Source organism: Kogia breviceps, chromosome 20, assembly GCF_026419965.1.
Source record: "Kogia breviceps isolate mKogBre1 chromosome 20, mKogBre1 haplotype 1, whole genome shotgun sequence".
Classification (NCBI taxonomy): domain Eukaryota; kingdom Metazoa; phylum Chordata; class Mammalia; order Artiodactyla; family Physeteridae; genus Kogia; species Kogia breviceps.
The window spans coordinates 29,488,811-29,739,801 of record NC_081329.1 but is presented as its reverse complement, the minus strand read 5'-3'; the positions used below and the strand labels follow the sequence as shown (position 1 = coordinate 29,739,801).

The 250,991-nt window shown below is 52.5% G+C and overlaps 2 protein-coding genes across 13 annotated transcripts; both read left to right on the top strand.

The window, feature by feature from the left end:
• Positions 1 to 24,943: 24,943 nt before the first annotated feature.
• Positions 24,944 to 238,918, top strand: ANK1 (ankyrin 1). Of its 12 annotated transcripts, XM_067022667.1 has the most exons (45): positions 25,037 to 25,216; positions 144,288 to 144,389; positions 164,426 to 164,524; positions 168,402 to 168,500; positions 169,047 to 169,145; positions 170,143 to 170,328; positions 171,363 to 171,461; positions 171,841 to 171,939; positions 172,217 to 172,315; positions 174,538 to 174,735; positions 176,128 to 176,226; positions 176,648 to 176,746; positions 177,432 to 177,530; positions 178,908 to 179,105; positions 179,869 to 179,967; positions 180,803 to 180,901; positions 184,912 to 185,109; positions 187,461 to 187,559; positions 189,341 to 189,439; positions 189,659 to 189,757; positions 190,768 to 190,860; positions 191,355 to 191,427; positions 192,192 to 192,215; positions 193,171 to 193,267; positions 194,484 to 194,562; positions 196,445 to 196,542; positions 196,624 to 196,848; positions 197,768 to 197,922; positions 198,234 to 198,445; positions 198,939 to 199,143; positions 199,432 to 199,528; positions 199,739 to 199,970; positions 201,979 to 202,104; positions 202,231 to 202,350; positions 203,361 to 203,439; positions 203,698 to 203,772; positions 205,367 to 205,498; positions 206,784 to 206,930; positions 221,079 to 221,468; positions 221,565 to 221,637; positions 224,584 to 224,842; positions 229,067 to 229,150; positions 230,103 to 230,168; positions 230,481 to 230,618; positions 236,505 to 237,596. In XM_067022667.1, exons 1-44 carry the CDS (start codon positions 25,091 to 25,093, stop codon positions 230,580 to 230,582), a joined length of 5,637 nt encoding a protein of 1,878 aa, XP_066878768.1. In that variant the 5' UTR covers positions 25,037 to 25,090; the 3' UTR covers positions 230,583 to 230,618; positions 236,505 to 237,596. The 12 variants fall into 12 exon arrangements, with proteins under 12 accessions (XP_066878770.1, XP_066878769.1, XP_066878771.1 ...); XM_067022668.1 differs by having other exon boundaries at positions 24,946 to 25,216; positions 221,079 to 221,637; positions 230,103 to 230,243; XM_067022663.1 differs by having other exon boundaries at positions 221,079 to 221,637; positions 236,505 to 238,918.
• A 2,586-nt stretch (positions 238,919 to 241,504) lies between these two features.
• On the top strand, positions 241,505 to 245,368 carry NKX6-3 (NK6 homeobox 3). The gene is made up of 3 exons (XM_059049522.2): positions 241,505 to 241,886; positions 243,684 to 243,853; positions 245,147 to 245,368. The coding sequence occupies exons 1-3, from the start codon at positions 241,505 to 241,507 to the stop codon at positions 245,366 to 245,368; spliced, it is 774 nt and encodes a 257-aa protein (XP_058905505.1).
• The last annotated feature ends 5,623 nt before the right edge of the window (positions 245,369 to 250,991 follow it).

Here is a 250,991-nt window from a genome sequence, read left to right as displayed (position 1 = left end):
GGGAAACATGCACAAAAATCTTTTCATAATTAAAAAGAGCCTTACTTTCTTTACACACCACATGGACAGACTTTGTGTAAGAGTGAATTCTCTTTATTTTATTTTAAGATGTATGTTTCCGCTCAGTGTTTGCAGCTCCCAATGTTGTCATTTTTAAATGTTACATATACATCTCGAGGGTTAGCCAGACCCTTTCCTCCACACCCAGCCTTTCATTCCCTACTTCATTCCAGCAGGAGGCACTTACGGGAGACTCGGACGGGGACATGGAGAACAACCCAAGCTCCTTAAACTTATTATTATTGTTAATATTATTATTATTATTAATAAAGTGAGGCAGGAAAATTCTTCTCCTCTTAAAATCCCCTCCACTCCCTACACACGCACGCGCACACACACACGCACACATACACACACCTCTTGAAACCTTTCCCCAAGAATGTTTCTTTATAGCTGAACTTCATTGAAATGTTTGTTTTTCTTAAATCAAGTGTAATATAATTTTTTTTTTAAACTACACCCACTCAGCACTCAGAGACACAAAAATACTGTAAGTCTCAGTTAACAGCGGAATCTCAGAGGAAAGCTGTTTGCAATCCTAATCCAGCCTTGGAGGGATAGACGGTCAATTAACAATCAAAAAGAGGCGGTCAACCTCTTGTCTTTTACCACCTGGTGAATCAGCCATACGCACATATTCCACGCAGCCTCTTGTTTTTAGTATGTACTTTGAGATGCCAAGGGTCTTGATTCTTGAGCCTTTGACTCTGATGAAACCCAAACAGCAGTCCCCAGTGATTAGCCTCTTACGTTCTCACGTAAAGGGTTGGTGGATGACTGTACATGTCAATGATTTGAGAAATACCCGAGTAACCTTTGACACTGTTTACTTTGTGTTGGAAGAGATGACGCAGAATGTGTGTCGTGCGGGAGATCGTGGTGTGAGTTTTATAGCTACTTCAGTGATAACATACCTCTAGTTTTCCTTTGTCTTTTGAGATCCCGAGTTCCTCCCCTGTGAATCAGAGCGCGCCAGCCCCTGTCCTGTGCGTGGCTGAAGAGAAGAGGGATGAAACCAACCACCAGCATATAGTGGGGCAGCCCTGGGCAGCAGGGTTGTAGCGGGCTCCTGCGTTGCTGCCGGCTTCTTTCTCTTTTCTCCCGTGCAGCCAGTTCGCCCATTCTCTTCTTGTTACTTGCTCCAGGGATAGGTAAAAAATAAATAAATATATATATATATATGTATGTATATGTATATCTATATATACATATATACGTTCCATCATTAGAAGATGGACACTATTATACCACTTGGTATGTGCAGTCAAATATCCAAAAGGGGGAGGTACTGCTTAAAGAAATACCTGTAAGCATTAAATTCTCTCCTTCATTTGTACATTTTATATAGATAAATTTTTGAAGTACGAATTAGGCATTAAATTTTTTCAAATGCACAGGTTTGTTGGGTTTTTTTATACACTTTAATTGACTTTCTCAATTAAACGTGTTAGGTAGAAAAAGGCAGAATTCCACATCTTACCGCTATCGATTCTGAGCATGTGCAAGGCTGTGTAGGACCCAGTTTCTCTGTATATACTGTTCCAGTTCCCAGTCCTCTGTGTAGAACGTGCACTGTGCTGCCCTCTGCCTACTCTTCGGCGCTGTCAATGCTTCCTGGTTGGGGTGGGGACGGGGTGGGTCGGGAGGGAGGGAGGTGTATTGGGAGGAGGGTGGGTCAAGGCAGAAGGAGAAGCTGTTGAAATGAGGGCCGTGAATTCAGTTTCTGTTGGTTTGCGGTTGTGTTTGGTTTTGTTTCTTTAAAAAAAAAAAAAAAAAAATTCAATCAGGCAGCTCCCTTTTCCACAAGCCTTTTTGTGACTTTAGAACTATTGTAGAGAAAATGTTCTTTTCTATATTATAAAAGAAATTATCCAACACAGTAATATTGGTACCTGTCATTTTTTCACTTCTGTTTAAAAAAATGTATTTTTAGCAAGATAACTTGGGTAATCTTCTAAAAAAAAGAAATTTAAAAACTCACTGTTAGTGACTTTGATGCCTTTTAAAATAAGAGCTTTTTCATTTCATTCCATCTTTAAAATTTTTTATCTTTGTTGTAGAATATTAAAAACTATTTTAAGAAAGATAAAAATTCTCTTTAAAGAGATCTCTAGAGTGTGTGAATAGAGCTCCAGATGCCTCTAAAAGCCGCATGTACAAATGAAGCTAAGTCTATTCCTGTCTGTTTATATTTGCTTTTCCTGTTTTGTAACCTCTTTGTACTTTGTTCATGGTGACTCGTAAGCTAAGGGGAAGGGGTGCCTAGATGCCTTTGTACTTCTCCATGTCACGCGCTCCTGGGCCAGCTGGTCTCCTTCCTCTCCTGTATGTAATATCACTTTTTTTTCCCCTTTCTAGCAAGTACTTTCAAAAGAACTCTGTACATTTTAACATAAAAAAAAATAAATTATGTTGAGCCATTTTGGATGTCTGTCTTGCATGTGGAATTTTTCCCCCTTCCAAGTGTTTCAAATTCTCTGATTCTTTTTCTACACACAGAGGTTTAGAAATACAAGCCTTTTCATGTTCTTCTTTATGTAGCAAGTATAAGTTTATGACCTTTGCTTTGAAATTTCAGTTTTCACTCATATAATGTGTCTCAGTGCCAAGAATATAGATGGTTTTCCCTTTTCCAAAGAAAATGGTATTATAACCTCACTTTGGATTTTTTAGGGAAACCCATTTGAAAACCTTCTAAAGGGGTTGTAATTCATCCAACCAAAAAAAAGGAAACACAGTTGCAGTAACAAGTAGCTCCCATTTGGAACAAAGCAGTGTTTTTTCTCATTTCAGTTGACCTGATTATGTAATCTAGGAAGATTTGCCAGAAATCCGGGCCCTAAATACTGATGATCTTCTCTGATGTGTTCTGAGTTAATGCTCACCTCTCATCGTTAAGAATTCTGGATATAAGGCAGATTCCAGAAGTAGATTTAGCTTTGGGAAGCTAACGGCTTCCTGGGGTAGAGGGGTGAGGCGGACACAGGTTTTCATGCCCTCCTGGCTTGATCTGCTGTTCCTTGCCGCTGCGTTAGGAATTTAGGAAGTGGTGGGAACAGTGTCCGCAGCAGGCATTTGTCCTAAACTTCGTGCCGTTGAAGGTTTAGGCCATAGAGTCATGTCATCTCCAGAAAATAAATGACTTGTCTCCCTTGATTGCTTGCTTCACAGTCGCAGTTGGAGCCCAAGACTGTCACTGCTCTATGCAGTTACTAGTGAATTGTCCCAAAGACACACTGCCTTTGCTACTGCAAACTACCTGCTTTAAGTGAGTTCAGCGTAACAGTTCTGATTTTTCTACAAGGAGGTAACGTGACCAAAGAAAATGCGATAGATTTCATCGAAGTGCCAACGACCCTCGCTGTGTATTACATGTAAACTGTACCTTGAGGAATCCCACGTGTAGCCAACGCTCTCCTTTACCATCTACCATCTGGCCTTTCCGCTCAGAAGGTACGTGTTGGGGGAAACGGCGACACATTTGACTAACGTGGGTACTGCTGAGAGCCCTGGTCTGCCGGTTTTCGAATCTACTGCCACGCCTTCAGGTACTAGGGTTCCAGGAATCATTTTCCTGTACGGCCTCGCTGAGCATCTCAGGTGGTGCCAACTTCCTCTGTAGTGTGGTGAGAACCAGGTGTGTTCCCTGAACACCGAGTGTCAGGTCGACAGCTCTAGCTCTTCAGGTGACAATTAAGGCGTTCGGTTCTCCCTGGGGCACCCTGCGCGGTGTGTGGTTTTCGCCCTTCCTCTCGTCTTCTCGTGACGTACAGGATAACGGGTCAGTGATGATGATGGAAAAGCATAGTGAAAAGAGAAAAAATGACGGTCCTTGTTGACGGAATAAAGTAAGCAGAGTTATGACAAATGGTGGGTGGGAGGGAGCTCCTCCATATTCTTAATGTAACTTAAATCTAAGAATTCAAGTGACATCTTCTATAAATGAACTCAAAACCACGAAGAGTGACATTTATTTGTGTTGTCAAATGTCTGGAATTCTTGAGCATGGTCATCCAATGAAAAGCTGAAAATCCCCACAGCAAAACCCGACTCGTTTGTTTATATATTTTCTGTTAAGGGGCAGGTTGGGTTTGTTATCTAAGTTGGTGTGGTTATATAATGCAGCACAGACCCATGGATTTTCTTTCCAGAATGACAGCTTTACAAATTGGGCTTAACTGCAATTCCTTGCTGCATTAATAACGAGCCTAAATATTGGTATACAGATTACATAAACCTCAAAAAGGTGGCAGGTGTAATTTTTGCCTGAAATAAGGGCAGCCATGGAGTCTGATGGACTTTGGTTTTTTGAGTTCTTTTGAAACAGTAGACAGACATAGTCATAAGGAATTGTTTTCCTGTGACTATTGGGAATACTCTTTTTGAAGGTGAGAGATACATTCTTGTTAGCAAGAAAAAATATTCTAACATTTAACTCTATACTAACAGACATTTCTGAAAGCCACATTTAAGCAACATTCAAAAAAAAAGTTAAGCGTTCTCTGGGGTGATGTGTTCATTTTTAACCGTTTTTAGTTTATGCACACACAAAGAGGAGAAAGCAAAGACAAGCAGGTGAACTGAGGTAAACTAATCACCTTTGCCTGCATTAGAGAGCTGCAGTGCCCAGGCTCACCGGGATATCTATGAATATGCATTGAGAAACTGACATCCGGTTAATGCTGGGAGACCAGCCATTCAGATCACCTTTCAGGTTATTTACATTGGCCTTAAAGAGCTTTTTGAGCCTCAGATGCTTCTGTTTTTGAAAATGTCATTTAAAACCCTTCAACTCTTATCCTAAGTTCAAAGTCTCTTGAGAACAAAGTAAAGAAAAACATTCATACACAAAACCCCTTTGCTAGGACTGAGGCTCTGCCCCATGTACAAACAGCTCTAATTGTTTATTTGATGTATTACATTGAATAAAATTGGTTGATTTCATTTTCTTTTTAAAAGAAGGTTAGAAAATCATTCAAAGTGACTGAACTTGATCATAGTTTTCCAGAGAAAGTGAGGACAGTTATACGTTGAATAGGAGACAGTGGCAAAGGCTTTGCTAGAGGCAAGGACCTCTTGCAAAATGGAATAATTACACAATTTTTTTAAAGTTCGTCTAGCTCCTGTTTGAATTGACTAGGACCCCTAACTTGACATCCCCAAAGGGTTCTTGATGGAAAGAAAGTCGTGAATCTGAAAACTGAATAATACGGAATATAGTGAGAACAACTGTACAGGCTGAGGAAGAAATTATATTAAAATTACAAAGGGGGCTTCCCTGGTGGTGCAGTGGTTGAGAATCCGCCTGCCGATGCAGGAGACACGGGTTCGTGCCCTGGTCCGGGAAGATCCCACATGCCGCGGAGCAACTAAGCCCGTGAGCCATGGCCCCCGGAGCCTGTGCTCCGCAACGGGAGAGGCCACAACAGTGAGAGGCCCGCATACCGCAAAAAAAAAAAAAAAATTACAAAGGAAAACAGGTCCCAACCAGCCACGACAACCTATCAATTATTTCTTTGGGGGCTCCCAGGTATTTCTTTTAAAAAAAAAAATATTTATTTATTTAATTTTTGGCCGCTTTGGGTCTTAGTTACAGCACATGGGCTCTTTCATTGCAGTATGCGGGCTCTCTAGTTGTGGTGCATGGACTTATTTGCCTCGTGGCATGTGGGATCTTAGCTCCCTGACCAGGGATCGAACCCACATCCCCTGCATTGGAAGGCGGATTCTTAATCACTGGACCACCAGGGAAGTCCTGGTATTTTATTCTGTTTGATGAGATTGTAAATGGGATTTTTTCCCTTAATTTATCTTTCTGATAGTTTGTTGTTAGTGTATAGAAATGCAACAGATTTCTGTCTATTGATTTTGTATCCTGAAACTTTACCGAATTCATTGATGAGCTCTAGTAGTTGTCTGGTGGTGTCTTTAGGATTTTCTGTGTATAGTGTCATGTCATCTGCAAACAGTGACAATTTTACTTCTTCTTTTCCAATTTGGATTCTTTTATTTCTTTTCCTTGTCTGACTGCTTTGGCTAGGACTTCCAACACTATGTTGAATAAAAGTGGTGAGTGGGTACCCTTGTCTTTTTCCTGATCTTAGAGGGAATACTTTCAGCTTTTCACTGTTGAGTATGATGTTAGCTGTGGGTTTGTCATATATGGCCTTTATTATGTTGAGGTATGTCCCCTCTATGCCCACTTTCTGGAGAGTTTTTATCATGAATGTTATCAAAAACTTTTACTGCAGTTATTGAGATGATCATATATGGTTTTTATTCTTCAATTTGTCAAATTGATTGAATTGTGGATATCAAATTGATTGAATTGTGGATATTGAAAAATCCTTGCATCCCTGGGATAAATCTTGATCATGATGTATGATCCTTTTAATGGTATGGTTGGATTTGGTTTGCTCGTATTATGTTGAGGATTTTTGCATCTGTGTTCATCAGTGATATTGACCTGTACTTCTCTTTTTTTATCATATCTTTGTCTGGTTTTGGTATCAGGGTGATGCTGGCCTCATTGAATGAGTTCTGAAGTGTTCCTTTCTCTGCAATTTTTTGGACTAGTTTGAGAAGGATAGACTTTAACTCTTCTCCAAATGTTTGATAGAATTCACCATCTGGTCCTGGCCTTTGTTTATTGGGAAATTTAAAATTACTGATTCAATTTCGTTACTGGTAATTGTTCTTTTTGTATTTTCTTTTTCCACTTGTTCATTGCTGGTGTATAGGAAAGCACAGGGAGATTTTAAAGACTTTTCTAAGTTTAAAAAAAAATAACTAAGCAGGCTGTTCTATCAGTCATGATATAAGATAATTGCACAAGAGTAACAAAACTGTCCTAATGAGCACATATAAAATACAGCATGCAGGGCTTCCCTGGTGGCGCAGTGGTTAAGAATCCTCCTGCCAATGTAGGGGACATGGGTTCAAGCCCTGGTCCGGGAAGATCCCACATGCTGCAGATAAGCCCATGTGCCACAGCTACTGCAGCCTGTGTGCCTAGAGCCCGTGCTCTACAACAAGAGAAGCCACCACAATGAGAAGCCCACGCACCGCAACAAAGAGTAGCCCCCGCTCGCCACAACTAGAGAAAGCTCGTGTGCAGCAACAAAGACACAGCGCAGCCAAAATTAATTAATTAATTAATTAAAATAAAATATGCAAAAATAGCAGAATATGCATTGTCTTTAAAAATTGACTGTATACTAAGCAATAAAGCATGCTTCAACAAATACTAAAGGACTGAAATCACACAGTTGTAAGTCTTCTGACTACTCTGTGATGATGCTAGAAATCTGTAACAAAAAGATAACTAGAAAATCTCCATATGTGTAGAAATTAAGAAATACACTTTGAGATAGTTCATGGTCCAAAGAAAAATAAAAATTAGAAAATATTTTGAGCGGAAATTATTTGCAACCCATATGAAATAGTGGATCTAAACGAAGATCATCAAATGCTGCTAGCATCACAATAAGAGAGACATCCAGGACACATGTGCTTTTCACACCATCTATGAAAATATTCTTGCCAGAAAATCAACCTGATTTGGAATCAACCTCAATCTATCTGTTTACAGGAAATACAAGAGACAGTGGAACATGCTAAACACCACCACAGGAACGCAGTCAACAAAATCTAGAATATGAGAAACTTTATGGGATAAATGACTCAATTTCCTCAACAGGTAAATTGCAAAGAATAATAAAAGATGGGAGGTGGGGGAAGAGCAGCAGTGTGGTGGGAACTTACAAATTAAGAGATTTAAGAGACACGAATGAAATGCAATGTGGGGACCTTGTTTGAATCCTGAGTCTAGGAAATTAGCTTAGAAATGTTTATGATACAGGGAAATTTGAACACTGTATATTTGATTTTATCGGAGGTTTGTTATAAAGTGTGTTATATTACACCTTAAGTGTAATATAATGATATTGTGTTTCTTTTTTAAAAGATCATTTTCTTTTAGAGTTAAGTGCTAAAATACATATATAGATGAGAGGATATGTGTGAATGGGACTTGCTTCAAAATAACCCAGCACTGGTGTAAATGACATAATATTAGCAATGAGCTGATAATTGTTGAAAGTGCCTAATGAGAACAGGAGAGTTCATTATACTATTTTCTCCAATTTTGAATACATTAAAATTTTTTCCTGATAAAAATGGTTTTAAAATCATGAGATGCAACCAAAGAAATATTTAGAGAGAAATTTATGGCTTAATTGAAATACAAATATTCAAAAAGAAATTCTGAAAAATGAACGGCCATTGTGTACCCAGCAGATTAGTAAAAATGGAAAGGATAAAAAATATAAACTATTCTCACATTGGTGAGAATGTGAAGCAAATGGAACTCATAAACTGCTGGCGGAAGTGTAAATTAGTTCACCTCCTTCTGGAAACGTCCTGGTATTATCTGGTACAGTTGAAGTTATACATGTCCTATCACTCACCCAGCAATTCTACTCTGTTACAAACCTAGAGAAATACACGCACATATGTCCCAGCATATGGGTGCAGTGTGTTCATGGCAGTGAAATTTATAAGGGCTGAAGGCAACCCACACGTCGTCACCAATAAAATGGATAAATGTGCTGTCTGTACATGCAAGGGAATTTGATACACCAGTAACAGTGAAGGAACTACAGTACACACGATGAATGAATCTAAGGAATAACAGTGAGCAAAAGAAACCAAATATAAAAGAATCCAGAGGACACCAAATACATGAACCATACAATGAAACAATTGATAAACTGGATTTTATCAAAATAAAAATTTTCTCTTCAAAAGACACCATTAAAAGATGAAAAGTTTGGCCACAGTCTGGAAGTTATACATATTTGCAATACGTATATCTGACAAAGGACTCGCACCCAAAATATATAAAGAGGGGGCTTCCCTGGTGGCACAGTGGTTGGGAGTCCACCTGCCGATGCAGGGGACACGGGTTCGTGCCCTGGTCTGGGAGGATCCCACAGGCCACGGAGCGGCTGGGCCCGTGAGCCATGGCCGCTGGGCCTGTGCGTCCGGAGCCTGTGCTCCGCAACGGGAGAGGCCACAGCAGTGAGAGGCCTGCATAGCGCAAAAAAAAAAAAAAAAAAAAAAAAAAAAAAAAATATATATATATATATATATATATATAAAGAGTGCTTACAAACAATCCAATTTAAAAAAAGACACATCACCCAAGATGATGTATGAATGACCGACCAATAAGTATGTGAAAAGATGTTCACACCATTAGTCATCAAGAAAATGTAAATTAAAACCACAATGAGACATCACTTCACACGACTAGGAAGGAAAAGGCTGACCTTATGACCCGTGGATAAGGATGTGGAGTGCTCTGAACTTTCACATAGCACTGGTGGGAATGTGCATGACACCACCACTTTGCAAAAGTTCGGCAGTTTCTTATAAAGTCAAACATAAACTGACCACCTACTTCACCGCACGTCCACTCCCTGGTTTTTACCCAAGAGCAAGGGAAGCATACATCTTCCCAAAGACTGATCTGAAAATACTGAAAGCAGCTTGTTTCACAAATGCCCGACCCTGGAAAGAACCCAGTGCTGAATGGATGAACAAATGTGGTCTATCCATCCAACTGACGAACGTATTCTGCAATAAAGGAAAAACTACAGATATATAACAGCAGAGACGAATCTCAAAAACACTATGCTGGGACTTTCCTGGTGGCACAGTGGTTAAGAATCCACCTACCAGGGCTTCCCTGGTGGCGCAGTGGTTGAGAATCCGCCTGCCAATGCAGGGGACACGTGTTCATGACCCGGTCCGGGAAGATCCCACATGCCGCGGAGAGGCTGGGCCCGTGAGCCGTGGCCACTGAGCCTGCGCGTCTGGAGCCTGTGCTCTGCAACGGGAGAGGCCACAACAGTGAGAGGCCCGCGTACCAAAAAAAAAAAAAAAAAAAAAAATCCACCTGCCAATGCAGGGGACACGGGTTCAAGCCCTGGTCCAGGAAGATCTCACATGCTGCTGAGCAACTAAGCCCGTGAACCACAACTACTGAGCCTGTGCTCTAGAACCCGCGAGCCACAACTACTGAGCCCATGCTCCGCAACAAGAGAAGCCACTGCAGTGAGAAGCCCACACACTGCAACAAAGAGTAGCCCCCGCTCGCTGCAACTAGAGAAAGCCTGCGCGCAGCAACGAAGACCCAACGCAGCCAAAAATAATAAATAAATAAAATTTCTTAAAAAAAAAAAAACCACTATGCCGAGCACAAGAAGTCAGATTCAAAAGAGTACTTTCTCTATCATTCCATTTATATAAAATTCTAGAAAACGCAAAACTAACATCTAGTGACAGAAAGCAGATAAGTTGTGGCCTAGGGGTGGGGAGAGGGGTTGACTGTGAAAAGGCACCAGAGACTTTTGGGGTGATGGACGTGTCCTATATCTAGTCAAGGCTAATCAAACTGCACATGTAAAGTGGTTAAATTGTGTTGTATGTAAATTATCCCTCATTACATTTGATTTCAGAACGAAACAAGACAGGAGATAGTTGTACACTCATGTTCACAGCTGCATTATGCATTATAGCCCCAAAGTGGAAGCCACCCAAGTGTCCACTAATGGACGAATGGATAAACGAAATGTGAACTATATATACAGTGGAATATTATCCAGTCTTAAAAAGGAGAGAAATTCTGACACATGCTATCATACAATATGGATGACACTTGAAGACACTCTGCTAAGTGAAATAAGCCAGACACAAAAGGACTAACACTAATGTACTAGTTAAATGAAGTACCGGGAGGAGGTAGAATGGTGGTTACCGGGGGCTGGGAGCAGGGAGGGATGGGGAGTGTTTGATGGGTTCAGAGTTTGGGAAGATGAGAAAGTTCTGGAGGGGAATGGTGGTGATGGTTTCACAGCAATGTGAAAACTTATGTGAAAACATAACTTAATGTTATGGTACATTTAAAAGTGCTAACATTTATGTTAGATATACGTTACAACAATTTTTAAAAGAAGAGAAGGCAAAGACCCAACAAAGGGGAGCTAGGGACCAATTTTTTTCTTTGTACGTCTTCTGAGAGACCCGTGACTGCAGGTCTGGGGGATCTCAGAGGCCATGTGCCAGCAGGACGGGGGTCGGCGGGGGACGGGTGTCGACACCTGGCAAAGCCGGCTCAGACCACTGCTGGGAGAAGAGCTGAAAAGCTGCTGACGGTGCCCACGAGAAGGGAACACACGGGAGAGCACCAGAACCGTCTCAGCTAGGCTTATGCCAGCTCAGACGTGAGTCCTTTATCGGGACCCTGCAAAGAGGTTACTGAGACCGTCCGAGGGAGAGAACAGCCGAAGAGGAGCTGAAAAGTGATGCTTCTGGGAGCAATTAACTAGTAATTAGTAGTAAGTAAAGTAAGACGTACACGCGTTAGAGAATTAAAACCGCATAGAGGGTATGTTTGCAATGAAAAGTGATGTTTCTGGGAGCAATGAACTAGTAGTTAGTAGTAAGAAAAGTAAGACATACACGCGTTAGAGAATTAAAACCGCATAGAAGTGTATGTTTGCAGTGAACAGTTACTTCCTCTCTCCTCCCGTCTCCTCCGTTCCCTCCCCCAGGGGCCGCCTCGTTAACGATCTCCCTGGATCTTTCCAGACACCTTCTGTTTAGAGCCTGCGTGTGGCTCTCCGGTTTCACTCCCCAGATGCAAGCCCACTATCAACGCTGTTCTTCCTCTTCTCCGTATCCCCGGCTCCCTCGCGGAGGGGTTCTGTGCAGCCATCGCTACACATGGAATTGCCTTGTCCTTTGTAAAAGCTGCATGGTTTTCCATCACGGGGAAATGTTTCGTTACAGGCTAACGCAAACCCCTTTCCACTTCTCCCCGGGGCCGCGCAGTCTCTCCTGGTGGCCTCGGCTGGTCCTCAGGTGCCCCTGCCCCGTGGTGTCTTCTCTGCACAGGGCCGCGTGGTCCACGTGCTCGGTCAGCCCTGCCGTGAATCACGTGGAACCTGGTCCATCCTCTGGCCCTAGAAACCTCTCGGCCCTGCACAGCCTTTCCCGCTCCGCTCTTCCTCATTTGCTTTTCCTCCTTGTTCATTTTCTCTCCTCCCTCCTACCGGGCTTCTTGCTTCCTTCCTCCTGAGCTTTCTTTGCGGGGATGGCGCCCCACACACCTCCACCTTCACAGCCTTACCCTCTACTCTCATCCAGGCAGCCTGTCCACCCAGAGGGCCTTCACCTTCTGCTCTGCTAGAACAAAGCCAAACCCACAATGGAAGGTCCAACGAGCTGATTGATAATATGCATATTTCTGGACAGGTCTACATTTAAAGTGTGTTTGGTCTTAGTAGCTGAGACTTTTAACTTGCACTTCACGGGCTGTGGGCGTATCCAGGTGGTAGGGCCTTGCAGAGCAGCTCCTCGCAGACGTGAGGGGCCGGGCCCAGGGCGGTGAGGCTCCGGGGGCCTGCCTGCGGTCACACGACGTGAAGGTCACTTTGAGGCTGTGTGTGATTGTGGATATGGAAACGGGTCTCACTCATTCACTCAACAGGCATTCACGGCCAGAGACAGGACGAGGCTGAAGCTACAGCCGTGAAGGGGCAGAGAGAGCAGAGGGGCCTCCCCCCCCCCCCCCCCCCCGCTGAGGCTCCGTATTGCTCTGCCCAGCGCGGATCCTGGTGGTCACCGCTAGGAAGAGGCCACACGGCCTGTCCCACTCTGGACTCGGCTCCAGATGACCTAGGCCCGGCCGCATCGTCTGCCCCCTCCCCGCGGCCCCTTCCCTCCCTCCTGCCCTCCCCCGCCGTACTTACCCTCAGGGCCCCGTGGGATGCGGGGGCTCTTGGTTGATGGCACCTCTGGCCTTTCTTGCGGCCCGCGCCGCTCTGTTTGAGGTGCGACCTCAGGCTGCGATCGCTGGGCCGCGTGCAGCCTGGGCCACCGTGCTGCTCTCCTCTGGCCTCGCACCCCTCCGTGGGCTCCAGGGTCCCTGAGCCCGGGCCCAGCACGTCTCGGGACACCTGGCCTTCTCTCCTGACCCCTCCAAGTCTCACCCCCTCCCCACGCTGTACCTCAGTCTCTCCTCTGCAGGAGGAGGGTCGGAGGATCTTGGCAAGCCTTTGGCTCTGGCATTGGGGATTCCGCCGGCAGCCTGAGTCCTGGAGGCTGCCCTCCTTGGTGGCCTTGACCTCCTGAGGAACGAGGGGGATGCCTGTGAAATCTTCTAAGCCCCATGCTGAGAGGTGGCTTGTCCCTGGTCGCAGGTGAAATCCAAGGAAGCTGGGAGCCCCCATTCCCCGCCCCCGGGCACTGGCGAGCGGAGGTGCACGTGCACTGGCCTCCCTCCCCGACCCCTCCCCGCTACACCAAATCACCACCCCACGCTCTCTGCTCACACACGCTCTTGATTCCAAAATGGGGAGCCCAGAGCAACCATTTAGAAATTCTAGGGGGAAAAGATGAAAAGGTCAAGGAAAGGCCTTTTACCAAAGAAATGCCAGGACAGCTGTACCTAACTTGATGCAGTACGAGTGCTCTGTGTGGTACTGTACGAATGCAAATGCATATGTCAGTCCACATTTTAAAAGCACCAGAGGAAAACCACCATTAAGGAAATGCACACCGAATCCTTAAAGAGAAACTAATATTTTTTTAAATTTTATAATTTATTTTATTCACTTAGGACAGTAAGAACACCTTTCCATGCAATTAAATATATTTCTACAGAATCTTCTTTTTTTTTAAACATCTTTATTAGAGTATAATTGCTTTACAATGGTGTGTTAGTTTCTGCTTTATAACAAAGTGAATCAGTTATACATATACATATGTTCCCACATCTCTTCCCTGTTGCATCTCCCTCCCTCCCACCCTCCCTATCCCACCCCTCTAGGTGGTCACAAAGCACCGAGCTGATCTCCCCGTGCTATGCTGCAGCTTCCCACTAGCTATCTATTTTAGGTTTGGTAGTGTATATATGTCCCTGCCACTCTCTCACTTTGTCCCAGCTTACCCTTCCCCATCCCCGTCTCCTCAAGTCCATTCTCTATGTCTGTGTCTTTATTCCTGTCCTGCCCCTAGGTTCTTCATGACCATTTTTTATTTTAGATTCCATATATATGTGTTAGCATATGGTATTTGTTTTTCTCTTTCTGACTTACTTCACTCTGTATGACAGACTCTAGGTCCATCCACTTCACTACACATAACTCAATTTCATTTCTTTTTATGGCTGAGTAATATTCCATTGTATATATGTGCCACATCTTCTTCATCCATTTGTCTGTTGATGAGCATTTAGGTTGCTTCCATGTCCTGGCTATTGTAAATAGAGCTGCAAGGAACATTGTGGTACATGACACTTTTTGAATTATGGTTTCCTCAGGGTATATGCCCAGTAGTGGGATTGCTGTGTCGTATAGTAGTTCTATTTTTAGTTTTTTAAGGAACCTCCAGACTGTTCTCCATAGTGGCTGTATCAATTTACATTCCCACCAACAGTGCAAGAGGGTTCCCTTTTCTCCACACCTCTCCAGCATTTATTGTTTGTAGATTTTTTGATGATGGCCATTCTGACTGGTGTGAGGTGATATCTCATTGTAGTTTTGATTTGCATTTCTCTAATGATTAGTGATGTTGAGCATCCTTTCATGTGTTTGTTGGCAATCTGTATATCTTCTTTGGAGAAATGTCTACTTAGGTCTTCCGCCCATTTTTGGATTGGGTTGTTTGTTTTTTTGATATTGAGCTGCATGAGCTGCTTGTATATTTCGTTTTGTTTTGTTTTGTTTTTTTGTGTGTGCTAGGCGGGCCTCTCACTGTTGTGGCCTCTCCCGTTGCGGAGCACAGGCTCCGGACGCGCAAGCTCAGAGGCCATGGCTCACGGGCCCAGCCGCTCCGTGGCATGTGGGATCTTCCCAGACCGGGGCACGAACCCGTGTCCCCCGCATCGGCAGGCGAATTCTCAACCACTGCGCCACCAGGGAAGCCCTGCTTGTATATTTTGGAGATTAATCCTTTGTCAGAAATTTTTTGTTCTGGTTCTGTGAAAAATGCCAGTGGTAGTTTGATAGGGATTGCATTGAATCTGTAGATTGTTAATAATTTTTTTTAAAAATATCTTACTGGGGCTTCCCTGGTGGCACAGTGGTTGAGAATCCGCCTGCCGATGCAGGGGTTACGGGTTCGTGCCCCGGTCCGGGAAGATCCCACATGCCGCGGAGCGGCTGGGCCCGTGAGCCATGGCCGCTGAGCCTGTGCATCCGGAGCCTGTGCTCCTCAACGGGAGAGGCCACAGCAGTGAGAGGCCCGCGTACCACAAAAAAAAAAAAAAAAAATCTTACTGAAGAAATCACCCTTCCCTTTTGCCCCCTACCTTTAGCTGATGTTTTTGGCATTTTCAACTTTTTAAGTCTTCTTAAAGCAAGGCCCACAATTACAGAAAATTCACTGGAGGGAGAAAGAGGCTGTATTTATGCCTCGCAGGGTGTGTTTTTAAATACCAAATAGAAGGGCAGGAGGGAAATAAAAATACACGCCTTCTTGTGCCAAAAGGAGATTAAGAAATCAAAAGACCTTTTACAGTTGGATTGAGGGAAAGGTACCAGGGAAGAAACAGTCCACTAATAGATGAGCCACGCCTGCCGCTATGATGACAGCAAATGTTTTAGATGATGAGTCCATTTTCAAAGTTCATTTAAAAAAATCTTTAATAAAAATATCCAAAGAAAGAAATATGAACACCAGCATCTTCTGGAGGCCTTGTAAAAATAGTTGTGTCTTTAATTAATTAATTAAACATATATGAATTATATATGTTAATGGTGTTGTATTAGCCTAGCGTCTGCTGTGTCCCAGGCTCTGTTACAGGCATGGGGGTAACGCAGTGAACACAAGAGACAAAACTCTGTCCTCACGGGGCTGACATTCAGGTGGGGAGACAGATGAGAAATAAAATACAGATTTAAAACACACAGTGTGACCAATAAGTGATGAGAGCTAAGGAGCCAATATAAGCAGGAAAGGGAGATATGAAGTGTGTGGGGTGGAGGGGATGAAATTTTAGGGAAAATGGTTAAAGAAGACTAGGATGGGCTTGAATTATGTCTCCCCAGGTTCATATGCTGAAATCCTAACTTGCCAGCACGTCCCAATGTGACTGTATTTGGAGACCGGGCCTATAAAGAACTAATTAAGTTAAAACGAGATCATTAGGGTGGGCCCTGATCCAGTGTGACTCGTGACCTAATAAGGAGAGAAGATTGGGACACAGACGCACACAAGGAAGATCGTGTGAGGACGCGGAGAGAAGATACCGTCTACGAACCCAGCAGGGAGGCCTCAGAGGAAACCAGCCCTGCCGACACCTTGGTCTCAGACTTCTAGCCTCCAGATCAGCGAGACATCAGTTTGTGTTCCTCAAGCCACTCAGTGTGTGGTACTTTGTTACGGCAGCCTTAGCAAACTCATACAAAGACCTCACTGAGAAAGCAAGGGGACGAACCAGCAGGGGTGAGGGGGGAGGTGGACAAGCAGGTGCAAAGGCCCTGAGGCAGGGATAGGCCCCGTGTGCCGGAACAGAACAGCGGGGGGTGGGCAGAGAGGTAGCAGGGGGTCCGGGGAGGTGGGCAGGGTTGTGGGGGAGCTCTGGCTTTTACTCCGAGATGGGAAACTGCTGGAGGGTTTTGGACAGAGAAGTGAGCCATGCTCTGACCTACATTTTAACAGAGGCGTTCCGGCTGCTGACTTGCGCGCACAGACGTCAGGCCGGCGAGGGAGTTATCAGGGGCACCACTCAGGAGGTGGGTCAGAGCTTCCGATGAGACATGACTGCAGCTTGCACGAGGGTGGGGTAGAAGGTTTGATAAAACGTGGCTGGATTCTGGCTGTATTTTGAAGGCAGAGCCGGTAGGCTTGGCTGACGAATCTCTTGTAGAATGCGATAGAGAGAGAAGAGTGGAGAGCTCTGCAGTGTTTTTGTTCTGAGCAACTGGAAGGCCGCAGCCGCCAGCACCTGGGATGGAGCCGGGTCGGGGATAGCCATGGGTTCGGTGCTTGGTGTGTTGAAGCCCCCGGCCTTAGAGAGGTGGTTAGAAATCCAGACGGAGACTGGTGTCCGTCCAGGGGTGAGCGCGGCCTGAGGAGCGACGTGGGCGAAGCTTCAGCCAAGAGGAATATTAAACTGGCCGATAAACACACAGAGGTGTGCACAGCTTCTCTAGTCATCAGAAAATGCAAAGTGAAACCACAGTAGGTGAGCACGGCTCGCTCACTGGCAGTGCGGAACTCAGAACCAAGGGCGATACCAAGCGCTGGCAAAGATGCGGAGGCCCCGGAATGCTCTTACGTTGCCGGTGGGAACGCAAACCGGTACAACCACTTCGGAAAAGTGCCTGGCAGTACCCACCAAAGCAAAATACATGTATGCCCGGTGATCCAGCCAGTTCCCTCCTGGGTCCACACCCAGCACAGATGCGTGTCTGTGCTCTGTCCACCAAAAGGAACATACACGAGTGCTGTGTCCATAGCAGCTTGATTTATAGCGGCCTCGAAGCAGAAACAGCCCCCGTCCATCAGCATGAGAATGGGTAAACTGTTGTACACTCACCCTGTGGGATATACTGCACAATAATGGCAAAGAACCCACTCCTGATATATGCTGGAAACATTCCTTAAGGGAGGGACAGAGAATAGGGGCCATTGCTGCAATCCATACCTACTTGCCAACTCCAAGCCTGCATTTTAACAGATCCCTAGGTGATTTGAATGTGTGTTCAAATCTGAGAATAGGTTTTGAAGAAAGACTTTGGCATCTAGTGGGCAATGGAACTGGGGGTGGAAAGGAGAGGAAGTGGGGAGCTCCAAGGGACCTCAGGTTCCCAGCTTGAGTGATAGGTGAATGGTGGTGCTGTTACCTGGGAACTGAGATGGCAGGAGGGGTGATGATGGATGTGACCTCTGACCATGCTGCCTAGAAGGCTTGGGTCCACTACTTGTCTCCCAAGGAGAGAGATCAAAGCTGGATTTAGAGACCCAGTGTTGTTGGAAAGTGGGTGCAGGTTGACACCAAGACTGGGATCGTGGCGGGAGGAGCGCTAGACTGAAAGGGGCCAGGCAGGAGTTCTTATTAATGAGCCCTTAAAAGAGCATTCAGGAGACAGGAGGGGAACCAGGCGAGAGCAGGGTCTTGGGAACTAGGGAGGTTTGCAACCAGGCCAAATGCCAACAGAGAGTTAGTTTCAAGTTGGAACTGTGGCTGTAGGTTCTGCGGTGCGAGGACAGAATTCAGGGTGAGGGACAAGGGATGGGAGATGCAGTGACCGTGCTTTTGGAGAGCTTGACCATGGAGGAAAGAGACGGTGGGTATGGCTTGTGGAGAGGCACGCTGTGGATGTCTGCCGAGGGAAGGGGTGATTGAAGCCGTGTTTTCTGAGGAGGTGAGAAGGGATGAGGTCCAGAGGATAAACCAAAGGAAGAGCATTGACAAGGGGGTGGGTTTAGACAAGTACAAATGCTGAGGATGGGGAGGATGGGAAACCTGGTGGTGTCTGTTTCTTCTGTGAAGTAGAAGACACTGACATCTGTGGAGAGTGACAGGGGAGGGCAGGCTTGGGGTGGAGAGGAGCAGACGGGAGGGTAGCAGACGGCGTCTCCGCGGGCTCTGGGGGCCCAGTGCAGGGTGAGTGAATACGTGAATTTTATTCCAGCATTTTCGGAACGCCTTGGCTTTATGCTCTTTTACCTCTTCAAATTCCACTCTGGAAAATGCAGTGATTAAAATGGTAAGTCGCCTTCCTTTGTAAACCTTGGGCAGGAAATGAGGAATTCTTGAGCTCAATATTCACCTTTGCTGTGAATTCCTGACATTATTTTGGACAAGCATAGGAGAGAAATGAAAGCTCTCCTCAAATATCTGAAGGGACATCACATGGAAGGAGGGTTTGAGTCGTCTCTGTGTCTGGTCAGAGGGCAGCGCGGGGTCTGCTGTCCACACACTCGGGGAGATGGTTTGGACTCAGAGCAGAGGATCGGCCCTCTGGGGCAGGCCGTCCAGGGAGCGATTTGGTCTGGGAACGTGAGAGTGAACAGAGAAATCCAGTCCTCACGTTGGTCGGGAAATGGAAAGGCAGTTCCTTCGGATTCTGGGATTCTCTGATTTTGAGCCCTTCGTGACTCAAACCTGAATTGCACACCTGCAGGGGCTGGCCTGGCCGGATGTTTGGGACAGCCTCTGTCTCCAGAGGGCTCAGGAGCTGCTAGGGGCTTGGTGGTACCTTCTTTCCTAAAAGAGATTAGGGCGCAGGGACAGAAGAGGAGAGACCTTCAAAACCCACTCTCCATCGAGGAGGTCAGCCCTAGCACCGTAGTTAAAACACAGACTCTAAAGATTGACTTTTTGTTTCAACCCTAGGTCCCGTGACTTACCAGCCATCGACCTGGAACAAGTTACTCATTCTCGGTGCCTCAGTTTCCTCACCTGTAAAATGGCACCGCCTCACATGGAGTTGTTCTTAGGGTCAAATGAGCTCAGAAGAATGCCTGGCGCACTCAGTATATTTTAGCTATTGATACTATTTAACGCAGGAGGCAGCTTTTATCTTGAGCAGCTTTATTAATTATTGACAATGTTTCTTTTAAGAACCCAAATCGGTCCAGTTGCATAAGCTCATAATAACAGAATGGGGTTGGGGGAACCAGTTGGAAATCTTAGGGAAGAAAGCAAAAATAAACAAAGGGTCCCTTTCCCTTCACTTAACAGCAAAATTCAAAGGCTCCACTGAAATGTAGAATTGACTTGAGTAATAATTGTCTCTGGGGAGAAAGAAAAAGAGGGGCTTCTAGGGACTGTCTCTTATGCTGGGGTTTCAACGTGCATCTCACGTCGGCCTCCTGTACATCTGAGTGGACAGCCCGCACTGACTGTGGGTGCATACAGGACCCCGGGAGCAAGGAGAAAAAGCAAGAAGAGCCTGAAGAGGGATCACAGCCCAACGCTGCCAGCTGGACAAGAGATGTGGGAGATGGCCCCTGGCGATGCTGTGCTCTGTGGGTTCTGCTTCCGCAGCTTCAAAGGGATAGGCTGGCCCTCTGGTTGCCTGCCTGGGGACAGAATCACATGTGTCTAACTCAAGTAATTACTATTACTTCCGCACTGCGGGGGGGCCTGCTGAGTCACTGGCCAAACCGGTCTCCTGCTGGCTTCCTTTAGGTCAGCCTTGGAGTTAGGGAGCTTGGGTCTGAATTCTCCTCTTCACCCGCCCATGTCCAGATCACCCCGTTGGAACAGATGCCTTCAGACAGCACCATTTTCTCCTTCTGAGTTTGCAATCTTCTCAATATAGAATAAGATCCAAAGGGAACCACCTTACAAGTGACCCCTGGACATGGACCAGACTTTCATCTTGCCCCCACTGAGATTTTGGAAATCCAGGGCTATCACTAGTGGTGATTTGGGGGAACCGAGGCAGCAGATCAATGACACCCACTGTTGATCAATGACAAGGTTTCCCCTTTGCCTCTCAGAGGGTTTTCGTTTTGCTTTTGATCTTCAAAAGGCTCCTATAAGGATATGGATATACAAGAGAAATCAGGGTTCTGGAGCTGAAAATGGCCTTGGACACAAAATTGTCCAACTCGTTGCCATAAAAAATGGAAGTTCAGTGCAGCACAGTCTGGTTCCAGAGTATATGCACTCTGGAACCAGACTGCTAGGGTTCAAAATCTGCCTCCACTGTTGACTAGCTGTGTGACCTTGAGAGAATTATTAAACTCCCCTGTGTCCAGTGTCCCCATATGTAAAACGGCGGTAACGCCCGGCGCGGTGGAGGAGCTGAACGAAGGTCCACTAGTTTTACTGTTGCAGGCAGACCTTGGAGATACTGTGGGCTCTGTTCCAGACCACCGCAGTAAAGCACATATGTCAATAAAGTGAGTCATCTGGATTGTTTTGGCTTCCCAGTGCAAATAAAATTATGTGTACACTCTACTGTGGTCTATTAAGTGTACAAAAGCATTATATCTTTTAGAATGTGCGTACCTTAATTAAAAAACACTTTCTTGCTACAAAATGCTAACCGTCATCTGACAACGCAGGGTTGCCACAAACCTTCACTTCGTAAAAAATGTGTCTGGGAAGTGCAACAAAGCGAAATGCAGTAATACAAGGTAGCCTGTATTCCTTGAACCAGTACACAGTAGACTTGTTGATTTCTTCAACACACGTTTATTGAACCGCTACTATGGGCCAGGCACCATGCAAGGTACTGACAATACAGCGGTGAGCAAAACCAGACACTGTTCCTTCCCTCGTGGAGCTTAACGTCTCGTGAGGAAGACAGGCACACTCATATACAATTGTACTAGGGCAGCTGCTATGAAGGAGGCACCGTGGGGTGCAAATGGGAAGGTAGAGTTGGTCAGGGGCTCCAGAAGGGCCCGTCCAGAAGTGCTTCCTTGAGGAAGTGAAGACCACCTTGATGACTAATGAGTGAGCTGGACTGAGCCAGCCTGGGGATGGTGTGTGTGTGGGGGGTGCGGGTGGGGGAGTGGTCAGACAGGACAGTCTGAGCAGAGGGCAGCAAGGACAAAGGCCCTGTGGGGGGAGAGCACTGACCCCTTCAAAGACTGCTGAGGCTGGAGCCCTGGTACCAGGGCAGACCTGGGGTAAGACCCAGAGGTGGGAGGAAGAGCCCGATCATTCAGGGCCTTGCAGGCCACATCAAAGATTTTCATCAGGACTTCCCTGGTGGCGCAGTGGTTGGGAGTCCGCCTGCCAGTGAAGGGGACACGGGTTCGTGCCCTGGTCCGGGAAGATCCCACGTGCCGCGAAGCGGCTGGGCCCGTGAGCCGTGGCCGCTGAGCCTGCGCGTCCGGAGCCTGTGCTCCGCAACGGGAGAGGCCACAGCAGTGAGAGGCCCGCATACCGCAAAAAAAAAAAAAGATTTTCATCAGGACTTCCCTGGTGGTGCAGTGGTTGAGAATCTGCCTGCCAAGGCAGGGGACGTGGGTTCGAGCCCTGGTCTGGGAAGATCCCACATGCCACGGAGCAACTAAGCCCATGCGCCACAACTACTGAGCCTGTGTTCTAGAGCCCGCGAGCCACAACTACTGAGCCCGCGTGCCACAACTACTGAAGCCCTCGTGCCTAGAGCCCGTGCTCCACAACAAGGGAAGCCACTGACGTGAGAAGCCCGTGCACCGCAACAAAGAGTAGGCCCCGCTCGCCGCAACTAGAGAAAGCCCGCACGCAGCAACGAAGACGCACTGCAGCCAAAAAAAGAAAAGAAATTTTAAAAGATTTTCATCCTCATGCTTGGAGCAAAAGGAGGATGTGAGCTGAGATGTGACAACCATCAGGTCTGTGTTTTGCAAAGATTAGCGTGCCAAAGCTCCTCACTACCCCATGCAGGTCGGGAAGCACAGTTTTGCGGGCATTAGCCCCCTGTGGCCCTCTTTGCCTGGCAAAGCAATAAAGCTATTCTTTTCTATTTCACCCCCTTCCCCCCTCCGAAAAGATTAGTGTGACTGCAGTGTGGGGCAGGGATTGTGGGTGAGCAGAGCGGATGCAGGCACGATGGTAGGAGGCTTGGGGGTACAGGGGCATGGGCTCACGTCCCTGTGCCCCCCAGCGTCCTAGAGGTCTGGGCCGTAGATAAAATATGTGTCTTGTTGGGCTTCCCTGGTGGCGCAGTGGTTGAGAGTCCGCCTGCCAATGCAGGGACGCGGGTTCGTGCCCCGGTCCGGGAAGATCCCACGTGCCGCGGAGCGGCTGGGCCCGTGAGCCGTGGCCGCTGCGCCTGCGCGTCCGGAGCCTGTGCTCCGCAACGGGAGAGGCCACAACAGTGAGAGGCCCACGTACCGCAAAAAAAAAAAAAAAAAGTGCCTTGTTGGCCGGGTGATTGCAGCCAGGTGTACGGGTGGGCTGCCCTGGGGAAAGGGTCTAGAGCCTCCTTGTACAGTACAGTAACCACGAGTCACATGCAGCACTTAAGTGACTAACACGTGCCTCCTCTGAATTTAGATGTGCTGAGTGTAAAATACACACTGAATTTGGAAGCCTTAGTCTAAAACAAGGTGAACTACCTCACTGATACTTTTGTATTGGTTGCATGTTGAAATGATAATATTTTAGATACGTTGAATTGAATAAAATATATTATTACAATTAATTTTACCAGTTTCTTTGAACTTGAATAAAACGTGGCTCCTTAGAAATTTAAATTACATACGGGATGGGCGTTTGTGGCTCCCGTTGTGTTTCAGCCGGACAACGCTGAGCTATCGTGAGAAGAGGAGAGCGTCCTGGACCAGTCCTGGGAAAGGACGGTGTTCAAAGGAAGGTTTCAGCCAGTCCTTTTAAGCTACCGGCAAGCAGCTAGGTGGAGAGGGTTGCCCGGGATAGGGAGATGGAAGGGGAGTGGGGAGGGCCTGGGAGGGAAGGTTCCAGAAGGAACCTGGCCCGACCCAGCCGCTCCCCAAGTTTGTGCTGTCGGGGACCGGTGCCCCGCGTGGAGTCCTGAGCATCACTCCCCGCCCACAGTGTAGCCGACGCCACCTCCGCAGGTTCTGGTCCGGCTGGTTAGTCTGCATCAAGCCCTCAGCTTAGGAGGGCCGAAAGAAGCAGACTGCTTCCCAAGAACTTCTCACCCACTCTTGAATATTGTCTTCCACCAGTCCGTCTCTAGCCCCCTGTGGACGAGGAGCTCCGTCCCCGCGGACGGGCCAGGAGTGGGTCGGGAGCGGCACGGGGCCGAGGGACAGGGCTTCGCGAGCCGGGGCCTCGGCCACGCGAGGGGGTGGGCGGGTGAGCGCGAGGCCCCTTCCCCCTCCCGCAGCCTGGCTCTGTGGCCGGCGACCCGCACGGCCAGGGGTGCGGCTCTTTCCCGCTCTACACGGGGCAGGCGGCGTCGCCCAGTGCGGGTGCGAGAGGCCGGGAATGGGGGGTGGGCGGTGCCCGGCGCAGAGACCAGCTCCGCTCCCGACAAAAGACAACCGAAGGAAAACTCTCCTCATCTCGGACGCGTTTTCTATCTGTACCGGGAAAATATGCAAATGAAAGGCCCCCATAGTCTGACGGGGCAAATCCAGCCCTAGGCGAGCGGCTGGGGGAACGGGCGCTTCCCGGGAGCCTGGCCACCGCGCCCCTCGGCGGGAGGGCGCCCGGGGCGGACGGCGGCGCGGGCTCGGGGGGCTGCGTCCCGGCCCCCGCGGCCGCCGCCCCCGCCGCGGCCTCCTCGCCCCGCGATGCGGTCGCTTCCGCCGCCGCCTCCAGGCGCGCCGGTCCGCGGGGTGGGCTCGGCGCGGGGCCCGTCGCCCGCCGCAGCGTCCCCCCGGACCCGGCGCGGCGCGGCCGCCCGCAGGAGGGCCCTCCGCGGCGCCCCGGCAGCTCCGGGCAGCGCGGCGGCTTTGTTGCCGCGACCCGACGGCGCGGGGGCCCGTGCGTCTGGCGGCAGCGGCGGCGGCGGCGGCGGCGGCGGCCCTGCAGTGGCGGAGCCCGGCCGGCCCGCGCGCCCGCAGCCGGGCGCTCGCAATGCGCCAGCGCGGGCGCCGAGCGCGGGCGCCGAGCCTCGTCGGGCTGGCCGGGACCCCCGGCCGCCAGCTGCCCCCGCGCCGCCCTGCGTTAACTGCTGGAGTCCGCCTCCTCCCCGCCGCTCGCCGCTCGCCGCAGTACGAGCCGCCTCCCCGCAGCCGCCGCAGGAGAGGGAGGGGGGCGGGGGGAGGGAGGGGGAGGGGAGGGAGGGGGAGGGGGGAGGCGGCGGCGGGGCCGAGCCCAGAGCCCGTCCCGGGCGCCGGCGAGGAGCTCCGGCCGCGGCGGGAGGCGCCATCCGGGGGCCGCCTCGCCCTCCGCGCGTCTCGCGGCCGCGTCCCCCGCCGACCCGGCCGCCTCCTTCCCGCGGCGGGGAACGCCGCTCCCCGCTCCGCCGGCGCGCAGACTCCTTTTTTTCCTGCCCGGGAGGGTGTCGCCACCTGGATCGCCAAGTGTGAGGGGTCCGGGAGGCGGGGACCGAGCGGGGCAGCGTGGCCGGCCATGGCTCAAGCGGCCAAACAGCTGAAGAAAATCAAAGACATCGAGGCGCAGGCCCTCCAGGAGCAGAAGGAGAAGGAGGAATCCAAGAGGAAGCGCAGGAACCGCTCCCGTGAGCAAAAGAAGAAGGTAAGGGGGGCGGCGGCGGCAGCCCGGCGGCAGCGGCGCCCGGAGGAGGCCGCGGGGAGAAGCGGCTCGGCAGAGCCGGGGGCGGGGAGGGCGCGGGGCCCCGGCGCCGGCCGAGTCGGAGCCGCCGGGTGGAGGGCGTGGGGCGGGAGGGGAGCGGGGAAGAGGCTTCGGTGCGGCCGGAGGAGGACAGGGCAGGAGGCGGGCGGGGCAGAGCGGGCGGCCCGGAGGCTGAGAGCGCTCGGAAGCCGGCCCGCCCGCTGCCCGCGCAGCCCCTTCAGCACCCTGGACAGACTCCGGCGGCCCGCGCCGCGCCGCGCCCGGAGGAACTTTTCCGGCCTCGGGAGGCGGCGGGAGGCTGGGCTGCTCCGCTCCGGCGCGCCGCCTCGCCGGGTTTTGCAGGGAGGCCGGTTTGGGGAAACGCGGCTCCGGGCCCCGAGGCTGCTCTGCCCTGCCCCTCCCCGACCCTCCTCGAGCCCGGGAAGCGCCCTTCCCAGCCCCGTGTGCCCGGGGACAGAACGGCTCGGCCCGGCGTCACTTGGCAACGTCTCCTGTTCTTGTCACTCAAGAGGAGCGGCGATGGCCAGGAGGGGAAGTTCCTTTGGAAGTGGGGCGCGGGTGCTGTCCAGCCTGGCCCGAGGGCCTGCTCAGAGAACAGGTCTCCTCTCTGTGGAGGAGTCGGGGGACGAGACACCCCCCAGCGAAGGCCCAGACCCCTCAGGGCAACCGCTGCTGTGTTCAGCGCTTCCCTTCTGGGTCTGGGGCCTTCCTACCCCCAACTCAAAGCACCTTTAGAAACACCTTTGGTGAGAGACACCTTCCCTGGTGAAGGGAGGGGGTTAGCTGACTGGGCCAGGGCTCCAGCAGAGGTGTTTTAGAGCCCCCTGTGCGGGAGGCCGGGAGTCCATGGATGCGGTTCTTTGGATTGGAGACTGGGCTGAACTAACTTCAGCTCCCGCAGAGCCATTTCAACCTGCGGACGTCAAGGCAGAGCACGGCCTGCAAGCCCTGCACTGGGGAATGGGGCCCCCGGGGTTCCAGGGCTGAGACGCTGGCCTTCCTCGCTGAGAAGGCAACATTTTTTCTTGAAATTGTCTCACTCTGAGAAAGAAGTTTGGAGCCTCTGCTTGACAGCAGAGGGGGGACAGGCTGCCTGTGGGTCAGGCTCCTCATACGAGTTGGTCAGTAGGACCCACATCCAGCCTGTTCCTCGAGATGAGACCCAGGGGCAGAGGTGTTCTCTGCCCGTAGCCAGAATAGCCGGCGTGCTAGGCTTCGCCGTACCCCTTCCAAAGGCGCCCCCCCCCCCGACTCCCCCCGCCGGAGTGCCGTCTCGTGTGTAAATAGTAGTTTTGCAAAGGCACCACCCCTTTAGCAGGACCTAAAAAGAAGCCTTTTGCAAACCGACGGGGAATCGGAGTTTGGGTTGGTGCCACTTAGAGAGAGAGTCCCATCAGGTCCGTCTGCTGGGTCTGAAATACCAGAGCCCATCTTGTGAGTCAGGCAGGGGGAAGTCTGGTTATATCTGACAGCACTCACCCACTTTCTTGGCATGAATGTAAACTTCTTCTGAGGAAGGCGTGCTCTCTATTTCCATTCCTGCCTAGTGCTTTAGGAGTGAAGCCCATCCTCTCCCAAACTGCTCACTCTATGTTTTTTTTTTTTTGGGGGGGGGGGAGCCGTAGTCAAAACAAAACTCTCCCTTTCTTCTCTTCTGTGAATTCTTTCCATTCACCGTAACTCCCTTCAGTATAATTCCGAATCCTGACTGCAAGTAATACACACATAGAAAAGTGGCAATTCCAGTATTCTTTTTGTTCCTTGATCTTATTCTTTACCTTCTTGGTGAACTTGGTCTCCGTGGTGAGTGCTGGATGATAATATGTTCCCTTCCTCACCCCTAGTTGTGTTATTTTCTTTTACTAGCTGGTCATAGCATACTGCGTCAGTAAGCATTTGAAAATCTGCCATATACAGATTTTCCTTATCTTATGCAGTGTCCTGGGTGCTAGGATGGATCCAACAATAATAAGGACATCTTAATTCAAAGTGATAGTGATGGTGTAAACTCTTAAGTTCTTGAGGTGAGGGGGCGACATGGTATGGGGTGAGGTGTGAGGGTGCTTGGTCTGTGTTTCGTAACGATGGTGAGTTCTTTTCGCCATCGGCCAGGTCGGGTGAGCCATCTTAGAGAGTGGAGTTAAAATTTATAGCAAAACGCAAAATCACCAGAAAGTGGAAGGCCCTCAAGAGAAAGGTACGGGAGGTAGAGCAATGCAGAAAGCCTCTTTAGAGAGGGCAGAGGACGCTCGTGTAGGAGCTGGTTGAACAGATGGCCGAGGTGGGGCTGGGGGCCGGAGTGAAGGTTCATATAAGGTGAGGTCTAATGAAGACCCGTTTTCCACAAATGAAGTCATTTTCTTAAGGCAAAGTATATTAAGATCAAGCAGCTGAGGACTCTACCCTGGTCAGCCCAGACTTGGGGATGCTGTGGAACCACGCTCATCTCAGCAGGAAGAAAGAACTTCACACAGGCAGATAGACATTTGATGCCAGTGAATTGGTGACTTGGGTGAACGTGTAGCTGAGCAAGGGAATTCTGGATTTACTAAAAGGAAAGGTGTTTGTCCCACGGGTAACCTACCTATCATAGGGGACTAACTGAGCAGAACCGCCTCCCTCCCCATTTGTAGAAATCATCGCGGTTGTAACTTCAACGGTGCTTGCAGCTTTTACAGTTGGTGGTATTGTGTGGGAAGACGCTGGCTGACGGGTGCTGTGCAGCGGGGCTGGAGGCTGATGTTGTGACGCACTGACTGACACAGATAGAAACCACCTCGACTCAGGCAATCAAGCTAAAGCTCTGGAGCTCGAGAAAGGCCTGCATCCTTCTGGGGTTTCATTCAGTTTTCTGCATGTGCAGCACACGTCCTCATCGGATGCTTGCTGTTGGAGCTGCAGTGTTTTGGGGAAAAAAAAATAAGAGCCAGTATCTATTACGCTGACTGATAAGTCCCCTGCTTCTGAAGATGGGGTTGGAAGTAAATAAATGGCAAAGAATGTGTCAAGCAGGAATTTGCATTAAGAATGACAGCTTTCTAGGGCTGAGGAAGCCTTGGGCATAAGGATGTGTGTGCTTTTTCTGTTTACTCGGAGCTTGAGGTTGGAAGAGGAGGGTGGGGAGGCTGGAGAAAAGGTGAGGCCGAGGATGGATGAGGAAGAAGGTGGACAGAGTTAAAGAAAGGAGAAGAGGAGGAGGGGTGAGGGAGGCAGACAGGGAGAGAAGGGGGCTGACATGTCAGCCCTACTTTAAGCGGTGACACTCAGCCTGCGGTGCCAGTAAGTTCCCTGGGGTAGCGTTTACTGAGCTCTCTCCCTTTCTCTTGTTCTGTCCACCTCCTTCATCCTCTGATGTTGGTGAAGGAGGGGACCAGGCCCTGTACATAGCTGTCCACCCAGTACCTAGCTCAGCACCTGACACACAGCGGGCATACCATGAACGCGGGGGACCAGTGCTTGAATGAGTGGGGTCGTACGTCTGTCTCTGTTCGCCTAGAGGTTTCTTGGTCGCAGGCTTGCGTTCAGATGAACGATGCACTCTTTTGGGGGGGGGGGCATCTGAAGAAAGCCTGACACTTCTTTCTTTTCGAATCATTTGCAAACCAACAGGGATTTGTAGGCAGGCGGTGGAACCATCTAATTTTTTGGTGCAGTGAATTCTACCACCGAGCCTGTAGTTAGTTCCTTGCAGGGCCTCTGCTGCACCAAACGACAAGTGCTTTTAGCCATTGGGAACAGCAGTGTTTGCACAGGACCCCAAGGAGCCAAGCAGAGGAGGGTGCAGGAAGAAAAAAAGCAAGCCCGGGAGCGGAAAGCGGCCATCCCCACTTAGCTGTGCAGGCAGCCTCTGCAGCATCCCCGGAGGGCCCTCAGCCTTCCTCACCTAGCTGGACCAGGCCCTGCTCCTGGACTGCGGAGATGCCTTTGGTTGATCCAGAATCAGAGGCCTGAGCTGAGCCTGTGGCCAGGGCTGACCCCCCGGAGGTGGCTTAGGATGGGGAGCGGGCCAGTGAACAAGATGTGGTGAAGGTCAGGAGGGTAGGCAGGAGGGTCACGGGGGCCCGCGTCTCCCATTCATAGAGGGTCTCAAATGTAAACTTCTGCTGCTATCTCCAAATGGGTCTATATATTCAATCCAAGAAAGGACGTACAGGATCAAAAAGAATCACGTTCCTTACACATCCTTAAACCTACGTCCTGCCGAGAAACCACAGCACGAGTATAACTGTTGCGGTATGAACTGATATCTGTATATAAAGCCTCTGTTTGGATGTGGAAGAGCATAATGACGTCTCATTGCATGTTAGGTATCAAACGTGTTAATTTATTTAGTTTTGAGTCTTTCACATACACCACAACTGGGGTACCCGCCCTTTGGTACCTCTTCTTATTTTAGTACCTGGGGAGGCTTAAATAATGGAAGCGGCCCTCCTCCTCTCTGGCACTGGCTGAAGATGTGGGAACTCTCCCAGCCACCTGTCTATCCATCCTCCAATCCAGCGCCTCCCTCCGTGCTACAGTAGTGGTGGGTCTGTTCCCTGAGAGCTACGGTCACCCGCAACCGTCCACTAGACCAAGAGAGCAGGATCTTGTGGGCAAAGAAGATGTTACATGTTCAGATGTATCCAGCACTGTGTGGTTGGCATATCACAGCCACGGCTCAAAGTAGGTCGGGTGGCAACTGAAATTTAGAGCCTGAGGCAAGGGCCCTGCCTGTGAAAGGGAACAGGAGCCAGCCCTGGGACCCTTCTTTTGCTCACCAGTTCTGCTTTCTCCTCTCAGTACGGAAGAGCTTTTATTTTAACTTCAGTCTAAGGACGCTTCTCCCTTCTTTCTCTAAAAACGAGCAAGCTTTAGTGAGTGGGTACCACGTGCCAGGCAATTTTCCTGTGTGTTGGCTCATTCCTGGCCTTTGCCTCTATAAGTGGATCCATCGGTCATTTCTTCGACCTTCACTGTCAAAGCTCATCACTCTCTTCTTCAAGAAACCTTTCCTGAATGCCCCCCGTCGCTCTTTCTCTGCACTCTGGGTTGCTCCAGCCTTTGTTCTGGCATGTCTGCGTGTGTGTGAGACACGTGTTCTTGTTTTATCCCTTCTACTAAATTGTAAGCTCCTTGAAGCCAAAGCCAGCGTCTTTGCACGTAACCACTCAATAAATATTTATGGCTTGGAAATGACTCAGAAGCTACATTTAACTGGTTCAGATTTTTTTTTTTCCCTTGGTCTTTCTATTTGATGTTGGAAGAGCTGGCCCTATAGAAGTGGAACCAAGTAAATCTGTTTTCTTCCCTGAATTATTCTGACTAAAGCAAAGGCTGCTGCCATCAGTGTTTGGTTTTCGGGAAAGGCAAATAAGCTTTGCTTGGCTCCATCTCTCCATTCCTGGTTCTTGAAAAGCAGCTCAGATGTCTTCCTCGTGCAGAGCTCTGGGCTGGGAGTCAGACGCCTGGATTCCAGCTTCAGCTCTTGTACTTATTAGCTACCTGGGCATGAATTAGCAGCTGAATTTCTATGAGCCTCAGTTTCCTCATCTGTAAAACTGGGATGAGAATCAAAGGAGAGTGTGCTTTGTAAAACTGAAAACTCCCGTATATTTAAGAGGTTACAGTTAATAAGGTAATAATGATTGTTAATTAAATTATTCTTTCTAATAAATCCAAAGCTCCGGCCCGGCCTTCCAGAGGTTGCATGAAAAGTCTTGCCGTTTGCTTGGGAAGGCCAGCACATTATTATTTCAGTGCTGGTAAATGAGAAAAGGACACATTCAATCATTTTCTTCATTTCATTTTCAGGAAAGAAATGAATTTCCTATTTTGACAAGATTTATTATCACAGACTTAGTTATCTCCATGGGGGCAGTCTACAACTTTGAGATGGACTTTATTAAAGCCCTGCATGGCAATTATAGCTGTATATCAAAAGGGGAACATAAAAGTGGTTCCTGAACTTTCTGAGAGTGCCATCCCTGTTAGGGCCCGGGCCGCTAAATCTGGGGTGTGGAATATCACAGACAATGGAACACGTGTCGTTATGGGCAGACCAGACTCCTCCAGGGAGACTCTGTACATCTTAGGAGTGTAAGCATAGCACCTCCTCCAAGAAAGGAGAACTTGCGTTATGAACCCCTCAAAGGTAAAACGAAGAAGATTGAGTGGCCAGCCGATTTTGAACCAGAAAACCTTTCTTTTCTCCTTTGCTTCCCGTGCGACTGGATGCTTCCCCTCGAAGAAAAATGTTCTGTGCTTTTGCTAAGGTGATAATACCTTTTCAGTGTCGGTTAATACATTTTTTATCCATTTCAGAGCACTGTCGCCAACGGTAGCTACAAACAACCTTTGCTTATCCAAGGAGGGCCTGTCTTTATTGAGAGGCTACGTGTCCTATGGCCATTGTCTCGCTGGATCCTGCAACAGCCGGTGACCGCAGAGCCGGGGCCTGGCTCCAAAGCTTGTTCACCGGCCTCTGCACTAGCCTGCCCTCTTCCGTGTTTGTTACATCCTCGGGGTGCTCAAAGCTATGTGGGCCCCGGGAGGGGAGTCAGAACTGAGGGTATCTTTCCTGCCTTCCCGTGCAGGACTTGCAATTAGTGGGAAAGCTGCCAGAGAGGGAAGGTAACCTGAGGCAGAGAATGGAGGCAGGTGGTCTGGGCTCAGGACAGAAGTGCTAGTGTCCAGATTGCAGGCGGAGCGTGGTGTCTGTCCACGGGCTCCTCTGAACGTCTCTGGAGCAGCCCGCATGATGGTGAGGACCCGGTTCAGGCCTTGGGTTAAGACAAGAGGCCAGAAGAAAGGCCAGATGACAAGTGACTCTTAGAGCTCACCTGCTCTGGTTCCATCTCGCCCGCCTCATGAAATGCTTCTTTCCCCCTTTACTTTCTGTTTTGGAGATTTCTCTTCCCACCACAGAGCTGGCGTCTTCTCCATATGATCATGTAATAACCTGCTTCTACATGGAGTTACAGAGTGATAACGTGTCTGCCGTTTTCATCTAGTTTTCCTTACTTTCTGGGACTGCTGCTTTTTTTTGTGGATGCGTAGAGGGCCTCTGGGGTCCTGGGCCTGCATGAGAAACACTTACCAGGAGCCCGACTTGGATGGGTGGGAACAGAAATGAGCACGGCCCGGCTGTCGCCCAGATCTCTCACGTCCCTCCCTCGAATTTCCATGGTTTCTTTTCCTGCCCCTAAGAAGTCAAGCGGGCTAAGTGATGCCCGCGAAGCGGAGTGCAGTCAGGGAGAAAACAGGCTTGGGAGCTTAAAAGGCACAGACTAGCATTAAAGTAGGATTGGGAGTGTTCGGATGGAGTCAGAGGAAGCATCACAGGAGAGGGAAGGAGGTGCTTAACTACGGACTGGCCAGAGCCATGACCCCTAAACCCAATTCTGAGGTTGGAGGGATGGCCCCAAACACTCACAGTGAGACCTACAGGGAAAGAGGGAGGGGAGAAATGGTCCCAGAGGCCCCTCAACTTTGCTGCTCTCAGAACCACCTTGGGGACAGGGCTTATTACATGCAGAGCCGCCCCACCGCCCACCTGCAGAATCAGATGCACTACGGGGCCAGGTACCCACATGTCCAGCAAGGCCCCCTCGGGTGAAGCTCGCAGAGAGCAAAGTGGAGCCTCTGTCCTAGTAGATGGACAGGAACCAGTTGATGGGTGACGGTAAAACTAAGGGAGAATCAAGCCAGGAAATGAAGGAAGGAGGGGAGATGGTAGGGGATTTGTATTTACTTATTATTTATTCTGTATCCACTTTCCCAAAGGAAGTGGGCAAGGAAAGAGTTCACTTGAGCACCGTGGCCAGTCCTATGGGAGAGGTGAGCCTGGCCAGGACCAGGGCCTGGGGCAGCTTCCCGGGGGGAGAGGCTGGGTCTTCATGGACTATTAGGGGTCAGCCTGGTGAATGGGGGGCAGGACGTTGAGCTGAGGCGATAGCATGGGTGGAACGTGAGCTAGTGGGCTCTGGAGGAGGAGGTGATCCAGGACCTGTGGGCCCAGTAGCAGGAACCAAAAGGGCGGGGTGGGGAGGATAGGGTGCGCTGGAGCGGAAGCTGAGACGGGGCCAGCCTGGGTCCAGAGCACAGAGGAAGCCCGAGGCACTCCAGGCAGAAGGCTGAAAGGCTGCTGCGCCTTCAGTGTAGAAATGGGATGGGGTGCGGCTTCGTGATAAGCAGGGCATCTAGAACGTGGAGGAGTAGTCCAGCGGAGGGACAGGGTGGCTTGTGCTAGGGTGGACAGGGGCGATGCAGCATGTGACAGACTGGAGACATTTGGGCGGTGGAGAAAGTTGGTCTTTGTGAGTAACAAAGCGGGTGTGAGTAAGTAATCAGCCATGCTTGTGTGGGTTTCTTCTTGACATATGTTAACATATCTGCGCACGCGTGCGTGTGCGCGCGTGTGTGCACGCGTGTGTGTGTGCGTGTGTGTGCATGTGCATGTGCGTGTGTGGGGGGGAATTAAATGTCAGCAGGGCCTCATATCTGACTTGGTGTTGGGGTAGTTAGTTGGTGGTGCCTTTCGTTGAGCTGGGGACAGGTTAGGAGGAAAATGACAAGTCCTTTTTATGGGATATGCTGTTAGGTTGCTTCCTGGGGCTCTCATTGGATGGCAGGAGAACTAATAGAAAGTGTCCTTCAAAGTGTGGGAAGCTGTGAGGCTCCATGGAAAGGAGAGGCCATCCGTCCAAGTCCCAGCTCACCAGCGAAGCCCTGGCGTGCAGGTCTTCTGAGAGGTTGCCTTAAATAGGGCGCGTGCATGTGAGAAAGCCTGCGCGGCCTGGCGGGAGCTGTGAGGCATCTGACTGGTGGATACTGACACGACAGCAGGGAAAGAGGGGCCCTGGGGCCACACGTGGGCTGCAGGAAGGCAGGACTCGAGATCTCAGTTCCCCAGCCGGGGGTGGAACCCAGGCGCTCGGCAGGGAGGGCGCCGAGTCCTGACCACTGGGCAACCAGTAACTTCCCTCTCCACTCTTAAACATGTGACTTTGGCGCCATCACCCAAATGGTGAAATGCTAGGCATTCACTCAAAACGGTGCTTAAAAGAATAGGTTTTTAAGAATATGCCTCTAATGAGAAAGTAGGAATATGCTTCAGCTGTAATGTCATTAAAAAATGCAATGTGATGTAATTAAAGGGAAGGATGGAGGATGCCTTTCTTGCCAAGGAGGGGAGCCAGGCCTTCTCTGCCTGTGTGTCTCCTGCAGACACAGGCTGGGATGGGTGGATGACCTCACACCCCAGGATAGAATTCCAAGGTGATGTGGACTAGAGCCCAGTAGGTAACGGAATGTTCTGACTCCAAGTGGAGCTGGAGTGCGGTCCTGAGCGTCTGAGCATCTGGGTCTTGGCATGGGAAGCCACCCATCGTAAACCAGCTAGAAAACGTGTGTGTGTGTGTTGGGTGGAATGCTCCACTCTGCAGCCAGAGTGACCTTCCAAAAATGCACATCAGATCCTGACATTCCCGCCTTTTGAGTCCTTCGGTGGCTTCCTAATTGCCCTTAGAATAAAGTCCTGGTGGGTTACTCCGGCTTCCGAGGCCCCCCTGGGTAGCCCATAGCTGCCGTTCTTGAATCGTCTTTCTTTCCTGCAGGCTGCACTCAGCGGTCCTCCGAACTTCTTCTAGGACGTAGGATATACACGCATTCTCTGCCTTCAGATCTTCTGTCGGCTGAATCTTTGGCCTCAAACACTAACGCCAGCTCCTCTGTCAGAATTCACTTTAAACCTTGCCTCCCAGGTGCTAGATGAGGTTAGGCTACGCCGCCCCGTAAGGCAACCAGGAGATTGCATGGACGTCCGTGTGTGCCAGGAGGGCGTCTTTGATCGAGATGTCGGAGCAGCGGAGAAGAGATGCCGGCAGTGGCTTTGGACGGAGTCAGATGGTCCGGGGCTGGTGCCCTGGATGTTTACTAACTGGGAGACTCTGGGGAAGGTGCTCAGTTTTCCTCTCTGAGTCTTGGTTTTGCCAGTTGTAGGGTGGAGGGGATAGTATCTACTGGACAGCCGTGCAGGGTTGGTGGAAGGATGGTAAACCCCTGGGATACAGGAAGCACTCGATACAGGCCAGGTCCGATTCCGACGACGCCTTAGTTCCCACTCATACCCACCCCTGGCCACCCCGCCGCCCCCAGCGGGAGCAATCAATGAAATCCAAGGTGTGGCCCTTGGCAGGCTGTGAGCTCCTTTCCAGAGACGGCCATCAAGGGTTCGTCCCAGGGTTGGTAGCGCTCATCTAGCATCACTGCCAATTTCTTAAGTGAATGAGGGAAAACTGGAGAAATGTGATCTCAAATGCCAGTGAAAGTGAAGAATCGGGGAAACAGCCCAAGTCAGAAAAAGTGTCCAAGTCTGAAATGTCGGTGGAGTTGTATTGAATCTCTGGAGATGTTACATTCTTCTGTGGCGTGGAGGTTTGGCAGATTCATTTTAATGCCCTTGGAAAGAGCTGCTTTGGTCTCTGCCAGCTGGGAAGCGGGAAGTCTGGCGTGCTGATCCCAGGTTACGTGGTGCACCCCGCTGCTCGGGACCCAGTGCCTCTGTGCGCGTGGGGTAGCGTCCTGGGAGCCACGATGCTGCAGCTGGGCCTCGCTTTCTGCCGTAGGCGCAGCAAACCGCCGTCTGACGGGTGGTCTCTCTTTTGACGCTGCCTTCTGGCTCCTCGCGTGTGTCATAGCATGTGGGCCTCGTTCTTGAGCACATATGCACCTGAAGGACATCTGGGCTACAAGCCGCATGGTTGACTCTTGGCACTTGAACCCACTTGTCGATGCTGCCGCCCACGCGACAGGACTTAGGAGAGGCAGGTGGAAAGAACATCCTTCGTGATCCGGTACTGAGGTAAGCGCTACGGCATCGTTGGATCCTTCAGGAAGAGCGTGTAGGGTCCCTCCCGTGCACTCGGCTTCTTCCACTTGGCTTGCACCTCCACTGCTCCTGCTAGAGCCTCCCCTGGTCGCTCTTCCGATACAATCTTTGTCCTGCTGCAACCTCCGTGGTGACACTCCCCTTCATGAGACCCTCCACTTCCCTCCCATCCCCTTTAAGATAAAGTCACACTCTTTCCCATGGCTTCCGAGGCCGTGGACGCCCAGCCTACCCCTGGGGGCTTACCCCATCCCCCCACCGTGCCCCCCCCCGGGTTTGTGGCGCTGCCCTGCCATCCCCCCCCGCCCCCCACCCCCCACCCCCGTGCCCAGCTTTGCCTCCTCCAAGAAGCTCTCCCGAGTCTGGGTCAGAGATGCCATAGAAGAAGGGAGGTCAGTGAGGCTGTGTCCAGGACCCCTTCCCACTCGGCCGTCTTTCACAGATAATGGCGCTTTCAACCAAGTCCTAGGACAACACAGGAGTATAGGCCCGTTACATTGCATTTCTCAGCTAACGACGCCCGTGCATGATGTGGATTGTACGGACCTCCCCTTCCTCTTCTATCACCCCCAGATGTGCGAGCATTAGGTACACGTGTTGTGGATGAAAAGAGCAGGCCGTGGAGTCAGGAGAGGTGGCATGTGTTCTGGTTCTTTCCACTCTCTTGCGTAGCTTTGGACACTTCTAGCCTCGGTTTCCATGCCTCTAAAGCAAGGGGATTGGTTTAGTGAGCTTCTAAGACTCTTCTGGGGGTGCTGGTAATTCCGTGAATATGTGAATTTCCAAGGCCAGAGCAGAATGGTTCCCAGAGGCCAGCTAGCTTGCCCCGGCCTAAGGTGTGCCAGGCGGGACATCTGGATGGAAGAGGCTGTCAGGTGTCGAGGTCCAGCTCTGATGGACACCAGACCCCAGGACATAGGGGTGTTGGCAAATGTGAAAGACCGCATAGCCCGGGGTGCTGGTTCAGCGCGTGGACACTCACCCCACCCGCTGTGTCATTTCCATGAGGCTGGCACTGTCATAGGCAGGCCAAGGAGAGGAGGGCGCGCGGCAAAGGGCCAGGGTCACACGGGCTGCCGGAAGGCGGCCGTGCTCAAGGTTAACAGATCTGGTCCCCTGGGTGCGTGGCCTTGGAGAGCCCGTGTAAACGGGCTGCCCCGTGACCCTTCAGACTTCCTACTGCAGCCAGTTTGGTGCCACCTCCTACATCTGTCACAGAGAGCGGCGTCTGGGAGGGCAGAGGGCACCTGCACAGGTGAATGGAGAATGCAAGACGCAGGCGCCTTCTATTTTCAGTGCATGGCGACTGGGTCTGTCACCCGCTTTCAAGGTCATGAGCAAAGCCGGCGTCCTCCGCGAGTTTGGAGGAGCCCGGGAGGCCCTGACTCTGATGGGGGAGGGGGCTCAAGCGGCCCTTGCTGCTTGCATTTTCCTGGAAAGCAGACTCAGCAAACCCACAGCCTAGAGAACGGGGGATGCACTGCGGGGTACGCCACGCGGTTTGTCAGACAGGCCTGGCTTTTCAGAGACGCTGCTTTTAGAGATGAATCGTGTAATTTTCGACAATCTCTGCCGTGTCACTCACTGAGATTCCAAGGAGCCAGGATTTTCAGGAGAGGACAGTCCCACACTTTAGCCCCAACTGAAGCTCTTTTCTGACTTCAGTCTCCGCCCCTGTCGCCCTTTCCTTCTCCCGGGAATACAGTGTCCCAGGGGACTGAAAACCAGTCCCGTTTTCTCCGGGGGCCGCTCAGCTGGGGCTGGGAGGGGAAGGAGAGACATCCCAGGAAGGGGGATCTCCACGTCCGGAACCTTCTCCAGTGGTTGCATCTCCTGGGAGATGAGCACCCGGGTCTCAGGCCTCAAATAGCCCCGTGGACAGTGGGCATCGTGACACAGAGCCGGACGGGCGGCCGGCGCAGCCCTTGCGTTACTTTGCTCTGCTCTCAGCGGCCCTGCAGAGAGGCGGGTACCAGGTCCGCCTCACGGGGCTGGTAAGACGTAAGACTGGCGAGACGAAGCGCGGCTCGTATGATCGGGGCGTGCCTGTCCTGTGGCTGCAACCTTGGGCTGTCTCTCTCTGAAGTCCTGGATTTTTGTAACAAGCAGGCAGTAGCAGATGCAGGGTGTTGTGGATTGAAATTCAGGTGGTTTTCTGTTTTCGGCGCCTATCAGCTGCCACCCGCAGGGACACAGCGAGGCCCGGCCATTGGTGGCCAGTGTTCTCTCCACGAAGGACAAAAGGGACAGCAGGGGACCCCCTGAGGGCTGCATGACTCACTTGAGCCCACTCAACCCAAGGGGCTGGCTGAGTGACACACTTTACAGGACACTGGAGGGCTCAGGGAGCTTATGTAACCGGCCCAAGGTCACACACCTGATCAGGGCCAGGGCCGGGTTTCACACCAGCTGCCTGATGTGAAAACCTTCCCCTTACTGCCTCGAGGGTTGTGATGAGGATTAGACAGAACGAAGTGTATTCCTAAGGGCAGAAAGATGGGGGGCCAGAAACGGAGAACATTTTACAAGCACTTGACGCAGAGCCTAGAGACAGACGAGACGTCCACAGGTCAGTTCCTTGACTCTACAGGATGAAATACATCCCACCTTGTGTGGGCCTCCAAACCACTTGGGAAGAGAAGGCCTACATTGCCCCAGAAGAGCCAAGATCGACAGAGACTTGGAGATGGATACAGACAGACCCGAGGCAGTACCTGACCCGTTTTTTTTTGTAATGGGAGCATTAGGAACTAAGGAAGCTGGTCCTGACTCTGACTCTCAGGAAGCGGCTGGGTGACCTTGGGTACATGACTTCACCTCTCTGGGCCCCTGTTTTCTCACCTGCGGCATAGAGGGCCTGGAGTAGGCGAGCTGACGTAGCATCTCACACCCCCGCCTCTTCATGGGGAAACCGCAGTCCAGAGAAAGGCAGTGACTTGTCCAGATCACATAGCTACTCTTTGTGGCCAAGCAAATACTAGAGCCAGGCCTCCAGGCTCGGCTCTCGTGTGCTCTGGTTAGAAGCCTCTGCCCTTACAAGCTGTGATTTTTTGAGAACAACATAGTATGGGGAACCCAGAGAAGGGATGAGGGACTCTGGTCCTTTGGTTCTGCGTGGAAACAGCGCCACCAAGGTCAGGCAGCACACGGAAGAGCCTGCAGAGATGGGCTGCGGTGCACCTGCGGTGCGGAGGGGCTGGCTGCATCCTTCAGGGCCCGCCGGGCACCCCCGGCAGGGAGGAGGCTGCCAGGGAGCTGGGTTTGGGCGCAGAAGCCTCAGCCCTCTCTGGGCCTGGTGGGAGGAGACGTGCCCTGGCTAGGTTGTTCCAACGGGCCTTCATCGCACTGGCCTCGTTAGTGCACTTCGGTGCCACGTGCACCTCGGGGCGCATTCGGGGCCTGGGACGCTGCCAGCCACGGCCTGCTGTGGACACTGAGTTTGTTCCGTGCACTCTATGGCCTCAGGGGCACCTTCGTCAAGTACAACCTCCCCATTCGACACACGGGAACTGAGGCCTGGGCTGGAGTGGGGTCACCTCTCCCAGGAGCACGGCTGAGCGGGGCCTGAACCCGGGCCTTCTGAGTACTGTTTGGAGGCAAGGTCTGGTTGCCGCTTGAGTTGCCAAGCGTGTCTATCTATCTCTATCTATCTATCTATCTATCTATCTATCTATCTATCTATCTATCTATCTACCTATCTTAGTTACCTACTATTTTATTGTGCTCTTTCTTGGGGAAAGAGGGAAGAAGAAAAGCTCCCTTGCAGGCACACTGCGTTCTTCATACTTGGTCTGAGCCCATCTTTCCAGCCTTAGCTTCTCCCCTGCCTTCCCACTCTTCATCTCTAAGTATGTGCAGGGTTGTTGCCTACACGCTGCCGTACCGCCCCGCCCCAGGCCTTATTCGTACACATGATGCTGCACACAAAATTCGAAACCCTCCTCCCCTTGGCCTCCCAATGACCTCCTATTCATCTTTCAAATCCAGAAAAAACTACCACCTCTTCCGGGAAGCCTTCCCTGACTACTGAGCAGAAATAATTGCCTCCTCTTTTATGTTCCATGGGCCCTGCTAATCTCGCTATCACAGCAGTCATTGTTTTGTTTGTTTCAACCAGAGGTGGGTGAACTTTTAAAAGGCCGGATAGGAAATATTTTCTTAGTCTCTATTGGAGGTATTCACCTCTGCCATGCTGGCACAAAAGCAGCCATAGACAGTATGCAAATGAATGAGCATGGCTGGGTTCCAATAAAACTTTATTTATGGACACTGAAATTTGGATTTCAGCTCATTTTCACGTGTTACAAAATGTTATTCTTTTTTTTTCCTCCTACCATTTAAAAATGTGAAAGCCATTCTTAGCTTATGGGCTGTACAAGAACCGCCAACAGGCTGGATCTGGCCCTTAGGTAACAGCTTGACAAGCCCCAGGTGAAATGCTGTTTCCTTGTTACACCTTGCACAGGGGCTGTGCCGTGGTCATCTCTGCGTCCCCAGAACCTGCTGGCTGGCTGAATGAATCTGGTGATTTACATTCAACACACGTGCAGAGAGAGAATGATAATGACTAACTTCTTAAAGGATCCTTTGAGGGATGGAGGTGTGAGGGGCATTATTGCCCCTATTTCACAGACAGGAAAACTGAGGCTGGAGGACTGGTCCATGGAAGAGCCTCGGGGCCTCACCTCCAGCGGGGGTGCTGCTGCTCTGAGTGCTGGGGAAGCTTGGAGGAGCCGTGCCAGCAGGATGGCTGGGCTGTGGGCTGTGAGAGCAGCCATCTAGGAGCGTGTCTTTCGGTTGTGAAAATAGAGACAATCTGGTGCCCGCCTGGGGGGAAGGCCTGTGTCACAGCACCTAGGTTTCCTTCCCGCACCTCTGATAAGAGACAGCAGTGTCTGTTCTGCTGAGGGGGGAATTGTCACACATAGCTAAAATTAGATGTTTTGTTGGAATTATGCTGATTTGACTTAATTGCTGGGGGATGTCAATGTTCCTCAGAAATCCAAGCGCTCCGCTGGTCTGGGTGAATAATAGTAATCCCTTCTGTTTGTGTAGCGCTTGCCACCCCAGCCCTTGCACCTTCAGTATCTGCTCTGATCGCTCACAGCAAACTCGGCCCAGAGGACCCCATCCCCAGGGGACCGGGGGGGGAGGGGTTAGCTACCAGGTCACATGGGTCTGAGTCCTCGGTGGCTTCTGTCTCACTCGTGCTGGAGTTTGAAAACTTTGTGCCTCGTTTTCTGAGCCGTGAGCAAGGCTGGGAACCCCTGAAATCTCAGGGGGTCCTGCCCTTTGATAAGTCCTGTGCTTGCTTTCATGCTCTGCTATAGTTATTCTGAATCATTCCTCATTTTTTAACGCTGCGTTTTCATTTTGCACCGGGCCACGCAAAGTATGCAGCCGGCCCTGGCCGTGCGATTGACTTCGTGGGCCACGGCACTTGTATATTTCTATCTGGTTAACCTTGGGTGGTGTGACCTGATCTTGGCCGTGGCAGCTGGGATGTTCAGAGGAGCATCTTTTTATAGACAAGTTCCCTGACCCTGGCTCAAGGTGAGATTCCTGCGTGGCTTCTGGCGAGAAGGCCAGCCGGTCAGCCCCCAGCTCCTCCCCCTTCCACCTTCTTTGCCCTGGACCACGGGGCAGGTGTGTGTCCCCACGTGTGCAGGCGACGATTCTCCCATTCCCCCGTCAGAGGTGAAGTTGAAGAGGCAAAGAAGTGCCCTCCACCGCCTGCGACCGTGGCACCAGGCTGGGTGCACAGTGAACCTTTGGGTGCTGTCTTCCCAGTGGGCTCGACTATTCAGAACCATCCCTGCTCTCCGGGTCTGGAGCAGATGAAGCTGTTAGTTTTTGTCACTGTTGCAGGTGGCATTTGGGATGGCTTCATAGGTCTCAGAATGGGCTTGAGGGGCGCGGGTGTCTGGGACTGCTGCTGGGCCCGCCACCTTCTAGAATATCGGTGCCTGTGCTTCTAGCGGACTGTGTTCTGCCTGGAGTGACCACAGCCGCAGGTTGCCGACCCCGGCTGGGTACCAGGTGTGACAGCCAAGCCCCAGCCTCTCCCTCACACGCTGGCCTGTGATCCGCTCCCCAGGCGCGCCTGCCCCGCCGTGCCCCGCCCCGCCCAGGGCCTTGGCGCTTGACGTTGTCTGTGTCACTGCCCTCCCGGAGCTCCCTGGCTCCTCTTTGTCTGTCTCAGCACAAATGTCACTTCCTTAGAAAAGACTGCTCTGAAGTCCCAACTCAACCCCCCACCGACCGTCCATTCCCCCTTCACATCATTCTGCTTAATGTTCTTCATTATCTGGAATCATCCTGTCTCTGGTTTTTTATCTGTCTCCGCCTCCCTGCATTAAAAAATACATTCTCTGAGACCAGGGACCTTGTCTGTCTCATTCACTACTCTATTTCCAGAGTCTAGAAGAGTGTGCGGCACACAGTAGGCGCCTAATAAGTATTTCTTGAACGAAGTGATGCATCCTCCCTACCATCCTGTAAATTAGGTACCATCAGCCTCCTCTTATAGATGGGAGACTGGGACCCTAGAGCAATTCAGAAACCTGCCCCAGGCCCCACGGCTTAGAGAGGAGGGATATGGCGGGCTCCACAGCCCAGGCGCGCCGCCTCTCCAAAGACGCGGCCCCCAGCCCAGCCTGGAGTTCAAGTCAGGAGCGTGTGTGTACTTCTGCAGCTCGGGTCTCTCTTTTCTTTTCTCCTTTTTTTAAAAACAATTAATTAATTAATTTTTTGGGCTGCATTGGGTCTTCGTTGCTGCGCACAGGCTTTCTCTAGTTGCGGCGAGCGGGGCCTATTCTTTGTTGCGATGCGCGGGCTTCTCATTGCGGTGGCTTCTCTTGTTGCAGAGTGCGTGGGCTTCAGTAGTTGTGGCACATGGGCTTCAGTAGTTGTGGCTCGCGGGCTTAGTTGCTCCACGGCATGTGGGATCTTCCCAGACCAGGGCTCGAACCTGTGTCCCATGCATTGGCAGGAGGATTCTTAACCGCTGCTGCACCAGGGAAGCCCAGGGGTCTCGCTTTTCTGACCTGTGCTGTCCCTGGTGATTGCTTTCCTGGTGTCCTTCTATGACAGTGTGGAAGGTCCATAAAATATTTTTGTTTTTCTAAAATATTGGACGCAGAAGTGATTTTGATTTGCAAATTTTGAAATGGGTCTTTCCACTAAATCACATTTAGTTTTACATTTTCCACTAGCTTTATATTGATCAAGTGGCCTTTACTGAAAGGAAAAAATTCCACAAAACCTGCCTGAACCCTAATGGCTCATCCCGTAAACAAGTGATGATGTATGGAAAACTGCTCGGAAGAGTTAGAAGTGGTACAGAAACGTGAGGGATGCCCAACGAATCTTGGTTTCTCAATAAAATCAATCAATCCAGTGAGGACCAGGTAAAGGGATTTCTGGAGATTTCTTTTTGCATTCTTCAGTGTTCGGGTTGGAAGTCGAACCTTTTAGTGGTTGGTGTAAAAGGAGAGCACACAGATTCTGGGGTTGGACTGACCTCCCCTCAATCTGAGCTACACCACGAGCTTTTTTAGCTCATCTGAGCCTGTTTTCTTACTTGTAAAATAGGTCATCCGTCCCTCCTCAACCCCTCTGCGTGGCTTGGAGGTTAAAGGAAATGTTAAATGCACCTCTCCCCCGACTCAGGCGCAAGCTCAAGGTCAGCCCTTTTCCAGGTGGGGTCGGGGGAGGGGTGCAGGGGGGGCACAGGCGTGAGGACAGGACGGCCAGTGGGCGCGGGCTGCCCACAGCCTGCGGGAAAGGAGATGGGCTCCTGTGTTTGGGCAGCAAGGCGAGCGCAGGTAGGTGGCGAAGGGGCTCCCGTCCTGGTGGAAAGGTGCCGCGCCAGGCATGCGCTGGGCCCGAGGGGGCGCCTCAGGGGCAACCCGCTGATGAAAGCGGAGGAGGTGTCCTTGGGCCCTCCTCTCCCGCCCGGCTGCCCCCCAGCCCCTGGCACTTGCTGCATTAGATCCCCTGGAAACACGGCAAAAAGAACAGAGAAGCTGCAATCCCTGTGGGAGAGAGGGTACCACGGCGCCCTGGTGACGGGCGGGGATCCGTTCTGCACTGGAGAGCCTACGCTTTCCTGTAAGTGGCCGCGCGCCCCATGCGCTTAGGAAGAGAGACCCGTGGGCTGACAGTTGTCCTGGCAGCAGTTACCGGGGACCTGGCACAGCAGACGGAGTGAGCAGGACGTTGCAAGGGTCCACCTACTATGTGTGCACGTGTCTGACTGTGGCACTGACTCGGCCCTGACGCTGGGTGGCCCGTTGGAGAGAGCCGGGATTTGGGGGTTGGGTGATCTCGGGTCAAGTCTAGGCTCCACCCACCTGGGCCACGTGGCGCTTTGCTCTTCTCACCTTGTTAGTTCTCCAGTGTCAGCCCCGAGGCCGAGCATCGAACGCAGACCCATTCAGTGCATCATCGCCTCCCTGCCCTCCACCCGATTCCTAAGCCACGGCTGCTGCCGCCAGCCTCTGCGTGCGGGGAGCCTGGTGCCGCGTGCCGGCGGGCCGCAGAGACCCAGCTCCCGGCCTCCAGGGCCTGGAGGAACAGGCAGGAGGGCTTGGCATTGAGGAGAGGGGAGAGGGGGGGCAGGAAGAGGGGGACCTGGTCATCCCCGTGCCTTCCAGCCTGGTTCTGTGCCCACACCCACCTGCCACCCCAGGCTCCATAAGTGGACCGGAGTGGATTGTCCTGCGGGTCCTCCTCGGGCAGGAAGGAGGCCTCCCCCCCGGACCACTGCGGTCTGCCACCCCTCGGTCCCAAGAGCCTTGCCGCTGGGATGCAGCTTCTCGTCTCAGAGTTGGACATCCACGGTGAGAGGGCCAGTGCCGGGAGGAAGAGCCCCTGGAGGGCCTGTCGTCCCGGAGAAACGCAGGAAGTCGTGACACTGTAGGGAAGGCAGGGTGAGCTGAGGCCGGAGCCAGAAGCAAAGCCCTCGGGGGTGAATTTCGTCCTTGTGGGCGGACGCGGAGGGTGGGGCAGCGCCGGGGCCTTCTTGGTTATAGAGCAGTCAGGGAGCGACAAGGGCATTTGTTGTCACATGCCTGGGGACTCGGGTGGGGGTGGGGGTGCTCGCGCCCCCTGCAGGGCACTCTGAGAGCTGGGTGTTTAGCCGGCGTCCAAGGGCCTGCGGGCACGTGACCCGGGGCCGGTGAAGATGGGCGGGTCGACCTCACGAAACTGCTCCTTTGCTACCCAATTCTTAGCCTAATTCACTGTCCTTCTCCTGGACCCAGGGCAACCTTTCAAACTTAATTTAATTCAGTAGAAACCAATTATGATGGATATGAGAAAACACGGGGTCTGAAACAGAGGCATTTCCAGATTTCTGTGGGCCCTTGATAAGTGGCAGTGGCCCCAGCCGCTGCGGGCCAGTGAGGGCATCCCCTCGATGCCCAAGGGGTGCCTCCAGTGCCTCGCCCACCCGAGAGTGCAGCTGTCCTCCCCCAGCGCCGGGAGGTCCGATAAGCTGGGCGCCACCCATCCCTGTTATGTGTTCATGTTGCTGGTGGTTCTGACACAGACCCTCTGCCTCTGTCCCCAGGGACGTGGGCCCTCTGCCGCCTCCGCCACTGGGGCGGATGGAGGGGAGGACGGGCTCTGAGACTTGGGGTCCGGGCAGTGGGTAGCCGTGTGGGAAGGGAGACGCCAGCAAATCTCTTAAAGGTCATTCCAGGGAGAGACCTGGGCAAACCTCCCTCCTTTCCAAGGCTTTGTGAAGCCTTTCTGCAGATGCTTCACCTTCAAAAACAGAATCTTCAATTCCTTTTATGATCCAGGCTGAGGGTGAAGCGAGGGCCACCCACCCGGTTTGGCACTTGCCCCAGCTGCGCTGATCAGACACCCACAGCTGGACGTGTCCCCACGGCTCTCAGGGTCTGACTCTGGATCTTTGCTCTCACTGTCACCTTCGCCCGGAATGCCCTTCCAGAAGGATGGCGCGGTTAGGAGGAAAAGCTGGGGGTTTGGGCTTGCGAGCTACATTAGAATCCTGGCTTCAGATCACCACCAGAGGGGCTTCTGGTGTGTTTTTGAACTTCTTTGGACCTGAGTTTCCTTTTCTCTGAAATGGGGGAATAGTGGCATTGGAGGGGTCCCTGGGATGGTACGCACAGAGAGCCCGGCCCGGGGCGCGGCGGCTGGGCTCGGCGCGGCCAGGCGCTCCTGGCGGCTGTGTTCCGGCTTCCTCCCTCTGCACAGCCTCTGAGATGTTGAACTTGAAGTCATCTTGCTGCATCCCTTTGGAGGAAGTGATTTGTATGACTAAGAGTATGAATCAGCTTGGGCGATGCTAGACTCATCTGTTTCTGAAATATTAAAAACTCTCTGAAGTGAGTTAGAGCAGGGTGATGACAGTGGCTTATAAATAATAAACCACCTGGGGCTGCTGAGGCCCTGTCCTCCAGAGTGTGGGTGCCTCTCCTGGGCCTGGCCCTCGCCCCCACCCACCAGGGGGCTCTCCTCCCAAGCCGGGGCCCTCGGGAGGGGCTCTTCACGATGCATGGCTCCATGGCAAGCACAGCCCCTGCCCTCTGCTCCAGGGCAGCTACCACGGCTGTGTGCCTCCTCCCAGGCTCCAAACACACGCTGTCTAGCGGGACTTTTACATACACGGTGTATTTGTTTGCTAGGGCAGCAGACATAACAAAGTACTACCAACTGGGCGGCTTAAACCACAGACTATTACTCTTTCACAGTTCTGGAGGCTGGAAGTCCAAGATCAAGGTGTCAGCAGGCTTGGTTCCTTCTGAGGCTGTGACGGGGAAGTGTTCCAGGCCTCTCTCCCGGCTGCTGGTGGCTTGCTGCAAACCTTTCGTGTTCCGTGGCTTGTAGACACATCACCCCCACCTCTGCCTTCATTTTTGCGTGGCCTTCTCCCCATGTGTGTGTCTGTCTCTGTGTCCACGTTTCCCCCTTTTATAAGACACCAGTCATATCGACCTCATTTTAACTTGATTACTTCTGCAAAGACCTTATTTCCAAATAAGGTCACATTCCGAGGTACTGGGGGTCAGGACTTCAATGTATCGTTGTTTTTTTTGGGGGGTGGTGTGGGGGGAACGTAATTCATCCCATAACACGTGGGTGAGCCTATGCTGAACTTGTGTGCCTGGGGTCACAAGCTGTGGACAGTGTCACCCAGAAACCCTTGACCATCCCTAAAGAGGGGCTCTGGACCCTGGAATCTCTGGGCTCTCAGAGCCGGTGGGGACGCCCTCATTTACTGGTGAGGAATAGGCTCTGAAAGGGGGTAGCCCCCGAGGCAGAACGCCGGCCGCCTGGACCCCAGGCCGGTGGGCTTCTCACCTCACTCCGTGCCCCCTTTGCTGGAACTGTTGGGTCCAGGGCATATGCGTTTCCATGACTGGTGGGGAGGGGGAGGGGAGGGAACACTTAGGGGGCACCAGATGCTTTCACACCGCGTTTGACTTTTACGAGAATATCGACGCTGGATATGACCCTCCCCATTTCTCCTTTCTTTTATTGTGGCAAAATGCATATAACCTGAAATTTACCACCTTAGCCGTGTTCAAGTGCAGTGGCATGAAGTACCTTTGCATGGCTGTGCCACCGCCACTGCCATGCATCCACAGGGCGCTTTTCATCCCACAGATCAGAAACTCTGTGCCCCTTAGACAGTAACACCCCATTCTCCCCTCCCCCCAGCCCTTGGCAACCACCATTCTCCTGTCTGTCTCCATGAATCTGACCCCTCTAAGTACCTCGTGTATGTGGACTGATACAGTGTTTGTCTTTTGTGAGTGGATTATTTCATTTAGCATAATGTCCTCAAGATTAATCCATGTTGCAACACATTGCAGCATTTTCCCTCCTATTTAAGGCTGAATAATTTTCCATTATACATATATATGTATATATATGTCTGTATGTATATATACACACGACATGTTGCTTATCCAGTCATCTGTCGATGGACATTTGGGTTACTTCCATGCTTTGGCTATTGTGACTAGTGCCGCTATGAACATGGTACACAAACATCTGTTTGGGAGTTTCTAGTTCCTCCACATCCTCACCAACACTTAGTGTTTTCTGCTTTTCTGACAGTAGCCATCCTAATAGGTGTGCGGTGGCATCTCACTGTGGTTTTGATTGGCATTTCTCTAATGATTAGTGATGTTGAGCGTCTTTTCACGTGCTCATTGGCCATATTCGTATATCTTCTCTGGAGAAATGTCTGCTCAAGTCCTTTGCCCATTTTTGAATCAGATTTTCTTTTCCTGTCGTTGTTGTTGAGTTTCCACCCCTGTGTTGGGGATGAGAAAATCAAGGCTCGGAGAAGTTAGGTAACTGGCCAAGGATTGCATTGCATGGGTAGTGGTGGACCTGGAATTAGGATGCAGTTGGTCCACAGCAAAGTTCCCCCTCTTTCCATTTTCCACTGTGTGCTGCCTTAGAAGTGACGCTTGGATCTAATGATTGGTGGGAAAGAGGGGGAGGGGGGCGAGTCTATTCAGTACGGATTTGTTGTGGACCCAGCCCCTGCCCAGAATTGTGGGGAAATTAAGCGGGCATATCCAGAGCCCTATCTTCCAGTGGCTTCCAGTCCAGCTGGGGAGAGGAGATTCAGACTCAGAAATGAATCAGAATTGGGATTGACATATACACACTACTACATATAAAATAGATAACTAATAAGGACCAACTGTATAGCACACGGAACTCTACTCGATACTCTGTAATGACCTACATGGGAAAAGAATCTAGAAAAGCGTGGATATATGTCTATGTCTAACTGATTCACTTTGCTGTACAGCAGAAAGTAACACAACACTGTAAATCCACTATACTCCCATAAAAAGTAAGACAAAGAAAGAAAGAAGCTGGAGGCCGATACAAGAGCTATGTCATGGTCTACATTGGTCTGAGCAGACGAGTCGTGTTCTCCGCCGAAGCTCCAGAGGAGTGGGTAACGGGCCTGCCTGCTGGTAGGGGCTGGCCTGGGTGGGTGTGTGGTCTGGGAGGAGACAGGGAGACTTGCTCGGGACATGGAGGCTGTAGAGAGGGCACTTCTTGACTGACAGTGAGTGCTGGACCTGAGTTTGGAGGACAAGGAGAGAAAAGGACAGGAAGGGACAGACAGGCCGCGTGCTTGCCCTGGATTCTGGATAGAGCTCTCTACCAGGTGGAGGCAGCGACCCGCTCTCCCCAGTGGTGCCCCTTGCCCTGTGCACCCCTGGGATGCAGAACCCGGGTGCCCTGCAGAGCGTCACCAGCAGGACCGGGAGCTCTGTGCGTGCGAGCTTGGCCTGCCGCTGCGGAAGCCGCAGGGATGGGCTGCTGTGTGCTGCGCCCGCCCTTCCCCCAGCCTCCCGCAGCTAGCCCCTGCACAGACTCAGAATCGATTTCATTGACTCTCCAGAACTCGTGTCTGCTCATCGTCCCAAGAATGGAGCCTCTTAGCAGTGCTCTTGCCCACGCCGCCTGTTCTGTGGGCCCCTGGCAGGCTTGCTGATCTGTGTGACCTGTGGAGCTAGGGCTTCATGAGAGGCCCCTGGCAGCTGTACTTGGGTTCCCTGCGGTGTGGTCCTGCCACCACCTGAATCCCAGTTGTCCACAGCGCCTGTTAAAATCCCAGAGTCCTGGGCTTCCCTGGTGGCGCAGTGGTTAAGAATCCGCCTGCCGATGCAGGGGACACGGGTTCGAGCCCTGGCCCAGGAAGATCTGACACACCGCGGGGCAACGAAGCCCTTGCGCCACAACTACTGAGCCCGCGAGCCACAGCTACCGAAGCCAGTGTGCCTAGAGCCCGTGCTCCGCAACAAGAGAAGCCACCGCAATGAGAAGCCTGCGCGCCGCAACGAAGAGTAGCCCCCACTCGCTGCAACTTAGAGAAAGCCCGCGCGCAGCAACGAAGTCCCAATGCAGCCATTAAAAAAAAAAAATATCCCAGAGTCCTGCCCTCCTCAATCTACTGAATTGGATTCTCTGGGGTAGATCTCAAGAATCTGTATTTTGGATCTTTCTTCTTAGGTAAGTGTCTCTATGCTAAAGTTTGAGAGACCAACATTATTGCTAAATGACTGAACATTTGAATTTGTGGCAAAACTGAAAATACATGTAACTCCTAGTTACCATTTGACTGACATCCACTTTTACTGTGTATGGTGTCACCGAATTTTAAAATCTTGTGGCAGTTGACTGCAGCTACAGAGCATCCGGGTGTTAGAAAGCGTCCGCAGGCCTCCAGGGGCGCAGCCCCTGCAAGTCCTTGGGCTGCTTTCCTCCTTAGGGCGGCATTTCTCAGGGCGGTCCTGGTCTCACCCGGGTCAGGGTGCAGAGCCTGTTGTAAAAATGCAGCATCTGGGTCCTGCCTCAGAAGGACTGAACAAATATCTCCAAGGATGTGGTCCCCAAGTCTGCATTTTCAGCAGGATCCCTGATGGTTCTTCTTCTAGGGAACGTTCCAGAATCACAGCCTTCGCGTCCCTGCCTGGGAGCTTAAAGATGGCATGAGGTAGAGGGGGACCTGCTAGTCCTGAGAGCTGGGAGCCACTGGAGACCAAGCTTGTCCAGGTGCACAGATTTTGAGATGAGAGGGCTGCCATTTTCTGATCTCTCCCTGCTCTGGGCCCGTGACGTTCCCCTCTTGGCACAGGAAGGTCGCCAGAGAAAACCAGTGTATATAAAACTCGAGAATATGAAACATGTTTAGCCAATAGTCCTCCTGCCACGCTTCACTGGTGCTAAAACCCTGGGGGTTCCTACTTTTCCTCCCTCTCCAAGCCTCATCCTCTTCTGTTAAATAGGCCTTGTGTGACATTTCTTCCGTCTGAAAAACTTTGGCCCTTTGGGCCCTGGAACAAACTTCTGTTCCAGGGACTTTGCTCCCCTCCACTCCCCCCACCCCAAATTTTCTAAGCTCTTTTAAAGAGATTTGGAAGGAAACAGCTTTGATGCAGCATCTCCTCAGCTCGGGCTTTAGTGAGGTTTGTAAATAATGAATCAGACCGGGGTCAAGATCTTATGGCGAATGACTGAAGACTCCTATCAGACCATCTGTAGGAAGAGGTTCCCAGGCACATTTCTTAAGTATTCGCAAGATATATAAAGTTATACGTCATTCACGAGATGATAATGAATGTGGTGACTATTTCTGATGAGGTTTCATACGTTGGAATCTGCATCCAGGCCGTGCACTTTTAAAAGGTTCCCCAGGGGACCCTGCGGGAAACCTACATCCTCTCCGTGCAGTGGTTCTGCCTGGGAGCGGTTCCCCCCGCCAACCCTCATGCCCGGGGGACATTTGGCAAAGTTCAGAAACATTTCAGTTGTTGCAAGTGGGCAGGTCAGGGCCAGGGATGCTGCTAAACCTCCCACAATGCACAAGGACAGCCCCCTCCGCCCCAGCAAAGAATCCTCCAGCCCTCACGTCAACAGTGCGGGGTCAAGAGAGGCCCTATCTCAGTTCATACCAATGTTCTTGGCCTCAAAACCTGCCTGAGAAATATCCTTCGCCTGTCCAAAAATATATACAGAGCTTCAACTGTGCGAGGTTTGGGAGATACAGAGAGGTCTTTTCAACAAAGGAACACAGCTTCGTGGGAGTGATGGAAAGAAAACCGGAAGCCTGCTGACGCGGTGTACCGAGCGGCTTGGAGCACAGAGGCGGGCACAGCTCGCCTGCGGCGCCGGCTGGGAAGGCTCCCCTGGGAAGGTGGTGCTCGAATGAGATCCTGGAGCGTAAATTAGAGGCTGGCGGCAGGCTGGAGGGGGCGGGCAGCTGCTCCGGGTGGAGGGAACTCACTTGCCGAGACCCGGAGGGCCCGTCGTTGGCTGTGGCCGGAATGGAGGGCACCTGGGTCGGGGAGGGGTGGGCTGCCCAATCCGGAATCCCCCCTTTCAGAAGCGCTGTTCCTGAGGCCTGGCTGACAGCATTTTCAGAGATTTTTACTGGTCTCCTGATATCAGCTGGACACCATGGGAAACAGGGCACGAGCATCTCCGCGTAGCCCTCAAGTGGCTTATTTCCGAGAAGACAGCTCCTCCCTCCGCAGGCCTTCACAGCTGCCTCCCAGCTCTCGCCCCCTTTGACCCGGGAACAAGCCCATCGTAAGACGAGGGGAAAGGAGAGTTATCAGAGCTGTGCGGCTAGCCTGACCCTCACCCTTGTCACGAAGACTCTTGCCCCGAGAGGTCTCACGCTAAGGCTTCCTAAGGAACGTTTAGCATCTCGCACCTTGGCTGTTTCGCCGGGGGGTGGGGTCTGTCCGCCCCACATTCAGAATCAGTAGGTGAGATGGATGGAAAAATTGACGTCTGGATGGAAGAGGGTCTGGTGGTTCCTCAAAACATGAAACAGAATGACCATCTGATCCAACTATTCCACATCTAGGTTTATATGCCCCAGAAGAATAGAAAGCAGTGACTCAAATAGATATCTGTCCACCCACATTCACAGCAGCACTGTTCACGGTACTCAAAACATGGAAGCAACTCAAGTGTCCATCGGCGATGAATGGAGAAGCAGAAAGTAGTAATACATACAATGGAATATTATTTTTAGCCTTAAAAAGGAAGGAGATTCTGACACATGCTGCATACAGCACGGATGAACCTTGAGGACACTATGCTGAGTGAAATAAGCCAGTCACGAAAGGACAAATACTGGACGGTTCCATTCAAATGAGGTCCTAGAGGAGTCAAATTCGTCACAACAGAAAGCAGGACGGTGGTCACCGGGGGCAGCGGGGAGGCAGGAGTGGGGAGTTACGGTTTAATGGGCGCAGTCGCGGTTTTGCGAGATGAAGAGAGTTCTGCGGATGGATGGAGGTGACGGGTGCACAGCAATATGAACGTACTTAATGCCACTGAACTGTACCCTTAAAAGTGGCTAAAATGGTAAATTTTACGTTACATGTATTTCACCCAATTAAAGAAAAAAAAAGAAAATTTGATTTGGGGAAAGGTGAAGGCAGAGAACGAAAGAGAATACAGGTTACCACTGGGTGGTCAGGTGTATTTGAAAAGGAAACATAAAAAGCGGGGGGGGGCAGCCCTTCCACTGAAGGGGTGTCTGCAGAGTCCTTTCAAGTTCAATGGAAGCCGGTGGCGGGGAGGTGAGAGAGGGCAGAGAGAGGCTGGTGGTGGCCGGGCATGAATCGGCTTGTACACCAGGGGTGTTGGAGACCCGTGGAGTGGCCCTGTCACACTAGCATTTTAGGAGAACTTTCTGGGATCGCTGTGGACCACCGCTGTGGGGGACGGTGCAGAGACAGGGGAGTGATGGTGCTGAGGAGGAGCCCGGGGCCAATGAGGAGGTGATACAGTGGTCCAGCTGGGAGGTGATGGAAGCCTGAGGGAAGCAGTGGAGGATGGAGAGGAACTGTTTCCAAGGCCCTAGGTGGGGAGGAGGGGAGCTGAGGAGGTGGGAGCCTGAGGTGCCCCTGGGTCATCTGCTCGGGTGGCCATTGGGGGGGCGTGGATTTGGCATAAAGGAGGAAAGGCTGGAATAGAGATACAGACTTGGGAGAAGGCGCGGCACAGTTCCAGCTGGGTCAGGGAGGAAGCCATTCGCTTACTCAACCCGCAGGTGTCCACTGAGTCCAGCTTGGAGTCAAACACCGCTCTGGGCATAGCGGGGGACAAACGTTCCCTTGGTTACGTGCTCAGGGAAGATGGGCCGAGCACCGTGTGTGGACCGGGCCCTTTGCTGGGAATACAGATAGGGGAAGGCCCAGCTCAGCCCAGAGCAGGCCCTGCTGTTCCAAGGAGACCGTCATCTTTATTTTTAAAAATTCTTAATATTTATTTATTTATTTCTGGCTGCACTGGGTCTTAGTTGCTGCGTGCAGGCTTTCTTTAGTTGCGGCGAGCGGGGGCTACTCTTCGTTGCGGCGCACGGGCTTCTCATTGCGGTGGCTTCTCTTGTTGCGGAGCACGGGCTCCAGGCGCGCGGGCTGCAGTAGTTGTGGCGTGCGGGCTCAGTAGTTGTGGCTCGTGGGCTCAGTAGTTGTGGCTCGCGGGCTCAGTAGTTGTGGCTCGCAGGCTCTAGAGCACAGGCTCAGTAGTTGTGGCGCACGGGCTTAGTTGCTCCGCGGTGTGTGAGACCCTCCCGGACCAGGGCTCGAACCCGTGTCCCCTGTGTTGGCAGGCGGGTTCTTAACCACTGCGCCACCAGGGAAGCCCCAAGACCACCATCTTTAGACGGTGGTTTAAAGCCCCTCCTCAGACTCACTGGACACCCGGGCCCGCAGCCCCTGCGGAGTTAACACAACCCCTGAAAGTGTGGAGTTTATAGTAACTCACGTAGCGGCTCTTTCATAATATGCGATATTGTTCTTATAAAAGAGTAAAATCCCACGGATGCGTGGCCAAGTTTTTAACGTTTGAGTCTATGGGAGTGAAATCTGCTAGCCCTCACCAAGTGCAGTTGTCAGCGGCCTTGTGAGTTCTGGTTTTGGTTTTTTATTTTTATTTTTTTTGCCAAGACTGAAGCAGAAAGTTTGCCCCTGCTGATGCTAACTCAGGCATCTGTGTTCGTGAGTCCAAACTGGGTGCAGCAGGCGGTGCGTGCCCATGGATCCGAAGCTCGTGGAGTCTTTGGGGACCCGAGGATCTGAGACACAGAGCCAGAAGGTGTCTGCAGCCGGGCCCGGGCCCAGAGCTCACAGCCGGGCCACAAGCGGATGGCAGGAATGGGGACCGCATCCTGGGTCCCTGGGGGCTCAAGGCTTCCTGAAGGAAAGTCACCCCCACTTCCCTCTCGTCAGCTTGTCATCAGGCTGGTCCACATTGCAGCCAGAGACACACCTTTCCTGGCGGGGAGAGCTGAGTTGCTTGGGCTGCGGAAGGTTTAGTAGGAAACAGTTTACACAAACCCAGGCATTTACCTTCATGTGCTCACAGCTTGCATCGGGACTCCTGGGAAAGGGGGAGGGGGGGACCGGGTCGGCTGTGGTCCCGGACCGCTCGGCACACGCTCCACCATCCACGGGTTCAATGACCCCCGTGGCGAGGGTGATGTGGAGGCCTGAGCGATCATTTCCCCCCTTCTGCTTCACCCTCTCCATGCTACTCTCCCCGCAGGGCTTAATTTTCCTTAAATTCTTCCGTTTATTTTATTGATGATGAGCTAGTGTCTGTGGTTTGCTGTTGTTTACGACGCAGGCCAGCACGGGTACCAGACAGTAAATCCTGCACTCTGATGCGAGGCCGTTTTCCACTGAACGACGAGCCCCAGGCAGGGAGGGCCTGGGTGTTTAGACGGTTCCTTCACAGCCGGGCACACGCGCCAGCACCTCGCCTCTGCAGGACCAGTTGTCCGCGGCCCCTGTGGCCACTGACGATTATCCTGCGGTTTCAAATAAGGAAATCTTCATGTCGGCTATTTTGTGTGGACTGCAGCGGGAGAAATAATATTCCAGTTGACTCTTGGAGGAGATGGTTAAAGAAAGCACTTAATACAAAGGCGACTCATTCTTTGCACCTAATGTTATAGAGTAAGAACAAATATGAACTGACCTCTGGCACTTTTTCAGTCCCAAGACTCTTAAGAACAGCCTGAAAAGGAAGACTGTTTGCCGTTCCAGAAGGCAGGAGGCCTCAGCTCTGGGCCCCAGTCCACCTCTTACAGCTTGTCTGACCTTCTAAGGCCCACTTTGGGCCTCAGTCACCTTCATCCACAAAATGGGGTTAATGACACTTCTCTGACAAGGGTGCTATTCGAAAGACTTTTCAGCTAATGCATCCAGGGCCTTCGTGCCCAAAGCTAAGATTCTGTGACCGTCATCAAAAAACAAACAATGTATTTTTATTTATTATGTATGGATATGCATAATAAAATGCATGCATTAATGTACATTCAGGAAAAAAAGCAAATTACCAAGCAGTAGATGTTGTAGGATGTCATTTTGGTCAGAAAATAAATATTTGCAAACCCGAAGCACCTGGCAGGACAGTCACCAAGTTGTCCACAGTTTGGAAATTACCCTTAGCCAGTGAGATTATAATGCTTTTTCTAAGAAGCCAGGCTAATAAAGTCAAATACAAGTCTCTCTTTAGACTTAGCAAGGGAAGCAGGAATCCGGAGAGCGGCTGTGCACCACGGCCCCCCAACCCTGGTGTCCCTCCCGTGTTCATTTCTGCTGCAGCGTCGCAAGGTCGTTGGGCTTAGCTGTCCCTGGTGGGCTCGCTGGGGGCTGGTCGATCATGAGTGTGAGGTCCTGGGGACAGGAGGTGACAGCTGACTTAGCTGCAGAGTGGAGACCCCCAGCCCGGCTTTTCTTCCATAGCAGAGCTCCACTGTGGCACCCCCAAAGTGGGTTCTGTGGGCTCTACCGCAAATCAAACACACTTCCAGCCTCAGATGAACCTCAGGGGCCCTTGGCGCCTTTCCCTTGCATTGCCGATGGACGAGGGGGGTTCCATTCGGCAGGGTTTCCCAAACGCTTCTGACCACGGACCCCTTTCAAAATGGAGCCCATTCTAGGGTGGTTTCCACAGACTACCCAGGGATCCCGTGAGGACTGTCAAAGTCTGCACCCCGTAAGCCACGCCTGTCAGCTCCCACCTCATCGGGAGGAGAGCTTTGCTGTATCCAGTGCACATCGTTGCTGTGCTCCTTGAGCGTTAATCCCGCCCGAGGATGGTGTCTGTCGGTCTGTCTCTTCTGCGAACATCTCGCCCAGACAGCCCTCCTCCTCGGCCACGCGCGGAGACCTTAGCCCCTGTTGATTTTTCCCGTGAGGCCGTGGTTCCAGGGACCCGGCGAGTATGTCAACCCCTCATCCCAGTGTTTCTAGGATGGAGCATTTCTGAGGCTGTTGTGACGACAGAGAGGGGTGTTCTGGAAGGAGCTGTTGAGAGTACGTGACCCGTCCCCGTGGTTTCTGTTGGCAGCATTGCAGCCTGGGTGTGGAAATGTTTCTTTGACCTTGGGCGCTGCTCTGGGCACACAGAGGCGGGGCTCCAAGGACCTGCCTCACCCCTTTCTGTTTCTCATTTGGCTCCCACAGTGCCCTAGGAAGACCACCTCCTGGAGAATGTTCTCAGCCACCCGGACACTCCTTTGCTTATTTACTTTCCCCGAGTTCGGGAGAGATGCCGACATTAAAAACAGCGATTCCTGTTGAACGCCTACTTGGTTCCAGGCATCACCTGTATTGATTCTCACAACAGTCCTATGAGGTGGAGACTTTTATTGCTCCCGTCTTACAGATGAGGAACCCGAGGCTCAGAGAGGCTAAGTGACCTGCCCACGTCACACAACTAACGTCTCCGCCGCAACTCACGGCCTTGAGCGCGGCCCTCACCGTCTGGGTGTCTCCTGAGTGCTTTCACGGGGGTCACTGTCTTGTCCTGGCCACGTTTTCACTAAGGGTGTTAGGTTTGGCCTTGACTGTTTGTTGACTGCCCCGTCTCCTTGGCTGGGGAGGCTCTCACCCCTTTATAGATTGGGCGGCCTGGCCTATGAGCCTCAGCCTTGGAGCCGGTCAAAGCCACAGCAAGGTTGCTCCTCTTACCCAGAGGCAGCGTCCAGGCCGAGCAGGACTCTCCAGCGTGGGGCATAAATCTTGAGCTATTCTTGGCCCGAAGAGACAAGATTTTAATGACCTGGCACCTCCAGGCTTTGGAGACTTATTTTCAAGAGTCCATGGAGAGCACAGGCCCCGCCCTGCCTGGTTCCGCCCCCTTTTGTGTCCTAAGTGTTTGAGCAGGTTCTGTCTGCATCTGTCGTGTTTGTTGATTTAGGCGTCAGGAGGGTGGGTCCTTGTTCCAGACCTTTCTCTCTGACCGTGTCCGCCTCCCCATTTTCCCTTCTTTACCGCGAGGGAGGCCTTGGCGGCAGAGGTCAATCGTAGCACTGGCAGTTTTCTAGGGAATCTGGTCTGCGGACGCATTGATTCTGCCGACTGACGGGGGCCACACTCGCCGGTCGAGCTGCCCTCTGTTGCTGCGGCCTGGCCGACCCCCGCTGGCCCTGTCACGCTCATATGACTGTGCCTGAGACACTGCGCAGATAGTTTCATTCCTGGCAACAGTAGCCAAGGGAGCAATCAATCAATCCGTGGGTATTTATTGAGCACGTAGTCTGGAACTGTCAACAAAGGTAGCCACTGAAGCAATCTGGATTTAAGAGACTCAGCCCCCGTGGGAGAGCCAAGCCCCGGGAACATTCCTATAGTTGCTGATGGGTGGCACCGGCCTCCTGCCCTCCCAGCCCTGGGGAACCACCTGCTGTCCCATCGTGCCCACGCCTGTGGCCTGGCCCTAGGCTCTCGTGGGGCACCTCGGGGCCTCAGAAACCCCCACGGGGCCGCCCAGGCCTGCCCTTTTCGGATGCGTAACCCCCAGGATCTGATGGCATCGGTCCCCTCTTCAGCAGCCTTCTTTCCCAGGGCACCGTCTCTGACCACGGTGGCAAGGTGCATGGGAGACCCCCTGCTCCTATTTCTACCCTCACTCTCCCCCCGTCCTCCTGCTCTGAATCCTCTCTGCACGTCAGTGTGCGTTATCCACCCTCCCCCAAAGCCTCCTCCGTCACCCTCACCCCGCACAGGCGTGAGCACGGCCTTGATGTATGCAATGCCGTAAGTGTCATCCCAGGCTCGGCGTGTACGTAAGCAAGTCATTTAATCCATGCACAACCCTGTGAAGTAGGTTTTACAGTTGCCCTTTTCTGTTGTTTGTTTTTTCAGACCAGGAGACTAAGATGACCTTGCCCTGTATTTTATAGGTGGTGAGTCGGGGGGCCAGCCTTCAAACTGAGGTCTGCCTGCCCTCTGAGCCCAGGCTCTGATCACCAGGCCCTCAGGTGCCCCTCAGTGTCTGCACTCGCTGTCTGAATGGCTCACCTGGCACTTGGTAGCCACCACCAGTGTCATGTGGTCTTTTTGGGTGGGTTATGCTCATTTCAACTTACAATCTGAGCACCACCCCATGGTATCTCCCCTGGTGACTCACGCGGAAAGAAGTGTTGAACAAATGTTTCTCGACATTGGTGGGCATTACCCCCTCATCCCAGGTGGATTTTTAACAAAGCCCATCAATCAATGTCTTAGCGCAAAGGGACGAGTCAAAGAGGGGGTTCAAGGTATTTTAGGGGAAGAAGCTTTCTTGGGGAGTCTGTCAGTTCTCATTAAGGGAAAGGAAAAGAGAGGGAGGGACTGTGGAATAATATGTATTAAACATCAAAGTGTAGTAAATAGTAGTCACTTTTCATGCATTGTCTGAAAACTACGAGGTAGTATTACTATTCCTGCTTTTCAGATGAGAAGATGAGACTCAGAGAGACAAAGTGGCTTTGCCAATACACGCAGCTATTAAATGAAGAATTGAGACTGAAACCCAGATTTCTCTGATCAGAATCCGTACAGTTCCCACCCTGCACAAAACCTCTTCTCTCTAATTCCTAAGTAAGCTTTAGGCCAAAGATTTAAATCAATTCTTGTTGCTGTCAACATTTGATGAGGTCCAGTCATGTTTAAAAAGCCAGAGCAAAAGGCTTCAAGCTTGCATTTCTATCAGGGATTATTAACCTAGAATTTCGGGACCCTAGAGATTCTGTGAATAGCTCTCAAGAAGTTTCCTTAAAATTAAAAGCAAAAAGTGTGTTTATGTGCATTTTCCCTGGAAGGGGGAGAGGAGCCTTCCACAGGCCAGTTTCTCACAGGTTCCATGACTCAAAAAAAGGTTAAAGTTTTCCAGTTCAGAGGGACAGAAGACAGATTCCCAAAGGACATTTCGTCTGTGGACTTCTGATGGGTTGTTGGCAGAATTTCACGTGTATTCAGGAGGCAATCAGAGTCAGAAGGTGTCTGAAAGCCCCTTTGAAGTTCAGGATTCGGGATGTCCTGGCTCTAAATCCATGGAGACTGCGGTCTCCAGGCCCATCCTACGCTGGGTGATGAATTGCATGTGACAGAAGGTGGATGGTAGGGAGCCAGGAGCTGCAGGATTTTCCACTTGGCGGGGCCAGGTTCCGCGGGAGGCTCTGCCCTCTCTGGTTCATGTTTTCCGGCGATCTTGCTGATGCCAGGCGAGCGGAGGGGAAGGTGTGTCCGGGCTGTAGGATGCGCTCAGAGCCACGTCCAGAGCCAGATAATCCAGTGTCGTCATGGTGTTCACTTTTATAAAAATAGAGTCGGTTTTCTTGGGTAGGCAGAGCCCTTCCCCATGACTTCTTTTACTCAGAATAATTCGATTTCCAACGTGGCTGAAAAACAAACACATCACAGTGACTCTGTGCATTTTTCCATACATCAGTTGGCTTCTTTCATTGAATTGGACTGTGAAAAATTCTCTCTAAACATGACCCAGTGATCTGAGATGTTGACCAAGGGAGGATGGATGGCTTCTGTGCAAAAATACGGTTCATTGTACATCTTCCTCCGCCCAAGCATGCTCTAAAGGACGAGCTCCTGTCGGGCCGTGCAGCCCACTTTCTTCACCTTGAAATAAAAAATGGAAAGAGAATGAGTCTAGAAATGACCTGGATTCTACTTGGTCCACACCTCTGTGGCTTTGATCATGTAACATTTTCTGTGTCCCATCACAGCGTATCTTGTTTATTTGTACAATTGTCCATGCATCTGCCTATTTATCTATCTATCTATCTATCTATCTATCTATCTATCTATCTATCTATCTATCTATCTGTCATTTGTCATCTGTTCAGCTAACATTTCTTGAGTATCAGCTATTAACCAGCACTGCAGTCTGGAGCACAAAGATGAATAAAACATAGTCTCTGAGGTCTAGAGCAGCGCTTCTCAACGTCAGTGTGCAGACAAATCCCCAAGAATCCTGGTAAAAGGCAGATTCTGAGTTGTAGGCCTGGACCCAGAGTTCTGTGTTTTTAAAATGCTCGCAGGTGGTGCTGACTCCCCCCGCCTGGGAGCAAGTGGCTCCGAGGTCCTTGATGTGCCCCCCGCCTGGCCCCCACCTTCTCAGCGCCATTGTGAGGCTCCAGTGGGTGGCTGTATAGGAAGGCACTTTTGAAAAGCAGAAGGCACTTGTCAAGTAGGATGTTGGCTCTCACAAGAATCCCTTCTGGGTCTTCAGACAGTTAGGTGATGTGGATGGTTCTGTTGGAGGTGTTATTGGCCTCCTGGTTGACTCAGTGGAACTGGGGCCAAGCTGGGGTATGTAGATGCCAGAAGATGCAAGTTTTAATCTTGATTCAAAGTTAGATCAGGTTCTTGTTCAGATTTTTTTCCATTATAGGTTCTTACAAAATACTGAGTAGAGTTCCCTGTGCTATGCAGTAGGTCTTTGTTGGTTATCTATTTTATATACAGTAGTGTGTAATGTTAATCCCAAAGAATGTGAAAAAGAATATATATGTATGTGTGTGTGTGTGTGTGTGTGTGTATAAATATATATATATATGGCTTCACAGGAGAATTCTACCAAACATACAAAGAAGAACTTATACCAATCCTTCTCAAACTCTTCCAAAAGACTGAAGAGGAAGGAACACTCCCAAAGTCATTCGATGAAGCCACCATCACCCTGATACCAAAGCCAGACAAAGACATTATCAAAAAAGAAAATTATAGGCCACTAACTTTGATAAATATGTGTGTGTGTGTGTATATATATATATATATATATATATATATATATATATGTAAAACTGAATCACTGTGCTGTACACCTGAAACTAACACAATATTGTAAATCAACTATACTTCAATTAAAAAAAAAAAAAGACAAGGTGGTCATATACACTAAGTCCCCTCTTCCTGCTTCCCCTCCCTCCATTTCATGTGAGCTTTTACTTATTTTTTTAGTTATTTCTGAGATATACATTTTAAAGTAATAACTAGAATTATGACTTATAACATTATACCAGAACATATAAGATTTTTAGAAATTTCATGTGATGTCTGAAACATTTATGTTGACATATTTCCATACAAATAACCCAAAGAAAGTTTAGTATTAGTTGTTTTTCTTGTTTGTTTGTTTTTTTATACTGCAGGTTCTTATTAGTCATCAATTTTATACACATCAGTGTCTACATGTCAATCCCAGTCACCCAATTCAGCACACCGCTGTCCCCAACCCACCGCTTTCCCCCCTTGGTGTCCATACATTTGTTCTCTCCACCTGTGTCTCAACTTCTGCCCTGCAAGCCGGTTCATCTGTACCATTTTTCTAGGTTCCACATACATGCGTTAATATACAATATTTGTTTTTCTCTTTCTGACTTACTTCACTCTGTATGACAGCCTCTAGTTCCATCCACGTCTCAACAAATGACCCAATTTTGTTCCTTTTTATGGCTGAGTAATATTCCATTGTATATATGTACCACATCTTCTTTATCCATTCGTCTGTCGATGGGCATTTAGGTTGCTTCCATGACTGGCTATTGTAAATAGTGCTGCAATGAACATTGGGGTGCATGTGTCCTTTTGAATTATGGTTTTCTCTGGGTATATGCCCAGTAGTGGGATTGCTGGATCATATGGTAATTTTATTTTTAGTTTTTTAAGGAACCTCCATACTGTTCTCCATAGTGGCTGTACCAATTTACATTCCCACCAACAGTGCAAGAGGGTTCCCTTTTCTCCACACCCTCTCCAGCATTTGTTGTTTGTAGATTTTCTGATGATGCCCATTTTAACTGGTGTGAGGTGATATCTCATTGTAGTTTTGATTTGCATTTCTCTAATAATTAGTGATGCTGAGCAGATTTTCATGTGCCTCTTGGCCATCTGTATGTCTTCTTTGGAGAAATGTCTATTTAGGTCTTCTGCCCATTTTTGGATTGGGTTGTTTGTTTTTTTTTAATATTGAGCTGCATGAGCTGTTTATATATTTTGGAGATTAATCCTTTATCTGTTGATTAGTTTGCAAATATTTTCTCCCATTCTGAGGGTTGTCTTTTCGTCTTGTTTATGGTTTCCTTTGCTATGCAAAAGCTTTGTAGTTTCATTAGGTCCCATTTGTTTATTTTTGTTTTTATTTCCATTACTCTAGGAGGTGGGTCAAAAAAGATCTTGCTGTGATTTATGTCAAAGAGCGTTCTTCCTATGTTTTCCTCTAAGAGTTTTATAGTGTCCGGTTTTACATTTAGGTCTCGAATGCATTTTGAGTTTATTTTTGCATATGGTGTTAGGGAGTGTACTAATTTCATTCTTTTACATGTAGCTGCCCAGTTTTCCCAGCATCACTTATTGAAGAGACTGTCTTTTCTCCACTGTATATCTTTGCCTCCTTTGTCATAGATTAGTTGACCATAGGTGCGTGGGTTTATCTCTGGGCTTTCTATCTTGTTCCATTGATCTGTTTCTGTTTTTGTGCCAGTAACATATTGTCTTGATTACTGTAGCTTTGTAGTATAGTCTGAAGTCAGGGAGCAAAACTATGTTGAGTAATAGTGGTGAGAGTGGACATCCTTGTCTCATTCCTGATCTTAGAGGAAATGCTTTCAGTTTTTCACCATTGAGAATGATGTTTGCTGTGGGTTTGTTGCATATGGCCTTTATTATGTCGAGGTAGGTTCCCTCTATGCCCACTTTCTGGAGAGTTTTTATCATAAATGGGTAAAAACTTTTTATCATTTTATCATAAATGACAAAATGAATTTTGTCAAAAGCTTTTTCTGCATCTATTGAGATGATCATATGGTTTTCCTTCTTCATTTTGTTAATATGGTGTATCACATTGATTGATTTGCATATATTGAAGAATCCTTGCATCCCTGGGATAAATCCCACTTGATCGTGGTGTATGATCCTTTTTATGTGTTGTTGGATTCTGTTTGCTAGTATTTTGTTGAGGATTTTTGCATCTCTATTAATCAGTGGTATTGGTCTGTAATTTTCTTTTTTTGTAGTATCTTTGTCTGGTTTCGATATCAGGGTGATGGTGGCCTCATAGAATGAGTTTGGGAGTGTTCCTTCCTCTGCAATTTTTTGGAAGAGTTTGAGAAGGATGGGTGTTAGCTCTTCTCTAAATGTTTGATAGAATTCACCTATGAAGCCATCTGGTCCTGGACTTTTGTTTGTTGGAAGATTTTTAATCCCAGTTTCAATTTCATTACTTGTGATTAGTCTGTTCATATTTTCTGTTTCTTCCTGGTTCAGTCTTGGAAGATTATACCTTTCTAAGAATTTGTCCATTTCTTCCAGGTTGTCCATTTTATTGGCATAGAGTTGCTTGTAATAGTGTCTTAGGATGTGTTGTATTTCTGTGGTGTCTGTTGTAGCTTCTCCTTTTTCATTTCTAATTTTATTGATTTGAGTCCTCTCCCTCTTTTTCTTTTTCTTTTTTTTTTGTTTTTTGTGGTACGTGGGCCTCTCACTGTTGTGTCCTCTCCCATTGAGGAGCACAGGCTCCAGACGCGCAGGCTCAGTGGCCATAGGCTCACGGGCCCAGCCGCTCCGCGACATGTGGGATCTTCCTGGACCGGGGCACAAACCCATGTCCCCTGCATCGGCAGGCGGATTCTCAACCACTGCGCCACCAGGGAAGCCCCCCCCCTCTTTTTCTTGATGAGTCTGGCTAATGGTTTATCAATTTTTTTTTGACTTCTCAAAGAACCAGCTTTTAGTTTTATTGATCTTTGCTATTCTTTTCTTTGTTTCTATTTCATTTATTTCTGCTCTGATCTTTATGATTTCTTTCCTACTGCTAACTTTGGGTTTTGTTTGTTCTTCTTTCTCTAGTTCCTTTAGGTGTAAAGTTAGATTGTTTATTTGCAATTTTTCTTGTTTCTTGAGGTAGGCTTGTATAGCTATAAACTTCTCTCTTAGAACTGCTTTTGCTGCATCCCATAGGTTTTGGATCGTCGTGTTTTCATTGTCATTTGTATCTAGATATTTTTTGATTTCCTCTTTGATTTCTTCAGTGATCTCTTGGTTATTTAGTAACATATTGCTTAGCCTCCATGTGTTTGTGTTTTTTATGTGTTTTCCCCGGTAATTCATTTCTAATCTCATAGTGTTGTGGTCAGAAAAGATGCTTGATATGATTTCAATTTTCTTAAATTTACTGAGGCTTGATTTGTGTCCCAAGATGTCATCTATCCTGGAGAATGTTCCGTGTGCACTTGAGAAGAAGGTGTAATCTGCTGTTTTTGGATGGAATGTCCTATAAATATCAGTAAAATCTGTCTGGTCTATTGTGTCATTTAAAGCTTCTGTTTCCTTATTTATTTTCATTTTGGATGATCTGTCCACTGGTGTAAGTTAGGTGTTAAAGTCCCCCACTATTATTGTGTTACTGTCGATTTCCTCTTTTATAGCTGTTAGCAGTTGCCTTATGTATTGAGGTGCTCCTATGTTGGGTGCATATATATTTATAATTGTTATATCTTCTTCTTGGATTGATCCCTTGATCATTATGTAGTGTCCTTCCTTGTCTCTTGTAACATTCTTTATTTTAAAGTCTATTTTATCTGATATGAGTATAGCTACTCCAACTTTCTTTTGATTTCCATTTGCATGGAATATCTTTTTCCATCCCCTCACTTTCAGTCTGTATGTGTCCCTAGGTCTGAGGGTCTCTTGTAGACAGCATATAGATGGGTCTTGTTTTTGTATCCATTCAGCAAGCCTGTGTCTTTTGGTTGGAGTATTTAATCTATTCACGTTTAAGGTAATTATCGATATGTATGTTCCTATGACCATTTTCTTAATTGTTTTGGGTTTGTTTTTGTAGCTCCCTTTCTTCTCTTGTGTTTCCCACTTAGAGCAGTTCCTTTAGCATTTGTTGTAGAGCTGGTTTGGTGGTGCTGAATTCTCTTAGCTTTTGCTTGTCTGCAAAGCTTTTGATTTCTCCATCGAATCTGAATGAGATCCTTGCTGGATAGAGTAATCTTGGTTGTAGGTTCTTCCCTTTCATCACTTTAAGTATATCATGCCACTCCCTTCTGGCTTACAGAGTTTCTGCTGAGAAATCAGCTGTTAACCTTATGGGAGTTCCCTTGTATGTTATTTGTCATTTTTCCCTTGCTGGTTTCAATAATTTTTGTCTTTAATTTTTGCCAATTTGATTACTATGTGTCTCGGTGTGTTTCTCCTTGGGTTTATCCTGTATGGGACTTGCTGCACTTCCTGGACTTGGGTGGCTATTTCCTTTCCCATGTTAGGGAAGTTTTCGACTATAATCTCTTCAAATATTTTCTCTGGTCTTTTCTCTCTCTCTTCTCCTTCTGGGACCCCTATAATGCAAATGTTGTTGCATTTAATGTTGTCCCAGAGGTCTCTTAGGCTGTCTTCATTTCTTTTCATTCTTTTTTCTTTAGTCTGTTCTGCGGCAGTGAATTCCACTATTCTGTCTTCCAGGTCACTTATCTGTTCTTCTGCCCCAGTTATTCAGCTGTTGATTCCTTCTAGTGTAGTTTTCATTTCAGTTATTGTATTGTTCATCTCTGTTTGTTCTTTAATTCTTCTAGGTCTTTGTTAAACATTTCTTGCATCTTCTCGATCTTTGTCTCCATTCTTTTTCCGAGGTCCTGGATCATCTTCACTATCATTATTCTGAATTATTTTTCTGGAAGGTTGCCTATCTCCACTTCATTTAGTTGTTTTTCTGGGGTTTTATCTTGGTCCTTCATCTGGTATATAGCCCTCTGGCTTTTCATCTTGTCTATCTTTCTGTGAATGTGGTTTTTGCTCCACAGGCTGCAGGATTGTAGTTCTTCTTGCTTCTGCTGTCTGCCCTCTGGTGGATGAGGCTATCTAAGAGGCTTGTGCACGTTTCCTGATGGGAGGGACTGGTGGTGGGTAGAGCCGACTGTTGCTCTGGTGGACACAACTCAGTAAAACTTTAATCCACTTGACTCTTGATGGGTGGGGCTGGGTTCCCTCCCCGTTGGTTGTTTGGCCTGAGGCAACCCAACCCTGGAGCCTACCTGGGCTCTTTGGTGGGGCTAATGGTGGACTCTGGGAGGGCTCACGCCAAGGAGTACTTCCCAGAATTTCTCCTGCCAGTGTCCTTGTCCCCATGGTGAGCCACAGTCACCCCCTGCCTCTGCAGGAGACCCTCCAACACTAGCAAGTAGGTCTGGTTCAGTCTCCCCCGGGGTCACTGCTCCTTCCCCTGGGTCCTGATGTGCACACTGCTTTGTGTGTGCCCTCCAAGAGTAGAGTCTCTGTTTCCCCCGGTCCTGCTGAAGTCTTGCAATCAATTCCCACTAGCCTTCAAAGTCTGATTCTCTACGAATTCTTCCTCCCGTTGCCAGACCCCCAGGTTGGGAAGCCTGACATGAGGCTCAGAACCTTCACTCCAGTGGGTGGACTTCTGTGGTATAAGTGTTCTCCAGTCTGTGAGTCACCGACCCAGCAGTTATGGGATTTGATTTGACTGTGATTACACCCCTCCTACCGTTTCATTGTGGCTTCTCCTTTGTCTTTAGATGTGGGGTATCATTTTCGGTGAGTCCCAGTGTCTTCCTGTCGATGATTGTACAGTAGCTAGTTGTGATTTTGCTATTCTCACAAGAGGGAGTGAGAGCACGTCCTTGTACTCCGCCATCTTGGTTCCTCCTCCTCATGTGAGCTTTTCTATGAAGAGCCTTCCCTTTCTCCTGAGATTACACAGGACCTAGTACCACCCAGTGAGGAGCAGTGATCTGCAGCAGAAAGATGTGATTTTGCCATTTAACTAATTGGCAAGATTGGCAGCCATAATAAATAGCCAAATATTTAATCCAAGATTAATTAGTGAATAAATACTATACTAAAAGTAGGCTGATAAGGAGAAAGTATTCCTGTCCTGTATGGGGAAATGGGTATGTTGTATCCTATGCCTAGGATGAGCCGGTGTCACATCTTCCTTAACCGATACAACGTTAACCCAAGGGGAGGTGACCTTGTGTTTCAGGAACGCCCATCCTCTCTGTCTGTTACAAGGTGGCAGGGATGTGAGGGGATTGAACTCAGGGAAGACAAGAAGCAGTTTATTCTAGTCTCATCCTTTCACCATCTTTAAGATATAAAAATTAAAATAAATGTGATTTTTAAAAGGAGCTGTACATCAATATCGCCTAGAACAAAATCAATAATAAAATCTCAAGTTGAAATATTACCCAGAGGAAGAAAAACATGAAGTGTTCAGACCCCAGAAGAAGGAAGAATCTAAAATATATTTCATTGATCTCATTAGAGCATTTTCAAGTTTGCTGGTTTTCGCAATGCAAAAATTCCAGAAGTTTATTTGAACACTGCACTAAAGAGACATTGTAAGCAAAGTTGCCAGAACATTTTTGTAGAGCAAATCATTTTTCATCAAACCCTGACTCTCTTTGGCATGTCGGTATCAGGAGGAAAGCCAGGAAAGAGAACAGTTTTGTTCTCTTGTAAATTGATGATAGTATTGTTCCTGAAAAGTTGAGTGTCAAATGAATTTTGTAAATTGAGTCTTATTTTTGAATGCACTAGGGGAATCCTGTAAAAACAAAGAAGCCGTTTGGTTGAATGAATACTTTCTCTCTCTTGTTTTGCAATTAAAATTTATTTTTCGGGCTTCCCTGGTGGCGCAGTGGTTGAGAGCCCGCCTGCCGATGCAGGGGACGCGGGTTCGTGCCCCGGTCCGGGAGGATCCCACGTGCCGCGGAGCGGCTGGGCCCGTGAGCCATGGCCGCTGAGCCTGCGCATCTGGAGCCTGTGCTCCGCAACGGGAAAGGCCACAGCAGTGAGACGCCCGCGTACCACTAAAAAATAAAAAAAATAAAATTTATTTTTCCAGGTTTGGATTTTTGTATATTTTGTCTGCTCAGAGCAGGGACCACCTGTGGATAAAGAGAAGGGAAGGAGGAACAATTTGCTCCAATCACAGTCCTCAGGGTTCAGGCTGGGAGACCCTTTCGGAGAGTCAGGCCAGGTGAAGGGATGCCTTAGAGCAGCCTTCTTCACGGAAGCCCTTTAGCAGCCGGACGAATCCGTATCCTAAGTGGTGAGGGTACCAGGAGGGGGCCAGGCCAAACTGGCTTTGGCTCCTGGTTCCATCAGCCACCAGCTGTGTCCTAGAAAACTCGTCCAACCTCAGTGCCTGCGATTCCTCAACTCTGTGATGCGGCTGTTTCCCTTAGAAAGTGCTGCAGGACGAACCAGGACTGCGCCAGGCAAGCAGCAGATGCTCTGTAAGCGCGGTAGCCACATTGAGGGAGAACCCGGCGCGTTTTGGTGCAGAGCCCCTTGACCCGACTGGGATATCCTGTGTTTTCCCCACTTCTCCCATTCATGTCCCTACTTTGGCTGTTTTTACCGTCTCCTAAAGGTGGTATTTCTCCCTGTGGTCTGCATGGGAAGGGCCAAGATCCACCAGCAGAATCTCTCACAAGTGCGGGGACACCGGAACGGCACAGGCGCCGTCTAGTTTTTATACCAAGCTGCTGCCCTCACGTTCCCCGTCCCAGACCCCCAGGGCAGACTCTTCGGGTGCGCCCCTCGCTCTTACTGACCCACTCTCTGTTTCGTGGCCAATGACTTCGAACAGCCCCGACTCTCTGTACACCTGCCTCCCATCCTAGATGCCTTCCCAAGGCATCCTTGTGCCCTCTGGCCTCCCCTTCAAGCCTCAGCATCCCAAACTCTGCTCTCCTTCCCTCCACTTGAATTTTCCCTCTCAGGTAGGTGGCCAGGGCTCAACCACCTACGGTGATCTTGGTCCACCAGCCTTCATCCTGAAGCTACAGAACGGGGTGATGGTATCTGACTGATAAGGTCCTGAAGACCGAGGATCATGTGCTGAGAGCCCCGGATCCTGGTTACTGTTCTGAGCTGTTCTGAGCTGAGCCGGCAAACATATTTGCATTAGGCGGAAGCTTTCAATACTTGGATGCGAAGGAGTCACCCCCAGAGGCAGAGACGCTGAGGGCCGAGGGCCGCAGGCAGGAGGGAGGGAGGGAGGGGAGGAGGAGCGTGGCTGAGAGCCCGCTCTGTGCCAGGCCCTGGTGTTGGTTTAGCCTCGTGAGAACCCTCTCTGCACCTCTGGGTCCCCTGGGTCTAGTTCTAGGAGATTTAGGTCTAGTTGGTGGCAAGGTGGGCCCTGGCCTTCCGGCTGCCCCTGTAACAGTCACGTCTCCCAAGTTCTGTGCTGTTCTCAGGCCTGGAGTAGCCTTTGAGAGTGAAAGAGAAAGCAGAGAGAGGGAGAGGAAGGCAGAGAGCAGAGCAGCAGAGTAAGCTGATGACCGTGCCGTGCTGTTCATATTGATCCAGATGCAGTCGATTTCCTTCTGTGAACTCTGCAGCACCGCCGTTGATCCCTAAGCGCTAAAATCGAATAGGAAGGCATCTTACTGTCAGAAGGCAGGCGCGCCAGCCAGCTCCGGTGCTGGAGCGCATTTTGAGCGAGGGGACACAGGTAAGATTGCTGCGGAGGGACCATCCTTTCCAGAGACCGCTGGAATCCCTTTGAAGGACTTCCTTGTGGTGGCGATTCATCCCCTTGGCATGGGGATGGGCAAGTGGGCTTTGGGGTGAAGCCCACCGGGGTTTGGCTCCGGCTCAGCTGCTTCCTTTCCTAGCACATTGCACTAGCTTTTCATTCATTTGTTTTCCATTCAATAACTATTTATTGAGCACCTACTATATACTGGGTACTTGGAATACACCAGTGAAGGTGTTAGGTCTGATACCTGTTTTAATAACATTCTTTTTTCTCTTGCTTGGAAAGATAACTTTTTATTTTTAATTTTATTATGAAGAATGTCAAATACACACAGAAGAAGAGTTTTCGCTAAATCCCCACTCATTACGGGGCACTGTAACGCATGCTAAAGAAGTTGCTGTGAGACCCAAAGTGAGACCTGAAGTGTCTCCATTGCCCCAGGGATTTGAGCCCCTCTGAGCCTCAGTTTCTTCATCTGCAAAATGGGGGGGAAATGCACTTACCTTAGAGGGCAGTACAGAGGATTAAATGCTGTGCTTCATGTCCTGTGCTTAGGGCCCCGACTGCAGGGTGGAGAGGACCTCAGACACATGAGCGAACATAGGGCTACTGGGAGGACTCAGTGAAATATGTCTGAGTGATGGTGAAGGGAAAGTAACAGTGGGACAAGGGAACATTGGGATCATTGTTGGGATGCTGGCTGCTTACAGCAAGTGCCTGACCAATAGTAGACCCTCAATAGGTGAGAATAATGATGAAGAAGGTGATGATGGTGGTGATGATAAGGATGATGGTGATGATGGTGGTGGTGATGATGGTGATGGTGGTGGTGATGATGGTGGTGGTGGTGGTGATGATGGTGGTGGTGGTGGTGATGATGATGGTGGTGGTGATTATGGTGGTGGTGATGATGGTGGTGATGGTGATGATGGTGGTGGTGGTGATGATTATGGTGGTGGTGATGATGGTGGTGGTGGTGATGATTATGGTGGTGGTGATGATGGTGGTGGTGGTGATGGTGGTGGTGATGATGATGGTGATGGTGGTGGTGATGATGGTGATGGTGGTGGTGATGATGGTGGTGGTGGTGATGGTGGTGATGATGATGGTGGTGATGATGATGGTGGTGATGATGATGGTGGTGGTGATGATGGTGATGATGGTGGTGGTGGTGATGGTGGTGGTGATGATGGTGATGATGGTGGTGGTGATGATGGTGGTGGTGGTGATGGTGGTGGTGGTGGTGATGGTGGTGATGATGATGGTGGTGGTGAATACATTTTCTCAAATTTAAACATGGTTGGTAAAAAAGTTAAAAGGATAAAAGAGAAAAAATTGTGATTGACATGAGCTAATGAAAGGAGCTAAAGAGATCATTTAGAAAAGGCATTATCCTGTTAGATGGAAATAATATAAAGTATTACATATGAAAGTATTAAAATGCTGAAATGATGTAAAACCCCTAGTGTGTGTTGAGGACCTTCCACAGGCCAGTCATCCGGCTGCGTTCTGCGGGCTCACGGTCAAGGTCAGGTGTTTGCCTTTGCCTTCGAGGAGATTATCCTCTATTTGGGGAGACACAACAGAAGCTCCTGATAAATTATGACAACAAATTATTTAAACAGCAGCCCAGCACCGAGAAAGAGCTGACACAAGGTGAAGTGGATTAATCGGCCCGTTAGTTGTGCAGACGTTATGTGACCCTGAGTTCAGAGGAGAACAGATCCCTTCATGCAGAGCCATCAGGGCAGCCTTCTCTGGAAGACGGGTTTCTGGGTTTCTGTTAGGTCTTCAAGGATGGGCGGGAGAGAGAGTAATCCCTCCTAATGTGGTTCAGAGGTCAATGAAATGATGATGAAACTTGGTTCAAAGTTCATACAGTTTAGTGCTTTTCAGATCATTTTAGGTTTGGTTCAAATCCCTGGGGCCCTGTCTGGCACTGGAGAGTAGAAGCCCATTAAATAAACCTTCAGGGTGGGCTGCTGGCCCCAGGCCTGGGGAGGCAGCGTCACGTGCAGGTGGGGGAATGACTGTGCAGCCAGCCTTGGCCAGTCCACCTTCCCACTTGGACTTGGCCGTTCCAGCTGTATAATGGGGGGAACCAAACCCTCTGCATAGCAGGGATTGTTGTGAAGATTACTGGGTAACTTGAGGGCACAGTATACTCAGCTGTCCAGACTCGGACTGTTTTCAAATAGGTTTCGTCTAATCCCACTGTCCAAAAGGGTGAGTTTTTCCTTCACGCTCAGGGACCCATTTTTCCCAGCGCCCAACATCCTGGGTGGTTTAAAAGATAGTCGAGGGCTTCCCTGGTGGTGCAGTGATTGAGAGTCCGTCTGCCGATGCAGGGGACGCGGGTTCATGCCCTGGTCCGGGAGGATCCCACATGCCGCGGAGCGGCTGGGCCTGTGAGCCGTGGCCGCAGAGCCTGCGCGTCCGGAGCTTGTGCTCCGCAACGGGAGACGCCACAGCAGTGAGAGGCCCGCGTACCGCCAAAAAAAAAAAAAAAAAAGATAGTCGACATCGGACAGAGTCTCAGGTACAGATGTGAGTGTCCCCAAACCAGGCAATGGGCCAAGGGCTGGCTGCTGGCGAGAGGACATCGGCCCTGTCCTCCTGGGTCTGGCTCTACAGAGACAAATGATGTTGAGTTAAGGTGTGAATGACTATTTGTGCTTCATGCTCTACATTTCTCTTGGGAGGTATTTGCATTTTAGCCAAGACCTTATGGAGATGGTACCTTAAGCCCAAAGAATTACTCCTTGGTTGAAATCTGGGAGGTTGGGTGATCCGGTGATAAAACACCGGATACTTATAAGGAGGTGTGCATTAGATTTTGTTACAAAATAATGTATGTAGTACAGGTCTATTTTTTAAAGAAAATGACAAATCAATTGGATAATCACTGTGAGTACATTCATGCAATATAAATGCCTGTACACAAAGATCCACGAAGACACGCATCAAACTGTTAACAACAGTGAATTTGGGAGGGATTTGGGATGGAAGGTAGGATGGCCAAAAAGGATTCTAGTCTTCTCTACACTGTTTCAGTTTTGTCCAGGGAGACTATGTTCATGTTCAGAGCAGAGGATTTGGAGTCAGAGCCCTGGATTCTCTGAGTCGCCTCACGTGTAAACAAAGATGAATAATCTTCAGTGAGCTGTCACGTGGATTGAATGAGATGATGTTTATGTACCTACCCACACAAGGCGTGGCACAGAGAACTCCATCAAGAAAAGTGTCATCTGGGCTTCCCTGGTGGCACAGTGGTTGAGAATCCGCCTGCCGATGCAGGGAACACAGGTTCGTGCCCCGGTCTGGGAAGATCCCACATGCTGCGGAGCAGCTGGGCCCGTGATCCATGGCCGCTGAGCCTGCGCGTCTGGAGCCTGTGCTCTGCAACGGGAGAGGAGGCCACAACAGTGAGAGGCCCGCGTACCGCAAAAAAAAAAAAAAAAAAAAGAAAAAAAAAGAAAAGTGTCATCATCCCTTTGGAGCAGAGTGATTAGATGCTCACCTGTCCATTTCCTCTTCCTGGTCACACAGGAAGACTACATTTCCCATCCTCCCTTGCATTTAGCAGTCACATGACTAGTTCTGGCCAATGAATTGTGAGCAGAAGTGCTGTGTTCGTGTTCTCACCACAAATCCACCTGTGCCATCCTCTTCACATTTACCTCCCCAGGTGAACATTAGAGATAGAGGTCTCTTGCAGGACAGCCATCTGGAAAGCCACCCAGCGCACAGTAGACGGTGACATAAGCAAGAAGCGGACATATTTGTGTTGAGCCATTGAGATTTGGGGGTTGTTTGTTGGCAATGCTGATGTGATAATCACCCTAATATATATTCTCCTAAACCCTTGGAGGGTTGTCTGTGAAAACCCAGTAGGAGATGATTGTGAAACTGCTCTGTGGCTGTGAAGGAGCCCACGTGATACAGGCCAGGATGAGCAGTGAGGTTCCTGAGAAGGAAGGCATGGCCTCAGACTGTCTGAAGGGCCTGGGAGGGGAGGGTGGGAGAGAGGGGCTCAGGAAGAGGGCTTTCAGTCATCCACCAGCTGCAGAGAGGAGCCTGTGTCTGGAGATGGTTGCTGCCACTTCTCCAGTTACAGTAGAATCCATGGATCGGGCAAGGCTCAATTCCCAAGATCAATTCACTGCAGGCGGATAAGAGACTCGATGTGTTGTACGGGGTTGGCCGTTGACCAGGCCAAAGTAAAAACTTGCACTGTAAGCAGTAATTAAGAAGCGATTTGCCCTTGGCCCCTGTTCCTGGGATGAATGCCAGGCCCTGCGAGCCTTCAGAGCTGCTGGTCCCTGGAGCCGGCTCGGATGGGGACAGGTGACACGCGCCTGCATGTGCTGCAGCCCACGTGAGCCTCGGCAGAGCTGTGTCCTAGCTCCAGGCCTGGCTCATCTGTCACTCCTGACCTGTGGGTGAGTACTGCTGGAGAGGGGTCTTTAGGGCAGGAAGATGAGTCAGCCCAGTGGACCAGCTTGCCAGGATGACGGGTCAATGTGGAAGTGTCAAGAGCAGGCTGTGTGAACCTGGCCACAGCCATGCTCTGGGCCTGTTTCTCGTCTCTACAATGGTTAAGGGAGACTCGTTTGTCCAATTTTAGACCCAGGAAGACAGTACGTCACAGACTCCCTCTGGAGCATCCGGCCTTGTTCATTACTACATGCCCCATAGCTCAAGAATTCTCAGGTGCTGTGAACAATGAACACTGAAATCTGAAGCATCCCCTTGTGCAGACAGGATAGCGGAGATGAGTTTGGGGATGAGGCGGGGGGGAAAAGACGGAAGAAAGTGCGACTTGTTGGTGACCCTGGTGTATAAACATTCCGCAGATCTCTGGGATATATGCAGTGACATGTACTTTTTGCATGTGGAAGCTTAAGATTGTGTTGGGATGTTTGAGAAAATGTTGGGAGGGGAGGGAAGAAAGCAGACGGGGAAAAGGGGCAAAAAGGCTCATTCCCTTTCGCCTGGGCTCTGCGCGGGTTATTTTGTAGGAAGGCACCGATTACGTGCCTCCGCAAATGATCCGCTTTCCTAGTGTTAATCATTCCTCCTTCCCCCCCCACGGAGTGCGGGGAACTGCGGCAGGAAGGGAGTGACTCACCGTTTCACAATCAACGCCCCCCCCCCGCCGCCAAGTCTTACCCCCCCCCGCGCCCCCTTCCCACTGGGGGTCCCTTAGGCCTTCTAGGGAGCAGGCCCTGTGGCAAAACCCCAGCCAGGGGGCCACTGCAGGATGAGAGCTGAATGAAGCAGCCATAAGCTCAGAAATTCCCATCTTTGTGTGACGAGATTGGCTGCCCTGCTGTTTTGCGGGGTGGAGTGTCTCTTTCAGAATAAAAATGAACTGGTGGATTAGCTGAGTAAGGATGCCTTTTTCCTTCCCTGCGATCCTGTGGCTGGTGCAGGGCTGGTCTCTGGCCCGGGGAGGTGCAGGTGGGTGCAGAACGGTGGTCCCGAGGGCGCCTTCCAGGCTGCTGCTTCTGACCCGCCCTCCCCAGCCCTTCCTGCACCTCCGCCCCGCCCCTGCTCTTAGGCCTCACTTGATATGCTCGAGAACAGAACAGACCGCTGAATAACAGCAACAGCTTACATTTATAATCTGATTTACAATTCACACAGCTCTTTCACAGACTTTTTTTCCCCTCTTTGTTCTTTATCAAGTCTCTTTGGAGGTAGGTCTGTACCCAGAGTTGTGGGGAGATGAAATGATGTGCCGGGGACCAGAAGAGCCCGACTGTATCCTGTGCTCACCCCTCCACGGCAGCGTGTGTGTGTGCTGTGTCTGGTGTGTACCTGTGTGCGTAGGGGTGAGGTAGGGAGTGTGCAGGGGTGATGGAGGTCGGGAGGCTGTCACGTGTGCTGGCTTGTCCTGGGTCAGCAGGTGCAGGGGCTCGGGGCCCTGTCCATCCCCCTTCATGACCCAGGTCGGCCTGGACACCCACACAGCTCCAATGTTGCACCTGTGTCTGGCCCGGCTGTCCTTATTAGACCAGGTCACACCCACAGTTTGCCTGTGGACGTCCCAGAGAGGGTACCAGGGTCTGGCACGTGGAGGGTTGGATGGGGCCGGGCACAGCTGGTTTCTGAGACGTCAATTTCAGAAGACCAGCGACGCTGCCATGCCTGCTGGCCTCCTCAGTGACAAATGCATGGTTTCATGATTTCTGGAAGATTTCTGGAGATTTCTGGAAGCCCTCCCAACCTCCTTCGCTCTGATTTCCAAGCCGCAGTGTATCTGGGGTTCACAAACTCCAAGCATTTCTAAGCTGCTGTAAATTCGTTCCCAAATCACCACCTTCAAACTTCGAGAGAGATCAGCTTGCTGTGTGTTCCGGGGTTTGGTAAACAAGTTAGCGTCCCCAGGTCCCCCTCCTTGAGATTCCCCAGACTCCCATCACCGTTGTCCCTTTGGCCTCCCCAGGAAGCCCCAGGGATTGCCTTGTGTGAGAGAAGGAATCTTCCGACCCCGGCCACCCGGTTTGCACCAGTGCCGAGCGCTGGTTCTGTGTGCTGACACCGGGCTGAGCTTCACGTGCACAGTCTCACCCTTAAACATGCTTTCCAAGCAACTTTATCCAAATAATGGATGCGCGTGGTTCATTGAAAGCAACGGTCCCTCTCCTGTCCCTTCCAACCCTGGCCCAGATGCCCAGCAAAGCAGCTTTAACTGTTTCTCCGCTTAGGTCTTCGAGCCTCCTATCTCAATATTAACACACGCTCTCGGTTAATCTCCTCCGCAAGAGGCAGCTGCTCTGAGTGTCTCCACTTAACAGATGAGGAGACTGAGTCTTAAAGGAGACACATGGTTTGCCTGGGATCCCTGAGCTGGGACATGACTAAGCCAAGGCCCGCCTCCACACCTTTACCTGAAAGCTACAGCGCATCCAAGAAGCCACCCTGGGCGTCCCCTCTTTCTGCCCGGGAGCTGCTGAGTCCTGGCTCTCTTGCCACCCCGTGTCCTTCTCCGGCTCCAGGGCGGCCGGGCTAGTGATTGGTACAGCGCCCTCTAGCTTCCACCCAGCTCTAAGCATGGCTGTCACCCCATCTCTAGGATCAGCAGGCTGTTTTTTCTGGAAATGATGCTCCCAGTAGACAGAGCTGGTGGGTGAGGGATGTGTGCTGCTCCCGTCCTACAGGACCTGCCAAAGCGCGCCCCACGGAAGGAAAGGGGCCCGATGATTGACGGGAAACATCACTTTTCCTCCCTCCCTCCCTCCCTCTCTCTCTCCCCCTCCCTTTCTTCCTTCCTTCCTTCCTTTTTTCTGCTTTCTTTCTTTCTCTCCTGTCCTTTCCTGTCTCTTTTTATTTCTTTTCTCTTTTCCGTTCTTTCTTTTTTGTTTTTCTTCTTCCTCTTCTTTCTTTTCTTTCTCTTTTTCTTTTCTTTCTTTCTTCCCTCCCTCCCTCCCTCCCTCCCTCCCTTCCATTCAGCTTTATTGAGGTATGACTGATATATTAAAAAGCTGCACGTTAGATGTATGTAATCTGATGAATTGGGGTATATGCGTACACCCGTGATACCATTACCACAATCATGGTAATAAACATGTCCATCACTTCCAAAAGTTTCCTTGTGTCCCTTTGTTTTGTTCTTATAGTTTTAGGGTTGTGTGTGTGTGTGTGTGTGTGTGTGTGTAAGAACACTTAACATGAGAGCTACCCTCTTAACAAGTTTTGAAGTGCACAATACCGTATTGTTAACTCTTGGCCCAAAGTTGTACAGCAGATCTCTGGAACTTTCTCATCTTGTATAACTGTAACATTGTACCCACTGAACAGTGGCTGCATTTCCCCTCCCGCAGCCCCTGATAACCAACGTCCCACTGTCTGTGTCCGTAAGTTTCACTGCTCGGGGTCCCTTGTGCAAGTGGAGTCAGGCAGTGTTTGTCCTTCTGTGTCTGACTTATTTCACTCAGCGTAATGTCTTCTAGGTCCATCCGTGTTGTCACAAATGGTAAGATTCCCTTCCTTTTTTAAGGCTGAGTAATAGTGATTGTATGTGTATTCACCGGGGATTGAGTGGTTTCCATACTATTTTGAATAATGCTGCAACGAGCACGGCAATGCTATTATCTCTTTGAGATCCTGAGTTCAGTTCTTTTGGATACACACCCTGAAGTGGGATTGCTGGATTACAAGGTAGTCCTGTTTTTAATTTTTTGGAGGAACCTCCATGCTGCTTTCGAAGGCAGCCACACCATCTTACTTGCCCAGCAACAGTGCACAAGGGCTCCAGTTTCTCCACATCCTCACCAACGCTTGTTATCTTTGATAACAGCCACCCTGACAAGTGCGAGCCAGTAGGAAGGATCACTTACATTTTGAATGGACCACTTTTTTCTTTTTTGGCATTCATATACCGTTGTTAAAGTCAGTTGCGTTATGGACTGAGTGCTTTCTCCCCAGATTTGTACGTCGAAGCTCTAACCCCCAGTGTGATGGTGTTAGGAGGTGAGTCCTTTGGGGAGGTGGTTAGGGTTAGATGAGGTCATGAGGGTGAGGCCCTCATGATGGGGTTAGTGCCCTTATAAGAAAAGGAAGAGACAGCCGAACTTCAGCTATGTGAGGACACACCCAGAAGGTAGCCGTGTGCCATCCAGGAAGAGGGTCCTCACAAAGAACCGAGTCAGCCAGCACCTTGACCTTGGACTTCTAGCGTCTAGAACTGTGAGAAATTAGTGTCTGCTTTTAAGCCACCCAGTCTATGGTATTTTGTTATAGAAGCCCAGGTTGACTAAGACATATTGAAATATGAAAAGTGGACATAGCTGTAAATTTAAGTAGTATCATTAACGAGTGTGCATTTTTTATAATACACTTTAGTTTTAGAACAACTTTAGATTTACAGAAAATTGCACATATAGAGAGTTCCCATAGGCACCACACCCAGTTTCCCCTATTATTAGCATCTTACATTAGTGTGGTATATTTGTTACAGTTAATGACTCAAAGCTGATACAGTTTTATTCACTAAAAGTCCACTTTATTCAGATTTTCTTAGTCCTCTCCTCACGCCCTTTTTCTGTTGCAGGATATCATCCCTGATGCCACACTACAAGGATCGTGTGTCCTTAGGCTCCTCTTGGCTGTGCAGTGTCTCAGACTGTCCTTGTTTTTGATGACGCTGACATTTGGGGAGCACTGGTGGCCACTTGTTTTCTAGGATGTCATTTTGGCTGATTGGTTGTTTTCAGTCATTGGTGAGGGTGAGGCCCCCAACTGACGCTGTCCAAGCCTTATGTTGGGGAGTTCCTGCAGTGGGTGGGGATTTGGAGCTAAACACACCAATTTCCTGGGCAAAATTTCAATCAGAGGAATTCTCATCCCACCCATCTGTGCGAGCCGGAGATGGAAGCTGTGTCCAGGACCGGGGGAGGCCAAGCCTGCAAAGCTCAGGGAGGGGTGCTGGGTGGCTCTGGAGCCTCACCGCCTGGGTCTGCATCCAGCTGTGCCCCTGCAGCCCATACCCCCTGCCACATGACTTGGCATCCTCACCTCAGTCGACAGGAGGGTGACAGCAGCACCCATCTTAGTCAGTTTGTGTAGAGAGCTTGGACGCGCCTGGCACCAAGTCACCACTGTTGTTGTGATATGAAAGTACCAGTTGTGACTGGAAATTACTGACACGCAGGGGAGACAGGTGAGCTCTCTCCTGCAGCACCAGTCCTAACTGATGCAGGTGATATGATTGTTCTTATACTTTTTTTTTTTTTTTTTTTTTTTTTTTTTTTTTTTTGCGGTACGTGGGCCTCTCACCGTTGTGGCCTCTCCCGTTGCGGAGCACGGGCTCCGGACGCGCAGGCGCAGCGGCCATGGCTCACGGGCCCAGCCGCTCCGCGGCACGTGGGATCCTCCCGGACCGGGTCACGAACCCGTGTTCCCTGCATCGGCAGGCGGACTCTCAACCACTGCGCCACCAGGGAAGCCCTGTTCTTATACTTTTAAGATCTCTTTAAGACACAGTACAAGAGTGTGTGGCACATAGTAAATTCTTCACAGACCTCGGCTATCATGAGGATAGTATGTTTCACAGGCACCTGGCCTCATTGCCGGCCCCCTGATCCTCCCGGGTGATTCCCGTCCTATAGCCCCGTGGATAACCCATGGGCTCTGAGGTCAGATGGATGAGGGTTCAAATCCTGGCTGCTCTTGAGACACGTTGGGACCAGGAACCCTCTGCTGTAGGGCTAGACGTCTCCTCCTGCAACAAAATACAAAGAAACAATAAGGGACTAAAAATAACAGCGTCCATGCACAGCTGGGGCAAGTTACGAAAGACAAAATACAAAAAGACCAAAACCCAACTGTCACTTCTGAAGAGGCAGGACTGAAACAGGGTGTTGGGAGCAAAAGCAGGTACTACACATGCCCCCGGCACACAACGCCACCAAAGGGGTGGGCAGACCACCTAAGCCACCCTTCAGGCCTGACCCCCTGGACACACCCCTACCCTGACCTCATGTAAGGAACTAGCTCCCCAGACCTTGGGGAGTGAGCAAGGGAAGATGTTACGTGTTCTCGCTCCCCCCGGCTGCAGCAGGGACCCCAAGAAAGCCTTGTCCAAATTCCTTGCCTGGCCTCTCATCAATTTCTATTGATTAGGGTAGGCCAAGAACCCTGGTCGGTAACACTCCCACCACCAGCTGTGTGATCTCAGGTAATTTGCCAGAACTTTCTGTGCTTTCCCCATCTGTAAAATGGGGAGAACAGTGCCACTTCCTTAGAGCATTGTTGTGAGGGTTAAATGAGATGACAGGTGTGGCATATAGTAAGTGCTCAATAAACAGGAGTGCTTGGTGGCATTAACCCATCTGTGGGCACGGCGTTTGTGGAAGGTGTTGATCAGGGGCTCAGAAGAGATCAGCAATGGGGAGGCGTGGAAGTGTGCAGGAGGTGGCCTCTGAGGTGCCGTCCCCCCTCCGCTGGGGACTCAGGTTACCCAAGCTTTCCTCACAGCCTCAGCCTTGAAGGGGAATATGCTTCTTCTCCCCTATATTGTTTACTGGGGTGTCATCCAATTAAGGCAATGATTTTTAAAAGTTCTGCCCTGTGCCGCAGACGAGTCTCCACGCTTTCATGTATATTACTTCAACTTGGTTTTCACAAACATTATCCCATTTTACAGGTAGAGCAACAGAGGCTCACATATCCATCCACAGGTCACAAGACCGTTGACAACGTGTGTCCACGGGTCCGTGCATTTGCTCCCCCACGCTCGACCACAAAGATCATGTGCTCCAGTAATTCAAAGCACAGCATCCTTATTATGAAAAGTAGACTTACATCTCTGCCAGAGCAAGGGCTGTTTCTGTCTTGTTACCTTCATCCCTGACCTTAGACCAGGAAGTGGCACCGAGTATGTTCAATCAGTGTTTGCTGAGTGAATACACGACTGTCGAGATTTGTAGTTTATAGCTCTATCGCTTCCTTCGTCTCACCCCAGCCTCAGAACCACGCTGTGGGAAAGGGGCTGATGATGTGATCTCCAGCTTTGGGGTCAAGGACAATGTATGGGGAATTAACACTTACCCGGGGTCTTCTGCAGGGGGACGTTTTGCGGGTATGACCTGGTTTAATCCATGCAAGTAGTCTCTGAGGAGGTGTCCCCAGCTGCAGACTGCAGAGTCAGGACAACGGCCTCTGCGTCCAGCCCCCCAGGCCCATGTGCTGCCCCACTTCCCCTTGCCTTCCTTTCCAGAGGTGCCTGCTCTCACGGCCCTTAGCCCGGGCTGAGCTGCTGCCATTAGAAGACGGGGCCCTGAGAAATGGAACTTGGCCCAGGATCCCATGGTACTCGGCACCTAACACCACCCCCGGAGGCAAGGCAGGAGCCCGGCCAGCGCTGCTGGGACAGTATTGTCAGTAAAGGGCCCGGCACGGCGTCCGGCACGTGGGCTGTGCTCACAGCACCAGGACCCTTCATGGGGCCCTTGTGCTGTAATCAGATGGTTCCTGCCATTGCAGGCAGGAGAAGAGCAAGAATCACTGGAGGGTGAAAACCTTGCCTCATTTATTTATGTTACAGCTGACTTCCTCTCCCCTCCGAAAGAGCGAGAACTGAGGTTTTCTTCCTCCTTTTTTTAAAAAAATTGAGGTGGTTAACAAAGGAACTGAATCATCAGCAGGTTTTCCTCGTCGAGAAGGGATTTGCAGCATGAAAGGAGGTCATCTTGACAAGTCCTGTGAGCTGTGCTGGGCACAAGGGAACTTTCTGGCGAATCTGGGCCCACCAGAACTGCTGAAGTATTTTTCTGAGGCCTCAGAGAGCTGTGGCATCCCTGACAGAGTCCAAGGGGGAAGCGTCACCCCTTCCCGCACTGGAGCAGCCGTGCTGGGTGCAGAGAGCCCTGGGGGGCAGCATGTGGACCCGGGCTGCTCCCTTCCAGCTCTTTCCGCCCTCCCTGCCCTCGGCCCCTGTCCCCTTTCCCTGGCTGGGGCTCGCAGGAGACTGGCCGGCCTGGATGGTGCATGTGAGGGCCTGGGGCGGGTGGGGCCTGTCTGCTGGAGGAACCAGGACCTCTGGGTAACGATGTTCCAGGGCAGCCTGGCCCCGCTCAACATCTCAGATGGGAGAGACCTCAGCTGCCCCCTAGGCCAGGAGTCGGGAAACTTCTGTAAAAGGCCAGACAGCAAATACCTTAGATTTTGCAGACCATGCAGATTCTGTCACAACTGTTATTCTTGATTTTTTTCAACCATTGAAAAATGTAAAAGACCTTCTTAGCTAGTGAGCTGTACAAAAACAGCCAGTGGCTGGATTTGGCCTGGGGGCCAAAGTTAGCCAACCCCGGTCTGGTCCATATTCCTTCTCCTGCCTCCTGAAGCACCCGCCACCCCCCCACCCCCCCACCCCCGCCCCATGACCAAGTGATTGTCCAGACCCGGCCTGAATGTCTTCCTGCAGTGATCGCCCATCACTCCTGCGAATGGGTGTGAAAAGGCTCACTGGTCTCTGGGACACCTCCCTCTTTCCAGCTACGCCCGCCTTCTCCCTGCCTTAGGTTCAGAAGTTCAGTTACTGGGAATTAGCCCGGCCCTGGCACTCCGTGACCCTCCCAGCCAGAGCCGGGCCCTGGGAAGCGCACCTGGGCGGTGGGCGCTCAGTGATGCCGAGTGTATGCAATGGCAGGAGGAGAGCAGCAGGCGGCAGCACTGAGCCGCATGTGTGCATTTCCACCCTCAGCGGGATCCTCGGACCCCCCAGGACCGTGGCCTTTGCATCCTCCTCACTGGGCAGACAAGGAGGCCCAGCTCCAGAATGGGGGCAGGTGCTCCAGAATCCTCACCTGGGGTTCCATCCGCCGCATTGCTTCCACCAAGATCGGGCCGTATTCTTGTACTTTGCGTGGCCTCTTTGATGCCTTCAGGATCATCCCCGTGGTGACCACTAGAAGTCCGTTCTGGACCCTGATCACCTCTCTGCAGATGCAGGTCCAGCTGCACCTGTGCACCGAGGCTGTAACGATGGGGGCGGGGCGGGGCCAGGTTGGAGACTCTGCAGAGCGGGCTTTGCTGTCGGGCTTTGAGCGGCCTGGCAGGCGCTTGGGGTGCTACCGGACTTTGCAAGAGTGAAACCCCGCTACTGCCCCCTGACATCAGAGCCACTTCATCTATATCATCCCCGCTAGTTGACTGGTGTTCAAAGCCTGAAGAGCCAGAGATTCTAGAAAGCCGGTGCTCACCTTCCCCACCTCTGCCTCTCCTCCCACATCCAGTTCATCCCCAGGTCTGCAGTATCGCCTCCCAAGTGCTTTTCAAACCAGTCTGCTACTCAAGACCTCGGCATCCTAACCCTAGGCCAGCCCCGCTCCTCTGCCGCACCCGTCCTGAGATGCACTTGGACTTGGTACTTTGACCTGTTAAAAACCCTCGTGCTCTCAGGATCCAGCCACACCCCTGACCTGTCATGCCAAGCCCACCAGGCCCTCCACTCCCATCTCCCGCCAAGCTCCAATTTTCTGCTCCAGCCACGCCGTTGCCTGGACACTCTCTGCTTTTCTCGCCTCCGTGCCTTTGGCCGAGCTGGGTCCCCTGCCTGGCGTGCCATCCTCCTCCAGTCTCCAGCCCCACCTCCTCCCGGCTCACCTCTGCTTGTCCTTTCAGACTCAGCTCAGACGTGGCCTCCAGGAAACCCAGCCAAGTCCCCCGCTTCGGCCCCGCCGTGCTCCCAGCTCTGTTACCAGCACGGCCCCTTGGGTGCTGGCGGTTCCCAGAATGTGATCTCCTTGAGTGGCTGGCAGGCAACCCTCACACAGGTTTGGGGAACCCAGGAGCAGACATGACCGATTGTAAGCAGGGACCATTCCTACCTTTGACCATCTTTCTTTTCACCACTGCTTCCCGAGATCTAATCAAACCCAAATCCCTGGCGCTTCGGTTTAACCTTGTTCCATCAGCCCCATAGATGGAGAGCAGCTGCTTCGCATCTGCTGGAGTTTTCATATAAATTATGGACAGATTTTCCCTCTGTTAATGGCTAAATAAAAAGCCCCAGAAAGGAAGCGGCACCCCCTTCCCTGCATGGCGGGGGCCCGTGGATGGCACCTCCCCCAGACACCTGTTATAATCACAGGGCCTCAGAAAGTGTGAGTCCCCCAGGGGTGACTGGGGAGGACGCAGGAGGTGGGCTGGTGGCAGAGCCCATCTTGGGGGGGGGGGTGTCTCTAGGGTGACCCCTGATGTCTCTAGGGTCTGATGCATCCCGGAGGGGGGCCCGGGGCGGGCAGGGCGGCCTTCGCGCCAGCCTGCTTGTGAGCAGAGTGTCAGGCTGGGTTTCCCTTCCCCACGCACCCAGCTACCTGCCACACTTGGCCTTGGAGTCCAGCTTCTGCTGGGGAGTAGAGGTTGAAGAGGGTATGCCCTTTGCCCGGCCTTTTCTCCCCCTTCCCCAGGGCCCCTGTCTGCTTCGGGGCCGGGTTTGTGGAGAGGTTTCCCTTAACAGACCCGGGTGCGTAATCCCCACGGGATGCACCAGGAGGCAGGCAATGTGAGGGCGTGGATCTGGACTGATGGAGATGTAACAAACTACCCGCTGACGTGTGGTAGGAGGGGCCACCCCGAGGGGGTCGGGAGTGGGGAGGATAGGGTTGCCAGATCTAGCAAATAAAAACATGTGGGGCTTCCCTGGTGGCGCAGTGGTTGAGAATCCGCCTGCCGATGCAGGGGACGCGGGTTCGTGCCCCGGTCCGGGAAGATCCCACATGCCGCGGAGCGGCTGGGCCCGTGAGCCATGGCCGCTGAGCCTGCGCGTCCGGAGCCTGTGTTCCGCAACGGGAGAGGCCACAACAGTGAGAGGCCCGCGTATCGCTAAAAAAAAAAAAAAAAAAAATGTGAATATTGCACGGGACATACACCAAAACGTTACTCGTTATTTGTCTGAAATTCAAATTTATGAGGCCCTTTGGGGACACCCCTGCCAACCACCATGGGGCTTCAGCACCCATTGATAAGGAACGTGACCAAAAGGATTAATCCATTTGGTGGAGAAAGCCAAGTGGCTGTGTAAACACGGCCACATCGAAGAGCCAGGTTGCTCTTCAAGGGTCATGAGGGGACCACAGACACGGCCCTTGCCATGGTTGGTTGGCAATGATAGAGTCACCTGCAAAAGCATTCTTCTGTGATTCATCTACTAAATGATTCTTCTGAGATCTTTTCAAGCAGAATCCACGCAGAACTGGTTTTCTGTGTTTTCCCTTGGGCACCGGTTCCGTTTGCTTTGTCTTGTTCCGTTCTGACTACATCGTACCCCAGCGCCTGGCTGTCATTTGGGACTTGTGTCCTGTCCCTGCAAGTTTGAGTCCCAGGCAGCACTTCCATTATCTGCTCCAAGTTTAGAATCAAGACAGCAGGTCCTGATACCCCCTGGGAATCTTGCCTTGACTACAATCCCAGCTTTTGAACATTTCCATGGAGGATTAATTGTTATTCATACTGTCATCGTTATGTAGGTCATTTTTTCTTTGGAGCAGTTGATGGGACTTTATTATCTGTGGAAATCAGCCATGCCAGAATGGAGAGTACTTTTGATTGATGATTTGGCTTAAAAATAGTTTCCTATTTCAATAATTCTCATCAGGAACAGATGACCCCAGAGAGCAACTGCTTGCTTATCTGGTAGTCCGTGTACCTTGAAGAAATGTGTGTAATTGGAAGGAAAGGAGATGTGCTCTGGCAGCCTCGCATCGGGGTGTATACAGACTGTCCCAGATTGACACACTTGCTTCTGCATAGGGACCCATGGTGTCCCTCAAGCCGAGAAGTCAGGTGATGGCCGAGAGGATGTTTCCAGCTGCATTCATGCAGGCACAAAATTAGATTCAACAAATGTTGAGTACCCGCTGCGTGTCAGACAAAACCTGCTAGGTACTTTCATTTATATTATCTGAGGAATATATGGGCAAAGGTACGGGAACCTCACTTATAAAAACAAAATGACTTGCCAGGTCAGGTTTTTCTTTGTAAAACTCCAGTTTGGGGGATGGCAGTCCTTTGAACAGTGAGGTCCCCTAGGGCACTTCAAATGGAGAATCAAAAAGAGAATCTGAATTTTGGAAGACGATTTACGCTATGCTAGGGAACTCTAAATGCCAGGTCTTAGAGAGTGGGTTAGACCAGGAGAAAGCAGAGCTTAGGGCGAGGACTGGGACGCTGGAGTCTGGATTGCCTGTGTTCAAAGCCAGCTCCATTCACTGCTTGCATAGCCTCGAGCACTTAGCCTCTTTGAGCCTCAACTTCTGCACCTGCAAAATGGGGGTAGTGATGGCTCCGCCTCATGAGGATTGTTCTGCAATCCTCAGAAACACCGTCTAAGATCATGAAGCCACAGGAAGAAACCGCAGATGTGTGGTTTTTTTTTTTGTGTGTGTGGGAGACACCGCAGTTGAGGTTTTCCCTTGAAGCCTTGTGAGGGAAGCTTCTGAAAAGCAGCCCACAGATCTGGGAACGTGCTCCCCGCAAATGCCCCTGCTGAGTAAACAGTGGTCCCCACAGGAGGCGGAGGAGGCCGGGAGGGGACATCGGCGAGATGGTGGCAGGCTGTGCAGTGAGCGGGGAACCGTCCCCCCAGAGCCCCCCACTAACGGTTCTAAAGTCCGGTCAAGATAGGATTAATTTCATTTGATCTTAAGCAGCGAGCCTGTCCTCTGCTTGCGGCCGGTGGGACCCAGACGGCCCAGCGGCCGCCAGGGGGCGCTGCGGGGAGGCCGGCGCCGGGCGGAGGGGCGCTGCGGGACCGCAGCGGGGACGGAGGCGGGGGGGGGCCTGGGTCTCCGCGGGCGGCCAAGTGTTGGGGAACCGCTCCTCCCACTGCCGTTTTCGAGATTCTCCAGGAGGAGGGGCAGCCCTCCAGCACCTCCCCCTTCCCCGCCCGTTTTGCAAAACTCCTGCCCCCAAAGTCGCCAGCTTTGCGTGGAACATTTAAAGAGAAATGAAAAGTAACTGTCTCACCAAAATGTCAAGGGCTGCGGAGCACGCGTGAGAAACAACGCCTATTTTTGTTACAAGTGCCCTCTCCCCAGCCCTGGGAGCAGGACTGATCCAATAACAAACAGTTGCACCCAAGGGCATTTCAGTGCCCCTGTTTGCAGGACAGAGAGCCCGGGTATAAGACTCACCACAGAGGAACAAACAAAACGCACAGAGCGGGTTCATTCCATCTGGTGGGGGGGGGGGGATGATAATTACAAGGAAAGAAAGGCTTCCTGGAGGAGGTGACATCTGGGGTGTGTCTGGGTGGCTGTTTCAGGGAAGGGGAGTCGGGCAGGATTTAGAGGCTGGTGTCCTCAGATGGAGCCTGCACCTCTGTCGCCACATCACACCCCTCAGACAGCACTTTGAAATCTGGAACATGAGATGGGGAAGGTGGAGAAGGTATTTCATAGAATGTTGGAAGGAGGCTGCCATGCGTGCATGAGAAAGGAAAAGTAGCTCCGAGAGGTAAAGTGATTTGTCCAAGGCACACAGCTAACTAAGCAAGTGCAGGGTCAGGGGCGGGGAGCACGGAGAGGGACGGCAGAGGGTCTGGAGGGAAGGGGGGAGCACGCAGACTTCCTGTTTCTTTGTCACCCAGCGCACAGCCTTTAATGTGAAAATGCGCATTAAACAGCAATGGATGGAAAACTGATAACTCCAAGTGGAGGCTGAGGTCTGGAATGCAAATCCGCCCCACCCCTGCCCTGGTGAGCTAGGGAGGAAGTGTTCCATTTAGTTTCTGCAGCCCTGGGACGGCACTGGACTCAGGAATGATCTTGGTCCATTATCACTAATAGGTGAGTTGCAGCAAGCGGGGCCCTGGCTCTTTCTTGCTCCAGCTGGGGGTGGGGGAGGAATCTGTGCGTGGGAGTCGGAGGGAATAGCCTTTGCAAAATAGGGTCAGAAAAAATGCGACTTCAGTGTTAGCAAATGACTCAATTTTCAATCCCATCAAGCCTAAATTTTCTTTTGACGACCTTTTTATTTTATTCGTTTTTAAGTTTTGAAGAGAGTATGAGAAGGAGAGTTTGCACCTCATTATTTCTTTGCTTTGATGCTTGAACCGGTCCAGCTCTGGGATGGTTCAATCTCGGGAAACTCCAGCCCAGAAAGGTCCAGGATGGTTCTTGTTATCGAACCATGTGACGTCTCCTCCACCGGCCAAGGGAAGGGCTGAATTAGGAAAATACAAGATGTGAGCCCCATACTTTTCTAGGATCAACTTGACAGAAGTGTTTTTGACCATGAGATTGGTGTTTATTCCCGACTTCTGGTGGCTTCTCTGAGAATTTCCACTTTTGTGTGCAAACAACAGAGGGCAGGGGAGTAACGGAATTCGCAAAATACGAAGCCATCTGAAAATCAGCAAATACTTATTCAGCACCTACTATGCGTGAGGCACAGTTGCTGACCTTTAGGGGCTTATATTAATTCCAGGGACATTAAGACCAATTCAACTAGAAAAGACAAGATGCTAGATGAAGCACTGAGTTATGTCATCTGTATAACAAAGGCAGAACATATTGACTGGAATGAAATTAATACAGAATGCGTTTATCAGGCAAGGCTTTGTAGGGCCGGGAATTAAAGGTAGGGGGAAATTTAGATGGATGGAGGGGAGGGGAGGGGAATTTGAGAAGAGTACACCTGAGATACAGAGGCAAGAATAAGAGTGATGTGTTTATTGTGGGAGTGAGGCTGGAAAAAAAAAATCACAGGTTACAAACTATTATACATGGTATAAATCCAATTGTGAAAAAATATGTTTTATTCATATGCAAGAAAAAACTGCAAGCAAAGGTATCAAGATACAAACAATGCTTGTCACATGATGGAGGGATGATGGGTGATTTTTAGTTTCCCTTTTTTACTTCCTGGTATTTTTTTGTTTATAATGAAACGATTTAATCTTATAGCCAGAAAAAAAGAAACAAAACGCAGTCTTCCTTATTAAGAGAGGGATGTACTCATGTGCCTGTGGCCAACACCTGGCCGCCCGGGGATCACGCGGACCAGCACTGGGCAGATGTGCGCGTGGAGAGGGCAGTGCCCTGCAGGCTGCATTTACCTCCTGTCCAGCAGTGGGGGGAGGTGGGGGGCACTGGGGAGGACCAGCTCAGAGGCCGTCACAGTGAATGATTCAGAACCAAGGGAACGGGAGCCTCGGCCCCCGTGTGTCATGGACAGTGAGATAATTGGCTGGGCCAGAGAAAACCTTTTCTAGAAAAATCGGGCAATTGTACAGACAAGAAAGGGAGGATAAAGCATCTGACAGTGGGCTGTCCGGAGCACTGAGAGGCCCTGAGATGACCTTTTCCATCCCTAGGATTGGATGCCCTCTGTCGGGGAGGGAAAACCCCCCACTACTCATCTTGAGTTCTTGTGGCTGGACTAATAATAAAATTGACACAGGATGGACGAACAGGAGAAAAAAGAAACAAATCTCAACTCGTGCCCACGGAGGTCTCATAGAAATGGGACCCAAGAAGTGGCCAAAGCAGGAAGCTTTTATACTTTGTAGACAAGGAAACGTTAAAATTGTGCGGAATTGACAGGACAAAGAAACTTAGGGTTTGGGGGCTCAATTAGTGAAGAGTCAGAGTTCTTCACTGGCCTCAGGGTCGTCACTTAAAGAGGTACCAGGGTTTGTTTATTCAGGATTCTTGGCCCCAATTCCCCAACATTGGCGACAAGGGTGTCCTTCTACCTCCAGATGTGGGGAGGGCACCTTTCACATGGAAGATTTATGTCCTGCTTCCAGGGAAACAGAGAGGAGGGTCAGCATGTCCCTCTTGCATTTCTCAGGTAACTTTAATTCCAAGTAACCAATATGCCATGGAGGCATATTACGGGGCTGCCCTGAGCCCCAAAAGCTCCATCAGCAAGTGGTGAGAGTTCCCAAGTTTCCGGGCGTCTTTGGATTGGGACTGTTGGATCCATGATCGCTGCAGGCAGGACTGGGTCACGTGAGATCCCATCACGCTGTCCCAAAGGCCCGCCCGGAAAGGTGGTGGTTCCCTGGTGCCGAGCGCCTGCCTAGGACTCCGGGGACCTCCCCTTGGCCAGCGGGACAGCTTTGACCACACAGGTGGCCCTGAGTGTGGGGTTCACATCAGGAGGGCCCTGGGGCGTTGCATGGCCATTTCCAGGTGCAGAAGAGCAACCTCACCGCACTTCACTTAGGACGGAATCAGCACTAGTACCACTGCTCACCTAACCGGGACTCACTCATCCAGAGACCGGAGAAACCCTAGATTTTCCCTGGTAAACGTCACTGACTTCCATCCCTTGGGGGCTGGGGGTGGTTTTCCCACCCAGAATAAGGGGTGCAGTCAGTGAACTCCTCTGTGTGAGTGTGATTAACCAAAAACGTGACGCCCAAGGTCCATTCTGAGGGGACAGAGACTGGACTGAGTTTTGCAACTTACGAACAACTGCCATGAAAGATGAATAGCGTGTTGATCACTTACGTTCATAGAAGGATTTCTATGTATCTCGTCCCAAGGACAAGAGCGCCGCGAACTCCAGAAGCCCGTGGAGCAGAGAACCAGACTGGCTGCAGGCCCACCCCAGCTACTCCGCTGGGGATTGGTGAAATTGACGGCACCTTCTCGCCCCGCCCACTGCTGACCAGTGGGCGGGGCGAGGAGCCAGGGCTTGAGATGCTCACCCTCAAGGAGACGCATGGCTGGAGCCTGGGCACAGGGTCCCGGGCCTCACAGCGGGTCAGTAGCCAGCCCTCTGCACACACAGCTACCTGTGGATGGAGCTGGGAGGCTCAGGGGGGTCTTTCGCATAAACTCCTACACGGACGCCTCCGCAACCGGACTCTCTGGGATGCGATTCAGGAGAATCCTGCTCTGTTCTGAACTCCGTGGTCCGGAGCTGAAGCCTTGTGGAGGGGGGGGGTTCGAGACGGAACCCCCCCTGTCCTGGACACCAAGCGGGCCTTCTAGGGGAGAACCCGTTTAGGCATCTGTGACATGTTTTTATACCTCATTTCTCAAAGCACAGCATCCCTCATCGCTCTGTCTAATAACAGAGCAGTGGGTTCTCTCTAGAGACAGTGAAATCGAAACAATAGGAATTTGCAAAGTCTGAAAATGATTTTGCAAAGGAATCATTTTTCACGTCGTTGGTACTGACGTCTTTCTGGGGGAAGCGAAGGGATTTCCCCTTATAGTATAATTCATCGTGGCACAGAGAGCATAGTAGGCGCTTTGTAGATATCTGTTGTGTGGATGAGTTAATGAAGCAACGTGATCAAAATGATGTAATAATAAGACTTTTTTAAAGTTTAAAAATACTTCACTTCTTCACTAGTAAAACACTAGACGCTGCTGAGGGATACATACATGTGTTATAAAGATGTATAAGATGTGTGTGGAGTGATTAATACCAAATTAATATGATTGGGTTGGGAGGAAGTTGCATTTAACTGTTTCCAATGTTTTATTTCTTGAGCTGAATATTGGATATATAGCTGTGTATCATATCTTTCTGTATCCTCTTTTGGTATGTCTTCAGTGTTGTAGGATACATTTTAACTATAAATAAAACTACAGGTAAAAGATATCTCTAACATAAAGATTGCTTCACTGGAGAAAAGGCGGAGGGCGGGAAAGTTGAGTAAATATGTCTGTTTCTCCCCAAAGTAGGGCACTTTTTTTCTCAAGTAGCTCCTAACCCCACTCCCTTCCTTATCTACACCAACCACTTCTCTCTCCTTAGATTGTCCCTTCCAGCGTTTCTAACTTATTATATCTTCAACCACCGGCTAGAAGAAAAATACTTCCATGCATCAAGTTGGGCGCTCTTGATGTGATCTGAGTGGCTTCGTTGCTTCCAGACACCACCTTCTAAATAAAAAGACCATGCGTTGTACGTGACAGGGGACAGACGTTGTTGGCTGGGCACCAGTTCTGTGCCCACATGGCACCTGTTACCTCATTTAATCCTCGTAACAGCCTGAGACGTAGGTATTAGCTTTCCTACTTTATAGATGAGCAATGGAGCTTGGTGGTCTTCAGCAGCTTGCCCAGGATAAGTCACCCCTGGGCGGTCCCCAGTCAGTCTGTGGCTCACTGGGGCTCACACCCAAATTGGCCTCGGCTGCCCGTGCTCTCGAGCTGTGCTCCCCATAAAGGGGTGCAGGTCCTGCCGCGTTTGGGGGCTTTCCACCTTGTGACCAGTGGCTCCCATTTGGGAGATGCTTAGAGGGTTAAGGATACAAGCTAGGTGGCTGTGCAGGGCAGTGAATCTCTCTGGCCTGCAGGAGAATTGGCTCATGAACCTGACAGTCCTGTGGTCTCCAAACTGGGGTCCATGTATCCCCATCGGTGTGCAAGAAGATGCAGGAAGAAGATATCTATCCTTTAACAGTTTCTATCTCATTGTGTGCTTTATAATGTACATAATGCATTGGTACAGTAGTACACGTGTATGATTTATGGGTAAATAATCAGCCAGATATTGAAGGCATATGCTCAAAAATACTTGTATTAATAGGAGTGCGCAATTGAAAAAGTTTGGAGGCTTCGCAAAGTCTACTCAACTGCACTGATCCATCTTGTTTCCAATCAGCCGCTGTGCCAGCACACGCGTGTGAAATGAGCACAAGTCTTCTTGTCCAGACACATGTTCTCCCTGGTGCTGAGAACATTGGACGTGAGGTCACAGAGACACTCTGGGGAATGTCGGTGAAATCCTGAAAAGTTGGAGGGGAAAACTGGAGGCGGGTAGATGTCTCACTTCTCAAGAAAGCAGATTTCACAGTGCCACATTCCTGGAAAAGAAATTTAGTATGGATTATTAAGCAGATGGTTTATGACCAGTTAGGGGAAATCAGGGTCTCTGGCAGCTGTCACGGGTTTAGCAGGAATGAATCCACCCAACTGAATTCCTTTGCTTCTTAATACTCGACAATGGTTTATTGGGAGAAATTGTGCGTTCATTCATTTTTTCATGCATGCATACAATTCATGGTCCACTTGACAGGTAATTTGTGAGGATCTATTATGCTTGAGATCTCATGCTTGGATGACATCTAATGGTGACTATGTTGGAATCTCTGCCCGCAAAGAGCTTTCCTTTTAATAGAGGAGACCACCGTGTACACAAATACCTCTAATAAAATAGACTACTTCTTGGGTGCCACATAGCGGTTCTATTATAAGCAAAGTGGTTCTATTACAAACCAACGTGACCAGGATCCGGCACCAAGAGCATACTCTAGGGACAGTGATCCTGACAGCAGGACCCCCCATTTCAGGGAGGGAGGAAAACACTAGAACTTCTAAAATATTTATTTGTAAATATCATATTCCCATTTTCCATTTCGTATGTGTTTTATATCGGCAGAGTTTCTCAAGTTGTCTTTGTGGACCAAATGAAGAAAACTGAAGACAGTTTGGGTTGGGTGATGATAGTTAGGTGACTTGAAACTAGTTGAACAACCATACCCAAAGTGGATTACTTGGTGGACCTTTGCCAGCCCCAGGAGAGGGCTTTGGTGCTGTGCACTAGGCCCCATCCTTGGCGGGCACCAGTTAACCCCTCAGTTTGCCTGCAGACGTAGCAAACGTATTCCCCTAAGTCTGGGGGAAGGGGAGCCCTGCATGCGTTCATGTGAATGGAGACTGTGATTGCCCTGTGTCCCGTGCTGGAACATGCTGGAATATTTCATCAGGCTCTCCAGATGAAAGACTTGGAGAAACACAGGCAGACTAGAAGTAAGTGTGGAGGAAATAAAGATAATGATAATAATAATAGCTATGCTTCCTGAGCACACACTACGTGCACGGTGAGCCTGTACACACATGATCTCGTGAGTCCTCACAGAAGCCCTGCAAGGTGGCCACTATGCTTATTCCCACCAGACAGCTGGACACGCTGAGGTTCAGGGAGGGTACCCCAGCCTGCCCGGCTGCCCAGGGCTGGGGCAAGGACCTAGAGCTGTGGCCGGGAGGGAAGGTGGCCTGCAGAGGTGGAGCCAAAGCAAGGAGGTACAGGGTGGCAGCCCCCGTGTGTAGGAAGGACCTTCTGAACCTCTGGAACAGTCGTCCTGGATGGTCAAGGGGAGGTGGCCTTCTGAGTCCCCATAAGAAGAGGGATTCTGGCACCAGATGGCCTTTAGGGTCTGTTACCACTTTGAGTTCCACGGTGCATGGGGAACATTGGACCCGCAGTGCCTGTGTAGACAGCGGGTTTGCCGCCCTTAAAAGAGTCATTGATCTGGCTCCGGTCGTCCTCCATGGAGGAGCCCGCGGGTGGCTTCCCTGTGGAAACCAGCTCCTTTCCAGAGAGGCGGGATCCATGGCCTGAGGGGCGGAGGGGAGCCCGCATGAGTTGCTGTTACCTGAGATTTGCCTTTTGGGGGAGGAATAAAAATCAGTCTTCAACCTTGATACCTTCTCACACGAAACTTTAGATCCACGGATTATTCAGCTGAATTTTGCACCGTCAGCATTTGTCAGAGTGGCTGACGCTCTCCCCAAACACTGCCCAGATGCAGGAAATGCCAGACTATAAATAATCAGACAAACTGCGCCATCTCGGAAAGCGTAAGCTGAAGAATTGACGCGTCTAAATGCCCTCCCGGCTGGAAAATGACTGGGAGACAGAACATTCCACACTTTAAACGTTATTATCATTAGATCAAGGGTAAAGTTAGAATTGGGGGGAATCCGGAGGGAAATTCTCTCTCTCTCTCTCTCTCTCTCTCTTTCCCTCCTTCCCCTTTTGCTTCTCTCCTCACCCCTAACATACACGCCCCGCCCCCACCCATCAGATACCTATGGTTCGCTCTCAAATGAACATGAAAAACCACCTGTGATCAGTTAACCCCCAGCGACATGATCGATTTGCTTTCACAGAATAGGGGAAGGCATGCGGTGCGAGTCTGGGAGATAGTCGGAAGGGTGCATTCCAACCTCAGTCACTAATTAGCTGCAGGACCGAGGCGACTCAGTTTGATTTTCTGCGTTTCCATTCCCCACCTTGTAAAACAAATACTAATCATCATTTTTAATGATAATAAAAAATCCGGGCTTGTCCCGTGTAGTACACATCGCAGTGTGAGCCCATGCGTTTGCAAACTGCTCTGCGAACGTACGTGATCACCAAGACTGTTGTAAGATGAAAACGTCCCGCTGCTTTGGAGGTTTTCTTACAGAGGCGCGGATTTGCTGTAAAGGCAGGTTTCGTTTTATGGCTCCTCAAAGGGTAGGATAATTACGTAACTAAATCTCTGCTAAGCCAGGATGTGTAACTGCCCAGCCTGGCGGCCGTGCCCTTACCTTGTAATATGTACCCAGAGGAGCAGTAAGGAATGCAAGTTGGCGCTACTCCCCAGATAAGGACGGTTCTCGAAAGCCGTCCCTGAGGGCGTGCAGGCCCTGGGTGGAGCCCCGTCGGCGGCGCTGCGAGTCTGGCTGTCCACATCAGGCCCCCAGGCCAGACCACAGCTCCCGGGGCTGGCGCGCAGCTGGTGGGTGGTGTGGGGTGATAATCCTACTGGAAGAACTTCACTTTTCAAAGAGTTTAAAAAGAATACTAGGGCTTCCCTGGTGGCGCAGTGGTTGAGAATCCGCCTGCCGATGCGGGGGACACTGGTTCGTGCCCCGGTCTGGGAAGATCCCACGTGCCGCGGAGCGGCTGGGCCCGTGAGCCGTGGCCGCTGCGCCTGTGCGTCCGGAGCAGCTGGGCCCGTGAGCCGTGGCCGCTGCGCCTGTGCGTCCGGAGCCTGTGCTCCGCAATGGGAGAGGCCACAACATAGGTGCCGGGAGACAGTTGCACCCACTTTCTGGAGGAAAATTGACAATGCCCATCAGAGCCCCAGAAATGTTTATAACCTTTGACTCCAGCCAGCCTAGGGAAAATACCCAGGAACGATCTTAAAGGAATCATCACATTCAAGAACACAAAGGTATTAACTGTGACATTGTCTAAACTGGCAAAATATTTTAGGAAGAACCTAAGTGTTCAGCAATAGGCGATGTGTTAAGTGAAATAGCAAACCTTCTTAGGAACCCTTTCTCTGCAGCTAATAAAAGATGAGCAGCTCTGTATTTCTCTCACATCTGAATATTTTAATATGAAGTAATATTTCACATTGAAAAATATGAAATATGTTGTTAGCAAACGCAGGATGATGTTAACAAAAGCACCATGAATCCTATTTTGGGAGCCACATGTATGTTCGTATGTGTTATGTGTGCGTTTTTAGAGGTCTGGGGTGTGGTCACTTGAATAATAATACCCCCTAGCGTTTCTGGAGCACTGGCTACAGGGCAGGCTCCACACACACGCATGCGTTATCTAATTTAGACCTCTCACCGACCCCGGAAGCAGGCAGGTGTATTCTTATCCCACAGTGGGAGGTAATGCAGGGGCTGAGAGCAGTCAGTAAGGAGTAAGTAAGTAAGCAGTTAGTACCCAAGCTTGTGCAGCTGCTAAGGGGGCAGAACCAGGTCCGTCTGACTCCAAAGCTGCGGTTGACAACCTTGTTTTGATACAACCTTCCTCTCAGTAGTAGTTCTATTTGAACCATGAGATCACACGTTACTTTTATTAGTTTTCTAAACTACTTGGTTTTTTTAAAAAACATTTATCTGATGATAAATTCTCTTGCATGTGTATTTAAAAAATAAGCGTGTTCCTCCCAATTGGATCAGATAGGGAAGTCAACACAGGGAATGATGGGGTACCAGAGGCTACTGGCATTTTTTTTTTAAATAAATTTATTTATTTATTTATTTATTATTGGCTGTGTTGGGTCTTCGTTGCTGCACGTGGGCTTTCTCTGGTTGTGGCGAGCAGGGGCTACTCTTCATTGCGGTGCGCGGGCTTCCCGTTGTGGTGGCTTCTCTTGTTGCGGAGCACGGGCTCTAGTTGCATGCGGGCTTCAGTAGTTGCGGCGCGTGGGCTAGGTAATTGTGGCTCACGGGCTCTAGGGCGCAGGCTCAGGAGTTGTGGCGCACGGGCTTAGTTGCTCCGTGGCACGTGGGATCTTCCCGGACCAGGGCTCGAACTCGTGTCCCCTGCATTGGCAGGTGGATTCTTAACCACTGCGCCACCAGGGAAGCCCACTACTGGCATTTTGAATATGGCCCTAGCTTATTGAATCGTAGGAACAGGGGAATACATAGCCCTGGAGCCTGACATTGTTCAGTGGATCATAATAAAGCACTTGTTGTTCTCATAACAATCCCACGAAGCAGGCAGGGAAGGTATTTTTATACCCATTTTGTAGATGAGGAACACTGAGGCTCAGAAATGGTGAGTGGCCTGTCCCAGGCTCCAGGGCCCGAAGTAACAAAGGCTCCATTAAAACTGAGATTCTATGATTCCTAGTCCAGTGTTTTTTTCAGGAAGAGTTGTTCTGCAGTGGAAACACATCCATGGGAGTCTGGGTGGGACTGAAGGTGGGCGGTGGGTCTGCAGCAGGGATGTCTGAGTCAGTGCAACAGGAAGCAAAGCCCTGTGCCCCCGAGGAGGTCGTGCCCTGATTGCATCCATGAGGACACTTTGGGTCCGGCTCAGAGCAGAGAGCTGCTGACCTGGAGATGGGCCAGACAGGCTCTTTCTCTAGAAAGGCACCCTCTGCCTTCCCCTCCTCCACTTCCTCCCCCTCCTGCTCCTCTTCCACACACACACCCCCTTCTCCTACAGGGAAACCCAACTCTCCCCTTTCTTCTCCTTCTTGTAGACACTTGTAGAAAAGGAAGTTTCACTGACATGAATCTGACCTTCTTCAGCTAAGGCCCCTTGAAGACCAGTGTTTTATTCTCCAATTTAAAAATAAAAGAGGAACTTAATGTCCTTAGATTTTTTTTTTTTGCGGTATGCGGGCCTCTTACTGTTGTGGCCTCTCCCGTTGCGGAGCACAGGCTCCGGACGCGCAGGCTCAGCGGCCGTGGCTCACGGGCCCAGCCGCTCCGCGGCACGTGGGATCTTCCCGGACCGGGCCACGATCCCGCGTCCCCTGCATCGGCAGGCGGATTCTTAACCACAGCACCACCAGGGAAGCCCCTCTTTGTCTTTCTTTTCTCCATCTTCCTCCTCTTTTTTTTCACCCAGGAGCAGGAAAAGTAGAGGACTCAGGATTTGGCTCTGCCAAAGCCCTGAACAAGTCACCCTATCTCCTGGGCTGCAATTTTGTTTTCACAGTGAGGACACAGGCGTGGTTGCTCTCTGAGTCGTGATCAGTATCTCATGCTCTGGTTCTGCAATTATTCTTTAATAGCTCAGTGTTAGAGAATATTTGAGTGCCCCTATCTGCAGTTTTGAAAGTCTTAGGGAGTCTACCAGGCGCTTTCAGCAGGAGTGGGAGATGGGGGGTGTGTGTCCAAGGTTGAAACTAGAATTTATATGACTAACTTAAAAGGCTGTGAAATACTCTTCCCCTTCCCACCTACACACTTGAGTGAGGTCAGATCTCCATGTACCTCAACCAAAACAACATATTACAACAACTGAATGCCGAGGCAGATGAGAATTCAGCTACCTTTTCTTTTCAGCCAGACCTCAGACAGATCTGCAAAAATAGCAATGACCGTCTTCTGACTTTTTAAAAAAATATAGTTATTTTTCATAGAAATGTTACCTATGTTAATGTGAAATGGGCTTATTATGCCATGTTCCAGTGAATTAGTAAACACTAGTTTAGAAAAACTCTCAGATTTAATTGCTAATACTGTAAATATCAATAGATAAAAGCCACACTTAAGAAAAAGCTCTACGGGGTCCTCAATTATTTTAAAAGATAAAGCAGTCCTGAGACCAAAAAGTTGGAGAGTCACTATCCTAAATTTACCAGAATGAGTGACAGTCTACCATTGGATTACTTGTTATTAACTAAGTGTCTATTATTTAACCCCTTTAACCTTTTACTTTCCCCAACTCTTCATGCTGAAATACTTTTTTAAGTGAGTGAGGTCACTTCTCTGTTTTAGTGTTTCACCTGAATGTAAGAATGTTGCAGCAACACTAGGCCATTGCTGAGCAGATAAAGATGTATAAGGTTTAAGAAAATGGGAGTAAAGTTTTCAGAGCCTGGAATATGTTGATAAAATATTGATCTCTTGTCAAACTTGTAGCCTGAATACATGTATAACATTAAATAAAACAAGTCGTTATTCTCCTTTTCAATAGTCACCCTCGCTTTGAAAAAGACAAAAGACGAGATGATTTTGCAGACAATTAACCCCTCTAATAGACAAGCCATTGCAGAAAAGGAAGAAAAGCTATCCGACTCATTTTGTGAGTTTAGTACAGCATGATAAGAAAACTGTAGACAATATAGGAAAATAAAATAGTAGACCAATGTGGTGGTTTAAAATATGTCCACAAATTCTTTGTCACACTTCCCTTTGACAATGCTCTTGCCCTTGGGTGTGGGCTGGATTTAGTGACATGTTTCTAGCAAATAGGATCTGGTAGAAGTGATGATGCGTGATGTCCAGACTAGGTCATGAGAGGCTTGTGGCTTCCGCCTTGCTCTCTTCTGTCCTGGGGGGCAGCCCACTGCCACGTTATGAGGACACTCAAGCAGCCCTATGGAGAGGTCCATGCGGTGAGGAATTGAAGTCTTCTGCCAAAAGCCATCTGAGTGACCCACCTGAGAAGCAGAGCCTTGGAAGCAGAGCCTTCAGCCTGAGTTGAGCCATTGGGTGACTGCAGCCCTAGTTGACACCTTGACTGCAATTTCATGAAAGACCCTGAGTTTGATCAGCCAGATAAGCTGCTCTTGAATTCTTTTTAAAAATTTTTTAATTTTTTTATATAACAGAATATAGTTGATTAACAATGTTGTGTAGTTTCAGGTATACAGCAAAGTGGTTCAGTTATACATATATATATGTGTGTGTGTGTGTGTGTGTGTATATATATATATATATATATGATTTTTCAGATTCTTCTCCCATTTAGGTTATTACAGAATATTGAGTAGAGTTCCCTGTGCAATACAATATAGGTCCTTGTTGATTATCTGTTTTATATATAGTACTGCCCATGAATTCTTGACCCACAGGAACCATGAAGTAATCAATTTGTGTGTATTTTAAAACACTAAAATTTTGGAGTAATTTGTTATGTGGCAGTAGCAAACTAATACAACCAATATAACTTATGAATGCAAAAATTCTATATAAAACCTCACAACTCTAATTCAGTGGTGTTAGATTAAAAATAATACATTATAGCCAGGAAGGGTTTAACCCAGGAATGCAAGGATAGTTTAGCTTTAGAAAAATCTGTTAATGCAATGCACTACCTTCACAGAAAGGAGAACAAAAACTTTAATTTCAGCATTTATGCATGGTTAAAAACTTTTAATAAACTGAGGTTAGAAGGTAACTTTCTTAACTGATAAATGGTTACCTACACAAGCATCACAATTAATGGTGAAGCTTTAAAAGCAGCCCCATTGAAGTCAACAAGTAGATAAATAGGCTGATATCACTGCTTCCATTCAATAGCGTATTGGATGTCTTACCCAACCTAATAAAAATGGACAAGATCTTTGATGGAGAAAATTATGAAATTATAAAACATTGTAGAAGGCCTGAAGAGAGATACACTGTACCTTGTATATATATCAAAGTATAATAAAGTTGTCAATTCTCTTGAATTTGTAAACAAGTTTATGGAATTGCAGTAAAAATCCCTACAGAGTTTTTTCCAAATGTATATGGAAAAGCAAAGGGCCAAGAGAAGCTGTGACATTTTTAAAGAGGGATGAAGCCAAGAGACTTACCTCACTGATATTAAGGCTTATCCCAAATGACACTGAACTCATGATGAAGGAATAGCAGTGAAGAGTGTGATATTGGCACTGAGATAGATGCACAGGCCAGTGGGTGATGGAAGGCAGCTCCCACAGACCTACGTGCACAGAGACTTAACAGATGAGGTCGGAGGAATTGCAGTCCAGGGCAGGAAGGAGGGACTCTTCAGAAAATGCTTCTGCGATAACTGCCCATCTACATGGAAAAAAATGAGAACTCTTAGCTCACACCAACATGAATCAGGTGGATTTAAACCCCTAAATATGAAATCCAAAACTAGAAAATACTTAAAATACAGGAAAATGGGTTTATTAGCTGCGAGTAGGGATGGAGTTCTTAACAGAACAGAAAAAGAACAAACTAAATAGGAAAAGATGGATTCATTCGACTACATTACAATTGGCAACTTCTGTTCATCCAAAGACACTAATTTTTTTTAAAAATTAGTTTTTTGAAGTAGAGTTGATTTACAATATTGTGTTCATCGCTGCTGTACAGCCAAGTGACTCAGTTATACATATATATGTTCTTTATCTTATTCGTTTCCATTCTGGTTCATCACAGGATATTGAATATAGTTCCCTGTGCTACACAGTAGGACCTTGTTGTTTATCCATCCTAAATGTAATAGTTTGCATCTGCTGACCCCAAACTCCCAGTCCGTCCCTCCCCCACCCCCTCCCCCTTGGCAACCACAAGTGTACTCTATGAAAAGACACTATTTTAAAAAGTGAAAAACTGAGCCCCACCCTGGGAGAAGCTATTTATAATGGGTGTAACTGAGAGACGATTGGTATCCAGACTATGTCAAGAGCTCCTACACCTCCACTAAGAAAAGGACAAACAACAGAACAGAAAAACGGGCAAAGAGCTTCGCAATCATTTCACCAGAGACAAGAAATAAATGGCCAAGAAACATGTGAAAAGATGCTCAACCTCATTAGTAATCCAGGAAATTCAAATTCAAACCATGACATGGGACCATCTTACACCCACCCGGCTGACAAGAGTGTAAAAGTCTGACAGTAGCAAGTGCTGACTAAGGCTGGGGAGAAACTGTATATTCTGCTCTTGGGAGTTTCACACACAGCTCAGCGGGGTCTGAGAGCTAGAGTGTGCAAATTACAATCCCGTGATTTCTCTCCCGCCGGCACACACGCCAGATGGATCTTTGCACACTGGCAGCAGGAAGTGCTTATAAGAACATTCATAGCAGTAAATGGCAAAAACCTGAAGACCAATCAAATTCCATTATCTGAAAAATGGATAAATCATTCGTGATATTCGCGTCCCACAGAGCACCTACCAGCAGTGGAAAGGAATAAATTACTCCAGCTGAATCTCAGGAGTTATGCTGCATAAAAAAATGCAAGCAGTCGAAGAATCTGTACAGCATAATTCTACTTACGCAAAGTTAGAAAACATGCAAAACTAAACAATGTATTTTTGAGGGATACATCCGGAAGTGGTAAAACCATAGGCAAGGGAATGATAAACACAAAATTTGGGATAGTGTTTGCATCTGGGGGCCGGGATGAGGGCATAAGGTAGAAGGAGTCAGATGGAAGGTGTGGGCGTGGGCACCTATAACCTTCTCTTCATTAGCTGGGTCAGGGTACTTGGTGTTCATTTGAATATGTTTCTTTATGCCTTCCACATGGACTAGGGCTTTTTTGTATTGAAAATTTATGAGACTGATAAACACCAAAGTCTGGTTAGTTGTTACCTCTAAGCAAGAAGGGGATGGGATTGAGATGCATTGCACTGGGCCTTTAACAGTAGAGCACAGGGGAACGCTGCTCAATATTATGTAACAACCTAATTGGGAAAAGAATTTGAAGGAGAGTAGATACATGTATACGTATAACTGAATAACTTTGCTGTGCACCTGAAAGTAACACAACATCGTAAATCAACTAGACTCCAATATAAAATAAAAAGTTGAAAAAAAAAAAATATATATATATATATATTTGTGAGAACATATCAGTAGCACGTGAAATTGCTCTTCCTCACAATCGAATAGGAAAGAATAGATATAAACCCCATCAGTTCCACTGAGCAAGAGATGATATTCCATATAAAAACAAAAGAAAGTATCAATTATGTTTTATTTCTTTAGAAAACCTGACATTTGGCAAAACTTTGATGAAGCTGGGAAATGAGCACAGGAGTATTTGTATAGACATTCTCTGTAATTTTCTTTTTGTTTGAAATATTTCCTCATAAAAATATTAAAGGAAAGGAACCACGTGCAGGGGTCTTCCTGGTGGTGCACTGGTTAAGAATCCGCCTGCCAATGCAGGGGACATGGGTTTGAGCCCTGGTCCGGGAAGATCCCACACGCCGTGGAGAAACTAAGCCCGTGAGCCACAACTACTGAGCCCACGCACCATAACTACTGAAGCCCCCGCCTAGAGCCCCTGCTTCGCAACAAGAGAAGCCACCGCAATGAGAAGCCCGTGCACCGCAACGAAGAGTAGCCCCCGCTTGCTGCAACTAGAGAAAACCCGTGCGGAGCAACGAAGACCCAACGCAGCCAAAAATAAATAAAAATAAAATAAATAAATTAACTTTATATACATAAAGAAACGTGTAGAAAGAGGGTCTGGAGGGAAATACATCAAAATCTGGGTGTGGTCGTGTTGGGGGGATGCAGGGGCTAAGATTTTATAGGTGATATCCTGCATTTTTCAAAGAATTTTCAATGAGGAGTCATTACTTTTATCATTAAAAATCTATTAAAAATCTCTTCCATCAACTTATTTCTCATCTTCTAAAAATGGAACACCGAGATAAGAACCCTTGAAGCATTCAGACAGTTGTTGAATCCCATGCTTATTAAGGAAAACAGACTGGCCAACTGTTTGAATGGAATTCGTGTTTATCCCAAAGCAAGATGGCGGCTTGGCCTCCAGGCCCCGGGTGCAGACTGCTGGGGTTGGAAACTGGCTCTGTTTCTTGAGTAGGTTTCTTGTTCTTTCCTTGCCTCATTGTCCTCTTCTGTAAACTGGGTCTAAGGCTACATGAATACCTTACAGGTAAATATAAGGATTATATGCGTGAATGTCACATGCTTAGAACAGTCTGGCACATAGAAAGCCCCAGGTATAAGCTTGTGCATTAATAAGTCAGTGGAACAAAGGAGGAGGGGCTTGGGAAGGGGGCGGTGCTGAATGTTGAGGGGATCCTTGCGATCCTGACATAACCAGGCCTTGCACTTCACGGGTTGGGACAGCGTCCGTGGCTCCCTTTAAGAGATTAAGAAAAAAGAAAGGCAGAAAACTTTGAAAGCTGTTGGGAGCAGTCTGCTGACCAGGGGTGACAATGTCACTTCACCGCCCATCACACAGTGCAACTACCCTTAGCCTGGTTGTCATGGAAACCCAGCTCCAGGGAAGAATCGCGGCCTCAGTGCGTTGCTCTTTGCAACCCAGTGGAACCTGGTTGTTGGGTTTACCCTGTGTGCGCCTGGCCTTTCCCTCTTGATGGATCCACGGGAGAAGAGCCTTGGGTTGCCCGCAGGGCTGGTTCTGGGGTAAATTCTAAGGCACCCTGGGTCCCGGAGACCCAGAGCTGCTGGAGGTTCAAGGCTCAGGGTCCTGTGAGGTCCATCTTGTTGCTGCAAGGACCACCCAAGGGCCTCGCAGAATCCAGCCTGCCTGACGGTGCCCTCGCCAAAGATCTGAAGTTAGAGTTTCTACTACAGGCATTTGCTAAGTCATCGATACGCTCTACGTTTAGATGTTGCTGGCATGTTCTCCTTAGAGCTCAGGGACTCTGAAGAGGAAAACGGTTTCTCCTCTTCCCCGGATGGGGAAACGGCTTCTTTGTCTCATCACCCTGCTGGTGAAAACCACGGATCCGTCCAGAACCGCCACTGAGCACTTCAGTGCCAATTCCTAGGACTGCAAAGCCCTCCCATGCCCCGTGGCTGTGGACGGGGCCCTGCCACCGTGAGCCAGCCCAGCCCAACTATTGTCACCATGTAAGACCATTTGTCCTGTGGTCGACTTGTTTAAAGGCGAGCCTCACATGACCTGCTTCTGTTACACTTTTTACCTTTCTGGCCCCTCAAAAAAAAAAACAACCCAAGAAAAACCCAGCCGTTGTTTTGAATTCTGTGCTATAATAAATAATAATTATATATATTATAATATATTATATATATAATATATTATATTATAATATATTATATATATTATATATTATATATAATAAATTATTATATATAATATTATAATTATATATAATATATGCATTGTATATTATAAATATTATAATATTTATTATTATATATAATAAATAATTCTGTGCTATGTTGGGTATTTTTGGTCTAAATGAGGCCTGGAGGCTGCTTTGCCCTCCACAGCCATGCCAGCGGCTGGTTTGCTGGGGGATGGCCCGGCCTCCACTGGGGGCCTCCCAGCTGCTGTGGAAACAGTGGGTCACAGAGCAGCCTTTGGTGGCGTTTCTCACGGAATCTGTGGCCTCACAGCAGGGCCCGCGTGGATCTGCAGAAAAGCTCGGAGGCCAGATGTCTGCCCACTGCGGGGCCTGGACCAGCCTCAGCCCAGGGGGAGGCCAAGGGGCACAGGAGGGAGGCTGCAGAGACCCTTCTCAGGCAGGACTGAACCCAGCAGTGTCCATACAGCCGGAGAAGCAAAAACACGGATATGGAACACCTAAGTGGCGGCCCACACACAGGGGAGGCCACCCCCAGGCCCAGGGGAGCCGCCACCCGCCTGGCCTCCCATTGCATCCTCACGCTCGGCCACCGACTGTGATTCCAGGCCACCGTGTCCTCACCGGATAAAGCCACTCCGAGCAGGTGCCCCCTCATCCCATCGGGCAATGGACAGGTTTTGCAAAAGAAGCCTTCCAAGCCAGGCCTCGGGACCCAATGGGCAGCCTCAACTCCTGGTCCCCTTGCCTCGCAGCCGCTGTGTGCGGTGACTCACTTCTGGTTCCCAGGAACACGGTTATTTTGGACCCCAGCGTTATTAAGATCGGGCCCAGATTGCCTACAAATCAGCAGCAAAGAAAGACAGGGGCCTCCAGTGGAAGCAGGTAAAAACCTAGACCTCGTGTCCCTGCAGCCCCAGGGCTGGTTTAAGCAGCTGTCGGAGAGCCCTCTGCCTGTGGAAGGGGTGCCACCCTCACTTGGGGACCTTGTCCTCTCCAGACGCCTCCTCTAGGCAGCCCCGTCTCTGCAGGACTCCTGCACCCAAACCAGGGGGAGGTGGGCAGGGGATCCCCTTGCTCCCAGCTCTTGGAGGAGCTGCCCTTTTCTGCTCACAGCCCGAGGGGCCTGTGGGAGTGGGGTCAGGCCTCCAGGCTGAGCGCGCGGGCGAGCAATCTGCACGCCCCAGGCGGGCACCTCCCCTCTGCGCAGCTCCGGGGCCCGATAGCGCCTCTGCTGCTGATAAAGTCCCCAGGCTCCAGCCTACCAGGCCCCGCAGAGGTGTCGTGGCGGCAGCAGCCCCAGCTGTTCCAGCAGCCAGCGGTGGCTGATCTCTCTCGGAGATCCTGGTAGGGATGCACTTCCCGGGCTTCAGCAAAGTGAGTACAGGAGCAGCTGCTCCGAGGCGAGAGGGTGCTCGCGAAAGCTGAGGAAGCAGGAGCCGGTGGGAAGGGGGCGGACCTGTGTGTTCAGCCAGGGCACGCGTCCCTGGGCTCTGAGCTTTACAATCACATCATCACTCATTCTCTTCGTTGCCGAGGGTAGCAGGTGGCCTCTGCTTGACTCAATTAATCCAGTTCATACTTTTTACAGCCCGAAATTTGCTGTCACCTTGAGTTCCGCCTACCTGGGTCTCTGAATTATGTTCTCTCTGCATTCGGAGTTGGGAAGAAGAATCTTTGGGTTCTATTTCTTCAGTCTGTCTGTGGAGATTCTAGAAGCTTTCCTTTGACGCTGCTGAGCCATGCTTTTTCCAGGGGTGTGGTCACAGGCCTGTGGCCCTGAGGGAGCATAAGGACACCTGTCAGGGGGTGCTCAGAAGGGGGCCGGGTCACCCCTGTCTGGAAGGGGCTTGTTTTCTCAAAGACCCACAAAAGCCAGTCACCTCCTTGTCACAACTGCTCCGTTGTTGAAGCACTGAATTTTGCATTCATGTTGCTGACTAGGGAGAGGGAAAATGTCTAAGAAAGAAGGGCTGAAGGTGGCTCCGGGATAGAGGGTCCGAGGGGGTTCTTAAAGCGGCCACAGAGCGTTACAGGGGTCACCCCACCCCTGATCCTCCCCGTGGTGATAGGACGTATCGCCGTGTCACAGTACCTCCAGCTGTGCTGTTTGTAAGGTGTCCTGGGTCAGGGTGAGGTTCTTTGGTTTTGGTGGTGGATTCAGGCCAGAGTTGGACCCCAGGCCACAGGCTGAGAGGGACCCTGGAGTAGCCTTCAGGAAGGAAGGACATCTGCCCTTCCCCTCGTCTGAGAGTCTTTGGGTGCGGGGGAAACGAGACTTAGCGGGAATTTCTTTTTAGTGGTTCGGCATCTTCACGGTTTGCTTTTCTGATGATTGATTTCCCCGCCCCACCCCCAGGAAGGGGGAGGGTCTGTGGAGGAAGCCAGGGACCCGGTTTTAGTCTCTTCGGCAGCACGAGGTCAAGTTAAGGTCATCAGAGTCTTTTCCTTTCACTTGGTCACCTGGGCCTCAGGTTCGCATCGAGTCTTGGAGGTCTGCTCACTCCGGACCTCAGGACGCAGGGAGGTGGCTATGGACGGCACACAGGACACACGGGCTGTCTCCAGAGCCAGATACACGCCCGACGTTTTGCAGGAATGTATGAGGAATGGCTTATGAACGACATGTTTAAAATCAGCGTGATTACCTTCATCGACCAAATTGCCTTGGGCGAGTCACTGTTTTTTTCTGCGTGTTTCTCTGTCTCTGGAAGCTGGGTCTGCTCTGAAGCTGAATGTGGAAACCTTAGGAAAGGAAATAAGTCTCGAGGGTGGTTTCTCTAAGCAAGGTTGTCTAAACTCAGCTGACCCCTGACTTCAGGGGTCAATGATGATGAGCTTCTAAACCCAGGTTGTCACCCCTCACCCCCCAGTGTCTTTGCAAGATCAGCTGGCTTATCCTGAGGTTCAGGTGAGCAGAACATGTTGAGAAAGGCAGGCTTTTCAGTGCTGCTGTTGCCAAAAAAATAAAAGAGTGAAAGTAAGAAAGATAAGAGAGGCAAAGGCAAAGGCAAAGTAACAGAAAATCGCCGTCTTCGGAGTCTGTCCAGCATTTAAGCAGCCTTCCTCACGTACCGCCGTGTCAGTCCTGGTGTGGCTCCGGGGACGCGGCCGTGAACAAAACATACACATCCCCGCCCTGTGGACCTGACGATCCATCGGGGCATGGAGACAGACTAAAAGCAAAACCGATGAGTCCTCATTTATTGAAAGATGAGACTTGCTATGAGGCAGGGAGCAGGCAGGGGCTAAGATGCGTGGGGACTTATGCCATTAAAACAGGCACTCAGCAGGCCCCAGGGAGGTTGACTTTGGCTGTTGTGTTTCAAAGCTAGATTCCACAGGACTATTAATAAAGGATTATAATTTGCTGTCCAGAATCTTAAATATCAGACTGTGTTGATTGTCAGAAGCTACGGATTTCTCAGTTACCTCATCACCGTTGAGACGGGTCCCCTTAGAATGCAGCAGAATTTGTGATGCTTGCGTATGCTGTCCTGTGAGGCTCCGGTGGTCCCAGGCTGGATGCTCACCTTTCTGGCTGGCCCAGCTGCACGGATGACATTTTAGGCCTCTTGCCTCTGGGTTGCCAGGATTTCTCCTGTCAAACTGCTGATGATTGTATTTGCCCATTGGGATTTGAAGAGGTGGGGAACTTGTATAGCGTGGCTAGTTAAATGTGTTATGGGGGGCTTCCCTGGTGGCGCAGTGGTTGAGAGTCCACCTGCCGATGCAGGAGACACGGGTTCGTGCCCCGGTCCGGGAAGATCCCACGTGCCGCGGAGCGGCTGGGCCCGTGAGCCGTGGCCGCTGCGCCTGCGCGTCCGGAGCCTGTGCTCCGCAATGGGGAGAGGCCACAACAGTGAGAGGCCCGCGTACCACAAAAAAAAAAAAAAAAAAAAAAAAAAAAAAAAGTGTTATGGGCACCGACAAACATAATGATCTTGGTTAGGACTATTCTTAAGAACAAAGAATATTATTTTTTACAACTCCTACTTAAAAAACAAACAAACAAACCGCTGAGCAAAGGCTTGAAGGAAGTGAGGGAGGTCCTGCAGGGCTCTGGAAAAAATGGCAGATGTGGGGCTTCCCTGGTGGCGCAGTGGTTAAGAATCCGCCTGCCATTGCAAGGGATACGGGTTCAGGCCCTGGTCCGGGAAGATCCCACATGCCACAGAGCAACTAAGCCCGTGCGCCACAACTACCGAGCCTGCGCTCTAGAGCCCGCGAGCCACAACTACTGAGCCCGTGTGCCTAGAACCCATGCTCTGCAACAAGAGAAGCCACCGCAATGAGAAGCCCACACACGCCAATGAAGAGTAGCCCCCGCACGCTGCAACTAGAGAAAAGCCCTCGCGCAGCAATGAAGACCCAACGCAGCCATAAATAAATAAATATTTAAAAAATAAAATGACAGATGCCGAGGCCCTGTGGCAGGCGTGACTGGAGCAGGAGGAGGGCGGAGTAAGAGGGAGTGGGGTCACAGCGGTGGCAGAAGGGAAGGATGGGGCAGTGGTACAGAACACGTGAGGCCTTGTGCACCATCAGAAGGATATTACTTTTACCCTGAGCAAGATAAGAGGCGTTAGACAGTCTTGGGATTGGACAGATGGTATGATTCGACTTATCCCTAGACCAGTGGCCTTCTAACGCCTTTGAAACCAAACTCCGAGGGACGGAGTCATCTCTGACCTCTCGTGCAATTGTTCTCAGCCTTTTTTTTTCCCCTCTGGGATGCACAAGGCTGACTGTTGACATAGTTGCGGATGATCGATTTCACGGCCACGCCCCGGGTATTGAGAACCCCCTCTCCCTTACACCCTGCAATTTAATGAGAAAACAAATAGTGCCACCTTAAGTAAAGGTACTCTTTACTTAAAAACTTGCCATGGGTAAAATTAAACGGGAAACAGAAGCCACTATAAAATCACAATTCATACGCGGCACAGCAAGTTGCCACCCCAGCTGCCGCTGGCCCTTCGTTGTTTTCTCTGGACCTCTGTGTGGATGCAGCAGACTGGGGTTCTGGAACTCTCGCCGCCCAGAAAGCTTACTGCGTAAGCATGAGGAAGCAGAGGTGCCAGAGGGGGAAACTTGAATTTGCTCTAAGTTTTGAAAAGTAGTAATGGTCTTCCTAAAGAAGGCCTTGCTCCCTGGGATCCATTCTTCTTTTTTTTTTTTAAATAAATTTATTGATTGATTGATTTTTGGCTGCATTGGGTCTTTGTTGCTGCACGCGGGCTTCTCATTGCGGTGGCTTCTCTTGTTGCAGAGCGCGGCCTCTAGGCGCACGGGCTTCAGTAGTTGTGGCTCGCTGGCTTCAGCAGTTGTGGCTCGCTGGCTTCAGTAGTTGTGGCGCACGGGCTTAGTTGCTCCGCGGCATGTGAGATCTTCCCGGACCAGGGATGGAACCCATGTCCCCTGCATTGGCAGGCGGATTCTTAACCACTGCGCCACCGGGGAAACCCCCGGGATCCATTCTTCACACACAACCAAGGCGGTTCCGTAGTGAACACATCCCACCCTGTCACTGCCCTACTGTGAATCTTCTATGGCTTCACCTCGTTCTTAGGATGGAGTCCAAACTCCTTCCTGGGACCCCTCCCGCCTTGCCCGCCCATCTTTCCCTGCCCTGCTTCCTACTCTCCGCTCCCAGACCTCTCAGCTCCTCCAAACTTGGAAACTGTTCTGTTGCATTTGTAAACTTCACACGTGGCGTCTCGTGCCTGCTTTGTTCACTGTTGTTTCCTCGGCACTAGCACAGTGCCTAGAACGTAGCAGGTGCTCATAAAATACCGTTGCATGCGTGAATGAGCAAAAAATTACTTGCAAAAAGCACCTCACAACTGATTGCTGCTCTGTAGTTTGGTGACAAACCTGCAGTCTGAGCTCTAGTGGTTTGTGTGTGTGACTTTTTAGATACTCTGCTCTTGGGACTTTCTTTTCAACCCACAAGATAGTTTCTTCTTCTTCTGAAGCCTCCTTGTGTTTGATTGGAACGTCCCTTGAGGCACTTGTCATGTTGGACGTCTTTCATTTATTTACACGGGTATCATCTCCCACAGGCCAGGGTGGCAGGAGAAGGGAACAGCCCAGCTGACTCATGTCTGAGTCACTTTATGTTCCCAGGCACCAACCCAGGTCTTGAAAGGGGGGATGAACAAAACCATATTTGTTCAATGAAGTCATCTAAAACCAATGAATGAGCCTGAACTCTTGCTTCTCCTTCACTTACCCACACTGTGAGCCCTGACTGAGTGTTAGGAATATATCGGGGCGTTTATTTGGAAAATCAAGCTCCTGCAGACCCCACGCAGAAGCCGCCGTCACAGCCCGGTGCCCAGCCGGCCACACAGCCCTGTTTCTCTGAGATGCCCGGCGTGGATGGAGGTCCATGTGAGTCGGCCCGGGGCAGGCTCGAAGTTTGTCATCGTTTCCCGACAGGCAGTGACAACGAATTAGAGCTCTAGTGAGAAACTGAGTTGTTTTCTCCTTTGCCTCCTGTTCACCACCACGATCCCTCTGCGGCTTTTGCTCTCCGAGTCCAGGCTGATTTATCTCCTGAATTTACTGTCACGGTCCAGGAAGGAAGGCGCATTCGGGCAGGAAGCGGTGCCACGGCTCACGGACCTGAGCAAGCTGCGGGCACCAGCGTTGCCAGGATACAGAGGCAGCAGCGGGAAGCCTGTCTTGCCCTCCTCCCCAAGACCCTATCGGTCAGAATACCGCTCTGCCTTTCCAGGATGGATGGATTGTGAAGCCGCCTAATTTGTAAGGAAGAGCTCCCGGTTTCAGTTTCCTTTGGAAAACTCACGCCTATAAAAGCTGAAGAGAAGCTGGCTTTGGTCCAGCCACTGATGGAAGGGGATGATGATTTGCAAACATCAGAACAAATTCCAGCTGCTCTGAAAACCCATTCTGGGCTCCACTCCCTTTTCCACTGTGGCAACCTCTCCTCGCGGTGGGGTGGGTCATGGTGTGTACCGGTGGTTTTCTTTTTCTCCAAAGGAAGGGAATGGCTGGGGGTGTGTGTGTGTGTCACCTGTATGTCGCGCCCCGGGGCTGGCTGACATGTCTGTCTTAGTGGTGTGATTTAAAGGTACCCTTCGGGGGAAAAAAAAAAAAAAAATAGGTGGGGCTTCCCTGGTGGCGCAGTGGTTGAGAGTCCGCCTGCCGATGCAGGCGACATGGGTTCGTGCCCCGGTCCGGGAGGATCCCACGTGCCGCGGAGCGGCTGGGCCCGTGAGCCGTGGCCGCTGAGCCTGCGCGTCCGGAGCCTGTGCTCCGCAGCGGGAGAGGCCACAACAGTGAGAGGCCCGCGTAACGCAAAAATAATAATAATAATAATAATAATAATAATAAAGGTACCCTTTGGCTGTGAAGCCCGAAGTTCCACCACTAGAAAGCATCCCGTAGGTTCTTAAAGGGATTTTCATCTCTGAAAGTCTTCCATTCATTGCATACACTTAAGTCTTTCCAATAGGATCTCGAATCGTAAAGACGCAAGGATCTAATTCTTATCTTGTGGGATTAGCCGAGGATTAGGCAAAAGCGAGGAGTGGAATTTAGGGCAGGTTCATGGAATGGGATGGAGAGGGATGGGGTGAGGATAGAGGGGCTAAAGGGAGGAAAAGTTCGCCCCTCGCTTAGGACAGTGACTGGGCCCAACACTCCTTCCTAGGTACTCGCCTGTCCTATAGGGTGTGGGTTCCAGGCGGTCTGGGATCCTGTCACAGTGTGGAGTTTGATAAAAGATGTTGGACTAAAAGTGGAAGTAAGGACCAGTGGTGGAGTTACTCGGGTTTTGAATCCCCTCCTCTTGCACGTGCCATCCAGGTGGCCGTGCTGTCAGCCCACGGCTCAGCTGGGCTTCTCAGCCCCAGCGCCCAGGGTTTTATCTCTTGCCCTCCGCTAGACTTTGGAACGCTGTGCAGAATCATGTAGTGTTGCGTTATCACATTAATCTACGTAGAGTAATGTAGCGATTGCTTTGCACACTTCATCTGAATGTAATCTCGAGACCACCCCGTGAGGTGGGTATTATTCTCCCCACTTTCCAGATGAGGAGGCAGAGGCTGAGCGGTCTTCTGGGGGACTGGCCCAGGTCCAACAGCCAAGTTCCCGGCTCTTGTCTGTTTCCTAACACCCTATAGACGATGCTCACGGGCGTGAATCTTCCTCATCTCACGTACCGGTCATGCTGAAATCATTATTTTATGTGCCTGTCTCCCCACTGGTCTGCACCCCAATGCCCAAGCTGTACAGGGCAAGGGGTCTCACACGAGCATCACCAAAGGCTGATGTTGTGACCGCAGTGGTCCAGCGTCTGAGCTCTGCAGCCTGATCACCTGGGTTAGAATTGCTGCTCTGGGGGCTTCCCTGGTGGCGCAGTGGTTGAGAGTCCGCCTGCCGATGCAGGGAACGCGGGTTCGTGCCCCGGTCCGGGAAGATCCCACGTGCCGCGGAGCGGCTGGGCCCGTGAGCCGTGGCCGCTGCGCCTGCGCGTCCGGAGCCTGTGCTCCGCAGCGGGAGAGGCCGCAGCAGTGAGAGGCCCGCGTACCGCAAAACAAACAAACAAACCAAAAAGAACTGCTGCTCTGCCACTTTCTAGGTGGCACCCTGAACTAGTTCACTTCAGACGTCTCCTTGACAGATTGGATGTCTCTCAGATAAATAGCAGTCAGAACATGGCTCATCTGATTACGGCTCAATGGAAGGAGAAAAAGACAGAGATAAGAAAAAAGAAAAACAACAATGGCCGGAAATGGCTGCTGTGACCCTCCCATAACTCCTCAACCCTCCCCCACCTGGCGCCCAGAAGACGTTGCTAATTTATCACACGCGCTTTCCCACGAGCCTCATAGTGGCTGCAGAATCCTCAGCACAGCATCCCCGACAGCTGCTACCAACCGGATCGGCGTTGACACGGGCAATGAGACCCGTTTTCTATTCCAGCGTTGTTTAACCAGCAATTTGGTGAAAAAACCAAATGGTTTCTGTGCCCAAATTGCTATAAACCCTCCCCGTACCTCTATATTCTCATCTGTAAATTGGAGACAACGGTGGTTGTCCTGGAGTCGTACATGCGATCGGAGCCTGGCATACCAGGAAATGTTGGTTATTACGATTTTTTTGGAATCACACATTCGGCTCTGGACCCATTACTTCCAACATGCTCAGAACTTCGGGAATTAAAAAAAAAAAAAATCTTTCTACCTTTAATGTATCTTCAGTTCAGGTCAACAGAGTCTGCCGAGTAGGAAACAAGATTACAAAACCCTCAAGAAATGCTAAGTGAGCCATTACTGGGGGACTGGGCTGAGGCACAATTAGGTCCGCTTGTCGGGAGAACAAGGGAGTCGGTCGGGGAAGCGATGCAGAGGAACAGGACTTTGCACGGGCCTGGCAGAATCAGTAGAATCTCACAGAGACTGGGAAGGCGCGGGCATCGGAGGGAGCGTGGTCATGAGTGTGGCCAGGGCAGGAGCCCGGTGCTCAGGGAAGGGCAGGTGGTGGATGGTGGTAAGGGATGAGGATGAAGAGGATGGTAGAGGCTGGCGTGTGAATGTTTCTGAGTGCCAGCTGCAGACTCTGGACTTTCTTCTACAGCTGCTGGGGAGCCAGCAAAGGGCTTTGGGTAGGACAGCGTCGCGACTGGAACGCTGGCTCTGGCCGGGAGAGAGAGAGGGGCCGTTGGAGTGGTGGGGAGTGGGAACCAGTGAGGAAAGCGTTGCCCTCTCCGGGAGAGCCTGGATGAGGTCCTAATTAAGAGGATGGTGGACGGGTGACATTATTGAGGGTACCAGCCACCATGCTGTGAGAGTCACACCCCTCAGCTCATCCAGGGCTCACGGCAGCCCCACCGGGAATCGCTACCCGCGTCACCGACGAGGAAACCGGGTCTTGCTGCAGCCAGGAAGGGCGAGGAAATAAGGTTGCTGTCTGGGGTATCGTAAGGGTGACCCTGTGGTCCGGGATCCGGTCCTCAGTTTGCAGTCTCAGCGACTTGATTTGGAGGTACAACCAGAGGACAAGCAGGTTTGGGAAGTGACTTGATGCTAATCCAACCCACAGCAGTCTGGCTCACCAACTTCACGATGAGAAGTATGGCTTTTCTGGTCCTCTGGTGTCCTGCTGTCTTGCTGTGTTCTCTGGTCAGTGAATTCGTCCCTTTAAGAGAATCGAAATGGCCGGTCAGTTATAGCAGTGTCTGGTGAGCATGCAATCACAGGAACAGGGGCAAAATCATCTTGAAGAACATGTCATCAAGACCGTGGTGAGGCCTGATGATCTACTCTTGCCCCACAGCCCAGAGCATCACACTTGTTACGAACTGTTAAACAACACTGGAATAGAAAACGGGTCTTACTGCCTGTGTCAACACCAATCCGATTGATAGCAGCTGCCTGGGGTGCTGTGATGAGAGATTCTGGAGCCACTTTCAGGCTCGTGGGAAAACATGTGTGATACATTAGCAACGTCCTCTGGGGCGCCAGGTGGGGGACGGTTGGAGTGTTAATAGCAGCCATTTCTGGCCATCGTTGTGTTTTGCTTCTGTTTTTCTTCTTTGTTTGAGCCGTATTCAGATGAGCCACGTTCTGACTGCTATTTATCTGAGAGACATGCAATCTGTCAAGGAGACGTCGGAAGCGAACCAGCGCTGTGCATTGGGTATTGATTTTGCTGGTTAACTTTCAGAAGGTGAGATTATAGCACACGTCTTTCCTGGCTGCCACTGTCAGGTCCAGCCAGGGGTTAAATTCAGGTCAGAGAGCCAGGAAGTGGCAGGGTCCACGCGCAGACCCCAGCCTGTGGGGACATGGAGCCCACTGTCCACACGTGTCTGAGTTACCACTCATGTCCCTGTTAGAACGGCGCTTTCCAACCCAACTTCCCCAACCAAAGTTTTGATAGCATCACCGACAAATCAGGACTGTTGGCCTCTGGGCGGGGCCTGTCTCCACCCCCATCTCTCTGTGCGCATCCAAATGCCACCCTCCTCTGGGCTGGAGAGGCTCCCATGGTCCCCCCTCCCTAGCTCCCGTGACCCTGCCGCCCTCCTGTCCTCCCCAGGCTGTGTCCTCATCTAGCAGGCCGTGCATCTCTGCACTGGGATGGCTCTGGACCAAATAAATAAATATTTACGGTGTGAAAAAAGTGAATAACCATTGAACACACCTCTGTGTGTGTGTGTGTGTGTGTGTGGTGTGTGTGTGGTGTGTGTGTGTTATGTGTATGGTGTGTGTTATGTGTATGGTGTGTGTGTTATGTGTATGGTGTGTGAGTGTGTGTTTTATGTATGGTGTGTGTGTTATGTGTATGGTGTGTGTGTGTGTGTGTGTGGTGTGGTGTGTGTGTGTGGTGTGTGTGTGGTGTGTGTGTGTTATGTGTATGGTGTGTGAGTGTGTGTTTTATGTATGGTGTGTGTGTTATGTGTATGGTGTGTGTGTGTGTGTGGTGTGTGTGTGTGTGTGTGGTGTGTGTGTGTGTGTGTGGTGTGTGTGTGTGTGTGGTGTGTGTGTGGTGTGTGTGTGTGTGGTGTGTGAGTGTGTGTGTGTTTGTGAAATGTGACAATGTGTGGAGTATGTTGCACTGAATGACAAGTCAGTGGCACGTGTTCCACCGCTGCCTTTGTTATCCTTATGGACCCCTCCCTTGTTGAAACAGCCTTTAAGGAGAATTGCAGCCTTTCTCAGATTTGGTTAAAAAACATTTGCAGGGCTTCCCTGGTGGCGCAGTGGTTGAGAGTCCGCCTGCCGATGCAGGGAACACGGGTTCGTGCCCCGGTCCGGGAGGATCCCACGTGCCGCGGAGCGGCTGGGCCCGTGAGCCATGGCCGCTGCGCCTGCGCGTCCGGAGCCTGTGCTCCGCAACGGAAGAGGCCACAACAGTGAGAGGCCCGCATACCGCAAAAAAAAAAAAAAAAAAAAACATTTGCAGATGGAGTGGTGAACTGACAAGCTGGGAGGTTTGGGTTTTCAGTCGCCATCTAAACTGTCTTCCTGTAGTGCTCTGAGAAATCCCTTCATTTTGAAAGTGCTTGTTTCTCCATCTGAAAACATGCACTTGGTACCGAGGAGCACGAAGGAGTTTGGTGTCTGGCTCTGAGTTCCTGTTAGGCTGTCCTGCACGTCTCGGGCACACAGTGATTCTCAAATAGATGCTCTGGGATTAGGATCCCTGTCCGAGCCCTTTCTCTGTACCCCATTCATCGCCAAAGTGGCCACTGGGAACTTCGTCTCCAGCCGTGGAATAAATGGGATATATTTGGAGTGTGTAGTGCATAGAGCAGCCTTAGGGTTTGTTTTGTTTATTTTTAATTGAAGTATCGTTGATTTACAATCAATTGTACAGCAAAGTGATTCAGCTCTACATGTAATATATACACTCTTTTTTATAGTCTTTTCCATTATGGTTTATTACAGTATATTGAATATAGTTCCCTGTGCTCTACAGGAGGACCTTGTTGTTTATCCATTCTCTGTGTAGTAGCTGACATCTGCTCACCCCAACCTCCCACGCCATCCCTCCCCCAACCCCTCCCCCTTGGCAACCACCAGTCTGTTCTCTATGTCCGTGAGTCTGTTTCTGTTTTGGAGATGGGTTCATTTGTGTCATATTTTAGGTTCCACATATAAGTGATATCATATGGTATTTGTTTTTCTCTGTCTGGCTTACTTCACCTAGTATGATCATCTCTAGGTCCCTCCATGTTCCTGTAAATGGCATGATTTCATTCTTTTTTATGGCTGAGTAATATTCCATCGTATATATGTACCACATCTTCTTTATCCATTCATCTGTCAATGGACATTTAGGTTGTTTCCATGTCTTCAGCCTCAAGTTGTTGATTGAAAGTCAACAAAGTCTTTGCTTGTTGGTGTCTAATTTTGTTTGTGTAACAATGCAGGTGTGCTCTGCTTAGAGAAATTGTTGATGGCTGAGCTGGGGAGTCTGTCTCTGGGGTCCCCCACGGTCTAGTGGGTCTCCTCTTGAGGCAGCTGTGCCAGGGCCCAGGGTGACATGCAGAGCTGCCTGAAGACTCCCTTCCATCATGCCTTTCCCACATGGAGACCTTCCTCTGAAATTTCCTCCTTCCCTCATACCCAGCAAGGCTTGCCCTCACTCCTGTTCCTTCAGAGTCTTATTCTGGATCATTTCCCAAGCTGGGGAGTGATTACTGAGCTCCTGAGATGGGGAATGTCCTGGGGGGCTGCAGGCATTAAGCCTGGGTTGGCCACTCTTAAAGCACTTGCAGGGGCTTCCCTGGTGGTGCAGTGGTTAAGACTCTGCCTGCCAATGCAAGGGACACTGGTTCAAACTCTGGTATGGGAAGATCCCACATGCCATGGAGCAACTAAGCCTGTGCGCCACAACTACTGAGCCGGAGCTCTAGAGCCCGCAAGCCACAACTACTGAGCCCATGTGCCACAACTACTGAAGCCTGCACACCTAGAGCCCGTGCTCTGCAACAAGAGAAGCCCGCGCACTGCAACGGAAGAGTAGCCCCCGCTTGCTGCAACTAGCGTCAAAAATAAATAATTTTTTTAAAAAAAAAAACGCTTGCAGCCGGGAAGGGGAGAGGAGGCAGGTACAGAAACCACAGATTCTAAAGAAGGAAGGAATCTGCCACGAGGGATAAAAGGCTTTGGAAATTCAGAAGAGAGAGAATCCTGCAAGCAGAGCAAATCAAGGGAAGTTCCACAGAGATAGTACAAGTTGGCGGTCAGGGACAGGTTTGGTGCAGACAGTCGAGGGTGGAGGGAGAGGAGAGCACAGAAGGGTGTCCCAAGGAAGGGAACAGAGTGTGTGGACAGTCCTGAGTGGTCAGCACATCTTCAGGTGGTTCGGGGCGGGACAGGGACGGAGGTATGAGCTCAGGTTGGAAGCTTAGCCGGAAAGCGGACCAGGAAGGGCCTGGGGCTGGCCTGTGGGCTCTACTCTCAGGATACACAGGATCCCAGCCCCGGCTCTGTGAGGTCCCTGCGTGCGACACGGAGGACACAGAGGCACAGAGAGATGAATCTGCCCACGGCTGCAACAGCAAGTATGCAGTGGGACCAGGATGAGTGGCCAGGAAAGCTGGCCCCAGAGCCTGGCTTCTGAGCCAGTACTATTCTGCTTTCATGCGAGCTGCCGAAGCAGGAGGCTCAAAAGGAGAGGCAGGGGCTGGGGCCGGCTGGCATCCATCCTGCCGGGTCCTGCGGTGGCATTTCACGTGGAACTCTCGAGCCCATTGGCTGAATGCCTGACTCCAGGGTGCCAGTGTGTGGCTCTGCGGCGGGATCCTGCAGGCCTGGCTTTTGGACCCTTTGCATCACCCACTCTACTCATTCCTTCGGCTGAGGCTTATTGGGCCCCCTGTGCTCTATCAACCAAAGCAAGACCACCTCAGTAAGCGGGTACCCATCTGAATTCAAAAACCAGATGTGTGGCACGATGTTTACTTAATTTGCAAAAGCCTCACCGTGGGGTTTCTTTAAGTAGCTAGCTCCCGAGTGCATAGGAAAATTATAATATATAAAAACTTCCATGGAAGGCAAAAAAAAAAAAAAGCTTTAACTGAATAGACTCGGATACACTGTACCTAAAAATGTTTCCAATTTTCTCCTTGTCTTTCCTATTTGTCAGTAAATTTAATGACAAACATCAATCACCTATAAAAAGTATCCATGTGGTAGCACTGAATTTGTTTACAGGTCTTACTGAAGAACTGAAGATGTAATTGAGTTCACATGTCCCAGACAGGAGAATTGTGACATTGATTAATTATATCCCCAAGGGATGTTTCGCTTTAGGAAGGAATCCACTAAGTATAGTTCGCTATTGCAGTTCTTGTTTTTATGTTATTAGTTCATGGGGGCCGAGGAGATTGGGGTCGAGCGGGGAGGTGAGGGCGACAGAGCAATGGAGTGTTATAAGGCTTAACTAGCTGGACATCAGTCAGAGTGCAATGACCCGGCCTTTCCTCATGTGGGCGAAAATAAATAGAGTCAAATGCCATGGGGGTACGTGGGCTTAAACACCCCTGATCAGGGTTTCCCCAAGAAGGCTCAGAGCCTTAATAGGCTCTGTTGTTTTTGAATCTCTACGGATAAAGTTTGCATTTCCCACGCTTACCTGGCCGGCGCACCCTTGGGGTGCAATGGGTGACATTGCACGAGGCTGGTGTCCCTGGGAACACACTTCGGGAAATGGAGTCTCAGTTTCCATGGAGAGGATGGTGTTCAGATTTTCATTTCAGGGCAGATGTTGATCGCTGGAGTACATAGATAGGGTCCAAATTTTGAATGAGAAAGAACTTTCCAACGGTTAGAACTCTCCAAAGAGGGAAGGATTTGATCAGAGGCCTGTCAGGAAGGTCGGGAAGAGGAGCTAGGTGGACCGGGAGGAGGACTTAGATGACCTTGGAAATGATAACGCTGAATGACGTGATGATAAGATACATGACTCAGCCCGGAAGCAGGGTTCGGTTAACAAACACTCCACGTGCTGCGTTCACTTCGGTGCACAGTTACTTTGTTAGGGCGTTGACTTATCTAAACGTCATCTAATTTCTCTCTCCTGCTGGGTCTGTCGGGCCTTGATACTTGCATGGCTGGTTTAACAGCTCTCTGTGGAAATGAGAAAATCATTCAATCAGGGGAAATGGATTTGGAATGAGCAAAGGAGCTTTTTCCAGCGTGGGTATTTTAGGAATGCCTCTACAATTTAGCATATACGGCACTTAAAAATCTTGGGATGTTCTGATCAGCTGGTGTCTAATGATCAAGTCGATGAAGTCCTCGCAATTTTATAAGCTGAATAGGATGGAATTCTTTCATCTAATTTGGGATCCAGAGTTACAGCTTATTTACTTAGATTTGCATATCTAGAGATAGAGAGGTCCTAATTCCAAACATGTAAGATGAAATAAAAATTAATGTATGTGATGTGCTATCTTTTGATTCAGATGAAATGCTCAGATTTTGATTCGCTAAGGATCCGAGAGATGCCCCCTGAGATCTTCTCAGCAGGCAGCACCTTCCCCCCATTGGCGTTAGGAAATACCTGGGCGGGTGGGAGGGCGGTACGGATATTTGGGGGCAGACGTGCAGGACGCAGAAGTGATTCACTCGGTATGCCGCCCCCGCTGGGAGATAAGATCTCATCTCGCGGAGGTGGAGACAGAGCGGAATGGTTGGGTGACTTGCTGGCCGGCAAACAGATCCAGGGAGACACGCAGGGGGTGATATTAGGACGCCTGAAGGATGGCAGCTTTTTGCTCTCCCAGTCTGAAATACCCACCAGGCGCCTCCTCTCAACACTGATGCGCATTTCTACCACATTCGCTATTTTTCATGGCTGTGTTTGGCTCGAGTGCATGCATATTCAGTTTAACAGCCCTCCAGGAAATATTCCTGTTCCATCAGGCAGCCTCAGAGCAGGGGGCAGGCCCTCCCGGAACTGGGTGGCCTATCCCCGCTATCTGGGATGAGGGCGTGGCAGGCCCATCCCTGTGCTGGAGGCTCCTGGCGCCCTTAGGCTGGTGCCAGGTACAAGAAGCTGGTATCTGGCATATGAAGGGTCCACTGTCTCTAAACCAAGGACTCGGCATATACTGGCTGAGCTCCTGTTTTGTACCAATGATTTACGTCCTTGGGTTGCTTAGCTCCCCATTCCCCATTTGGCCAGAGCTGTCTCTGACTGCTCTGTCCTTGGCCTTCATTGAGGGGGGCTGCCCCAGCTGCTTATGCAAGTGAGTTGGGAAGAGCCATGGCCCCCCCCCCAACCCCCACTCAATCTGTTCCTTACCCCCAGCACTTGCTCTCACCTGCCGGGCCCTGGACTCTGGGATGGGACCTGAACTTGACCCTGTGGGCCTTGGGGACCTTGTGCCTCCCCTCCCCTGCTCCCCTCTCCTGGACCCGTTGGTTCTAGCTCTATGTCCTGAGCGCACACCGCCCCCCCCCCCACCACCCGAGGAAGGCCAGGGAGAAGGGGTGTGGCCATCCGGTGGCGTGGAACGTGCTGGACCAGAGGACGGAGGACTTGGTTTCTGGTCCTACTTCCACCGTGACCTGTGACCTTGCGCCAATCACGTCATCTTGCCAGACCCAGAGTTGAAGGGTTGTTCCCGGGTCCCCAGGTCTGTGCCTCTCCATCTGCACCCAGAGCGTGCGACTCCGAATCTGGTTTTTGATTTCCGCTCTGGTTGGGATTAGGAACGACTGCAGGCTGACTCCTCCGCAGAAGGCAAGAGCGGCGTGTGTGGTGGAAACAGAAAGAGGGCGGGGAGGGAAGGTGGCGAGGGCAGCCCGAGCACCGGGGTCAGCGAGCCTGGGAAGGTGGTCTTGCTGGGATCCCTGGGCTGTGGTCCCCAAGCAGAAGGCAGGCGGCGCCACTGCTGGGAGGGGATGCTTCGTGTGGTACCCGGCCTGAAAGGGAGCTCTCGGATCTCACAACAATTAGGGGGATTCCAGAGCAATTAGGGAAGCACCCCTAATTGTTTGTGGACGATCCAAAGCTTGCTGACCTTCTAGAAAGACTGCAGAGGGCGGGGAGGTGGAGGTGCCGAGGAGGCTCGGGGGTGGGGGGCCCACGTGAATCCCACGCCCCGTTGCAACTTCCGAATGACTTTCTTCTCCTCTCTCGAGCCTTCCAAACGGAGTCCCCCCAGTTAAAACATAAAAGGATGACTTTTTTTTTTTTTTTTTTCCCAGAGAGGGAGACTTCCCACAAATGTAGAAGCACAGGGCAGAGATATTTCTCTTTAGCATTGCTGGTTAGGGATTTCACCCGTTTTCTAGTGAGGCATGGTGAGACGTTAAATGCCCAAAACACTCCTGAGTTTTTGTGTATACGTGGTGTGGCCTCCTCCCCACCCCACCTGCCTTTACCCTCTTTGAGTAACCTCTCTAGTAACACTGTAACACATCCGCCCACAGAAAAGACGGTGAACCCAGCAGGCCGCTGCCCTCCTCAGCACCCTCCCCCCACCCAGCCCCCAGCCCCGGAGTCTAACGCCCTCGGTGCACACACACTCCCACACGGTCTCACACACACACACACGTGTGCACGCGTGCATACGCATGCACACAGATGCATTCCCTGGGCAAGTATTGGAGCCACTCCGGCCTTGGAGTCGAGGAAAACCACCCCCTGTGGCCCGAGAAGCATCAATCAGGTGGATGGGAAGAATCTAGTAAAAGAGAGGAGTCTGCTCCACCCCCCCGCCCCCCCCACCCCCGGGGTGGGGTGTTGGGATGTAGGAGGATGTGTCACCCCATCCCGGGGAGGGGAAGAAGCTGGATGCTTTCAAAATGAGTCACGCAGGTTAACTCAACAAACGCCTACAGACACTTGAAACATGTTCATGCTATTTATGAACTCAGAGTCCAAGAGGAAATCATGGAAAGATATTGGTTCAAAATGAAGAGGAGGAGGTGAACTTGGGCCTCCGAGCTGGTCTGATTAGGCAGCTGCGTTCCAGGTGAGGTCCCGGGAAGACCCAGGAAGGTCTGTGACTTCAGCCTCCCTGATGGGCTCTGGGACAGGGTTGGCACTTAGCAAATGAGAGATGATCACTAGAGCAAGTGCCTGGAATCTGCACGGCCATAGAACACACCAAGCTGCCCTTAGAGAACAGAGACCTTCCCAGGCTTTCTCTCCTCTCTTTCCCAGCCAGACCTGCCATCTCTTATTTATTGCTTTCTCCAAGTTCCCCAGGGTTTCTATGCTTCTAGTCTCATCGTCCCCTAGCAGTGGGCTTGGCTCCAGATCGCAGAGTTCAAATCCTGACTCTACCCCTTATGTGCTGTGTGACTTTGGGCAAGTTTCTTAACCTCTCTGTGCCCCCGTTCTCCACTCAGAAAATAAGGACAATTAGAGCATCTACCTTCCGATGTTGCTGTGAGGACTGAATGAATTCACACTTGTAAAATGCTTAGAACAGTGCCTAGCACGCAGTAAGCACCCCCGAAATGTTACTTCTTTTTCTTTCTTTTGGTTTCTCTACCAGCACCTCTTCTGGTCCCATGGGCATCAAAACATGCATAGAATCTGTGGGTGTAGGGGAGGGCATTCCAGACCCGGCAAGAGGTGTATCCTGTGATGGGAGAGGGCTGGGGAGGGCATTAGAGTGTTTCTTGCCTGCATCAAGCTTACCTCTCATGAACTTTGCATTTCCAGACACACCATGTCCATCCCTGCCTGCAGTCAGGCCTCTGCTCCAGTGTCACCTCCTCAGAGAGGCCACGTGTGTCTAGGGCCGCATCCCACATGGCTCTCCATCCCTTTCCTTGCTTGGCAATTATCACTTCCCCGTAGGAGACGTGTACCTGTGTCTTACTGCCCTAACCACTTCCCTTCTCCCAACAGAAGGCAAACTCTGTGAGAGCAGGTTTTCTCTCTGTCTCTGGACATGCTGGGTCCTTAACAGTCCCAGCACCTAACAGGCACACAAATATTTTTTAAAGAAACAAATGAATCTAACAACTATCGTCTCATCTTCCTCTTTGCATAACCATCTTTGTGAGGGATGGAAACCCCCTTCAACCTCATGATGGGAGACATTTCAAACTTTAAAGGCTGTACTATCGTTAGAAATAAATTATTCTTGTACATAATTTTCACACCATTTCCTAGGGTAGCCATATTTATTTTGTTGACTAACATGCATATTTTTAATTGACAAGTGTTTGTTTCTGGATCCCCGCCTTCTGCTGGAAGAATGCATTCCCTTTATCTTCTAGAACCAAACACCTAGAACACAGGCGGCTCCAAATAAGCATCCGTGGCATTGAAATTGATCCCGGTGACTCCCCGAGAACTGGCAGCCCTTAAGGCTTGGTTCGAATCTCACTACTCAATAAAAGATTCCTCCGAGTGCCATATTCCCCTCTGATCTCAACCCTTCCTTTGAATTCCTGGAACTTCTTGTTCGAAACTCTCATTTCCTTTTTTTAAAGAATTTTACTGGAGGCTAGTTGATTTACAATGTCGTGTTAGTTTCAGGCATACAGCAAAGTGATTCAGTTATACATATACATATATCTACTCTTTTTCAGATTCTTTTCTCATATAGGTTGTTATCACAACATACTGAGTAGAGTTCCCTGTGCTATACAGTAGATCCTTGTTGGTGATCTATTTTATATATAGTAGTGTATATATGTTAGCCCCGAGCTCCTGATTTATCCCTACCCCCGACCTTTCCCCTTTGATAACCATAAGTTTATTTTTGATATCTGTTAAGTCTGTCTGTTAAGTTCATTTGTATCATTTAAAAAATTAGATTCCACATATGAGTGATATCACATGATATTTGTCTTTCTTTGTCTGACTTACTTCACTTAGTATGATAATCTCTAGGTCCATCCATGTTGCTACAAATGGCATTATTTCCTTCTTTTTTAAGGCTGAGTAATATTCCATTGTACATATGTACCACATCTTCTTTATCCATTCCTCTGTCGATGGACATTCTCATTTCCTCCTTTCTTTTATTAAATAACTAATTTTTTTTGGGCTGCACGCGGGCTTTCTCTAGTTGCGGCGAGCGGGGGCTACTCTTCGTTGCCGTGCACAGGCTTCTCATTGCGGTGGCTTCTCATGTTGCAGAGCACGGTCTCTAGGCGTGTGGGCTTCAGTAGTTGCGGTACACGGGCTCAGTAATTGTGGCACACAGGCTTAGTTTCTCCATGGCATGTGGGATCTTCCCGGACCGGGGCTTGAACCCCTGTCCCCTGCATTGGCAGGTGGATTCTTAACCACTGAACCACCAGGGAAGTCCCTCATTTCCTTATTTTTTATTTTTATTTTTTTTGCGGTACACGGGCCTCTCACTGCTATGGCCTCTCCCGTTGCGGAGCACAGGCTCCGGACGCGCAGGCTCAGCGGCCACGGCTCACGGGCCCAGCCGCTCCGCGGCACGTGGGATCCTCCCGGACCCGGGCACGAACCCGCGTTCCCTGCATCGGCAGGCGGGCTCTCAACCACTGCGCCACCAGGGAAGCCCCCCCATTTCCTTTTAATCATACACTAATGGAGTATCTCTTGAGCTATTGTCTTATATCTCTTGAGCTATTGTCTTACTGAATCTTTAACCCATTTATTGTTCTATGTATTTTCCATATAGCTATATCTTTCACCTCTAGTAGCTTGAGATCTTCCCAAAGCTAGGAACCACAGAATATGCTTATTTGCGTCTGCCATCGTGTTCGCCATCGTGTTCTCGGACTGCGCATGGCAGTTTGGCAGTTTGACTGGAAGGGTAAATGAATGAGGAGAAGCAGACCTATCAATACCACTAAGTGCTGCAGTATCGATAATTTACCTCCACTACTGCCACCCTAAAAGCGCTTGTGGAACTAAAGGTTGATGTGAATATTGACAATGATTTTCCTTTGGAAATGTTAATTGGCCTCTAGGTGTCTGATTTCAGAAATCCTGGAAATGTCTTTCTCTGAAGGCTAAGAACTAGCTCAGTCATTACAGAAACAATAATGGTTGTATTAGTGATAATTGATTCACTGCCCATTTCTCACTTTCTTTCTCTAATACTTATCCTTCCTTTATTTCGGAGTTCAAAGTCAGGGTGCTAAGAAAAGTCATGTTGAAAGGATACTCATGGGAGTATGTTGTCATGGGACATGTCTCATGGGAGTGGTTGTCAAGGGTGATTTTAGAGTAAAAATGAGGTCTTCATAACGTCATAACATTTTGGATGGAAAGAACATCAATACATCTCTAACATTTTATTTCTGTCAAAAGATATGAAGCCAAGGTTTCAGAGAAGGACCGTCTAGTCATGCTTTGTCATTGTCTAGATTTGAAATGTCCAAATGAGAAACATACCTCAGGATTCACCTGTGGTAGGTGGGGTTTTCTGCAGATGAAGCAGGATGTAGAGAAATGCAGATTAGGCTGACAATTTATAGCTTATTTCCTCACCTTTTTTCATTTAAATAATTATAAAAGGGGTGATAAACATACTGCATGAAAAGATATTCGAAAGAGAAGCCAGCCAGAATTGACAAGAGGATTAAATAGAAAGATAATGGTCTCTATTCAATTATTAAGAATACTATGATGAGCCCTGTGTGAGATATTATGTGTGGCATCTGCTGTTGCCTTGGTAGTAAAGAGAAAATAGGACCAAGAAGTAGAAGGCAGATGCCAAGGTGCTTTTCTGCGGTAGCCACTAAGTACCCTGTGCAAAGGAGCTTAAGAGCATCTCGAAGGAAAGAGCCTGCCTTCCTGTTGTCAAGTTGTGAAAAATGGCAAACTTCAGGAGATCGTAGGTAGGCTGGGTGGTAGCTTAATTGGGTTTGATTGCCTTGAAATGTTTTGGCTCCGGGAAGAGAGAGCAAACTTCTTCAGTCAGCGATTGGCCAGCTGGGTCCACCCTTGACCATCGGGGCCCAAATGAAAGGGGAGAGAAGTTGGTTCCACAGCAGAGGGTCCCTAAGGGTTCCACTGTCTTGGGGCTGAGCATACAGGGCCGCTGAGCAGGCTTAGAGCCTGCTTCTTGGACCTTTCCTCGCCTGGTTCAGAAGGGGTTGGTACTGAAGTCACGGTTATGATTCTAGAGAACTCAACTGGGGTAGCCTGGGATTAAGGTCGACCTTACAGTTTCAAGACTCTCCATTTTCCCAACCCTCTGGAAGGACAGTTTCAATCTTCTCTAATTAAACCTTTAATATAACAAAAGAGAAACAGACACAGATACAGAGAACAAACTAGTGGTGACCAGTAGGGGTAGGGGATTAAGAGACACAAACTACTATGTGTAAAATAAATACAAGGATATATTGTACAGCACAGGGAAATATAGCTAAATGTCATAATAACTCTCAATGGAGTATGATCTATAAAAATATTGAATCACGACATTATACACCCGAAACTAATAGAATACAGTAAATCAACTATATTTCAGTTAAAAACAAAACAAATAACACTTTAGGGCCTGGGTTCATAGAAACAGTGGTCTAACATTTCTGCATTGACCATGCCTTGGGGCAGTGGCTGGGGTCTTTTCTGACTAGAGAATGGCCAAATTAATAGAGAGGCCCTAGTTGCACTCAAATTTCCAAGGCTGAGCAATTCTTCCTGGAGAATATTGAATTTCACGTTTCTCACACACCCTAAAAATACCTTAGGCTCATGTAATCAAGCAAAAGCCAGGACAAGTACCTTCACTCAGCTCCACACACCACCCCAAGCATCCTATTACTCTTTGGTGATTTGGGGTAAATTATTATTATTATTATTATTTTTTGCATTATGCGGGCCTCTCACTGTTGCGGAGCACAGGCTCAGCGGCCATGGCTCACGGGCCCAGCCGCTCCGCGGCACGTGGGATCTTCCCGGACCGGGGCACGAACCCGTGTCCCCTGCATCGGCAGGCGGACTCTCAACCACTGCGCCACCAGGGAAGCCCTGGGGTAAATTATTTAATGTCTTTGTGTCTTCACTTTGTCTTCTGTAAAATGGGGGCAATAAGCTACCTCACAGGGTGGTTGTGGAGGATGAAAGGTGTTAAGACATCTAACTTGCTTAGCATGGTGCCTGGCTTGTAAATTTCAGCTCTTATTATTTTCAAATCATTTCCTTCTCCTGCCCTTTCCTCTGTATTGCGCTGTCCCTACAGTAAAGTATTATGGGCCACAGGGCATGGAAGGGGTCACCCAGCATCATCTTCCCAGGTCCCAGTTCCCAGTGGATGTCCCGAGGCCACCTCTGCCAATCTGGGAGAGCTTTGCTACACAGGCTGGACAAAGGCGGGGCCCGTCTGGAATTCTTCCGGAAAGTCTCCAGGTGGCTGGCGATGCGTCACCACCCATCCTGGCTCTGTCCCTTTAGGGAGAACTGTTCAAATAAAGATCCACTGGGTGGCCATGCAGGGCTGTCTGAACTGACACTTGAGCGTCCTTCAGAAACTCTGGAACCATGGGTTTCATTGCCGATACGCAAGCCCAGTGGGCCATTTGAAGGAAAAAAGTGGGTTTCCATCTTAGCATGTGCGAGCAGAAGTGAGTGCAGGTGTGCATTTTCTCCAGTTATCACACTCTTCTTCCCGTGCCAGCAGGCTACAGGGGCAGGTTCCGTGAGGTGTTGGAAGCACCGGGTGGGCATAGTTCAGTCAACGGGACCTTCCCGGCAGCGCATAGCATCTCACACATGTTTTCCAAAATGTGTGTAATTTCCGCCCCGCGTCTGGGCTCCGCAATCAGCAGTCTGGCAACGTGTTCTGAAGCATCAGTTCTGATCGTAGCCAGCGCCTCACACTGTGGGGAAAGCGAAGCATGGTGGTCTGAGGTGGACCGCTGCACCTGACGACAGGGGATGCTCTTGGCAGGATACGGATGCCTCTCATGGAAGCTCACCACTTTCCCAGCCTCCGCAGAGAGGCGTGAACTCTTGCAGACCTGTCTGCCTTGGTGTCCTGGCAGTGAGGAGACCGAGCTGCTCTGTGGGGGCTGGACTGGCAGTTTAGTGCTGAGGGAGACTCGGGCTAAGAGCTGGGAGGTGCGGGCTGCGGTCTGGGATCCATGCCTGCAGCGCAGCCCACCCAGGATCGTAACCTCCCCACCTAGGAAACGACAGTGGTTCCAAGGCTATGTCCACAGGGACCATCGTGGCTTATGGGGAAATGAACAGTTTGTCAAACCGCCCTGGACATCTGGTTTTTGTTTTCACTGATGTGACAGTTACAAATCGGAATCGATCGATTCAGTTTCCAATTTGGCTAACGTTTACTGAGCCTCAACACTCGCGTTGACCCGGCCTGGCTGAAGCTCCCATTCAGCTGATGCGCTTGTTGAGAGTGGCTTCTGTGCTGGGCATAGGCGGAGTCTGAGACGCACAGGACAAGACGCCTCATCGCATCCTTACTGCCCTGTCTGGTGGTCCTGGGTAGTCCCAGAACTGCTCAGCATAAGCACTAACTTGTTCTCAGGGCAGTTCGTCCTTTAGGAATTCCAGGTCTATTTCTTATCCCGAAAGAGAAATGCATACTGAAGCTGAAACTTGTTATTGTACATAAAACATGGTGCTCTCTTCATCCGGTGATTTGATGAGAAACTGATGTTTGCTGCCTGTTGGCTTCTCACTAGTGGGAGAATAAACACGTGCCCTGCAGACTCGCCCCCTTGAGACCCCTTCCTACACTCTTCTTCAGCACGGGGACAAGATTTCCAGGGCGGAGGGTGGGCACAGAGACCCCTGCAGAGGTCAGGCTTTGCTTGCGTCGGCAAAACTTGACTGTGGGCGCGCAGTGCTGGGCGGTGGGGGAATGTGCGGGTTTCTGTTCCTGAGTTGAAAATCAGAAGAGAGATGACAGACATATAAAAAGACATGTTGATTTTTCACAGGGTTGGTGGGGGGGGGGGGCGGGTATATTTTTAAAATCTCAATACTGAAACATTGTCCCAGAGGGTAGCTCAGGCGTTCATGGTCAGGAGTCAGATTCCACAAGGTCATGTCCAAGAGGGGCCTGCAACTAAAGAGATCCTTTCGATGGACCGTCAGCATCTGTCTGGCCCCAGGGCTAAGGGGAAGCCCTGTGTGTACGTGGAGAGAAAATCCTAGATTCAGCTGCACTCTCCCCACCTCCCCGGTGTGATCTCGGGTTTAACGTTGGCCCTCCGTGGAATCCATGTAGCACCTTCTCACAGGTTTAAAAATAGACTCCGGGCCTGCGAACCCTCTTAAGAGGAACCCGGTGGAGCCCAGTGCCAGCACCGTGGCACCTGATACCCGGCTCCGATCACTTCCCTAAATAGGCGCCGCACTCGGGATCCTGTGCCAGCTGAACTGGCCGCGCGGAGCTCCCCACACAGCGTTAAATCAAGCCAGGCTCTCTCTCCTCGCCTCTCTCTCCTCTCTCACTACCAAAGGTCTGAAGGAGTCACACTGGATTTCTTGGTTCATTCAACACGCCGGCTGGAGCATATCTATTCTGTGAAGTTCCTTCCTAATTAACTGAGGAGGGGGTTAGGGCAGGAGGGTGCAACACTGCACACACAACGAAAGACATTCACCCCCACCCCCACCCCCACCCCCGCCCCGGGTGGTTCCCCGCCTGCTTTAGGTGGTGATAAGCCAGCCTGCCTTTCTGAGGAAAGGGCGGGGCTCCTGGCGCGAGACCTTATCGGCCTCGTACAGAGACTCGGGGGCCCGGGGCAACTCCCTGAGCGCGCGCGGGGCGACGCAGATAGAAGAATGGCGGGGGCGCAAAGCGAGCCTTGTCAGCAGGGGAGGAGCTGTGGACCCGGGCTGGGCTGGGGAGCAAGGCTTCAGCTGTACACGCCCCCTGAGAACCGGTTCTCCACTGCACAGACAATGGAAATTGAAAATGATGCAGTGAAAGAAAGCCCAAGAGGTCCAGTGGCTCCAGCAGCGTGCTGGGGGTGCCTGGGGGCCTGTATCCGGCCGTGGGTGTCCTGACCTTGCAGAAGCGGTAAAGGGGCCCTAATTTTCCAGGGTAGAAGCAAAATCAGTCACACCCCCTACCTCGGAGCGGGAGGCGGGAGTAGTTAACCTTTGCCCCAAGGCGGGAGGTGGGAGTTAACCTTTGCCCCAAGCTTTGGTGAAGGAAGGGAGGGGCGGAGGAAAAAAAGAGCATCCGTGTCGTTTACTGAGGACCTACTGCGTGCCTGCAGTGGTGCTGGGCATTTTTACATAATTCTCACAATACCTGGGGGTGGGGGACAGGGGAAGGTTATTTTCATGTCACTGATGAGGAAGGCTATGCTCAGAAAAGTTACTTCCCTTTATCAGAAGTTACACAGCTCCACTGTTGGCGGCCTGCTAATTTTGAGTATTTTAAGGCTGCCTGGAAAAGCAAATGATGACACTGCAATTCGGTGAGGACCAAGTCTGACTTGACTGCAGAGGAGGGTTCAAATGAGAGGAGCAGGAGGCCCTCTGCCCTCCAGTTACCTGCAGGGCGAGAGAAGTGCTCACTGCTTGGGGCAGGAGGTGCCAGGTGGCCCGTCTCTGGAATCCCGGGTCTGCCCTGAATCTCAGCTTTGACGTCCCTGTAGAGAGGAGCCAGCCTGGGTCCAGGCTGGCTGCCGCCTGAAGCTCTGTTCCCCCAAAGCATCCTGGGGTTCATCTGAGAGCCCCGCGCACCTGGGATCCTTTGCTTCAGGCTTTTGAGCAAGAAGAAGCATCCTCCCAGTTTCTGGAAGAGCTAAAGATTCATGGGGGAGTTCGTGGCAGGGGGGCCCCGGAGCCGTGCCAGGCTCCCACTCCATCCAGGGGTTCTGCGTGCTGCATCTTTTTCTTCTCCCCACACTGTCTCCTCCTGACATAGCTGATGTGGCCTGGAGGACAGAACTCCACGGCCGAAGCCTCCAGCACCTCATTACGCTTGTCTGTGAGGAACTGCAGAGACAGCTGGTAAAATATTTAGCACGACTGGAAAAAAACTGCACACGCCATGAACCTGGAAGATAGAACAAGGGGTCCTTACCAAGCACCCCTCGTCTCTTCCTTTAGCCCATCAATTCCTTTCTGGTCCTTTGCCTTGGTTGTTTGCTTTGGTTTCAGTGATTCTCACAGGCAAATCTCCCGGGTACACTAAATACCTGTAATAAAAGCGCAGCCCTAAGGTATGAAAAAAATTAGGAAACAGGCAAAGAGCAGGATGATTCTTTGTTGTCGAAGGGTATGATGGAGGGTTGAGGAGGGACAGTCAACTAATGGTAAAAAAAAAAAAAAAAAAAATAAGGGCTTATCTTTCTGAATCCCTAGAGCCCAAAGAAACCCTTGCAAGTCATCTAGTTTATCCTGCAGTTCTCTACACCATATCAAATGATTAGTTATGTTTCTCTGCTACCCCGAAGATCCCCAGCAAAGAAAGATTCAGCTCTTTCTGAATAATGAGCTCTGTGAAGTTACATCCCTTACCACCGGAAAAATTCTTTCTGTCTGATCTAAACCTTCTCCACGTCAATTTAACCCCATGATTTACAGTTTCCTTATGACCTAAGGAAATGTTCATACAGCAGTCAGCGCCACTGCCCATGTCTGTGCTAGTCACATAGGGGGGCAGGTGGGAAAAGTGAAGGAGAGCGACTTGGAATACAGGACACGTGAACCAAGCTGCCTCTACCTGTAGGAAGCTTATAATTGAATCAAGGTGGTTATGGCACCTGGAAAGGGGTACCATAGAAATAGTCCCAATCTGAGATCCACGCTCTAGCGCTGGAGAGGTTTACATCTTAAGGGCTATCTCCTTGAGCCTTCTCTTCTTTAATATCGATCATCCCAGGTCCTTTAACCTCAGGCCTTATTGGGTAACGTGCCTGGAGTTGTTTCCTTCTTCTCCTCTTGGGCTTTGTCCAACTCTGCATATCTAAGTTGCAAAACCTCAACCCTACTGAGGTCACAACCAGAGTCAAGAATTCTTGGCAGTCCTTGCGGAGCAACTGAGCCCTTGCACCACAACTAGTGAGCCTGCACTCTAGAGCCTGTGAGCCGCAACTACTGAGCCCACGTGTCACAACTACTGAAGCCCGCTTGCCTAGAGTCCGTGCTCCGCAACAAGAGAAACCACCGCAATGAGAAGCCCGCGTACCGCAACGAAGAATAAACCCCACTCGCCGCAACTAGAGAAAACCCGCACGCAGCAACCAAGGCCCAGCGCAGCCAAAAAAAAAAACCCAGAATTTTTGGCAGTCCTGAGTACTCAAGTCCTCTGATAATACCTCAGTCCCTTTCCCATTCTCTCAACAGCACCATGGGCTGTATTCAGCTTCTGGTCCACTATGACTAGTTCATCTTTTTTCTTTGTGATTGTATATAACCCATAGCAACTACGGTATAAGGAATCCTGGGCTTAGGTGTTATACTACCTGGGTATCAGAATTGGGTTGGGAACTTTTGCTATTTAACTTTGAACATTTCACTTTATGTGTAAGATCTCAGTTCATCTCACCTTTAAAGCAGATGTGCTGTCTAGAAAGAACTCTCAAAATTCAGCAATCAGAAAACAAACAACCCAATTTAAAAATCGGCAAAAGATTTGAACAGATACGTCACCAAAGAAGTTATGTGGATGGCAAGTAGGCCCCTGAAAAGATGTTTAACCTCATTAGTTATTAGGCAATGCAAATCAAAACCACAGTGAAATACTACTACACATCTATTAGAATGTCTAAATTGAGACTAACCATACCAAGTGTCGGCAAGGGTAGGGACCAACGGGAGGGGCTACAAAGGGGCAGATGGAAACTTTTGGAGGTGATTTTGGAGGTACATTGTCTTGATTGTAGAGATGGTGTTATAGTGTTTTATATATATATATATATAAACTTACTAAGTGGTACATTTTAAATATGCAGTTTACAGTGTGTTGGTTACACTTCAATACAGCTGTTAAAAATGGTCTATTTTTCAGTTCATCGTGTGAGTCAATTGAATTAGTGCTTTTGAAACTGTTATATTGTTCATCTGCCATTTGAGTGGAGCCTTTCTCTCTCTCTAAATATTAATGTTGGAACAGTGCTTTGGAATCCCTTGAGATATTGCACTGGGCTATGATCAGGGCTGTTCCAGTAACCATAATTTATTAATTGAAGCTCTCTATGTAGAGGCTTTTAGCAAATCTGAGAGGCAGTTTTAAGAAGCACAGAGCAAGAGGCCTGTAGGGTAACCCGTGTCTTTAAAATGTGGGCATTTTTGTGCTCGGAGAAGGGGCCGTGGTGACTCCCCCAGGCAGACACCTGCCTTTGGTACAGGGGTGTGGCATTTTCCACCTTTCAGAGGTTGCCTGTCCTCCGATGGTGTTGAGGGTCTCAGGCCTGGAAAATTCTGATGCCGCTGTCTTCAAATTCCAGTGTTTTCATCCACTTGGGAGAGGTTGGTTGCATTATACACTTCAGATCACTCTTTTTCGGCACCATCCTGTCCTTCTCTCTTGATCTTTATTTATTCCATTTATTTGGGACGTTCCCCTAATTGTCGAATGGATTTGAAGGGCACCTTACTTTTTTTCTTTTACTTGAAGTAGAGATAGTTTATAAGAGTATATTAGTTTTTAGTTTCAGGTGTACAGCATAGTGATTTAATATTTTTATAGATTATACTCCATTTAAAGTTATTATAAAATATCGGCTATATTCCCTGTGCTATACATGACATCCTCATATCTTATTTATATTATACCCAGTAGTTTGTACCTCTTCATTCCCTTCCCCTGTCTTGCCCTTCCCTCACCCCTCTCCCCACTGGTAAGCACTAGTTTTCTGTATCTGTAAATCTATTTCTGTTTTGTTATATTCATTTGTGTTATGGTTCTGTTTCCACATATAAGTGAAAAAGCATAGTGTTTGTCCTTCTCTGTCTGACTCAGTTTCACTAAGCATAATACCCTCCAGCTCCATCCATGTTGTTGCCAATGGCAAAATTTCATTCTTTTTCATGGCTGAGTAATATTCCATTGTATATACGTAGCACATCTTCTGTATCCATTCATCTGTTGATGGACACTTAGGTTGCTTCCATGTCCTGGCTATTGTAAATAGTGCTGCTAGGAACACCGAGGTGTATGCAAATTGGTGTTTTTGTTTTCTTCGGATAAATAGCCAGGAGTGAAATTGCTGGATCATAGGGTAGCTCTATTCTTAGTTTTCTGAGGAACCTCCATGCTGTTTTCCACAGTGGCTCCACCAATTTACAAGAGCATATTACCGTGGAAAACACTCTGTTTTTTCTAACCTCAGGGTATCCCGTGCGTTGTCCCCTCCTGGCACTGGGCACACTTGGGCTGGGGAACTTGCCAGTGTGGCTAATGGAAGGGCTTTGGGTCAGCTGGACCCTCTGTTTACTGGTAGTAACCTTGGTCCTGACCTTAACCTCCCTGGGCTCAGCTTCTCCATCCACACAACTACAATAGCATCTTCTACCTCAAGAGGTGCCTGCGACGGTTAAATGAGGTAACGCAATATGTCCTTCACCTAAGAGGTACTCAGTGGGTTAATTCTTCCCAAACACACAGCTGTCCGGTGCCCCCCATGCTTCGGGGCAGGAGGGGTGGGAAAAGAGCACTTGGTGTCGTGTCTAAACTGCTACTTGAAGAGAGCATGAGGCTGGGCTCATGACACAGAACATCCATGTTGGGACAAGCAGTATTGCCGGAGGGTGTGACAATCCCCGTCACTGCTTCTGCTGGCCATTGCTCTTCACTCAACGTAATCCCTGGTGTCACCCCCCGCCCCCCGACAGGGTCTCGACATCTGTCCCCGAAATGACCGCACGAAAAGGTGAGGATGGTCCCGGAGCAGAATCTGGGAGCTTCCTCCGGCCTTGGGTGACATTCCCTAAAACACCGTCAGACTGGAGGGATGAGGGAGACGTAGTAACAGATCCGCGTCTCAGCTTCACTCCGCCGCGCGGCTCCTGGCAGCAGCTGGAAGAGGCTGATGAGATGGCATCTCAGGACACGCTGCAAGCGCTGGAAGCGTGCAGATCGGTGATGGGGCATAAATAGCCTCTGCTGCGCTCGCCCTGGCCGTCTCCGCCGGCCCCGGGGCCCACTCACCCGGGCGGTCGGGGAGGCAAGAGGCAGGGCGGGGGCGCCATGCGGCGTGGGGCTCCTCACCTCGCCTGGACGTGTGCGCCTCCCGCCTGCAGCCGCGGGACGCGGCCCGCCACGCGCCCGCGCCGCGGGGCTCGGCCGCAGGGGCCTCGTCTCCGGAGATCGCTCCGCGTTACCTTTCGCGTCAGACGCCGGCATGAGGAGGAAATGAAGCGGCCCCGCTAGCGGCGGGCGGGCGCCAGGGTCCGCGCGCCGGAGCCCAGCCGAGGCGAGGCGAGCGGCGGGCGCCTGTATTTTTAGCCTGATGCCGCTTCACTTGCTGGCGCTCCGCGTGCCGCCGAGCAGATAACGGGGGAGGGGAGCCGGCCGCGGGCTCGGATTTCCGCGCCGGCGCCGGACGATGGCAGCGCGACCGCGCAGGTCGGGTCCAGACGCCGCGGTGAGTGCCAGGCCGGCCCGCGCCGGGCGGGGTCCCCGCCGCCGCGCCCCCCGCCGCGGGCTCGCCGGGCGCCGGCCGCCAACTTTCCCGGCGCGGGCGCGGGCGCTGGCGGGGGCGCGCGCCGGCCGCCCTTCTGTTGCCTCGCGTCCGCGGGCGCCGAGGCTTCTAGCGGGATCCAGAGGAAAATTCCTCTGGCCTGGAGGCCGCCGCCGCCGCGGAGGGGCTGGTGCCGGGAGGCGGCCGGACCCGTGGTCGGGCGGCCGGGCGGGCGCGCGGATGGTGCCCGGAGGCCAGTCCCGCCGGACTGACTCTGCGGTGGGGGGCCGCGGGGACCAACTGGGACCCGCGGGGATGCCCCGGCCTTGGCCTTGGCCGGGGAAGGGCCGCCTCCGGCGCCCGCGGCACGCCTGAGCCCCAGACCTTAGAAACAAGAGCGCCCGGAGGTCCAGAGTCAGCGGGAAATGAATGGGGGTGAGAGGGAGCCGGGGCCCCCCCGGCGAGCTGTGCACTGCCCCCATTTTAGCAATGGAATTGAGGTCTGGGAACTTGTGCGAGGCACAGCATCAAGTGGCGGAGCAGGGCTTCGCGCCAGGTCTGTCCAACATCAGGGTCCACTGTGGCTTTTCTCACATCCTGCATCACCCAGCGTCCCGGCACGAAGCTGGAAGAGCGCAGGAGTGGACGGGGTTTTCCCCAAGGCCTTGTACTTGTGCGGAGAGGTCATAAGAGGACCGGGACTCTGGCCTACACACCTCGTTTCCTCAGGGACACCTTTAATTAAGCACAATTTTCTGGGCAGAAAAATGAAAGAAACCTAATGAAAACGCACGCTGGGGCCCAGGATTCACTTCTGTTTCTCTGTCGTCAGTAGCCCAATGCAGGGGCCACACAGGTGTGTGCTGGCGGGCACTGCCTGTTCTTTCTTGGAGGCCCGACCTGGGCTCCAAGGAACACCCGGGCGCCGAGTATGAAGGGACTCTCAGATGTGAAGGCAACCCCCATATAGAGGCCAAATACCACCCTGCTGTCCTTGGTCTTCTGGATGTGCAGCAGCCCCTCAGGAAAAGGTCCAGAACCTCTACTGGGAGTTCTGACAGTGACTCTGCCTTTTGCCCAAGCAAGACCCTTTGGGAAGCAGATGCTGTCTTATCACTGTTTACAGAAATTAATGAGAGCTCAGTTTCCGTTCCTCTTTTTAGATGAGATTTTGCACTGGGAGACCTTGAAAACGTCAGTCATGATTTGTCCTGGGAAAACTCAGGCCATCTCAAGCCCCAGAGAAGGCGTGAGGAGGCCCTGGGTTCTCCCACCTGGTCTAAACCTAGACTCTGCCTGGTTCCGGTGTTTCGGCAGCCTCCCCTGCCCCTGGGTGCAGGCTTGCTGACATTTAGCTGCCTGCTTCCGGCTCTCCCTCCCCCGACACTGGAGTCCCCTCTGCTACTTATCTATTGCTATATTCGTCTTGCCCCACTCAGGAAGTGCAAGTTTAATAATAGTCGGGCATCTCAGGTAACCAAGGGTTCACCTCCCTTTTCCCACGAGCAGCCCTGATGAGAACTTGAGCCCCAAGAGGAATTCCATTCCCTTCCTTTCCCCTCTGCTTCCTTCCTCCTGGAGCGAGGGCTGAAGTGGGCACAGCCTCTGAGTGCAGGCGGAAGGCTCCCTCCAGCCAGAGCTGAACCGGAGCGGAATCTCTGGGCACTAGAACATGGCTGGTGAGGAAGCACTGCTCAGATTCCTGCCCAGCCAGGATTCGCTGTGTGACCTCGGACAAGATGCTTAACGTCTCTGTGACTCTTTTACCTCATCTGTGAAGAGGAGACAATGAAAGTACCTGCCTCTGGAGATTATTGCGGGGAGCCAGTGAAGTCGTTGGTGCAGAGGGCTTAATACATAGGAAGGGCTTTATAAAGGTAACTTGTTTCATTGTGAAAAGAAGTTCGGGGACATCACATGGGTTCATCTGTAGGGAGGCGGGCCTGGTATGCAATGAGATGTGTGTGCCCCCTCCTCCCCTCAGTGCTGGCAGTTTTCTCATAGGTAAAATTAGGTTAAAATAAAGCTCAAGATGAGGAAGGGGCAAAGGCGCAAGTGGGCAGCCTTGGTTGGGTGTTCAGAGGGGCGACAGCTCTCGGTGGTGGTACAGGGTTTAGGCCCATCGCGGACTGATTTTTCTGGATGCAACGGGCAGCCTTCTTTAGCTCCTCCGGTCTCTCCACACAGAGAGGCCTCTCTGAGGCTGCCCTGCAGGGACGGGGCACTCAGGGAGGGCCAGGGACTCTGTTCCAATGTATCCTAGCGCTAAGATAGTCTGGTTCGTATTTTGTCATTATTGTTGTTTTTCTGGTTGGTATTAACTCAGGTAAATATTCTAAATGGAGCATATTGGATTCTTTTGACTCTCTTTCTGCCCTACTGGGTTACAGACTGTTCCTAGACGCACCAGGAAACGGCACCTAGGACAGGTCATTAAGTTGCAGGAAATTGAGTTAGAACAAGATGGCAAGAGTGGGTCTCATATTCCAAAGAGGGCCATTTGCTCTGCGGCTGAAATATTCTCCGGCACCTAGGAGGTGCCCACTGCGTGCTTGTGGAATGGACCACTTTCTAACTCTGTCACTTTGTTTTTCAAATCACGAGGGCAGAGACCTATATTCAGAGTTTTTACTGTCTCTCTTTGCCCTAGCAGGATTCTGGACTTGAAACAGGACCTCAGGAAATAAGTTGTAGAATTAAACTGGGGGATACCCAGTGGAATGCCATTGTTACCTACAATCCACCTGTAAGATACCCTGAGGATCCTACCTGGGTCCTGACAACTCTATGCCCAGAGAAGACTAAAAAGAAAATGAAAAAGCCTTAGCAATTGAACTTCACCTCTAACTATCTAGGGGACCTTAGCCGGTCACTTTCTTTTTACCATCAGTTTTATCATCAGGGAAAGGAAAGACTGGGACTGGATGATTCCTTCCTAGAGGCCTGTCTTGGCCTCAACGCAGCAGGTCAGGGTCAGAGCCGGGACCTGCCGGGGACCCTTTCTCTGCCATAGATTCACTGTTTAATTGGGAAAGGCATGGGGGCCCTCCCAGCCCCTACACCTGTCCTGGCTTTCTGGTCACCCTCAGGTTTGAAATGGCTGAGAATGCACCTCGGGGTCAAGGGCAGTAGGAAGGTTTTGGCTTGGTTCATGGAGTCCTGGGCTGAATCGCTGAGTGTTAACTAACACAGAACTTGGGCAAGTTATTAACCTCGCCAAACCTCAGTTTTGTCACCTCTAAAATGGACATAATAATTAAACCTGCCTCACAGGTTGTGATCAGGATTGAAGGATAGAATTGATTGATATTAGTATGATAATTTCATGGTTCAATTAGACACACAACAGAAACTCTTGAGCCTTCTTCAGCCTCATCCAGATTGGGCTTCCGCGGCCCTCTGTTTATCTGCTTGTCTGTCTGTCATAAATATTCTCCTTTTGCTTCCTAGATTCAATGCTCTGAATAGTGACAGTGTCATTAGTTGGTGTTACATCTATTTGTATCCACCATGCTTAGGTTTTCATCCCACATCCTATGATTGGTCTGCAGAAGAGAGTTTGGACAAGTGGGAGATGTGTCTCTCTCTAATACTCTCATTTGGGGGAAATCATGTACTATATTTTTCTTCCAGACCGCTGAGTCCAGACAGGCTTTCTGAACCAGCAGGCACAGACAGACATTTTCAGAGGGACTGAACCTTGAGCCTGATTTTTCTGGGAATCCAGCTCATGAGGAACCGATAGATTAATCCTCATTTCTGAAATAATTCCTTCTCTACAGATGCCCTGCCAAGGAGCCTGGGGCTGTTAGGTGCCCTGGGTTTTAGGCCAAGGGAGGTCTTGGCCTAGCAGTTGCTTCATGCTTTGAAGGATTCCAAAGTGATAGAAGATTTGGTCCCAGCCCCGAGAAGCCAACAATTTGGTGAGGGGAGACAAGCCTTGTATAAATATAAGAACTAGAGGAAGGTGTATTTAAAATGTATTTTTTTAAAAAATCAGGCTCTTGTTCCTAGATTTAAAGTTGGTAAGTATTGGGCATCCAAGGTTAGCATCATAGAGGACCTAGGGGCTGAGTGGACTAGGAAGAAAGACGAGACTGGGCATAACAAATGAGAGGACGTCAAGACCCCTGGATAGTGAGGATGTGGGCCCGGTGGGAGACAGAGCGTGGGAATGCCATGGCGGGGGACGGGGAGGGAGGAGGAAGGGGCCCTCCTGCCCTGCTGGTGGCGTGGAGATCCCCGTGTGTCGTGAACCAACAGACTCAGAGCTTGGGTCTGAGCTTGGGTTATAGCAGGACCCTTGCGGGCCTGGAGTCGGGGAGGGCTGGCAGGACATCAGGATTTTAGGAGGGTCAGCGAGGGGTCGGCCAGGAGTTCTAGAGCAGCGCTAGAGGCCTGCGGTGGCAGGGACGGGGCCACGGGGCAGCCCTCGGGTGTGAAGATCTGTAAGGCTGGAGAATCTTTCCTGCCCTGGATTAACTGTTTAATTGGTGAAGGTGTGCAGGCCTGCGTTGGTTTAATTGTAGGACACTGAGATTGTTGGCTGTAGATTTTGAATCGTCCATGTTTAGGCACCATCCTTTCTGTGACTGCTCTAACAAAGTACCACAAACTCGGTGACTTAAAACAGGAGAAATACCTTCTCTCACAGTCTGGAGGCCAGAGGTCTGGATCAGGGTGTTAGCAGGGCCACGCTCCCTCCGGAGGCTCCAGGGGAGACTGTTCTTGACCGCCTCTAGCTTCTGCTGGTTGCCAGCTTCCTTGGCTTGTGGCCGTGTCACTCGGACCTCTGCCTACATCTTGTGTGTGTGTGTGTGTGTGTGTGTGTGTGTGTGTGTGTGTGTTCTTCTGTCTTTCATAAGGACACTTATCACTGGATTTAGGGCCAACCTAGGTAATCTAGGACAATCTTATCTAAAGACCCGTAACATAATTACATCTGCAAAGACTCTTTTTGCAAGTAAGGTCACATTCAGAGGCTCCAGGAGTTAGGGTGCAGGCGTATCTTGGGGGGCCGCGGTTCAGCCCGCTACAGCACGTTCTTGGAGGAGGGGAGCATGGAAGGAGACAGAGCACCCCTGGGTGGACCTTCTGGAGGAACGGCCTAAGCCCCCAACCCTAACCTGCCCCCGCTTCACACGCGGCTTGTCACGTGACAGCTCTCACCTGTTGAACTCACCCGGAGCGCACACTGCGTGCAAAAGCTCCGTGCTCAGCGCTGGTGCTGATGTCATAATTATAATCATGTACAATATTTCCTTTCAGCTCCGCAGCCAGGGTGCGGGAAAGGCCTGGCCCCCTCCCTCCCTGGCTTACAGATAAGAACACAGGAGCAGAGGTACCTGCAGACTGTAGGGCACCCCCCCTAACGCAGGGGAGCTACTCGGAGCCCCTGCAGTTGTCTGCCATCCCCCCCAGCTCTCACTCTCTGGCCGTCATTCATCTCTAATACAAACCAACGTCCTGGGCAGGATCTGGGTGTGCCTGTAGGTGGCTGAGCCTCAGCATACAGACCCCAAGTGCTTTTTCGTCGTCATTCAGGAAAACTGGCGAGGGGCACCTGCCAGGCCAGGTGGCAGAGCCAGACTGCCTGCCGTACCTCTTCCCTGCCGTGTGAACCTGCACAAGTCACTTGGGCTCTCTGGGCCTCCGTTCCCTCATCTGTAAAATGGGGACGGCTATAGGACTTACCTCTTGGGGCTATTTTAAATGACGAAATGCATCTCAGTGTGTGTGTGTGTGTGTGTGTGTGTGTGTGTGTGTGTGTGTGTGTGTGTGTTGATACATATTATATGTCAAGTGCCGATAATGGTTCTGGGCAGGTAGTAAGTGCTACGCGCGCTGTTTACTTAAAAACGAAACCACAAAATAGCCCCAAAGAGCTTGCGTCTGGTTGCTGCGGTGCCTCCGGCTGTGACTCAGTGGGTGGGGCCGGGCAGTGTGGTTCGGGCTCCTCAGGAGGAAGGCGCAGCCCGTGGAAGCCTCGAGGCAGTGAGACGCCAGGCCTGCTGAGCGGTCACTGGTGGAATGGGAACCGTCTCGAAGGCCGGCCCCTCCCGGATCCTAGCCAAGATCGCTTGCTCATAAAAACACCAAAAGCAAGGGAGCCTGGGCTCTGAAGGCCGCCGCGCACGTGGGCCGAGAGCGGTCTGTCCAGGGGCTCCAGGCCCGTACGCGCCTGCGGGCCATGGTGGGTACCCGAACAGGAGGGTGTGCTGGCCGCCGCCGTGACCTTGGCCCCTTTTCGCAGCTCTGGGCTTGAAGGGATCGTGAGATCTTTGTCGCACACACCCACTCACAGCTGCTCTTTCTCCTCGCAGGCCGATGCTGCTACCAGCTTTCTGAGGGCAGCGAGATCAGGTAACTTGGACAAAGCTTTGGACCACCTGCGGAATGGGGTGGACATTAACACCTGTAACCAGGTAAGTGAGATGCGGGGTGCAGGCAGGCACGTGGTCTCTGAAGAGCGGCTCTTGCCTGGTGCCCTTTCCTGAAGGCTGGACTCTGCCTCCCTTCACCTTTTCCCAGTGGCCTCAAACATCCCTCAGGACTCCGGTCCGCTGAAGGCCCTAACCCTGCCGTTTGTGGCCCTGCAGCGGCCCAGGGCCCCATAGGGAAGCGCTGGTGCCCCAACGGTGTGGGCTGCACCCGGCTCCATCCCCTGCGGCCTCTCCCCTTAGAAGTCTGGCTGGTCCCTGCTTCCCTCTTAGCATTTGTGGCCTTTGAAAGTGGGCTGGAGGAAGGGCCTTTGAAGGATGCTGTGTCAGTGGTGACATTCATCTCCTTTGTCCACCAGCGGCCTTTGTGGGTGTGCTGCTGGGCTGAGAAGGAGGCAGCGCTGAGGGCTTGCTCTGTCGCAGGTTGACAAGAGACTGAGAACTAGTGCGGCTGAAAGGGCTTCTCTGGATGTTTCTGGTGCCAGTGACGAGTGACTGGGCTTGGTTTGGGGACGGGGAGGGGCCTGAAAGTGTGCAGGACGGATTGGAAAACAGAGAGTCAGGTTCGGGGCCGGAAATCTAGGCACTGACTGAACAGAGAGGATCTTACTCCCAAGGAGGAGGACAGGGGTGTGGCCAGGGCCGGGGATCAGATGACTTTTGTTGTGTTTGTTGGTTTCTGTCAATTGTTCAGGTACACAGCTGATTCCGTTTCTGATTGAGAAGAAAGTTACCGATTGTGACTTTTTAAAAAATCATCTTAACCGTGAAAACAATTGCATCTCATTTGTGGTGAAAAGCACGTAACATAGAATCGACCCTCTGAAACATTTGTGCGTGTACAGTTCAGTGGCCTTAAGTACATCCGTGGATGGCACCACCCTCCATCCCCATGGCTCTTTTTATCTTGCAAAACTGAAACTCTACACCCATTAAAGAGCAACTCACCCTTCCCTCCTCTCCAGCCCCCGGCGACCGCCAGCCTCCCGGCTGCCTCTAGGAACCTGACCGCTCCAGGTGCCTCGTGCATATCAGTGGACTCATGCAGCGTGTGTCTTTTGTGACTGGCTTATTTCACGGAGGGGCACGGCGTCCTCAGACTCCACCCGTGTCGTGCTGGACTGCATGACTTTTGCAAGCCAGCAGGGGAAATGCCAGGAGTGCAGCCTCAGCCGCACTTTCCTGGCTCTCCTCCTACTCAAGATAGACAGCACCCTGCACCGAGACCCCTTTGGGGTGCAGTTGGTCTTCTGTGGTCTAAATCCGCAGCTGGAAGGTCAGAGAGGATGGGGCGGGGGGGGGTGTGATGGGAAACAAATAGGTGTGTGATATGAAGCGGCAGCCATGACCGTGAACTTCAGAGGGGAGACAGGCGTGTGGACGGACTTGGGGGTGCAAATTAGACGGGGAGAAGCAAGCCCCCTTCTGTCATCCCTCCACCCAAATATCCCAGCCTGCGCGCGTCCACAGGCCTGAGGACACTCGAGGCGATTCTAAGTAAATGTACAGCCCTAAAGGTCGCCTTTGGCGAGATTGGCACTCTGGACCCATTTCTTCCATGGTTGGGGGGAGGGGGACAGCAGGAGCAAAGTCTGGGGGCCAAGGGAGAGTCCGGAGGTCAGAGGGCTCAGGAGAGGGGCTGTGTGAGCTGTCGTGGCGTCGCCAGCCACCCCCCAGCCCCGTGGGGACCCCCGCGGATGCATTTCTGGGCGGCAGGGATGCGAGCTCCGGCTTCCTTTGTTCAGGCCCAGAAACCCAGCTGAGTGTCCGCAGCGCGCCCGCTTGAGACGCACCAGCCCCTCAGAGGCCTTCCAAGGGTTAAGACGCCAGCTCTCAAAGGAGCCACTTAGCAGAAATGGGGGCAGCTGCATGTCCCTAAGCCCTGAGCCAGAGCTGATTTTCTGTGTGAAATTGGAAGATTCTGATGACACCGGGAGGGGCTCGGTCCTGATCGGGCTGCTGCTGGTGAGGCCCCGCCGTGTGAATGGCCTGTCCCCTTGCCGTTGCGCCTCTAAGGCACCTCCTCGGTTCATCTCGGGCTCCACGAGCATGAGGCAATATTTGCACTTCACGGACACGCTTTCCGATGGGCTTAGTGCCAGAGGAAACTTGTAACTGCTGCAGGCGAGGAAATAATGTGGGGGGCGGGTGCGTGAAAGGAGGGCTCCCCTGGGTGCAGGGCCCCTCCTGCTGGGTTAGCCGCGCGGCTCCTTCACCCCTTCCCCCAGATCTGGGCCCTGCTGCTCTTTGTCTTGTGCTTCCGCAGGAGCAGAGCTGCAGACCCGCCCAGGAGTGCCAGCGTCGCTGGAGCCTCCTTCTGGTGTTAACAGGCGATTTGGCTTTTGCTCTGAGTGGAGCGTGTTGGGCGGGGCGGGGAAAGGGGGAGAGGACTGAACGGTGGGGTGCAGAGGGGCCAGAACTTGAACCTCGGTTAACTTCAGCGTGCCATCCGGGCAACGCCCTTGCCCTGTGATGCGCACGGACCCGTGCTCCTTATGGGACGACAGCTTCTTCTCTTTAAAGCGCGCATTCACTGTTTTGAGAAGATAAAAACAGGCTCTTGTCCTGGGGTCACGGCTCGAGAATTTGCTTCTGCTTGAATCTTTGGAGCCAGTGGACCGTGATAGCAGTAATACGGCAAGTGCTGATCCTTATATAAGCAATACGCTTTCAGAGTATGTTTCGTGGAAAGAATAGGAGTTGTTTGCCATACTCGGAAACAATTACGCTAAGTAGTGTGAAAAGAGGCTTATTTAAGAGACATCTGAATATTCAGGGCAGCTTTCTTATTGCATAGAATATGTCTACTGATTTTGATCACCATGATTATAGTTATAGAAAAGAACAAGTCCACACGCAAGGACACACGTCTACATGTGCCTACGCCAGTATCTTTCCGTGGATACCCGCGTCTTTCATTGATCCAAGCATTTTTCAAGCTTCAGACCCGGGTAGCCAATGTCTTCCTGGATACCTCCTCGCGTGTAGAGCTGGGCTTTAGGAATTTAGTGGTTAAAAAAAGAAAAAAAGCCGTTACCCTCATATCCTCTCTGAACTATAGCCTACTGGCTGTGAGAGCTGTGGGGTAGGGCTGGAGGTCAGAGGAGACTCCTAGAGGAAGAGATATTGAGCTGAGGGGTGAGATGGGGTTAATGAGGGAGGGGAGGGAAGCACCTTCCAGAGGCAGAGAAAAGCCTGGAGAGTTTAGTGGCGGCCAGAACGGCTGCAGGCGGAGAGAACAGGGACCAGATGAGGCCGGAGAGGTGACCTCAGGGCTGTGCCGGACCCGAGAGGCAGGGGCAATGGTCACAGCGGCCACCGACTGGGTCGGCGCGCCCCAGGGCCCGAGCCCTGTGTGTGTGCGTCACGACGGTGGGCACGTGTGCGCCAGTGTTTCCTGCCGCGCCCCGCGTTGACCCTCTGGCGCCCGAGTGAGGAGAAGGGCCTTGGGGAGGGGCCAGAACAGCAGGAGTAGGGGCACTGACCGAGAAGGATGAAGGGGTTTCGGCCTTTGACCACCCGCACAGCTGCATCCGTGTGTCCCGGTAGAGCATCCACCCGGCTTGTAGACCCAGGTCAAGGATTCTGGTCTTTTTCCTAAGAGCCGAGGGGGGCGACCACAGATTCAAGCACAGGAGTGACAGGGCCGCAGGTGCCCACTGTGAACACGACAGGTGGAAGGGCCCACGGGCGGATACAGGGAACCCAGTTATCACAGCGGTCCCCAACCTTTTTGGCACAAGGGAGCGGTTTCGTGGAAGACAGGTTTTCCACGGATGGCGGTTCAGGTGGTAACGCGAGCCACGGGGAGCGGCCGTGCAGCCCGGTTCCTAACAGGCCGTGAGCGAGTAGTGGTCCGCGCCCGGGGGGTGGGGGACCCCTGGGTTATAAGATGACAGCAGTAGCCCAGGAGAGACACGTCGGAGGCCTGGATCAGGGTCGTGGCCACGGGACTGGCTGAGTTGGATGAGGCTGGGAGAGGAGAACGGGGGCTTCAGCAGGGACCCTCAGATGTCTGGCTCGTGCGGGCTGTGGAGGGTGGCACCTCTCACGGACAGAAGAAATGGGAGCAGGTGGGTGTGTGGAAACGCGGTGAGAAGGAGAGAGCGGGGCTGGGCGGGCCTCCTCTTAGGGAGTCTTTGAGGAATCCAGTGAAATATACAGTAAGCAATTGGATATGTGAGCCTGGAACTCAGATAAGAAGTCCAACCCAAAGATAGATATTTGGAAGCCATTCAGCACTCAAGGAAGTGGAACACTGGCGTTGGCTGATGAGAACAGGGCCGAGAGGTGTGTTGAATCTAACCCCCCAGTGTCTTCGTGGGGGTCATTTCGCACGTATTTATTAAACACCTTGTTTGTGCCAGGTATCAGGCACTGAGCAAGATAAAGAGACAAAGTCTGTGCCCTCGTGACATTTATAGCTGGTGAAGAAGACAGACAGTTAGCAAAAAAATGAACAAATATATGACATCAGCTAATGAGACATCCCATGAAGGAGGGAGGGAAAGGGGCCTAATCTAGAGGGTAGTTAAGGCAGGCCTGTCTAAGGGGATGATTTAAAAAGAAGTAAGGGAGAACCATGTCGTTTCTGGAGGTGAGCGTTCCTGGAGGAGGGGATGTGCTAAGGTCCTGGGGCAGGGGTGAGCTTGGTTTGTTTGGGGAAGAGCAGGAACAGCGTGGCTGCAGTGGAAGGATGGAAGGGAGGCATGGTAGGCGGGGAGGTGGGAGAAATTGCCGGGGCGGAATCTTGAAGGGCTTTTGGGCCACGGTGAGGATCTGGATTTTGCTTCAAGGGTGATGGGATGCCTTTGGAAGGTGCTCCCTCTAACTTAAGTATTTAAGAGAGCGCCCTGGCTGCCGTGTGGAGAATCGACTTGGGGCACAGGGACAGAAGCGGGGAGACTGGGGCGGGGAAGCTGAGGCAGGGGACCAGGCAGAATCCCGAGGGGGCTCTGAATGAGGGGGGAGAAGGTCAGGAGCGAAGCCCAGGGACTTGCCCCCACAGGCTCGCAGGATTGTCGCCCTGGCTGTGGTGGCCTCAGCACACACGGCACAGGGCATCTGGGGGCCAGGGGCCCTGACTCAGCCCAGGACCGTGTCATTCTCGCACATGGCAGTGGGCTGGTTGGGTCATGTCTCAGCTCAGAGGCCATTGTGAAGGCACAGTTGTCCCCGGGGCCTGAAGCAACGTCTGCTGTCGCCACCCCGACCCTCTCACAGCTCAGCCGTGTCCGACCGCAGAGCATAGCAAAGTCGTCTCATCTGTCCTAGTAGATGCTAAGCGACCTGGTGGCGAAGCCCATGGCTGCCTCTGCCCCCCTATACCCGGCACACGACGTGTCATATGGTCGATACTGGCTTGAGTAAATGGCTCCATAATTAGACACATACTAACAGCAGCCTCATGTGTCCAATTTCCTGAATTATTGCTAGATTACTTATATCAACTTAAAATATTTTAGTATGGAGGCCATAGCAAGAAAAAAACATACTTTCTGGGATGCACTAATCGACCTTCGTGCTTAGCAGTTAGCCTAATAAAAAGAGAACGAGAGGACAGCAAGTCAAGGGCCTCTGTTCTCCCGAATTCCTAGAATTGCCGGGTCTACATGGGGCTTTACTGGGAACGGCCAGCTCTAACTCCAGGTGCAAAAAGCCTCAATATTTTAGGTTTCTACTCCCTTCTTATGACGCTCACAAACCCTGGCTCATTGGCCTTCCTGATAGGAATAAAGGAAATTTCACTCCAACAGGAGAAGCCCTGTTGTCTGCAGTGCTGACATAAGGCGAAGAGTTAGAAGAAGGGTTTTCTGGAGCAGCCCAGGCAACCTCCATCCCCTTAGCCTGTCTTATTCTTCTCCGTGGTACTTACTACTGCCTGACTTGCTATGCGTCTGCGTCTCTCCTCATTACTCTCTGTCTTCCCTGCTACAGTGGAGGCACCTCGAAGGGAGAGGACTTTGCTTTATTCAGCGCTCCTTGTCAGGATTCTGCCTTGCACATAGTAGGTGCTCATAGAATCAGTCGGTAGCTCTCCGGTCTGCTGTAACCACTAATGATGAAACCTTTTTCATTTGACGCTTAGCCCAGGTAGGAACTCCATCTAAGCACTGCCACTTTTTCTTTTTGAGTTTTTAAAATTTATTTATTTATTTTTAAATTGTATTGAAATAGAGTTGATTTACAATGTTGTATTTGTTTCAGGTGTACAGCAAAGTGATTTAGAGATACATATATATATTCTCTTTTAACACTCTCTTCCATGATAGTTTATTGTAAGATATTGAGTGTAGTTTCCTGTGCTCTACAGTAGGTCCCTGGTGGTTATTTCTTTTGTATACAGTAGTGTATATATTTTAATCCCAAACTCCTAATTTATCCCTTCCTCCCTTCCCCTTTGGTAACCATAAGTTTGTTTTCTATGTCTGTGAGCCTATTTCTGTTTTGTGAGTTCATTTGTATCTTTTTTTTTTTTTTTTTTTTAGATTCCACATATAAGTAGTATCATATGGTATTTGTCTTTCTCTGTCTGGCTTACTTCACTTAGTATGATCATCTCTAGGTCCATTCATGTCGTCGTAAGCAGTGCCACTTTTTTCTTTTTTTTTTCACGGTACGCAGGCCTCTTACTGCTGCGGCCTCTCCAGTTGCGGAGCACAGGCTCCGGACGCGCAGGCGCAGCGGCCATGGCTCACGGGCCCAGCCGCTCCACGGCACGTGGGATCTTCCCGGACCGGGGCTCGAACCCGCGTCCCCTGCGTCGGCAGGCGGACTCTCAACCGCTGCGCCACCAGGGAAGCCCAGCAGTGCCACTTTTAAGAGCAGCGTGAACTAGTCCCTCTTAGGATAATGACTCTCCTGCATGATGGTAGTTCTGGCATCAGCCGCACTCATCAAATATGTGGCAGTGTTTGCTGCCATATCCAGAAGCTCGACCATCTGAGCAATCACAAAAACATAAACAATTTCCGACACAGCCCACGAGAGCCTGTGAAACCATGCTAGCTCCATTGATGTTCCCTAAATTTCCACATGTGCCTTCCACATGCACCCAACACTGCTGGGTACTTGTTTATCTTGAAGGTGAAGGGTTTTCAGCATTTCAAATAAATGGAGCACCTGAACGAGAGCTACAGAATAATCTTTTCTACAGCAGCCAAATGCCAAGTCTTTTGATCAGGGTTTGTGATAATTGCTACCTTTCCAAATTTTAGTCTTAGAACTTAGAGGAGATCTTGGCATTCAACTCTGTGTCACTTTATAGCTCGGAAAGCTGAGGTCTAGAGGCTACTTCTGAATGTCTTCTGAGCTTTATAACTTTGGATTTGGAGAGATGGGCTGCAAAGACCCCCTGACGTTTCTCGGCTCATTCATGTACTCAACAAACACGTATGTTTACATTTTTCTTTTATTTTTTTCCTTTTTAAAAATGCATTTTATTTTATTGAAGTATAGTTGATTTACAATGTTGTGTTAATTTCTGCTGTCCAGCCAAGTGACTGAGTAATACACACATATATATTCTTTTTCAGATTCGTTTCCATTCTGGTTCATCACAGGATATTGAATATAGTTCCCTGTGCTACACCGCAGGACCTTGTTGCTTACCCGTTCTCTATACCAGAGTTCTATAAACATGTATTGAGCACTTAGAACACCCCCAGGACCTTGGTAAACACTAAGTTCATCCATGCCCTGCTCTCAAAGAACTTGGAGGCCAGTAAAGAAGTCCAGCTTGTAAATAGAAGGTTACAAATCCAGCGCCATCCAGAACGAGGCTGTTCTCACTCACTTGTTCATTCACTCAACACGTTTCTTGAGCTGCTCTACTAAAGCCACGTGCTAGCCACTCAAAGTGAGTGCTCCCCCATCGCTTCTAGTCTGGGGGTGGTGGCTGGAGTGAGTCAGAGAAAGCCCTGGAAGGAAGAGTGGGAGTTTGCCAGGGAAACTGGGGACGGGGAACTGCAGCGAGAAGGAGGGGACTCTGCAGAGGCAGGGGTGGCGACGGGCGCAGGCAGCAGGGAGGTCGGTGAGCTCGGGGTACGTGAAATGTAAGCGGGGAGGATGGGGTGACCAGGCTAAGGAGGGTATATCTGGATCAGGGCCAACGTGGAGCCTGTTACTCTTCTCTGGCATCATCTTTTGCTTAGGAACTGCTGACAGGCGTAGAGATCATGTTCAACTACATTTGTTCCCTAATTCTCCCTGCACCCCCCAACTCACACAGAAAGCCTCTCGATACGTGGTATACCATACGATCACATGGTAACATTAAGCCTTCTGGAAATGTGCTGTTTGTTGCAGCTCTGGAATAGCGAAGAAGCAAGGGGAAGGGTGTGTGATTGCAGCCCCCATGTGGGAGAGTGGTGGCCTGGGGTGTGCAGGCGTACAAGGGGAACACTAGACGCCCCGGCGCCTGGTTCCGGGGACTCTTCTGGAGCTCCGGTTCCTGCTAGAAAAGGTCCTAGTGAAAAAGACAGAACCTGAAAACCTCCTTCCCCTGGATTATTTTAAATAGGTAAATTACTTCTGCCTCAAACCTCCTTCCCCTGAATTATTTTAAATAGGTAAATTACTTCTGCATCGCGGCAGAAATGAGCTATTTGGTGTGCATCTTGCTAATTACGGTGGCTAATTTATAGTTGGAAAGGAAGTTGATTGCTTGACGTGAATCAGAGTGACCCACGGTGTTTTAAGAGTCACAGATTTCAGTTCTCTGGTGTCTCTGCTTTCCCAAGCCCTTCCAGGCACGGCCGCTTTGAAGGCTCACATCACCCCTGTGGAGTGGATAGAGCGGGTGCTTGATAAGTGAGGTCGGTGAAGAGGCAAAGAGTCTTCCTGAGCTGGAGCCGGGGCCTCCCAACCCCCTAGCCTGGCCTCTGTGCACCGAACCCCACGGACGGGCTGACTGCTTTTATTTTCATTTCCCTTCCCTCTGGGTGAAAGGAGAGTTCACTGACTGCTTCAGGTATATAAAGATGTCCACTTGTAGCATGCAGCAACGACGGGGACATCTCTGGGATCTGAGGGACTAGAAAGGGTGATAGCATCGTCAGGAAGGATCTGGAACATATGACAAGGAAAGCACACCCTCCAAAGTCCACTTTATGGTTTGCTTGCTGTGAATTTACGATGTGAGGACTAGATGTGGCATTCTTAGTCTCAAGAGACTAAGAAGACAGATAGCTCTGTGTGTGTGTGTCAGGTTGCATGGGTGTGAATTCAGTCCCGTCAACTCTTAGGGAACACACAGTGTGTGCCAGGCCCGTTTTTGTCATTTGTGACAACCATGCCCCCGAGTGTGTTTTGAGATTTTTCATTTAACAACAAAACGAATGCAGGGTAGCTGTTGAAAAATTCACACTTTACAGAAATACAGAACGTCAGTCCTCTGTAAGCCTCCACTTCTGCTCCCCTCCCCCCAAATCACTGTGCACAGTTCGACATGAGTCTTGTCGTATGTGTTTCTGCATCTCTATGTGCAAAAACATATGTTTTTTTTTTTATTGCAGTAAAGTTGCTTTACAATGTTGTGTCAGTTTCTGCTGTACAGTGAAGCGACTCAGCTCTATGTATACCTATATCCTCTCCCTCTTGGACCTCCCTCCCACCCTCATCCCCCATGCCCCCCCTCTAGGTGGTCACAGAGCACCGAGCTGATCTCCCTGTGCTCTACAGCAGGTTCCCACTAGCCATCTATTTTACACATAGTAGGGTGTTTATGTCAAAGCTCATCTCCCAATTCGTCCCACCCTCCCCTGTCTTAGCTGTCTTCTGCGAGTACGTACACTGATTCTGGAATGGTGGAATTAAGAGAAGCAGGCCTGTCATTTTGAAGATTCACAGGCTGAGGCCTGGCAGGTGAAGTGACATGTCTAGACATCAGGAGGATAGTTTAGAGGCCCTCGTCCCGTGTGCGATGTTCTTGCCTCTAAACCCCACTGCCCTGCTTCTGAAGAGCTGGTTCGTTTTCTCCTGTGAAAGGAATGCTGAGGTCTTGGACGCGGACACTCTTTCTAGTGCATAGGAGATATTCTTAGCTGCTGAGCTGAATTTTAGAGTCCCGTTGTCTCATTAGCCTGAGCTCACACTTTCCTCTATGTCCCCAAGGGCTTCCAGCTTCCTGCGGCCGCTGGGCTGCTGAGCCCAACGAGGCTGCCCAGGTATGTACGGAGAGGAGGGGGAAGGGGACTGGGTCGAGGCATCTCCTCCCGGAGCTCCCAAAGAGGTGTGGGTTTCTGGTTTTCTCTTTCTTTCTTTTTTTTCTTAAGATAATGAAAGCATTCAAGTGTTTTTCTCCTTGTGAATATCCAGTAACCTCTAAATGATAAGCGCCTCCTGGGTAAGGAGGTAGACTTCGATTGTCATAAAGCAGAAGGCACGCGTGGAGCTGCTCCTGTGCCTTTCTCTCTGACTGTGCACCTTCCTCTCAGTTTCTGAGCTTCTTTTACCTTCCCCGGCCCTGGACCGGAGACAGGATGGCCAAGGAGACGAGGGGTGATTTCCCGCCAGGGTGACAGCAATCGCTTCAGCTCTTTCTGATTTCCGATATGTTAGATCCAGGGTCATATATTTTTAGCAGACCTTTCCCACCGAGCGGTCTCCAGGGAGCCAAGCGATAGCCGGGTCAGGAGGAGGCTGCGGGGAGGTGTGCGGGGCCCTGCCCTGCCCTCCTGTCAGCTGGTTCCCACGTGGGGCTTCGGCTACTCTCCAGGGTTTCCAGCCTAGAATGGTCTTCTCAACTCCGGTAAAGGTCGCCCCTCGCGGGGCCTGTAAAATAGGAGGGATGTGTGTGCTCAGCCTCTCACTCTGGCTTTGATCCTTAACATGCGCGGGAACCCCAGCGGGCAGCCCATCCTCTCCCGCCAGAGCCAGAGTCCAGACTAACACAGAGCTCTGTGTCCGCTTCTCTGACAACCTCTTCTACCCCTCCCACACGGCTCCTTCCTAGCCCCCACTTTCTTTTTTAAAATTGTAACATTTCAAACCTATAGAAAATTTGCAAGAACCGTACGAAGAATCCCTACGTCTCCCTCACCCAGATTCTCTGCGACGTTTCCTCCCTCTTCATCTGTCATGTGTACTACAGATGATGTGATTCCCCATTACCCCTAAACAGCCCGTGAGTACCACCCAGAAGTCAGGACACTTTCCCACATGACACAGAGTGTCTCCAGGAGCACCCTCTGGGATCACTTGTCATGGCTTATCGGCCTCTGGGATCACTTGTCATGGCTTATCGGCCTCCTTCAACCTGGAATGCTTCCTCAGTCTTGGCCCGTTTCTCCTCTTTTTGACCGTCTTCCGTTCTGTAGTTTGAACCTCAGCTGTGTCTGCTGATGTTTCCTGGTGACCAGGCTGAGGCAGTGCATTCTTAGCAGGATCCCGTAGAAATACTGTCTTTCCACTCCAGGGATGTTAACCTTGATCACCTGCTGAAGTTGGTGTCTGCCAAGTTTTCCTACTGTGAAATCATGCATTTTTCCCTTTGTAGTTGATCAGTATTTTCTTGGGGAGGAGTATTCCGATATAATGCCAGGACCCTGTTCCTCGTCAAACTCCCAGCCACCATTCCTGGCGTACACTGATGACTTCTGCCTGCATCACTACCACTTTGGTGGTCCAAGGAGTGATTCTCCATCTCCGTCATTTCTTCTACGTTTATTAGCTGGCGTTCCACTGAAGGATAAGCTTTCCCTTCTCCCTCACTGATTTGTTTTTTTTTTGTTTGTTTTTTTTTTTAATTTATAATGAGTCTGTTCAGACTCGTGGGTTCCTGTTTTATTTGATGGGTTGTAATCTGATACTCTCATGACTTATTTTGATGTTCAGATCTAAACCAGGCCATATGGAGCCCTTTCAATAAGTGGGCTTCTGTGTTCTGTGACGTGTTTGCATCATTCTTGATTTCCTTACTTTCTGGCAGAAGTTATCCCAGTGGCATTTTGCACTTGCCCTGCCCCAGCCCCGGATCAGCCACTTTTCCAAGGCCCCCTGTTTCCTTTCAGTGGAGGCTGGTATGTAGACAGCAAAATCTGATCACTTGGTGTGCCCACCGCTGCTGCTTGTCGTGTGTACACACATCTGTAACTATTTCTACATCTGTCTGTGTGTGTGTATTTTTAAAAACCCAGGAGAGCAGGCCAATACTTGTAATCCTGGTCCAAGACCTCAGGGTTCTTCCTAGCCTTTCCCCTTTCCAGGTTTTAAACCCCTTCAGACAGTGAGAAATCTGACTTGCACGGATTCGCATCATCCTTAACATGTTTGTTGATTCGCTCGATGTGCCGACCTCCCGAGCACTCCGGAGCGGCCCCCTCCTCTCTCTCAGATGCCTCTGCAGGGCACCCCTCTGGCTCACCGTCCTCCTTCCTCGGATGCCGGCATCTCCCAGCTGGGAGGTGAGGAAGAGAAGGGAAGATGGGAAAACCCCTGTTCCCTTTTGATTTCATTTCTGTTGGGGCTGAAAATTTAATGCACGCAATTTGAGGAGCGGACCCAAGATTTCTATTGTTGTAGCAATTTCTTTGCCAGCAGCTTAACTCATGCCCTCATCTCGCTGAGCCCAGAGTGACAGTCACTCCATCTTTCCTTTCCCATCACCTCTTGTTGCTCATCGTCCCCCCGTCTTCGGTTTCCGTGGTCTCTGCCTTTCCTTCTTCCCTCACTCTTTCTCTCTTTCTCATCAATTTCAGGATTCCGAGTAGGGGTGGCAACCATTTCAGTCCTCTTCTCTCTCCATAGCCCTGTTTAGATTCTTATTTCCTACTCCGTTTCAGGGCTGCAGACCTGGAAATGTGCAATGTCAGTGATCGTGCCCCACAAATAAGACCCAATGATAGGGCAAAGTTAGAGGTCACAAATGTACAGGTGGGTTGTTATTCGGGGAATTAAGCTTCTGTAATGTAGAGTATAATACTTATCTTCCCTGGACAGGTATAACAAGCTAATAGAGGATCTGGACTGGGTGGGAAAGTAACATATAAAATATAAGAACTAAGTGCATGATCCTCTGTGTATACATCCTTGTTCTTTATGGGCGAGACCTTCACTCCTGGCTGACTGCCTGGGTAAAGTGGGTGTGGCCTGAAGGCAAGTTACCTAGAAACTCCTCCCCCGCTGCATCTTGTTCCCCTCTGGGGCCCTCGGCTTCTTGGCCTTCTCTGCCACTGCTCTGGCTTATACTTCCAGGACTCGACTCCTTTCCTTCCCTATCGAAGCCTCCGCTGCCCAAGCCTCCATAGCCTCTGATAATAGGGCAGCCAGTTAATCTGCTAAGCAGAGCCAATAACAGGGTTGTAGGTGCTTACGAGTAAAAAGGCCATGCTTCCCAGCTGCTACAGGAGCGCACACTGCTTAGCTCAAAGAAAGGGCATAGGGGCTGGAATCATGAGGTTCAGGGGCTGTGGGGTGGCAGGGCCAGCTGTGTGTGTGCGTGAAATCAACGGGTGTGAGAAAAGGAGTGGAACGGAGTGTGTCCACACGAGAACGCCAGCAGCAGCCTCAAGAGGTGTTCTTGGAGTTTTCAAAGAGGCAGTGGATCTCCGGACACCCGGGCCTCTCGGTTTGAAATCGTCCTCTGCTCTGGACAGGATGAGAGTTTAATTTCCTGTGACACGTCTCCTGGATTTGTACATGGAGAAATCAATTAGTGTAATTGGGGCAATCAGAGATGTGAAATAGAGGGGTCATTTACTGAGAACAAATGTCTGGAATTGTCTATTTTGCCAATGGAATTTCTCACAGTTGGTACAAGAAAATACTCCAAATTAAATCATTCAGGCTGAATGAGACTTTATGTTTCTTCTTCTTCTTCTTAAAAAGGTTAAAAGAAACACAGCCTGGCTGAGATCTCCCCCCCCCCACCATCAGACAGATTGCTGCCGGGAAGGATCCTCTAGATTGACGTTTTACCTGAAAAAAACAAAGGCAGATGAGAAACTCCAGGTGTTCATGTTTGGCATGAATATTTTTGCCCAAAAGATCCTAAAATGTTTGTCTGCCGTGTTAAGACCATGTGGGACGAGATCCTGGGGGACCAGGTGGCCTCAGAGGCTCAGGATAGGGAGTTTCTAGGATGTAAAAAGCTTCGAAGAACATTGCTCCCACCCTAACCGAGAGAAAAGCTTGGATAATCTACAGAATGACAGTTTTCCCTGAACCCATCAGAGGGCTGAGGCCACAAGGCAATGGACTTTGAGCTGCGTTCCAAAAAGGGATGAGCCCTCCGAGGAGAGGGCCACCATTTCAGCTTTGGCAGATGCAGGAGAGAAAAGCAGTTGCCATACAAGCCAAAGTCTGAACAGACTCTTGCAGGCCAGTGTGGCTTGAGTGTGTCTGGAAGCCCAGGCCTCCACCAGGTGCTCCTGAGAAAGAGTGGGGTAAATCAGGAGACCAGAGGACACCCATGGGCAGCACAGGAGAGCAGGTGGTGCCTGTGACTGTGGGATTGGGGCATGGCCCCAGACTCTTCCCTTGTGTGGAGCCAAAACAGACCCTCTCCCCTTCAGACCTCTGGCAAAATCCCTTCTCCAGAGGGGGAGACGGGGCAAAGTCTCCCTGCCTCTGGGGAGGGTAGGAAACCTTCCAGCCCCAGGACATAGGCAGAGACCCAGCGCTGCTTCAGGAAAGGGGGAGGCACAACCCCTGTACTCTTAGGGAGGGTGGGAAGCCACTTGGGGCCAATAACTAACTGCCTCATACCAATAAAAAGCAGAGGGTCTGCTACCACCTACCACTGGGGGAGGAGCAAGGGAATCTCACTCAACACCAAGTAGAGAGACAAGGCAGGTTTTGCTGCTGCAGAGAAGAGGGGGAAAATGATGAAAAAAAAAAAATCCCACCTTTGAGGTCCAGGAGCAAAGCCTGCTTAAGACTGAAGCTGGAGCAGGACCAAAGAGAAGCTCTGCTCCTATCTTGTAACAAGGAAGAGCATAGGACTGCTGGGAGGGGGCAAGAGCGTGGAGAAAGACCCCGACTGAGGCACAGGCACATAAAGTTGGCTGGAAGCTGAGCGGCAATCCGGAACACAGAACAACCCTCTGGCACCTTAGCTCCTACTCTGAGCTCCGGGTGACAGCAACCTACCTCTGGAATCAAGTGGTAACAACAAAATCTAGACGCAGGTCAACTCCTGACTAGATTGACTCAGCCCCCATCCCTAGCCCTGTGCTAACAGCTTCACAGAAGCAGAGGCATGTCCATTCATTTCATGCCACAGATTATTTCAGTCTCTACTGCTCTTCTAAATATAGTGTCTGGCATTCAATTAAAAATTACAATACACACCGTAAGAAAAACAACAACAACAAAGAATTGTCAATAGACAAAGCAATCAACAGAACCAGACTTAGAGATGACCTGGATATTGGAACTATCAGACGGACTTTGAAATAACTATGCTTAATATGGTAAAGGATCTAGTAGGAAAAGTGGACACCGTTCATGGACAGTTAGGGGATTTCAGCAGAGAGATGGCAACTGTAAGAAAGAGCCCAATGAAATGCTAGAAATTTTTAAAAACTTTCATGGCAATGAGGAATTTCTTCAACAGGCTCAAGAGTCGACTGGACACAGCTGAGGAAAGAATCAAAGAACTTGAAGATATGTCGGTAGAAATGATCAAAATTGAAACAAAAAAATAGAAAAAGAGTGATGGAAGAAAAACAGAAAAGAGCAGTCAAGGGCTGTGGAACAAAATCAGTTAGTCTAACATGCCTGTAACTGGAGACCCAGAAGCAGGTGTCTTCGGGAAGAAGAATCTGGCAAGCTGGCATTTTCCTGAGAAAAGCGTGTGGTTAAAAAAATGCCCACAAGGGCTTCCCTGGTGGCACAGTGGTTGAGAATCCGCCTGCCGATGCAGGGGACACGGGTTCGTGCCCCGGTCCAGGAAGATCCCACGTGCCGCAGAGCGGCTGGGCCCGTGAGCCATGGCCGCTGAGCCTGCGCGTCCGGAGCCTGCGCTCCGCAATGGGAGAGGCCACAACAGTGAGAGGCCCACGTACAGCAAAAAAAAAAAAAAAAAAAAAAAAAAAATGCCCACAAGTAGCTACTGCTTTGCTCCCTAGCTTCTAATTTAGCTGAAGAAGTTTCTCTAATATCCCTCCACCTCCTTCTTGTTTATCTTCTACACCCAGTTATTTGGGGGAAGAAATGTGTGATTTCTCCCCATAATCCCTCTCAGTATTCTGTTTGCCGTTCAGCGTGGAGTGGCTGTCAAGTTAGCCGGACGAGCTGAAAAGGTGTGAGCAAGATTCAGCAGCCTGCCTTTTACTCTTAGCCAATAACTTAAAACTTGATTTGACTCAAATACAACACACGGATCCCGATTTTAAAGAGGTGGTAGATCGCAGTTGGTCTCTGTCCATAGTTTGAGTTAAGAACAGGTAGCTCCCAGAATTTGTACCCCTCGCCCCTTCAGATTTGAGCAATAACAAGTCTGCTTAAAGAAAAAAGAAAGTATGAAATGTATGTATCCATGAAACACTCTTTTGAAATGCTGGAAGTGGTCTTCTGCCTGGACTAGTTATGCCTCTAATAAGACAGTTGCACAAGCTCCTTTGGGTACATATGCCCTAAACTTGTTTCCAGGCTTTCAGCGACTTCAGCCGCTGGACGGGGCCATCCGTCCATCTGCTGAGGCCAGTTGCTGGAGAAAACTTGCTGCAGTGGGTCTGCGTGTTTGTACGTTCCTGGAATCCAGATGCTTCACGGAAGAAAGAGGAGGGCACTTGATGAGAATGGCTGAGAGCATAGTTTCTAAAATCTGAGCTCATGGGTTTAGAAGTTAAACGCAGGGCTTCCCTGGTGGCGCAGTGGTTGAGAATCCGCCTGCCGATGCAGGGGACACGGGTTCGTGCCCCGGTCCGGGAGGATCCCACGTGCCGCGGAGCGGCTGGGCCCGTGAGCCGTGGCTGCTGAGCCTGCGTGTCCGGAGCCTGGGCTCCGCAACGGGAGAGGCCACAACAGTGAGAGGCCCGCGTACCGGAAAAAAAAAAAAAAAAAGAAGTTAAACGCAGACATGTTTAAACTCACGTTGCCATTGTTAATGGACTTGCACCCCTGGCTGTGTGCAGACGGCCCTGAAAAGCCCTCTGCGAAGCTTTCCTGACCCCTTAACCAAGCAGCTCCTTTCTCCTCTGTGCTGCTTTCAGTCTTACACCTGCATTGGGGGCATTTTTTCACGTGATTTTGCATTTATTTTTATGCATCTCCTTTCTGTCCTAAACTGAGTCCTTCGAGGCTCAGGGTTTGTGTTTTAGGCATACTTAGCGTACTACCAGGCACAGAATAGCTTCTCAGTGAATGTTTGCTGAAGCGGATTAAGGGCGTGCTCGGCGTGAGGTGACTGTATTTGGGACAAGAGTTTGTCATAGCCGTGCCCCTGTGTGGTTTTGCTCTGCACGAGATTCCTGGGTCTTCTTGCACACCCGGCATAGCTGTGCCACACGGGCTTCTTCTGTAGCCCTGGTGAGGCTGCTGGATTCAGATCATCACAGTAATGGACTTGGAAGTAACTTAGTGTGAGTATGTTGGAAACAAATCAAAAATAACGGGAGAAAAATAAAGTCGTAAAGAAGAAAGAGATCTTTGAACCAGGATCCGAGGTGGAAGCTGAGTAAAACTATTAGAGACACAGGTCTATGGATATTTAGACGGTTCCTTGCCTTCTGACAGAGATCAGCTTTGGGAGGGGGGTATGTGACCCAGGCAGGGGAGCAGAGGGGCTTCCTAGGGACCAGGGCAGCGAGTAAAGTCCTGGGGACCACCTACAACGGTCGTGACCAGACCCACATGGATGGTTACGGTGACTGAGCAGTCCCTCTAAGCTGCCTGGTAATCACGAAGGGAACCCGTGCTTTCATCAGCTGCTGAAAAGAAACATACTAGTTCCTCGGGTTAAAAAAAAGCCCCAAACTCTTTCTTCCTGGGGCATCCAGGTTGGTTCTATACGTGGCTGTGACCTAGAAAGGCTGTGTGATCTGAGCCAATCATTTGACTTCTCCGGGCCTCGGTTTCCTCAGCATTCAGGTTTCTCCAATAACCCTTTGGACGCCAGCATCCTCTGGGCAGAATCCCAGAGGATTCTGGGATTCTAGACATCCCAGAGGATGTCTAGAATCCCTGTGGATTGAGATCCTGACTCGGGCTCCAAAGAGCAGGGACGGCCACCCCTGGGGTGTTAGCAGCAAACGTTAGTGTTTTCCTCGTAGACTGGCCACTTCCCCAGCTTTGAGGCCTTCAGGACCAACGATTGCTCCTGGAAAGTGACCGCACCCCCCAGCAGCACTGAAAGCCCCAGCCAAGTCCCCCTGCAGTGAGCAGACTGTGACTCCCACAGTGGTATGCCTACCCCGGATCCCCACGTGACCACAAGGTACCTGCACTCAGCGCCCAGAACCTTCCAGACAAGGCGCTGCCGGGTGTGAAGAGGGGATTGCAGATGGCACCGCTGGGGAAGGAGGGGCTCCCTCCGGTGCAGACCCTTCCCCGGGGTAGAGTCAGGACGCAAAGCTGGAGAGAGTGGCTCCAGGCCCCCCGAGCGGGTCACGTGACAAAGGCTTTTCTGCAAGTTTGTGTTTCGCAGGATGATTTGAGGGGAACTGGCTTCAGCCCCGCGCTCCTCCCCCTTCCTCAGATTCCTGCAGTCACAGACCTGCTGTCTTGCCTTCAACCACTTTCTCCCTTTCTGTTATCAAAACGGGCTCTGACCTAGCCTTTATCTGATAGACTCATTCACACTGGGGTGTGGATTATTCACACCGCTTGGGACCCTACATTTTCATGGTGTCCAGAATCTAACGGGAATTTTCAGGCATCAGCAAGAGGAAATATTGCAGCGGGCTCTCCCATCCCCTCCACATACACCCACCCTGGCAAAGGCTGGCTGTGCTGACGGGCAAAGATTTGGCCAACCGTACTCTGTGTGTTTGGGGCGCAGGGCGGGTCCGTTCTAAATAGGAAGTAGGTGAAGTTCCCTTCAAGCCTGCTCTGGGCTGTTCTCTGACACCCAAGGCACCTGTTATATTTGCCCCGTCCAAGGCCCCCTACGTAAAGAGGGTCTTATACATGTTCCGTGCTCCCATCGTGAGGCACCTGCGTCGCGTTACGGCAGTAGTCACTCAGTACTTTGCAGTGCTGGTTTTAGCAAAGCAATAGGACCGATCTGTTAATGGGTTAATGCACCAGCACTCCCAGGCAGAATATTTGTGTTTTAATTGGAATCTCCTGAAAATGATGCCCTGATACAAAGGGAGAGCGGGAGTTTCAGGACCCCATGGTGGGGCTGCAGAGATATTTGAAGACGGGTGAGCCGGGGACCCCTCCGTGCACACCATCAGGGACCAGCCCCTCCATCTTGGTGATGAGGGTCTTTCTTATCAGCCAGAGCCCACGGTGGCCCTGGGGCACCCCCTGAAAGGGGACCTGGGAGAACAGAGTTGACCAGCAGAGGAGACAGGAGGGAGGAGACGGGAAGAGGGGAGATTGCTGGTGGGGAAGGAGGTGGGTGGAGATCACTGACTGATGAAAATCATTCTCTGTGTGGAGCCAAGATCTACTTCTCCTTTGGAACTGAAAGCTAGTTCCATCGTCTAGTCAGTTATTTGCGTTCTGAGTAGCTCTCTTTGAAGGCAGCTTTTGCCAGAAAGTTTCAAGACATCTAAGTGCAAGGGTCAGAAGGGTCCGAAGCAGGAGGGGACCAGCGAGGCTGGCGCTGGCTGCTTTCTTTAGAGCCCGGGCGGCTGGAACTTCAACTACCCGGTGAGAGTTCTGCTTTTGTGGACTTGATGGTTGGCCCTGGAAAATGTTTGGTTTTTTTTCCCCGAAAAAATTTTAACTGTCATTCAAGCTTTGGTCACAGGCTGGCTCTGCCCTGCGCCTATGTCGACACCACTCGGTCCTCCCCTTCGGGCCCTTTGCACGGCCCCTCGTGGTCAGGGACCTCCGTCCAGCCGCCTGGACCAGCAGGACGCACGGACCCTCTAACCCCACTGTGCCTGCCTCTCTGCTTTTCACAGAATGGGCTGAATGGCTTGCATCTGGCCTCTAAAGAAGGCCACGTGAAGATGGTGGTCGAACTTCTGCACAAAGAGATCATTCTGGAAACCACAACCAAGGTACGTCTCTCGGGGCGGGGGGGGCGGGAGCTTTCCATCAAAATTCACATATTGTCCCAAACCCGAAAGACATAGAAACCAGCCCTTCATGACAGAAACCCAAACCTGCTTCCGAACGCCTCTCGTCCTTCCAGTCACTTCCCAGTCCTGTGAGCCCCTGAAGTCACCTGACAAACACAGGACCCCTTTTCCACAAGGATTCAGGGGGCCTCTATCCTGATCACTCGACTGTAAATCTAAAAATAAAACCCTTTTCTCAGTGGCTTCAGGCTTTCCCAAGCTGAGAGGTCCACAGGCAGGTGTCTTGGGTCCAAATCCTCGCTGAGATGTTTCATACTCTGTGACCTGAAGCAAGTTTCTCAGCCAGTGAGAAGCCTCAGTTTACTCATCTTTAAAATGGAAATTATAATATGTAGTTGCAGGATGGGTATGAAAATCAAATGTGGTAGTGAATATATAATGCCTATATAGGAAGAAATCAATAAATATTGGTGACTGTGTCGTTCATGAGGGCTGTGGAAGAGTCCACATCCCTCTCATTCATCCTCCTCCAACGAGTCTTCCTCGGTCAGCCCCAAACCCATTTCCTCTCCTTACTGAACTGGGTCCCTTGAACAGTGAACACTGTTCTCTTTACTCCAAGCATTTGTGTGATGTCACACCTCTCGCGGCAGGACGGTTCTCCCCAAGCAGTAGATTATAAACACCAGTGACTTAAGTCCAGAAACTGCAGTCATGAAATTGATGCACCTACATGATGCAAAATCAGTTTCATTTCTTATGCATCTTATTTGTTTCCTAAGCAACAAGCAGCCAGCATTTAAAAACAAACAAAGTTAAACCCAAAAAAATCACCTCTGTTTACCGTGTCAAGTACCGTTTCCTCTTCTCCCCCTTCCTTTGTTACATCCCATGGTTTTCTTCCTGGGCTGGTGCCTGCAGCCGCTTATTTTCCATTTGCTGTTTATTCAGCGTGGTCTCACGCACAGCCCTGATTTCGGTTCCACGCAGCAAACGTTTTACCGCCTCGCCAGCAGAGAACCAGAAGAGCAACAGGTAGAGAACAGATATAATTTATGGTTATGAAGTGAACTACCAAAATATTAGGAAGGTAGACTCCTCTCTCGAGGTAAAATTCTGCAATTTTCATGTCATTTCCCAAAGGCGAAAAGATCTCACGGATGAAATAGACTGACTTGCTCTTTCTGAACGTGTACAGGGCATTTTTTTTCTAACCCCATGACAAATGCCAATTGTTTCCACCTGGCTCCTTCTGTGGATGAAAAGGATGTGGTTATTTCTCATCTTATGCTGTCAGCTGCCTGGCCGCAAGCATGGTGCCATCTGACCGGCTGTCGTGGCCAGAGTGGCTGTCCTCCCGCTGGCACCCCCACAAGAGCTGCAGAAACACGCTGCAGCACGTTGACTCTCTCCGCATTTCCCCCTTGGATCGGTATTCTGCAAGCGAACGCTTGGTGTGTCTCTGTTATTTATAGAAATTGTATAAGCCAGCGTGGTTTCTGAGGGCCCAACAGAGGGAGGAAAAAAAGGGTGAAGCTGAAACCGTGGGCAAAGCAAGAGTCACAACAGACTGGGAGATTGTAATGGGTCTCGCAAGCAGGAGAGAGATTAAAAAAAGAAGAGACTAAAAAGCCAAAACCAATATAGGTTCCTAAACTGTGCTTAGAAAATGTAAAAGCGTGAAACAAATGTATTCTTTGCCTCTCCCTGAACCCCCCTCCCCAGCCCGGGCACTCACTCAGCGCCCACTGTAGCCACCCTCCCTGCCGTGAGCTCTGGGACTCCCTGGAAATGGAGAAATTGGGTCTTTGTGGATCCAAATATAGCTAAGTAATTTTTCCTGCTTCTTTGAGGGCATGTTCCTTCATGCTGAGGGAAGGGGCAGAAAAAAACCCATCTCCCTGTGACTCCGGACCTGAGGCTGGGGGTCTTCTTGAGCCTTGCGGCGCGTGCATGTGTGTGTGGAGGGGGTGCGTCCGTTCCTAACCAGGGCTGCTCTCAGCCCAGGTTCTGAAGATGGCACGGGCCGAGTCCCATGGCCAGGCCTCCACATCTCTCCCTGGCCGGCTTCCCTCCACGTGGGTTTATACGGGGTGAGTCCTGTCGTCGTGAGATTTCAGGCAGGAAGGGGCAGACGGAAAGACATGTTCGAAATTCCCTCCTTGAGCTGGCCCAGTGCCTGACACACACGTGCTCAGTGTGTGGTGACTGGATGGGTGGACACGGCCCGCCTCCTCCTAGGTGGGGAGGCGTGGAGGTCTGAGTCCTGATTCCTAGAGAAGGTTCTGGTGCCAGCAGCCCCGTTCCTCTTGGTGCAGCGAGTGAGTCAGACCCGGGTGCCAAGGTGTCTAAGTGGAGGCCCTTCGGACTTGGAAGAACACAAGATTACTTAGCATCTATATACTCATTTCTGGCACTTATTCGCTGATGCATATCTGAGGAAGAACTCTTTTGCTTATCAAATGGGACTCAAGGAGAAATCAGAGAGACACATTTGGGAGGTAACGAGAGGACCCTCCTGGCTGAAGCAGGCCACGCTTTAGAGACAGAAACGTGAGCCCTGGGGCTCCGGGTGGCCCTGTGGTGCTCCTCAGACCTCCTGGGGGGAGGCGCTTGGCTTCCAGTGGCCGGCGGCCCCAGCGCACAGACTAGATTTGAAGTCCCTGTTTGGTGGCTTTCCTGAGACGCATTGGCAGGTGTTCATGTCGTTTAGTTAAAAACTGTATGCCGTCTGAACTAGAAAACGTGAGGCCGTGTGAGATCTGTGCTCCTTAAGTAGCAGAGGGACAGATGGGCCCAGCTGTGGCCCCCGTTTGATGGATGTTGCCAAGTGGGCCTCCCGGAGCAGGGATGCCCATGGGATCGCGTGGGGGAGAGGGACTTGGGAGGGAGGCAGGAAGGAGCCTGGCAGGCAGGCGCATCCCGGAAACGGAAGCCACCTGCTGGACCTGAGCCCACCCGTCCAGGAAGTGCTGTTCAACGCCCAGGATGCATCCGGACGAGAAACCTCGCACGTCCCCGCCACCACCACCACCTTCAGAGCCCGCCTGGCGTCTTAGTCTCTGTTACCAGTTCTCAGCTTTTGAAAAGTTTACCCTAAAACAGCTGTGGATCTCATTTGCTTCTAGTGTTTCTCCTCTCCGGCCTTCCTGTCCTCTCTGACTTGGTGAGCTCTGACTCACTGTATTTTACTTATTCATATGCTTCCTTTGTGTTTTCCTCTGCCAGCTTCCATTCAATTTATTTTTCCGCACTTCGTTTCATATTTTTCTTTTCTTCTACGTACATTATATAGTTCCTTTTACTACCCGCCCCCCCCACGGTTATCTGACGCTTGACTACCCCTCACCCCGTGCCCGCTTTGGTCCAGCCTTTGGCCGGTGCGTGTTGCTGTAATGGCACGAGGGAGCTGGGCCCGCGGGATCTGTGGCCTCCTTTTCCCTGGAGCTCGGGGCCTCCGCCCCGTCCTGCAGGGCCACAGCCTGGCAGGAGCCGGCCGTCCAAGGAGCCAGCTTGCCTGGCAGCCCTTCCGCGGGTGTCCTGGGGAATTCTGACTGCCCGTCGGCCGATGTCGGGACGCCGAGCCCAAGTGCAGCAGATCTGTGCTGAGAAGTTGGCTTTCTTGTTCTGGGGCATTCTTTTTTCAGGAGAACGGGAAGAACTTCCCTCCCTGGGTTTCCAGGGCTGTTCATGATGTCTGGTGGGTCAGGCACACAAGCGGGTGTGGTCCACCCCTTGGGGCCACAAAGGAAGCCCGCTGCCGCCCCGCAGACGACACCCTTATCCCGCACCTGTGACAGCCCCGTACCTGTGACGGGCCCCTGGGAACCTCCTGTCTTCCCTCCCCGTGTTTCAGAAGGGGAACACGGCGCTGCACATCGCCGCCCTGGCAGGTCAGGACCAGGTGGTGCGGGAGCTCGTCAACTATGGCGCCAACGTCAACGCCCAGTCACAGGTGATGCTCGGGACCCCGGGCGGTGGGGCTGTCCGTCCCTGTCCCCCCGGGTGGACACGCCGTGCGGCCGAGTCCAAATGTAGTCAAACGTCTCCAAGCGCCTTCTTGCTTTTTCCCGCTTCACGGTGGACGTTCTAAGCACCATGGGGTGGGTCATTGTGGACCCCATCTCTGTTCCTTTAGCTGAATAATATATTAGTTGTGGCTCCTTTGTGTATGGGGGGCACGTGAGGGGGGATGGGGAAGGGAGTGAAATTAGCGGGGGGGGTGAGGTGTGCAGAAGAGGCTGACCGTTCTGGGAGGAGCCGAAGCAGGCTTCCGGGGAGGCTCACCCCACCCGGGGGCCTTTTGCAGTAACCCCGCTGCGCCATTGCAAAGTGTCCATGTGTTTTCCTGGCTGGAGACACAGGTGGGGATGTTGCCACAGGGGCTGGGTGGAAACAGGATGCAGGGAGAGCTGTCCGCGAGTCTGGAGGATTTTGCGTTGGTTTTAGCATCTGTCACTAACGTGGGTGAGTTCCAGTGGCTTTTCCTCTTGGCTTACAGAAAGGCTTTACACCCCTGTACATGGCAGCACAAGAGAATCACTTGGAGGTGGTTAAGTTTTTGCTGGAAAACGGAGCTAATCAGAATGTAGCCACAGAAGTAAGTACCTTGCGGACGCGGCCGCACGGCTGAATGTCTCTCGGGGGGAGGACACGGTCCCAGGGGAGTGTGTCCCAGGGACGTGGCTCGGGACGCATCCTCTGCCATGATCAATGTCCTGGGTGCTGTCGGACCCTGCAGGGGGGGTAAGAGACAAAGTTATGGCCATTGAGGGGCGCCCAGACACGTGCCAGAGAAGTGACAGCAGGGGTGAGCCTGTCATTCCCCACTGGAGGCCGGGCTGGGGTGGGAGGCCTGTGTGCACGTGTGTGTGTGTGTGTGTGTGTGTGTGTGTGTGTGCGTGCATGTGCGCGCGCACGTGTGGGTGACAGGTCTGCCTCGGACCTTAATGAGAAAGGCTCTTGCCGGGAACCCACGTACACCTTTGGACAAGTCACTCGACCCTGAGTTTTGTCACTGGTGAAATGATGAAATCGGACTAGATGGAACCAAAGCTTCTCTTGACTCTTAGCATCAGATGACACCTGCTTTGCCAGTTCAGGGGGCCCTGTGCCCCTAGTACACACCGAGGAGATTAATAACAGTAGCTCACAATTGAAGCCTCGGTGCCTGCTGTGGTTTCCAGCGTTTGGTAGGCGTTCAGTAATATTTGTGAAACGAATGAAGGAGTGATGGTCGGCCGTCAGCTCCCGGCACTGTGCTGCCGCCAGGTGATGGGGTGAGAGGGAGGCAGAGAGACAGGGCGGTAACAGCTCTCATCAGCACTCGGACTAGGGGCACGTCATACAGGAAAAGTTAAATACGCGCCAAAGGGAAATTGCTGGAGGTGCTGGGAGACGGCAGGGAATGAAAGCAGGGCCAAGAACGGCGTCAGGGAGCAGGTGGCCTCTAAGCCGAGGCTGCAGGCTGTGGAGGAGGGAGGTCCTCTCGGGCAGAGGGCAAGAGCCCTGAGCTGGAAAGCGCGTGTCCTGCCCTGAGGACCGAGTGGTCAGGACGGTCAGAGCGAATGGTCTCTGCTCTCCCCCGCCCCGCTCAGGACGGCTTCACCCCTCTGGCCGTGGCCCTGCAGCAGGGCCACGAGAACGTGGTGGCGCTCCTCATCAACTACGGGACGAAGGGCAAGGTGCGCCTTCCGGCGCTGCACATCGCGGCCCGCAACGATGACACGCGGACGGCCGCGGTGCTGCTGCAGAACGACCCCAACCCCGACGTGCTCTCCAAGGTGAGGCTGCCGGCGGGGCCGATCATGCCGGGGCCCGGACCGGGGGCCCTCGGGGTCTCCACGGATTCCCGGCACTTACCTGGAAGCTGCCCAGAGCACAGAAGCTCCGGCGTGCGCCCCAAGCACCCGCCCCGCTGTGCCCGCCGTTCCACCAGGCAGCCGAGAGCCACAGGGCACGCCCCCCTTTTAAGCCCCCCGGGCAACACCGAAGGACGTGTGCTCGCTGTGGCTCCAGGTCCTCTGGCCAGAGGACGACTTTGCAATCCACACCCTCCCCCCACACCCAGGGGTGTTCTAGAAGTTTATTCCAGCTCTTTCCCCAGCTTCCCCCCGGTTGGAGGGAGGGAGGGAAGGGTCCCCACATGGAGATGGGACCGGGGAGGGGCCTCCCGGGGGCCTGGACAGCCCGCCGTCTGCACACGCTGTCCCATGTGTTCACTACCTGTAAGTTTAGACTTAACGTGTAAACTTGACGTCTCCCTCCCGCTGGGAATGAACTTGCACTGGGTCAGTCACACAGGCCCCGGCCCCATGGTCACGGGGTTCCGCCTGGAAAACTGCCGCCCGGATTGTTAGGCGAGGTCGGGGGTTAGGAACAGAAGGATGGCAAGGGACCCCCCGAGGGTCAAAGGGCCACCCTGGCCACCCAGCTGGCCACCCAGGGGCCACCGCACCCTTATAGGGGCTGAAACCGTCCCGAGGATTGAGGTCATGGACCCCATAACACTTCTCACTCATTCATTAAAATCTCTTCAGAAATAACCGTTCAGAGGAAGGGGCCCTGCCCGCAGGGTGGGAGGCAACCCTGGTCCGTGGTTTGTCCACGGGAACCACGGAGACCGGGTGTCCCCAGAGGTAGCACCTCGCTCTTGGATGTAACTTGCCGTGGGACATCTCTTGACCCCTTCCGCCCGAATCTGCCTGCTGTGTGAGGTCCTCCGGTCCTGCCGGCTCTTCAGAACCCCAGGCTGACTCTGAGGTAGAAATGACAGTATGTGGCCGGTGACGCCTTGTCCCCCTCTGTTGTGTGCCAGACGGGATTCACCCCCCTCCACATCGCAGCTCATTACGAGAACCTCAACGTGGCCCAGCTGCTTCTCAACCGGGGAGCCAGTGTCAACTTCACGCCCCAGGTGAGGCCCCTTGGTGAGGCCGCCCATGCGTGCAGGGACTGGGCGTCTAGAACCCCATGCCCCCCTCTCGCGGCACCAAGGACACCCCCGCACTGCAGACACGCCTGCGGGTGAAGCAGCCCTGGATGGGTCTCTAAGAAATTGCAGCCTGTGTTTCTGATTCTGGGGGACCTGGGCTCAGCCAGCGTCCTGTGATGAACCAAGAGGCTGGCGTGTCCTGAGAGGCTTTGAAACCTTTCTTAGGCGAGAAGAGTCCTAACGGTGGGCTCAGAGTGTCCGCTTGCCTTGGGCCGGGGCAGGGCCACAGGGGAGCAGGGCTCAGAGCAGCTGCCTCCCAGACAAGGCCGCACGCCCTGACCAGTCCCTCCCTCCCCTCCAGAACGGCATCACGCCGCTGCACATCGCTTCCCGGAGGGGGAACGTGATCATGGTGCGGCTTCTGCTGGACCGCGGGGCCCAGATAGAAACGAGGACCAAGGTGGGTGCCAGCAAGCTGCCCGGCAAGGCCAGGGGAGGGGGAGTGCTGCCCGCCAGGGCCCCACCCGGGTAGTGGGCTCTCCATGATCATCTTGGGAAGGGCAGCCAGCTTCTAGAACAGCCCACAGGGGCAGCTGGAGACCAGACTGCTCCACCGAGCTCGTCCTAAAGGAAGGCTTCTCGTGCCTCTCCGGCTGGAATGGTACCACAGGTGTCTTCTCTCCAGCGACCTCTGATGGGCGCCTCTGGGGCTTTCTCTTTTTGACTGTCTTTTAAAGGATGAACTGACACCTCTCCACTGTGCAGCTCGGAATGGGCACCTGAGAATCTCAGAGATCCTGCTGGACCACGGGGCGCCCATCCAAGCCAAAACCAAGGTGCGAGCTTCCTTTCTGCGAGGGGCACCCCTTAGGCAGGGCTCCAGGTCAGGCCGACCCAGGTCGGATCCCATTGCTGAGAAACAGAGATGCTAATTCTACTAACTCAGCCAGTGTGTGAGACATTGACCCCAATGTCTGTCACACGGGAGGCACTCAGCTCTAATTATTATCTAGATCAAGGTTGGCACCCTTTCTCTCTAAAGGGCCAGATTGTAGATATTTTCAGGCTTTGCAGGCCCTGGTCAATGTCACAACAATTCAAGTCTACCACTGTAGTGGGGAAGCAGCCATGGATAATGTGCAAACTAGCAGCCCTGTTCTAATAAAACTTTATTGCCAAGCACAGGCAGCAGGCTGGATTTGACCCATGGGCTGTCATTTGTCTGTACAGCTCTAGATCAGGCCTCATCTCTTTTACCCTGGCTCCAGAAAAGACAGGAAGTCAGCACTCGGGGAGTCTTCAGAGCCTGGGCCGGACTGGATGATGTTGAAAAGAAAACAAAACAGTTCTTCTCAAGGTCCTTTCGGGGCCAGAGCAAAAGCCCGGCCCTCAGTTCTAATATGAGGTCTTGAGTCTTACTGGGGCTAAAGCTGTCAGACTACCTGGCATTGCCTACACCGCCTCCAGACCCACTGCCTCGTTCTTGGGGTGAATTTAGAAGGCGATCAGAACAGAGCAAGGCAGAAACCAGACCCACCCATGGTCACTCCCGAGGTTTTCTGTGCACAGCTCCCTGTCATAAGATTCTACACCATACAAGCAATTTATTCCCTGACTGAGGATCATGTGAATGTTCAATGGAGCTCTCTGAAATCTGGGTCATGTTCACGGCCCAGGCTGTCGTGCGTGCGTGTGTGTGTGTGTGTGTGTGTGTGTACATTTCCCCTTTTTATAAGGACGGCAGTCATATTGGATTAAGGTCTACACCAGTGACCTCATCTCAACTAACTACATCTGCAATGATCCTATTTCCAAATGAGGCCACATCACGAGGTCCTGGGCTTTAGGACTTCAACATGTGAATTTTGAGGGACACAGTTCAATTCAGACACTAACAATAGCCATCATGCAGCTTGATTGTGTTTCTCCCTTGCTGAAAATCCTTCTTTCAGGTGTCTCTTGCTAAAACCTAACGTCCCAGTTTCCTCGCTCAGGGGCTTTCATGATGCAGCTCCCGCCTGCCCCTGGAGTCCAGCTCTACGCCCGTGGCCTCCCGCGTGTTTACCTGCATGGGGCTCCCTGGGTCCCAGGGCGGCTGCCTCTGTGGAACTGCACACGCCATTCCCTTCTCGGGGATGCTCTTCCTGTGTCGTCTTCCTGGCGAGGTCCTAGCTCAGGGATCACCTCCCCGGGAAGTCTTCTCTCCCCATGTCCCCCCGACCCCATGATGATTCCACCCTCCCCTGCTCCTCTGTGCTTTTTCACATCTTCCTGATGTCTCCACATGCAGTGGCAACAGTGTATCTCTTTCCCCATCTTTAACCTACTAGTCTGCCAGCTTCCTTGCCCTGGAATTCTGTCTGTTCTGTTTCCCCAGAGCTTATGCCACACCCAGTGCACTTTAATCACTTAATATTTGCTGAATTAATGTCTGAATGAATGAGCGAGTGGGTCTTCTCTGTCTTTAATTTTTTGATATAAATTGCTGTTTAAGAAACAGTGAGGATCCTTAACAGCTTTTTAAAGTGATGTGCACTTGTCAGGGACAAAGAACAGAGGGTTTTAGATCCAAATTCCATTTTAGCATCATTCGTTCGTTCAAGGCCACATTGATTAAGGACCACTGTGTGTGTTACATGCGTGCGTGGGGCGTGTAAGAGATACCAGGCACAGTCACTGATCTTAAGAAGCTTCCAAGGAAGGAGAGAAGATACATAGACCTGAAAAGTTAATTCTGAAAACAATTCGGCCAGTATATAAGTACGGTCCGAGTGAGGGGTCCAGATGAGACAAGCCCACAGGAATCAAGGGTGGCCAGGGGAGGCTTCGTGGAAGAGGTGGGCCTGGCTAGAGCTGGCCTGGGGGATTTGGCGGGGTGAGAAGAAAGGTTTGCAATCAGAGACCAGCAGGACCGCGGAGGCCGGAAGGAACCAGGCTCACCCGGGAGCCACGTGAAAGCCCTGTGTAGGGAGGAGGTGGGAAGGGAGGTTGGAATCGTTCCTGCCTCGAATTTCCATGTTCGTTTCCTTTGCAACTGGGTGTTTTCCCTCTTCACCAGAACGGCTTGTCTCCGATCCACATGGCGGCTCAGGGAGACCACCTTGACTGTGTCCGACTCCTATTGCAATACAATGCAGAGATAGACGACATCACGCTGGACCACCTGACCCCGCTCCACGTGGCCGCCCACTGCGGCCACCACAGGGTGGCCAAGGTCCTTTTGGATAAAGGGGCCAAACCGAACTCCAGAGCCCTGGTGAGTGGGAGGCTATCAGAGAAGGTGCCAGAGGGGCTCGGGCCGCAGCTGCATGGCTGAGCCCCCCAGGGAGGTACCCACTGGTGCCTGGAACTGCCCTGGACATTCAGGGCGGGGACAGTGTCGGGGGTGGGGGCGTGGCAGCGCACAGGCGGATGTGACCTGACTCCCTGCCGCATCCCACACATAATGACCGAGCCCCCATAACAGGCTGAGGTCCGGGTGGGTTTGGGCCCAGGACGCCTGACTCACAAGCAGTGTGCAGTAGGTATGCGGGATGTCACACCTGCCCGTGCCCAGAGCTGAGGGTTGGTGATTTCTAGCGACTGCCTGGCTTTTTGATCTGCTCTGGGGGCGAGTGAAATGGCCTCAGCTAAGCATCCTTCCTCTGCAGAGAGGCTCACAGTGGTCATGGTGCTTGAGCAGAGGTGAGTTCAGGCCTAAAGCAAATTCCCTCCTGCGACTGTGGTTCCTTTCGCTCGCCCCAGGCCGGGCGCTCCCCGGGGGAAGTTGCCGGCGGGGCCGGAGCGCTGCACGGAGCCTGCCCACACCCGCCAGCTCCCCTCTGCCCATTCCCAGAGGAGGAGAATCTAGAAGGCCGGACAGCCTCCAGGCCGCAAGGACGGCTCGTTCGTTCATTTATTCATTCATTTGTTCAGAAAGCTTTCACCGAGCAGTCCTCACTTGCCAGGCACTGTCTGGGGTAGTCGGGGTTTCTCAACCTCAGCACTACTGACATCTGGGGCCCGATATTCTTTGTTGTGGGGAGACTGACCCGTGGATAGATGTTTAGCAGCATCCCTGGCCTCCACCCACTAGGCGCTACTAGCACTCCTCCCTTCGTTGTGACCATCAAAAACGTCTCTAGACATGGCCAGGTGTCCCCAGGGCGGGGGGGATGGGTGGTGAGACAAAATCCCCTCCCCTCACCTTGAGAACCACTGCCCCAGGGGTTAAAGCACTGAGAAAACAAGCAGACAGGCAAAACCCAGCGAACACACAGAAATCCCTGCCCTGGTGGAGTTTACATCCTAGCGTATCATGTTCGAGCAGGGCTGAGGTACAGAAATCCATTTGACTAGAAACGCACGGCGGTTTCAGGGAACGTGCTCAGCGGTTCTCTTTATTGTAAATTTCCCCTTAAGGAAACTTTAAACGGCAGGCTCTTTCAGTGCGTCCAAAAATATGGCTAAATTTGGAAAAAAGGTTTACAGACAACATACCCAGGACCTCGCCTGCTGCGTAGTGAGAGCCGCCCGCCTCTTCCGTGATGCACAGTGATTGACGTTTAGGCTGGGCAGGGGCTGCCTTTTCATCAGCAGGGCGGTCTGGGTGTTCCTTGGGCTTGATGTGAGCCCCTGCTTGCCTGTCTCCCTTTGTGTGGGGCTGCAGAATGGCTTTACCCCCTTACACATCGCCTGCAAGAAGAACCATATCCGCGTCATGGAGTTGCTGCTGAAGACGGGCGCCTCCATCGATGCTGTCACTGAGGTAGGAGAAACTCCGCAGGCGAGTGGACGGTCTCCACGGGCCTCCTTCCAGTAGCCATCTTGAGAGTTGTTCTTTGTGGCTGCGTGTGTGTGTGTGTGTGTGTGTGTGTGTGTATTAGTCTAGAACTCTCAGAGGAATACATCAGGGGTCGCTAAGACCAGGAGCTGGTGCCAGATCTCAGGGAGCTGTCCAAGGTCAGATACAAAATGTTCTGAGTTGTACATGTGGGTGGAATCACCCAGCAGCGTTTTTTTTTCCCCTTCGGCCATTTTCCTGGAAACAGACCCATTTCATAGAACTCCCTTTCCTTGGAAGACTGTTCTGGAGCCCCTAGAGGCAGGAAAGCTTAAGATCCATCTGGCTGTGTCTCTGGAGGAGCGGGCAAGGCTACCCCGTCTCACTCCTGTCTGGTCTGTTCCAGTCCGGCCTGACACCTCTCCACGTGGCCTCCTTCATGGGGCACCTGCCCATCGTGAAGAGCCTCCTGCAGCGGGAAGCATCGCCCAACGTCTCCAATGTGGTGAGTCCGTGGGGAGAGCAGGCCCTTCCTGTGGACGGAGGGCTCGGAGGCGAGCGTTTGCCAGCGATCCCAAGCTCTCCTCTCGAGGACAGAGGTAGAATTCTCAGAATAGCAGGCGCTATTAAACGTGTCACCCATCTGTAAGTCTTGGGGGTTTTATTTTGGACAGTCATTTGGGAACTTCTGTGAGTGTTATCTGGGAATACATGTATGGTGTTTTTTGTTTTTTGGTTTTTTTTTGCGGTACGCGGGCCTCTCACTGCCGTGGCCTCTCCCGTTGCGGAGCACAGGCTCCGGACGCGCAGGCGCAGCGGCCACGGCTCACGGGCCCAGCCGCTCCGCGGCACGTGGGATCTTCCCGCACCGGGGCACGAACCCGCGTCCCCTGCATCGGCAGGCGGACTCTCAACCACTGCGCCACCAGGGAAGCCCCATGTATGTTTTTAAACATTCCTTAGCTCTGGGGTTTACCTTTAAGTGTATCTTACACACACACACACACACACACACACACACACACACACCAGGCATCAGCAGACTAAAGGCTGAAGTTGCTTGCTGGGGCAACTCCACCTCTTGGATGAATGCCCGCCAAGCTACTCCAGGCTGGCACCGCGGAGCTCTGTGTGCGCCCTCTTGGAAACCCAGCAGGTGTTAACGCTTCCATAATTTTGTTCTTTTACAGAAAGTGGAGACCCCGCTACACATGGCGGCCAGAGCAGGGCACACGGAAGTGGCCAAATATTTGCTCCAGAACAAAGCCAAAGTCAATGCCAAGGCCAAGGTGAGTTCTGGAGATGGGAGGGATCCCAGACGGAAGCAGGGCAAGCGCACGAGGAGCGATCCTCCCTGATCGGAGTCCAGGCTGCAGGGCTCGTGGCGCCGAGGTTCCTCGTCACAGCTGCTTGGTTGCACCGCTCGCTCTGGTTCTGCTTTGCCAGGGTTCTGCGAAGGCCAGAGATGTGTTGGCGTCAACAAGAGGCCAGGAAACAGTATTGGTGGTGTGGGGGGGTGGTTGCTGAAAGGTCGCGTGGTGGTTACAGCCACAGTATCAGAAGAGGAGCAACCTTTTGAAGAAAGAGTTGCCGGTGAAAATCAAGATGCCCCCCGCGATGTAAAAGGCATCTCTGAGGGGCTGAGCGAGCAAAGGGTAAGAAGAGCCGCTGAGTTTGCCATCCGGCTTTGGCCAGGATCAGGCTCTCCTACCGCACAGACCGCAAAGCCTCTGTTTAGTGTCAGGACTGTGGTTTGGGTTTGAGCCACGTGAGGGAGGCCCCCAGCCGGGCCCAGTGACACAGAGACCCTGCCCACTGACCCCCCCCTGAGCTTCCGGAGGAAACTGGAAGGGGCGGGGGGCAGGAGCTGAGATGGAAAGTCATCTTTCCCCAGGTCTGACCCTCCCATCGCCCCTGCTGTAGAGAAAACCAGGGCAGCCTTCAGACAGAAAGACAAGTGGACGCTTAGATAGGACTCGGGGGACAGTACAGTTCACCTCGTTTGATCGCCCTCCACTTTAGTGTGCTTTGCAGATAGTGTGTTTTGTAGAATTTGAAGTTTTGTGGCAAGCCCGCGTTGTCAGGCGGATCGCGTTTTTCTAGCAGTAAAGTATTTTTTAATTAAGGTAAGTGTATTTTTTAGACATAATTCTATTGCACACATAATGGAGTGTAATAGCGTATGAATAACTTGTATGTGCACGGGGAAACCAAACAAATTCATGTGACTCACTACTGTGCTACCCAATTTATTGCGGTGGTCTGGAACTGAGCCCACAATGTCTCCGAGGTCTGCCGTAAGAGCAACCACACGTTTGTGCCAAATGTGTTGTGAAACATCTTATACACTCTGTCTGCTTGATCCTAACCATAGCCCTATGAGGTCAATGCCATTTTTCCCATTTTACAGATGGGAAGGCCGAGCCTTTGGGCAATTAAGTAGGAATAACAACTAACTTGAAAGGTTGTTATAAGGATTAAATAATAGAGAACATATTGGTTCCCAAAAGTCAGAGATTTGAATCTCAGCTCTTCCTCTTACTAGCTGTGTGGCCTTGAGAAAGTCACTTAACCTCTCTGGGCCTCACCCGCCTTCTTTATAAAATGAAGAGTTGGGTTAGGTAACCTGAGCGTCCCCTGTTCTTTGTTTTTGCTTTGGGTTCCAGGATGACCAGACCCCACTTCACTGTGCAGCCCGCATTGGCCACACAACCATGGTGAAGCTCCTGCTAGAAAATAACGCCAACCCCAACCTGGCGACCACGGCCGGGCACACCCCCCTGCACATCGCAGCCCGAGAGGGCCACGTGGAAACGGCCCTGGCCCTTCTGGAAAAGGAGGCGTCCCAGGCGTGCATGACCAAGGTACAGCATTCCTCCTCCTGTTCTCCAGAGCGGCAGGCTGGTCCCGGCTGGGCCTGGGGCAGGGGAGGGCGTTCCCACCTGGTCCTCTGTGTCGCCTTGACTGTGCTGAGGTCTGCTGGGAGGAATGGACCCACAGGACTGGCCGCCACCTGTGAGCCGGATGTGTCCCGTCCTTCCCCAGGAAGGTGAACTGTAGTTTCTCATCCAGCCCTCGTCTGTTTATCATGGAATGGCTCAGGATCTGCTCTGGCCAGACCAGACAGGCTCTGGGGTGCGAGAAGGCTGGCGGCCCAGCCCCTGCCCTCAACTAGCTGGCTGTCAAATTACAGCAGCGGTGGTTTTTTTTTTTTTTTTTTTTTTTTTTGCGGTATGCGGGCCTCTCACTGTTGTGGCCTCTCCCGTTGCGGAGCACAGGCTCCGGATGCACAGGCTCAGCGGCCATGGCTCACGGGCCCAGCCGCTCCGCGGCACGTGGGATCTTCCCGGACCGGGGCACGAACCCGTGTCCCCTGCACCGGCAGGCGGACTCTCAACCACTGCGCCACCAGGGAAGCCCGCAGCGGTGGTTTTGACTCGGTCACGAGAGGGGCAGGTGGCAGCCCCCTGGGCTCTGGGGGTCTCAGCGGGATCACACCTTCTGTGCTCTTTATTCTACGGGCGTCTCCACGCCAGTCGGGGTGGGACACCTCCTTTGCCGCGGGCCCTTTCTCCAGGGAGGATGGCGGGCCTCGCCACGGTTCCGACGGCCTGTGTTTCTCCTCAGAAAGGATTTACCCCTCTCCACGTGGCGGCCAAGTACGGGAAGGTGCGCGTGGCACAGCTGCTGCTGGAGCATGACGCGCACCCAGACGCCGCCGGGAAGGTGAGCTTGACCTTCCGTCCCGCCCGGGTGGAGGCCGGGGCAGAGGGGCAGCTGCACCCTCTGCCTGAGGTCATCTCTGCCTGAGCCGACCGCGTCCCCCTTGCGAATGCGCAGCCGTCCAGGAAGAATGGCCTCTGGGGAGACAGATCTTTCTGACAGAGGCCTTGCCCTTCTAGAAAGACCCGGTGGCCCCTCTGAGCGAGGGTGCTGCACTGCCCCATCAGCTCCTAGGAGCCCCCGGGAATGGAGGTGACCCCCGGGACTGAGGAGGTGACCCCCCAGGACTGAGGAGGAGGGGGTGACACCCCCTGGACTGAGGCGGTGACCCCAGAAATGAGGTGGTGACCCCAGGACTGAGGCGGTGACCCCAGGACCGAGGGGGTGACCCCAGGACTGAGGAGGTGGCCCCAGGAATGAGGAGGAGGTGACCCCCCAGGAATGAGGAGGAGGTGACCCCAGGAATGAGGAGGTGACCCCTCAGGAATGAGGAGGTGACCCCCCAGGAATGAGGAGGAGGTGATCCCCCCAGGAATGAGGAGGTGACCCCCCCAGGAATGAGAAGGTGACCCCCCAGGAATGAGGAGGTGACCCCCCCAGGAATGAGGAGGTGACCCCCCAGGAATGAGGTGGTGACCCCAGGACTGAGGAGGTGGCCCAGGTCCAGCTGCTTGTGTTCTTTAGTGACTTCAGCCCAAGACTGGCTCTGAAATGGTGTCAGGCAGATTTCCTGTGTAACAGAAGTGATACGGATCCCCACGTGGTGCCGCCGGGAGCCACAGGCATGGCCAGTGGGTCGACCCCTGGGTGAGGCTGTCCCCTGTCCCTCTCCCCGCAGAACGGCCTGACGCCCCTGCACGTCGCCGTGCACCACAACCACCTGGACATCGTCAAGCTGCTGCTGCCCCGGGGCGGCTCCCCACACAGCCTGGCCTGGGTGAGCCTCCTGGTCCCCACCCCGCCCTCACCCCGTCCCCGCCCCGGGGCCGGAAGGCGGCCGCCGCCGCTCAGGGAGGGCTGTGCAGAAGCAGCCCGATTGCCTGCAGTGTGATGGCTGCTGACTGGGCCCTGGGGCCGGGGAGTGGGGGACACTTCTGAGCCACCGGTCACCGCGCAGATGCGGAGCTCGTGTTACACAACTAACGTGTACCCCACACTGGTGTCAGAGGTCAGCATGTACAGCGTGTTCGTGGATTCCGGGACCAGGGCCACACCTGGAGAATATTCAGGGCTGGGGGTGAACTCACCAGAACCTTGGAGCGAGGAACGTGCCTTGAATGCGGATAGTCTCCCCCAAATCTGTTTCTCTCTGGAGTTCCGGCTCTGAGATGGTGCCGTTGCTGAACATACGTCACACGTTGAGGTGTGGCCGGCGTGCACCCTCACACCGGCCCCTGAGATGCTCAGAGCCGTGGGTGCCTCGCCCCTGAGGGGCCCTCGGTGTTGGGAGCGGTTGGGGCTTATGCAAGAGTGGACTGAGAGGGCGCCGTACGAGGTACAGGGATAAAGCGGGACGCGGCGATTGTTTTTGGGGGACAGGCCGTCCCCTGCGGGATGAGAAGGTGTGCTGGGTCTGTGAGGGGAGGGGGGCCGAGGGGGCTGGTGGCCACGCAGACGAGGGGCGAGGAGAGGGCGCAGGGCTCGGGTGCAAAGGACGTCGCGGTCCCTGAGCTCACCAGACTGCCCAGCCCGGCGGCAGGAGGGAGCCGTGGGTGCGTCAGAGTGTGACTCTAGCCGACACCTGCTGACTTCCGTGGGGACGCAGGGAGAGTCAGGGCCGGGCTTCAGTTTGCCTCCCCCTCTCAGAATGGATGCTCATCTGAATTTTACAGCCTCACTTTCCTGCAGACACAGCATCTCCCAGACACCCCGTCTCCTTGGGCTCTGGTCCCGCGCTGTCGTAGCAGAGCCCACATCACTGTGTAGACGGGCGCGCAGCCCTGCTGGGACGTGACTTACTCCCGCTTCTAAAAATAAAACGCTGGACTCCCCTCCTCCTCACACCGCTCCTTATATAAAAGAAATCAGAGCCAGGCTCATGGTATTTAAAGGGAGCTTTATCCAAGCACAGACCCTGCACAGATGGGTTTTGTTTCCATGGCAAAAAATAGTTTCCAAAGCAGTCTGGCAATTTTGTAGAATTTCACATGCAAGTCTCTCTGCACCCAAACCAAACCCACCCCTTTCTAATTTTGATGCTAATGTTGTTTTAATGTTTAGGCAGATCGCTCTCTAGTGTGCGCATTCCTTTGGTCGAGCTCATTTTCTTGGGGAAGAGGAGCCTTCTGCTGGCTCACACGATTCCTGAATCTTTCCCCCGACTCTCCTGCCTCCCTGCCTCTCGTCCTTGTCACCTACAGAAGGTCATTCATTCCCTGTAGTCCCAGCTTGGAGAAAGCTCACAGGGGTTGGTCCCTGATCTGAGACTGACAGTTGTTCTTGTATCTTGGTTTTGTTTTGGTTTGTTTTTTTTTTGCGGTACGCGAGCCTCTCACCGCTGCGGTCCCTCCCGCTGCGGAGCACAGGCTCCGGATGCGCAGGCGCAGCCGCCATGGCTCACGGGCCCAGCCGCTCCGCGGCACGTGGGATCTTCCCGGACCGGGGCACGAACCCGCGTCCCCTGTGTTGGCAGGCGGACCCTCAACCACTGCGCCACCAGGGAAGCCCTTGTATCTTGGTTTCAACGGGGGGTCACCTGGCAGCCTGACCTGGACGGGATGCCCTTCTTCCAGTGCAGACATCCTCCGTTGCCCAAGTGGCCTGGACTCCTGATAATACTAACGTAAATAAGTACTCCAGTTCCTGTCCTTTGTTCAGTAAAAGAGGTCTTAATAATCCTTGCTTCCATGCAGGGAATGGAAGGCAAGCTGCAGTCAGGCACCCTAGGTGAGCAGCGGCCTCACCCTATTTCATCCTGACTTGGGAGCTTGTTACGAATGCAGAATCTGGGGCCCCCCAGTCAGAATCTGCACTTTACCAAGATCCCAAGTGATTTCATACACATTCAAGTTTGAGAAGCACGGCTCCAGCTAAAAGGCCTGGGCTCTGGAGTCAGAAGATTATCTGATGCTCACAGAGAAGGATCTCCATTTGGGGAGGACTCCAAATCTCAGGCCTGAACCACTGAACCACACCTCTTTTCTTTGCTCCCTTTTGATACAGTACAAAACTCATTTTGTTTAATTAATTTTATTACAGTCAAAATGCCAGTCTCGTCAGGGGAATACAACCTACAAAGAATTTAATGTTTTCTCGTAACATAATCAAATTTGAAAGGGGGAACAGTAAGATGAATCGTCTTACATAATTACTCAAGAGAGAATGATTTTTATTATTCAATTTAATTCTTTGGATAAATGACAACTTTCCTTTCCCCAAAATCTACTTTGCAGACAGACAGATCTCACCCTGTCCCCCAGTGCTTTAAACTGGGATTTTACTGTATTGGTCAGCCCCCTTTTTTCTGTTTCTTTTCCCTGATCATTGGATCCTGGCAGAATCAGAAATGTTGGTTTCCACAATAAGGCAGTGGCTGGCAAAGGACATTCAGCTCTGTGGGAGGGCCAGAAGGATGCTGGCCATGGCAGGAGACCATATGCCTTATGCCATCTGCTCTGGGACTGGGTGGGCATATGCTTGGAAACTCCTGGGTCCTGCTCAGGGGTCCTCAGACCTGGCATCCCCCTTAGCCCTGAATGCTTTGTGGCCGACAACATCAGCCTTACCCAGACGCTTGTTGGAAGTGCAGAGTCCAGGGCCTCCCTATACCGTCTGAGTCAGAATCTGCATTTTACGGAGATTCCAAGTGGAATCTTGCTCGAGTTGAAAGAACCTGGAATCTGGAGTCACAAGACCAGACTTGGGTTCTCTGTTGTTTCACTTACTATGTGACACTAGAAAAGGCATTTAGCCTCTCCGAGAACTGGCTTCTTTATCCACAAAGCAGGGTAGTAATAAAAATGCCTGTCTTATTTGCTGTACGTGGGTTGCAGTGAAGCTTACAAAGGATAATGTAGGTGGAAGTGGTTTCCAACAGTGATGATCAAAGTAGGCTGCCTGCAGTGGGGTATGGAGTTTGCTCCCATGCACTGCTTCCTTCATTGAGAAAGTCTTCCTCCCAAGACAAAGGGGAAGGGAAAGCCAGCTGAATAGAGAGGGCACAGTGACGTAGCTGATTTACTGTGGGACCAATCTCCTCATCTCATAACGGACTTAACAGATTTGTGAACCAGGGCACTGCAAAACCATACAAAGGTTTATTAATTTTATATCTCAAATTTGGAAAACACCCTCACGTATATTATCATATCGGATCCATTCAACAACTTTTAGAACAAGGTAGATGTTACTATCCACTTTCAATGGCTTAAAACATACAAAAGGAAGTCTAGTTGACGATCTTGCCCCTAGTCACATGGCCGGTTAAAGTGGACCAAGGACTGACTCCACACCCCCAGGTCCCTTGCTGGGGACATGTACTCTTAACGCCACCTGCCTGAAGCCACCAGGCCCAGGAGGAGCTCTTGGCCCAACGTCACGAGGAGAGAAGGGCTCTGTTCCTTTTCCTCTATGAACTGTCTTTGGGGGGCATGTTTCTTACTGCAGGAAAGAGGGCATGGAAGCCTTTCATTTACTTGTGTGCCTAGCTTGCTGGGTGTTCTATAGGCCTGCTGCCTGGTTGAATCCTAGCATCTGTTGGGGGCAGAGCACCTTGTGCACAGAAGATAGAAGGACAGAACGGGTAGGGCATTTGCTGGCTCTGGAAGCCTCTCCAAACCAAATGGGTGAGGTTGGCTGGTTTCTTTACTGAAGTGGCCCTCCTGGGTGACACCAGCCCCGAACCAGGCCTCCTGGCCCCTCCTCAGAGGATCTAAAACATAAGGCATGCGCTAAGCTTGTCAATTCAGCACTCCTGTAACCAGCCTCCGGTGGCCCCTTCTATTTCAGAATGGCTACACCCCTCTGCACATCGCTGCCAAGCAGAACCAGATGGAAGTGGCCCGCAACCTGCTGCAGTACGGGGGCTCGGCGAACGCAGAGTCCGTGCAAGGCGTGACCCCCCTCCACCTGGCGGCCCAGGAGGGCCACGCGGACATGGTGGCTCTCCTGCTCTCCAAACAGGCCAACGGCAACCTGGGCAACAAGGTAAACACGCGCCTGCAGGTATCCCTATAGACTCGATCGCATTGGGGGGTCAGCTGACGACACACTGCATCTCAGGATCAAGCACCTGCTGGGTGCCCGGGTTCTGAATCAGGTGACGTGCGTGTTCTTTGTTGCAGCGTGTGGGCTTCTCTCTAGTTGTGGCGCATGGGTTCAGTAGTTGCGGCTCGTGGGCTTTAGTTGCCCCGTGGCACGTGGGATCTTAGTTCCCCGACCAGGGACCAAACCCGCGTCCCCTGCACTGGAAGGCGGATTCCTAACCACTGGGCCACCAGGGAAGTCCCCCGTGTAGGTTTTATCTCCGTTTTGTAAATGAATAAACAGGTTCAGAAAGGTTGCTTATTCCAAGATTGCAGGGCCCCAAGCCTACCTGATGCCAAAGCTTTGGCTGGTCCTTTCTAAAGAGGTTGACTTAAGAATCTACAAAAAGATCACCATTGAAATCCTATGTTTCCCAAACATGGGCCAGTGTCTACATTCAGGAATGTACTAAGTAAGCTGGGACTAAATATTCTTTTTCTCTGAGGAAGATATTGTTTTCAGTGCCACCCTGTCCCTTAAATGGAGTCTCAGTCCAGGGACTGTAGATGTGTGAGCAGGAAACCTCCTATATGGTGTACCAGGCACGTGGGAGGCTGGGTACGGGAGCCGTCTCCCGGGTGACATCCATGGTTTTCCTCAGCTTCGCAAAGGAACGCGTGACCCAAGAAAGACCAAGAGTCACTTCTTTTGTTAAACAACAATTTTATTGAAATATAATTCACGTACCATAAGATTCGCTCTTTTGAACTGTGCTATTCGGTGGTTTTTTTGGTATATTTGCAGAACTGGACGAACACCACCACTGTCTAACTGTAGAACCTTTCCATCACCCCCAAAGGAAGCCACAGACCCATTAGTAGCCGCATCCCATTTCCCTCAAACCCCCGTCCCCTGGCAACTAATCTACTCTCTGTCACTATGAATTTGCCTGTTCTGGACATTTCGTACAAATGGAATCATACGATATGAAGAGTCACCTCTTTAGACGACAAATGAACAATAATACAGTTTCAGAAAGGCAAGCATTTTGAGGGTAACTTAAGATTTCTTAAAAGCGTGTGGATCCATTGGCTCTATCTGGACAGCTTTGGACAGGTGACCCCCCAGGAGGGAACTGTGAGGGCAGGACCATTACGTTGGACAGGACTCGTGGTTTCTTGCTGGTGCCGTTTCAGTGAGCCAGGAGGAGGACGGTGATGCCCTGCCCTGAGACATCCCCACTCATCCACATCCACACCCACCAGTCAGGTTACTGTGTTATCCCAAGGATCAGGCAAGGCACCCAGCCGCTTGTGACCGACCCAGGACCTGTTCTTATGTGGGCAGCCCCCGCCTGCCTGCCTGCGCAGGCTTCAGCTGGGGAGGAGCATCACTGGGCCTCCCGTCAGCCTGGGGGGAAGTGCAGACGGCAGGGGAGGGCGAGCGGAGTCTCTGGAGAGCGGGCAGGCCCTGCCCACGGCTCCGATGACGGAGGAGCCGCAGCCCTGTTTGCCCCACGGTTACTAAGGTGTATTGAGCGGGCTCCGGGGGAGGGAAGCCTTTCCTGGCATTTTTTGCGTGAATGTGCATATGTCAGTCAAGATCTCTGGAGTCAAGATCACCGTCCTCACGAGAAAGCTGTGATGAAAACTCCAAGGATCTGGGGTTTTCGGTCCCAGTAGGATCCTCCACCCTGTTTACTGGCTGGGATGTGCTGATTGCAGGCTGCATTTAAATGTCACGTCGTGATCTACAATGCATTTTCGTCTGTTTTCTCAAGTGAGCCTTCCTTTGCCCTTGGGATTCGTCAGTTATAATCCCGATTTTCTCGATAAGCAAACCGAGGCTTCGAAGCTCATCTCGAGTCATGGAAATAGGAAACGTTACCACTGGAAAGGCTCATAAAGTTCTTCTGGTTCAGAGATCAGCAAACTACAGCCTGGGGTCCAAATCCGGCCCACCACTTGTTTGTACAAATAAAGTTTTATTGGAACCCAGTCACGCCCATTCATTTATGTGTTGGCGTAGCTGCTTTCTCACTATAACTGGCGGAGCTGGGTAGTTGCAAGAGAGACACAAGCCTAAAATATTGACCCTCTGGCCCTTCACAGAAACTGTTGCTGGCCTCTGATCCAGTCTAACCGCCTCGTAGTTTCGATGAGGATGGGGGGGTGCCTAGAAGAGCTTGTCTAAGGTCAAACAAGTGGTTGGAGCATGCAAAGCCCAGTTCCACTCCCAGGCCTCAGTGCTCTGTCAGTGGGGCCTGGAATTCTTTCCTGGCTCCAAGCTGATGCACCGCTTTTCCTTTGCAGAGTGGACTCACCGCCCTTCATCTGGCCGCACAAGAAGGTCACGTTCCAGTGGCAGACGTGCTCATCAAACATGGTGTCACGGTGGACGCCACCACCCGGGTGAGGCCAGCAGCCGGCGCTCTGTCCTCGGGGACTCCCCTCTTCCCCGCACCCACAGGCCTCCCTCACCGCTCCATCTGAGGATATTTGATACCCCGAGGACCCGGTGGCCCCTTCCTATCTGCCACTTCCTCGGGGCGGCAGTGGAGTCTGAGGACCCCAGGCCAATGGGCTCACTTCCCAGCGGGGAGTCTAAAAAGTTGGCTAGACCTTTGATCCTCTGTAGTGAAAGGAACGTTTAATCATGACTCCAAGCCCTGTCTTACCTGAGCAAGGTGTCAAAATGTCAGGCTTCCCAGGATGCACTGGAAAATGCCACCCCTCCTACTCCGGCATTTGGCTAAAAGCAGGTCAGCGTTCTTTGAGCCTCTGTGTGTACAGGGAGCTCTGGGGGTGGGGGGGGTGGGAGTGGAGGATGACCCAGTGCCCAGCACACAGTGCAAGCTGCCTCAAGGCATCTGCAGATGACATAAGAGGCAGGAAGGGACAGCCGGTGTGATATGCGGTGCAAGGGGGGTTCTCCTGAACCACAGGGAGCACAGAGGGAGGAGAGGGTGTTTCCATTTGGTGAAAGGAAGAGGCTTCCTGGAAGAAGTGGCATGTTGTTCCTTTTCACCCAAAGGCAATTGTATTAAAAGGAAGGGACAGAGTGACACCCCTGTAGCTCCAGCGTTCCTCAGGCACATCGGTCAGGAGCGTGACATTGATGCCTCCCTGAGAAAAATCCAGAGACATATTTTATCCCCAACTGCCTATAGCTTCAAAAGGAACCTGCTTTAAACCCAAGAATGTTCTGGATCTTTGAGGCTTCTTTTGTGGGCCTGGTTTAGTCTTTGGGGGTCCTGCCCTGAGAGATCCTATGTTGTGGGTTAGAACCTGGGGGTCCCAAAGCCACCCCATGACTCCAGGTCCAGCCTGCAGGGTCCGGATCGTCTCTGGGATTGGGCTCTCCAGGGACACTTAGGAGCCCAGAGAGCCTTGGCTTGTTGGCGTTTGGAGGGGGGGGAAGCATTAAAATATTCAGCAGAACAGCTGTCTTGACAGTTACCTCCTCTGCAGACAAAACTCAAATGAATAAATGCCCAAAGCCACTGATTTCAAGCCATGGCCGGTTCCTATAAATTCCATTATGGTACAACTCTGTAACCTAGACAGCATTTGGGGGAGTTTTCCAGTGGGATTTCACCTTTCTAGTGGAAAGAAGTGTGCAAGGCAGGTCTCGTCTGGGTCGGCAGTGAACTCTGCGCTGCCGTCTGTCCTCATCTGAGTCTGCTGCCCTCCCAGGGTCTGCTGGCGGTTCCCTCCTTCTGGGGATGACCCCTTTTGGCTTCTGTAACCCGGGTCTCTCCTGGCTCTCCTCCCTCCTCTTTGCTGCTCCCTCCCCGTCCTCTTTTCTGAGCTCCCTGTAAGTACTGCCTCAGTCCGTGGGCCCCACTTTTTCTCTCCACACTTATCCTGGGGGACCTCTCTCACCTCCAAGACTTTCAACTCCCCTCGGGCACCTCCTTGCCTTGCCCTCTTCCCTGGGGCTCAGTGTCGGGTTTCCAGTGACCTATTCAGCCTCTCCGCTTGGGTCTCTCCTAGTCAGCTCACGCTGCACGTGACTGACACCGAGCCCTGTCCCTCCCAGGCCCGTGGCATCCCACTCGAAAAGGGCCTGCTCGTCCATCCTCTCTTGCAGTCACCGTTGTCATGAGACTTTCATTCCCGTCCAGCTCAGAACGGCTCGTGGTGTCCCCCAAAGCCTTGCTGGTCACCCTCTCTCCTCCCTTGCTTTCCAGATGGGTTACACTCCACTCCACGTGGCCAGCCATTACGGGAATATCAAGCTGGTGAAGTTCCTGCTACAGCACCAGGCAGACGTCAATGCCAAGACTAAGGTACTGGGATGCCTGAGAGCAATGCCAAATCCAGACGCAGCAAGGGTCACTCCGGGCACACTTGGGGCTCCACCGCAGCTTTCAGCTTTGACGCTGGAGGAGGAAATGGGGACGATGCCTTTCTATGTTGCACACAGAAGACGCACGTGCTCTGTGGCAGGTGGGCAGTGCTTTCTCTCGTGGCTAGCTCATCCCGCCAAACGTCTGCCTGCTTTACAGCTCGGGTACAGTCCCCTGCACCAGGCAGCTCAACAAGGCCATACAGACATCGTGACACTGCTTCTCAAAAATGGTGCTTCCCCAAACGAGGTCAGCTCGGTAAGTACCCACCCGGTTCCTGATTTCAGAGACCTGCTCTCATGGGCGGCCCCATGCGATATCCCTTCGCCAGGGAAGCTCGGGTCATCCTCCTGTGCGTCTGGGGCCTGGACGGGCTCCCCAGGGCATGGGCTATTGGGATTAGTTCCTCCTTCTGGAAGACAGAAGGTTATCCTGGTGGCACCGTTTACCCTCCCCCCTTTTAATTTTTAAAAAAATATTGTCAAAACCCTTTCTGAAATCTGTGGGAGTGAACAAAGCCAAATGTCTTGAGTGGTTTGTGATGTTTGGGGGCCTCGGGGTCTTCAGCCATGTCCGTGGTCACCGTTCAGGGTGAACTTCCTGCCCTAGATAACGCGATTGTCAGCCTTACCAGGTTATCTCCGCGGCCGCTTCCAGCTCAGCAAGCGTGCAGGCCTTTGATTGTAGGTGTGGTTGCTGAAACCGTAACTGTGGATGGGGCTGAATTGGAGCGGGGCACACCCTGGGACCAGAGAACTTAGAAGAAAAGAAAGCCTCAGTATCCCTTTAGTGTCACTTAGCTCTGCCTTTTAAAATCAGAGTAGAAATAGACCCCTCCTCTGTTTCTGGTGACTTGTGATTTCCGATTGGCCTGAAAAGAGTTCATTGAAGTAGGTGGATTACTTTAACTATTTGAATGCTCGGTAACTGACACCCAAAGAAACGGCCTTGGGAGCCGTGGGCAGTACTGCCCTGTGCCCTCCTATTCCTACACCTGCATCTGGTGCCCCCCTGACCCCGACCTTCCCGCTGGCTCTCCTCTTGGCCACTCTTGACTTTGGTGGTAAGATCTCCCCTGCTCCCGTTCAAGGCTGGCGCACCCAGGGCTGCAGATGCACATAACCGCGGCCTCCTCTCACCCTGCAGCATCGCTGCGGGCGTCGGCGACACACATCTGGGCCCACGCGTGTGCAGGGGTCTTGCTCTGGGTACGAACGATTGGGGCGTGAGCTCGGTCTGATCTCGCCCTCCCCTGCTGTTCTCCCCAGAATGGAACCACACCTCTGGCCATAGCTAAGCGCTTGGGCTACATTTCTGTAACAGACGTGCTCAAGGTTGTCACCGATGAAACCAGTGTCGCGGTACGTCTCCTCTCCTGCACCCCTACCCCCGGACACACACAGCCTGGCCTCAGGGCGCCCCTTGGGGTACCCCGGTAAAGGGAGCCTGGTGTGTATGTGGGGAGGGGGGGGGGTGGTGCTAGAGTTCTCGCGGGAAGCTTGGAGCCAATAGAATTGGGGGCGGGGCGCGGGGTGGGCGGGGCTCCTCCTTCATCAGGCGGGTCTTTACTGCCACCTAGCGGCCGGAGGAGTAGGGGCCGCCCCCAGACCGGAGCGGGCAGCCCTGGATGGGACTGGGGGCAGAGACCAGGCGCCGGGAAGCCGGGGGGTCGGTTCATCCCTCTGCGGTTCCTGCCAGACCCCAGAGACCCTCTTAGCTGTCATTTTCTTCATTTGGGACCAACATCCTTTGCCATCTCCTTCCTGTCTCCACACTCATGACCAGGTAACTGCTGAATGGGTGAAAGGGCCCACTGCTGTGTTTGGGCTGAAGTCTTTGCTTCTTCTCATTTTAGTTGGTCAGCGACAAGCACCGGATGAGCTTCCCCGAGACGGTGGATGAGATCCTGGACGTCTCTGAAGATGAAGGTACAGGCTGGGGTCAACACCGCGTCCGGGTCAAGTCAGGCTGAAAGGGGTGCTCGGGGCTCTGAACACTCCCCGGGGGGGGCCCCCCGCTGCCGCCCCGGGGCACCTCACGGCACGCCCACCTCTGCCGTCCCTAGTGAGTCGGAGCTGGACAGAACCACGCTCTAAAGATGCTGTCCGTTATCCGAAAGACCCCTTTAATGTGATTTTAGGAGAAGGAAATCTACATCGCAGCGATTAAAATGTAAAATCCCACAAAGTTTCACAAATACATGTGTGCCTGCCTGTATCATACAAGGACTGTGATTCAACTCAGTCAACTCTCAGAGCTGTAAGGAACTGTCATAAAATTCCACGTGGTGCGTTCCTTGTGCTTTGAACAAAGCTGTTTCATTTAAAATCTGGAAGAATTGCTTTTCATAAGCTGCTCTTCTGACCATGCGCTGGGTCGACAGTCAGTCATTATGAAATGACTATAGTTTCAACTTCTGTGGCCAAGGCTACTTGTGGCATTTTTCCTGCCCCAGGCAAGCCTGTCTTCCCACTTAACTTGGAAGAGAAAGATCGTGATTTTTAAAAAAAAAAAGGTTGGGGCTGGGTCAGATTTCTCTCTGGCCCCTTGCATATCCATAACCCCCAGGGGTCATGTAGTTTTGTCAGCTAGGTGCTGAAAGCTCTCCTGTATCCCCTTTGATGATATGCCTCTTAATTTAACTGACTTCAATCCTATCCATCCTTAAACTTGGCTCTTCTTTGCTTTCCAGGAACTGCTCATATAACTATAATGGGTATGAAACACTTTCTGTTCCCTGTGGTCCATTCTCACAAGCGCATGTCACTCTAAGCAATCCAAGATCTCACTAATCCATCCCTGGTTTTCATAACAATCAGAGCTTGACTAAAACAGGAAATTTCCATCTGTAAGATCTGTGCCCTGGCTGGCGGCTCCAGCCTGTCCATGTCTGTGTCTGTGCTCATGCCACTGTGTCTGTGATCATAACTGCATGAGCTGCTGTGATTCCATCCTGTCGGCTCCAGATCACAACGCCAGGACACACACTGCTGAGGGGCAGTTAAAGGACCCTGCAAGGTCCAGGGCTCCAACTCCAGTTCAAGGAGGCGAGAGAAACAAAGAGGCAGTCTGGTTTGCAGACAGACTTTGAACCTCCTGGTGATGCGCTTAGGAAATAATGAGGGGGCAGCGCCATGGTTATTAAAGTTCCTAGAGCCTCTCAAAACGGATGAGTTTGGTTTCACGGTCGTTTATCCTTCTGTCACGTGTGGTGTGGAAAAGAACAGAAGCACCTCTTTCTTTGGTGTCACTGCACACGCCACAAGGGCTGTTTTGAAGTGGAACTTGTCAGGCAAAAAAAAGTTCTTTTTTTTGATGGAACTGTTTTCTTCTCCAAAGCCTGGTGCAGACTGAGATATTAGGGGCTGGCTGCCCCGCTCCAGGTACCAGGGCTGGAGGAACAGGGTAAGGGCTGGTCGAAGACATTGCTATGGTCCTCCTGGAGCATCTGAGACCTTCCCCCACTCCTCGGGGGCGGGGCGAGCGTTGAGAGGAGATGCAAGAGGGAAGAGATGTGGGAACATGTGTACATGTATGACTGATTCACTTTGTTGTAAAGCAGAAACTAACACACCATTGTAAAGCAATTAGACTCCAAGAAAGATGTTAAAAAATATATATGAAAGAGGGACTCTCCGTCCTGTCACTCACTTGAACTTGTGTGGTTTCAGGGGAAGAACTTGTTGGCTTCAAGGCTGAAAAGCAGGATTTCAGGGATACAGATGAAGAGAAAGAGCTGCTGGATTTTGTGCCGAAGCTGGACCAAGTGTAAGAAATGCTCACGCCAGGGCAGGTCACCGTCCGTCCCGGGGACTCAGAGTAGGAGGCTTCCAGAGCGGGAAGGTTCCAGGAAGGCCGGGCCTGGACAGAGCGCTGGCCCAGCACCTTAGGATAAGCTAGCCCTACACCAGGGGTGCCAGGCGGGGGCAGAGGTCCCTCCTACTGCAGGCCACCCTCTCCGGGGTCCCTGTCCCCGACTGTTCCTCCTCTCCTAGCTCAGTCTCCTATCCATGCCCCTCCCCCTCTTACACAGTCAGCTTCTCACCAGAAAAAATCCACCAAGGGAGATTGCCATTAGAAACCATTGCCAAAAAAAGTGGGGGTGGGGGGGGGCTGGTCATTATGGGATTATATGAAATCATGTGTGTGAAATTTTTGAAAATTGTAAAGCACTACAGCATTTTTAAAGTCTTTCATTCAATTAAAAGAATTTAAATAGTAAACAAAAGAAAGGAACTTTTGCCAAGCTGGCCTCAGAGGCCGGCCACATCCCTCCGGCGGCCTGTCCATTAGGGGAGACCCGCGGAGGGTTTCTGTCTGCCTGTGTTTCTCATTCCTCCCTGAGGTGCTGTGAGCTGTTGCGATGTGGGTGCATCGCCCCGCCCGGGGACTTTGTGAATGAATCTAAAAGCGACAACTTTCTAGAAACACTGAGCCCTCGGTATTTTCTGAAAAGACAGACGTGTGCCAGCTTGGTCCCAGGGCTTATACAAAATAGGGCAATGGACCAAGGAGAAGGAAAACTATGATTAGTATTTACTGAACTTCATTTAGAAAGAAACATGAGACCCGGACCCTGACCATGGAGAACCTACAGATGTATTGGTAGAATCAAAACACACACCCAGTGGACAAATCGTGATGCAGAATAAGATGTAATGGCCAGAGCGAGGGTTCCCTCACCAAGGGGGTCGAAGGCTGCAGAACCGGGGTGGTGCGTGCGGGAAGCCTTCCTGGAGGGTGCAGGTCCTTCGCTCAGCCAGGACAGTCGGGCTCTGGGGACAGGCATGGAGGCGGCAGGAGGAGGCTGGTCAGTGTGTGGCCAGGGGGTACCACGTGTGCCAGTGGGGTTCAGGTGGTGGCAAGCAGTCGGATCGGATAGGTGATCCTGGGGGTACAGAAGTGTTTCACTGAGGCCTTCCGTGGGAGATGGGGGCTACTCATAAGGATCGTCCCTTGATGGCTCAATGTCCTCGGCACACAGGGTGGAGTCCCCAGCCATCCCTCGGATTCCCTGCGTCACGCCTGAGACAGTGATGATCAGATCTGAAGAGCCAGAACAGGTAAGAAGCATCCTTTCTCTTACTTGCCTTGGGCAGTGAGCAGGTCCCCTGGACAGTGACTGTTTTGAGATGACCCGCAGGACAACAGGAGCCCGGCTGAAAGCTGGCGGCGTTTACCAAGCCCTGCAGATGCCAGATTCCACGTGTTCTTGGTAGCACTTGTGCTGTCAGTGCTCTTATCCTAGCTGTTGATGACCTGGGTCTCGGAGGGCCCAAGGGCGTGTGGGACACCCTCACGCCGGTCTCAGTGGGGCTGAGAACTGACTCCCGAAGTTTTGGCTCCAAAGCCCACGTTCTCGGGGCCACAGCCCCTGAGCACACTGGAACGCTGAACTTTTTTTTCTTTTACATCTATAATAAAAGGGGACAGTTTCTGCCCCACCTTCCTCAGGGGATTACCAGGAGCTTAAAATAGAGATGGAAAGAGGATGTCAAGGAGAGCTGTTCCCAGCGTGGGCTGTTACTCATTACAATACCCTATTTTGTGGCTTCCCTGGATGCCACCTGAATTTGTCTCCAAGATCCGTGGGCTGGTTTAAAACGATGTAATTCCTCCTGATTTAATTTTAGGCCATTTGGCACTTTTTCACCTGGGCAAAGGGGTTTTCTAGGGTAAAAAGAAAGCAGTGTGGTATTTGAAGGTTGGAACTGGCCACCCTGAGGCCCGATCACCGAGCCGGCCTTGTCCGTTTTCCAGCTGAGGCTGGTCTCTTCCCCTGACACTGAAGGCACGCGTGTCCCCTCGACCCGAGCGTGGCGCCAGGAGGAGGCGGCTGTGACGCCACCCGATCCGCCGTTCCACCCTCGGGCACATCACAGTGGTGTGACGTTGGGGTCACGCCCCAGGTTCCATTAGGGAGACCCGGTCAAACATGGCCCTGGGGCTGCTGTGGCCCGTTCCCCGGGGGCCGCCGAAGACGTCAATGAGAAGGATCCGAGCGGGCCCGGGTCTTGCTGTGCCCTGGCCAACCGTGCCCTCTGAGTCCTTGCCTGAGTCATGACCCCGAGGCAGCAGGTGTCTCCCGGCGTCCCGCTGTGCCCCGTGTGGGGTGGGAGGATGTGGCAGGAGATGGTCCAGCTGGGGAGGGGCTCAGAACGCAGGGAGGGTGACTACCGCAGGGCCCAGCCGTGCAGCGGGAGCCCTTCCAGATCAGAGTCCAGGGGAAGGCTCCACGCAGGACGCGAGAGGCGAAAAATGAACAGGGGCGTCCAGCGAAGGAGAGGGACCTGGGTGTCTGGACCGACGGGGAAGCGAGGGCGAGGGCAGAGTTGAGAAGCAACCTGGAGGGGACCTGCTGGCTTCGTGAGTCCTCGCCACGTACGAGGCCTGGGGCGAGGCAGCCCCGTGGTCCCCAAGTCACAACATCACTGCGAGGAAGGGGCTGTCCCATTGGCAGATGAGGACTGGGGAAGCCCCCCGGGACGAGGGTCTGTTTCCCTCGCGCCCCTCGATGCCCCAGGACACGTGGCTTGCCCGGAGCCCAACAGCTCGTAGGCGATGGCGTGGGGAGGCAACGCCAGCTCTAGTGTGAAACCGAGCCGTGTAGAGCGGAGGGTTCACGTCAGGGGCGGCGCGGCGCGGAGGAGCTGGAGGACGCGGGCGGGTCAGGGGCGCGCGTGGTGCAGGAGCTGAGACCGAGGCCGGACGGGAGGGAGGACTGGCTCCGTCGTCCAAAGCTCTGGCCCAAGGGTCCCGAGCCACGGAGAGGCCGTCCGTGTCGGTACGAGGAAGCCCGTGCTTCCTTTTAGACTCCGGGTGAGCTCTGTCCCAACCCTCCTTCGCTGGGCCCCTTGGTTCATGGCTGAGCCTCCCCGACCTTGGCCGAGACCAGCAGCCGTGGCCCGGGGGTGATAGGACAGCTGGCCTTTCTCCCCTCTGCAGGCATCTAAGGAGTATGATGAAGACTCACTGGTCCCCAGCAGCCCGGCCACAGAGACCTCAGACAACATCAGCCCAGTGGCCAGCCCTGTGCACACAGGGTGAGTGGCCTGGGAGGGGCTGGCAGCTCTGGCCCTGCCCGCCCACCCAGGGGAAGCCAACACGGACCCGCTGTGCCCTAGGTTCCTGGTGAGCTTCATGGTGGACGCCCGCGGGGGCTCCATGCGGGGCAGCAGGCACAACGGCCTGAGGGTGGTGGTCCCGCCCCGGACGTGCGCGGCACCCACTCGCATCACCTGCCGCCTGGTGAAGCCCCAGAAGCTGCCCACGCCGCCCCCGCTGGCCGAGGAGGAGGGCCTGGCCAGCAGGGTCATTGCCCTGGGCCCCACGGGAGTCCAGTTCCTGAGGTGAGGGGTCACTCCCATGCCCCCGACCTGTCCCTGCCGCGCCGCAACCACCCAGCCCCGGCGCAGCCCGGGCAGAGGGGAGGCGAGCCTGCAGCCCGCGCCCGTGCTCTCTGTGTCCTGATCGGTCAGAACCGGGGGTGTTCCTTCCACGGCCTGTTCTAGGTACACGTAGGAGTCCGTTCCCCAGAGGGAGCTTAACGCCCTCAGCTCCTGTGTGACGCCAGAGGGGGGATGAAGATGGCCACTTGCGGGCCCCCCGGGGTTTGATGGTTTAAGCTCGGAAACGACCTTCCTAGAAGGCGGCCCTGCAGCATGGCCCCCAAGGGCAAGACTGATGGTTTCAGAGGCTCGCTCCTCACCTTTCCCGCAGCAAAAGGGCTTCTCCTTGGAGCTCTGCATCCCTCAGGCGCCACGGGCTCTGTGTTGGGACCGGTCTCGCCCAGGAGGCCCTGCCCTCCCGTCTCCGTCCACGGCCTGTCCCCGCTTCCAAGCTTTCACCCACCGACTGTAAAGCAGCCGTAAAACGCTTTCACGTTGACTTCCCCTTCGAATGTAGTCCTCAGAGCCGTCCTCCCAAGGAAATGTCCTTTCACACATCGACAGAGGAGGAAGCTGAGGCTCAGAGGGGTTGGGTCCCCTGTCTAGGGCGTCCGGCGGGCTCTTGGGGTCAGGTCCAAGGGCAGCTTTATTCTGCTGAGCCTGGGCCACGTGGCCACGGCAGGAGAGCCCCCTGTGAACTGAGGTTGGGGCCTGGTGGGTAGCGAGAGGGTCCTGGGGTGGGGGTGGTCTCTGGAACCTGAGGCAGGTCTGTCGGTCTACGAGGACCAGGCTGCAGGTGGGACGGACTCTTTCCAGGCAGGACGCAGCTGCGCTTCCCTACTGCGTCCGGGCCCCTCTCCACTGTCCCCTGTCCCCCCAGCCCCGTCATCGTGGAGGTCCCCCACTTCGCCTCCCAAGGCCGTGGGGACCGCGAGCTCGTGGTGCTGCGGAGTGAAAACGGCTCCGTGTGGAAAGAACACAAGAACCGCTACGGAGAAAGCTACCTGGATCAGCTCCTCAACGGGATGGACGAAGGTGCGCGAGTCCCAGGGCTCCGGAGCACGGCCCTCCTCCTGGAGGACGGGGTGTGGGGTCACACTTGGGGGTGGGCTGTCGGGGCCTCCCGGAGTGTGGGACCCCCTGAGAGGCTAGACGCGGCCCAGCTCCGGCTCCCGGACCCCTGCAGCCTGGTCTCCTGTGCGGGACCCCCTGGGCCAGGACCTTTCTCCTTGCAGGCGGCCCAGCCTCCTGCCCCTGCCGGGGCCTGGGGAGGGGGTGCCAGAGTGGGGATCAGGGGCCCTGGGAAGCCACCGTGGTGACGGGCGGGCACGGGCCTGTGGTTGCAGAGCTGGGGAGCCTGGAGGAGCTGGAGAAGAAGAGGATCTGCCGCATCGTTACCACTGACTTCCCCTTGTACTTCGTGATCATGTCAAGGCTGTACCAGGACTATGACACCATCGGCCCCGAGGGGGGCTCCCTGAAAAGCAAGCTCGTCCCCCTGGTGCAGGCCACCTTCCCAGAAAATGCCGTCACCAAGAAAGTGAAGCTGGCCCTGCAGGTGACACAGCCCCTCCTTACCTGCTGGGGCCCCATCACGTGGACCGGGTTCAGCGATGGAAGGCATCAGGGCGCTCAGAGATGAGCCTCCTCCCCAGGACATCTCTACCCGTTGGTCCAGGGCCCGAAAAGTCCCATTAGAGCCCTGACATTAAAGCTCGGGAGAAAGTTGGGTGGGTGGGATAGGGCAGACGTTCCGGTAAGTTGCAGAAAACCCTAGATAACGTGTTAAAGCACAGGCTTAGCGTGAGGGGAAGCCACTTGGCTTCCTGGAGAGGTGCCTGATGCCGAGGAAGGCCCCCGGGAGCGGGGAGCAGCAAGGAAGCGGGGACGGGGGCTCAGAGAGGAGAGCCGGGCTGGCGGGCAGCAGGAGCGGGACCCCCCCGCCCGCCGCCCCGGGAGCCCTCGCACCTGCCCGGACAGCCGCTCTCTTCCTCCGTCCACGAACCCCGGTGCTGCTCCGGGGCTGAGTGTACCCCCTGGGCACTTCGCAGGCCCAGCCTGTACCCGATGAGCTGGTCACCAAACTCCTGGGCAACCAGGCCACGTTCAGCCCCATTGTCACCGTGGAGCCGAGGCGCCGCAAGTTCCACCGCCCCATCGGGCTTCGGATCCCACTGCCTCCCTCCTGGACGGATAACCCGCGGGACAGCGGGGAGGGAGACACCACCAGCCTGCGGCTGCTCTGCAGCGTCATTGGTGAGCGCTGCCCCCGCCCTGCCCCGCCTTCTGGGCAGCAGCTCCTTCCACCCACACCTGGGGAGACGGGAGGACACAGAGCTAGGGGGTGACGGGCTCCTCGGAGGGATGAGGAGCTGCGTCCGAGTCGAGCTGCCTGGTCCCCGAAGAGCCCTCTGAGCCCAGGGGAGGGCTGCTCCGAGGGGAGGCGCGGAGGGGTAGGCGTGCTCTCGGGGCCACCGCCAGGTGTGCACGTCCCGCGTTGGCCTCTGGAGACGGTCCCCCAGGCCCTTTCTACTGCTGTCACAGGAGGGACAGACCAGGCCCAGTGGGAAGACATCACGGGGACCACCAAGCTCGTGTACGCCAACGAGTGCGCCGCCTTCACCACCAACGTCTCTGCCAGGTGACAGCCCGCCTGCCCGGCCCCGTGGGTCCCCGGGCCCTGCATGAGGGGGCCGCGCTGTCCCCAGGGGTGGCCATGCTTAGGCCGTCACCTGCCCACCCCACCGCCGGGGCTGTCAGAGAGGCCACCGCTGAGCTTACAGGCCACTGGATGGGGGAGACGCTCCCGCTCAGGCATTTAGGGACAGGCTCACGGCTGCCCTCTTTTCAGGTTTTGGCTGTCGGACTGTCCTCGGACGGCTGAAGCTGTGAACTTCGCCACCCTGCTGTACAAGGAGCTCACCGCGGTGCCCTACATGGCCAAGTTTGTCATTTTCGCCAAGATGAACGACCCCCGAGAGGGGCGACTGCGCTGCTACTGCATGACGACGGATGACAAGGTGGACAAGACGCTGGAACAGCATGAGAACTTCGTGGAGGTGGCCCGGAGCAGGGACATAGAGGTAGGGCCCTGACGCCCCCTGGGCTCCCGCCTCGTGGCCCGGAGCAGGGACATAGAGGTAGGGCCCTGACGCCCCCTGGGCTCCCGCCTCATGGCCCGGAGCAGGGACATAGAGGTAGGGCCCTGGCCCCCCCGGGCTCCCGCCTCGTGGCCCGGAGCAGGGACATAGAGGTAGGGCCCTGGTCCCGCTGGGCTCCCGCCTCGTGGCCCGGAGCAGGGACATAGAGGTAGGGCCCTGGCCCCACCCCGGGCTCCCGCCTCGTGGGCCGGAGCAGGGACATAGAGGTAGGGCCCTGGCCCCCCCGGGCTCCCGCCTCGTGGCCCGGAGCAGGGACATAGAGGTAGGGCCCTGGCCCCCCCAGGCTCCCGCCTCGTGGCCCGGAGCAGGGACATAGAGGTAGGGCCCTGGGCCCCCCAGGCTCCCGCCTCGTGGTCCGGAGCAGGGACATAGAGGTAGGGGCCTGGCCCCCATGGGCTCCCGCCTCGTGGCCCGGAGCAGGGACATAGAGGTAGGGCCCTGGTCCCCCCCTGGACTCCCGCCTCGTGGCCCGGAGCAGGGACATAGAGGTAGGGGCCTGGCCCCCATGGGCTCCCGCCTCGTGGCCCGGAGCAGGGACACAGAGGTAGGGCCCTGGCTCCCCTGGGCTCCCGCCTCGTGGCCCGGAGCAGGGACACAGAGGTAGGGCCCTGGCTCCCCTGGGCTCCCGCCTCGTGGCCCGGAGCAGGGACATAGAGGTAGGGCCCTGGCCCCCCTGGGCTCCCGCCTCACGAGCAGCCGGCACCTTTGGGACCCAGGGCTGTCAGGAAGGCAGCCTGTGCAGAGGGGCTCCTGGGCCATGTCCCTTTAAGAAGCGTCAGCGGGAAGCTGCCCCAGAGCCGAGGGACACCATGTGGGTCAAGGAGACAGCAGGCTGTCACCCCAGTGATTTGTGGTGCTAGGGGCTGACATTTATTAAAGTTCTTACACCCCAGGTACTTTTTAAAGTGCTTGAGTGGGACTTCCCTGGCCGCCCCCTGGTTAGGACTCGGCGCCTCCACTGCAGGGGGCACGGGTTCGATCCCTGGTCGGGGAACTAAGATCCCGCGTGCTGCACCGTGCGGCCCCAAAGCAAAAGGCGCTTGAGTGGCGTCATCTCCCCTGATTGTCATAACCGCGTGTCCTTTTGTTATCCCCCGGTTACAGATGAGGAAACCGAGACTGAGGGAGGTTAAGCAACTTGCCCAAGGCCACACAGCTGAGTAAATGGCAGAGGAAGGACTCGTCCCAGGAGTCCGACCGCAGAGCCCATTGTCCCCGCCACGCCAGGGGTCTGGCAGCCCCCGGATGAGGAAGCGGGGGAGAGGCTGGGCAGACGGGGAAGCAGTAAAGAACGGGGACTGGGTTTGACCCTATTACCCGTCCCAGGGTCCTCACGCAGCTTAAGATGTGTGACAGAGCAGGACCTTTCTGAAGATCTGGCCTCAGGGGCTGTGCTGAGCCTTCTGGGGGCTCCGAGGGCCCAGAAGAAGGAGCACAGGGCTGGGACCTGCCTCTAATGCAGTTTGGGGCACTAACCGGTCTCCTTGGGCCTCAGTTTCCTCAACTGTCAAATGGGTTCACGATAACTTCTCAGTTGAAAGCATTACATACACAGTAGGGATCATTATATCATGGGCGAGATTAAAACACAGCGTGGTTCTTCTGGCACTCATATAAAGGAAGCATGGTTGGATGGTGTTCAAAGAGGTCAATGTTTTTTGGAAGCCATATTATGATCTCCTAGTGGAGTTCTGGAGTACTCTGATAGCAGTGCTGATCAACCACGCAGGGATATATGAAGATTCCTGCTTGGTATAAAAGCCTTTGGAGTAAGGAAGCATCCACCATAACCTTTCCGAAACACTCAGTGGGTTCTCCCAGAGCACGGCCCCTGGGGGGTCGTGGGGAAGCAGAGACGGGAGCTGACAGGCGGGACCGGGCATCTGGGCATTGCTCCTGACCCGCTGCATTTGCTTTCCCTTTCCTGCAGGTTTTGGAAGGAATGCCTCTCTTCGCGGAGCTCTCCGGGAACCTGGTGCCCATCAGGAAGGCCGCCCAGCAGCGGAGTTTCCTCTTCCAGTCTTTCCGGGAGAGCCGCTTGGCCATTCCTGTCAAGGTGCGGCCTCCTCTCGCCCACACCTCGCCCGGGTCTAGAAGTCCGGGAGGCGGAGAGCTCTGAGCCAGCTGGGCTGGTGGCCAGTGGGGCGGCCCCTGACTCTCCCTTTTGTGTGACTGAGTCTAGGTGAGGGACAGCAGTCGCGATCCAGCAGGGTCCTTGTCATTCCTGCGCAAGGCGATGAAGTATGAGGACACGCAGCACATCCTCTGCCACCTAAACATCACCATGCCACCCTGCACCAAGGTGAGCGCCCTGCCGGGACTCTCAGCCGGTGGAGAACGGCCCTGGGCTCTCCCCCGACACGGGCTGCAGCCCAGCCCTTCCCACAAAGCTCGGGAACAGATGCCAGGGTGTGAGGGCGACACGCGTCTTCACGCCGAGGCCCCGAGCTCCCCAGGACGCCCCTTCCAGGACGTTGGAAGGCGAGGCCCGACAACCGGGTGGCCGGTGGCTCGAGGTAGCCCAGCCACGTCAGGGCTTTTGGGGAGCCTCTTTGTCCTGTACCTGCGTGTCTTGCCCAGGCCCTCAGGGAAGGGAAGCCTGGTGTCTCAGCCCTGCGCTAGCCCAGGGCTCTGAGCTCAGCAGAGGTGCGAGTACCAAGCGTCACTGGTGCCTGGGGGCAGCTGAGTCTCCGCTGCACTGGAGGACGGGGTCTCTTTTGTTGGTGTCGCTCTGTCATTTTCATCATCAGCCTTTCATGCCAAACTCGACAAACAAGCTCGCGTCCAGACATCCGAGGCTCGTTTTCTCCTTTCTGTCTGAGGACGAGGGAGAACCGACTTCTCTTTCACAGGCGGGTTTCCCACAGCCTTGAACAAGCATTCCGGGTGCTTTGCCACAGCGTGCGAAGGCTTGGGCATCAAAAACGGGTCTTTTGAGCAGAAAGGAATCCAAAAAGAAGAAAACTTTTTTTAAAATTCAAACTCCAGCTCCACCCGCTTACCTTGGGGGGCTTAGTCCGCCCTCTGGGTCTGTTTCCCCCTTCCCGGTGAGACAGGAGGAATGATGGTACCTACCTCATAGGGGGTCGTGTCCATCAAGCCGGGCCCGGCACGTGATAAGGGCCATGTGAGCTTATCCTTAATAATAATAATAATAATAATAAAGTACGTGAGATCCCCTCTCGCCCCCCGTCCGCCCACACTTCTACCCTGTGTGTCGAGGCTCCAGGCAGGGCAGCTGCCCAGCGTCTGCCAGGCCGGCCGTCCTCCCCGCCTGCACCACAGCGCCCTTTCCCGGTCTCTCTCCGGCAGGGCAGTGGAGCCGATGACCGGCGGAGGACCCTGACGCCGCTGGCCCTGAGATACAGCGTCCTCAGCGAGTCCACATTGGGTACCAAGCTCTCTGGGACTCTCTGTGCTCACTCCCTTCCCGGGGGCGGGGAGGGAGGCGGCGTCCCCTCTCCCCGACGGGAGCCCCGAGCTGACACCGTTGGCTCAGCCCTCGGCTGGGGTCTCCACTGAGCCTCTCCGGCTCATCCACCAATCGGGGGCACACGGAGCGCACCCTGGGCACCCTCTGAGGTCCCTCGCCCACGCTGTCGGTTCTGTGTCCCGCCAAGGCTGCTAAACGAATGCCATGCTTCCCCAGGTCTCCTCAGCGGCGCAGACCGGGCTGACATGAAGATGGCTATTATATCAGAGCACCTGGGCCTCAGCTGGGCCGGTGAGTGGGGGCATTGGGGCAGAAGAGCACCTTTCCTGTCCACACCTTCCTCTACACCTCCTCTCCGCTAAAGGGCAGCGGATGAAGGCGTTTCTGAACCTCTTCCCACCACCGGCGCGCACCTGAGCTGCGATTGTCACCATGGGTACCAAAAGAGGGGGCGCTCCCCACCTCCCCCACTTCTCTCTGGTTCTCCTTTTTAGAAACTCAACTTCGCACGTTACAGGAGACCTTAGAATGGATCCAGGCTGCCCATGTTACAGATGGGGAGGCCGAGATCTAGCTAACTGGGGTGGCTTTAGTTGTGCAGTGAGTTAGTGACAGAGCCCTGGAAAGCCAGCAAACCAAGAACACACAAGCAAACAAAAACTGTGTGTCCCGACTGCCTGCCCACCGCTCCCCGCACCGTACACGTCACCGTTCCTACAGGCCGGCGTTGTTGAGGGAAGGGAGGGAAGAGGACACGTCTGGATGTTTTTCATTTGTCATCTCTGGCCGTAGCTGAAGCCATACACAAGTCCCGTCCACCATGAGGGGGTGACCTGACCCAGCCGAGGCAGTGACAGCTCAGACTGCGTTTTACTCAGTCGCAGGCCCTGTGATTTAATCCCCCCTTTCCTGTGAGATTTTGTATGAACACACCCCCTTCACTCAACCACCTGCAGAGAGGGCTTCAGACAAGCTCAGAAACCTTAGCAGTAGCTTCTTGGAAGGCAGCGTGGCGGAGCTCGCAACAGAAGTTCAGAGACTGTTCCTTCTTTAAGCCGAAAAAGCACATCTGCTGCTGCTTCTTGGTTTTGTGTGTGTTTGTGTGTGTGGTGTGTGTGTGGTTTGTACGTGGTGTGTGTGAGAGATGTGGTATGTGTGGTGTGTATGTGTGTGTGGCTTGTGTGTTGTGTGTGGGTGTGCGTATGTGATGCGTGTGGCGTGTATGTGGTGTGTGTGAGTGTGGGTATGTGTGGTGTGTGTGTGTGGAGGGGGTACATGCTGATTCTCACCACTTTCCCCTCCCGTCTTCCTCATCCTTGAAATGAGACTCCAATGCTGTTCTCTCATCTAAAGCACCTGCGAGAAATAACCATAAAAATCACGGGAGGGGAAGAGCTAGCATTCTGTGTTATCGCCTCGCATTTAGATGGGCAACTGTATTTTCATTTTAAATGTGAATAGCGCCTTTCCGGAAGACACGTAAACACAGAAATGCATGTCCATTGTAACTGCTTCTCGAGGGAAAGACAGTGGCATGCAGTGCAGCACGGACAGCACCAAGGGAGTGAGGGAGTCAGTGGGTCCGTCCCTCTCCCACTGTGGCCCCAGCCTGTCCTGTGACCTTGGATAAGTGGCTCAGTCTCATTCATGCAATACCTATTTACTCCCTGGGCACATGCCTCCTCCTGGCTCATTCCCTGGGGATACGACAGTGTAAGTGTCAGCATTTCACTGGGTATTCCTTGGGAAGAAGGAGAACCGAATCCAGAGGGAGACTGCTCTTTATCTCCTGGTCCCTGCCGGGCGCCCCACTCCACGCGCGGGCTCGGGGGCCGGGGCTGGGCTCCGGCTGGGCTCACACCCGCTCTTGGTTCTTTGTGTGCAGAGCTGGCCCGCGAGCTGCAGTTCAGCGTGGATGACATCAACAGGATCCGCGTGGAGAACCCCAACTCCTTGCTGGAGCAGAGCGTGGCCTTGTTGAACCTCTGGGTCATCCGTGAAGGCCAAGATGCAAAGAGTCAGTACCGATGGGCTGGGGAGCCTTCTCTCCCCAAGGCCTGTGCCAGGACCTCTTCTCACCAAGTAGTTCTCCCTCCAAATTCCCTGGGTGGTGTTGGCCTTTGGAACGAATCCCTTCTGCACACTCTGTCTCACACACACACGTACACACACACTAATGCACACATGCACCTCTCGGGATCCCTGGTCTTCTGGGCAAGCCTGCCGGGAGGGAATTTCAGAGAATCTTGGTCGTGATCTCTTCCCATCCTCCAAATGAGTTCACAAGCGCACCAGGACCCCTAGAAGACGGCATCTGTGTAGGGTGTGTGCCTTCCCGTTGAATTTCTCAAACAAAGGAGGATTGTCCCCTCGGGACAGAGCCCAGTGAGGAGTCCCCCCTCTAATGGAGTTCTTCTTCCAGGATTTTCTCCAACCGGGAGGGAAGATTTGTCTCACTCTTTTCGGCCCCTCCTCCACCCCATTCCCAAACACAAAGCACTAGGAGGAAATTGAGTGTTTACGTTTGCATGGCAAATCAACTGGCAAGGAGCAAGGATTTCCAGAAGACAGAATCCAATCATTCTCACTCTCATCTTCTTGTAGTATTCCTCTTAGGTTACAAAAAAAACACTTCCCATGCCTTGAAATTCGCCACTGTTAGGGTCTGGAAACGATCTGTTGAAGGATAAAACACAGGCCTACCTCACTTTACGGCGCTTCGCAGATTTTGTTCTTTTCCCAATCAAATTCAGCAGGTCTGTTGGCGCCCATTTCCAACAGCATTTGCTCACTTCGTGTCTGTCACATTTGGGTAATTCTCTCAATATTTCAAAATTTCTCATTATGATTGCATTTGTTACGCTGATCTGTTATCAGTGATCTTTATGTGACTGTTAAGACTCACTGAAGGCTCAGAGGACAGTTAGCGTGTTTTAGCCATAAAAGATTTTAAAGGTAAGGTAGATGCCTTGTCTTTCTAGACAGAATGCTATTGCACACTTAATAGACTAGAGTGTAGTGTAGACATACCTTTTATATACACTGGGAAAGCAATATTCGTGTTCTCGCTTTACCGCGATTTGGGCTTTATTGCATGGGCTGGACGGGAACCGCAGTGTCCCCAGATCTGCCGTCTTCTCCGAAGAGGTGGTTTGCTTTGACTTCGACAAAAGCGGGGGCCTGCAATCCCCCCTCCTCGCAGTCTTCCCCCCACCCCACCAGACTTCAGAGCCGGGCGTCCCGCGTGCCCTGCGATGGGTAGCGGTCCCCCCAGCGCCCTCCTTCCTCCCCTCTGCCCGCAGTGGAGAACCTGTACGCGGCTCTGCGGAACATCGACCGCGGCGAGATCGTGAACATGCTGGAGGGCTCGGGCAGGCAGGGCCGCAACCTGAAGCCCGACCGCCGGCCCGCGGACCGGGACTACTCGTCGTCCCCCTCCCAGATGAATGGTGAGTGTCTCCTGGACGAAGGGGCCGAGCCGCCGCCTCCTGACCCTCCCTGGAACCTTCTCTCCCGGTGGCCGGAGGTCAGTCTCTCTCTGGACGGGCGGTGGTGAACGCAGAGGTGGTGGGGGGCGCCCGGGGCCCGGGCAGGACGGGAGGAGCCGAGGCCCCGCTCGGCGGCCCCGCGTGCCGCACGCCCCCCCCCCCCCCCTCCAGCTCTGCGCATGCGCGGACCCTCGGCGACCCAGTCGGTGGGGAGACACGAGGGCGCTAGGTTCTGGCGCAGGTCTTGTGGGGACCAGCCAGGGGGCGTCCTGAAGCCCTATTGCCGCCCCTTCTCTGAGACTAAGCGGGATCTTTTCTTCAGCCCGCTCTCTGCTCTTCTCTCCCTTTTTTCTCGCCCCATCTCTTTCCCCTGACTCGTTTTGATGTGGTTCTGCATGCCAAGAAGCCCCCAGGTGACCGGCCCCCGGGGGGCCCTGACCTTTGCCCCCAGCACCCACCCCTGCGGCCTCTGAGGACACCTTCCTTTTAGCAGGGGAAGTGGCCGAGGAGCAGGGCCGAGATCCCCACTGCCCCTCCATCTCTGTCACTGACCAGGGGCGCAGAAGCAGGCGGGGCCCTACCCTCACGGGGAGCCGGGAGGCGGCCTTCTCTCCCTTCTTGCCTCCTGACTCTACTGCTGAGTCATCAGCCTCCTCTCTAAAATCAGCAAGTTGGATTAGGGACCTGAGGCTCCTCAAAGGCCTTGGAACGCAATATGGTTCTGTGAACCGGCTTCCGTGAGGCCGGCACATGTCCCATCCCGCAGCTGCGTCGCTGTCCTCCCCCAGCTCCTCGGTCACCAGCCTTACCGGCCACACGCACGTTGCACGCCGCGTGAGCCCCCGTGGCCGGGGCTTGTGAGTGGAGGGTGGGGACAGGGGCCCTGCCCAGGGGGATGCCACGCCCCTGACACGGGTGACTCTCCCACATCCCGTGTCTCCTGAAACATGCCGTCCAGGGCCCCTGGGCACAGGGCTCAGCTGTTGACCGCATCCTGCGGCCTTTCTCTTCTGCCTCTGACCTCACCTGGCCTGCAAGTCCGCTCTCTCCCTCACTGCCTGTCTCCACTGTCTCACCTGGGCCAGGTGTTCAGGGGCCCTCAGCCTCCACTGATGCACGTCACCAAGGGCCCCCGGCCTGATGCTGGGGCATCCTCGCTGCCTGCTGGGGTCTGTGTGCCCTCGGGGCTGTTCCCATGGAGGAGGCTTGCCCCTCAGACCCAGCGTTGAGGGCTCCCAGGCTGGCCCTCTCCCCACTCTTGGGGGACTAGCTGGGCACAGCAGGGCCTGCTAAGTGGCCAACTCCCTTTCACGAGGACCGAGGGAAGGGGGCTGAGTGCTGCAAACAGGGGGAAATCAAGTGACAAAACACTGCTCCCCTTTTTACGTGATAACCGGTGACTTGGTTGGGTTTCTTAACGCCCCCAGAGCTGTTTCAACCAAGTCAACTCAAGTGTTGGGGGTCTTGTGCCCCAATTCTGTGGACACCAGGCCCATAAAATTACATGAGTATAAACAAGACAGTTACAACAATTAAAAATCTGTCAAGAGGATAGATCCCATGTCAAGTGTTCTTATCACAATTTAAAAAAACTGTTTAAAAGGGCAGGTACGGAGCCGGGTGTTTATGAATGTCTCCGCTAGCCTCAGGATTCCAGTTGGGCCTGGAGCCTCTCATCTAACGCCTAAGCAGAGTTCAAACCCCCGTGGGCCTGGGTCCTGTGCTCCGTGACTGTGGAAAGGCTATGCCGTTGGTCAGCTCATTTGGCAAATATTTTCTGAACACCAAAAGTCCCAAACTCTGCCTTCACGGAGCTTACCTTTTGTGTAGAGAGGCAAACAAAAATATGACATGTAGGTGAATTGTATAATGCGCTAGCAGGTAGATGGTGGGAAAAAAAACAGACTCCAGCCGGGGGGGTCAGAGTGCTGGGCTTGGGGGATTACATAGTGGGGTGGGAGTGGGGAGCATCTGGACAAAGCCTGGAGGCAGAGGAGGGAGTGGGCGTGCCAACTCGGCAGAGAGCACCCAAGCATACCGGGCGGTGGCCCTGAGCGGGCGTGCCTGCTCAGTGAGGGGCCAGAGGCGAGGAAGAAAGGGCAGGGGCAGCAGGAGGGTGGCTCTTCCAGGCCGTCCTGAGGACACTGGTTTTACTGGGAGGGTGACGGAGAGCCGCTGCAGGTGTGGCACAGAGGGGCCACAAGATCTACCAAGTTTACAAGGGATCCTCCCCTGCTTTGGTTGCAGACGTCACGCTCTGAATGCTTCTGTGCTTCCTGGCTGCTCTGTCGTCTGTCAGCCCTTCTGAACCCCCTCGTCCAGCAGGTGTCCCGGCCGACGCAGGCCGTGTGCCCTTTGTGCATGCTCCCCCAGGCCGGAGCAGACACTCAGAAACAGACGCCCGCTCGGTCCATCCTGCCTTTCTGGGCACCAGAGCTGGCTTCTGTGTACTTTTCCTGCCTCCTTCCCAGTCCCAGGAAGACCATCCCACTTCTGGGCGCCCTTCTGGCCAGGAGAGAAGGCGCAGGAGGGATCAGAGGTGGAAGGACAGGGGGACAGCAGCCTCCTGCGCTTCCTCTGGCTTCCTGTCCCGGGCCAGCCCGGGCCTCTGCGCCGATGGCCACGGCGGTACCTTGCCTCCTCTGTGCTTTACCTCGTTCTCTGCTCGTCTCAGCCTCCCTGTGGGCACTCGGGGCAGTGACTGGTTGCTCTGTGGTGTCAGGAAGATAGGAACCTGAGGTCTCTTGTCCTTCCTTCCTGGCTTTTCTTGCTGTGTCTGCCTGGACTGGCCAAAGCAGAAAGGGCTTTAAGTCAAAAAGCCAGTTTGCTTCTCTTGCACAGGAGGGAACTACCCCAGGCCCTTGGAATAAACATGAAAAAAAAAAAAATTGCCCGTGGAGCGAAAAAAAAGCATGTTCCTAAAAATAAAACAGATTTCTCATGTAAAAGGAAAAAAATGGACATCTCACATCCTGTTTGGTCAACTCCATTTGGTTTGATGAGTTGGATACAATGTCTACTTGGAAATACAGTATGTCTCATTTCTGCGGACTCTTAGTGAACACAGCTAGTGAAGCGCGGCTCCTGCCTGAGTTAGGATTGGCTGGCCACCCTTGTCTGGTTTGCCACTGACATCAAACTAGTGGGGGCAGCGTTAGGCCTAGGTTAGCAGAGACCCAGTGTGACAGCCCAGATGAGGGGAGGCTCGGGGGGGCGGGCCACTGCTGGACGGCTCTGCTCCAGAGCTGTGTGTTTGGCTGCCTGTTACCTGATTTCTCCAAAAGGCAACCCCAGAGGGGAGAGCTCTAGACTGAGGGATGGGCTGGTGACCCAGGTGTGGCAGGGCCACGTGAGACTGCCAGAGAGACAGGCACTTCTGGAGCTCAACCCAGGGGACTCAGCAGAACTTCCTGTGCTGTGGTCCACCCCAGGCGGTGTGAGATGGTCCTCGCTGAGCACGGCCCCTATCAGTAGTAATGCCCACTCCACTGGGTATGGACGCCTGCAGCCCCAGATCCACGCTTGCGGGGCTGAGAGTGGGGTCAGCGGGGTCTTCTGGAGACTGAGAGGGAGCAGGGGCATAGCCCCTAAACACTGCGACCGGGGAGGGGCTCCAGGACAAAACACAAGGCAGAAAGAAGTCCTGGGGGAGGCTTGCACAAGTTCTCTTCATGGACACATTTTGGCTTGGGTGAAATTCCATTCACATGAATCCCAGGAAGTTTCAAGGTGGAAAAGTCACCAAGAATGAGCCTCGGGTGGTCTGTGACCAGCGGAGTTACCCTCTCCCAGCCTTTGTCAAGTCTTACTGAGATTCCCAGGAGTGAACATGTTTATCCGGCCGTGTCTGAGGGGCTGTCTGAGATGCATTCCACTTCTGGCCAAGATGAGGCAACAGGGACTGAATATACGCGCCTGCTTGAAACAAGCAAAAAATGGACAAATTATATGAAACAACGGTTTTCGAGACATTGGACATCAGGCAGCAAAGGACAGTGATCTATGAGACATGGAAAATAAATGAGGTGAATCCTACAGTTGCCTAGATCACCGCCTCGAAAGAGTTTCTAAGTCATGGCAGAAGGAAGAGAAATCCAAGAAGACTCCCTGGTTAAGGAGAAGTCGCTGGGAGTCCAAGGAGACCAGGGCAGCTAGAGTTCCCTAGAGAGACAGCTGCACAGAGAGAGAGCTCTGGAGACCTCCAGAAGGTCCCCTGCGAGTTTTGGTTGAATATTAATCATCTATTCCCAACAGTCAGACTGATTGTTTACAGACACTGCATAGGGAACACAGAATGGTCCTGTCTCAGAAATGGAGAGTGATTAGCCCTCGGTTGGTCAATGCTCCTACCTAATAAACCTTGAAAGCAAAACTCAAAAGGATCAAACTGTTTCCAAGGAACTCAACTACATAACAGAACAAAGTTCAAGAACTGTTACAGGAATACAAAAATACCCAGCACCCAACTAGATAAAAGTCACAACATCCAATTAAAGATTACCAGACACACATAACAAAGAGGCAGGGAAACACAACCCATAATAAGGAGAAAAATCAATCAACTGAAACTGATGCAGATATTAGAATTAGCAGACAAGAATGGTAAAACAGTTATAACTGTTTCAGATGTTTAAAAAGTCAAGTAGAGACTTGGAAGAGTTTTTTTTTTTTGACTGCATGGGGTGTTCGTTGCTGCGTGCAGGCTTTCTCTAGTTGCAGCGAGCGGGGGCTACTCTGTTGTGGTGCGCAGGCTTCTCATTGTGGTGGCTTCTCCTGTTGTGGAGCACGGGGTCTAGGCTTGCGGGCTTCAGTAGTCGTGACACGTGGGCTCCGTAGTTGTGGCTCATGGGCTCTAGAGCGCAAGCTCTGTAGTTGTGGCACACGGGCTTAGTTGCTCCATGGCATGTGGGATCTTCCTGGACCAGGGCTCGAACCTGTGTCCCCTGCATTGGCAGGTGGATTCTTAACCACTGTGCCACCAGGGAAGCCCTGGAAGATATTTTTTAAAGACCCAAATCAATCTCCTAGAGATGAAACTATAAGGTATAGGATGAATGAAGTACACTGAATGGGATTAGACATTACAGAAGAAGGGAAGTTGGCGACATAGCAATAGAAACTCCAAAATGAAACACAGGAAGAAAAAAAAAAGCATCAGTGAGCTGTGGGGAAATCAAGTGACCTAATATTTGTGAAATTAGAGTCTCCAGCAGAGAAGGGGGCTGAAAATGTATTTGAAGAATTAATGGCCCAGAATTTTCCAATTTGACAAAAACTAAACACACAGATCCAAGAAGTTCAGTTAACCGCATGAAACATGGAAACTACTATGCCAAGGCACATTTTAAACAAATTGGTCAGAACGGGTGACAGAGAAAGGTTTAAAAGTAGCCAGAGGAAAAAAGCAAGACCCGTTACATACAAGGTGATAAAGATAAGGATTACATAAGATTTCTCATAGGAACAATGGAAGTAAGACAGTGGAACAATATCTTTAAAGTAGAACACATCTTGAAAGAAACACATCTCTAAAGTAACGTAGGGGCTTCCCTGGTGGCGCAGTGGTTGAGAGTCCGCCTGCTGATGCAGGGGACACGAGTTCGTGCCCCAGTCCGGGAAGATCCCACATGCCGCGGAGCAGCTGGGCCCGTGAGCCATGGCCACTGAGCCTGCGCGTCCAGAGCGTGTGCTCTGCAATGGGAGAGGCCACAACAGTGAGAGGCCTGCATACCGCAAAAAAAAAATAAAAAATAAAAAAAAATAAAGTAACGTAGACTTCTATACCCAGCAAAAGTAACTTCCAAAAACGAAGGCAAATAAAGACTTTTCCATACACACAAAACCTGAAAATTCATCACCAGGAGGTGCCTGCTACAAGAAAAGTTTAAAAACAAAATCCTGCAGGCCAAAAACGATACCATACAGAAATACGGATCTACATGAAGGAATGAACTGCCAAAAATGTTAACTATAAGAATAAATACATAATTTTCTTGTTATTTAAATCTATTTAAAAGATAACTGTTTAGGGCTTCCCCTGTGGCGCAGTGGTTGAGAGTCCGCCTGCCAATGCAGGGGACACGGGTTCGTGTCCCGGTCCGGGAAGATCTCACATGCCGCGGAGCAGCTGGGCCCGTGAGCCATGGCCGCTAAGCCTGCGCGTCCGGGGCCTGTGTTCCACAACGGGAGAGGCCACAACGGTGAGAGGCCCACGTACCACAAAAAAAAAAAAAAAAAAAAGATAACTGTTTAAACAAAAATAACAATACAATGTTGGGTTTATAACATGTATAAAAGTAAAATATATTACAACAATGGTACAAAAGTTGAAAATTGTGAGAAATATGGAAGTATATTATTGTAAGGTTCTTATACTATATGCCAAGCGTTATATAACATCACTTAAAAGTAGACTGTGATAGTTTAAGGATATATACTAAAAGCCCTAAAGCAACTACTAAAATAATCAAAGAATTATAGCTAATAAGCAATCAAAATAGATAAAATGGAACATTTCAATTAATTCAAAAGAGGAAAAAGAAAACAAATGGGACAAAAGTAGAAATTAGTAAATGACAGGTTTAAACCTAACCATATTAATAATCTCATTAAATGTAAATGACCTAAGTAACCCACATTAAAAGGCAGAGATAGGGACTTCCCTGCTGGCACAGTGGTTAAGAATCCTCCTGCCAATGCCGGGGACATGGGTTCAATCTGTGGTCCGGGAAGATCCCGCATGCCACAGAGCAACTAAGCCCGTGAACCACAACTACCGAGCCCGCGTGCCACAACTACTGAAGCCCGTGCACCTAGAGCCCACACTCCGCAGCCACTGCAATGAGAAACCCGTGCAAAGCAACAAGGAGTAGCCCCCGCTCACTGCAACTAGAGAAAGCCTGAGCACAGCCACAAAGACCCAAATGCAGCCAAAATTAATTAATTAAAGAAAAAAAGGCAGAGATAGTCAGACTGGAGATAAAGGTAAATTTCAAATATATACTTCCTATAAGTAATGCCTTTCGAATATAAAAACACAAATTCCTTAAAAGTAAAAAGATGAGTAAATATAAACTGTGCTAACACTAATCAAAAAAAAACTGAAGTGGCTAGATTAATATTAGACAAGTAGATTTCAGAACAAAGAATATTACCAGGGATAAAGAAAATAATTTCATAATAATAAGTAGTTCATCAAGAGGGCATCACAATCTTTAAATGCTTATGCACCAATAATATAGCTATAAATACATGAAACAAAAACAGAAAAGCACAATGAGAAATAGACAAAACCACAGTTACACTGGGAGATTTCAACACCCCATCTTGACCATTGATAGAGCAGGTAGAAAAATGAGTAACCATATAGAAGATTTGACAACAGTGTCATTCATTGTGACCTAACTGACATTAGGAATTGGAATGGGTAGAACATTCCACCCAGTAACAACAGAATACACATTCTTTTCAATTGCACCTAGAACAAACCAATATAGACCATGTTATAGACTATAAAGTCTCAATAAATATAAAAGAATTCAAGTCATTCAAAGTATGTTCTCTGACCACAGTGAAATTAAATTACAAGTCAATAACTGAAAGCTACATGGGAAATCTCAAACATATGGAAACTAAATCATACACTCCTAAATAACCCATGGGTCAAAGAAGAGAGCAAAAGGGAAATTAGAAAGTATTTTCAATCAAGATATCAAAATGTATGGTATGCCAGTAAAGCAGTATTAGGGAGAAATTTATAGCACTAAATGTCCACATTAAAAAAAGAGAAAAGTTCTCAAGTCAGTGACCTCAGCTTTATAATATCTTAAGATATTTGAAAAAGAAGAGCAAATTAAACCCAAAGTAAGCAGAAGGGAGATAATAAAGATCAGAGTGGAAATCAGTGAAGTTTAAAACAGAAAACACTAGGGAAAATCAATAAAACCAAAAGCTGGTTCTTTGAAATGATCAATAAATTGATAAGCATCCAGCCAGCCTGAGAGAGGCAACATCACTAAAGACTCTATAGGTAGCAAAAGGATAATAAGAGAATATTATGACAATGTTATTCCAACAAATTTGAAAGCATAAGTGAAATTGACAAATTCTTTGGAAAACACAAACTATCAAAGCTCATGTAGGAAGAAATGAACACTCTGAATATATGAAAGAAATTAAATATATAATTTAAAACATTCCCACCAAAATGTAAATTGATGCAGCCACTATGGAAAACAGTATGGACGTTCCTCAGAAAACTAAAAACAGAGTTGCCATATGATCCTGCAACCCCACTCCTGGGCATATATCTGAAGAAAACTATAATTTGAAAAGATACATGCACCCCAATGTTCATCGCAGCACTATTCACAATAGCCAAGACATGGAAGCAACCTAAGTGTGCATCGACAGATGAATGGATAAGGAAGATGTGGTACATATATACAATGGAATATTACTCAGCCCTAAAAAATGAAATAATGCCATTTGCAGCAACATGGATGGACCTAGAGATGATCATACTAAGTGAAGTAAGTCAGAAAGAGAAAGACAGGGGGCTTCCTCGGTGGCACATTCGTTAAGAATCCACCTGCCAATGCAGGGGACACGGGGTTCGAGCCCTGGTCCAGGAAGATCCCACATGCTGTGGAGCAACGAAGCCCATGCACCACAACTACTGAGCCTGTGCTCTAGAGCCCGCGAGCCACAACTACTGAAGCCCACGTGCCTAGAGCCCGTGCTCTGCGACAAGAGAAGCCACTGCAATGAGAAGCCCGCGCACGGCAATGGAGAGTAGCCCCCGCTCACCGCAACTAGAGAAAGCCCGCGCACAGCAACGAAGACCCAATGCAGCCAATAAATAAATAAAATTTATTTTTAAAAAGAAAGAGAAAGACAAATACCATATGATATGACTTTATATGTGGAATCTAAAATATGACACAAATGAACATATCTGTGAAACAGAAACAGATTCACAGACATAGAGAACAGACTTGTGGTTGCCAAGGGGGAGGGAGGGTGGAGGAAGGGTGGATGGGAGGCTGGGATTAGTAGATGCAAACTATTATGTATAGAATGGATAAACAACAAGGTCCTACTGTATAGCACAGGGAACTATATTCAATATCCTGTGATAAACCATGATAGAAAAAAATATGAAAAAGAATGTATATTTATGTATAACTGAATCGCTTTGCTGTACAGTAGAAATTAACACAACATTGTAAATCAACTATACTTCAATAAAATAAATTTTTTAAAAAACCAATATTCCCACCAAGAAAACTCCAAGCCTAGAGGACTTAAGTGGTGAATGCTACCAGACATTTAAGGAAGAAATAACTCATTAAGAAAACTGTAAAGGACATAATGCTTCCCAACTCATTCTATGAGGCCAGCATTACATTTTTGGTTTAAAAAAAGAAAGCCATTACAGGAAAACTACAGACCAATATCCTTCATGAACATTTATGCAAAAAAGTCTAAACTAAATTTTAGCAAGTCAAATCCAACACTATATAAAAGGATAGTGCATCATGACCAAGTGGGGTTTATCCAAGGAATGCAAAATGTTTGAATATTCTACAATAAATCAGTATCTGGTTCTGCATGTAAGGAGCTTGGATGTCACCACTCCATGCTAACAAGTAAAAAGCTACACGGTTTGAAAAATCAGTAACTCTTCTAGGGTCTGTAAGAGAAGTGAGGACTTAGGGCAAATCGCTGTCCCCCAAATTGGAGAATCCGATAGCACAGCCCTGAAGGGCACCTACCAAAAACCTGAAGCTAGCATTACACTTAATGGTGAAAGATTGAGTGCTTTCCCTCTAAGTGCAGTAACAAGCCAATGATGTCTGCTCCCGCAGCTTCTGTTCAACCTTGTGCTAAAGGTGCTGCCGGTACAATAAGGCAAGTGAGAGAAATAAAAGGCAGCCAGATCCAAGAGGAAGAAGTAAACTGTCTTTGTTCGTAGACAACATGATATATACAAAAATCCAATGGAATCTAACGAATGAGTTTGGTAAGATTGCAGGATACAATTTCAGTATATAAAAAAAAAATCAATTGAATTCTATATACTAGGAATGAACAAGTGGAAATTGAAATTGAAAAAAGAATACCCTTTAGGATAGCATTGAAAAAAATTGAAACGCTTGGAGCTGAATCTGATAAAAGATGTGGAAGACACACATTGAAAACTACAAAACGTTGCCCAGAGGAATTTAAAAAGACCTAATAGAGATACACCCGTGTTCATGGGTCAGAAGACTCGATACTTTGTCAGTTCTCCATGAAATAATCTATATATCTGATGCAACCCCAGTCAAAATCCCAGTAGGCTCTTCTGTGGAAAGTGACAAAGTGGTTCTAAAATTCATATGGAAAAGACCTAAAACATCCAAAACAGCTTTGAAAAAGAACAAAGTTGGAGGACTTACACTGACTTCAAAATTTATTACAAAGCTACAGTGATCAATACGGTGTGGTATTGCCATAAACACAGATAAGTCAGTGGAACACAATAGAATCCAGAAATAATAAAACCAGACATATAGGAACAACTGATCTCCAGCAAAGGTGCAAAGGCAATTCAGTGGATAATCTTTACAACGTGGGTGCTGGAACACTTGGATATTCATATACAGAAATGAACTGGGATGATCACATACAAAAATTACCTCAGATTAAATGTAAATAGATTTACATTTTATGTAAATTTACATTAAATGTAAATTACATTTACATTAAACGTAAAACCTGTGACTATAAAAATTCTTGGTTAAACATAAGAGAAAACTTTAGAGATCTTGGATGAGGCAAATATTTCTTAGGTGCAATACCAAAAGTACAATCCATAAAAGAACAAATGGATAAGTTGGACTTCATCAAAATTTAAAACTTCTGCACTTTAAAATGCACTGTTTAAAAAAATGAAGAACAAAAATAACAAGCTACTGAGTGGGAGAAAGTATTGGCAAATAATCATCTGATATAGGACTTGTATCCACAATACATAAAGAACTCTCAAAACTCAATAATAAGAAAAGAACCCAAGTTTCAGAGTGAGCAAAAGATTTGAACTTAACCCAGAAGATAGACAAATAGCAACTAAGCACACAAAAAGATGCTCAGCATCATTAGTCATCAGAGAAATAAAAATTAAAGCTATAAGTAGATACACTACACATCTATAAGAAGAGCTAGAATAAAAACCAGAAAAAACAAAAAAACATACCAAGTGTTGAGGAGGATGTGGAGGAACTGGGAGCCCATGCGCTGCTCATGGCGATGTAAATGGGACAATGACTTTGGAAAACACTTTGGTTGTTTCTTAAAAAGTTAAACATATACCTACAGTGTGATCTGGACATTCAGCAATAACAATGGATGAATTATCAATACATGCAACAACATGGATGAAATTAGGCTGCGTGAAAAAAAAAAAAGACAAAAAGGATTCCACACTGTAGAGTTCCATTTATATAAAATTCTGGCAAATGCAACTAATGTATAGTGACAAGAGGCAGATTAGTGGTTACCTGGGAGTGGGGTGGCGGAATGAAGGCTTACAGAGAATCCTGAGGAAACCTTTCAGGGGTGATGAATGGCCCCTCTCTTTACTGTGGTCATGGTTTCATGGGTGCTTCCCTGTATCAGAAATGATCAGATTATCTACTTTAAATATGTGCGTTTATTGTATGCCAACCATACCACCATGAAGCTCTCTTTAAAGTACATTAATGGCAAAATCTAGTGAAAGGACCACTCTCGCTGTGTTCCTTAAGCAAGTTGCTAAATCTCTAGTTTCCTGCTCTATAAAGTAGGAATAATGTTGTCGTGACAATTAAAAATAACATGTTGGATATATCTCATAGGAAAGAGAGCTCAATTAGTAATGGTAAAAATAGAATAATGCTTTCAAGAAGAAAAAAAGATTATGTGATTCTTACATGTTCTGCTTGCAGATATATGGAGAGATTTCTGCAGAGGGTTGGAAGGCCATTGCCCTGTTTTCCCAGTTAGGTCACAGTTTCACATGCAGCGACTTAGTGTTACTGTCGTGGGAAGATCTGACCCACCCATTTCCCCCACCACCCTCCTCCTCTTTGTCCCTCCTAGTTTGGCCAGAGCTGGAGGGGTCCCTTGGTCCCTGTCACTGCACAGCCCTACCCCCAGCCAACCCTCCCGCCATGGTCTGTTTCCCGTTCTCCTAAGTTTGGAATCTGGAACCACATAGACTTGTAGAGATCACTCAGGAGGAAAACTCTCCGGAAAGATTACAAGGGAGAATGAATGTCAAGCGTGTGGCCTGGTTGTTGGCACCTTGAACACCTGTAATCGTTAGCAATTTCGGTTTCACTGCATATGGGCTAGGTCATCGCTTCTGGCTCCCATGGCCCCCTCACATCTGAAAGCACTGCGCTGGGACAGCATAGACAGGTCCCCTGTCCTTGGAGTTGACAGTCATGCGAACCAGGACAGGCTCAAAGATGGGGGAGTCCAAAGTGAGCTGGAGTCGTTGGGAAAACGTTGTGAAAGAAAGAGGACAAAGAGAACCTGTCGTGTGTGTGTGTGGGGGGGGTGTGTGGGGGGGGTGTGGGGGGGTGTGTGTGGGGGGTGTGTGTTTATAATCCCCAACCCTTCAGCATGTATGGTACCTGGCATGGAAGCAGACCTCAGTTAATATTTTCTGGCTGCAGAAGTGAGTGAAGGAGGACAGCTGAGTTCTATCAGAAGCAGAGAAGCTGGAGGACAGGAGCTGAGGCCCAGCTGGGAGTGATGAGGGCCCGTCTGGCCAGGAGAGAGGTTAAGCCAGATGCAGGGGTGGGGAGCAAGCGAGGGCTGAATGGCAGGATGAAGATTGCGGACACTGGGTTAGGGGCCTCTCAGGACGAGGCTGGAAGGTCCCTGGAGACCCTGCAGGGGGAGCCCCACCCATGCCCAGGGTCCCCTTGGGCTGTGCTGGATCTTCGGAGGTTGTGGGCACACACCTGCTCCCGGGTCCCCAGACAGGCTGGGCCAAGTGGAGAATCTTGCCTTCTAGGCCCCCCTCAGGCTGGCACCTGCTCTGAAAGGGAGGCAGAGGCCGTCTTCCCCTGCTGCAGGGACCGCCCGCCTCCCCCCCCCCCCCCGCAAGCTGGAGGAGCGCAGAGGCGCCACCCGAGGGCACCCCGTCCATAACACGCCCACTGATCCCACGCTTACACCCGCTGCTCCCTCAGCATCCTGGTCTGCACACCAGACCCAACGAGGAGACCGTCAGGGACTCGTGTCCGAGCCCGTCCCCAGGGAACAGGCTTGGGAACACGCTTTGCTGACCACGGGGCTGCGCGGTAGGGGCCGGGGCCCGCTGGCTCCCTTCCCCCGGGTCACAGCTGAGCTGGCGGGATCGGCAGGCAGAGTTCTGAGGAAACAGCATTGTGCCCGGGACCCCGTGCGCCCTCTGACCCGGCCTCCTGCTGTGAGCCCTGAGGACCCTCCCTTTGCCGCTCTGGCTCATTCACAGTTCCTGGAACCCATACACCGCTTGCGGATAAGTGACTTCGTCCCAAACCTAGCGGTTTCCCGTTTGACCACCGCACCGAGGTCTGTGGATGCTCGGTGTGCTCTCCAGTGCCCGCAGGGCTCGGTCACCGACCCTGGTTCTAGCGCTGCCCCCTCCCTTGAGGTGCATTCCTAACAGAGCCCCCAAGGGCTGTGCCCAAGGGACGCTGGTGCAAAGAGAGCGCAGCCCCGCCTTCCGCGCGGCCACCGAGCAGTGGGGCTTTCACCTGATGGCGGACGGCTCGAGCTCCAGCCTGTGGATCGAGACGTCTTGATCCCCGCTCTGGACTGGAAGAGAAAGCATTCCAACCTCTTCTCTTTGCGTCCAGCAAAGGAGCCCCCTCCCCGCCCTCAGCCCTGGCTGCCCCCTCTTCCTCAGCCCCCAGAGCCTTGTTCTTCCGCCCCGGGCGCCTGGGCGGAAGCCACAAGGCTTGGGAAGGCCTGCACCGCTGGAATGCGCATGCGCGTCAGTGGCCGTGCCTGTGCGCGCGTGACCGGCGCGTGAGCGCGTGTGATGGAAGGTCACGGCTGGAGCATGTTGCCCTCTGTCTGCCCATCCAGGTTACTCCTCGCTGCAGGACGAGCTGCTGTCCCCCGCCTCCCTGCACTACGCGCTCCCCTCTCCGCTGCGCGCAGACCAGTACTGGAACGAGGTGGCCGTCCTAGACGCCATCCCCTTGGCGGGCACGGAGCATGACGCCATGCTGGAGATGTCTGACATGCAGGTGTGGTCCGCGGGCCTCACGCCCTCGTTGGTCACTGCTGAGGACTCCTCTCTGGAGTGCAGCAAGGCCGAGGACTCGGACGCCACCGGCCACGAGTGGAAGCTGGAGGGGGCGCTCTCCGAGGGGCCCCAGGGCCCTGTGCTGGGCTCTCTGGACCTCGTGGAGGACGACACAGTGGATTCAGATGCCACAAATGGCCTTATCGATTTGCTTGCCCAGGAGGAAGGTCAGAGGTCAGAAGAGAAGCTGCCAGGTCATGAGAGGCCGGAGGACTCGACAGGTGCAGGGCAGGGCTCAGGGAATGAAGTGTCTCTTGTTTCAGGCCAGCAGAGGGTACAAGCTCACATCACGGAATCCCACACCGTGAGTCGGGTGATGGACTCCAGCCAGGACAGGTAAGGGCTGGGCCGCCGTGCGGGATGCCTTTCACCGTCCTGGGCTTCTGGCAGGGGATTACTGTGCCTGGCAGCGAGTACAGAGGGAACTCGGGCGCCGCTGTCCCCCGACCGTGTGTTCTAAACACACTGGAGCAAATAAATTCAGTAAGGCGCCAGCTCGCCTCTGAAGCCACCCAGCCTGCTCTCAGGCCTCCTGTCTTGTGAGCGGAGCTGTGTCTGCAAAGGCCAGACCCTCCCCCAGAACCACACCCCACCACCACCGCCACCCTCGCCAACCCCATGTTTTGGCCAGCAGGAGAGAGGCTGAGGGTGTTGGGAGAGGGGAGAGCATCCTTGGGAGAGAGATTGTAAGGCTTGGAGAAGCCTTGTCCCTGAAGTACAGCTGAGCTGGGTGCTCTGGGCCCCCGTCGCTGTTGTGTGTTCATTGCTGAAATCAATCCATATTTGGAAGCCTAGAAGCACCAGGGCCCAGGGAAGCTATGTGTGCAGTCACACAGCTTGCGTGTGACAGAGCTGATAAGGCTGCCCTTTCTACTTACACCCTTTTGAAGGAGTGAGGCCGGCGGGCTTATCAGGGGCAGGACAGAGCTTCAGCTGTTGAAGATGGTTATTCTCCTGGTAGCTCCTTACCACACGTCCTGCGATGAGGAGGCCCGTGATGACAGGTCCAGCAGCAGGATGCCCGTTGGCAGTGCAGGCAGATGGCCTGATGCCCCTCTGAGACACAGAGTCCCCAGGCCACGTGCATGCAGTGGACACCTGCCACACTCCAGCGCTGGGCTGAGTGCAGAGGGGGGCTTGGAGCGAGAGAGACAGACAGTGACAGGTGTGGCCTTGGCCTCCGGGGCTGGCGCAGGAAGGCAGTGGCAAAGGCCCTTTCCTCCGTGTTGCTTTGCTGCCTGAATCTCCCTAAAGCGAGGAGATAGTTCCTGTGCTCCCGGAAGGCTGTGGCCACCCGGGGAGCTCAGATCCAGCCAGGCCGTGGGAAATCTATTCTCATTTCCTCTTCCAACCGGCATCCTCCTCCCAGAAGCCCAGAAGGGGCGCTTCCCCAGGCTGCACTCAGTGTGGCCTGCATCCCGCGGCAGGAGGGAAAAACAGAGTCGCTTAGGAGACATTTAGTGTCATTTAGTGTCCCAAACGAATCCTTCGATGCATCGGGAAAATTGGGCACACGGAGCTGTGAGGATTCAAAGTGAAACCCGACCTTCCACCCACGGGCGATGGCCCTTCGCTCGACAAGCGCTGATTGGACGCTCCTGTGTGCCGCCCACCGCACCACTGTGACAGCAGGGCCCCTAGACAGGGACCAGAGGCCTGGGGGCCAGGCCTCGGAACGTTACAGGATGGCTCTGTGACCTGGGTCAGCCCTCCCCTGGGGACAGATGAATTTCATTCACTCACTCGACAGTGTGTACTGAATGCCTGCTGTGTGCCAGGCCCCTGTATGAAGTGCCTCGGAGCCTGGGTGTGGCATTGAGCAAAGCAGACAGTCTCTACCTGCAAGACGTTTATGTTCCAGTGGGGAGACTGACAATAAAAACCGATTAAGTAAATGGAATTAAAAGTAGTTAAAAGAGAGAGGCTAATTAATGCTAAGTGCTAAACAGAAGCATAATGCAGGGAGGCAGGTGGTTGAAATCATGGACAGGGCGGGCAGGGACACCTGAGAGTGACTCGCGGGAAAGACGTAAAGGAATTCAGGTGATGAATGATGTGAACGCCTGAGCGGAGCCAACATTCTTGCCCAGCCAGGGCAGAGGCCTCGCAGCAGAGCACGCCCCGCACATTCGAGGGGCCGCGAGAAGGTGCCTGTGCCTAGAGCAGGGTGATGACGGGAGGTGAGGTCAGGGAAGTGATGGGGCCGGACATGTCAGGCCTCGGGGTCCCGGAGAGACTGGCATTTCCTGGGTGGCATGGAGAGCCATTGGAAGGTTTTGAGCAGAGGAGCGAGGTGATCTGGCCACGACCGGCCACAGCCAAGGACAGAGGCAGGAAGAGGAGATGGAAGCTAGAGTCGATGGTGACGCGGACCAAGATGGCGGCAGTTTGGTGGCCAGGAGTGGGCGTGTTCAGGGTGTGTTTCTGAAAGTGGAACCAAAAGGGTTTTCTGGCAAATAAGATACAAGAGGGACATCCAAGATGACACGGGGGTCCTTGACCTGACACCTGGAGGGACGAGGTTGCCATCTACTGCAGCGGGAGGATGGCTGGAACCGGTCCAGGGAGAAGACCCTAAGTATGGACTTGGCCGGGCTGCCCATGCGATGCCCATGAGAAACCCCAAGGACAGACGTCGAGGAGGCAGTTGGACACGCACACCTGCAGTTCAAGGAAGAGATGCTGGGGACCCACATCTGGGCTTAAGGCCACAGGTTGAATGAGCTTGCGGAGGATGTGGATGTAGACAGAGAAGAACTGAGTCTGGGGCCTTCCAGGGTCAGAAGCCCGGGAAATTAGGAGGGTCCCGCAAAGGATGCTGGGAAGGAATGGCCAGAGAGGGAGGGCAAAACAAGCAAATGTGTCCCGGAGGCCGTGGAAGAGCCTGCTTCAAGGGGGAGGGGTGACCATTTTGCCAGCTAGCCCAGGCTTGAGGACCGTGCGGTGGGAGTGACCTGAAGGGCTGGTGGGTGGGATGTCGGGTTGGGGACCCCAATGACTGGACCGGGAGCCACGTGCCTCGGGAGCCCGGAGCGTGGAGCCGTCCACTCACAGGGCGGGGCCCAGCGCCACTGGTGTCCGTGGCCCTGTCCACCAGGACGGCAAGGATGGCCCACGCGGGCCTCTGGACAGGGCAGTCGCTGTGCGATAGCTCACGCTCTCCCGATCTCCAGTGGGCAGAACAGGATCCGTCCTGGATGGGCCAGGGCTCTGGAGGGGGGAGTGTCTCGGAGAGCGGAAACTGGGGGTAACTGGTGTCCTCGGTCTCTCCCTGGGCCCCAGACTGCAGGACTGGGATGCGGAAGGCTCCATCGTCTCCTATCTGCAAGAGGCCACACGAAGCTCCTGGGGGGAGGAGGCCCTGCAAAGCCCACACTCCTTCCAGAGAACCATCAGCAGGTCTTGGGAGCACGAAGACGTCCTGGGCTCTGCACCGGAGCGCACACACACGGAGCAGCCCGAGGCGGACAGGGACCGGAGACCGCAGGGCCCCAGGCAGTGGATGCAGGAGGCTGTCAGCACCGTCTCCCACCAGGTCAAGGTGAGAGCCCGCGGGGAGCCGTCACTGATGCTCCAGCCAGAGGGCCAGGCCCGGGGCAGCTGCTCACTTGCTCAGCCCCCTAGCCGGGCGTGTTTTCCAGCTTTAAAAATTGTGGCAGTGGCTTCTCCTTTTCTCTTTCCACGTGTCTGCCTCCTTGATCCCTGAGAGGGAGGGGAGGGGCTCACCTTGATGGAGCTCCAGAGACTTCCAGGCACCTCCCCTCCGCTGCCCTCCAGATGCCCAAGGTCATAGGGTCAGAGGTTGGCTTTGCAGGGCTGGCGCCAAAGCCGTAGTGTTTTGTTTGCTTTCTTTTTCTGTCGTGGTTTAGGAAGAAGGGCTTAGCACCAGAGACCTGGAGGCCAGGCTAACTCGGGTCCCACCATGTCTGTAGGGACGAGGACCAGCCACTCTCCCGCCCCGGGTTCTCTCGTGTAAACGAGGTAGAGAAAGGATTGTCGCCAGGGTTCACTGGGGACTCCTTGCCCGTGCGGGTGGGCTCCCCGGGCAGAACAGGCTGGGACCGAGGGCGCGATCCCAGCACAGGCTCCAGTTGCCTGCACCCTCCGCCCTCCCGGCCTCCCTTCAGTCCTCCCTACTTACTTATTTGATTTATTTGCTTTTATCTTCACTACCCATTCCCATACACATCATTTAAATGTGGTTTTGGAAACAGTTTTATTATGAAAAGTTGCAAATAGATACCAAACCAGACAGAACAGCCTGTCACCTTTGCGCGCACCGGCGCCCAGGCACGGCCACTGCCTGCTGGCGGCCCCCTGCTTTCATCGCCCCCCCGACCCCGAGGGGTCCCCCCACGTGTCGTCTTGACGTTAATCCCAGACATCTTACGAATGTGTCTTTTTTTTTTTTTTTTTTTTTGGTGGTACGCGGGCCTCTCACTGCTGTGGCCTCTCCCGTTGCGGAGCACAGGCTCCGGACGCGCAGGCGCAGCAGCCATGGCTCACGGGCCCAGCCGCTCCGCGGCACGTGGGATCCTCCCGGACCGGGGCACGAACCCGCGTCCCCTGCATCCGCAGGCGGACCCTCAACCACTGCGCCACCAGGGAAGCCCCGAATGTGTCTTTTTAATTCGTGCATTTTTATAAAGTTCGCGTCGCTGCCCTGTGCACGTGTGGTTTTAACACGTACGTCATAATGCGCCCCGCGCCTCCCTGGCTTCTTCTCTTCGGTCAGCATCAGTTGCTCATGCTCTCTCCCCTCCACTGCCCTCTCCTCCGCTCCCCTCGCTCCTGTCCGAGCCCGAGCCTCGAAGGCACCTCTGAAGACCCCAGGACCAGGCGGGCTCCACGATGACCTGGGCTTCCGGCTGCCAAGCGCTGCCAGGAATTAAACAGGGTAGTATTTAGAAGGCGTCCCTGCCGGGTCGGCCGGGCTGCTGTACCCATTCTTTAACCCCAGGCCAGCCCGTGCGCTCTTGGCCGTGGGGCTGTTCCGCGGGACCCTCTGCTGACGCTCCTGTAGTGAGAGCTTGTCCCAGAGCACAGATGGCCCCCCTCCGGGTCTGTGCCCACACCCCCCCTGCCCGGAGTCCTGGGGAAGGAGCGTCTCTGCGGTTGGCTTTGGTGAGGGGAGGCCTGGAGAGGAAGCAGGACCACCCCAGGGGACCGCGAGAGAAACCCTCTAGGTCATTTGGCCCAACTGCCTCGTTTACAAATGAGGAAACTGAGGCCCAGGAGGCCGACGTCAGGCCCAGGAGAGTCTGGGACCTCCCGATCCCTAGTCCCAGTGAGCCGGCACCTCCCTGTCTAGGGCGGATGGGAGGGTAGGTGAGCTGTTTCCTAATCATCTGCCAGGGCGCCAGGGGATGATAACGAGCCCTGTTTAAGGTGACGGTTTTCAGAGCACCTATTTGCTAGTATTTCCAGTGCGTCTCTAAAAACACGGGGTCGGGGAGTGGGGTATAACTGGGGACCTGAACCTGGAAGGCAGCCAGTCCTTCTCTGCGGCCCCGGTGGGCAGCATGTGACCTTGAACTCCTAGGCTGGGCTCAGACCCGGGGCTCTCGTGCCCCCTTGCACGTGTGGCTTCTGCGTCCCAGGTGCTCCCTTGTGGAGATGAGGCAGGATTGTGCCGGGACTGGAGCCGGAAGTCTGACCCTCGTTTCCTTACTCTTTCACGTAGCAAGTTATCAACCTCTCTGTGCCTCCGTTTCCTTTGTGTGAGATGGGAAAACCAGAGACGCGACGGGGGGTGCTGCACGCGTAACCGAGTTAGTGCGTGAAGCACACACGGAGCCCCTCCTGGGCAGCGGGCCGCGCGGGGCGTTTGCTGTCCCCACCCCGAGCGGTGGGCTCACACACCGTGCAACCTCCCGGCACTCTCAGAACGGGAGGAGAGCTCCTGAACCCGCCCCTGTTTGACCGCCGGGGAAACCGAGGCCCAGAGAAGGCGCCCCGCTTCCCTGAGCCCCACAGTGGGCAGCCTCAGGGTCAGTGTGCCGGGTCCAGATCCTGGTTCTTTCTTCCACGCCGGCTGCAGCCAGAGAGGAATGGCCTGATCCCGAGTGGGGAATTCCTTTGAGCCACAGCTGCTGGGCCGCATTAGGGTGTCAGCTCTGCAAAGGCGAGTTTAATGAGCGTGGTTCCCGAGCCCTGGTGTTGACAGCCCAGCCTGGGAAGAGCCTTTAAGGACAGGCCTTAAATAGACACACCAGTGACACGCTCGCATTGGGGGTTGCTGTGCCACGTAAGCGGGGGCCGAGGCCCGAGGGGCTAGTGAAGTCGCACGGGCTCCCGGGGCCCTCCCTGGATGCCTGCACTCCCAGAGCTGGGCCTGAGCAAATCGCTCACCCGGGTCTATTTTTGAAACAAACCCTGCACCCTCCGGGGTGTTAGCTGGCCCCGTCCCGTGAGCGAGCGGGGTGACATCATTCTGATCACGGCAGTAGCAGCCCAGGGACACACACAAGTAGCCACGTTCTGCAGACACCTTATTTTCCCAAGTCTGAACGGGACAGTTTTCCTGGGCAGAGCTGCCTCTAGCTGTCACAGGGCCACCGGCCCCTGCAAGCTCTCAGGGCTGGTGTCGCACATGGTGACTTTAACACGCGCCTCCAGCGCCCAGGACGCGCACACCTGCCCGCTTCCTTCTAGCCCCGCCGGACAGCCTGGCAGCTGGCTTGGGAGCTAAAATTACTGGAGCCTGACGTCACCCAGGCCGAGGGCAGAGCTGTGCTCTCAGCAGGAGGGCACTCTGGCCGCGGTTCCACTAGGGGCCCTGCAGCCTCCCTCGCGGGGAGAAAATGGAGGGTGTCCTGGGGGGCCTCCGGAGTCCCAGAGGAGAATGAGAGGCTGGGCCCCCACCCGGCGGCCCCCTGGCTTGCGCAGGCCCCGGAGGGCCAGACTGGTGAGGAGGTGAGGATGTGGACCTTCGTCACCCAGCTCCTGGTCACCCTGGTGCTGCTGGGCTTCTTTCTGGTCAGCTGCCAGAATGCGATGCACATCGCCCGGGGCTCCCTGTGCTTTGTGCTGAAGCACGTCCACCGGGAGCTGGACAAGGAGCTGGGGGAGAGCGAGGGCCTGAGCGACGACGAGGAGACCATCTCCACCAGGGTGGTCCGGCGCCGGGTCCTCCTGAAGGTAACCCAGGCGGGGGCAGGCCGGGGCTGCGGGCGCCGCGCTGGCGCGTGTGGGGAGCTGGTCGGGACGCCTGCTGGAAGAGAAGGCCAGGCGGGCCTCGGGTGGCACGTGTGGGGCCAGAGGTGGGCTGCACTCGCTGCCCGGCCCACCCCCGACTCCCCGACACGGCACAGAGAGCTCGGCTCGGGGCCTTAGGAAGCCGGCCCCCTCCTGCTTCTGTCCCCAGCCAGCCCAGTGAGGCGGCAAGTCACCCTCCGGGCGAAGGCATCCGGGGCAGGGGGTTCTTCCCTGTCAAGCGCCGTTGGAGTAGAAATCGGGGGCCTCCCCTCCCTCTCCGTAAAGCCCGCAGAATCGCCCCCGTTTGGCCCAGCCCCGCTGCCGTGACAGCACTCCCGGGAGCCCGGGGCTCCCTGCTGGCCTCGGGCCCAGGACCCCCCGGGGTGGCCCTCACGCAGAGCCTGGTTTGGCGAGACCGAGTTGCAGTTTCCTTCCAGGGTGGGGACTTGTGGGACTGCCACAGTCCCACAAGTCCCACTGCCGGTGCTACTTTATTTCTTCATCCTCTGTCCTTATTCCCAAATTCCCGCTTATCAATCTCGAGTTTTCTCCCTTTCTCTCATTCCAGGGGAATGAGCTTCAGGATATTCCAGGGGAGCAGGTGACAGAGGAGCATTTCACGGATGAGCAGGGCAACGTCGTCACCAAGAAGGTGGGTGCAGAGCCCCCCTGAGCCGGGCAGAGGCAGGCGGGCTAGAAGCTTAAAAAGGCAGTGGACTCACCCCCAGCTTCTTGCTGCTGCGCTGACAGAGGGCTAAGCCCCCGCCGCCGTCCCGACGCGACATTCCTTACGGCCACTTTGCCTGATTCAGCCTGAATTCAGCTCCTCCTACTGGGTTCCAGAAGGACCGGGCCCCGTGGAACGCCCCAAACCTAGTCCTGTGATGCCTGGCCCTGAAAACAGCTGTACGACAGCAGTACGGGGTTCCCTGTGGGCCTCCTGAGATAAAAGGACGTGGGAGTGCATGGGGTTGGCAGTAGGTTTACACCAGGAGGCGTGATTCTGCCTAACAGGTGCTGGGCACGGTGCTAGGTGTGGGTAGAACGCAGACCTGTGTTGCGTCGGGGCTCACGCTGGGTCAGAGCAGGGCCCCGTCTTCCCTCCTGCACGGGGAGCTTCGGGCTAGTTGGTGTTCTCACCTCTCGCTGCTTGCATGCGGTAGGTGCAGAGCAGACTGTCCTTGGCATATTTGGATGGCGTGAAGAGGAAACAGGTGGATGCAAGGGACAGGAACGCCCTGCCCTTCAGGGGTTCACAGTCCGCAGGGAAAGAGTAGAGGGTATAAACTTGCAGCACACCAGGAGGCAGGATGGCCCACCCTGGGCTAGAGCTAGAAGTCGGGGGCGGGGTGGGGGGGGTGAGACCCCGATCATCCATGAGCCTCGCTAAGAACCCCCTGCAAATTCCAGCCCCTCTGAGGCTTCCCAGTGCGAATTCCCCACCCAGTTTGGGGTGAGATGCCGTCCCTGATCTTGACCGCTCGGGGAAGGGCACCTGGGGACGAAGGCTGCTTCTAACCCCCCACCTCATTCCGGGACCTGCTCTTTTCAAGCTCTGTCTGGCCGGCTTCTCCAGCCCCTCCTCCCCTCCCTCCCTTTTGCAGATCATTCGCAAAGTTGTTCTCCAGATCGACCCGTCCGAAGCCGACGGCACCCAGGAGCACGAGGAGGTGATTTCTGAGGGGCCCCTGGAGGACCCTAGTGAGATGGAGGCCGATACTGATTCCTTTATGACTCACGCCAAGGTAGCTATAGCGCCCGAGCTGCAGCCTCCCAGGCCCTCGCTCTTCCGAGGGGCCGGCCCGTGACTTCTGCTGCCCTCTGCACCGGGCCCCCTTGGGCTTCACCTCTCACCTCTCTGCTCCCCCTCGAGCCTCCTGCCCCTGGTGGCACTGTTCCCACCACCTCCGTAGGGCGCCTGTGTTCTCTTGCCATCTCTGTGTGTGATCTGTCCTGCCTTGTGTCTGCAATGCTGTCTCCAGGTGGAGCTGAGAGGGTACGGTAGCCTGCAGCCGGACCTGATAGAGGGCAGGAAGGGGGCTCAGATAGTGAAGCGGGCCAGCCTCAAAAGGGGGAAACAGTGATCTCGAGCCCCTCCCTGTGGAATGGCCTCTTTGGAGGTAATGCCGTCATTCTCCGTCCTCTCTGCATGGCCTGGTCCCCCGCGACAACCCCGCCAAAAGGCTGCGGACTTGCGCACCCCTTCCCCCTCCTCCTGGAACTCCCTCCCCTCCCAGCCCCTCCCCGCTGCCCAGCATGACGCAGGAGGACCAGGCACTGCTGTGGGCTCCGAGCACAGACTCCCACCTGCTAACCGCGCCTCCGAGCTCCATTGCCTCCGAGAGAAAACAGCAGCATCTGCTGACCTGTTCCTCGGCAAAGCGCAGAAGTACAGATTTGAAAAAGTGCTTCCGTGGGTGCGGAGCGCTCGGTACATCTCAGCAGGAACGTCTTCCTGGAAGCCCAGCAAGGGGGTCTGGAGGAGGAGGGCCGGGGCCCTGGAGGGTGCAGTGGGGTCTGCTAGGCGGTGCTGTTTCAGTGCACTTGGCCAGGAAGAGCTGGACAGGGAGAGGCCCGGAACCCAGCTGTGCCTTGAACCTTGAACCCAAGGCTCCCATCCTCCTTGGTATTTCCTGAGGCATGTCGCGCCCTTGCTTTCTAGGAAGAGGCGAAGTTAACAGGAGGCTGTGGGAGCGCTGATGGCTGGGGGGGCAGGGGCTTGATGTGCAGCGAGGGAGGGAGGGAGGGAGGCCGAGAAGACGCGGCGAGGGCTCTCCAGCCGGCTGAGCAGTGCTGGGGGCTTCGGGGCCAGCTCGGACCTCCGTCCTCCCTGAGGGGTCCTGTACTGAGCTGCCCCGAGGCCCTTCGCTGTGCCCAGCTCGGGCCAGCTCAGTACCGGGCGCGTCGGGGTGGGAGTCGGCCGGAAGCAGGAAGCACGTGGCCCCGGCTCCCGCTGACACCGGGTTGTTGACACCTACACCCCCAGGGCCTGGCTCTGGGCCCGCGCGGCCAGCAGGCTCCCCTTCCGCATTCGGCCAAAAGCAGGGCCGCCGCCTCCCGAGCCCCCAGAAGTGCTGACTCCGGGCTTCCCTCGGCACTTGGGCAAAAGAAAAAGGTCTGGCCGATCCAGTTATAGGATAAAATTAGACCTGACTTCTCAGCAGCTTAAGGAGGTCACGGTGTTAACCCCTGCACTGCCAGGGGTCCGCCGGGCTGCTGGTTTAGGACGGCAGCTGTGATCGGCCCTGGAAATAGTCCAAAGGTGCAAGTAATTCGAAAAACCAGAGAGTGGAATGCAAAGCACCCTCTTGGGCGTTATTTTTCTTCGGGCAGAGACAGAAGCTTTAAAGTCCAGCTCCTGTTTGGCTCACGTTCTGCTGATGTTCCTGAGCAGGTGAGAGGCAGCCCAGCAGCCAGGCAAGGCTAGACGTTTTGCAAAAAATGTTTCTGTAGATCATCTGCAAAGTGGCTGCACCCCGCGCCCCCGCGCCCCGGGGATATGGTTCCAGGCCACCGGGCGAGGGTGTCAGGGACACGGAGCAGAGCAGCCAGGCTGCAGCACAGGGCCAGGGCCTCCGCCAGGAAGAGACCAGGGGAGGGTGCAGTGGGGACAGTGGAGCAGAAGCCAGCGTTCGGGAGGGACAGCCCAGGGGACAGCCTGCTCTGCTCTACCCTCTGAGCAGGACAAAGACCGCTGAGGGCTCTCCGGTCCTCTGTAGGTACTGCCTGCCACTCGCAAGCATGCACCCCATGCACACCCATCCACCCAGCATGGATGGATTCCAAACGACTGCAGACTTGCAAATTCGCCTACTAGCTACAGTTTATTGTAACCCCAAACGCAGCACTCCCAGCACTTCCCTCCCGTGGCCTTTCAGGGACACGCACACAGTGGTGAAGCACTGAGTGCCCTGCGTGCCTGTTCTCAGCTGAGGTCAAACAAGGAGGCCTTCTCTCTGTCCCCGGTTCAGTTCACACTCTGAACAAGTGCGCTTTTTGCGGCCTATTCAGTGTCACGGTTTTTTTTTCTTGCATTTTCGTTGGTTTGTTGCTTGGTGATTTCGCTGTTTGAAATGGCCCTGCTGTCTAGCGTTCCTAAGAGCAGCAGGGCTGGGACGGGCCGTGCGTGGGAAGTCCGCGTTTAGAGGAGCTTCGTTCAGGCACGAGGTATAGCTCTGTCGGACGTGAGTTCAGTGTTCATAAAGCAACAGTATACAACTGACCCTTGAACAGCTGGGGGGTTAGGGGCGCCACCCACCCCCGGCAGTTGGAAATCCCAGCACTGCGCTCTCTGCCTCAGAAGCAAAGGAATCGATGAATGACTCACCCCCAGAGCGGGAAGCGGAAACAGCTTGCATAGAATCCTGGGCTCAAACTCTAGTTCTTTTATTTCCACGTGTTGTGATCTGTAATCCAATACAAACTTTTCCCCACACTTAGTTCACTTAAAGATCTGTAAAATGAAAATGCAGGTATACTGTATATATGGGAAAAACCAACGTATAAGTGGACCCGTGCAATTCAAACCCACGTTGTTCAAGGGTCAATTGTACATGAAGTACGTTGTCTATAAAGAGAGACACACGAGGCTGTGCGTTCATTGGTTGACAAAACCGTTGTGACCAGAGGCTGGCAGGAACCCCTCACTGTACTTTCCTTGGGAGCAGTGGTCCCAGTATTGGCTAATTCAGGGCTCCTGGCGACTTGAGAGAACATGCCTCCTGCGAACAAGGGGAGTTGACTGTTTCAGAGAGAGTGAAGGTGGGTTGGGGCCCAGGGTCCAGGCCTGGCTCCTCCAGTTCCCAGGTCCCCTTGCATGTTGGTTCACTCCCTAAGCTTCCCTCTCCTCGAGGGAGGATGGAATTAGTTCCTCTGTGTGTCACACTGGTGTATAAAGGCTTAAAGCTAACCAGGCTAACTGTGCAGATGGCTGAGAGTACGGAGACCGGTGTCTTCTGGCGCCCAACCAGTTGCAGGTCTTACTTGTAGCGTGACCCAGGGCGGGTCAGTCGACCTCTCCCAAGCCTCAGGCGCCCCAGCTGTAAAATGGCAATAAGGCTGAAATTCCCTTTGTACAGCGGCGATCGATGGGTTTCTCTTCGTGAGAGGGCTTTCTGAATTGTCGAGTCCTAATCCACCAGTTCTCGAAGTGCCATCCACATCTCAGTCACCCGAGAGTCTGGTTAGGATGCAGACCTCTGGCCCCTGACCCACACCTACTGCATGACGACTCTGGAACTCAGGATTTGGCCGCAAGCTGGAGTGATTTTGATGCCGATTGAAGAGTGGGTTGGTTATTAGGGCCGATTCTGGTTTTCCGTCCCAATCCTCCCAGAGGTGCTGTGGCACAGTTGTAGAATTTACACCTAAAGGCTGAGCAGAGGTGAGTGATGGTGACAGTGTTCAAAGCCGTGGAACGCCCCAAAGGGCCGAACACCCCAATCCTAGGCGCCTGTTCCGATTCCCCTGCAATCACGCCCAACCTCGGGAAGGATTTTGCAGGAGGCCCGGCGCGTGCGTGCGGGGTGCTCTCTGGTTGTACTTAAGCAGTTAGGAAATAGCTGTGGAGTCAAGCCTGTGGGGTGCAAGCAGACAGTAGCAGCTGGTGGGCTTTGCTCTGGACCCAAGTACGTAGGTCCAAGAACCAGGGCGTCAGCGCTGCCAGAGGACAGCGGAGAGCAGGCAGCCTGTGTCCTTGGGTTAGAGGCACCCGGCTGGGCTCTGGGTGGCACCACCCATGAGACGGCTGTTGTTGTTTTTTTGTTTCCCTTTTTAAGAGCCACTTTCCATTTAGGCGCTGTGGTTGCAAGAGCTGTGTCGGCTCTTGACTAATAAATTTGAAAATTCGTCTATTAGTAATCTCAATAGGAGGGGGCGAGGAGGCCAGGGGTCGTGTTTTACTTTGCTCTTTTAAGCGACAGTCCACGCTCACTCGCCAGCCCCGGCTGGTGTATCAGAGTCTGGGGCTGCAGGAGAGAGGCGAGAGCTGCAGACGCCGGCGGGGGGAGAGGCAGGTGGCACAGCACAGAGAGGCGACGCGAGGAAAACGGCCCGGCCGGCACAGCCGCTAGAAGCGGCAGGAGGCGATTTTCTCGGCGTTCATAGGGAGAGACCGTGTCCGGGGCGCCCGGGGCGGCGGCAGCGTAGTGGCTGCGGCTGGAGAGCGCGGCTCTGTTAGAGTCTGAGAGAGGCGCGCTGCATTCCCACCCCTGCTGCTCCGGGAGCCTCAGCTCACCCAGAGACGGGAAGAAGGGTTGCGCTAGGATGATCTCTCAGCCTTGAACGATCTCCCCTGCTCTGTGTCCGGGCAGAAGAGTGGAGAGTGATGGCAGCCTGTCTTCCCCAGGCTCAAGCTTTCATCAGCTCTCCTATGTGGCATGCTTAGCGCTGGGGTAGGCGCCGTGTGACGGGTAGGAAGGGTAAGGGCTTTGCTCTTGCCCTCAGAGTGTTTACACTCTAGCCAGGGAAGTAAGCAGACACGAGAGAGGACAGACAGGACAGGGCATTTCTGGAGCCCAAGCACGGCGGCATCCAATCCTGCTCGGCGTCCGGAGCGCTTCCTAGGTCGTTAGGTCTCCAACATCACAACAATCAAACGAGGTACGTCCTGCGACTGCCCTCGTCTTACAGCAGAGGAAACTGAGTCCCAGGGAGTGTAAGTAAGTTGACCGAGGCCACCCAGCAGGAGATTGGCAGAGACAGGCTATGAACGCAGGCAGAGGGGCTTCAGAGCTCATACTCTTAACTGCACTCTGAGGTTACGCTGCATGCAAGGCAGCAACGGGAGAGGACAAGATAAGGGGAAGCTGAGGTCTTCAGGAAGGCCTTGTGGAGGAGAGGTCTGAAGGGTGGTGGGCAGAACATCAGCCAAGTGGAGACTGGATAGTGTCCTTGACGGCGGAGCCGAGGACAAAGGCAGGCAGCGGCGAGCGTGCAGGTTTGGCCTTGGAGGAGGGGCTTGGCTGGCAGCGATGGGAGAGTGCCCTCCAGGGCGACAGCAGAAGGCCTGGCCTTTTGCTCTGGGGAGGAGCTTAGCCCCACCCTCCATCCCTGGGGAACCACTCAGGGTCGAGTTCCCCTTGATCACCTCCAGCCTCCTCCCCAGCCCTGGCACCCGTAGCACCCACGACAAGCTCCCTGTCCGGGGACAGCTGTGCCTCAAGTGAGCTGCCACCTTCCTGGGTCACCTCCCACCCCACCCAGGAGATTGTCAGCTCCTCTTAATGTTAAGCCCCTGCAGACAGAACCCTGGGTGGCCGGGCTTGGAGATGGAGTTGTCCCCCCAGGCTGGAAGAGCAGGCCCCACGGGCGGGCGGGAGCCCCGTGCCTCTGTGATTCCCAGGCTGCAGAGTTGAACTTCACTCTGGCAAAGCTGCCGTCTTCCAGCCTAACATACATAGTCTCCTGGGGACGGGCCCGTCTGGTTTTCAAAGATCTCTTTACCCCAATAGAGGCTGTCCATCCAAAGGGCCCGAGGCCCCGACAGTAAGGGTTGTGGAGCAGAGCCGAAGAGGCGCTGAGGTCCCTTGAGGCCGTGAGCTCCAGAGGCCATGTCTGCTCCATCCCCGGGGTCCCCAGGCTGGCACACAGGAGACATCAATGCATGTTGGCTGAACCAAACCGAACAAGCCAGGGTGCTGCCACCGCCTAGCCTGGCCCTTGCCGGGCTCGAGCCCACGGCCCCTCTCCCAGGTGCTGGGTGCACGGGGACCTCTCCCCAGGTGACCGCGCGGGCACAGAGTACCCCACAGGAGGGTCCCCCGGGGAGCTCATCGGTGGGCATGGAGCCAGCGGCAGCCTCTGCGTCAGGCAGTGGGATAAGGATGGCTGGCGTTTCAGGAAGGTCCGGGCCGAGCTCAGCGCCTTTCAGCTCCTGCCTGGCTTGGGGAGGCTGCTTTTCCTGACCCACCCCTGCCCGAGCCACCAGCACAAAACTCTGGACAGTGGGTTTTTGCTGGGAGTTGCGCCTCCAAATCCTAAGTGACTCCTCTCTGTGTGTCCCTCAGGATCACACCTCGACACCCAACCCTTGAACTCCACACACTCTGCCACGCACCCGAGAGCTGGACCGAGGCCCCGGAAGCCGCGCACACGTCCCTGGAGGCTTACGGCATGACCTCTGTAAGGGACGTCCTTTAGTCACCTGTTCGCATGAACGACCGACTGTAGACGCATGACCTACAGTCCTCTATCCTGCCTCTAGCGACGGTGGATCTCTTTCGGGAGTCGGACAGAAGCAGCAAGAGGGGGGAGAGAGGGGGGGCACGTAAAACAAGTGCAGGAGAGCACTGAACGCAACAGCAAACAAGGGCTCTTTTGTGGCTGGGATGAGATATTTTTTTAAATCATTTCAATTTCGACTTGTTACAGGGTACTTTTTTTTTCAACCTCATCTGTAAGAAATCCATGTGAGCTTCCTGGAAAGGAAAAAAAAAAAAGAAAACTAGACATGAAATCAGTTCCATACCTTAATCCCTTACCCTCATCCGCCAGCCTTCCTCACACCTCCACCCTCCATGTGTGACCAGCCCTGCTGCTCCCCCGTGGACCGAACCTTCCAGAACGCTCTACATACACACACACACACACACACACACACACACACACACACACACACACACACACACACACACACACACACACACACACACACACCCCTCTTCCCTCTGCTCAGTATACACACAGATTTTACTGTGACATCCGAAGTTGTATAGACTCTCCTGTGGATAAACTGGAATTTTTTTTATGTTGTCACTCTCTCTCTCTCTCTCTCTCTCTGCCAGTTTCAGTATTAATCATCTTCCAATGGAAAATCATTACCTTCAGAGTGCATTCGGGGTTCCTCGTGTTAGGGACTTAAGACTCTGAGGCGAGGAGCCCCTGGCTTAGCCGTAGGGCTCCAAGGGAGCCAGAGCCCATCCGAAAGGGTCTTCACTCTCAGCTGGGGGAAGGCCAGGATCGCACCAGCATGTTCAATAGAGAAGAGGTTTTCTCTGTCTTCAAGCACTTACATCATAGTCCGTGTTCAGAGTGTCAACTGTACAGTAATCAGCCTTGTGTATATGAAAAACAATAAATACTATGCAAACCAATAGAAACACTTTAGCAGTATGTACAAAGCACTAACAGCTCAGCTCCTGAGGACTTCTCCAGGCTGCGGGAGAAGGAGCTCCAGCCTGTCTTTCAGTGAAAGAGGAAGGAAGGGGGTAGCGCTAGGGGAGTGCACCTACCCGTTCTTAGGTCAGCCGCCACCCCGAGGTCTCCCAGAGCGAACTTGGTGCTCTAAGTCCAGGCAGCCGTGGGATGCGGGGCCTGGGCTGGGCAGCCTCAGTGCCCCCATCTGACCAACACCCCACCCTGAACCCCCTGGAGAGGCAGCGCAGGGGAAGCAACGGCTGACCACCAGGAGGCCCCAGCCTGGAAGGAGACCCTCCCGGGCCAGGGCCCCGTCAGGGCAGGACGGAGACGGCGGCTGGCTGTTCCTCGCCTCGGTGCCATCGGGGAAGAGCCTTAAGCTCCACCAGAGCCCCCAGCAGAGGGAGGCCCGAATCAGCACAACGTGCCTGCCCCGCGCGGCACCCTCCGGGCCAGGAGAGAGACTGCAGGCTCTTCTCGCCCGCCCAAGGGCCAGTGTGTGCGGATGTCCGCTGACCTTCCTCCCTGCCTCTCTGCCGAGATGTCCTCAGAACACATCCGAACCTTCCAAGTAGCACAGAAGCTCCCTCGATGTCAGAGCCCCCCGCCGCCCGAAGCCCCGGCCGGCCCGGCGCACAAGTGATCCGGTGGGTCCGGGCGGGGCTGGCCGGGCTCCCCGAGGGGCGAGCGGGGAGTGGGAGCCCGAGCGCGCGCGTCGGTCCGCGAGCCCCAGACCCAACCCCCGCGGCTTCCGCGCGCAGAGCATCCCCGCCGGCCGGTCCCTCCGCTCCGCCGCGGCCGGCCGGACTCAGTGAAGGCCGAGGAAGACAGGCGCAGGGCCGCCTCCCGCCGCCATCTGCCGCCGCCTCGCCTGGGCGCCGCCTTCGCCGCCGACCCAGTAGCTCCTGTAGAGCCGCGGCCCCGGCCCCGGTTGCGCTTTGGCTCGTCGCTCTGTCTGGCTTGGCTGCTTGGCCCGCCGGCCCCCCGGCCCTCGGCGGCATGCTGCGTCCGCTGCTAGTAGGAGCTGTAGGGGACAGGTTTGGGGTCGCCACACAACGCCTAGAGAATGCTGCAGTCTGCACCTTAGACGCTGTTTAGACGTTTTGGAATCACCTTGATTTTTAAAATTGTTATGAAAATGATTCTTTTCTTGACTCCCACACGCTCTGTTCTTGGGAGGGACTTTCCCACCATGCACCCCACTCCGCTCTGATGTATAGACCATTCTCCCTACACCAGCTGAACAAATGTCAAAATTAATAAAGGACTCGACTCATGGCACAGACCTCCATCTCTCCTTCCCGGCGCATCTTTGGGCCGTGTGGAGAAGGGGTGCTGGGGGAGTCTGGGGGTGATCAGTCTGCAGGAAGGCCTGCACCCCAGGGAGGCGCCCACCTTCTCTGGAAACCTGGACAGCCCCTTAATCAGGACCACCCACTCTAGGAGAGGCACTCCCCACCCCGCAGATGGTAGAGCAGATTTCTGTCCCACCTGAGGACCATGTGATGGGGACAAGTCCAAGATGTTGGGAGGGGCGCGTGCCACAAACACCAGGGTACGTGGCTGAGCCCACAGTGGGCATACACTAAGGGGGACCCTCCCTGCCAGGGCTCCCTGTGAAGGCATCTGGCGTCTGCAGGCAGTGCCATTCAGAGTTCAAGAACTTCCAAGAAAATTGCTCTGTTCCTAACTAGCTCCTAACACTTCACGCAAGGCTGGTCACGAAGCTGGCCTCAGTTTCCTCATCTGTAAAATGGGGGAAGGGACTAAGCGATTGCAAAAGTCTCTTCAGTTTGTCATCCCGGGAGTCCTGAACACAAATGCTTTTGTCAAGCTTGGTGATAAATAAGGATAAAATTATTTACTGCAGATTTTCCCATCATTGGTGGGGGGTCGGGGGTGGCCAAATCACAGTCACAGGGTCCCAGGAGCACTCTCCGCCCTCACTCTGATTGGGAAGCTTCTCTCTCAGCGTCAGGAAAGACAACCAGGCCAAGGGACCAGCCATGGCTGCGCACCGGCCTCACCCAGAGGGTTTTGTAAAGCACAGGTTCAGAATCACAACTGCCTAGGTGATTCCCGCAGCAACGCTGGGAACTGGAGTTCCGTCTCCCAAATGGTTGTGATGGGCAGCTTTGGAGCACAGCCGATTCAGACCGATAAGGAATTTTCTCGTTTTTAATCCAAACTTCCAGAAAAACAAGGTCCACAGCCTTGGGGAGGTCATCTACGCTACAGGGTCATGGCCAATTGCAGCCCGAGCAGATAACAGCAGCATGGGGAGAGCCGGCTCTCTGTGAGAGGGGAGCCTCCCCGCAGCCTGGGCCCTTGGCCTCCTGCAGGAAACCCAAGAGCAGGCTTGTCTCCACCTGCCAGAGGGTGACCACGGGCTGGTCAGAAACGGCTTTGGGATTGCCAGGCGGAGGAGGGACAGAAGTCCATCTGTCAGGCAGCCACTGTTTTTCCTGTCATTTTGCATGTTCGGACCGGCGACATGCTGATTGCCATTTTTTTTAAAAACTGCAGGAAAAGATGCTGTGCCATGCAGAAATGACCCAAGTTATTGACCGCATTTTCCCTGTCGGTAAAACAGGAGAGAGACCCCAGTAGAGCCTTGTATGTTGTAAAAATTCGTTAGGGAAAGAAAGGCATATGGGTGCTTGGCGATTCAACCTAGTCTCATCCGTCAAATATTTACTGAGCGCCAACCAAGAGCCCGGCGCAGGCACCGCCACTGAATCAACGGCCATCTCAGCCATCAAAGGTTTCCATCCCAGGTGCCCAGCCAGGCAGAACGTGACAGAGGCACAGATGAGTCCTCAGAGGAGGAGGAAGGGAGGACAGAGGGGTGGATCAGGGAAGGCTGCCCAGGGGGAGAGGCTGAGCCAGGAAGGACCCACAGCCAGCACTCCCAGAGATGCCCCACTCCCACCCCCTGCCCTAGGCTGTCTGGCAGCTTCCCACCCCCAGGCTCTCAGGCCCCAAAGTCCAGCCTCCCCACTTACCCGGCCCAGCACGGAGGAGGGAAGCGAAGCATCCGTGTCCAGACTGCACACTCCCCCAGAGGCTTGGGCATGTGCCCAGAAAGGGGCCTGGACACCTCAGGACAGCATCCCCTGAGCCCGCAGGGGGCGCAGCTGGAGGAACTGTGCCCTCCAGCTGCCCCCAGGGGCCCCCCGGAGCGCTTTTTCCCAGATGCTCACTTGGGGAACCAGGAGCTGGTGGACCCTCTGAGAATGAACATAGGTTCCAGAGGACTCTTTCTTTTCTTTCTCCCCCTCTCTCTCTCTCCCCACCCCCCCCATCTCTCTCTCTCTCTCTCTCTCTCTGATGCGCGCGCGTATACACACACACACACACGCACACACACACGCTGGCTGATTTTACAGTCAATCTTTCAAAGTGCAATTTGTCTAGGAAAAGCCAATGTGAGGCCCGTGAGGGTTTCCACCAATGGCGACGCGGCTCGAGCAGCTCAGCCAGTCTCGGGTCTGTATTCTAATGGGCCCCATCTTTATCAGGGAAATGTTGCTTCTCTGAACTTGAAACTTCTCATGGAGGGTCCCCAGACTCTGAGGCAGAGAAGGGGCCTGAGCTGAGGCGCGGGGAGCCACCTCTCCCCAGGCCGGGCAGGGACAGAAGGCAGGGGCGCTGAGAGGGCTCGCACCTGCCCTGGGAGCTCCTGACTTCCCGGCGGCTGACGTGGTCCCGGCCCCGGACAAGGGCTGGGCCGGATGCCTGGGTGGGAGGGCGGCCTGGGGCTCGGGCAGCTTTGACCCTCCGGAGCTGCCATGGGATTCTGGGCCGGAGCTCGGGGGCTCTAGGGGCCTGGATTTGGGCTTCCCACCTCCCCTTGGCCCTTTGGGGGGGCATGGAGTCCAACCTGCAGGGCCCGTTCCTGCTGAACAACGCGCCGCTGGCTCAGTTCTCGGAGGTGAAGGCCCCTGTGTGCCAGTACTCTGTGCAGAACTCCTTCTACAAGCTCAGCCCTCAGGGTCTGGGCCCCCAGATGCCTGCGGGGACCCCGCACGGGATCACGGACATCCTCAGCAGGCCCGTGGCCGCGCCGAACAGCAGCCTCCTCTCCGGCTACCCCCACGTGGCCGGCTTCGGTGGGCTCGGCTCCCAGGGGGTCTATTACGGTCCCCAGGTGGGGAATTTCTCCAAGGCGGGGAACGAGTACCCCACCCGGACCCGGAACTGCTGGGCGGACACCGGCCAGGACTGGCGAGGCGGGAGGCCGTGCAGCAACAGTGAGTACGGGGGGTGGAGGGGGGTGGGGGACGGGGAACGGGAACGGACGCTCACAGGGGTCCTCGGCCTCCATCCGACAGCCTGGGGCAGACCCCAGGGTCCGGCCCTCCACCTGGTGCAGCACGGGCTTCTCCCCTCCCCCTCCCACCCCGGCTGCGCTCGGATGGGCGTCTTGACCCCCGCCCTCACTGCTCACCAGCTGCCCTTCTGAGGAAGCTGGGGTCCCGGGAGACCACACGGCTCACCCCCACCCTGTGTACGGTCCTGCTCACCTTCCTGCTCCCGCCCAGAGCCCGTGTCACCACTTCATCCAGGCAGGCAAATGCCGTCCCCAGCGAGAATCTGCCACTGCATCACCTTCCCAAAGACCCCCCCCCCCGCGCATGCGCCGGCAGCACTCAGGGACACGGAATGTACCCTGAACCCATCTCGGTCCCACTGCCATCAAGGGGGCCTGCTTCCCTCCCCGGGGGTTATGTCAACAGCAGCACCCGTACCACCCAGCCTCCGGGAGCAGCTGCTGAGTCCGGCCCCACTGGGCCCTCGCTGTCGGGGGACCGCACCCACCTATCCCCAAACCGTGGCTTTCAGAGAGTTGGTCCGGGGCCCCCAGGATGCCAGTCAGACCTGGAGGAGGTGGCAGGTCGTGCACAGGCAGGGGAGCGTCACCCGGGAGGCAGGGGGAGGGACAGTGGCTGCAGGAACCACCCCTGGGCCCGGATCAGGCAGGGGCAGAGGGAGCCTCCACTTCCGTCCCACCCGGGTGCTCCTCCACTGGCACAGGGGCTTGGGGCGGCCCCGGCAAGCCCGCTACGCTGCTCGGGACCCTCACACCCTTCGTCAGCCTGAAACACGGCGAGTCCCACAGGGGGCCGAGACCTCATCTCTTGGAAGCTATTCTATAACCTGCTTTGTGGGTGCTTTAGGCCTTGAGCTGTCCCTGTCTCTCACTTCCATGTCCCCCTACCCACAGGCACCCCGTTTCCACACCCCTGCTCTTCAACCCCGAATGCACGTATACACACAGGGAGGTGTCTGAGTCAGTGGCTGGATTAACACAAGGGCAGGGGACTGAGGGTGACAGCCTCTCGGGAGGTCTCGTCTCCTTTCTGTGCCTCGGCTTCCTCACCTGCAAAGTGAGGACACGGGACGCGAGGGTCGGCTGCACTGCACAAGGCCCTGCCCGTGGGCGCTCTGCTTCCGCTGGTCCCCATCACCGCCCCCCGGCCCCCCGCCGAGGCTGCCCTGGCCGGGCAGGGGTCAGTGCTTGAGGCTCCGCGTCCGGACTCTCCATGGGGTTGAAGCCACATGACTCCCAGGCCTGGTGACAGGGGAGAGCAGTGACTTGGAGCTTAGGGTTCTAGTTTCCCGGAAACCTGGCAAATGGGATCTCAAGAGCAAGGAAGTGGAGGGATTCCCAGGCCCCTGGGGCCCTGACGGTCGGTGGAGGGAGCGAAACCCGTTTCTCGGTGACCTGAAAGAACGTCCCCGAGACCCAGAGGAAACTCCTACGGTCCCTCGGAGTGTGGCTGCATTACTGCATAGTGAGGGTGTTACACGAGGAGAGCCAGTTCTAAGCATCCTCTGGCCCTAATCTGCTGCAACCTGGGGCAGGCGCCCTCGGGGTGCCCGCCCACCCAGACGTGGCAGAGGTACGCTGCTTGGGTGAGAGGAGCCGCCGTGCCCCTGCAACCTCGGCGGCTTCCCCGTGCGGGCGCTCACCCTGTGGGAGAGGCGGGGCAGGGCTGCCCCCCCACCCAACCCCGCGAACCGCACACTTCCTTCCTCCCACTCAGCCCCGGACCCCCTGAGCGACAGCATCCACAAGAAAAAGCACAGCCGGCCTACCTTCACGGGGCACCAGATCTTTGCCCTGGAGAAGACCTTCGAGCAGACCAAGTACTTGGCGGGTCCCGAGAGGGCGCGGCTGGCATACTCGCTGGGGATGACCGAGTCGCAGGTCAAGGTGGGTGTGTGAGGGACAAGGAGGTGTCTGCCTGGCAGCTAGCAGCTCCGCTCTCCTGGCAACCGCAGCTCAGCGGGAGGCCGTCCTGGTGTTTGGGCACCGCCTGCCCGCCTAACCCTGGAGACGGTAATAATGACCCTAGCGCCAAATGGCTGTCATCTCCTGAGCCCTATTCTGAGAGCCTCACGTGTAGCAGCGCCTTTAAACCTCACAGCGACCCGCCGATGGGCCTTATTACCCATCTCACAGCTGAAGAAACAATCTCAGCTGAGCCTCTTGCAGGCTGGTGAGTGAGTACCCTGGATTAGAGGGCTCCAACCTCATGCCTTCCCCTCCTCTGCACGGTCGAGGCTAGAAGCTTCCAGAGCTGATGGCAGCCTCTGGGCCGGATCAGAAGTGGCTTCAGGCTTGATCCATTAGCCAAGCAAACGAGCCCGCGTTGGTTCACCAAACTCGAAACTGAAGACAACTCCTCCCCGCGCCTGCCCATGAAGTCTGAGCCTCTTTGCTCAGCTCGGGCGAGGCTCTCTCTCAAACTGCACACCTCGGGCCTGAGCTCGGTGGGTAAGGCGGCTTCTGTCCCGTCGGGCTTCCGGGGGGACCCCTGGCAACTCTGAGGCTCACTGTTGTTCCCTGAGGGGCCCTGGGGGGACACCAAAGAAGCAAGCTCTGGGCTCTGCCGTAACGGCCCGGCACGGGAAGGGCTTGAGGGGAGAAGGAAGCGCAGGCGCAGCTGCGGCCCCGGGGCCTGGGCTCCCTCAGGGCCCTGCATCTCCCTCCAGCCGGCCACCCGCCCGGGCGGCTCCTCCGCCCGGTGTTAACTCCCAAGGAGGGGAAGCGCCGAGTCTAAGAGTTAGGCCTCTCCGTACCACTCCGCTTCTTTGGGTCCTTTCTGCACGCTTCTTTCTGTCTCCAGTACTGAGCATGCGTTATTTTTATAGTTGCGGGGCAACGATTCATGAAGCTCAGTGAAGGTCTGTGAGGTTAAAAGCATGTCAGCCCCTTCCACCCGAGTAGCCAGATGGCAAAGGAGAGGCAGATACACCGCAGGGAGGGTTCGAGCTAAGACGAAAGGGCTGCCGCGCCCCCATCAGAAAAAAAAAAAAAAGAAAAAAAAAGCGGTGTGACTCTGCCAGCCTAGTCCTCGCTGAACCATTTATTTTACGACCAAGATGAGGCTGGGGGGCTACTTGCCAGCGAGTGGAGCCGCCCTCCGCCAAGGGGCCCTGTGTGCGCTGCGTGCGCTGCGTGCGCTGCGTGCCGGCGTGACCCTGAGGCCCCGCCTCCTCCCAGGTGTGGTTCCAGAACCGGAGGACCAAGTGGCGGAAGAAGAGTGCCCTGGAGCCCTCGTCCTCCACGCCCCGGGCCTCGGGCGCGGACCGCGCGGCCTCGGAGAATGACGACGACGAGTACAACAAGCCGCTGGACCCCGACTCAGACGACGAGAAGATCCGGCTGCTGCTCCGCAAGCACCGCGCCGCCTTCTCGGTGCTCAGCCTGGGCGCGCACGGCTGACCGCGCCGGCCTCCGCGTCCCCGCGGTTCCCCAAAGGCTAACGGGGGCTGCGGAGGAGGAGGGGGGAGGGGGGAGGATGGAGGGGGAGGATGGGCGATGGAGGGGAAGAAGGGGGGGAGGGGAGGCCAGTCTCCCAAGGGAGGAGGGGCCAAAGAGGGAGACGTGAACCTGTCCTGAGACCGGGCACCCCTTCCGCCGCCGTCTTGCACCTCCGTGGGCCCAGGCCTGGCCCTGCCAGCTCTGCAGATTCTCAGTACACAGGTAGATGGAAAGCGATCAGGCTCTGAGGCCAGGACACTGGCCGTGGGGTCGCAGACCCGCCACCGTGGCAGCTGCGGGTGCGGCGGGAGCCTTCCCCCAGGGAAACCGTTGGCTCCGGCAAGGGTCTCCCTGTGGGCCGACGGCAGAGGAAGAGCTGGCATGTCCAGGGACCCTCCCCGGACCCTGGCACAGGAAGGATCCCACTTGAGGGGCCAGAGCCCAAAACCTAATCTAGGCGGGAGGAAACCCACCCCAGGGAGGGGAAATGGGTCCCAGCAAAGAAGGAATAACCCTGACACCCCAACTCAAGGATAGTGCCCCTGGGGGGGGGGAATGTCCTCCTGTGACCCCTTCTCCACTCTGCTCTCAGAGGGGATCCCCCAACCCAGGACGGGAAGAGATTAGAAGCGCCCACTGGGGGAAGAGGCAGAGAGAAGGTGAGAAACGCCGGCATCCATGTTGCACCCCGGAGCCTCCCACCTGGGCTCCCCTCGGTGCCTGCCAGTGCAAGGACAGGACCCCCAGAGAGAAGGGAGCATCCCGCCGGGGAGGGACTCAGGGCAGGAAGGGACCTCAGAACCCCCTGTTCCTCCAACGGGGTACCCCCGCAGGAGAGGAGAGGACCTGGTGGGAGGGGCTCGCATGGAACCCACGACCCTCCCTTCCCTGGGGCGCCCTGCAGCCTGGCCTTGGAGCTGGTGCTGCGGAGGGCGCTGCCCAGCAGGTGGGAAGGACGGGGGCTGCAGCAGGCGGGGTGGGTGAGGCCCTAGAGGAATGCAGCACAAAAGGCACCAAGCCGTCGCCCATCTTCACTGGCTTTTAAAAAATAAAGGGTAAAAATAAAAGTCCCAGAAACCTCCCCATGGCTCATGTGTTTCCGAAAAACTGTCTGTGGGGTCTCAGGCGTGCCAGCTGCCGGGGGGGCCCCTCCGGAGGGCAGCGTCTCTGCCCCCAGGGGACAGGGCTCTGGGAATCAGGAAACCTGCAGGCATCGGTCAGTCTCAAGTCTCGCTGGTATGCGCCAGGCAGCGCCATAGTACAGAAACCGAAGAGGCGTTCAGCGGGGTCCTTGACCTGTAGGAGCTCACGGCCTCGTGGGGGAAATTATCTGTGGGGAATTCGGTACCATAAGGAAAAGATCCCGGGGCAGAGAATAGCGGCAATGACAACGACTGAAGACCTACTAACCCTTCCCGTGTGGAAGGCCCGACTGTGTCACGTGACCCCACCAGAAACCCGGGAGAAGGGATTGTCCCTCTTGCATGGATGAGAAAACACAGGCCCAGAAGGTACCTACACCAAGTTCCAGAAGCGGGATGAGGCCACCTGAGCTGCCGCCCAGGCCCTCACGTCTACTGCGAGGGGCAGTGCCTTTTACAGGCCTCTCCTGTAAAACCAGAGGCTGGGATGAGATGTGCTTTCAGGACCTCCCAGCTGTTACCGTCTATGCCAGCTCCAGCAAGGCCTCCAAGCTGTGAGCAGCCTGCCTCCTTTGCTGTCCCAGCAGGTCCTTCTGTGGTTCCTTGGGCCCCAAAGGGTGGGGGAATTGGGCTGATGCAGTCGGCCTGGAGCGGGAAGGAGGGTGGGAGGGAGAGCCCAGCTCGGGGCCTCTTGGAAATGGAGGCACCAAGTCTTCTTCATAACCCTACTGGACCCAGAGGAGCCATAACGAGAAGATGTAGGATGCTTTTGAGCTGTGATCCTCATTTCACAATGAGGCCCACACTCGGTCTCTCTCCACGTAAGGTGGGAAGGAGATAAGGAAGCACCTGCCCTGTGTTTTCCTGGCCACAAGCTGACACGGGGGTCCTGAGCTGCAGCAGCCTGGACGGCCACCTGGGAGGACCCAAGAACCCTCCGGGTACAGCCACAGAGACGAAAAACTCTGTGAGCCAGGCGGGGCCCAGGATTTCCTGAGCACTTTGAGGAGAGTCTGGGGCCTGCTGGCCAGAGGAGGCTTTCAACATAATGCGGGTGCAAAGTCATGAGGCAGGTGTGGGGAGAAGCCAGGGTCAAGAAAACTGGGCTCGTTTGCCTTCTTCGTAAGTGTATTACAATCCTAACACTCTATTATAGCTATAATTCTTGCATGTCTGATTCACATTGTTTGGGGTCAGTATTATATCAAGTGGAGGGAACATTTTTTCTGCCGAGGAAACATTTGCTGAGCTAAACAAAACCTCCTCCAATGTCCAAGTTCTGGGACACCTGCCACTGGAACCTCTGGGTCAAGGACTCCAGCCTTCCTGGAGTCCCCCTACCACACCCCTGCTCCCAAGTATGGGGCCAAGCGAGGAAGAGGCACTGCTCAGGCTTCATCAAGGGATCAGATTCCCAGTCTGAAGGAGGAGGAGAGCCAAAGGTGAATGGCCCAGATGCCCGAGGGTAATTTGGGATAAGTTTTGCCCTCTGCGGATGCGTGAACACTTGTGTATTGTGTGTGTGTGTGTGTGTGTGTGTGTGTGTGTGTGTGTGTGTGTGTGTGTAGCTGGGAGGAACTCAGGACTATTTCACTTCATCCATCATAAAGAAATCATAATCCGTAGCACCCCCCTTCTCCTTCTCCATTCCTGTTCACAAAGGGCCTTCTTGTATATGCTGAGTTAAACAAAACTACACAACTTTAAGAATATTCATGCTTCTGGCAACTTCCCTCTGACCAAAGGAGAAACTTTTCAGGGATGAATAAAGAGAAAAATGCTCAGCCCTGGGCTCCTGAGAGCTACCGAGTCCTGCCCTGCCAGCAGCCCAGGAGGCTCCCAAGGCAAGCAAGATTCTGCCCCGTCCACAGCCCTCCCACTTGCAGCTTCCAGTGTAAGACAGACCTGACGTGTCCCGAGCAGGGCGGGGCTGAAGCTAGGGATGACAGTGTCTTAGCAGGTTCCGAATGGCCATATCCCGATGGCAACAATCAAAGAAAAGACTGGGAACTGAAATCACACTGCTGGCAATCCCTCCTCCTTCTCAGCCACCCCCAGGGTTTGAGCCCAGATACCAGCCAGCCCGAGTCTTTGCCTGAGCATGGCAGAGGGGACTGGGTTCGGTTAGAGCTGGGCTCGAACACTGGCGCCACCACTCTCTGTGTCACTGGGCGAGTGACTTAACCTCTGAGCCTCAGTTTACTCATCTGTAAGATGGGAGTAATTATACATACCTCACACGGTCTCTGTAAGATCAGAACTCACGAGCATGCGTGGCATATACAGACACCCGACAGCATCTGCTATGTTTTTGCAAGAGGGCTGTGGAGGCCGACAGTCCCGAGTCTGGGTGCCCATGTCACCAAGTAGTTGCTGGGTCACCGTGACCAAGTTAGGTAACCTCTTGAAATCCAGTCTCCTCATCTGTAAAGTGAAGCTGATACGGTTATCAGCAAGACCCAGCCGAAGATGCACTGAAATCACCTGCACGGTGTAAGAGGGGGTGGGCATTCCCATACCAGAGTGCTCACACCCTCTCCTCCCTTCGGCCAGGAAGCAGCAGAGCCAGTTCCAAGCGGGTCTTCTTCACAGGGGGACAGGCAGGCTCCAAGTCACAGCTACCCATTCCTATAAGTACTCAAGCCCCAGCAGGTCAACTGCTATCTGGAGGTTATGAAAGGCCTCGTGTGTGACCAGATTCATTTACCTGCCCAAAACCTGAGGTTCTGGACTCCGGGGCACGGAGTCAAGTCAGAGGCTGAGGGCTGAATTCAGTTTGCAGACGTGCTTCTTTGGGGGGCAGGACAGCGCATTTAACAGAAACTTTAGCTGGTCTGTCGGCCGATCAAGCCTGGTCCCGTGAGCGATCCTCACGAGTTCCCGGCACATCCCCAGGCCTGGTCCCGACAAGGTCCATCCCCTGCCTGATCCTGAAGGCATGTGGGTCTATACGTCCTGCTCTGAAGCCTCGATACCCTAAGACATGGTCCACGGACGAGCAGCAGCCGCCTCCCCTGGGCACTTGTTAGAGATGCAGACTCTCAGGTCCCATCTCAACCCTCCCGAATCCGAACCTGCATTTGTAGCAAGAGCCCCAGGTGATTTGTGGGCGCGAGAAGATGAACGGCGGGTATGACCATGTGAGTGTGTATGGACGACCCTCCTTTTCGCAGAGCACAGAGCCTGGCCCGAATTAGGTGCTCAATAAAGAACGGTTAGAACGTAGAGATGCACTGACGTAAGTTGGGCTTTCTATCCCATCACCAAGTGCCCACGGGGACCTGTGCTTCTGAAATCTCCCTTTCTCCTTTGTCAGTCACTGCTGACAGCTGCCGCCCTGCGTCTCGGCTCTGGGCCTCTCTGAGTCTAGGCTTACACCTGAGGTGGCTCTGGCCTTGCCTGGGAGGGCTGTGTGTGTGCCTTGCAGCAGCTGCTCTCTTGTCCCCAGAATGATCTCTTCTTTTGCTCACAGTCAGGTTCCAGCTGTGTTTGTTTGTTTGTTTTAATTTTATTTTTGGCTGTGTTGGGTCTTCATTGCTGTGCACATGCTGTCTCTAGTTGAGGCGTGCAGGGGCCACTCTTCATCGCGGTGCGCGGGGCCCTCACTGTCGCGGCCTCTCTTGTTGAGGAGCACAGGGTCCAGACGCGCAGGCTCAGTAGTTGTGGCTCACGGGCCTAGTTGCTCCACGGCATGTGGGATCTTCCCAGACCAGGGCTCGAACCTGTGTCCTCTGCATTGGCAGGCGGGTTCTCAACCACTGCGCCACCAGGGGAAGCCCCCAGCTGTGTTTTACGTGGTTTCAAATGCTATGAATCTACGTACCCAAGTCAAAACTCCTCGTCTTTCCATTCTAAGGCCAGGGCTGTGTCAACTGCCAGGTGTATGCGGACCTGAAAGTTACAGAGGACACAAGAGGACTAGGTGAGGTCCCCTCATCAAAGGCTCACTGATCAAGTGCACTGCAGTGCACAATTACAGTGAACACCGTTTTTCTTGGTATGGTTTCTGCTGCTTTATAATTGATGGCCAGTGTCCCTGGATGGAGCAGATACGCCACAGCCAGAGAAAATATTCATTTAGGCAGTTTCCTAAGCTTGCCTGACGCTAGGCCTTGTCAGACATACAGATACCCAGGGCCCTTCTGGGATATTCTTACCCAGTTGGGCGGGTGTGGCCCTGGAATGTGCCTGGTTAACAAGTGCCCCAGGACTTGGTAGTGGACAAATTTGGCAAATGGTGATCTTAGAAGCCCAACCTGACTTAAATTCACGTTGGCTCTCCCTGAGTTGTTCAGTGACCCACGTTGAATTCTGCAACTTTTCCTTCCTGCCCAGGAGACAAAGACTCACATAGGGAAGGCAGCAAGGGTGCAAGAAAAGGTGCAAAGGCTCTGGATCCTCTTCCTCAGGAAGGACAGAGAGATGGCAGGACCCTTCTGGTT

Coding starts and splice junctions, on each gene's coding strand:
- ANK1 (XM_067022668.1), top strand. CDS start 25,091: ATGGCTCAAGCGGCCAAACAGCTGAAGAAAATCAAAGACATCGAGGCG. Junction 202,351..203,360: donor CCATGCCACCCTGCACCAAG/GTGAGCGCCCTG, acceptor TCTCTCCGGCAG/GGCAGTGGAGCCGATGACCG. Junction 203,440..203,697: donor CCTCAGCGAGTCCACATTGG/GTACCAAGCTCT, acceptor ATGCTTCCCCAG/GTCTCCTCAGCGGCGCAGAC.
- NKX6-3 (XM_059049522.2), top strand. CDS start 241,505: ATGGAGTCCAACCTGCAGGGCCCGTTCCTGCTGAACAACGCGCCGCTG. Junction 241,887..243,683: donor CGGGAGGCCGTGCAGCAACA/GTGAGTACGGGG, acceptor CCTCCCACTCAG/CCCCGGACCCCCTGAGCGAC. Junction 243,854..245,146: donor TGACCGAGTCGCAGGTCAAG/GTGGGTGTGTGA, acceptor GCCTCCTCCCAG/GTGTGGTTCCAGAACCGGAG.